The 288,358-nt window shown below is 44.0% G+C and overlaps 4 protein-coding genes and 1 long non-coding RNA gene across 15 annotated transcripts; 3 read left to right on the forward strand and 2 right to left on the reverse strand.

Moving 5' to 3' along the window:
- Positions 1–13,315: 13,315 nt before the first annotated feature.
- On the reverse strand, positions 13,316–173,131 carry SMOC1 (SPARC related modular calcium binding 1). Of its 6 annotated transcripts, none has more exons than XM_037832421.1 (13): positions 172,782–173,131; positions 94,122–94,287; positions 92,914–93,026; positions 72,364–72,463; positions 70,220–70,267; positions 56,399–56,455; positions 54,423–54,503; positions 32,897–33,089; positions 32,300–32,382; positions 30,370–30,475; positions 20,834–21,078; positions 15,955–16,008; positions 13,316–15,417 (listed from the first exon to the last, which is right to left on the reverse strand). In XM_037832421.1, the coding sequence occupies exons 1-13, from the start codon at positions 172,878–172,880 to the stop codon at positions 15,401–15,403; spliced, it is 1,362 nt and encodes a 453-aa protein (XP_037688349.1). In that variant the 5' UTR covers positions 172,881–173,131; the 3' UTR covers positions 13,316–15,400. The 6 variants fall into 6 exon arrangements, with proteins under 6 accessions (XP_037688349.1, XP_037688347.1, XP_037688348.1 ...); XM_037832419.1 differs by having other exon boundaries at positions 56,399–56,488; XM_037832420.1 differs by having other exon boundaries at positions 13,316–15,414; positions 56,399–56,488; positions 172,782–172,880.
- LOC119531296 (EP300-interacting inhibitor of differentiation 1-like) lies at positions 130,639–132,194 on the forward strand. Its single transcript, XM_037832425.1, has one exon. The coding sequence runs from the start codon at positions 130,652–130,654 to the stop codon at positions 131,225–131,227; it is 576 nt and encodes a 191-aa protein (XP_037688353.1). The 5' UTR covers positions 130,639–130,651; the 3' UTR covers positions 131,228–132,194.
- Positions 173,132–237,289: 64,158 nt separating the features above from the next.
- SLC10A1 (solute carrier family 10 member 1) lies at positions 237,290–265,448 on the forward strand. Of its 2 annotated transcripts, none has more exons than XM_037832427.1 (5): positions 237,290–237,834; positions 246,300–246,510; positions 258,405–258,583; positions 259,953–260,149; positions 260,294–261,958. In XM_037832427.1, exons 1-5 carry the CDS (start codon positions 237,479–237,481, stop codon positions 260,413–260,415), a joined length of 1,065 nt encoding a protein of 354 aa, XP_037688355.1. In that variant the 5' UTR covers positions 237,290–237,478; the 3' UTR covers positions 260,416–261,958. The 2 variants fall into 2 exon arrangements, with proteins under 2 accessions (XP_037688355.1, XP_037688354.1); XM_037832426.1 differs by lacking the exon at positions 260,294–261,958 and adding an exon at positions 262,015–265,448 and having other exon boundaries at positions 237,301–237,834.
- Positions 264,544–269,483, reverse strand: SRSF5 (serine and arginine rich splicing factor 5). Of its 5 annotated transcripts, none has more exons than XM_037832429.1 (9): positions 269,330–269,476; positions 268,536–268,868; positions 268,292–268,436; positions 267,902–267,972; positions 267,659–267,757; positions 267,307–267,376; positions 266,009–266,082; positions 265,454–265,564; positions 264,544–265,368 (listed from the first exon to the last, which is right to left on the reverse strand). In XM_037832429.1, the coding sequence occupies exons 3-9, from the start codon at positions 268,415–268,417 to the stop codon at positions 265,104–265,106; spliced, it is 816 nt and encodes a 271-aa protein (XP_037688357.1). In that variant the 5' UTR covers positions 268,418–268,436; positions 268,536–268,868; positions 269,330–269,476; the 3' UTR covers positions 264,544–265,103. The 5 variants fall into 5 exon arrangements, with proteins under 5 accessions (XP_037688357.1, XP_037688356.1, XP_037688361.1 ...); XM_037832428.1 differs by having other exon boundaries at positions 269,205–269,454; XM_037832433.1 differs by lacking the exon at positions 268,536–268,868 and having other exon boundaries at positions 269,334–269,483.
- A 40-nt stretch (positions 269,484–269,523) lies between these two features.
- LOC119531299 lies at positions 269,524–271,497 on the forward strand. Its single transcript, XR_005216298.1, has 3 exons — positions 269,524–269,602; positions 269,773–269,958; positions 270,361–271,497. It is a non-coding gene; the product is annotated as an uncharacterized LOC119531299 (long non-coding RNA).
- The last annotated feature ends 16,861 nt before the right edge of the window (positions 271,498–288,358 follow it).

Consider the following 288,358-nt stretch of genomic DNA (forward strand, 5'->3'; position numbering starts at 1 on the left):
GGAACAGGCGGGACACGTTTCTTTGAGGGTGAAGAAGCCAAGAGAGTTTATTAGGGGAGAGTACAAGCTTATATCGGGCGGTTTAGAGGGCGGGGTAGCTGTAGGGGTTAAAGGCTTGGATTGGTTCTGAGAGGGCGTGGAGGTTGATTGAAAAGGGGCGGGAGTTGCTCCGGTAACGAAGAGGGTGGAGGGTGCGGGTAAGGCACGGGGGGGGGGGGGGGGGGGGGGGGTTCTCCGGCAAGCCCTCCCCAACGGTTGTACTTTGGGGTGAGGAAATGGGGCCTGCATTCGGCTCCACTTTCTCAGGCCCGGGGGGCTGTGGAGGGCGCTACCACCCGTGCCCCACTACCTTTCCTAGGGGCTGATCAGTTCCCCTGGCCCAGGCCCGCCAAGTCGGAACTCGATAACAGTGTCCCGCAAGCCATGTTAAGAAACTCATGCAAGGGAGACTGGGAGGTACAGCCCTTGGCTGGGCAACCACTTTCCAATGACAACTCTATACTATAGAAGGATGAATTTTTTATGTATGTTAGCTATCTCTCCCACAACCCTCTGTGGTTCAAGATAGATATTTTTTAATATCAATGGCCAGGAGTAATTTCTAGTCTCACACTGACACATGCAAGCCTGTGTCTACATAGAGTTTTATGGTTTACAAAAAGCTTTCATATACAGTTGTTTGATTTGAGTCTGATAAGAACCACAAGAGGTAGATGTTATTATTCTCATTTTATCAATGAAGCTCCAAGAGGTTGCATGATTGCCCAGGAGCATGCAGATAGTGAGAGGCAGAGCTCAAACACAAGTCTTCTGATTCAAATCCAAACTCTACCCAGAATACCATGACCTCCCTTGGCAAATGCCAGGACGAAGACTCAGACTTGGAGGAGGCTGGGATCTATCCAGCTAAAGAGCCCTACAGAGTGGCAGCCAGTGTCTGGGTTGGGAAGGCAGGGGAAGCTAGCCAGCTGCTCGTTCTCTCTTCCTCCTACAATTCCCTTCTCTTCTCCTTTGTCCACCTCCTTACTGAACAAAGAGCTTCCTCTAGAGAAAGTATGACTGGACCAATGCACCACTGAACACCCAAGGGCAGACTGGTAGAAATTTCCGAAAGGAAAATTCCACTGTGATAAAGTGATATGGGTTGAGGAACCTAATTACTGACATTTAACAATGGAAGGAGAGGTGATTCAAAAGCCATTTTCTTGAGAGAGGATATTCAAAAAAGGCTCCCAGAAAAATTCTCTGTTAAGTATGTCATATGATGTTTATGGCATTTTCAGAAAGGAGTAGAGGAATCAAACTGGCTCTAGAAGAAATGAGATTAGCTTCATTCATAAACTTGAAGAGAAGGCATCATTTTTTCTTAAAAATATAGAAAGAAGGAAACTCAAGGTAAAATATGCTGGTGCCTCAAAATCCTTAGATTGTGATTTTTAATCTCTGTCTTTCAACTGTATCTCATGTCTTTCCTTCTACCTTGTGGAAACAGAGTAGGAGTTAGTTGTCACTCCCATCACTCCCCCAATCATCTTTATTACACCTGCATATTGCACAAATGGGATTGTTTCTGTTATGCATGATGGCTATTTTTCTAGGTCAGCATCTCTGGCTTTGAACCTATTCAATCAATTACCTTTCCCTGACTGTGGGGCAGAGTTTAAAAGCTGGTGGCCAGCAAGCTTGACGTGTTTGATCCATGCAGTGCTTTTTTAAAATTGGAATTGTCATCAGTGTTTTAAAACAGAAACATTTTGAGTAAAACTTTGGATTGGATTTGGGCTTCTCTGGCCACACGGGATGGGTATTCCCACGTGGCAACACTCCAGTGGAGCTGACAAGTGACCACCCCATATAGCATTACTAGGATTCATGCTCTCAATTCACCTGAGTCCCTACCCAGCCCACCTCTCTCATTCACATGACCTGCCTAGCCCCATAGACATTTGCTTCTGTCACACCTGCTATGGGGCCCAGGCTTGAGGTACTGCATTTTGACTTTTCACATGGTAGTGCTTGTCTTCAGCACTCTGGGTGTTTGAATCCCAGTTGTAACATTTTTACCTGTTGTGTGATTTTACCTGTTGTGTGATTTTAAACAAGTGACTGTACTTCCCTAATCTAAAAATACAGTTGTTGCAAAGGTTAAATGAACCATTTTCCAAGGCTATTACCATAGCACTCAGCACCTAGCACACACCCTGGAAATGTTCATTTCCTTTCATCTCACAATAATGGTTTGTGGGGAAATCCCTTACAATAGCTGCACTCCTGCTGCCGGCCTTGAAATGTTCCAGAAAGCCCAGTAGGTTAAGGGATGTAGATGGATAGCCTCAGGCCCCCACATCCAACTTGCCACCCTTCCAGATGTTGGATCCAGTGGACTCCAAGGAGATAGAGAGAAGCTCTCTATGGTTTTGCTCCAGAGGGAGAGGCAGCCTTCCAGCTCCTGGGCCTGCATGGGCCACAGAGGTTAAAACCTGGAGGGGTGTCCTGTGGGAAACAGGGCCCCCAAGTCAGGAGAGCCCTTGGGCACCATGAAGTGAGGTAAACCTGGCTGGGAGCCAAAGAGTAATGTGGGAAGGGGCAGCTGGTCAAATAGGGTCTTCCATGGTAATAAGTAAGGTGGGTGACGGCAAACAGAAACAACTTGTGGGTTTGAAAAAAGAAGTGAAGCCTTGGGAAAAGTTAGTAACAGGCCAAAGGTCACTCTAAAAGTAAATGGCAGAGCTGGATTAAAACCCAGGTCTACCATGTTCCAAGGTAACTGCTCATTATCTTCATGTCATACATAAGACAGCTATTAATTACTGTCACAGTATTGAGGAGGAAATTGAAGATCATAAACACATGATGAGTCCTGGTTTGCCCAAGACTTCCCAGGTTGTAGCAATGAAAGTCCCATGTCCCAGGAAACTCCCCAGTCCTGGGCAAACTGGGAGGGTTGGGCACCCTAAAGTATTGTGACAGTTTTACCTAGCTAGTCAGTGGTAGGCTTTGTGCTTGAACCCAGATATCACGCACCGTCTACCATGTCATGCCGTCATCTTTCACCAACCACTTCACGGTCCCTTACTCTCAGCCAGCACCTCAGCTGCATGAGGTTCTTCACCTGATGGGGTGACCCATGCCTTCATTACCACAAAATCTGATTTCTCAACGTGTTGCTGCAGTTTTTCATTGACCAGTACTTTCAGGCAAGGGAGTACAAAAGGTACCCCAATGAATCCCCATGTTTCAAACATAGTTCTGGTTACTCCCATCGTGTAGCAGCAACTCAATTTCCCCTAAGTCATTAGAACAACCACTTCCCACCACCAGGTCTTACCCTCTGCCTGTTGGACTAATCACATGGAGTCCAAAATCTCTATGGAGCAAGCTCAGCTTCTAATTTATCAGAATCATAACTATGTTCCCTAATGGAAGCATTTCTCCCTTGGGCATTAGGACCTCTAAACCTACTGAGCCCCGGTTTGTGGGGACAGAAAGCAAAAGTTCTTCAAGTGGATTATTAGGCATAATGATGAGGGGGCCACTCCACCTCCACGCCTTGGTCCCTAGTCTACACATCCTGTCCAGGGGCAGGCAGCACTCACATACTGGCTGCCAATTTAAAGCATATACTGCATTCAGTAGGGTAGCATCCCAGCCACACCAAGTGTTATCTCCTAGCTGATCCTGTAATTGAGCCTGCATTAAACCATTGCACAGTTATGTCAAGCTAGCTGCCTTTGGGTAATGGGAAATACGGTAAGACCAGGGACCCCTGGTTAGAGGCAATATTGTGTAAAACACCATGGCAATGGATGAGGCATTCTGAAGTCCATGAATGGAAATGCCAGCAGAAATGCTATAGGTGAGAAAGTCAAATCCGTACCCAGAATATGTGCCTATCCTGCATGAAGACTAACTGCTACCTCCTCCATGATGGGAAGGTAATCAACCTGACACCAGGTAACCTGCTGGTCTTCCTGGGAGAAGTCACCATATCAGGGGCTCATTGGTTGCCTCTGCTGCCAATGGGCTGTACCTTCATCAGTGGCTATAGCCTTGGTGAGAGGACAGCCACGTTGTTGAGCCCAAGCACATCCTCCATCCCTGTTGCCTTGGCCATTTTATATATGGATCCAATGAACAAGCATCAGATGACCAGAGAGAGGGGGCAACTAATATTCACAGCAGGAGTCATTGTATCCATCTTAATATTGACACCTCCACCACCATGGTTGTTCTCTGGTATGCATTTACGTGGGACACTAATATCTTCAAACATTGGGCCTCATCCAAGAGATACAGCCACATGTATCTTCCCCAACTTACATGTCAATGATTAGCTTCAAGTCCTCAGACAGCCAGTCACGCATTAACCACTGCATATGAATGAGTACAGATCCATAACTCAGGTCAAAATGGACAATTTGATGCACAACATCAAAGAATTTCCATCCTCCACCATCATTCAAGTCACCCTGAATAGGACTATAGTTTGCCAGTGTCCACCTGTGGCTGGTGCCGGCATACCGTGCAGACCCATCCCTAAATTAGGTCTGTGCTTTTTCCTCATTCATTAACTTGCCACAGGATTCCCCAGGAAGCCACAGGTGTGGTTGAGGGCAAGGTAGCAAGGCTGTAGAGACAGATAGTTAACATGGGAGTCTAAGTCACCTGTCTCTGCCACTTACTAGTGCCTTCTGGACCTGATTGGGCTGAATCCATATACCCCACTTCATAATGGAATGCTGCTGTGTACATACCTTTTATAGTTTGTAGGGTATGGCATCCAGTTCCACATAGATGATTTAAGTCATACGTCACTTGGTTTCACTCCTTCCCCACCAGTGTCCTTAAGAGGCCTAATGCAGCTGAGCATTTAATTGGTGCTGCAACTTGCACTTGGTCCATCTTCCCTGTGACTACAGGAGAGGAAGGACTCCTTTAAAGTTTTCTGGGAGAACTTCTGTTTCCCCACATGCATATTCACAGCTTTTAATTTGTCTTTTCCTCCTGTATGATCTCTACAGCGATATGAAGGCTTCAGGTGAATTTCTGTAATCACTGCATTGCCCTAGTGACTAAGTGCTAGAGCCTTTTGATCTCCCAACACCTTGCCCTCTACTTTATCCCACACCAGCTTTAGTGGTAATTAGAGTAATTGTAATGCCACCATCTGTGATACTTCTTGTGTCCCATTTCCCTAATTATGGAAGCTATCCTTGAGCTGCTCAAACACAAAGTCAACCTGAAACCAGAGTACCATTTTAAGAGTTTTTTCCCTGGGGCCGCTCCCAGCACCATCTCTACTTCATTGCACTGCCTCAGCAGGCACATTTCATTATAACTTCCCCAGAACAACATAAAATATGCACACTGTTTAGATACTGACAAAATGCACTGCTCAATGCCCCAGTAGACACTCCTTCTACTTTTAATGGACTTTTCCATTCATATATATCATACCTCTTGTCAGATGTACCAAATTAAGTACCATTAAGAATACTAAAGTAAGGATTGAGAGAAGTGGATTCTAATTCTGGCTCTTTGTGCCAGGCACCATGATGAGTGCTTTACCCTCTTCTCTCACTGAACCACAGTAGCCACCCTATGAGAAAGGAGTAATGTGTCCATTGTACAGGCGAAGAAGCTGAGGCTCAGAGGGGATAAGTGATTTGCTCAGAGTCAAACAACTACTTCTTAGAAGCACCAGAATATGTACTCAGATTCATCTGACACTAGAAGCCAAACTCCAAACAGTGATTCTTCAAGTGTGGTCACCAGACCAGCAGTAGCAGCATTGCCCAGAAATTTATTAGGATGCAAATTATCCAGTCCACCCCAGGCCTCCTGAATAAGAAACTCTGGGGATGGGGCCTTGCAATCTAATGAGCCCTCCAAGTGAATCTGATGCACACTCAAATGTGAGATCCAAACCATTATACTGACTGCCTCTTTCTCTCTCAAATCATATCCATATAATCACATGCTCAAGCATGCAGATACTAACACTGATCTTTAAACACAGCCTCAGTGCTTTTCTATTGGTACATCCAAGTTTACCATTAAATATGCTACTTGCATAATTCTTCCCATATAAGCATCTCAGTGTATCTCATATGTCCTTTAAGTGCTTTACAATCACTGCCCTCATCCAGGTTTGCATGATGTTCTAAGCCCCAAGGTAGTATTTCTAGTCTAGTAGAAGAAATAGACATAAAAATTAACGATTATAATGTGGGTAGGGATGTGTACTAGGATAGACTCATGGACAGGCTGTTATAAGCCTGAAATAGCACCTAATGGACAATGAAGCTAAGAGTTCTTTCTAAATGGAAGTGATACTTGGGTGGAGTTTTAAGGATTAGCCAGAAGAGAAATTGTTACTGTGGCTTGTTTGTTTTAATCTTAGTTCCTTGAAAAAAAAAACAAAACACAAAAAGAAAACCTGTTCACCAACTCAAAGATTTTAGTTGACTTCTCCCCCAGTGATAAATTGAGAAACCACCAAAAATAGGGACTCCAATTTTCCCCATCTTCCTTCTTGAAAGCTCTGGGCTATGGCTGAGGTAAGAATACTCAGCATATTCCTGAGTATTGATTTCCTGGGGACCTCCAGGAAAAAATATGTGAGATTCAGACTGGGTAAAGTTTTGAAGGACCAGGTAAAATTAGCCAGGTGGAGAAGACAGAGTGTACACATTCCAGGCAGTTTAGTGAGGCTGTCTGGGCAAGCAGTTAAGAGCAGAGAGTGCTTGTTTGTGGAAACCTGGGTTCAAGCCCTGGGTCTGCTGTTACTGGTGGAGTGACATTGACCATGTCACCACAGGTCTTGAAGTCTTACATTTTTTCACTGATTTCATAATTAAGATAATATCATCTACTTTAGAGATCAAGGTATTAAAATACGTAACTGTTGTAATATACACATGACAGTGCCTAGCAGATTTGTGATTATTTAGGCTGGTGTTGCTGTTCCAGACAGAGGCATGCAATGTGAAGGCACGGAACAGCAGGTGGCACAGAGAGGTGTGATGCATATGACACAAAGAGTACATTAACCGTGGAAGCAGCAGGGTTTAATGACATACAACAGTGCAGCTTGTCAGTACTGCAACAGTGAGATGTGCATGTTTTACAGGAAAGCACACATCAGAGGAAGAACGGGGCCAGTTCAAGAAGAGCCTTGTGGACTAATCTAAGGCTCATTATTTCAAAAATGAGCGAGGGTCACCGAGAGACCTTAAGCAGGAGAGCAACATGATCTGATTTGCCATTTGGTTAGCTCAGTCTGAGCGATCTGCACTGGGGAGGGTGGTTGAGGCAGGGAGCGGAGACAGAGGTCACTTAGGAGACTATTGTAGGACTGGTGGAATGGTGGCAGTAGCAGTGGGTTGGAGAGGAGGGCATGGGGAGAGGTAATGAGGGAGAATTTACGGGACGTGGGGATCAACTGGATGGACCAGGAGGGAAGGACATTAGAAAGAGGAGATGAGGAGAACCCCTGGGGTTTCAGGCTTGGGGAAGTGGCTGGCTGGTGGTCCCCATCACTGGTAAGAGATAGGCGGAGGTATGAGTTCAATTTTACTTGAGTTTGCAGGACTCGTGGGACATTGGGGTGGAATGTTCAGGAGCCTGGACTCAGCAGAGACTTCCTGGGCAGCAGATTTCAGATGCAGTCACGATTCATCTGAGTGTCTGTTCTGAACTGAATCATTCCACATGCTGCCCGACAAACCTTTCTACCTACAAACACGAAAACCTTGAATACCAGCATTTTATCAGAGACGCCGCAGTCTGTTTCTGGTTTCTTGTTTCTGTTTCTCATTTTTTTCCTCCAGTTTGAGGGCCTCATTCCTCCCAATCCCTTTTTCTCCACTGCTTTTCATTCTTCTCCTCACCTCGCCCATCCCTGGGCCAAATATTTTCCCCTCTCCCCATTCTGTTATGAGTTTTCTTCACTAAACACAAGCCTTCCTCAGGGCTTCCTCTGCTCATCCCATTATTACTTCTTGCTTTTCTTCTCTCTCTCCTCTTCCTCCCGTCTTTACATCTTGCAACTTCCATCTGCATCTTATTTCCTCTCTGAAGGGTACGCGTCTTTTGATTTTTTCCTCCTTATGTTACTAATCACAGCCCATGTAAAGCCCATGTACGGGAGGCATGCTCACACCCGTTCCACTTCCCAAAGTTGTCATCCCTGGATTCTCCCCATTCTGCACTGGCTCCTCTTCACCTGTGGATCCTCGGCCCCTTCCGAGGTGCAGGTTATTCCTCTGTATGTGTGTGTGTCTTTCCATCCCCGGAAACACACAACTCTCCTTCAATGTAAGACTCACTTACCCTGTGTGCAGTAGAGGGAAGGGCTGGGCAGAAATGTTCTAAGTCAGGGAAAGGTGAAGAGAGTTACCCAAGGACAAAGGTAGTTCAATGCCTAAACCTGGATGAGAAGCTGATCTTCTGACTCTAAGTCTTTCCAAGACACCTGGGAAAATAACAAAGCCAGGATGGCAAGGGCCACACAGACCCCCACTCTCTCACTCCTCCTGGGCCCTTGCTACTGCCCGGCAGTTCTCCTCACCTTCTCCTGCTGGCTCCCCGCCATCCTCCCCAAGAATAATACTGCAAAGCCTTCTCAGCACCTCCTGCACTGAGCCAGTAGCCCTGCTTTGGTTTTCAGGCATTGTAGCGTGCTTGGAGAATCTCCACTGGCCCATTTCACACCTGGTCAAAGATTTTAAGAGGCCCTATATATTCAAGAGAACCATGGCAAACATACTGGTGTCAGCTCAGCCTAGCCCAGCTGCTACCTGGGTCTCAAGAGTGGCCCTTCAGAAAGCAGCATTCTCGCCTTTAAGGGGGAAGGAGGTATATCTGTAGGCAAGATGAGAGGACCAAAAAGACAGGAGTTTCCATCTGCAGCTACGTGTCACATCTCTAGAAATACTCCCCATAGAAAGATTCAACTTCTTCCGTTGGACTGTAATTGCAAGGGATTAGTGATGGAAATGGGCATATAGATTTGTTTACACAGCATGGAGACCTGTGTGAGGACTGGAGATGTGGGGGTCCCCAGTTGTCCCCAGGGTTGATGGGAGTCTGGGACCATGAAGGACAGAGTTGCCTAGGGAAGACCCATAAGGGTTTGGTGACAGTGGGAGCCTGGAGGGTTCTGGACCTGGAGTTGGAGCTGCTGGGGTTCTGTGTGCTCAGGATATAGGGGTCCTTTGAACCTGTGCAGCTTCCGGAGAGAAGGAGCTTTGGGGAAGTGCTGGACATTGCCACTGAAACAAGGCAGGCTAACCTGAGAAAGGTCTGCGCTCCCGATGGGTAGAAGTAGCGAAAGTTGAGCAGAGAGCGAGATCCTTCTCCCATACTGGTGACCTTCATCCTCCGTAATGAGGTGGGGAGATTCTTCCTGGGATCAACTTCCCCTGCACCTGTCACTAAACCCAGCATAACAGGATTCTGAGGGCACTTTTCCACTTTCTCCAGAATTGGTGACTAAGGCCCAAAACCGAGAAAAAGAAAAGAGATGCTAAGAACCCATATTCTACAATTCTACCAGGCAGCTACTGGGGCCTGGCATCCTCCCTAAAGAATACTAACATGATATTGAACTAGCTCTGCAACTGGCCACCCCCTATCCCAATCCATAAAAGAAGGTTGGAGATGAGAGAGAGGAGTGAGAGAGCCAAGAATCACTGAATCCTTTCTCTTGTCCTTGAAGCCAAAAAAGAGGGGATGCTCTGAGAGCATTGCTCAGAGAGGAATTAAGGTTGACTGCCAGTCTGGCATTTCATTTCTCAGCTGGACATTGGCTACGCAGCAAATTTGCTGATCTGCCTCCCCTACCTACTAAAGCAAGGGTGAAGAGAACAGGGGAGAGATGGCAGAGCCAAGAGAGGACGTAATTGAGGATCAAGCCACACTTGGTGTGGCAGGATGTATAGTCAGTCTCCCGGGGCAGGAGGACACCCCAGAAGTGACTCAAGCATGAGCTGTGTTACAGGTACAAAACCCAAGGCAAGGGCCTTAGAACAGAGTCTCCACAAAGTGTACTGGTGCAGGGAAGTATGGAAGGGGTCAAATCAGAGCTGATCTTCCCACATGAAGACCCTGTGCAATGGGAAGGTAGGGAGAATTTAAATCAATTTGGAGATTGAAGTTTTGTAATTGGGTGGAACTGGGCTCATAAATAACTGAAGTGACCAGGAAGCTATGGGAACTGCCACAGTTGTCACTAAGGGATCCACTACCCAGTGGAAAGAAGATAGGGCAGAGCACAGTTGGAAGAAATGATTGCAGGCGAAAGAGAAATCTCACATCTGTACCCCTACTGTTCAACCAGCCGTTTTCACCCAGCATTACCTGGGCCTTCCCGTCCCTCTCCAAGCTCTCCAGCTCTGGGGAGATGGCAGGTTGCTGCAGGGCCCCAGTTACCCGAGATGTAGCTTCCACGGAGGGACTGGGAATTCACAGGAGGGAAGGCACATTCTTGGTCCACAGGAGGGGAAGGGCAGCTATCACAAATGTGACAGACCTGCCTGCAGTAGTGGGTATGAAATGCACCATGAAAAACAAATCTCTTTGTTCTTAGACAATGTAAAAAAATGCAAATTTTTGTATCACGATAGAAAAGAAAACACAAAGATAATCTTTGTTGGGGTAGTCACCAGAGTTGTTCCTCAAATATGTTTAGCTCTTCTGGGCACTTCCCAGCTGCCTTCAAGTTAGGTGGGGCCAAGTGATTTGCTCTAGACATTGAAATGTGAGCAAATGGCTTATGTCACTTCCAGATAGAAGCTTTAAGAACCAGTGTGCAATTCACCACGTTATTTTTTTCCTGCCTCCACCATCATGGAAGATGGCACCTCCCTCTGCCTGGGTACCTGAGTTAGGACAACGGAAAGAAGCATCCCCAGCTGACCTGTGATGGATATGTCAACTGGAGTGAGAAAAACACCTTTTGTTTTAAGCCACTGAGGCTTCGGGGGTGGGGGTGTGTGTTACTGCAGCTTATCTTCTCTCTTCTGACCAAGTCATACGTGTGGTTCGGTAATGTGCTCGGCATCTTGTGCAGAGACTGTATGCAAGTATTCAGTGCTCCCCTCCACTGCCAAGCATGCTAATTATTGGGGTCACCCTGAACTTTTAGACATGTCTGGTCTGGAGAGCCTCATATATGATCGTGGACCATTAGCTAGACTCAAAAGCTTTGGCTAAGAAGATACCAGGCGCCATGTGCGTATTGTTAAAGGGGGGAAAAAAAGAGCAGTGCTGAGAGGGGAAGAGTGCTGCATTGATGAGGTGCTGGCTGGGGGTGAGTTAGAGGAATGTAGGAACGGGCTGGAGTGCTCTGCCCAGATTCGACATGACAAGAGACACGTGTGTCACATACCCATCCCAGGCTTTTAGCAGGCAGACATATAACCAAGGGCATGGTCTTCTCATCAGTCCGTGAAGGCCAGACAACAGGGCCCTGGGGTTGAGGGCCTGATTCAACGGGACTGCAGGAAAAAGGGCAAGTTCCACCTGTCCAACCTGTACAATGGACAAAAGCCAACTGCCAGAGACCAGAAGACCCAGGCCGCCAGGGAAGGCACTTGTGGGTCATTTAGGAACTTGGGAATAAGTGGCCAGATGTCCGGCCTGGCTATCTCTGGGGGCTTTTCCTACAAGAGGACAGGTGCTGCCAGCTTCCCATCCTACTTAGATCTCCCTGGGCACCAGGGGTGAGTACTGGGTTGCTCCCTTCCCCCTGGCCACTGGCATCACAGGGATCCTGAAAGATGCCTGACCTCCCACCTGAAAATGTCCCCAGCCTTCCTTGCCCCACGGAGGCTGAACATGGCTCAGGAGCCTTTGGCAAAGGAAGCAGGATGGATCAATCTGCTTTTCTTTGACTCTTGGTCTTGCTGTGCTTCACGAAAGCAGAGGAAGGCAGAATGGGGCTGCTGGCTAGTCCTGCAGTCAAGTGGGCGCTCCGCCCTGCCCCCTTCTCACACCAGGCGGGGCCTCTCTGCTGGAGGCTGTGTTAATCCCAGGTCTCCCAGTGAGGTCTTGCAGGACACATGCCTTCCCTTATTTCCCTCCCCCAAATCCCTGAAGCCTGTGCTAGGCCTCTGCAGACTAATGGCTTTTAGTAAGACCCTAAACTGCTTTGAGAAAAATACACTCACAGATAAATTTCAACCACCTGGGGTCCAAGCTGGACAGGAGGGCCAAGGTCCCTGCTCTTTACCCTCAAGGAAGTCAGACCCGGGAGCGGGCAGAGCGCTGAGCCTGAAGTCAGAACAGTGAGGGTGGCTCGGGCTCTGCCACCCTCGCAGCTGGGTGAGTCTGCACTTGTGAAAGGGGGATAATGACACTGGCTTGTGGTGAGTGTTAAATAAAACAGGACCTGTAGATGCCTCGGGCACAGAGCCTGGTGCCTGGCAAGTGTGCAGAGAACCAACTGCCTCCTCTTCCCACACTGAGGAGCCACTGGGGGTGAGGAAGGATGAGCGCTGGAAGAGGAGAGAATTGGGGGACCTACATTCCAGGCCTCAGACTCTTTGTCCAGGGAAACTTAGCTGGAGAAAGGGAATGGGGGAGAATTTTTCAAGGGGAATTATCTTCCACTGCCCTGCGAAGGGGGAACAGAGTGTGGCAGAAGGAAACTGGAAGAGTGGGTGTTTGAGCGAGTGCATCGCAGGGATGGCTGTGTATGGAGGGAGGGGCAAGCGGAAAAGAGGCCGGTGAGCACTGGAGAAAATCCAGGGCCCCCACCCGCTGCCACTCCCCACACGGCAGTCCTCCAGCCCTGCAAAAACCGGCAGCCTCTGCCCAAATAGGTGCCCCACAAAACTGGGGCACAGGCTACAGGAACCCTATTGGGGGTGTGCTCCCTGTCTATGGCTGCACCCCAGCCTAGGGGCCTGTAATCTGCATTATAACCTGCACTTCCCACTCCTACCAGCCTGTAGCCATGCAGTGGGCTTCCCCCCACGCCTGTGGCCCAGGTGTTGCCAGCAGCATTCCCTACATTCCAGTGGTATGGTGGGTGGGGTAAAGAGGAGGGGGCTCCCATGGGGCACCGTGTGGGCGGGGCTAAGAGGGAGATGTACAGCGTGCACAGACCGTAGCAGAGGGCCTGGGGTCAGCCACTGTCCTCCCAGGGAAGCGCAGCGCCACCTCGTGGCCACTTCTGGGTACATCATTAACAGCAACTCAGACTTCCTAGATCAGAGAGCAGGGCACCCAGGCCAGACAAAATGCGCAAACCTTCCAGGAAATGAAGGTGTTCCATCAGAGGAAGCCACCTGAAGAAAGAGACAATAGCCACCAAGGTTTACCCATCTTTATTTTTTATAAAACAAGCTACAAATTGTTTCCCTCCCTCCCTCACAAAGGAAACCCACAAAACACAGCCTACACACATATGAGAGAGGAATTGCCTGACTTCTGAACTTCTATAAGGAAGCTTCTGCCTCCAGACCCCAAAACAAGGTTGAGCTCTCAGCAAACCCTCCTGTTTGCCCAGGGAGACCTACACATCTCCAGCACGCTGAGTTTTTTGGTCCAAGTTAATGGGCAAGGGTTTGCTTTCTACCTTATCGTGTCAGGATGGAGCCACATCACCCCAGAGAAACTTCTAGGCCTTTGGCCAGGACAGCAGGGACCTCCTTTAACCCAAGGCTCCACTGGATCCAGTCCTGAGAAGGTCACGCTCCTCCGCATTGAGTCCCTCCCTCTGAGCAGGGCCCTGACCAGTGCTTATGGTGCCTCCCAGACCCCAAGTGGAATAAACAGCCTGCCAAGGGAGGGTGTATGCAGGGGGTGCACAATGTGGGATGAGGCCCAGAGCATGGGATGGAATGTGAGAGGCCAGATTCCCAAGAGCAATCCTATGAGGACACCGTGCCTACACTCCCCACCTTCCTCACTGCAGCCACAGCTGCCCATGGGAAGAGGCGTCAAGTGTCACTCGCTGCTCTGCCTGAAAGCCATCTGAACGGGCAGGGGAAGATGCACCCTGAGCACAAGGCTGGGAAGCCCATCCTGAACCCTGGAGTCGGTGGAAAGCTCAGCTTGGGAGGCAGAAGTAGGAGACCCAAGATCAATTTTGCTTCTGGAATCAGTCTAAAGCCTGGAGAAAATTTAAGGGAGCAGAAAGAATCTCAGTATTGGGTAAAACAAACAAACAAACAAAAAAACACTGTTGAGTTACCAATAAGGTGACTCACCCAGGTCCTCCCTCAAGCTTACAGTGACCACTGAGGATGGCAGTAGGGAGACAGGAGAGAAGTAAAAACCCAGTCTGACCCCAGTGTTGACAGAGCTGAGTCTTGGGAAGCAGCACTTGTGGGATTTGAGAGGTGAGAAGTTTTCTCAGCTCATCCGCTTTCCTGCTGGCACTGCACACTCCAGTGAGACCTTCTGAGCTCTTTTACTGCATAACTACTACTTCGTAAGCATCTACTAAATACTAGGCCCTATTGTGTGTCTTTTTCTTCTTTGCCTCCCCTCTCATGCCTAACATGGTCTGTACCCAGAGCAGATGCTAAACATGGATCAAAATGTTTCATTGACCTAATGCAAATCCTTTGAGGATAATTTGCTCAGTGGGTCATTGAGATACTGGTATCCCCACTGATTCTGGGCCATCTGGCAGTCTGGATAGCAGGAGCACATGGGGTGTGGGAGAACCGGTGCTTATGCTGGCCGCTCATATGAGCTGGAACCTCCTCCCATCCAGCGGCAGCTCCCACTGCTCCCCAAACCAACCACCCCTGGAGAAGAGCCCAAAGGCCAAGTGACTTTCCAGCCTGACAGCTTATGGCACAAAGCAGTACTCTCCTCCTACCAGAAAGAACCAATGGACTCTACAATATAAAGGCAGGGCTCACATCTACATGCACACAAGGGTCGGCCTCCAAGCAGAATGCAGGTGGGCTGGCAATAGAGTCCTGGGGTCTGGAAGTGGACCATGTATCCAGGGCCCACACAGCCCACAGCAGGGAGAGGGATGGGAATAAACAAACAGCAATGTCAAGGCCTGTACAAAAGAACTATACAATTTACATATATATTTATATACAGTATATAAATCTCTTTCTTCTCAGTCCCAACAATATTCTCCCCCCCCCAAAAAAAAACTAAAAGTTGTCAGTAGCAGATCCAAAAACTTAAAATAAGAGAGAGAATAAACAGTCTTTCTTCCCTTTCCTTTTCCCACTGTGGTACTAGATATTGGCGTGAAAAATGAAACCCAAAACAGAACACGCAAATAAGAGTTATTAAAAGTGCAAACATGGTGGGCACCACTTATGTACATGCGATGTGGCTGGGCCAGGGGCAACGGCGAAGGTTAGGTTTCTGATGATCCGGTCTCCCTGCTATCCGCCTGCCCTTTGGTTTTCTGTTCTTAGACGAGGCTTCCTACTGAGAAGGGGAGAGGGGTGCAGAAAAAAAGGGAAAGTAAGTTAGAGTTGGGTTTGTAAGAAATCAAACTACACATATAAACTTCCCCCAAAGAGCAGCCTTTTCCATCTGCTGTTAGATATGGGGCTGGGTGGGGAACAAGTAGCCTAGACTTGCAAATAGGCCCATGTTCTACCAGTCCATCCTTTACCACTGTGAGACATCACAATGGCAACTGAAAAAAAAAATTGGCATTCCAGATAACTAGGCTTTGCCCAGTATGTACAGATTGAGGATGCTCCTCTGCATAAATCAACCTACTCCAAGATGCCAGCCTTTCAATCTGGGGCTAGGACACACACGTGGCAGGGGCTTATGTAAGGAGGGGATGGCAGGATCCTCTTAGCACCAACCCAATCTTTCTCTTATAAACTCAGCAAAGAATGCAAATGGGAGCCTAGGTAGCTTGGCCAACCCCTCCACCCCAGCTGTACTACTGAAGTTGCATTAGGGGCTCCATAGAGGAAAAAGGGGAGCCCCAGAAAGAAGGCAACTTACTGAGTGGGTTTGGGCCTGTTCGTTTTCCCTGGGGGGAGCTGCCAAGGTTACCACCTGCAACAAATAGGAACACATGACACTCGAGTGGTCTTGACCCAGAGGGCTGATAGGGCTTCTCCTATCCCTGGATCCCCGTCCCTATGGTCCCAGAATGACGAGTGGACTTGAAAGAGGACCAGGAGTTGCATGGCCATGCTTCTTTTTCTGTGGGTGTATGTGGCCCTATTATGCCTGGGTGAACCCACTGCAAGCCAACATCTTTAAAGAAAGTTCCTTTTCCATAGGGCCAGATGCCTGCAGGTTCCTCTCTCGAATCCCTTCAGCTATTAGATGAGAAGGGCGTTGATGCTGATAGATGTTTGCATAGACTTTTTGGGAACATCCTGGGACCTGGCTGCAGAATGTCAGGGCTGGAAGGAATATTAGCAACCATGGGGTCCAGCCCCTTCACTTTACAAATCCTGAAACAGAGGCTCAGAGCAGTTGAGTGACTTACACAAAGTCCAAGGCTTGCTCTGCTAACACCTACCCTTCCCCATAGGGTGCTGAGCAGCTTTGGAGGCTGGTTGTGCCTACTTCTGCAGGAGGAACAGGAGCTGGAGAGACAAGCACTGGGCCAGCTCCATGTGGCCATTGGAGGCTGTGTGACTGTGTGCATGTCCTTCAGCCCGTCTGGATCCTTCTATAGAATGGGGATGCAGACCAGGGCTATGATGCTTCTGCTCTGCCTCCCTCACAGCATTGCTTTGAGGATGGACTGAGTTCATGGAGGTGGAGAAAGGGCTTTGAAGAATCCAAGCCCATCCAGTGGTCATGTGACCCCACAGCTCAAAGTCCCTGCCAGTGATGCCAACATCCCTTCAGACCTGAGACACAGAACATGAGGGGCGGGAGGTGGGGGAGGGATAGATACCGGTATATCCAATTTTACAGATGTGGAAACAAACTTAGGAAGATAGAGTGACAGGTCCGTGCCCAGGCAGCTGGGAAGTGGCAGAGCCAGGTTACCTGGCTCCAAACCCCATCTTCCTTCTGCCCCACCCAGCAGCTGCGTCTCTCAGTGGCGGGCAGAAAGATACACACATGTAAAGAGGAGGCCTACGGCAGTCGTGACCACCAAGCTGAGACTTGGAAAACAAAATGCATAGCCAGTAGTAACTGGTTCTCATTTTTTATGGCTTACTGTGCTAATTGCTTTACCTGCATTATATCACTTAATCCTCACAGCAACTTTATATGATGGTTATGGAGTTATCTTCATTTTATGATGATGAAACTGAGGCTTGCGATATTCAGTAACTCAGCCAGGATTGCACAGCTATTTTGTAGTGAAGCAAATTCAGACCTGGGCTATCTGACTCCAGAAACCAGGCTCTTAATCACCTGGGAGGGCAAGGGTGAGAAAAAGCCCAAACCTAGGGCGGGTGGCATCCTCAGGGAATTTCAAGGAGGAGTCGGCATTTCTGTAAAGTGGAGGGACCAGTCCCCACTCTGCCTGCCTCACAGGATGGTGACAATAACCCTGCTGAAGGTGTGTTACGAACTGGGAAGGGCTGGTTCAGAAAGAGAAGCCCCAACCTTCCAAAAGTCTGGCCTTTCCATGCCCTGCAGGGAATTCAGCTCCCCAGCGAGGAGTCCAGTTGGGAAAAGCCACTGTGTTCATGCAGCATTTCCGAAACATGAGTCTCTTAAGCCCAAAGCTATCCTCATTCCCAAGCTTCATGCCCCACCTCACCCCTTCCTGCCCCGCATCTAGCATGCAAGCCCCGCTCAGCCCACCAGAGGGCGCCACAAGATACCAGATGACCACCTTTCCGCTCCAGTCCCCGGAGCTGCCACCCCTGTGGCTTTCCTGCCACCGCCAGAACAGAGAGGCCCAGGGAGGCCGATGTCATGTTTTCAGCCCGGGAATGGGTTCCTCTACTACCACTAATTTCTTTTGTGCATTTAGTATATGCCAAGTACTGTGCTGAGTTCTCCACAGGTATTATCTTGTTGAGCCTTCACAACATACCTATGAAGCGGCTACTATCATGTCCATTTGGCAGATGAGGAAATTGAGGCTTGGAGAGTGTGGGTAACTTGACAAAGATTACAGAGCTAGTAAGTGCCCAAGCAGGGCTTCAGAGGAAGGCTAGGAAGCCTCCTGGAGCTGCATGCACCCAAGGTCACCACGCTCGGTCTTCCCTTGGCCTCCGCGTGCTGCCTGGGCCAGAACTTCCACTCTGGAAGGGGCCGAGGGCAGAGTGGGTGCAGGCCTCTGTGATGCTAACCCCTCTCAGCCCGGACGTGCTCCTGGGGAAGGCTGGGGTCTACACTAACGCAGAATGGTCTCCTTCCCAAATGAAGGCAGATTCCAAGGGTCTCAAAGCACCTTCACTCATTCTTTCATTCATTCAACAAAGATTTAAAGAACTGCTGCTGGGTGACATGCCCTGTGCTAGAGGTTAGGAATTGAAAAAGACACAGACCTTGGCTTCAAGGGGGAATCAGAAAAGTGAATTGCCATACAGCGTGATAGTGACAGAGGTGATAATCATATGAAGAATAGTAATTTTGAACTTCTATTGAGTCCTTTCAATGGCTCAGGCACTATGGTAAATGCTTTACAATCATTGTTCCATTTAATCGAGATAGCAGGTAGTGCTATTGTTATTCCCATTTTACAGATGGAGAAACAGAAACCCAGAATGGCTATGTAATTTGTATATGGTCAAAAAGCTAGTCAGAGGCAGAGCCAGGGCTTGAAGCACACACTGCACTTGTGCTGGAAACCCAGAGTGCTCCAGCATCACAGAGAGGCAGCCGCCTCGGACACGGGTGACCAGGGTGACGAGGCGACTTGCTCGGGGAACGCACGCCAGTGAGCATCAGAAAGGGGCCAGAACCCAGCTATGGAAGGAGACAGGTCCTAAGTTTGGGGCCTCATGGTTACCCATCTCCTTTCCATAGCTACCTTTTGGATTTTATACTGATCACCAAGAATTAGAACAAGGAAAAGCCCCTTTGTTGTCTTATGGTAAATTCTCTCCCTAGGCAATCTCGGCCTCTTCCAAAGCTTCCATTTCAAATAAACCAGGGTCATCCAATTCTGTATCTTTAACCTGGATCCTTCAGCTGACAATGGACACACTCATCCTTTGAACACACACAAGTCAACATGTCCCACTGCACTCTTCGTCTCCCCTGTCCCCTGCACCTGCTCTGCTCTTCCTTCCATGTTGCCCATCTCAGTGAAGGGACCTGTCCTTCCATTGCATAAACCAACCCTTGTCCCTATGGCCACTCATCACCAAGGCCTCCCAGGCCTATTTTCTAAGGGCCTCTTGAGTCACCCACTTCTCTTCAACCCCCACTGCCTTTTTCATACTTAGGCCACTATCACGTCTGGCCTGAACAATGCCACAGCCTCCTTGTCGATGACCCTAGCTCGCTCATCTCCAATCCATTCTCCACACTGCAGCCAGAATCATTTTTTAAGCCAAACTGATCCTATAACTTAAAAGGGGTTAAAATGAAAAACATTATGCAGTATTTATGATACCACAATAGAAATTAAAATAACGATAATAATATATGGATCCCATCATTTCTCTGATTGAATCCCTTCAAAGGCTCTGCATGTGTCAAGTCTAAACTCTTTCACGTGGATCAAAAGGCTCTCCAACCTCATCTTGCCTCCTGCCGCCTCCCCTTTCCTGCCACCTTCATATAGGCATGTCGGTCACACTAACATCTTTCACTTCCTCTAAAATTCTATCTCCACTCTTCCAGATCTTCACACCTAATTTGCTTCAGCTTAGAACACTCTTTCCTCTCCTGACCTCTCTGCTTGGCCAACTCCTACTTATTCCTCAGGCATTGGTTTAGATCGGATGTCAGCAAACATTTTCTGTAAAGGACTAGTAAATATTTTAGGCTTTGCAGGACATAGTTTCTGTTGTATAGTCTTCTTTTTCTTTCTTTTTTTAAAAATTACAACCTTTGAAAAATACAAACACCATTCTTAGCTCACAGGCCACACAAAAGCAGGTCATGGACTTGACAGGATCTGCAGGCCGTGGTTTGCTGAGCATGGTTTAAGAAATCACTTCCTGCATGAAGTTTTCCAAGACTATCTGCCCCTTAGCGGATTTAGGTGTCCCATACATACACTCCCACAGTACTCAGTACTTGCTGTACTATGATAGAGGCTATTAGATATTCACCAAAATCCATGCTTTCCTCCTCTTCCTGGGCTCCCAGCCTTCCTTACCATTGGGTACGGTCCAGAGGCTGGGTTCCAGCCAGTGAAATATGAGAAGTAACGTGCATCACTTCCAGGACTGGACCATAAAACTCCCCCATATGCACTCCTCCATGCTTCACCCCTTCTGGCTGCCTGGTATGGAGGTGACCCCCAGAGTGACCTTGGGACCCCCATGATGAAGATGACAGAGCCACTGTCAGCTGGAGCCCAGAGTGACTGTGTGGAGCCCTCCGCATTCCTACTCGCCCTTTCCCCCACCCTCCACACACATGCCATGGCCTGGGACCATGCTGAGCCACTGCACGGGTAAGGCAAAAAAAGTTTCCACTGTGTTGGGCCATTGCATGTGTGGGTCTACTTGTGACTGCAGCCTGGCCTGTCCTAACTACTACACTCTCACAGCACTTACCACAATGATGTGCATGCTTATTTAATATCCATCTCCTCAGTAGACACATAAGGATAGGGACCTTATCCTTCGATTCTACCCCTGTATCAGGCACCTACCATGAAGTGTAACTACCCAGTAAGTAGCTGAATAAGGGAGTACCTGGGATCTCATTTCTTGGGGGAGCACTCGGCCCCTGTGCCTGCATGTGACAGGTCAAGAGCCCAGGGGAGAACACTCACCTTCCTTGCTAACGCCCAGGCAGCCCTTCAGCTCGGGCAGCGAGATGACCTTGTCCTTGTTCAGGTCACAGTAGTCAGTGAAACGCCGGGCACATTTCTTGGGCTTGGCTTTCTTCTTCACATAGCGCTTGAAGGGCTTCATCTCCCGCTTGTTAATGTCACTGCTGCTGTTGCTGTCCAGCTGGCCGAAGTACCAGTGGACCACCCGCTCCTCCAGCGTGTGGCTGGGGTCTGGCTCTGAGAACCTGGCCACACACAGACACCCCCACCCCAGGGAACACGGCTCAGCATCCTTCAGGACCATCGGCCCCACCGTGATTCTCTCCCAAATAGGCAAACACCGGGGCACTCATGCTGGGCTCTTCTGAGCCAGAGACCTCCCAGAGCTGCTCGGCCTGCCACAGAATCAAGCCACCCTCTCCACCTGAGTCTCAAGAGCAGACGGTCCATTTCTGGAGGATCACAAGGTGGGGGACCCTTTGTTACACGCACATGCCTCACCCTCAACTGATAACCTGGAATGTTCTTGTACAAGATGGGTGCTTAAGACATATTGGCTTGATTTAATTCACTGGAGACAACTACAACCAGAATGCAAATTGTCATTCTCTGGACCTAGTTAGCGTTCACTGCCAGACAAGCTGCTCTTCACTCATGAATGAACATGACTGTGGGAAAGGGTGCCCCGAGCACCCACCGTGTACCCTGGGAGGGCATCCAAAGCAGGAGGTATAGACACTGGTCTCAAGCTGCCCACTGTCTCCATGAAGCAGAGCCAAAGGCAGTGGCAATCGAATGTGAACTGCAAAGTGTCCATCATCTGACACTATTGGGTACCAAGCACAGCAGGAAGTGAGAGAAGGAGGCATGTGGGATGGCCCTAGACAGAAGTCCAACAACTGGCAAGTCCTAGACCCGCTGAGGTAAGCCTTCCCAACTAGAGGCTTTAAGTCAGCAGGTCTGCATGAGCCCAGGTAGCCAGATGCTAGCCAGCAATTCCCAGTGATGCTGGGAAACACTGGATTAGAGCAACCAGGAAAGCCTCCCTGAGTCGAGATGCATAGTCATGACCACGTCTAACACAGCCCACCAAACAGAGCGACCGTATGCCAATGTCACGACGGCTACCCACCCATATTGTTTATTATTCATACCCCACCTTTTCCCAAGGAGGACTCAGAGTGACAACTAATATTTAAAAATTTTAAAGCCAATGATGGGTCCATTCCAGAAGGGGCAACTGGGGTCTCCTGACCAGAAGGTCAGAGCCACGGGAGTCCCATTGGCTCCTGCTCCCCAGGGCTTGGCACTGAGTGAATGTGGCCCAGCCCCTTGCATTCAAGTTCCCAGGCAACTCACCTTTGGGGAGGGGAGATGAGGTTGAGGTTGGGAGTGCCATACATTTCAGTGCTTAGTCTGCAGGCACTGGGACAGAGAGCACAGATGACTACCAGGGCTCCAAAGTGGGGCAGGAGGGACTCACTGCCACACAGGGGTCCCAGAGCCAGGGCCTGCCAGCGTTCTGAAGCCAGACCTGCTAAGAAAAATACTCAAGGCACGTGCCAATGCCACTGTCTCCTCTGGGGTCTGCTGAGTTTTCCAGCAGGGAGGGAACCACCTCTGGCCCTCTCCTCCGAAGATTGCTGGCTTACTCCCCTTCTTTCCCCCATGTGACCCCAAAGTTTAAGGAAAAAGAAGTTTCATTACAAAAAAGGCCAGACATCCCAGCTGTACGCCCATTCCTAATTATGTGGATTTTAGCCTCAGCACCCTGGACTTATTCCAAGGGAACACAATTAGGGGATGTTCCAGCAGGATTGCATCCTGACGGGCCTGAGCCAGGGAGTACCCGAGGGCAGGTACGAGGGAGCAATTGTGGGGCTGCCGTCTGCTGCCGGCCTCGGTGGGATCGATTTAGTCTGTCATGGAAACCGGGCTTGGGAAGTCTCAGAAATAGGTGTGAAGTTATTCACTGCAGCAGATTTTGTCTCTGCCGGTACACAGCATTTCGGTGTTTTTGATCTTCCTCTGGTTTTCCTGCCACATTTACTCTCACAACCTGCCCCTGCAGCCTATACCGGGTGGAGAGGCAGAACAAATTCTCTTCCAGGATGCTCGAGGGGCAGCAAGGGGGATGGCCAGACTCTTGGAGCACCTGCCTGCCTGTGCGTTCCCCTAAGGCAGAGAGGACAGACGGGGGCGCCCCGACAGAGGCTTTCCACGGCAGTCAGGGGCCCTGAGAGCCAGTGAAGGCGGCTCTTCTTTAACCTTTAGGCTCACATAGCGTCATGTCTACCTGGAGCCTGGAATAATGAAGCCTCAGTCGCTGAGACGGGAAGGGATGAGGTCATCCCCGCAGACGCCCTGCCAAGGAAGGCGAGCTCCCTCCGGCACGTGCTCCCAGAGCTCCTGCCCGCACAGTTGTCAACAGCTCAGTCCGCAGAGCTCTCCTCACCTTCCTTTGGGCTATCATGCAGCAAGCAGCAGTTCTTCCCACTTTCCGGCCTCTAAGGGTTGCCTTCCATGCCAGAGAGAGATATCTGTCTTGGCTCCTGCTCCCGTTTTACCTGCGTTTAATCTGACTCTGCCTTCCTGTCCTGTCTCCCTCATCCTTGTCGGGAACACGAGGTTGCTCTCTTCTTCACTCCCACCAGGACCTCCCAGCACCACGGCTGGCTTCCCTGCCCCTGCCTCCCGATCGGGCCCCTGGAGGGGGCTGCCTGGGCTGAGACACTCGGAGGATACTTGCTCAGGAGGCGTCTGAGTCCTGTCTGAGCAGTGCCTCTGGGTCCCCGCTAACACCGCAGACCGGACAGCCTGCCCCACGGAGCCTGAGGCGCCTGCCAGGCCCTCCTCTCTGCCCAGCTACCCCGGGCTCTCTCCTTCCAAACTCAACTGCTTTGGCCTCGAGGAAGCTCCCCTGAGCGTCAGAGCCCCAGCTCTACATATGAAGCTGATCAGGGCTAGGATTCTACTTTGGAACTGAACAGTTTTATCCAGCTGAGCTCCAAGTACATTTAAAGCAAGAATTTCTTAACTTTGGGAGGCCACAGACCCTTCTGCAAACCTAAATAAAGCTACAATCCTTCTCAGTGGAAAAATGCACATATACACCAAAGTCTGTGGGTTTTACAGGATCAATGGAATCTCTGAAGCGTATCCAAGGACCAAGAAATCAGGTGAAGAACCGCTGATCTGGAGGGAAGGAGAGTCCAGCAAAGCCCCCAGAAGAATGTTTAAGAATCAAGTATCTTGAAGATGATGGGGCAAGACAAAAGACAGCAGCTGGGAGGAGTTTGGGGATTAACTGAAGAGCATCGGAAGCATCTGAGATTTTCCCAGGGGAGAGCTGGATGGAGATGGGGCAGGTAATCTCACCCAGAGCCTTCCAGGAATCACTCAAGCAATGGTTGCTGGAGTCTTTCCACCATAATTAGACATCCCATCAATTATGCCTGGACCTCAAAGACATACTTCATCAATCCCTCCAGCTCTTGTAGCTTCCTCACAGCATCCTTTAAAAACATCTGTGACTAGCAATCCCAGCTCTAGGTTTACACTGGCATCAGACTCCCAACTCTTCTCACACCTGTGCCCACCTATACACCAATTAGAGATTGGGGCTTCAAAGCTGCTCATGAGGCATGGGTTAGAGACCCTACATTTAATTTAAATCTTACAATTTAAGATCATTGTAACAGCATTGGCTAGTCTGTGCTAGGACCTTCCTATAGGTGAAGTTCTACTTCTAAAAGGGTTCACTGGGTGTGCAGAATATCCAAGTTTCCTTGGATAGGGTGTGGAAAGACACACCCAAATGATACCAATTTCCAGATTTTGGAAGACCGTGGTGCAATAAAAGACTGCTGTCTGCCCTGCCCCTGGGCAATTTTGGTGACTGTCCCCACTGACTCCTGCCTCCAGGAATGAGGACACCCCTTAGACCCAGGTCCCTCCCTGGACTGGCCCCTCTGAGCTATCTCTGGTTTAAGAGGTGGCAGGTGCCACCCTCCTCCTCTAGCACTTTCAGTTTTGCTTCTGCAGCCTCCACCCCACCAAGTCTTGGCTGCAGTGCACAACTGGAGAGCCAGACCCATTTACCACAAGGAAACCTACTTTGGCCAAGATTTTGGGCCCAGTTCTGCTGTCCCAAGCAGTTTTAGAGAAGGTGAGGTGGGGAGGCCTGGATGCACTAGCCAAGCTAAGCAGACCAACTGAGCCCTGTCTGGGGTTGGGTCCAGGCCCCACCAGCTGTGCAGCAGAGGCCCCATGGGCAGCGCTGGAAAATGTCAAGTCAGCCACATTCCAGCCTTTTCCTTGCAAAGCCATCAATGGACAACCACACAGGAAGGATAAAGCCACAGGACAGATGTTCTCTCCTGGGGGGACCAAATGAGGGCCGAGGCTCACAGATCCCATTCCACCTTCCCTCAAAGTCAACTTTCCCTACAGTGGGGTGGAGAGAGGAGAGGCTTTCCCTGCTCTGGAAGACTGTGGCAGCTCAGATCTCAGAAATCTCCCTCTGAGACTGATGCAGCACTGATAAATGATAATGAGTTCCATGAGAGGGCTGATGTAAGAGTGAGCGCTGCCTCCTGGAGCCCTAGTGGGAGGGACCAAGGGGATAACTCAATCATCCAATAAATGCACATTGAGAATGACTGCCATCCAATGATATTTGCAGGGCGTCCCCTCCCACACACACAGGTGTGGATGTTTCCATGGACATCCCATGCTACTTTGCCTATTTTTAGCTTTGGGCAGCACAGCTTTATGCCACTAAATCAGGCTAGAAGGCCAGAAAAGGGAGTAGACACCTTCTCTTCCCTTCCCTGCATCTAACAAGTCTTCAAATCCTAGTGACTTCATTACTGATGCTCCAGTTAATCATCCCTCCCTACAGCTCTGGTGAAGCCCTCATCACCTCTTGCTGGGATGGCACTCTCACTGCTATAACCTTCTGGTCTCTTGTCTTGCTCTCCGCCAATCTGGCTTCCATGGTGCCCTCAGGGTGACTCTTCAAAAATGTCTATCTGATCAAGTGGCTCCCTGCCACCTGATTAAAATCCACACTCTGACATGGCTCCCAAGGCTCAGCATGATTTGGACCCTGCTCACCTTTACAACTTTGTCTCCTGCCTATCCATAGCATGGTTCCACCATATTACTTCTTACAATTCCTTCCGCATTGCCTCATCTCATTCATACCTTACTACCCCCAGGCTTCCTCTGCTGGGATGCTCTTGCCCCTGGCCCATCTGGGTTGAGACATTTTCCCATCCATAAGTGAAGAAACAGCCTAAATGTCCCCTCCTGTGTAAAGCCTTCCCTGACACATCCTCCCTCCACTGAGTCTCTGCAGCACTTTTATCAGCCTCTGTCACCACACTGACTTTGCAGTATAACCACATGGTTAGATATCTCACTTCCCAATCAGACCAGGGGCTTCTCCTTTCCTCTTAAGTCCCCAGAGCCTAGTGCAGAGCTTATACTAGGGGAGGGCTGAGATGTATGTTTGCGCAAAGCTGAAAGCTCCACACCCGACAGATATCCCCTTTCCTACACTGCCCAAACCTCCTCCCAGTCTCTCCTTCCTTGTTTCTGGGTGGGACTGTTTCCCACTGGCTTCAACTGATGCCCAGCTTTAATTGCCAAACCCTGAGAGGATGCAGGAGGGATCAGAAGCGGCTTCCCCAATCTCATGACTGCAGCCCCAACTCTGCCTGAATTCCAGAACCAAAGCCAAAACCTGGGAAGCCTGGATTTCCTAATTCCCTTTGTCACTCAGTCCCATATGTGCTGCCCATGCTTTTGTCCCTTCATCATGGAAGAAGGGTGACTGGCCAGAATCTGCCCACGCAGCACCCCAAGTCCCTGAGGTCCAGCCGGGGTGCTACAAGGCCCTGATTACACAGAAGCACACTGTGAACCTGGTAGCTGGATCTGGCCTTATATCTAGCCTTGGTGTACCTCCCTGATGTGTGCCGAGATGAGGAGGCTTTATCAAGATATTCCTCTCTGTATCAAACAGGAATCCATCCATCTAGCCAACCTTCCTTCGAGCTCTCTATCTATTTAACAAATATTTACTGAGCACCTACTGTGTACCAGACACTATTCAAAGTTCTGGGAATACAGCAGGGAAGAAGACAGAAAATGCTCCTTCCCTCATAGAACTTAAATTCTCCTTGGGTAGAGTGAGACAGACAATAAATAAGCAACCTAGCAAAATAGCAGATAATGGTAAGTGCTGGGCTGCAAAGTAAGAAGGGGTACTGTGGTAAAGGGTGGTTAGTGGCTCCTTTTGATTGGGTGGGTGCAGCAGGCCTCTCTGAGAAGGTGATACTTAAACAGACAAGCAGGAGCCAGCCATGGGAAGATGGGGAAGAGCATTCCAGGCTGAAGGAGCAGCAGGCGTGGAGGTCTGAGGGCAGCAAATTCTTGGCCTGTTTGAGGAACCAAGGAGGACCAGTTGGCTGGGACATAATGGAGAGAAGGAAAAGAAGATGAGTGGCAGGCAGGAGGCCAGAAAAGCTATCCTGCAGGGCCAGTTCAGGTAAGAGCGTTTATTCTCAGTATAATGGGAAGTCCTTGGAGGACTTTAAACTGGGTAAAAACTGGAAGCCTGGCCAGCCACCTCTCTGTGTAACTGCTTCTCCCTCTTTCTCTTTCTTCCTTCTCTCCCTACTTTCCTTCATGTCTAAACTATTGTTGGTTTATCTTGGCTTTTGATTAAAAAACCAGCCTCTATGTGACACAATCACCAAGTGCAGTTCCAACCTTTCACAACCATCAAATCCCAACATGGTCAAGGTAATATGAGCATAAAAGTAAAAGCACATTTTAGGAAAGAATATTTTTTCAAACTCTTCTCCCAACTCTAAACTACACCTTAAAAAGAAGTTTAAAAAAAATCCCGTCCCTAAGGGCACACTGGTATTAAAAACATTTATAAGCTTTAAAATTTTTATTTTCTGTAAAGAACCCTCCAGCCTGCGCTTTGTGAGTAGGACAGCTCTCCTAAAATTCCCCCCACGGTGGGGCAGATGTTCTCAGCTGCCAGGACTCAGCCAGGCTCTGTCCTTTCCGCTGCCTGGAGCTGAGGCCCCGGGGTGCTCAACAGCTGGGGCTGGGCTCTGAGGGGTGTAGCTTGATGTCTTGTCCCCTGTTAGAGACACATGTCCCCGCAAAAGACATTTTCTTCATCCATGTCTTCATCCACGTTCCTATGGATGTGAACCCATTTGTAAACAGGACCTTTGAGGATGTCAATGATTAGTTAAGGTGTGGACTCATTTCAAAGATCCTTTTTTACATGAGGCCAAACTGAATCAGGGTGGGCCTTAACCTGTATGACTGGAGGCCTTATAAAGAGTGGAAATTTGGACACAATCAGGTAAAAGAAGCCAGAAGGAGCCAGAGGTGAGACAAAGATGACCAAGCAATGGGAGACTTCCATCACTAGAACCCTAGGGGCTCTGGAAGGAAGCATGGCCCTGTCAACATTTTGGACTTCTAGCCTCCAAACGATGAGCCAATAAATTCTTGTTATTAAAGCCAATCCATCGTGTGGTATTTTTCTTAGCATCCCTGGCAAACAAAGACATTCCCTTAGGACGGAGTCAAACCCACTGGGCAGGCTCCCAAGGAATCTCAGCTGGAAGTCAGAGCCACAGCCTCAGGGGATTTCGGGTGGGATAACACAGACTTGGATATTTAAAACTCATGCCCTCTCTTTCTTTTTATTTTCCTTCTCTTCTAAAAAAATATCCCATGCCCATTTTTACGTGAAACACATTCTAAACATAAAGAATATAACGGCATATAATACTGAACATGCCTTTTCCTAATCCACCCACTCCCTTCTTCTGAATGATACTGATACAGCCCTTTTTATTTTTGACACTTAGTCGTTACATATCCTGGGCTGCCTCTGAGCAGTTCACATCTGCCGGCCTGTCAGACCCTACCTCTGTCTTTCTCAGGAGACTTGGTGCTGTGTTCCTCCTGCAGGAGAACAGAAACCAGCCCTGGAGCTCACAAGACTGTGGGTGCTGAGAGCAAGCAGCCCAGACAAGCAGATTCCAAAAGTGGCAACCCACAAGGCAACCATTGTACTTACTTTTATAACACATAACATTAGGACTTCAAGGTCACTGCCTTCATCTGTCACAGGATGTACAACTGTTGACAACGGTGCTCAGTCCTGGCTCCCGACCCTAGATACGTGCCTTGTGGTCCTGCTATTCCCCACTGAGATGGCCATACTCAGGTTCTCCTAGGAGCGCAAGGCCTGGGCCCGTCATTGTGGTGGTGCTCCCTGCCTTTTCAACCACACCTCTGACTCCAGAAAGAAGCTGGGGAACTACCTCCCTCCCCTCAGTCAGCAACATCAGCTCATTATGAGACCCCCTCGGCTGCTGTCAGGAGCCTGAATGGCCTTCTTCCCTCTTCCCCGTCCCCTGCTGTGCCTCCCCTGCTGGCTTCATAGTGGGAAGACTTACTTAGCATGACATAGTCAGACTTAGTGTGACTCACAGGCCCTTTGGGATCTGGTTAATGCTCACCTCTTCTGTCTCATCTATTACCACTCAACTCCTCCTCCTCACCCCATCCACTCCAGCCACACTGAACAACTCACTGGTACAATGTTATTTTCCTTTCTCCCTAGCCTTAAAAATTCCACTCACCTATCACCTCCTCCAGGAAGCCTGCTCTGATTCCTCCAGACAGAGTTAGAGAAGGTTTCTCTGTTCTTTCACCTCTGCTCTCACATGTAACACATACTGCCCCAGTACTTAACATGTAATTGTCTGTCTACAGTCTAGTATCCCTGCTAGGCTGCATATGTTGAAGACAGGGACATTTCTTAGCCCTTGCTTGGTACGTCGTACATGCTCAATCAGTGCTGAGTAAAGGGATGGATGGATGCGTGCTCCAACTAACTGGCTGAATCGGCCCAAATTAGTAAGCACTGGTGATGCTGGTTGCTGGGGAACGTGTGCATTTCAGCCTCATATTAGACTGCCTCAGCTACCTTATCAACTCGAGAACAAAGTTTGACTTGGCTATAGGAGTATCCAATCCCACTGCCCAGAGCTCCTTGGGATTCTCAGGAGGCCAAAAGTCACCTGGCCCCTGCCTTCTCAGAAGAGAAGAAAATCACAAAGTGCTTTTTGTTCCCTCTCTGTCCTCCCTCCCTGTCCCCATCAAATGCCCATCACCCCTTCCTGCCATTGGACTCTTAACTCCAAGTCATCCCCTTCAGATATTAAAAAGCTGGAAATCTCCAGACACCCCTGACCTACCTGTAAATCAGGTATCTAAAAGCTAGCAACAAGCAGCTTCCAAAGAACAGGGAGGGTAGAGGGACAGGAGGATTTGAGGAGGAAGGGGGATGAAGCCATGGCTACATGGTTTCAGGAAAAGTGTCACCTTCCAGTCCAGCCCCTCCCCACTCTCTCAGCCTCCTTGAGATCTGAAAAGCAAAGGGCCCTGTATTCCTTCCTGGCCCCGAGTCCTGCTCACATTCTCACCTCCCACCTCCAGTAGGCGCCGCTGAGTTGATGGCCTGAACCATGTCAGTGGTGAGAGCATCCAGTAAGCTGGTGATAAATTCCATTTTCTTCCCTTCCGGGCAGCCTAAAAGATAAAGTAAGATTTACAGGCAGACGCCAGGTCATTAATCAAGCGAACAGCATCCTCAACAGTCACCCTTTCCCAAACTGCTCCAAGTCCTTGTCCTGCCAAATGCACTTTGGGGATTAGTCTACCACTCAGGTGATCCTCGTGGACTTCCCATGGTTCCTCCACCCGTGGCCTGCAAGGGATCATCAGACCAAACGGATAATGATGCTTTCAACTGTCTTCCATTCCACAAATTTTTACTGACTACCAACTCGGGCACTCTGAACACAAGAGTGAACAACATACAGGGTCCTTGTTCTCTGAAGTTCACAATACACTGGAGGACACAAGCAAATTGCCAGGAAGGCAAGCCATGGTGTACAAGTGCTACCCTTGGGGTTGGGGCCAGGTGCCATGGGAGCAGGAGGGAAACCCCAGTGGTCACAGCTGACTTCAAGGAGCCCTAACCACTTTATCTATCCAAGACCCTCCTTCCCTCCTTCTTTCATTTCCATCCTCATCCTGTTTAGATGATGATTACAGAATCTCCCTTGTAAATACTCTCGAGTCCTTTGTTCTCTTTTCCTCCACTGCACGATTCCAGGAAATCCCCAAGCATGGATGAGCTTTCTCATGTATGTGCTTTTCTACGTCTAGCGGTGGGTATTGCTGAGGGGAAAACCATCAAACAACGGACAGATGCGTGTTGCTATAAATTCATGACCACCCACTCAAAATGGGAGCTACACACTAACCTGCAATCCTCCTCTTGCAACAATTTCCTAATCCCCCAGGTCTCAGATTAAACATTTAATTACCTTCTCAGAAAAGCTGTGGTCTCTAAAGCAGGTTCACCCTTCATTTTCACAGCACCTTGCTCTTTTCCTTCAGAGTACCCACCATGACTTGTCATATCTGCATTCATTCATTTATTTGTCACCTCCACTATGTAAGTCTCTTGTCACTTTTGATCATTACATTTACACTGTGCTTGTCCAGTACCTGGCACATAGCAGAATCTCAATTCACACTTATGGAGGGGATGGCTAGAAGGAGGTTCTCTGGCTTCCACGACTCCGTCTTACAACAGGGCGATTTCTACAAACCTCGCTGAGAAACCCCTTGACTTTCAGGACTGCTGCTTTCAGTTCTCACTGCAGGTTTCTGAGGGGTAGTGGGAAGGAAGGCCCAGTTCCCACTGGCACAGATATGAGCTTATAATGAATAATGACTGTATCTTCAGTATCCTAAATCACAGATATGTAGTAATCTTATTGTGACTCACAGGCAGAGATGACTACAAATAAGAGAAACCTAGCACAGCAGAGCTTTGGAAGTCCTGGGGCACCCAGCTTGTGTCTTCTGTCACAACTCCAGTAATAACCATCCCATGTCACCAGGGATCATTGCAAAAGCACGTTCAGGGCAGGCCAATTGTCCACACCCTCTTTCCCTCTAAAACAGCCCTGTGACAAGCTCTCTTCTCTTCACAGCCCTGGAAAAAGGGGGTCACAGTCCCAAAAGCATTGCCCCAGGCTCTCTAAGAGAGAGAAAACTTGCAGAATTGTGGGGTTAGAGTTTTAACTCAATGACTACATTTTTAAGGATAAAGAGGCAAAAGCAAGGAGAAAGAAAGTATCCCAGGATGCAGGACTAATTGGGGACAGATCCCAGGCTAGAAAGCAGAGCCCATGGCTCTGTGCTCCAAGCTCCCAGAATCCCACACTGCTTCTTACAGATGGGGAAACAGATCCAGGGGAGGGAGCCGCTTCTGCAGGGTGAGGGATGGAGGAACAGAAAGAAGGGATGGTGTCAGCAAGCAGCAGCATCGTCTCCCACCTGGTAGCTCCCTGTCCTTGAAGGGGTCTTCCACCTCCACACTCTTGGCCCTGGCATTGCTCTCACAACTGGGCATCACGTAGCTGGGAAGAGAGAGACACAGGTGTGGGGGGAGGAGCTGAGCCCCACTTCGGCCATGACCAACCAACAATTATCCATGTCACCAACCCTAGGAGCTCCCAGGTTGGCAGCAAAATATCCCCTGCACTGTCCAGCAGCCACGAGGTAATTCCAGCCTAAACGTTCCCATTGAGATGTGGTTGGGCACATTTGTAACATTCAAGCATAACGATGGCTGCACATTATTTTTCTGCACACTGGTGACTCAGGCAAAGCAATAGTATTCTTATCAGGAAACAGGTTCAAAAAGATTAAATACTTTCCCAAGATCACCCAGCTGGGAAGAAATAGACCTGTGACCAGAATCCAAGTCCCAGGATCTTTCTACCAGAACCTCTTCTTCTCATGAATGGCCAAGTGGCTTTCTTGGTGACATGACTCACACCAAACCAGGGCAGTAAGGCTGGGAGATGCCAGCATGACAGGAAGCTGATCTTCCTGCCCTATGTCCAGCCCGAAGGCTCCAGGTGGTCTTACCGTGTGGAGGTCCCTGGCAGCGGGCGCCCCGTGTCCACCAGCACACACCAGCAGTAACCAGTGGACTGGTGGCACTGCACGGGCTTATAGAGGCCACCAGGGGCACACTCGGGGATGACAATGCCCTCACGGGGATTCTGCTGGGCCTCTTCCAGGGCACTCTGTCTTTCCTGGTCACATGAGTGGACTTTCTCTGAAAGAAGAGACAAAGCCTCTGGTGACTTATCACTCCTGCCTTCTGTGCCTGGAGACTAAAGTAAAGAGCAAGGGCCAGGCCTGGCCCCAAGGAACTGATGGCTGCGGGATGAAGCACCCCAAATGGAGAGCTGTGTTTCCCACACAAGCCTGTGGTGAGGGGGCTGGAGGTCCAGAAGCTCCCGGTGGCCAAGTCCGCTGCTCAGGTTGTGTGCATCCACATTCATACCCAGTGGGTTCTCCTGCAGCAGCCAGCCAGCCAGGGACTCCAGGGCTGCTCCTTATCAGAGGAGCAGTTTGCCTGCGGGGTGAAATTCCCTGACTCTTTCAGAGCCGTTCTTGCTGATGCACTATCTGCTGGCTCCAGGAGAGGCTGGTACAGGAGCCTGGCTGCCCTGGGAGCTGACTCACGAATGCCTGGCTACTCGGACACTCTCGCCAAGCCCAGACACAGCAGGACAGAGCCCCAGGCTGCCAGCCGCAGGGGACCAGTGCCCACCACCCAAGAGGAACAGAAACAAGGTCTGGCCCAGGTTCCTTCCCATCTGCCAACTGGGCGGAACAAAGTAGGGTGAATGGTGGGAGCAGACCACACCACGCCACCGCCACTGACTGAGGGAGCAAACAGGTCCAGCAGGGCAGTGTCCGCACCCAGCGGTTCCAGGAGACATGGGAACGGGTCTGAACCGCCAAACCTGGCTTCCCAGGAGCCAGGCCCAGGCTGAGATGGTGTGTGGTGTGGTGTGCCAAGGTGTGGCCAGTTCAGGATGTCCTCAGAACCTCCCAGCACCTTAATGAAAAATTCTACCCAGTCAACCTGTCAATCTGCATGCCTGTCCTTTTTTTTTTTTTTAATTATGAAAAATAAACAGCATTTGTATTTCTTTTCATTTTATAAAGAAGTAAAAAAGAAGAAAAAATGGAAAAACTCATAATCCCACCAAGGTAAACACTTTGCCTTCCCTAGACCTTTTGTTCTGCACACACACATGCAAACATGTGTACCCCCATGTGCCAGTTTGAATGTATTATGTCCACCAAAATGCCATTATCCTTGGTGCAATCTTGTGTGGACAGACATATTAGTGTTGATTAAGTTGGAATGTTTAGATTAGATTGTTTCCATGGAGATGGGCCTCACCCAATTGTGGGTGATAACTCTGATTGGACTATTTCCATGGAGGTGTGGCCCCGCCCATTCAGCATGGGCCTTTAATGGTTTATTACAGCACTGTATAAGCTCAGACAGAAGGAGCAGGGTTGCTACAGCCAGAGGGACACTTTGAAGAACACATTGGAGCTGAGAGAGGAGCTACAGAGTACAGAGACATTTTGGAGACAGCCTTTGAAAGCAGACTTTTGCTCCTGAGAAGCTGAGAGAGGACGAAAGCCCAAGATCAACTAAGAGTGAGATTTTTGAGGAGCTGCAGCCTAGAGAGGAACATCCTGGGAGAAAGCCATTTTGAAACCAGAACTCTGGAGCAGACGCCAGCCATGTGCCTTCCCAACTAACAGAGGTTTTCTGGACACCATTGGCCATCCTCCAGTGAAGGTACCCGATTGTTGATGCATTACCTTGGACACTTTATGGCCTTAAGACTCTAACTGTGTAACCAAATAAACCCCCTTTTATAAAAGCCAATCCATTTCTGGTGTTTTGCATCCTGGCAGCATTAGCAAATCAGAACACCCCATTCATTTCTTTAACCAAAAAAAAGGGGGGGTGGGGGTGGATCACATCATAAACCTGTATTGTCACTAGATTTTTTTTTCATTTACTATATCATGAACATTATTCCACCACTTTCCTCTTGAAGGAGGTGACAGGAAATACACTCTCGGGCATCCCATGAAACTTTCACAGTGTGTCACAGAAACACTGTTCTGGTGCCAGGAACTTAGTAGCAGCAACATGGAGAAGCACCGCACAGCGCACCACAGCACAGATGGTCGAGATTACACAAACTCGGCTTGACGCTCAAGGAGCCAAGCCCTGAAATAATGACTTTGTGAATACACACATACATAAAGTATATATGTTTAAACAGCCTCTGGTGACACCAGAGACACAAAGTAGCTCAACCCCTGTCTCAGCGAGAAGGCAAATGATGGGAAGATGATTCTCAGCCCATCTCACTCCTAGGGAAAATGCTGAAAAACAACAGCCCATTGGGTCTCATCAAAGGGTAGGGAAGTATTTACTTAGGGCATGAAAACATCTGAGGGCCAGGAGACAGGTGTGAACAGCATATTTAATGTTAAAATATAACTTTTAATTTGAAAAATGAAAACTAATATTGTTTCCATAATGCAGACAGCAAAGCTAAACAGAATCTCCTCAGCAGGAGGCTGAAACATTACCCAAATGTAACTACCACCAGAAAGGCATCAAGTCAACATAGAAAAGAAACCTAAACTGAGGGGGAGAGAAGGACTTGGTAAGACTTGGCTTGAAGACCCAGAATTTTGACATCAGCCCTCAGCCCCTGGCTACGATGGTGTCACGCAACTTCAAGGAGATTATGCAAGTTTTTCATTAGCTCCCCCAACCCTAATTTGGTAGCCTCATTTTCCTACCTCATATTTCATGGCACGAAAAAGGTGACTGAGGAGCAAAACCAAAGGAAAACAGCTTTTTACTGGCACCAAGTTTGTGTAACAACCTTGGACAGAGGCTTTAAATTAAGACTCTCCAGGCCAACATTCTAAAGCCATAAATCAGACTGAAAGCAAGACACAAAAAGTGGAAGGGGAGCATCCCCAGGGGCAGAGCGAGTGCTGAGCCTGACAGCCTGACATCACACCACTGGGGATCCCGGAACCCATGGAATTGGGGGGAGGAGCCATCTAGAATGAGATGGAAACCTGTGGTTTGGGCCCATTGATGGATTTCTAGAAACCCTTGGAGACTGTTCTGAAACAGCTTCCAGAGGAGCTGCCTGAAGTTCTATGGAGAACAAAATCAAAAATGATAAATCTTCCTAATTTGGAAAAACGTTCCAGCAGAAGGGGCATAAAATTAGAGAAAAGGCTACATGGAGGGTTTATTACTTTCAACCACATAGTTCTTACAAGTCCAGATACCCTCAAAAAGAGAGACAGGAACGTCTGTAACAATAGCATTAACCATTTACAAGTACACCGTTTTTCTTCTCAAAAAGAGAATATCTCCCTTAATATCATCTGTCACTAATAATAAAAATTAATATTCATGGAGGAATGTTTGCCAGGTGATATACTAAGGGCTTGACTTACCTAACCTCTTTGTCCATGTGATGAGTACATTATTATTATGCCTATTTGGTAGAAGAGGGAGATGAGGTTTGGAAAGATTCATGAATTTTCCCAAATTCATTCACTCCTGAGAGAGGAGAGCTGGAACTCCAGTCAAGGGCTTCCGATCGTCAAGCCTGCCTTGCTAATCCCTAGATATCACTGCCTTTAACCATTTTCTCTAAGGGAAAAAAAAAATTTACTTTTGTAGTGTGAAGTTTCTCTAGGTCCGTTTTATTGCAAGCTAACCCAGATCTGCTGCATGCAAAACCAAGCATGTAAAAAAATCAGAGTTGCCCATTGAACATGGCACATCTTCTAATCCAATTATTTGTTTTCAGCTTAAGCACACTACAAATCTCGTGCCTAAGTACTTTTCTCTCTTTGACTCTGAACTGGAAAATGTAAAGCCAAATTTGTAACTCACCCTCTATTACACAGCTGTCAAACAGATAATAATAGCCACCATCTATTTGAGTGACGACCACGTGCCAGGCTTTGTACCAGGTGTTTTCCTGGCATGAACTCACTACAAATTCATTTGAGCCTCTCAGATAGGTGCTACTATTATTATCCTCATTGAACACGGGAGGTCACAGAGACACAACCAGGTTGACTAATTTGCTCAAGGTCATACAACCAGGAAGCAGCAGAGCTGGGATTCGAAACCATGCAGTCTGCCCATCCTTACCCCTCCACCCTCATGCTCTTCACCTCTCTGCGATATCATCTTCGTTGCCACAGGTTAATCTGACCCCTGGATTTTTAGGCTAACCTATGTTTTTCTTTCACAAAGTGTCTAGATTGTTACAAAATGGTCCCCAGAGAATTAGACCTACCCACATCGATGGCCCTGTATAGACTCTTCCACTCTGATTTACGTTGTCCAACAGAATGCGGCAGAGGTGATGCTCAGCGACATGCAGTCCAGGTATTAAAAGGACTTGCTGGATCCACTTTCACTTTTTTTGGAAGCCACCTTGAGACCAGCCAGTCAGGAGGCCAGTCCAGCCCAGTGGAGGTGAGAGGCCATCAAGAGGAAAACCGAAGAGGCTCAGCACCAGGTACTAGACATGTAAGCAAAGTCATCTCAAACGTTCCAGCCCCTTTTGTCCTCCAGCTGGATGAGTCCAGGAGGGGGTTCGGGTAAAACCAGTCAAGGAACCACCCAGCCAACTCAGAGAAACATTAGAAATAATAAGCTATTTTCATAGCAAGCCATTCAGTTTTGGAGTGCTTTGTCACACAGCAATAGATAACTGAAACCCCTAGACTTGCTCAACTCCTCAATTATCAATGAGTATTGTTGTAGCCCCTGAAGCCCTTTGACCAATTTATCATTTAATCAATTACTCCCTCAGCCCTTCTCCAGAGGCCACACAAATGCTAATTAGTAAGCACCGAGGGGCATAGCTGAGGACCCAGAAGCCAACCCATCCTGGGGACCATTGTCAACCTCTGCCCATCTCAGTCACCTCTCATGTGAATCCATCAGTTTTCCCAGGTACCAAGAAGTCAGCTTCTAGAATGCAAGACAGGGGTCTCTTTCAAGAGTCTCTCCATGACCATCGGCTGTGAGCGGGAGTTCTCCAGAAGTGGGCACTCACTGTTCTGAAACACCCAACCTCAGCTTAGGAAAGTTCAGGGAAGAACGACAAGTTTAGATGGTTTGGCCTGCCATCTCCGAGATCGGGCCAGGAGCATCTGTAATCACTTGGACAACATAAACATCAGGGGAGAGGCAGCAAGCAGGGCTGCCCAAGGGGGTGTGGGAATGGATGAGCACACATTCATACACACTCACACATACCCACCCGCTACGGTCCCTGCCCCAGCCATTGGCAGGGGTTGGTTTAAGTTCCACTCACAAACCTCTAACTGATTAAGAAAAGAAATAGAACAGAAAGTGCCCTGTAGAAGAAACAAAACCACAGTCCAGCCTTTGCCACCAGAAATCACACAGCGCCCTCTACCATTAGTGACACAGCCCCAGGGCTACGCAGGGAGGGAGACAGGAGAGAGAATCAGGCTGAAACAGACAAATATAAACCATCTTCAGGCCCAGGACATGGGCTCTTTTGCATCCAGCCAAGACAGGAACAAGCATAGAGAACAGCCCTATGGCTACAGCTGGCACTGTGCCTCTCTGCACCTCAATTACTCATGGTAATTAGACGCAAAGGTGAGCCTGAAACACCTAAATCCTCAGTCAATCCCCAATCTTGATTTTGGTCCATAGTTTATCTTTTTATCCTGAGAATCTTTATCTCTTTATCATCTTTTTTTCTCTTCTTTTTTTTTTAACAAAAGTGGCCAACAAACATAAACATCAGAGGATTTGAGTTTCGGCTCTTTGGGCTGATTTTTCTTTCTCACTGCTGCCTTCCAGAGGAGTAACTGCAGGAGGAAGGAGCAGACAGAAGAGCTGAGATCCTGGGTGTCCTAGTTTGCCAGGGCTGCTATGGCAAATACCATACAGTGGCCAGGCTTTCTCCCAGAGTCTGCACCATTCTGGGGCTGACTTGCCACAATCCTTGGGGTTCCTTGGCTTGCATCTCTGCCCCCATCACTGGCTTCTCCTGCTCAGTTGTCTGTCTGGATTTCTTCTCCTTACAAGGGCTTCAGCCACATGAATTAGGGCCTGCCCTGATTCAATGTGACCTCATCTAAAAGATTTTTGAAGATTCTTGTGCCAGTTTGGATATATTATAGCTCCCAGGAAAAGCCATTGTTCTTTAATGCAATCTTGTGGGGACAGACTTATTAATTTGATTAGGTTGGAACCTTTGTATTAGGTTGTTTCCATGGAGATATGACCCACTCAACTGTAGGTGATAACTCTGATTAGATAATTTCCATGAAGATGTGGCCCTGCCAATTCAGCATGGGTCTTGATTAGTTTACTAGAGCCCTATATAAGAGCTCAGTCAGAAGGAGCTTATTGCTGCAGCTGAGAGACATTTTGAAGACAGCCATTAAAAGCTGATATTTGGAGAACGCCGTTTTGAAACACAACCTGGGAGCAAGCAGACTCCAGTCATGTGTCTTCCCAGCTAACAGAGGTTTTCCGGATGCCAATGGCCTTTCTCCAGTGGAGGTACCCTATTGTTGATACCTTACCTTGGACACTTGATGGCCTTAAGACTGCAAATTTGTAACCAAATAAATCCCCTTTATAAAAGCCAATCCATTTCTGGTGATTTGCAAAAAGGCAGCATTAGCAAACAAAACAATTCTTTTCACAAATGAGTCCACATCTTAACTAATAATATCCTAAAAGGCTTTATTTACAAATGGGTTCACACCCTCAGGAATGCAGATTAAGACCTGAACATGTCTTCTGTAGGCTACCTTATTCAGTCCCCAACACTGGGTAACCCTACACTCAAGCATCTTCTGAAAACACAGTCATCAGGTATCAGTGAGCCAAACCTGCTGGAAACTTTTGGAACAAAGAGCGTGGGAACCTCATGGTAGTGGAGAAAACAGATGGGTAGAGACAGTAGTCACAGAAGGTCCATGTGAAAAACAAGTGCAAGATAAAAGCCCAATCTCACAGACAGCTATACACAGAAGAACTGAGAAGAGTATTGGTTAAAAAAAAAACAAAAAACCATGTACTGGGAAGACGTCATGATGAATGAATGACACAACCTTCCTGCAGAAAGAACCAGAAGCTCGCTTGCTAGATGGAGGCTCAGGTGGTAATGAAGGGCAGCTACTCTGGCTGTCCTGACAGAGAGTTGCTTATATTCTGGAACACGGGAGTGGAAGCCAGTGAGGCTGAGGACAGTGTCCTGAGAGAGGAGGGGTTCCTGGAGCCCCAGACCTAAGCAGGATCCCGAGTAACAAATGAGAAGAGGGCTCACGAGAGGGTACAAAAAAGGTCAGGAAGCTTTGTGGACCCAGGTTCTCACACAGGCTTTTACTGAATGTGTACTGTGTGCTAGCACCACATCAAGTGCCAAAGGGGTCAGAAAAGATCTCTAAGACATAGTAAGAAAGAACTGGCAACACGATCTTAATCTGACCTCATTTGAGGCCTTTCTCCACCCATGAACCTTTCCCTGAGAGCCCTCAACCTATGGTGAAGTCACCGTCTGCTGAGCTAAGACTGAGTCTCTGTTCCCCTCACTTATTCCTTGCCCCTAGATACCTTGACTTAACCAGATGTAAGCTCCTGGAGAGCAAGGACCCCACCCATCCTGCCAGGTCCCTCACCACACCCAGCCGGGGCCTCCAGGTTCTTAGTTACAGGAGAATCACAGAATCTCAGGTTGACAGGATCCAAAAAGAGTATTTAGTCCCCAAAATCCCACATTTGCTTGAATTCCTGCTATCCTATCCACAACCACAGAATTCTGCTGTCATTCCAGAGTCGGGGCCACTCACTGTTGAGGAAATGCCAAACGCGGGGGATGAGACCACAGAGGCTCATCTGTTCCTTTGCTTCATCCTGGGAAAGGCTACACTCAACCCTCACACTATCAAGCACTGGATTTTCCTAGGAGAAAAATCAATAAAAGGCTACTCGGCCTGAAAACGAGAGGAGCTTATTTATGTTTCATTGCAAATGGAATTATCCCACTGGGCCAAGAATATTAAGGAAAACACTAGCGTTGTGTCACCTACAATTACCCTGAAACCCCTTCAAATGCCTCACACCCACTTAGGCGCTTATCAAAAATGAATGAAATGCTGAAAGATAACCCAAAATAATAAACACTATGTTAAAAACAACCTTGCTAAATCACAATATGAAATTTCAGAGGCGTAAGAAATCGTGTGGCTCCTGCCTCAGTATTCTATGGGTCAGCATGCGAGCATGTGGTAGGTATCAGGATGATTCCAGAACCACTGGGTAGCTGAGAATTTGGCGGAGGAATGGACTGCAGATGCAAAAGGAGGAAAAGTAGGACCGAGTGATAAGTGGTTGACTTCACTGTTTTTGCACAGCCAGCACACAGATAGGAGTTTGGTACTCCCAGGGAGGGGACTCTGCTGGAGACCATAATCATTGGAAGTGATTTATGGTGCATCACCCTTTTTGATTATTTAGCCACATGGAGTTTAGCATCTATAGTTTAAAGCCAACCCTGTGAATAGGTTATTTTTCCTACTTGTGGGCTTTGCACTTTTTCACAGGGAGAGTTAAGTGTGGCCCCCAGCGGACCACTTTTCTGAGCACCATTTGCTGGGCTGTCTCTATCCATCATGCCCATCGCTGAACTGGCCACTTGGCCATTGCCAATTCCTGAGTCTCAGCACCCATGGGTCCCAGCGTCATCCAGCAACTCCAAGAACCCCCTGAAGAGGAGTGGAAGTCACAGGACCCTCACTCAGGGCTGCCTTTGGAACAGATGGCAAATGGTACACCCGGAAAAGGAAAGACCCAGAGGAGAGAGGCCCAGCCAAGGCAGGAAAGAAACAGAACTCGCTGAGAAACAGAACAAATTCAACCCCTGAAATTGTGCTCAGGTGTGTATCTGCTTGGAGGTGGGGTGAGGGAAGAGAAGCAGAATTTGCACAGATTTAAATAGGCCATCTCTTCCACTGGAGTGGTTCTCCCCCATCTCCTGTAATCTAAAGACCCCTGGCCCACAGAATAGGCAGCAAAATGAAATGAAAAAGATAACATCAAAACCTATGAGGGGCCCCACCTTGGATGCTTCTCTGGAGGAGAACACCCCCTGATTAATGAACTAACCAAGAGAAGAGATTGTTCTTTGCCCCCAGCCACAGAAAACTGAGAATGGCATAAAAGCTCAGCTGGATGGCTGTTCCCAAATGCCATAGGGATCTCATGGAAGTCAGAGAGATGTTCTAGGAAGAGGGGCTGGGATGGGGATACGTGGGCTTCCTTGGCAAGACTGAAAGCAATAGTAAAGGCCCATCACTCCTGCTCCCTCACACTCCAATGAAAGGTCTGGTGTGAAGGGGAGAGTCTGCCACCATTTCATGGAAGTCAACAACAGTTGGCGTAGAGGCAGTAGAGCATAATGGTCAAGAGCAAGGGCTTTGGGGTCCAGTGGATCAGATTCTAGCACTTTATAGCCCTGGAACCTTGGGCAGTTTACATAAGCTCTCTAAACCCCAGGTTCCTTACCCATAAACATAGGGCAACTACAGGGTCACTGTGAGGATTAAACGCAATAGTATATGTCAAATGCTTAACCGGGTGCCTGGCCCAGAGTAAGGACTTGCTAAATGGCAGCTGCTAGTATTGTTAGCTTGTCTAAGGTACCAGTATCCTTGGCAAATGTGGAGTAAGTACAGTCTCTCTGACCTAACCCTGTGAACAGCTAATCACCCCTGAACTTCAGGGGCTGACCAAGGGCAGGGAGTGGGAGTGGTCTGTCCATGGTGCAGGCAATAAAAAGATTTGCTGCGTGTAGGTGAATTAAAAAGTAATACTATAACAAACAGTCAGTTTGCTTTTTATGTCACTGTGCCAGCAATTCAAAACAATGTCAGTGACAAGACATCCCTCCCCACTGGGGCAGACCATACCCACTGCCCCCTCCATTCGGTACACTACTGCCTGATGGTCAGCCCACTCGGCACCAGTAGACGCCTTGACACATCATAGTTGGTGATGGGCCTGTGTCCCTGGACAAGTCCCTTAACTAGTCTGTGCTCCTGCTTTCTCATGTAAAATGAAGAGGTGGTACTCAGTGATCCCCGGGTCCCTCCTGTCCGATGGTCCACAATTAGACAGGATCAGGTGCACTTCCCCATGCCTCAGAGGCCCAGTCCAAACTCTGCCTCTTCCCAGTGATAGCTGAGCACCCAGGAAGGGGCTGAGTCAAGGGCAAGAGCTTCGGTATCTCCAGGTTCCCCCTCCTGCTGTTCTGCAGGACTGCTGCGTGACCTGCAAGTCACATCCAACCTTCTGTGTCACAGAGACTCCATCTTCAGGGCAAAACCAGCAACACCCATCCCACAGCCCTGACCCTGGCTGAGAGCATCCACTCGCAGGAACATTTGCAGGGGGCACTGCAGAGACTAGAGTTGACTTCCAGGACGTTTTGCTGCAATGAAGTGTCATGGGTAAGGAGGTAAGGGAAAACTACAAACCAACCAGCCTTTCTAAATAGTTTCTGTGGAATCTAAAATGTCCATGCATGGTTTACCATGGCCTGAAGTTGTGACCGCTTCCTTCCCACACAAGGAGACTGAGTTCCTGGTATGGAGGAGAATAAGATAAAAAATCTACAGAGGATATTTGTTCTATGATAGATTGTCTCAATATAGCATATAGGCACTTTAAAAAAAATTTTTTCCCCAAAGTATCACTGACTCACATCCACTCAAATTTTAGAAAAGGTCCCATCTCAATTGACTCATGCCATTAAGTGAGCTGATATAACTCTTCCACCAAAAAAAAATATTTTTGTAGTGACAAGGACTGAGTTTTTCTCAGTAACTTCACTGACCTTAACCCAACAAGCTCTGGGCTTTAAAGAGCAAGAGCTAGTAAATAAAAATGCAGGAGAGAAAGGAGGACTGGGTACAGGCAAATGGGGAATATAAAAGTGATATTTTAAAATTTGTCAAACACTTTGTTTTACCCCTCCAAGCACCAATGTTGCATGTGTGAGCATGCTTCTAAGATGTATACCTTCCTACGCTCAAAATCACTTTACAAGTAAACCCAGAATGAGGATCTTCAGACCAAAGCAGAGACTAGAGTTGACTTTCAGCAAATTGGAATAAGCCAATGGCGATACTTCGGCAGGACATTTGATTTCAGTATTTTAGCAGCAAAGGCCTAAGGGCAAATATTGGGACATGAGGTTTTGCTACCAAAGAACAAAAAGCATACAAACTTACCTCTGGAAACAAAACCCCTGTGGGTCGAGCAAGTCCCAGAGGACAGATCAGCAGCCACACACACCCCCACACCCTCGCTCCTCTGTGTTCCAAGCAGACGACGTGGAATGAAGCTGCAAGTCAACTGGGAAAGCTAAGTTTAAAATGAGGTAAAACGGTCTGTGGGGCTAGGCTCTCTGGTGTCTCTAAACATGTTTACTGCTCCTCTCTGCAAAGGGAAAACTTGAGAAAGAGCAAGGCCTTTATGTCCATGGAGAAAGCCATATGGATGACCCCCCTATCCGTGTCCCAGCTCTGTTCTCACTGGCCATGACTGACCACGGCACCTGCATAAGATAAATGGGCAGACATCCAGAAGGCCAGTGATAGAAATAAATATCAAGGGTTTGTTTTTATATAGATGCTTTAAATGCACACAAGCCCAGAGCCATCCTCAGCTGCTAACGTCAGTGGATTACTCATTCTTCCTTCCAATCGTGTCATGTGTGCGGTTCCAGGTGGCTGTGGGGTATTTGCTTATAACGGCTACTGCTTCTTTCCCTGAGAGCTGTTTATTTTTCCAGGCCTCAGGTCATTACATCACCCCTCGGTTTTTCGGTGGGCCAAGAGAGCTGGATTAGAAGGGGGGGATCCAGGGGATGCAGTTGCCTCAGTGACCCCAGATCCCAATCATAGTGGCTATCCCAGAAGGAACTTCTGGGGTGAGGGAAGAGCAATCCAAAGTGCACCCAAAGTGCCCTAGGCAGACCTAGAAAAGCAACACTCCGACATTGGTAGATCAGGGCAGGGATGCTGGACAAGCTTATCTCCAACACGTTTGCAGTGACTTAGGCAAACATATCCACTCTCATGTTCAAGGATACCATAGGTCATTTATATGGTAAAACTTATAAGAAATGCATTTCTGCCTTGTATCCATGCTGATGGCTCTATCTATGGCAGAGCAGAGTTCCTTTGAGTTGCTCCATTCATTGATGCACAAAAGGAAATGCTGCCAGTCAAGGAGGCAGGAGAGGATACATACAATCCTTTAGGATTTAGCCCACAGGGCCTGGTTCTAGGGCCTTCTTGAAGTCCCTGAAGAGATCATGAAAGAAGTTAATGGGAAAAGATGGGGAAAGGGAAGAAAGTAATGTGGAAGAAGGGAGGGAAGTCAAACCATTCCACTAAAGGCTACAAGAGTTAATCCAACCATCCTGGGGCAGAGGAAAGGGAAACTTTCGGCCTTGGGAGCCTGGCCATGCCACGCAAAGAGATAGTATTTTCCCTGAGAAGAAATCACAAAATTTTGTCATACAAAACAAACAAAAAAAAAAGACTTCCATAAATCACAGGTGTAGGAAAGTGCCTGCATATAGTAAAATTAGAAGCAGTGGGATAAGGAAATAGAACAGATTGGATGAAGCCACTCTCTTTTATTAAAAAAAAATAGGTGATTAAAAAAATTTTTTTAACTCTCCAGACGTTAAATGCATTGGTAGCTAGCCTAATACAAAAACCTCAGCAACAGATGTGGCCTCTTTCTCTCAGCCAACTCTGCAAATAAACTTACTACCCTTCCCCCTGCATGGGATATGACTCCCAGGGGTGTAAGTCTCCCTGGCAATATGGGACAGGATTTCCAGGGATGAGCCTGGACCCAGCATTTTGGGATCGAGAATGTCATCTTGACCAAAAGGGGGAAAAGAAATGAAACAAAATAAAGCTTCAGTGACTGAGAGATCTCAAATAGAGTCGAGGGGTCAATCTGGAGGTTATTATTATGCATTTTATCTAGATATTCCTTTTTGGTCTCTAGTGTATTAAAAATGCCAGAAGGAAATACCTGAATCTGTTGAACGGCAATCCAGTAGACTTGATTCTTGATGAAAATTGTATAACTATATAGCTTTTATCATGCGAACATGTGATAGTGAAAACCTGGTGACTGACACTCCCTTTACCAGTGCATGGGCAGATGAGTAATAAAATAATGAAAAAAAATATAAATAATGGAGGGGGGGATAATGGGTATGGGATGGTTTGAGTGTTCTTTTTATTTCTTTCTAAAATTTTTTTACATTTCTTTTTCTTGATTTTGGAGTAATAAAAATGTTTGAGAATTAATTGTGGCAATGAATGCACAACTATATGATGAGACTAGGAGTCACTGATTGTCTACTTTGGGTGGATTATATGCTGTATGAGTATAGCTCAGTAAAATTGCACTTTTTTGAAAAAAAGCTCAGCAAGAGTTCGTATTTCTTACAAAGGCAGAACAGAGTCTCTGGCCAACACTCATCTATAGGAAGATGCTTGTTCGCAAGTTCTAGGGTACTAAACTGGCCAGGTACATCATCTTTCTGAATGCAAAAAGAATTCCTCCACCTAACCAGGTACAATGGAAGAGAGAATCAAAGAGAAGAAGACCAATGAGGCAAACCTGTCAACACTGAACCTGCCAAACACTGACCATAGTGAACACATGACAAAGCCTTAAAAAAAGGACCAAAACCTCCAGGAGGAGAGAAGAAGACAGGAAAAGTCTGCAGGCCTATGTGTCATGTTATTGCAAAACTTCAGCTGCCCAGTGGAACCTTTCCAACGTCAACTGTCTGCAGGCCAAAAAACAAACCTGGCGTCACAGGGTCTGAGTGTGAAAGAAGAATGTTTGGGGTGTAAAAGAAACTGGGATGGCCTTTTAGCCTCTATGAGAGATTGCTGAGAAGAAGAGCTCTCACCCAGAAGGGCTCCAGAGTCCTACTTCAACCTTCCCAGAGATGCAGGCTGAAGTCCTGCTGACCCTAGAATTTTTAATCAAACTCTAAGGAGAAACTGACCCAGGTGTTTGACACAGAGGCTCATAACAGAGCTAGCTGCCCAGACACACGTTATCATTAAAGTCTATCTTACTTCTCAGTAAACCCAATGAGATAACATGTGAAAAGTGCCTAGCAAAAGATATTCCAACAAGAGTAACCATTGTTTTTTGTTTATCATTTATGGTACATTTCCTGTGCCCCAGCTAGATTGGGACACATTGTTAGATCCTCAAAAAAATCCTGGAGGACCCCCAATACCTTTACATTTAAGGAAATCAAGGCTCAGGGAAAGTAAGTGACTCTCAAGTCACCCAACCTCCCAGTGAGAAGCTAGCATTGGAAGCCAGGTCTATTGGTTTGTCTGATACCAAAACCCACAGTTCACTATTACAGGGTTTTCAATTCTGTATCCAGAAGATTCCCCATCCCTCCTGTCTATAAAAGCCAAAGCTCAGGATGCTTCTTTGGCAACCCATCTGTGAGAGCATGCAGCAGAACAGGACATCAAAGCTAGGCAAAGGACAGGTCACATGAGAGAGTAAAGAGCAACGTGAACTGCCTGAAGAGTTGGCAGTGTCATGTGCTGGGCATGTCAGGAAACTTCTCAGAAGGCACAACCCCTCTGTTCTGGTTTGCTAAAGCTGCCTTTTTGCAAAATACCAGAAACGGATTGGCTTTTATAAAGGGGGTTTATTTGGTTACGAAGTTACAGTCTTAAGGCCATAAAGTGTCCAAAGTAAGGTCTCAACAACAGGGTACCTTCACTGGAGAAAGGCCATTGGTGTCTCGAAAATCTCTGTTAGCTTGGAAGGCACTTGGCTGGTGTGTGCTTGCTCCCAGGTTGCGTTTCAAAATGGCGTTCTCCAAAATGTTGCTCTTGGGGCATTTTGTCCTCACTTAGCTGCAGCTCTTCTTCAAATGTCATTCTCTGTTGCTCTCCAAAATGTCACTCACAGCTGTTCTGCATCTGGGCCTGTGTGGCTCTTTTTAAAGTACTTCAGTGATCCAATAAAGACCTACCCTGCATGGGTGGGGCAACACCTCCATGGAAATAATCCAATGAAAAGTCTTGTCCACAGTTGATTGAGTCACATCTCCATGGAAACACTGAACCAGTAGGTTCCAACCCAATCAACACTAATACATCTGCTCCCTCAAGATTGCATCAAAGAATATGACTTTTTCTGGGGGACATAATATATACAAACTGGCACACCCTCTTTCTGCTTGGTCCATGAGAGGCACCAAAAAACCTGAGTAAGACACCCTCATACACACACACACTCATTCAAATGCTTCTGTTACAGTGACATATTCCAGGGGTCCACAACATTTTCTGTAAAGGGTCAGATAGTAAATATTTCAGGCTTTGCAGGCCATACAGTCTCTGTTGCAACTTCTCAACTCTACTGTTGTATTGGGAAAATAGTCATAGACAACATATAAATGAATGGGTGTGGCTGGGTTCCAAAAAATCTTTATTTGCAAAAACAGCCAGCCAGCCAGGTTTGACCAGTGGGCCACAGTCCTTAACACATAACTACATCAAGAAGATTGACAGGCTTTCAGCCAGTATTAACCAGCTGATCATGATGAAGAAAGTCTCAGTTCATTAGGAAACTCCTAAGTATCAATCCTTGATAATTATCCCTGGTCTCTGTTTCTGCCAGGGTAACTTTAGCTCTCCCCTAACAGTCCTGCCCTATACATTAACTTTATAGATATGACTGGAACCAACTAGGGCCAAATAAAGATGGCTAAGTCACTCCGACAAAAAGAAGATGGTTGTAGTTACCTGGAAACCATTTCTCAACATGGTCTTGTCCTCATCCAATTATAAACCATAAATAGGAAATGAGAAGGGAAAGCAGAAGAATTTGAGTAGAAGCAAAGATCATCAACCAACTTGCCATCACCCGTCTACTACATGTCAAGAATCCAGCCCAAGAAGAACCTAAGATGGCAGCTAGGTGAGACAGGGCAAAAAAACACGTCCGTGAAAAATACTAGATAAAAACCAGAAGGTGACCCAGAATACCGGTTTCAGCAATGCACCAGCTGGACAAGGTCTGCTAGAACCACAGGGGCTGTACACTTGGTGAAACCAGGAATCTGCATTCTGAAACTAGTAAGTAAGCCAGCTAAAAGACCTGCAGCCATGCTGCAGTGTGGGGAAGCCAGGGGTTGCCATTTGAAGACAGATTGGCTCTTTTAAAAAAAAAAGGGAAAAACCCAGGAGCGGCTGCAGTTGCGACAGTGGGAACTGCACAGTGAAGCACGGCAGGAGCAGGCTGAGCCAGCCTCTCAGTGTCTGGCATGGAGGATAGACCGCTGCTGATTCCTTCAGGGCCAGGGGAGCAGAGGGGAAAGCCAGAAGGAGAAAGAAACCCCACTGCTTGCAGCTGGCTCCCCAGTGGGCTGGAGATACTCCTACATGGGGCCATGCCCACAGCCCAGAGCCGCGCCAGATGTCCTGGAGCTGGGAAGGAGGAACTGTGCGGGGGGGGGGGGGCGGGCAGGTTGAGATGCCCCATTCAGCCATCTTTGCATCAGGCTGAGAGCGACCCTGCACGGCCCGGCAGCCCGGGGCTTCCCTTGAGGGACAGCACGCACTTGTGACGTAGCACAGCCTTCCCTCAGCAGAAGTTCTGGAAGATCACAGCTGAGAAGGGGGGCCCGCTTGAAAATCCCAGGGATGCTACGTCAATGCCAGTGGTTTGTGGGTCAGCAACAGAGAGGGTCTGGGGCAGAACGGAAATGAAGGCTTAGACTCTTGCAGCGGCCTTGAATCTCCGGGAACACCTGGGGGGTTTGAATATTAAAGTTGCCCTGCCTCCCTAATCACCCAGACACATGCCCCACATTCAGGGCAGACGGCTCCAGCAACACACCCAAACTGAGTTCACCAACTGAACCCCACAAGAATCATTTCCCCACACACCACAAGGACAAAGTTGAGAAGAATTGACTTGAGGGGTATAGGTGACTCGCAGACGCCATCTGCTGGTTAGTTAGAGAAAGTGTACGCCACCAACTTGTATTTCTGAAAAATTAGATTGGTATTTTTTTTTACAACTTGAAAGAACCCTATCAAGCAAAACAAATGCCAAGAGGCCAAAAACAACAGAAAATCTTAATGCATATGATAAAACCAGATGATATGGAGAACCCAGTCCCAAACACCCAAATCAAAATATCAGAAGAGACACAGTACTTGGCACAATTAATCAAAGAACTATAATAGAGGAATGAAAACATGGCAAAGGATATAAACGACATGAAGAGGACCATGGCACAGGATATAAGGGACATAAAGAAGACTCTAGAAGAGCATAAAGAAGAAATTGCAAGAGTAAATAAAAAAATAGAAGATCTTATGGAAATAAAAGAAACTGTTGGCCAAATTAAAAAGACTCTGGATACTCATAATACAAATTAGAGGAAGTTGAACAATAACTCAGTGTCCTAGAAGTCCACAGAACAGAAAATGAAAGAACAAAAGAAAGAATGGAGAAAAAAATTGAAAAAATCGAAATGGATCTCAGGGATACGATAGATAAAATAAAATGTCCAAATTTAAGACTCATTGGTGTCCCAGAAGGGGAAGAGAAGGGTAAAGGTCTAGAAGAAGTATTCAAAGAAATTGTTGGGGAAAACTTCCCCAACCTTCTACACAATATAATACACAAAGCATAAATGCCCAGCAAACTCCAAATAAAATAAATCCAAATAAACCCACTCCGAGGCATATTCTGATCAGGCTGTCAAATACTGAAGAGAAGGAGCAAGTTCTGAAAGCAGCAAGAGAAAAGCAATTCACCACATACAAAAGAAACAACATAAGACTAAGTTGTGACTACTCAGCGGCCACCATGGAGGTGAGAAGGCAGTAGCATGACATATTTAAAATTCTGAGAGAAAAAAATTTCCAACCAAGAATATTTTATCCAGCAAAACTCTCCTTCAAATTTGAAGGAGAGCTTAAATTTTTCACACACAAACAAATGCTGAGAGAGTTTGCCAATAAAAGACCTGCCCTACTTCAGATACTAAAGGGAGCCCTACCGACAGAGAAACAAAGAAAGGAGAAAGAGATGTAGAGAATTTTAACAGACATATATAGAACCTTACATCCCAAATCACCAGGACACTCATTTTTCTCTAGTGATCATGGATATTTCTCCAGAATGGACCATATGCTGGGACATAAAACAAGCCTCAAGAAATTTAAAAAAAAAAAAAAAATTGAATATATTCAAAGCACATTCTCTGACCACAATGGAATGCAAAGAGAAGTCAATAATTTTTGAATTGTAACTCCACTATTTACTTCTTACATGATATAAAATACACAAACTCTAATGACAAATCAGTGGTTTTGAACTCAATGTAAAATATGTAATTTTTGACAAGAACTATATAAAGGTGGGGGAATGGAAGAGTATAGGAACATAGTTTATGTGTTCTATTGAAGTTAAGTTGGTATCAAAGAAAAACAAGATTGTCATGGATTTAAGAGGTTAATTTTAAGCCCCACAGTAAACACAAAGAAATTATCAGAGAATATGACCATAGAGATGAAAAGTAGAGTATGGGTTAAGAGAAATGGGGGAAGGGGCAATGGGGAGTTAAGAAATGAGTGTAGGGTTGCTGTTTGAGGTGAAGGGAAATTTTTAGTAATGGATGGTGGGAAAGTGATAGCATTACAACATTCTAAATGTGATTAATCCCACTAATGGAATGCTAGGGAGGGGGTGGAATGGGAAGTTTAGGCTGTATATATGTTTCCACAATTGAGGGGGGAAAAAAAAAAACAGTCTAAATAGATGACAATTGAATGTCAAGGATGACTCCGGATGGGATCTGAGGATGGAGGACAGGAGGCTCAAAGGGACACAGTTGAGACATACGGAAAAAAAAAAAAAGGAAATATAGAATGTAAGCTTTGTATCAATGTTGAATCTCTTGTACTTCTTAGCTGCATTCAATGGGATTGCATAAAAGAATGTTCTTGTTCATGGGAATTGTATATGTAAATTATAGTGTTTGTTCAAGGATGTGTGCAGCTAGCTCTCATATGTTCAGAAGACAGAGCAATAGATGATGGATGATAGGGAGGGAGGGAGGGAAAGAAATAGCGGTGTGACACCATGTTAAATTTGGTGGATTGGGGTATCAGGGGAGGGGGGTCATGGTATGCTGGAGTTCTGTGTATGGGGTTTGTATTGTTTTTGCAACTGTTCCTATAGCTCTGAATTTATTTCAAAATAAAATAAAATAATAAATAAAATAAAATATAAAATAAAATAAAATAAAATAACATAAAATAAAATAAAGAATACAGCCCAAGAAGACAGGCATTTTATTCCCAAGGATCACTAGATTTCTCCAGTCCCACCACCTATTCACTGTGTGACCCAGAACCAGTTACTTGTTCACTCTCTAAGCCCCCCTTCCATCATCTGTAAGATAGGGACACTAATAATACTTATCTCATAGAGTTATGGTGAAGCTCAAATGAGATAGCACATAAAGTTCTGCAGACCCTGACACAGACCAGCTATTATTATGCTGATGATCCTAATTTGCCTTCTGATGATCATCATCATGATGAGGACTCTCCTCCTCCATCCTTTCCCAAAGCAAACAACCATTTGAACTAGATCCTATAACAGAAACACAGAAGGCAATAAAGTCATTGCCCTTACAGAGCTTACAATCTGGGTGGAGAAATTAGGCACTGGTATACCAAAAAGAAATTGAAGGATGCAATTTTTAAGCGCCAAAGGAATGCCCCAGGCAAAAGGTGCTGTAGAATTTGAGAGCTCACCCTCACACCTACCACTTGGTCACAGAATGACAATTAATCCTCTCACTGGGGCCCTACAGTCTTTCCAGGGATTCAGAGAGTGGGGAGACCACTTCCAGATGTCACTTCCAGCATGGGTGCTAGAAGCACCAAACCCACTTCTCTGACTTATCATGTTTGCCTAACTGTGATGAGGAAGTAGAAGAGGAGAAGAAGCCTGACTAATAGATGCTTGAGCCTAGGGGGACAATCATAAATTCTTCCCTAATTGAAGAATTTTCACTATAAGCAATATTAAAATTCCTACTCCTTCTACCAATAATGCTGGCAATAATAGATACATGTACTTATAACTTATCACACACTTACTATATATCACTTAGCCATGCACTGGTTAAGTGCCACAAGACATTAACTCGGTTAACCTTTAACCACAGTCCTTTTGAGGGAGAGACCATGATACCATCATATGGATGAGAACTGAGGCTGGCGAGGGAGGTGATTTGACTTGATTGGGGTCACTTGCTAACTGTTGGAGCCAGAACGTGAACCCCGATTTCTTTGATTTCAAAGCCTGAGCTTTGAGCACTGCACTGATCTGTCAGAGGCTCCCACACAAGGTCTTCCTCCCACCCCGCTATCTAGTATCTCCAGCTTTTATCAAACAGGGAATCAGAAGAGATGGTGAGGTACTGACCAGCCCAAGTCACAAAGAACATCAACAGAAGCTGGATGGATTCACTGTTTAGTCTAAAGAACTCCATGCACTCTAGCCCCCTTACTGTGCCACCCTTAAGACCAAACTGGCATACAGAGAATCCTAAAGGGGGCCAACTGAAGTATATTCATTAATTAACAGTCATGCAAAACCCTGCCTGCTGATTTAAATGGATGTCTATTTTGTTTATAGTCCTTGCTAGCTGTAAGGAAAAGATGACATGGCTAAACTCAACAACCAGGCATAAATTACACAGAGTGGCATTTCTCACAATGAAGTTTTAGGCTGAAAGAAGGATGATCCTCTCTGATAGAGATAAAGATTGGGTTTGTTAATTCATTATCCTACTGATTGACATTAACTTAGGTATTCATTGATGATAAACAAACTCTACCAATAAATCCTATAAATCTAATTGCCCTTCAGAAACTTTTCACCTTTCTACAAGAGATTCAGGCAATGCCAAAACCTAACCATCCACAGGATCCCCAAAAGATCAGAACAGAAAAGACATGACTATAATCAGATATTTAGAGCCTTAAAAACACATAGTGTCTAGAGGCTTGACGTCCAACTTCTCTATGCCCAGCCACTCTTTTTCATATTCTTCTGCATGGGTATGTAGAAAGTAAATTAAAATATTAAAACATACAGTCAAAAACTTTTCAGTCCAAAGGATCAACTACTCATGAAAGGTGATCCCTGAGATAATAACTGAAGAAAATTAAACTTGAAAGGGATCAACTCATCCAATCTCCTCATTTTGCAGCAGTGAAAATTGGGGACCAAGGTAGGCAAAGGGGCTTGCCCAAGCCCACATTGTGGTTAGTCATGGAGAACCCATGGGGCAACCACAGATGGATCAGGTATGTATATAATCCAAGGAAGACTATTTACCTGAATTTCTTATACTGGTGTTGTTCAGTTTGGAGTCCTTGATTACCAAATGCTTAATCCACAGAGTGGGAGCTGTGATTTCTGAAATGAAAAGGAGAGAGAAAATAAAGTTTGACTTGGGGTGTAATCAGAATTTTTAATAGGCTTTTTTGAAGCCCAGAGCATCTATGTCCTGAGGTGTGAGCTTTCCTCATTCCATATCCACCTCGTTCTGGTGCCCGCTCCCTTCCTCATCACATAAGCTCCTCTCCCATCGGGGCATGGGAGCCAACCAGGACCTCCTATGCCGGGAGGCAGGATGGTCAGAGTCCAGAGGCGCTGAGCTGCTCCATCCAGGAATAAAAATATTATCCCAGGAGCTGAGGAACATGGGCCAAGCCAAGTCCATCTCAGCTGCTTCCCTGGGAGATTTAAAGGGGATAAATCAACAAACGAGAGCCAAACAAACCACAGAGACCATTTTAGAGGAAACAGCTGAGCCACAACAGATTTCAGCTTACTGAGACTGGGCTCCAGAAGGGAAAGAAAGGAATGGGTCTAATCTGTTCTTCAATTCCCTTTCTAATGGTCTCTCATTAACAAAGCCTGCAGCTCTCCAGGGCTTGGTTCACCCAATGGACAGAGTGTGTGGGAATCCTGGATTACCTTGAACATGCTGCAGCATGATCAAGATCTTCAGTGGGGGTGTTGGGGAGGTCTCCCAAACCGGCAAGGTTTCCATTCCCAACTCACCCCTCCTTCCTCAAACTTGTGAGAGATCCAGAACCCTGGGGGGAACTTTTGGGATTACTTCTAGTCACGAACACACATATGTTCCACTACGTGAACCACATTTAAATCCTTCTCCCAGAGCTGAGCCCATGTTAGGGCTATCCCTAGCCACAGTGCCAACCAGCAACAGGATCCCTTTTAATATTCCTCTGTCTCACTGTCCTGTTTCATGATCCAGGCCTGGATACACTCAGCCCAGAGCTGCTACAAGTTTACTGCCTATTGTACTGAGAGACGAACATCCTTGTCAGACTTTCTAGAAACTACACTCTGCCAACATTTCTTCTCCTCCTCAGGAACCTGGAGCACTCGGCAAAGTACACTGGGGAATGAAAGCCCTGAGTAGCTGATAGCTAGAATCAAGGCCAGCCTTCTGCACCCCATACCCTCCTGTCCACTCCCCACACCGGGACATCCAGTCTCCATTTTTCCACCTGACCACTTTACTTCTCTTGACCTGGAATTTCAACTCTCCTAAATGTCATGACTCAACTGTCAAGGTCCCTATAATCTAGCCAAACCAGTCCCACTAACTAATCTCTTTCCTCGCTACTTCCCAACTGTACAATGTGCCCACCACATTCCTTCCTTCCATCATGCTAGCCTCTCTGCGTAGAAAGCCCTGATTCCATCCCTCCAGGTTCAAGATCCAACTCAAGTCCCATTTCTCCACAGTCTTTTCCCAGACCATTCCTATTGCTTTCTTCCATAAGTACCTATAACAATAAATATTGAGACCATATATTTTAACATAAAAAGCTCACTAACAGTTGCAACTGTCTCAAGAGCAAAGGTTTACATTTCTTGTCCTTCTCTTGTGTCCCCTAGCACAATGCTAGTCACAGAGCTGGCACTTTAAGTGCTGGTTAATTTACTGAAGGGACACTGCCAGCCTGAATTTCTTTCACAGCCATGACTCCTTGGTCTTGGCAGCTCGAGGGGTCTGTCCATGCTGTGTTATTGTTGGACATCAGCAGACAGGCAGGAAGCCGGAGAGAACAGAGGGCCCTTCCAGAAGTGGAGAGTACCAGTTCCTTGGACGATTTGCATTTTTTAAAAGGTTAAAACAATCCTGCTTCAATTGGGAAAAATTGAAATTAAAAAAGAAAAAACAAGAAAGCTTAAATAAACATCCAAAGGAAATAACTCCACCAAATCTGAAAACGGGTGGGAGAATGAGAGTCGGAAGTAATCCAAGAGCTTACCATCTCCATCGAACACTGGCTGAGTCTCCATCGTGGGTGTCGGCTTAGACCCATCATCTGAATTGAGGGTTAAAAAAAATCGAAAAGAGACTACCATTACTGAGGTAAATACTATCTACTCTCCAGCACTGTTGAATGGTTGGGGTTTGTACATGGCCAGGCCAAGTTCCAGTGAAGAGACCAAAGAGAAAGGAAAGAAAGAAGAAAAGAGCAAGATGGAAAAGAAAGCCACAAAGAGACACCAACGGCAACAAATCCAGGTGTGAGCCCACCATCCCAAGGGAGGGACAAAAAAGGAGCTGTGGTTTCATGGCTGGTATCCGAGTATACCAGCATGACTCTGCAGCCCCACTCCTGCCCACAGGAAAGTTAGATGCAGCTGTCTTCCCCAACAGCCTCGAGTTTGGCCAGGCATGTTCGGATAAGGCCAGCACACCTTGTAGCATCTCATTCTGGTGTCCCCAGACCCTTCATGTCCTCCTGTGAAAGGCACCAGCTCAGATCCTTTCCCAGTGGTCCTGATTTAGGAACTTGAGGAGAAGAAACCTGGGTGCGATTCCCTTCCAAACTCCTAGCCATTTCTCCTTCCTTATGCAGAGGAGATGGGAGAGCAGGAAGGACCATTTTCTCTCCAGCATGCTGAACTGGAGGATCAGGAAATCCTTAGAATGCTTTTAACTGTGAAACAGCATGCACTCCAATTCCCAGTTAAGAGGTGGGACAAATAAATGGGAAGGGACATGGGAAACGGCAGAAATCACCATAGATTTGCTTTGAAATCTCTAGCATAGGTGATGGGCCCAATCAGCTCCCAGGAACAAAGTCCTAGTACTTATGTTTCTAGTAGTGTCTGCAGCTCTGCAGAGTGAGAACCTCAACTGGTCAGGAGTTAGTGCAGACTTTGTTTATTTACCTGCCTGGACTCCTGAGTTATTCTCATCAAGGCCCCTACAACCTTAGTTTACAGCAGCATTTCTCAAGCTTTTTCCCCACTGCCCCCTGCCAAAAGCCCTTTTAGGTATTTTCCCCTCATTGCCCACCAAGTGAAATTTTAAGTCCTCAGATACACTGTATATCTGTTTATGTACTGTATGTATATAAGTGCTTTATATGTAAAAGAGTAAGTTTTTTTTCACCCCCTAAGCACCAATTTTTGCCCCCTTGGTGAAAGCTGGAAGCAGTGTCTTCCCCCCACAATGAGAATGCATAGTTTAGAGCTAAGGGAAGGCCAGCATTGTGGTTTCAGACATTTTATGATTACACCATCTCTCTCTTCTCAAGACCCCCTGGAGATCTTTCAGAACTGAAGACCACATTCTCTGAGAATTGATTGTTTCTGGAAAACACAAGTTCTTAGATATAGCCTTTGCGACACCAGTCAGATCATCAAAAATTACAACCCTTACCTTTTGGAGCTCCCAATATCTTTGGCCGACTTCCCCACATCTTACCAGGAAGGGAGAAAATACAGATTCCTGATCCCTTTCTTGCATCAACACCCCACCCTTGGGGTCTTAAGATTGGAGGGCCATGGAGACCCTAGCTCTTGCTGAAGGCTAGGGCCAGAGGCCAGGCAGTGTGTAATACCTGACCCTATTATTACTGTCATGTGCTGACACCAAACCCCAACTCCCTCGGGGGCCAAAGTGACCCTGAACATCTGACAAACAGGCAGAGACAGACTCCTGAGGAACAGCTGAAACGGGAAGCAAGGAGCAACTCTGCTGGATATCTTATTTGCCTCAAACCCAAGTCCAAAACAGGTACCTTCTGATGCCAAATGGTGTTAGTTTGATCTGGAAGTAATTGAGGGAGAATAAACACAGAACAGAGCCACACAATGTCATTTTTTTAAATAACATCACTTCCCCTGACACTATTAACACCTCTTTCCATTGAATTCAGCAAGCCACTGGGTGAAGCTTTTTGGCAGCTGCAGTGCACACTTGGTTGCTCCTGCCGGATGCAGAGTTCACAGTCTAAACAGCCCTGCACAGTTAGTATACCGAGCCCCTCCATACAGGGTGGCTTCATTTTCACAGTCTTACATGCTGACAAAGGGAAAGTGAGAGATTAAGCATTCCCAGAGAGACAATGGTGAGAGCTCAAGTCCAAAATAGCTTAAGCAATAATTAATATTCAATATAGACATTAAAGTCCTTCCATTTTACAAAAGCCTGTCTCTCTCTGTGGCAGGATAATTGAAAACATTCTCTTTATTTCTGCCATTATCCAGATGAGAGTCCAGGCTTGGCCACCTGGTCCAGCATTCAGCAAAGGTCTGTGCTTAAGGAGAACAAGGAGGGCTTCCAGTCTCCTGCAGAAGTTTTACACTGTGCAGATAGTGGACTTCCACAGATTTCCCAGATGCAGGCCCAGAAGCCCATATAGCATGAGGGTAAGGCAGGTAGCAAATCTTCCTGCAGGGAAGGGTCACCAAGGGTGAAGAGATACAGCTGCAATGCCACAAGGGAGGCCCTAGGAGGAAATCTTTATGAAGTGAGAGAAGACAAGGTGCCCTGCTGCCAGTAGAGCCACCTGCGAGATCCAGCATGCCCAAAGGCTGGGCAGCCAAGCCAAAGCCAACAGGACCCTCTGACCATCATCTCCGGGCACCTGGGCACCGTTTATCCCAGCAAATAAGCACACCCTTCTGCGGAATGTAGGTCCAAGGCCTGGGTCCAAGGTCCACACCAGTTCCGCTTCTGGGCAAGCCTTGGAGTAACACCAGGCCCCACAGTGGGCCCTGGGGAGAGACTGAAGTATCCACACTACCCCTGGCCGCCCAGTCTCAAGTGGGATCATACTCCAGATCCCTGCTCTACATCCAATAAGTTGGGCAACTTGAACTCTTCACTTTACTTCTCTGGGCAGCAATATCCTCTTCTGAAAAAACGAGGAATGTCCACCCTATCCAACCTCAGGACACTGTGTGGGTAGAAAAAACTTTAATGGCCTACTAAAGGAGCTATAATACTATGAGTGCTAAGCCATCTTATTTAACTTATTTGTGAAACCGGATTGGCAAAATTAAAATCCTATCAAAGTTTTTAAATTAAAAATAAGTTAACTTTATAACTCATAAGAAGACAACTACATAAAATGGGCAAAATATTTTAATAGACAATTATAAAATGGGCAAAATATTTTAATATACATTTCACCAAAGAAGATATACAAACAGCTAAGTGAATACCTGAAAAGATGTTCAACATCATTAGTTGTTAGAAAAATTCAAATTAAAACCACAATGAGATACCACTTCATACTCAATAGAATGGCTAAAATAAGAAATCTAGATAATACCAAGTGTTGTCAAGGATGTGGAGAAAGTGGGACCCTGATACACTGGTGGGACTATAAAATAGTTTAGCCACTTTGGAAACAGTTTGGCAATTTCATTAAAAAGTTCAACATGAACTGACCATTCAACCCAGAAATTCCACTTCTAGGATGCTACCCAAGAGAAATAAAAACATGTCCACATGAAGACATGTACAGAAATATTCATAGCAATATTATTCATAATAGCCCTTGTGGTGGTTTGAAACTATTTGTGCCACAGAAAAAAACATGTTCTTAAATCTAATCCATTCCTGTGGGTGTGGACCCATTATTAGTAGGATTTTTTGATGAGGGTAATTCAGTTCAGCAGGTGTGGCCCACCAAATCAGGATGGGTCTTAATCCTGTCACTGGAGTCCTTTTTAAGTGGAGTGAAATTCAGACAGAGAAAGAAAGCCCCAGAGGGAGCAGCCAGAAGCTGGACATCAACAGATTCCAGGAAAGAGGGGAGAGAACAGGAGATACCCTATGTGCCATGTGACAAACTACGGTCCAAAGATTGTCAGCAGCGAGTCCCAGACACCAGGCTTTGGGAGAAAGTATCACCTTGACACCTTGATTTGGATTTTCTTTTAGCCTCAAAATTGTAAGCTAATAAATTCCCATTGTTTAACCCAACCCATTTCATGGTATTTGCTTGAACAGCCCAGGAACCTAAAACAGCCCCAAAGTGCAAACAATCCAAACATCAGTCAAACAGTGAACAGACAAGCAAAATGGGGTATATCCATGTCACAGAATACTTTTCATCAGTTAAAAGGAATGAATTTTTAATACATGTGACAACACCGATGAACCTCAAAAACGTTATGCTAAGTGAAAGAAGCCAAATGCCAAAAACTACACATTGTATGATTCCACTTATATGAAATGACTAGAAAAGGTAAACCTATAGAAACAGAAAATAAATGTCAGTAGTTGCCTGAGGTGGGCATGGTAGTGGAGATTAACTGTAAATGGCAAAAAAAACAGTTTCTTTTTGGGTGATGGGAATGTTGTAAAACTGGATTCTGGTAATGGTTGCACAACTCTATAAATTTACTAAATTCACTGATTTGTACACTTACATCAGGTGAATTTTATGGTATGTAAATTATATCTCAATAAAGTTGTTAAAATAAAAGGGGGGAGGGGAGTGTCAACGTCATCACAGATAAATCACCAAGCGGCAGCAACTAGATTATTTGAGCCTCCTCAGTGTGGGGGCAAACTCTTTCATACATCTTAAAGAAAAATGTATCTGAATCTCAGTTTACCCATAAGCACATGATGATCTGATGCCTGATGTTTATTCTTGATGGTTCTTTTGAACCTCAAATATACTTTATTTCTCTTTAATACCACAGTGCTCTTCTAGACCAAGGGGAAGAGGAGAGAACACTGGAAAAAAAAAAAAAAAAAAAAGGCTAATTCAAAGATTAACATTTTTGAAGGGAAGAAAAAAATAAAATTTTGAAACATTACAAAGATAAATAAGTAAGGTAAGCCTGAGAGAATTTCTCAAGGATGATGTCAAGCATGACACCAATAGTAGCGTTGTGCACATTCTGCAACACTCAAAATAGTTTCCGGCAGGTGGCTTTCCTCATCTATTCTCACCACCAGCCAGGACGGAGAAAGTCACCAGGTAGCTAAAGAGAGAATCGAGACTCAGTGCAAGCAAGTGATTTCCTCAAGACCCCAGAGGCTGAGCAGCTTTGGAAACTGCCCAAACGCCAAGCCTTGGCGTTTGGTCATCCAAACTTCCCCAACCCCCAGCCTTGCATCATCCTTGCAGGTGCAGCCCAAGAAAGTTGCAGCTCCCCCTCACAAGGGCGCTGGGAGTCTGTACAGACAGTGGGTTTGTGTGACAGCACAATTCCTTGCCCTGCAAGAAGGCCTGGCCCACGCACAGACAGCTGGAAGTCACTTCGACCCCCGATGACACCGTTCAAAGCCTCCTCTGTTTGGCTTTTTGATTCCTGATTGACATTTGCTGGCAAGTGGAGATAAATGCCAAGCTGAGGACAATGTTGATCACTCTGACTATTCTCGGGGAAAGACTTTTCAGAATAACAAACAAAACAAAACAAAAACCAAAAAACATTGGTGTGCTTAAGGGATTGAATAGAGCCCAAGAGATACAGGGACACAGGGCTGGGCCTTTCAAGGGGCTGGCAAGTCCATTGAGGAGTTAATTGTCTGGGTGTACAATGAGTTTATTCTGACCACATACAAAGAGCTTTCTCTTCCAGGTCCTTCAAAAGCAAATGTGTCAAAGGGGCCAGAGTAAGAATCTGTATTAATGGCATCTCTTGGGGTCTCTGAGACTGAAGGGCCTTGGAGAATGAGGAAAAAAGAAACCACCACCCCCATTCTGAGATGTGGAAGATCTCTCAGCGATCCCAAGTCCTCTTCCGTTCTTGAGCTCTTCCCAAATCATGTTCATCACCAGTCACCCCCACTTCTTGTATACTCTTTTAGGCTTCCATTGTCAATCTCTTAAAAAAAAAAAACCTGGAAGTAAACTTCACCCTGGTAGAAGCGCTGGAAGGTTCTTGCCTTTGAAGGAACCTCATTATGCCATGGCCACCAGCCTCCTCAGCATGCAACTCCGGGGCCCAGTGTGGAAGTCAAGATGACTTATGCTGGTCATCATATGTGCGCAAGTCCCTTAGGAGCCCGGCCTGAGTCATACCAGGAAAGCATGGAATGTTGGTTAACCTCAACATTTCCCAGGATACATGTCCTAGGACCAACAAGACCCAGCCATGTACTTTGAGCTATCACACTTCTGGCCTTTGACAGCAGAAGTTATCTGGGCACTTCAGGTCCTCTCCAGAGCAAAAGATCATATTTTTTGCATTCTGTCTACCCACCTGCACACTCCCTCCAAAAAGAAGAGAAAGCAAACTTAAAGCGGTTGTTTTGCAAGCAGTTGCCCAAATCCTCATGCTCTGCATTCTGCTAAATAAAAGCAAAAACCTGGGGCTGGCAAAAAATGTAGACCAGAAATGGAAGAAGAGTAGGAAGCAGCAACAGCCACAGTTTTGAAATGATTACAGATTCACAGGAAGTTGCAAAAATAACAAAGAGAAGTTCCATGTATCCTTCACCCAGTTTTCCCCAAAGCTAATACCTGATTACAATAACATATCAAAACCAGGAAATTGATATTGCTGTAATCCACAGGCCTTATTCAGATTCTACCAGTTTCACAGGCTCTCGTTTGTGTATGTGTGTACATGTGTGTATACGCATATAGCTCGATGCAATTTTATCCCATGGACAGATTCTGTGACCACCACCACAATCAAGAGACAGAACTGCTCCATCACAGAAATATCTCCCTCGTGTTACCCCTTTATAGTCACACCCACCTCCCTCTTCCCCATCTCATCCCTCACACCTGGAAACTACTAATCTGTTCTCCATCTCTATAATTTTATCATTTTGAGAATGTTATATAAGTGGAAATATGCCATATGAGATCATTTAGGATTGGCTTTTTTTCACTCTGCATAATGCCCTCGAGATCCATCCAAGTTGTTGTTCCAAGTATCAACAGTTTGTTCCTCTTTTTTGCTTAGTAATAGTTCATGCTATGGGATCTACCCATTGAAGGACAATTTAGGTTATTTCCATTTTTAGCTATTACAGATAACGCTGCTATGAACATCCTGTACAGGTTTTCATGTGGGCATTTCTCTAGAATAAATACCCAGGAATGCAATTGCTAAATCATATGGAAAGTATGTTTAGTTTTTTAAAGAAACTTCCAAATGATCTTCCATTTACAGTCCCACCAGCAATGTAAGAGAGATCCAGTTTCCTTGCAGCCTTACCAGCATTTGGCATTGTTGCTAATTTTTGCTTTAGCTGTTCTAATGGGTTTGTAGTGATATTTTATCATGGTCTTAATTTGCATTTCCTATGGTTAATAATGTTGAACATCTTTTCATGTGCTTATATGACATCTATATATCTGCTTTGGTGAAATGTCTTTTGCCCATTTTTAAATTGAATTGTTTTCTTACCTTTATGCTTTGAGAGCTCTTTATATAGTCTAAATACAAGTTACATGACACATAGTCTTTAGTTTAGTTTTTTGATTCTAAATATTTTCTCCTGGTTAGTTTTTTTCATTCTCTTAACAGGGCCTTTCACAGAGAAAGTTTTAAATTTTGGTGAAGTCCAATTTATTGATTTTTTACTTTACGGATCATGCTTTTGGAGTCCCAAGACACCAAAACTCCAGTTTCTCCTAGCTCTGGGTCCCAAGGATGTTCTGTGTTTTCTTAAAGTTTTATAGCTGTGTATATTACATTTAAACCCATGATCCATTTTGAATTAATTTTTGTATAAAATGTGAGGTTTAGATCAAGATTCTTTCTCCCCCTGGATGTCCGACTGCTCTACCAGCCTTTGTTGAAAAGGCTATCCTTCCTCTATTGAATTGCTTTTGCACCTCTGACAAAAGTCCATTGGCCACACTGTGTGGGTCTATTTCTTGGATCTCTATTATGTTTCATTCATCTATCAATCTGTCCTGCTGCCAGTACCACACTGCACTGACAACTACAGCTATCGTAAGTCTTAAAAGCAGGTAGAGTAATTCCTCCCACTTTATTTTTCTTCTTAAAAAATGCTTTAGATATTCTAGTTTCATGGCCTTTCCATATAAATTTTAGAAAAAGCAGCCCTCGACTCTCCACAGCTTTCTTTCAGCAGGCACAGACCCTGTGGAGTGGGACCTGAGGGTGACAATTCCTAGGCCCTCAGGGCTGGAGCTAGAAGCGGCCCCGAGGCCTTTCCCCCCACATGCCAATGTCCCTGCCCGTGCCACTTCTGGAACTGGACTCAGACAGGGAACAGTGAACAAAAGAACATAATTTCATTGGCCTGACTAGTGCTGAGATCCCCCTCCTAGACTTCAGTGGCCCCATAAAGGGTACCAGGCAGAGGGTTCAAAAACTTGCCAGCAGGCACTCTCATCCCAGGAAGCCCCTCCCTGTCCTTCCTCACAGGCTCTGGACATGGAAGCTACCAGTCAGGGATGCTCAGAGGGGCCACTGCCTTCCCTCTCTGGCAGAGATGACGACTTCTAAGCATCTAGAAGTCTGCTGCTTCCCTAGGAGACCTTACCTCCACCTGAAGATAACCTCCATAATACAAGGCTGAGAACCATTGGAATGTAAGCTCTGTAAGGCCTGGGTTCCTGTTGTTTTTTTCCATAGCTGGATACTCAGTGACTATAACAAACATGGAACTTAGTAAGTTCTCAATAGTTGTTGAATGAAAGAATAAGAGAATCCAGTATAACATACCAACGGTTACTAATATCACGAGGGACTCAAAAGAATCTATGACCAGGAGGCTTCCCAGGTCTCTAGACCCCATTTCCTTCCCAATCCTTGGAGGTGGGGATGTAGCAGGGCTTCAGACTCTTAATCTAGTACTCTTCAGGCATAAACTTTTCTTCTGGGACCCTGCAACAGGGGCCAAGGTGGAGAGAGGGGTTGAGTAGATGGAGTCAAGCTGGGGAGCAGGAAACCGTGGGAAGGAGCGGAAGCATCAGGCATGCACGAGCCCTCAAACACCTCCTGGAATGCATCTCTGCAAAGCTGGCATGTTGACCCTCCAGGCTTGGTGGGGGTGGCTCACAGCAGCAGAGAGTGGTGGCAACATGGATGCAGAGAGCAAAAGATCTGCCTCTCGTGGGCCTGGAACTGCTTAGGCACAGTTCTCTTTCGGCAGCACAGAATCACAGTGAGAGTTTCTCCGGAAGGGAAAACCAATGTGAACAGAGGCCAAGACCATAAGGTCATCAGCTGCTGGCCTCCATTCAAATTCAGCACAGACTGGTAGGCAATCAGACCTTGCCATCCGACAGCAATGCTGAGATGAACTACTGATCCAGCCTCCCCCTCGGTGCTGGAGGAGGGAAAAAAAAGAGTAGCTGGGAAGAGGTTAAAGGCATGTGAGCAGGAGTGTTGCTCCATATGTGAAAGGTTCCATGACCACCATACCTCAGCCAGGCTTGGGGCAATTATTTCCTTCAGATACCCCATGAGAGCTGAGGCTGGAGGCCATACAGTCCCTTTCATCTGGGATGCCTGCCATCCATCACCCCTGCCCTGAGCACACTGCTCATCCCTGAATAAAAATGCTTCTTGATCCATTGCTTGAGTGACAATGTCTCTGAATTGGCACCAAGCTGTATACCAGGCACAGTGAGAGATTCTAGAAAGAGACATGGAAAGGGATCTTGGACAAATGAAGGAGACTCACTCTTTACTTGGAGTATATAGTGTGGAGAAGTCAGTGGGGATTAAAAAAGTCTCCTCAAATTAAAGATGAGCTGGGTTTTGAAAGGTCTGCCCTTCCCCAAGATTGGCTGGACAAATACAGAAACCCATGCAAAAAATTAAGCAGAGTTAGTTAATTTTCCCCCATACTTTTCATTTAACAGCTAATTCCCAAACCCTCTTACATGTAGGAATAAAAGCAAACTGGAGAACACTCCTGGTAACTCTTAACTTTCACCTGCCATTTACTGCAGAATCACCACAGGGCCCCTGAGGTCCTGGGCACCTGGAGAAAATAAGTTCACAGATAACTATCAAATCATTTCAGAAGCACTGTCCAGCTATCTCTCATTTAACCACACTCAGCCCTCCCATTACCCCAGTGGAGGCTGAGAACTTCCCTCCTGCACTTTACAAGCAAGGAAGCCCCCACCCTGCCCCTGACTTTGTGGTTTGTTATCCTGGAAGCTCCCCCAAATCATCCACAGCAATTAACATCAAGACCCCAAAAAGAGACAAATCCACAGGCCTTGGCACAGACAAGAAAAGCTGTCCAGAATAAGTTCATGATCTCTGAACACATTTTGCTTCCCAGCCACTTGCCTTCTGACTACATCAATTAACCCACAAAGTTCATCTCTATCTCTCAACTTCCACAGCCTTCAACTGTTGTAGCAGCAGACTGTCAGAGCTAATGGGGCTTCCTGGGGCCCTCTTCCTCTCTTCCTATTTTCCCCTGTAGCATCTATAAAACACACATAAGTGCATGTGTGAGACACACACACACACACCCCTCTTACATCTCTCTTCAGGGGCTAGGACCAAAGGGCAAGAAGGGGAGGGGGCAGCCAGGATGGGACTGCCCCAGATCAATGGATATTTGAAACTCAAACACATGGCCCTGGACCTACTTCGCACGTGTTAATTACCACATATGTGCCCATAAAGGAGTCTGTTAAACACAAGGGGCCCAAAGAACAGAGCGAGGAAAGGCCATTCCAAGGGATTAAGTAAATAGTCTGAAGTTTTGACCCTCCTCCCCTCCTGGAGCTCGTGCGTACGCCTGGGTAAGATAACAAGGCTGCCCTCCCTCCTCCCCCACGTCTTCCCTTGGGCCCCGCACCTGTGCACAAAGGAACCTCCATCCTGGGCCAAATGGCTGCGACCTGCTGCTGCCTTGGCTCTCTCCCTCCTCCATCCTCCTGCTGTCTCTCCAGCCTCCTCCCCCAGCCTCCTGTCTCTCTGTCTTTCTCCTCCTCTCCTTCAGAGGACTAATTCCTGGCTGGCAACCAGACTCTCCGGCGCACAATGCGCCTTTTCATTCCTTCCAGGCAAAAAGAACCGATCCCTCCCAGCTCTGTCAGTGGAGCACATTCAAAGAGGCAAGAGGGTAGGGAAAGAAAAGGCTGGGTCTAGTCCTGCCTCTGCTGCACCCCCTCCGCCCCCTCCACCAATGCACACACAGACTCTGGCCTCATCTCCTTTCTGGCCATACCCCTCCCCCTGCACCATAGGCCAGGCCCAGCATCTCTGTGGCAGATAGATGCCTTCTAGGAGACCCCACATTTGGGCACAAGCTCAGACAAGGGGCCTTTTGTGTCTTTCCCACCTGCTGCCCTCCTGAACGCATTCCATTCTTAAGTGGCAGCTGAAAGAGGAACCTCGGTGGGTCAGTACAGGATATTACGAATGCCCTCTTCGCACCCCATCCCCATTCAAACACCAGTTTCCTAGACAGGTGTGGCTTCAGGTGGTCCTTCCTACAGGTGGCCCGAGCCTGCTATTCATTGCGCTGCCCACAGCAGACAAAGAGAAGAAGAGGCAGCACCTAGCTTGATTCTCCAAAGGAAAGGCAAAGAGAGAGACTCTCAGGCAGAAGTCAATCTTCAGGGTAGAGAGCCCAAGCACCCCCCATGCCACCCCCCACGGCCTGTCCTGATGTTTGTACCAAAGATGAAGCCTCTGCAGAATCATCTGGGAGGGAGGAACTCATCCACAGTAGAGAAGAAAAGAGCTGGGAACCGACAATAATTGATCCCTCTAAGATGAGGCTTCAGATTCTATCCCCTGTTCCCTGCAACAGCCCTGGAGGAATCAGCTCCCCCTGCCCTCTTTTGGCTCTGGCAGCTGTCCTAGAGCCAAAAAGGAGCAAAGGCTGCTCACTCCTGTTTATTGTAAACTGGCTTATGCAACTCCCTCCCTCTGCCCAATTCCAGCTGGATCATTAAGAGCCTGGCATGACCACATATCTGTCTCTGGTTGCTATATACAGGGTACAGAGCCATATCAACCTGGAAATTATTTCTTTGTACAGTTTAAGAACCCACATCCTATGGATGGCCTTTCTTTTTGTGTATGGTTTATTTAGCATCTTGCACTCAGCTCCCTATGATGGGAAAAATCTAGGTGTTCAGTTTTGCATGATTTCTGATTTCTTTTTCACCACCAGGACCTCCTGCCCAGGAACAAAGGTGATGCTCCTGAAGACTTCAGTTGCAGCAAGAAAACCAAAGGCAGCTCCCTTTCCAACCCCAACAAATTGTATGTAGACAGGCACACTCCATTCACAGAGCCACTGATTTCAGATCCTAGCAGGAGTGACTTTTACACCACTCTCTCCACTTTCCCACCTGAGAGGAAACCACCAACATTCTTGGCTCCCTCTCCCTGGGAGAGGATCTGAAAAGGGACTTGCTCCCTTCTTTTCACCACTTACTCACTCCTGCCCGCAGGAAGAGGAGCACCCCATCTGGCCCATTGGTCCATGTTTTCTAGCGGGTGCTGGTATCACCATGCTCCACTCCCACATCTTCTTGGAGCACCTGCATTCAGGGGCAGCAGCTTTTCTGGACTTCCATCTCTTACGTTCAGGCATAGCAACTTTGCATCCTCTTCCCATCCTGGTGGACAAAGCACCTGGGACAGGATCCAGGGCCTCACCTTGGTCCCTGCATGTATGTAGGGCAAGGCTGTGAACTTCACGCTGACCCTCAGCTGGCTCAGCCCTCCATGTGGACCCTTATGAGCATGTAGTTTCCAAGGCCTAGACCCAGGCATGGCCTCCTGTCCACAGCTTACCCTAGAGCCTGCACCGGGGGTTCTAGAGTGCTTGAAAGGGGCTATAAAATTGATTTGTTTTCCATTCAACTACCAGCTCTCTGTGTTGACCTGGAGGTAAGTAGCAGTGAATCTCAGCCATCAAATTGTCTTCCACCCTGGAGATTATGATCAGCAAAAGCCAGGGGCCTACCCCTCATGTTGATTGGTCTGCCAAACAGCACTCATCAGATCCCACTACATAATTTATCAGGCCCTGTGCAAAATGAGAATGTGGGGCCCCTTATTCAAAACGTGGGGGAGAAGTGTCATTAAAGGTGCTAAAATAGAAAGTTTTTCCTTTCTTCTGTTGACACTCTCTCTTGATTTATCATGGCTTTTTAATTTGCTATTTAAAGTCATTCTAAGGAAAATTAAAATTTTGAGTTATAGAAGTTACGTTGTAGACATCACACTATCTGCGAATGGGGAGACAAGAAAAGGCAGCAGCTGTTCGTTTTATGCGCGTCTCCTCTGCTCATGCTCAAGCTCCATTGTCCCGTCGGACTTTACTTACAAAACACAAGTTCAAAGTTAAAATTACTAAGAATTTCAAGACAGCAACAGCAGAGCACTAAACCAAGTTCATGGCCCTTCTGAGGGCTGGGTGGGACCGCACAGCCGTGAATCTGGCCTCGCCTTAGAGAAGAGAGTCGGGATGGGCTGGAACATTTTTGAAGGAAAATCAGGGAGAAAAAAAAAGTGCTCAATGGGTTTCCAAAAACAAGTGGGCCAAGGGCAGACTTGGGCACCCTTACTTTCTTCATCCTTTTCCATTTAATGCTGTGTTACATTGGTAGTTGATTGGCTGAGCTTTCCAGGGATCCCAGATTTTCAAGGGCTCATACTTTAAAAGTCCCAATTAGCACTGGGTGCTGCACTCACTCACTCACCACCTTCAGAACCCTAGTGCTTGGTTTCCCACCATGGTATGGGCCTTCAGGGCTTCCGGGAGGAAACTCAGAATAAAAACAGTGAAGCCTTCCTTGGGCACGTTTAGCTTTCACCTCATGTTCCTTCTATCTTGTCTAAGAACTCCCACCTGGACTGGCTTTAGAAGCAAACATTTATATAAAGCATAAAACTCTACTCACCTTTCCTTCCTGAGTTACCCTGGCTCAGGGGCTTGTCTGTGACTGAACCTTGGGTGAGAGGGTAAATAAAAACATACACATTCAGAATGCACTGTGGTTGGTTTCTTTCAAAGAGTTAGCAAAGCCTGAGGTTCTGAGCATATGGTTCTGTATACAAGCATTGTATACACATCGAGGGACATTATAAACAAAGTTAGCACATGCATATATGTCAAAGGGGGTTTGTTTAACATCAATGTCACTCATATCCCAGCACTGTTGCAATGATCCATGATTTCCAGGTTCCCTGGAAATGGTCTTGACCAGATAGATTTTTATAAAATTCCACATCCATGAAACTTTCTCATTGAATATTCCAATAACTGCCCTTCACCTCCACTCTCCCATCACCCCCACTTCCCACCAACTCTATGTTCTGAGCCATGTCCCAGTCAGCAGGGCCAACTGAAAAGAAACTCCCTCTTAATGCTATGATTGACATGCCTTGCTGGTTAGGGCAGGAAATCGGCAATTTTCCATCTGCATTAAGTAGAAAACCATTGGCCCTGTTGTACTGAACGGGCCAAAATTGTCTGAGGCATGGAAATAATTTTCTAGACACAGTCTGTTCCTTGAGGAGTGGGTATCAGGGGCGTGTGGCCAAAGGCTTCGTCCTGCACACGCTGCAGCATCTGCATTTTCCATGATGGCCGACCCCAACGTGCTGAGCAGAGCACCCACGGAAGGCCATCTGCGCAGCTCCATCCCCAGAGGAAACAATCCTTCTTTTCCACATTCATCTCTCAACCCTTTTCCATAAACTAGTTTTGTGAGAATTCAATTATGTTACAAGTATGACTTGTTTCTAGTGCATTTGTTTGCTTTAAATGAAACTTTCCAGGTCATTTGTACGGAGGGATAATTCCTCCCCTTAACCCACCCCAGCCCCAATTAAGGTTTCCAGTTTCCTTGTAAACCACAAATAAAGTAAACTTTCCTATTTGGCCTGCAAATCTTGATTTCCTAATGTAGATACTTACTGCCCTTTCCACTTACTTTTATAGAGCAGAGCCAGTAGAAAAATGAATAAATTTTGTAAAAAAAGAAAGAAAAGAAAAGAAAAAAGTTAGGAGAGCAGAAATGCAAGCCTTTGGAATCTCCCATACATTTTAGCAAAGTTTAGCACTTTGCTTGCACTTACAAACTAAAAATAAGTAAATAAAGTAAGATGTATACAGATATGCAGAAACATGAAGCCATTGGGTGAGAAAGTCTTTTCTGAGTGAGGGTTCAGCCACATAGTAAATTAAAGGAGTGACTTGCGTCTTTTATTGTCTGCATGGAAATGGAAAGTGTGGGGCTTTTGTAAATTGAAAATAATCCATAATCCCATAAAATTGACCAAAGAGGGAGTTTTTGCTTCACAGCTATAGAATGTTTGTAAATAAAATAAATTTTGAAAAATTACCCAAGAGCAAATTTTCTCTATGTTTATAAGGTTGAGAAGAGAAAATACTTAATTTTTGTTATAGACCAACCCCATGATCACTATAGAGCAGTGGTTCCCTAACTTCTCTAATCACTGGAACCACCTGAGAAGCTTTATAAAAAGAGGACACCAGGTCTCACTCTAGGCCTACAGGGATCATATGTAGGGAGGAACCTCAACATTTGGATTCTTTTTAATCCCCGAATACTGCTGATGATCAGTCAGATTTAAAGCCCATTTTTATAAAAGATTTCCATTCTGCTACATCACACTGTTCAGGAATGGCAAGTATGTGACACACAGGCCACCACTCTCCTCTTCTGTGCCCAGGACAGACATCACTAATCGATCACGGTCTTTGAGGTTGAACTCAGATGCGGTCTCAAAATCCATCTCAATAAAGCACTCCAAAGACAACTGGCAGAGCACATAACTAAAAACCTACATACCATCCCTGCTTTAGGGGCTGCAGCTAGTGCAACCTTGAAATAAATAAATATGCATGGGCACATCCTGAACCTCATTACCCAGCCTGCTACAGAGAGGAATCTTCTCTGGCCTGGAAGAGGGTTCATAACCCCCACCAACCTTCCAAGGTTCTCTCACAAAATGCAGGAGACCAGCCAAGGGGTCTCTCTCCAACCCTTTTCATTCTTCCCACCCCTCCCTACAGTACCTGAACATACAGGAGTTTTATTCTGCACAGAAGAGCCACTGATGGGTTTCCCATCTGGGGTGACACACCAGCAGTACCCCGTGTAAGTGTGGCACTGCACCTGTTCAAGGAAGTGGGAAGGGGAAGAGAATCATAAACATTGGTCACAATATTTCAAGAGTCATCTCATACCCCTTTCAAACAAAGGGCTCTCAGCCAGCATGGCTCCACAGCATCCACTGTGGGTGGGCCAGGCAGTCAACAGCATTTATTACGTGTTTGTCCACAACCACAGCAAGTTACCTACTTCTTCTTAATATTTATAGCAACCTGAGATCCATCCACCAATACCAGCACGTTTTTCCCCAAGCACTGGCATACATGCTCATCCAGCTGTAAAAACTTATGATCACTGAACTTACTTGTAGGCTGATATGACCCTTCCACCCAAGAAGTATAACATCATCAATGACATTTTTTTAACAAGTAGAGAAAAGAGGCAAGCTTTCCTTCTATTGCTGGTTGATCCCAGTATCCATTCATACAGCCAACCTGCCTATCGACCCCATGGCTCTCCAAGATAGGGTTAGGCAAGAGCAAGGTCACTTGTGCCTACAGGTTCAATTTCCAGATGCCCTGCCGCACTACTGTGTGATCTTTCTCAAGCCACTCCCTCCATAACCAGATCCACCACGTCTAGGGACACTAAATGAAAACAAGGCTTTTTTTGCAACAGAGTAACTCTTCTTTCATCTTCCACTAGCTATTACCCTACCTATCTCCTCCCACTCCACCCCACCATCCTCTTCCCATCTGCCTTCTACACTGTGGCTGCTGGAGTTCCTAAACGCAACTGAGGGCATTACTTACATGCTTAAAACTCCAGTGATCCCCCTTCGGACTCAGGATGTTGCTTAAACTCATGTGCGTGGCACACAAGGCCATCCGAAGTCTGCCTCCTGTCTATCCCAACTGTTCCCAGCTCTCATCCCACAGCCTCATCTATATCCCATGTCACCAGCCACACCCTCCTCTCCAGCCATAATGAGCCATTTAAAGTTCCCGAATGCACCCTAGTTTCTCATGATTCTGGACCTCTGTTTGCTCCTACTATTCAATTTGGCTGAAATACCATTCCATTTGTTATGTTTGAGTCCCAACCCCTGGAACCTCAGAAGGGGACCTTCTTTGGAAATAGGGTCATTGCAGATATAATTAGTTAAGATGAGGTCATACTGGAGTTGGTGAGAACTTAATCCAATATGACTGGTGTTCTTATAAGAAGAGGAGAAGAGTCACAGAGAGAGGCACACAGATCATGTAAGGATGGAGGTAGACTTTGGAGTGACACCTCTACAAGCCATGGACACCAAGGATTGCTGGCTACCACCAGAAACTAGGAAGAGGCAAGGGAGCATCCTTCCTTAGCACCACCGTAGAGAGCATAGTGATATTAACACCTTGATTTCAGACTTCTAGGCTCCAGAACTGTGAGAGAATACATTTTTGTTGTTTTAAGCCACCAAGTATGTGATAATTTGTTACAGCAGCGCTAAGAAACTAATATACCACTCCTACTCCCTTTGTATTTATAATCTTTCATGATATACTTTTTCCTCAAAGCAATTCTAGCCTCCCCTGCCTCACATCCCCCCTTCCTCTGATCCTCCAAATATCCTGTGTTCCCCAAATTCAGAGCCTTTGGAAGAGTGAGCTATCACTGTTAGTGTTTCTAGTCCATCTCCCCCACCTCTAGACTGTGATCTCCCTAAGGCAAGGACTACACACTGGCTATTTCTGCATTCCCAACATTTAACATAATGCCTGACATTTATTATAGATGATTGATGGGTTGGATAAATGTATTAATTATCATAGATCCTCAATTCTTGGTATCCATCAATTCTAAACAGCAACATCAATTTTAATAGCCCCACCACATTAAATGTAGGCCTTAGTTACAAGATGCCAATTAAAAAGATATTAAAGTGTGAAAAAAATGTGCCTCTTGGAATGAAAAGCCCATTGGAATACAGCATAGACAGTAATAGCATACAAATAGAGTAGTGGTATAGAAGGGGTACATAGTTAAAATAGAACTCTATCAGCCTGAGTGGAATCCAGAAGTTATCAGTAAGGCAGAAAAGCTACAGAAAGGCTTTTGCTCTTTGGGGATACCAAACACCATAGTTTTCCCCAAACTAGGAAACCAAGTAGTTTCCCTATGAAACCACCCACAGAAATCAGGATAAGAACAAGATGGAGGGCATTTCGTTTTTACCAAATTGATGACTGTGGTGTAAATGAGGCATTACCGACTGTTTATGCAAGGAAACTATATTAATTCTAAGACAGTACCTTTACCCCAGTGCCATATTCCACTCCCTCCTCACCTCACGGAGAAAATTTATAAACCCCATGGCCATGGTTGCCACTCCAGCTGCTCACCCAAGAAAAATATCTCAGGTATACTTCCATGGCACTTAATGGAATGGATGGCTTCATAGATGAAAAGTAGAGAAGACCAAGGCTCTGGGAAAGGGAAAGTTGGAAACACATGGCTCAGCCAGGAACAGAACACAATTCTTCCGGCCCCAAGTCCAGATTCAGAGTCTAATACCAAACAGCAGCTTCAAAGAAACTGAACCCAGGGCCCCAGGGACCTGGAAGGTTGGGTGATTGCTACCTTCTGAGGAAGACTCGTGGTAGAACAGAAAGCAAGCCAGGCAGACCTGGGTTTGAATCTCACTCTCCAACCAGTTACAAACTAGGATCTTTGAGCCCTGTTATGGATTGAATTGTGCCCCCCCCCCAAAAAAAAGATACTCAAATCCTAACCCCTGGTCCTGTAAATGTGACCTTATTTAGAAATGAGGATCATTTCTGATGGGATTAGTTAAAATGAAGTCACAGTGGAGTGACAAGGGCTCTTAATCCAATATGATTTATAAGGGGAGAAGAGACACAGACAAACACAGGGGAAAATGTCAAGTGTCAACTGAGGCAGAGATTGAAGCCCACAAATTGGGGGCAAACCATCAGAAGCCAGGAAGAGACAATGAAGAATTCTCCCCTAAAGATTTTCAGTTCAGTGTCTGGCATGGAGTGAAGGCTGCATCCATGGGGACTGCTGGGATGACTGCTCTCAGCCGTGCAAGAAACACCTGGCACGCTACCGCCTCACCCCCTCTAGTGGACTCCAGAGGCTTGAGTGGGAAACTCTGCTGGAAACTTGGAGTTGACCCCTCTGGATTCTATCAGCGCTGCAGGGAACAGTTTCTAGAGATGATTCCTCGCCAGTGGCTGGCATTCTAACTGGGCCTGGCTGGCTGCTTTCGCCTCCTCGGCCAGTAATCACCTCTGGGGAAACCTGTCCCAGGGGCTGGGCGGCTGCGCTGACTCACTCTCAGGCACCTTGGCTGGCGCCCATGGCCAAGGTGCGTGTCCCTCCCTACGAGGACTGTGCCCACCAAGCCCAGAGCCCGAAGCCATGCCTGTGTCACAGAGCTGCTCTGCTGCAGCCTGGTGTCAAGGTCAAGGTCAAGCTGGCCCTGGAAAACAGGCTGAGTCCCAGCAAAGGCTACTGGGGACAGAACTAAATGCATGAGCAAGAGGCCAAGCCCAAAGCTCTGTTTCAGGGGATATGATCTGATCTCTGGGCTCAGCCTATCCCAAAGGCCGCATTCTCACTGAGTGCACCCATCCTATCCCTGCGGGCACCTGCTTCCCAGCCCCCAGCCAGGCCCACAGGCCCAAACACAGTTTCTTTCTCCCCAGGGCCCTCAGCATTTTCTTCAGTCCAGGCTCCAAGGAATAGATTCAGAGTACAAAATCCTGGAGCTGAGGGTGCTCCCGATCCTTTAAAACTGAAATGGAAAGATGAATTGTTTGCCATGTTCTTTGAGACCTGGGGAACAGCAATGGACACGCCCACCCCCCAGGTACGCTGTGTGGGCAGAGGGGGTGGGGGTGGGGGTGCAGGGATGGAGCAGCTGTAAGCAAAGAAGGTGCAGAAGACCCAAGGAAGGTCTCAGATTACAGGGGCTCTGTGGGAAGTAGCCAAACAAAATCAATTACCTTTGCTGAAGGAGCCCCAGATCAATGAGCCCTTGATGCTAAATTGAGAGGTTGTTTCTAAGTTGTCTTGAGGAGTTTTCAAGATGTCTACTTGCAGAATAAGAAGTTACATCAGGACATAAAGTAGCAGTCGTGGAGTCAGACTGTAACCCATTTTCCCTAACTCCCTGGCTCCACCATTTAACTCTTAACCAAACCAAGCCTCAGACCTTCTGCATCTATTTCTAAAGGGGAGATAACAATACCTACCTCATTCGGTTTGGGGGAGGGTTAAATTAGATAATGTAAATTAAGAACTGACCTCGCATGGTTAAGTGCTTAATGTTAGCCATTTATTTTTATTATCATTGTGCTGATTTTAGAAATGATGTGTATACTCAAAAAGGGCAGAGCCAGACTTCTTTGATAGGGACCAAAGAACATCCTATTCAGCCACCCTTAAGAGGATGGGCAGTCCAAAATCAGTGAAAAGTTTGAAAATGTTTGAGTGGAGAAAGGGGAAGTTTGGTTTTGTTTGTTTGTTTGTTGTTTTTTCTAAAAGAAACCATTCTATTACTCTCAGAGCAGAGTAGTAAGGCTTCTTGCAGAAAAGCAATCAGGATTCAATTCTACACAATTAATGGTTTATATATACGTGATCAAGATTTAAATCTGACCTCGTTTAGCTTCCTCCCTTACAAATGTATTTGTTCTTTTAAATTAACAAGTAATCCCACTTGTTTCTCCAAAAGCCTCAAGTTAATCAACTCCTGGACAGTCTGTAAGAAAATACAGGATAAGATGAATTAACAAGGCAATTGGCCATTTCTAGTATCTTTGTGGGCAGTTCAGGGTTGTTCTGGCCCCAAAGGTACAGATGCAAACCAAAGTATCAACTGATGGGTCTTCCTTAAGAAACAGAAAAATGTTTGTACACATCAAGAACCAACTTACAGGAGGTTACTCTGCTTATACTGTATTTATACAGTTTGAATATAACTGTTATTCCTAAAGGTACTTGAAGACAATGCATTTTTAGGTAAGTAAAACTCATCTCTGACTAATACACTTTAATATCCTTGGCAAGAAGCCCTTTGCATAAACAGCCCAGTGTATATTTCAGGTCAATGTCAGTCCAAAGTAAGACAAATTTGAAATTATTTTGCACTGTTAATCTGCAACATTAGCTCAACTCCCAAACACCTGGAAGAATGCAGGAAGGTAGCACTTCCAACATACGCAGTTGACTGACCAACGAGCAGAGAAAATGCCAGCTCCCAGGAGAAAACAGAGGAGCAAGTGAACAAAAGGAAGACACCATGAAAAACAGAGGAGACAAGAAGTCTATGTAGATAGACAATCATCACCCCAGGGTGCCATGCCCACAATGGAGACCACCACCTTATTCTTTAACAATAGCCTTTCAATCACCTTCCACGATCAATGTATCATCTCACTGGAGCCTCCAAATCACCCTGGGTGCAAGTCATTTACAGGAGAAGCACAGAGAGCATAGGTTATTCCTTCAAAATGGCCTGCTAGTCAAAAACAGCACAGTAATTAGAATCCCCATAGCCAAGCTCTCACAAAATTACAGAACTGCCAGGGCTGGGAAAAAACCTTAGAGATCACCCGTCTAACCCAAACATTTTACAAAACAGCAAACTGAGGCAAGAGGCAGAGAATGGCATGGCGCATGGTTCCCAGTACCTAGTTCTGGTAGATGGAAATCCCCATGGACCTAGAAGGGAGAAGGAGAAAGGATGTGGTCACAAGCACTGGTGTCCAAGGGAACTGGCTGGGTCTCTTTTTGCCTTGTAATTCTCTGGCAAATGGAGCTCTTTTGGGGGTCTGTGGAGGGGGGGCGGGGATATTCTACTCAAGGAAGCGGCTGGAAAAGAGTCTTTTGATCCACTTTGAGCAAGAGGCCACTCCTGGTATATGGGTGCAGAGCATGGCAACCCCACCATGCCTCCGAGCTGGCTGCTCTCCAAGGCAGTTCTTCAGGGGCTCCTCTGATAGGAGTCAGACCTCCATCTCCCAGAGAAGCTTCTTTGCTGCCAGACTTCTGCTCTCCTTCCCACCAGGTGCCCCTTGCCTCCCTGGCAAACCAGTAACAAAACCAGTCTCCCCGTCTGTGCCCACCTCCTTCTCTCCACTCCGTGAAGTTGCTGTTCTCGCCACCTTGACTTCTGCCACTTTAATATCATGATGAATGCAGTTGGTGTTCTGTGGGGTGTGAATAGGGATTATTGGGGAAGGGGTGCCTCTGGCCAATAACTTTGAAATATTTCGTTAAATAAAGTTAAAAGATCTCTTTACTGCAGAACTTCTCAGAGCCTTAAATCCATGAATGACTTAGCTCTAAGAGGAAGACATCCTTTACAACAGTTCCTAAACTTATTTAACTGTGGGGCCCTTGCCCTAATTTTTGTGTTGGGAGCATCTCTTGCTACTTAGTGTTTTCTGAAACAGGCTTTGAAAAGAAAGTATAATGGACTACAGTGTCTTGTTCTCTCTTTACTTTCCCTAGTCCTACTTTCTTACAATGCAGGCTCTCCGTTCACTATGCTTGAAAGAAGTTCACAGTAATCCCTTCTACCCTTTTTTAAATGCTTTCTCAAGCTACATATTTTCTAAGAAGTCTATCATGATCAACCTCAGACCTTCAATGACCTGTGAGATCCATCCCCTCCCAGGTTCAGTACCTTCTCACCCCATGGCTTAATTTTCCTCCATCTATTTCTCTGTTCCTCTTTAATAACAGAAAATGTGAACCATATGCAAAGGGACAGGCCTGATTTAATATTCTTAGTAGCAACTACCAAACTCATAATGAAGTGACTGTGATCATGCACATGAACATTTCCTAGTGGGAAAAAGTTGAACTAAAAGCAGAAGGCCCATGGATATTTTTTTAACTCTCTTTGGTGGTGGGAGTATGAGACCTTGTTGTTGTTTTTCTAATCTTCCAGTTGCTCCAAATCAGTTAGCAAGTTCTTTGGATTAAGCTAATTCATATTGAAAGTTTAATGATCTTGTCATTCGTCCTACTGGTGATTTTGTTTCAGGGAATGTTTTAGTTTCCTTGTTGCTAACGTAAATGCCATGCAATGGGTAGGTTTAAACAACAGAATTTATTGCCTCATGGTGTTGAGGTTGAGAGAAGCCCAAAATCAAGGCACCATCAAGGTGATGTTGCTCCCAAAAGATTGTGGCATTCTGGGGTTGGCCGCTGGTGATCCTTGGTCCTTGGCAAGGCACATGGCAGCATCTTCTTTCTCTTCTAGGTTCCATTGACTTCCAGCTTCTGGCTGCTCCCTGTGGCTTTCTTTCCGTGTGTCTGAAATTTATCCTGCTTATAAAGGACTCCAGTAATGGGATTAAGATCCATCCTCATTCAGCTTGGCCACACCTCAACTGAAGTAACCTCATCAAAAGGTCCTACCTATGCTGAGTTCACACCCACAAGGAATCAGTTAAGATTATTGTGATGGTTTAAAGTTGCATATACCCCAGAAAAAACATGTTCTTAAATTTAATCGATTCCTGTGGGAGAGGACCTATTATAAGTAGGACTTTTTGACAAGGCTACACCAGTTAAGGTTTGACCCACCTCATTCAAGATGGGTCTTAATCCTCTTACTGGAGTCCTTTATAAAAGGAATGAATACAGAGAGAGAGAAAGCCACTGACGCAAAAAGCTGAAATCAACAAAAACGAAACCTGGAAGAAAAGGGAGAAACCAGCACATGCCACCATCTGGCTCGCCATGTGGCAGCTGGTCTTCAGGAAGAAAGCATCGCCTTGAGGATGACTTGCTTTGGACATTTTTCTCATTCTCAAAAATGTAAGCTAATAAGTTCCCTTTGTTTAAGCCAACCCATTTCATGGTATCTGCTTTAAGCAGCCTAGAAAACTAAAACAATGAAGAACATGTTTTTCTGAGGTACCTAGCTCCCAGCCACCACAGGGCAGCATTTTGAGCCATCCCATTTTCCTTTGGCTGCATTCCATACAGGACCTCTGAAAAACTGAGTCTCTAGGCCACTTGAGGTTGCCACTTATTCCTCGGAATATCGCTCTCCATCAGAAGCTGCAGGAAAACATTATTTGCTGGGCTTCAACAATGTTTCTCAAACTTGAGTGTGCATCAGACTCACCTGAAGAACTTGTTAAAACAGATTTGGGGGCCCCATCTGCAGAGTTTCTGGATTCACTGGGTCTGAAGAATTTGCATTTCTGACAAGTTCTCAGGTGATGCTGCTGGTCTGGGAACCACATTTTGAGAACCACTGTTTTAAAGGAAACGTCCCACTCTACCCTTTCTGGAATTTATCATGAATTACTCAAGAAACAAGTACTTTTCTGTCTGGGAATTTGTGACCACATTTCTTTCCAAAGTTTTTTTATTCTAGTTGTTTTGAACATGTGGTCTTTTAATTTATGAATCTATTGGTTCAGCATTAAATCTTCTGGGTGATTTCACACATGGAAAAGAGTTGCACTGCAGTGAGAAGGGGGGAAGAAGGAAGGGATGGTGTAATCCTTTGAGTCTATCTAGCATGAGCTGTTTTTAAGTTGGTTTCGAAAAGGTTATCCCACAAGATGTCCCTCATCTCTGGTCAGGTTTGGCCAAGAAGCACCAAGATGTAGAAGGAAAAACATGACTTTCAAGTAAAAAAAGATATGGCTTTAAATACCATTTTCACCACTAGCTGTGTGACTTTGGCAAAGTTACTTGACCTCTCTAAGCTGATTCAGGAAATAGGACTAATGGCTCCCAACTTGAAGATTATTGAGAAAGCAAAATGAGACGTGATATGTAAAGCATCTAAAACAGTGTCCAGTATAGAGTATGGGCTCAGCACTAGCTAATTTCATCCTCTTCTCCTCTTTTGCGAGGAAGATGTAGGCCATAGCTTCAAAATGCTGCTATTCTTGTTGGCTGTAGACATTGGATCCTGCTCTATGCCAGATCTAGGGAGGACTGCTTGATGGGGAATGAGGGATTGGTCCTTTAAGGGTATTTGCCTCATCTTCCAGAATTGAATGGAGAGGATGCCAGGGAGGAAGATAATCCTTCAATTTCAAGTCCTCCTAAATATAGAAGTCTTTGTTGACTATGTTTTTCAATGAGTTGATGATGTGACGTGGCTGCCACATGACATTAGTTAGAAGTGGTGAACATCTCATTCTTCCCTGGGCTGCTCTAACCACATCTGAAATATTGTGCCCAGTTTGGGGAAAGACACTTTATAAAGGGGCCTTAGCAAGTTGGATTCAGAGGAAAGAAGCCAGGATGATAGAGACACATACATCGCTACGACATGGGAGTGAGGAAGAGAACTAAGGATTTTTGCCAGGGCACAAAGAATATTTGATGGCTAAAAGAAAGGATTTTGCAAGGACATAATGGTGTCTATCTTCAAATTTTTCTGTGGAAAGTGGGATTTCCATGGATTCTGTGAGCCCCATAGACAGAACCGGAGTCAACTGTTGGAAATTATAGGGAGACAGCTTTCAAGTCCATATAAAGAAGGACTTTCCAATTAAATAGTCCCAAAATGCATTATATATGTTGTCACTGGCAAGAGTAAGCTTCCTGTCTTTAGTGGCAATCAAACAGAAGGTGGATGACTACTTGGGGAGAGACTATAGGTGGAGCCTGAGCACTGGATTGGGGTGGGGTAGAGAGAGGAAGGAGGAGATGGACTGAAGTCCCCTTTCACCCCAAGGTCTGTGATTCTACAACCCCATTCTAAGATGAAAATTTATAAACTAGTACCTAATTATCAGTGTCAAAACCACTATTCCAGGTATATGATGAAGAACATTTCTTATATTTTCCAAAAAGTTTGAAAGCCCCCCATCCACAAAGCTATTTTTTAAACTTGAGGGTTAGGGCTTCTGTGGCCCAGCCAGAGGCCAAAGGAACTATACTGTCTTGCCCCCTGCCCCTCTGTTTGGTATGAAATTATTTTTGCATTTAAGGAGTGCTCAATAAGAAAGTCCCTCTTCTCTAGGAGTTTTGTTCAGATCAGAAGAGTAAAAATCAGGCTGGTGGTAGGACAGTGGGGCCTACAGGAATGCTAGCTCTTCCCTGCTTCCTATATCTCATTTTACTTTTAATTAAACTTTTCTGTCTCCATACCTCCCTCCTGTGTTCCTGTTGCCTTTCTCCACTTTGACACCGAAAAAACATATATGCTCTCTTTAATTTTGCAGAAGTTTAGGTGATCCAACTACGGGGCTTTAATCATCCCCTGGCATGTTATATGCACCCCAGAGTGGAGTCGCGATAGTCCTAAATCTAGAAGGTTCCTGGATAAATGTTTGCTATGAATCTCCTGTGTGCCTATCCACCCAACTGAACATTAGCTACTGTCTCATTAAACCCTGAAACGTGTGGAGGTGACCTCCTCAGAGGTCACCAGCTTGGCCTCCTCCCCAGTGTAGGAGCACACCCCCATCCACACGCCCCCACCCCCCATGGCCCCCTTGCTGGCATCCACGCAGCCTCTGCTTGCTCACTTCTTGGGATGGAAAGTCCTCTTTGAATCCAACATTCCATCTTTGGATTGTTTTACATATAAAAAGGTTTTGCCTATTTTGAGTCAAAATCTGAGTATAGATTTTACTCATTGATCCTGGGTCGACTCTGTGGGACTATACAGGCTATTACTGTCCACAGACAAGATCTGAAGACAGCTCTCTGATTTCCCTTTGGTCATATTTCCATTCATCCTTTGGCTCCTCTCGAATCCAAATCAAACATCTCTGGCTCCTTAAATATTCCTCGCGTGACATAATTTTCAGACTTTATTCCACCTGAGTCACCCTCCTGGAAACGCTTTAGTTTGGCAACATCCCCTTAGAAGATGGCAAATGTCCTTTAGAGAGGCAGTTTAAAGCAGTGGTTAGGAACAAGAACTCTGGTGCCAGGCTGCTTGGATTTGAGTCCTTATTCCACCACTTGCAAGCTGTGTGAGCCTGGGCAAGCTACTCAGCTTCTCAGTGGTTCACTTTCCTTATCTACAAAATGGAAATAAAATATTACTACCTCATAGGTTGTAGTGAAGATTGAGTATGTGAATATATGTCAAGTAATGATAAAACAGCCTGGTGCAGAGTGAGTGTTATATAAGGGTTAGATGCTGTTTTGAGTATTATCATTCTTGTTATTCTCTAAAACTTTTTTTAATGGCAGAGACAGTGATTAGAGCCTCCCATTACTGAAATTCTCTTTTCCCAAAGGCAGAGGAAGGCCAGAGAAGCAGGCATCCCTCTCTCCCTCCCTCCTAACTACACTCCCTTGCAGAAGAGCAGCTGCAGATGCTGCCCAGGGCTTGCTCCTCTCATTTCCAAAACAGACAAACTGTAGGGACAGAATCACAAGGCAACGGGGAGCTCAGAAGCCTGCTGGAAGCACTCAGACTCTTCACACTTGATCCAAAGCAGACAATGCAGGACAATCCAGGAAAGGATGTGCAGTGGCCATTCAACCTAAGAAAGGTCCTTAAAGAACGGGACAGGGCAGTGGTTAGAGCAGGCAGGTCCCTGCAGAGCACAAGAGATACAGTGTTCTGAGCACAAAGCGTGCACCATCCACCTTCATCTTATTGCACACCCGCCCCCCCACACCTAATGGGTGATCCAGGGGGTGCCTGCACTTGTTGGTATCCCAGGGTACCTGAAAAGATGAGAGTAGTGGTTCCCACCAGGTTCAAGAGATTCGACAGTCACTCACCAGACGAGTCCTTCCTGCATATGAATGGATCAGGCCCCACCCCTGCCATCACTGATAAAATTAAAATTTTACTTTCATAGCTTCATAAATTATATTACTTACTCACTATAAATTATATGCTCCCAGGACCACTCAAAGAAAGGCAAGAAGTAAAGCTCCCTTGGGAAGCTGGTTGGCTGTTGCACACCAGGTCTCCAGCATCTGCATCTCCCCAGATCCCAATGTGCTGAGAACGTTAATGACACAGGGAGGGAAGCAAGCATGACTCAGAGAGAAGCAGCAGCATGTCTCCTCTAAGGCACCAAAGCTGGCTGTAACACACAGTTTCCAGTTCAAAAAAGAAATCCGTTCCTTGCTTGCAGATTCAAAGAACAAATTTTAACTTGCCCAAAACCAAGAACTCTCAGAAATATACAGGTCTCATCTTTGGTGATTCTGGAGAATTTCCCACCTCTAATTTGCACTCTTTCTCTACCCTTTGCTTCCCTTGCAAATAGCCAAGAAAGGACACTGATACTGGTCACAAACCTAAGACCACAGTACAGGCTACAATTTCCTGTGCATCCCTCTCCTTGAAGGCACTCCCTTGGTAAGGAGAGCTGGCACCAACCCCACACATGAGGGCAGAGCAACACTTACCTCACTGCTCATTTAAAAAGGAAAAAAGAAGATTACAACACACACTACAATGCTATAGCACTCAAGGCAGTGTGGCACTGGCGTAAGACTGGACATGTAGATCAATGGAATAGAATTAAGAATCCAGAAATAAACTTCACATTTATGATCAGTTGATTTTCAACAAAGATGCCAAGACAATACAATGGGGAAGATCAGTCTTCTCAACAAATGGCACTGAGACATACAAAAGAATGAAGTTGGATCCCTGCCTCACCCCATGCACAAAAGTTAACTTAAAAAATGGATCAGCAACCTAAAAATAAAAGCTATAAACCATAAAGTTCTCAGAAGAAAGCATAGGAATAAATCTTAGTTACCTTGAATTAGACAGTGGTTTCTTAGCTATAACACTAAAAGCACAAGCAGCAAAAGAAAAGATAAATTGGACTTCATCAAAATTTAAAATATCTGTGCTTCAAAAGATACCATCAAGAAAGTAAAAAGACACCTGCAGAATGGGAGAAAATATTTGTAAATCATACATCTGATAAGGGACTTACATCTTGAAGAAAAGAGCTCTGATAATAATAAAAAAACAAATTACCAAATTTAAAAATGGGCAATGGTTCTGAATAGACATTTCTCCAAAGAAGATACACAAATGGCCAATAAACATGTGAAAAGATGCTCAACATCATTAGTCATTAGGGAAACGCAAATCAAAACCACAAGATATCACTACACATTCACTAGGAGGACCATATAAAAATGGATGGGCGATAGCAAGTGCTGACAAAGATGTGGAAAAATTGGAACCCTTGTACATTGCTTGAGGGAATGTAAAATGGTACAGCTGCTTTGGGAAAAAGTCTGGCAGTTCCTCAAAAGGTTAAACATGTAGTTACCACATGACCCAACAATTGCACTCTTAGGTATATACCCAAGAGAAATGAAAACATATGTTTACACAAAAACTTGAAAACTTGTTAAAATATGTTCATAGCAGCATTGTTCATAATAGCCAAAACATGGAAACAACCCAAATGTCCATTAATGAATGAATGGCTAAGTAAAATATGGTATATCCATCTAATGAAATATTATTCAGCAATAAAAAGGAATGCAGTATTGATGAGTGCTACAACATGGATGAATCTTGAAAACAGTATGCTAAGTGGAAGAAGCCAGCCACACAAAAGGCCACTTACAACATGATTCTGTTTATATGAAATGTCCAGAATAAGCAAATCTATAGAATAGAAAGTAGATGAATGGATGTCAGAGGCTGGGGAGAGGGGATAAAGGGAAGTGACTACTAATAGGTATGGGATTTCTTTTCGAGATGATGAAAAGGTTTAGATAATGGTATAGTTGCACAAACTCTGTGAATATACTAAAAACCACTGAATTGTACAAAAGGATAAATTTTATGATATGTAAATTACATCTCAATAAAGCTGCTATTTAAAAAAAAGTGGCCAGCACACAGGCCATAGTTTGTCAACCACTGGACTAGCTCAACTCTCCTAATTTACAGTAGAGCAAATTGAAACCTAAGGAGGAAGAAAACTAACATTTGCTGAGCAGCAACTATGTGTTAAATAGTGGGATTCTTGTATAAATTAACATATGAAATACCTAGTTGTTTGGAACAAAAAAATTCAATGGAAAACGTGTACAGAATTAGAAAGATGCCTGGACACAGCAGATGTTCAATTTGTAATAAAAATAATGTTTACTGAGCACTTAAAAAAGGAAAAAGAGAAGCTACATCTTGCCCAACAATGGATCCATTTACCATTTATACCATCTATACATAAAGGATGGGCTTGAATTTTTAGCTTTAAGAAAAAAAAGTTGGCATTGAGCATGCCACAGAAGGCTGAGGGAACTTAAAGCAGGGGCACCATCCACTAAAACACACAGACTGGGCTTTGTTTGGGGTCATCCAAAGGGGCTGACCATCTATGTCTGGAGAAGCACAGAAACACTTTGGCTTTACAAAAACACCTAAGATCTCAGCACTTAACCTGAAAAGTCTTCAGCCCTGTCTGATGAGAGACCCACACTGTTGCTCTAGGTAAGATCTTTCCACGTTAAACAGAAAAACCAAAGTTCCTGAACCCTTTTTAGACCTCTAGGTTCATCAAAGCTGGAATAAATCTTTGATGGATGCTCAGTGCTCCAGGCTGCCAAGGTTTAATCAGCCCATGTCCACAAAGGTTCACAGTCCATGCAAAGCATCAATACCTTCGTGTACTTGCTGGGAATCCAGAAGAGGGAGGTCCAGATGATAAACCAAGCTGTTTCCAGGGCAAGTTAATCATGCAACCTTGGCCTATAAGGGTGACTTTAGGAGAAGCAGCTCTGTATTGCGGAGGCTGGGGAGGGAGAGTGAAGGAGCTAAACAGGAGCATCAAGACTTGCTTCATAGCCCAACCCCAGGCTCTTAGGAAATAACTTATATTTCCCCAGATTTTAGGAAATATAACAGTAGGAACTGTAGAAATCCTGACAATGGAGCCCACTGTCTTTGCCAAAAAGCCACAGAACTTTTTCTTTGAGCTTCCAAATTTAGAACAAAGCGTCACCAAGGAAAAATTATAGTTCCTCAGGACCCTATATGCAAAAAAATGACTTGAGGTGGGGGGGCATGTGTATATGTGTGCATTGGTTGGGGGCTGTAGTGTATAGGGATTTACTTCCCATAGTACAAGGGAATATGGGAAGACGGTGTCAGGCAGAGCTATATCAAGAAAGACTTCTTGGTACATGAAGCTTAAAGACAGGAAACAATACATTTTTTACATAGAAGTAATATTATGAATGGTGTTTTGTATTCTATAGTTATTATTAGTACTACAATTCATCTACACAAAAATTTAAAATGGCTTGGAATGTGTCTAATAACAACTACTAATCAACCATATTGTTACTTAACATTCATGAAGAGCAGTTTGGTAGGATGCAACAAATGCCTTAAAAAGGCATTTGTGCTTTTGATCCAATAGTCAACTTCTGGAAATGTAACCCCTAAATTACCAGGATTCCCAGAACATTCATGCAATGGAATACTATGCAGCCATTAAAAAAAATGAGGTAGAGCTAGCTATAGGTCATCAACATGGAAACAAGTCAACGATGTAATTAGTTTAAGAAAATGTTATAAAATGATATATGATATCATTCTGTCCTAAATAATGATAATAGAGACACACAAAGAAAACATCTAGAAAGTTATCGATTTAATTGTGGCTATTTCAAGGAGATGAAATGGTTGAGTGATTTTAACTTTCTTACCTTATGTACTTCCATATTGTCAGAATTTTTTTTACAAAGTGTGTATAACTTTTCTTTTAAGAATAAAATAAAGATATTACTCTTTTTATTATTTAATTAAATCCCTAACATATATACATACTTACGTACAATAACCCTCTTCAACATCATTTTACTAGCTGCATAGTATGGCTGTCGTAATCTAAGCAATTCTCTATTATTAGATATTTAGGTTGTTTCCAAAATGTTTTTTTCATAAACAGAACTTACATGGAAATCTTTGAGGCTAAATATTTGCATACATCTGAGGTTATTCCCTTAGAATAAATTCCTAGAAGTGGAATTGCAAGCTTAAAAGGTGTGCACAATTAAGGACTTTAGACCCTTATTGCAGAATTACACCATTAAAAGTTGTTACTAACTTACTCTCCAAAATGCAATTTTGAGGTAGCCTTTTCCCTTCACTCAACCTGCATATTATCTTTTTTTCCAGTGTTTTCAACTTTGGTAAGCAAAATGGTACATTATTGTTTTTATTTTTAAGTCTTTAAATTATTAATGAAGATGACATCATTTATATTCACTTTTTTTATATTATTACATGACCTGCTTGTTAATATCTCTTGTCCATTTTTCTTTTAGGATCTTTTACTTATTGATTTGTGAAAATTCTTTGTATATTAAGTATATTTGCTCTTTGTCATTAGGGCTAACATATGTCATTTGCTTTTTAGTTTTGTTTAAAGTTTATGTTCAGAAGTTTTAAATTTATATATATATATTTGAAAAATAAAATACATTCAGAATTTCAAATAACTAACTTGTAAATGAGCTTTTGAAATACAACCACTTGTAAACATATGGTCTTGTATTCTAGTCACTCTATCATATGTCTTAATATATTTTCTGCACATAGGTTCCTTAAATGCAGGGATCATATCACTTCTTGAATCTGCATAGCAACCAGCACAGAGCCCAGAACACAGTGGGGCTCAAAAATGTTTGTTTGGGATGGAAACATATTATGCCTGGAATTTGCTTTATAGCAATCCAGTAGGGAACAGAGGATGAAAATGGAGTAAAGATGAAATAGAATTGGCCACATGCTGTTCACTGTTGAAGCTGAGTGATGGATGCATGGAATTCATTATACTATTACTTCTCCTTTTTGTATATTTACAAACTTCCATCATAAAAAGTACAGGATTTTTTTTTACGTTTGTTTGACTAATTGTTCAACAGCATCGAGAGGGGACTTCCAAAAGAACAAGGTGATGAAGAAAAATTACATATGCCTCAAGACCCCTTTCGTAGAGCAAAAACATTAAGAGGCCAGGCTCTGAGATTAGGCAGGCTGGGGTACAGAGCCTTCCTAGCTTCATGACTTGAACCAGTCATTCAGGCCCCCTGAAACTCAGTTTTCCTTTGTAAATAAAGGTATTAATAACTTCCTCAAAAGTTGTAGTACAGAATAGATGCAAAACTCTGAGTCTACTATTTAGTGCTCAAAAAAGAGCAGCCACACTCTTGACAAGCTCTGGGCAACATTTCCAAAAAATGGAAATCCAACACCCTTCCACTATAGCTCAGATTTCAGATAACCAGCCTGGGCACAAGACAACTGCTTAGCAGAGGACTTGGTAAAACGGATGTCATCAGTTATGTTCCTGGTACCCAGAAGAGAAAACAGATAAGACCACAGCAAAGGAGAAAGCCTGTAGCACCTGATCTTACAGGTCACCAAAGAGCCTCAGCTCCACATTCCAGTGATGCAACGGAGAAACGGGAATGATGAAGTCCTGACAGCAGTGGTTGGCAACTTGAATCAAACATCGGAATCCCCTGGGGAGCTTTAAAAACTACAATGCCTGGTCCCACTCCCAGAATTTGGTTCAATGTTCTAGGATGTGGCCTAGATATCAAGATTTTTAAAAATCTAATGTGATCAAATGTGAAGCTTTAGAATCACTGCTTAAGAAGAGACACTCTCCTGTGTGAGTTAGGTCGGGGGTAGGGAGGGGAAAGGATAAGAGAAAACAGGAAGAGACCAGAGACCACTGATTCCCACATATACACCATTAAAGCCAGCTCAGTCATGTGGTCCCAAGCTGTGCCCCATCCCCGACAAATCCAGTCCCATTAGGATTCCATCACTCCCTCCATAAACTTCAATAGAGCATTAACTGTGTAATAATTCACAGGGCTAAAGTAGATTATTAACACCAGAGTCTGTGCATAGCAATATCCCAAAGAATATTAAAGCAACCTAGCTTACCTCTGGGTTTTGGTCTTTAAAAAAAATTTTTTAAGCCCAGCTAAATAATAGTGTAAGTTGGGGAAGGGACAAAAGTGTTTTGTCTCATAGAATTTCGGCAGCTTGTCAATGTGACTGACACACACTCAAAGAGGCAGCCTCATTTTGTGAAGTTATTGCAGCGTCTTTGATCAAGGGAAAAAGCACATCCACTTCAATCACTTGAACTGAAATGGGCCCTTAATCTGGCTGTCTGGCTGCCCACTAGCATGAACCAGAGACGAGCCTGCAGACACATGGCAGTGCTTAGACTGTCAAACAAATGAAGCTGCTCGTGATTGTCTATACAACCTTTTGTGAACTTTGGGGGGCCCTCTCATTTAGCAATTCAGCCCGGACTAATCTGGAAGTTCCTTTCCCCGGCAAACACCACCTGGCCTGGCCTTGCCTTGCCCAAACAAAAGCTAGCCAGCAGGCTGTCTATCACGAGGCAGCAAACACTTCAGAATCGGAAGGGCAGGGGTCAACTGTTCTCATAAGCAACACACCCAGAATTCCATCAGCCGAGAGAAAGGAAAAAACTATTGCCATAGACTTTGCCCTCCTCCCTGATCCCTGCACCCCTGCCTCAGCCCCAAATCAAGCTAGCCTATTTTCTTCCCCCACACATGAATTCTCAGCAGTGCAGTTTCAAACACATACACAAAGATCACCCGTTTTCTTTTTACTAGGATAAATAAGCTGAAGGAACACATCAATTTTTGAACTTGGGGAATTTCAACAAAAGGCATTTTTTCCCCTTGAGTTGCACTATCCATAAAGTTTTGGGAAGACTTGAGTAGCAGAACTACAGAAGAGATAAGAATAATGATCATGATATTGACAAATATTTATATAGCATTTATGTGAATCGGGTACTGTTCTAAGTGTTTAACATGAGTTAGCTCATTTAACCCTCATCACGACCTTGAGATAAGCTATTATTGCCTCCATTTTTCAGATAAGGAAACTGAGGCCTGGAGAGATTCTGTGACTTGCCCGAGGTGGTGGGGCTGGCATTCGAGCGCAGATGTTCTGGTGCCAGACACGCTAACCACTGCACATACTGCCCCTTCCAGTACACCCCTCAGAGCTTCCTTTGAACCTGCCAGTTCAGAGAGCAGCAGAATGTGGAGGGTTTTGGAGTTAGAGGGTCTGGATTTGAATCTTCCAGCACTGCCACTCAACACCCGCTATTTCTCCATCATCTGTAAAATGATGGTAATACCTACTTCACGGGCTCGTGGCAAGATCTAAATGAGACAATGAATAGAAAGCCCCTTTCAGGGTATCAGAGGCCAAGGTCACTTTAATGCAGGGGCTCTTGAGTCTAGTTGCATATTTGATTCAGTTGGGAAATTTTAAAAAGATGATGCCCAATCCCCAACCTACCACTCCTCCACATTTCCACCCCAACAGGAGGTCGGCCTAAAATCAGCGAGCTCTTTGGCACAGCCCAGAAATGAAACCTGAAATCCATCAGCTCAAGGGCCAGCTCTTGTACACCATTGATTCTGACTTACAGGGAAGCTTTTGAACCCCTTTTCTGCCTCCAGCTCTAAGATAGGGGATTCCCTCATCTGTCACTCTATTCAACCTGCAAAGGGAGTGCTGTCCCTAGGACCATCCCCAACTACATGGCCAAACTCACCCATGCCCAATGGCCTTCCCTTAAAGCCCTTGCCTTGATGTAGCTGGTGCAGGATCCTGACTCGCACAGAAGCCTCCAGGCACCCAGGCCACAGCTCACCCCCAGCCACTCACCACAGTGCGGTAGGGAGCAGCCTAAAGGCGTCACTAAGGAGCACCTTATTCTCCCACTGCTGCCCACATTTTAGAAACAGCCCATGCCAACATCAACACCATCAGCCTTACTTTTACACAAAGCACTAAACAAGATCATACAGGATGAGAGATGGGACTGCCTGCAAAGAAATTTGAAAATCTGAGTGCATGCTTACACGTTCTCTCTCTCTCTCCCTCTCTCTCTCTCCCTCTCCTTCCCTTCCTCCCTCCCTCCCTCTCTCTTTCTTCCCACCCTCTCTCCCTATCCCCCCTACCTCACTCTTTTCTCCCTCTTCCTCTCTCCCTCTCTCCCTCTCCCTCCCCCTCATCGAACCATGAAACATAGTTGTACTCAAAGAGAGCATTGCTTCATAGGAAGGAAGGGAATACAAAGAGGATAGCAATATACAGTGAAGGGAATAACGGGCTGCCCCTGGAAACCGACAGGGTTAAGAACAAATAGCCAGCCCACATTTGACAGAAGAGAAAAATTCAGGTCCGGCCCTCAGAGGACACAGCCAGAGGGAGGACAGAGACCAAGCAATGCCAGTTTCCTGGCTCGGACTTTCACGCGTCTTTTCAGGACCCACTGCCAGTTGGCATGGGGTGGCTTGCTGAGCCGAGGAGGGGGAAGGAGGCCCCAGAAGGCAGCGCAGAGGGGAGTGAAGAGCGACTCGCTCAGCTGTTTCCCAGAGAGCCAGGGCACTGGGCAGCCTCAAGCTCTCAGGACAGCTCTCCTCTGTCTCGATCCTGCAAACTGACCTGAGAGGATTAGCCAAGGCCTCACCTGGGTAAAGGAGCCGTCCTCACCACACTCCGGCACAAACACAGCCTCCTGGGGCTTCTTGGCTTGCTCCAAAGCTTGGGCCCGCTCCAGGCGACACTTGCTCTGGCCAGCGTCTAAATGGGGAGAAGGGCATCTGGCATGTTTCACTTGGATTCCACACTGAGCCATGGAACAAATGGCTGCCCAGGTCCAGGAATGCTGAAAGAAAACCACCCCACTCGGGGCAGTGGCCGAGTTGACTGGCTCAGCCTCATCTTCCTCTTAATGTTATTCTTAGAATAGTGGGGAGCAGGGGCTGTTAGACAGATTCATACTTATAACGTGGTCTGCTTATTTTTTCTTCCAAGCACCCCCACTCCCACCAGGAAAAAAGTGTTCCACTTCCATCCATTCTTTTTCACTGGGTTTATGAAAAAACCAGTAAGTCCAAGGGGTCTCAAAGATATTTTATAGTTCAATACTTGCAAGTATTTTCTTTGGAAAAATCAAAGACACTAGGGCAACCTGCTTAGGCTCCCACAATTCCTGAGATAGTCCAGGGTCACAAACTCAAAAAGCTAAAGGCCTCAGAAAGGTAATATAAATTAGAGAAATGGTCTGGGTATGAGAAAAACAGCATTTAGTTCTGAGAGACAATAGGGAGCATTGAGGACTGTGGCAAACTGGAGAACAGGCTCTTCTCTAAAGGAGGTAGCTGCTACTCAGCTCTAGTCATTTGTGACTTTGCAGGAACATTGACCTAAAATTACCAGAACTTCTGATTTTTTGCAAGAAAAGCACACAAATCCAGATTTTTATATTGAATTTCCCAATTTTTAAATGTTACTTCAAATGTTCTTAATGTTTTTAAACATGTGAGTAGCTCAGACAAAACACATCTGTTGACCAATATTTGGGATCCCATTTCAAGAGCCAGCAGCAATGCTTTGCCATTTTAAGCATCTTCATATACAAAAAAAAAAAGTATGAGCCAGATAGCAACACATCTCTCTAAGCCCTAGCCTAGTGGCAGGCTTGAAAGAAAAGTACTTATTCCCTGAGGCAGACCAGTTCTCCTGCCCTCATTCCCTGGTGGAAGAAGTAGAGGGATAGGAGAGAAAACCACATAGCAGATTCATTCCGAGCTCCCCACACTGGGGAGTGCACAGTGCAGGGGGCTGTGTTGCCCGGAAGCCTCTCCTGGGCTGGGTGGAAGTGCGTGCACTCACCTTTGCATCTGCCTCGATGTACCACACCCAGGCTTGCATCTCGGCACTTAGCTCGCTGGTACTCACACATGGACTCATAGGACCTGCCGTCAGAGGCACAGATGGGTTTGGGTTGAGTCCGGGAGCAGTGAAGATTGCACTGAGGGTCACGGTCACTTATTAGAAACTAGGTTAGAAAAAAAGCAAAAGGTATAGAGGTTACATTTGCAAGAAAAGTGGAAGGGAGTCTAAGACTTGCAATACTGGTTTGCCCTTGGGAAGCAAGTCCTGAAAACACCCAAAGTTGTAAAACCCAGAGGTGGAAGAGGACTGGCAGCCCCCAAGTCTAACCAAGGAAGGCATCCTATCTAGATCATAAGAAAAATAACAATGTCTGATGTTTACAGACATTGGCAGGCACGGTGCTATGTAATTCATATGCATTCGTCCTCACAACCACCCTGTGAAATAGGAGCTGTTTACTTTGTAGATAAGGAAGCTGAAGCCCAGAGAGGGTAACTTGCCCAAAGTCACATAACAAGTGAGTGGTGGAGGCTAATCTGTTGGACGTAAAAGTCAAAGCTTTAACCATTAGGACATTTGGCCTTTCCCTCCATGCACAGGGCCATGCAACCTCTATTTGGGTCCTTCTCCAAATCAGGAACTTACTATCAAAGTCCAGATTCTATTTTGGGGAAGCTTTAATTGTTAGAAAGTAGAATTGAGCCCAAATCTATCAATCTGCAATTTCCACTCACTGCTCTCTGGCAGAATACAAGTTCAGTGGTTTTCTGTGAGAAAAGAATTTCCCGATGAAAGAAAATAATCATAATCAGCTCAGGAAATGCCGGATTACACAGGTTTCATTACTGCAGGGCTTCTCGGACATCTCTGATACATTCTCAAACCCTGTGTAAATGGCAAACAGCCGTAAAATATCTGCTACTCCTCCCGTGGAGCTGTGGTGTCTAAACTCTCCCCCTTGAATCTGGACTGGCCTCAGCAACTTTCTTGATTAATAAAAAGCTGCAGAAGTGATGTTGCGGGACTCTCAAGATAGGTCATCAGACATCTCGCAGCTTCCTCCTCGGCTTCTTGCCATACCCACTAGGGGGGGATCCAGCTGCCAAGTAAGAGACCACCTGAGGCTGCCATGCTACCCACCTCCACAGAGCAGAGCCCCGGGCACACTGAGGTTCCTGGGCAGTGCTGGTGGAGGAAACAGCTATCCCATGGTAATGCACGGCTATCCCACAGTAATCCACGGTCATGCAAGGTACCGCACAGCGATGCTGCCAGCACACACCTGGCAGCCAAGACTGCTAAAATTGACTGACTAACCACATCAAGCTCAAAGAGGTTAAGGGAAGGTGTGACCACAACCTGGGTAAACCTTTTCCTCTGTTTCCGATGTATTTGCAGGCCGTTGGGTGAAGCAAATAGAAGAGAAATGATACCTTTTCCAGAACAGCAGAGAGAGGTCCAGAGGCAGTACCACCCCCTTCAAGGGACCAGTGGAAACACCCACACCAGATTGAATAAATTCTGAGAGTTCAAGTCCATCCATCAACACAATACACAGACCACATCCCAGTCCCTCCCACCACCTTGCCTTCTTGCCTGGAGTCTGCTGCTCAGCACCGGGAGGGACCGGCTGAGGGCTGAAACCCCTCCACAGGCCTTGGAGGATGGACAGTGCCACTTGAGCCTCTCTTTGGATCCCCTGGGCTCCCACACTCACAGGTTAACACTGAATCCTGGCCAAAGCCCAAAGGGAAACGTCCTGAGAGCATCTCATGAGCACAGCACTTAATAGAGTCTGGTAGTCTGGGACAAAATAAGTAATACATAAAGTCACATCTGCCTCCCAGCCCGCCACACTGAGGAGGCACAAGCTGACTGGAAGAGCAGAAGAGAGCAGGGCCATTCAGCCACACCCCAACCTCCGCCCAGAATGCCAGCTCCACTCCCCTCGGGTTGCTCCTGGTTAAAACCCTTCAGAGCTGTCCCTCTGCCCTTAGGGTAAATAGCCAGGACCCCGCATGGTCTCCCAGCTCTGGGTTAAAGAGAATCTGACCCTGGGGCTCCCCGTCTCACCTTGTTCTTACTGCTCTGTCTATCCGGTGGTCTGCCCTGGTCGGGCCCCCAGGCCTGCTTTCCAGCTCCCAAATGAGCTGCACTGGCTCCTACCTACCTATTGTGCACACTGTTCATTCTCTCTTCCCTCCCACCCCTACTTCGGATTTGGGCTTCTGCTATTTCTTCTGAGACTTTTTCCCTGAACTGTCCCCAGTGGGGATGAGACCCCTGTAACAAACCTCACACTTTACTTTTCCTTCACTGCTCTTAACACAGTTTGTTGCCCTAAGTTTATGTGATTTGATTAATAACAGAATCCTTAGCCCTGAGCTCCAGGAAGACAAGGGTAATGCCTGTTTTACCTATGAACTGATCCCCAGCATCCAGCACAGTGCCAGGGCACACAATTTGGTGCTGGGTGAAAGCGTTCCTGCTCGGCATTTTCCCACACAGCAGCACCTCAAAACCAGCTGGTGTGATGTGAGGAGCTCTGCCTCCCAGGCTCCTGCCACCCCAGGGGATCACAGGGGCCACTCCCCTGCCCTGAGCTTTCCCCTTCTCAAGCCATGTCCTCCTGTTCACCCTCCTCTGGCATTACACCGTGGGCACAGGTGGCCCCCAGCTTCCTGTCCCAGCTCCACCCCTGAACTGAGGTTGCCACTGAAACTGAGAGGTAGCGTCTTCTCACTCTTCCCCCCAAGCCCATTTGCCACCATCACCCTCCCAGCTCTAGAGGAAGAAGCCCACCACTCACTGTGCACCAGAGAAAATTTGGGCACCCAAGGTCCAGCTGAATGAGGCAGGTTTGGGCAGCCCTGGCCCTACACTTCGAGATGCTCAGAGGACACAGGTAGCTACACCCAACAATGCTGGTCTCAAAAGTCTCCCTTCTGCCCCCTGCATGGTGCCCTCAGATGGATTTCTGATCTATAATTCTCCCTGGTGTCCCTGTGCCCTAGCTCCCAGGCCAAGCAATGGAGCATCCTTTCTCTCCTTGTCTCTGGAGATCTGTGCCACTCACCCAAACAAAGACCCTGGGTTTCAAGACCTCCTTGAAGAGGTTATTTTGCCATGTGTATCAGTAGAAGCCTTATTCTCATGCCCAGGTGAGACAGAAATAACTGTACCTTCCAACTCCTTGAAAAACCAAAGGGCTCATCCTTGGTCTCAGAGGGGTGCTGTAGCCAGTCCTTACATCTGAAGAGTGATAATAACAATAGCTGATAACAATATATCACTTAAAATATATTAACAAATTTAATCTTCATAATAACCCTGTGAGGCAGGCTGCATTACAGATAAGGAAACTAAGGAACAGAGAATTTAGGCAACTTGCCCAACATTAAACAGCATAGAAATGTCAGTGCTGGGATTGATTCCTAGGTGGCCTGGCCCCAGGGTCATGCTTCTAACCAGTACCCAGCACTGCCTTTCATTATTACAGAGCAACACTGCAAACAGAAACACTGACCCAGTTGCAAAAATGAATTCATTACTTCAAAAAATGTTTACCAAGAGACTACTGCATGCGAGACACTAAATGCTAAGATCCAAATAAGGCAGTCCTGCTCTCTAGGCACTTCGAGCCTACTGGGAGAAGCAGCTCCTGATAAAGTTTCTTGTTCACCTTTCTCCTTTGGAAGTTAAATCAAAACAGATATTCCCAACCTGCACAGGATCCCTATACTATTTTATCACTGCGGGGCTGTTTAAGAGAACACTCCAAAAAAATGAGGGGAGAGAAAGACAAAGTTTTTTTTTTTTTTCTAAATTCACAGAGGTTGCCTGTTCACAGGAGAGTGGGGCTGGAGGTGTTGCCATGGAATTGAACTATGGACCATAAGTTTGATTTGGAAATGGTTTCCTCTGTGCCAACAGAGACACCACAGCAGCTTGTGCTAGAGACCAGCTTAATAACAAGGAGAACATTTTGTCTGCAAATAAGCAGGTTAAAGAGCTTCAGAAGAAGCCCCACTACCCCAATACACCAAGATCCTTCATGGCTTCAGAACAGCTGCCAGAAGTTTCATCTCTAGAAATTACTGGTCCTCAAGGCCAAATAAAAAGTTCAGAGGCAGCACTGGGCCAATGCTCAAGACCAAATTATAAAATCTTCAGTCGTCTATGGTATCTCATTTTTATCTGTTTTAGGAACAGTGTGAGCTTCTGATAGTTTTCAAAAAAGGCAATGAATGTAGCTTATGAGGGGTGACAATGGGATTGGGAAAGCCATAAGGACCACACTCCACTTTGTCTAGTTTATGGATGGATGAGTAGAAAAATAGGGGAAGGAAACAAACAGACAAAGGTACCCAGTGTTCCTTTTTACTTCAATTGCTCTTTTTCACTCTAATTATTATTCTTGTTATTTTTGTGTGTGTGCTAATGAAGGTGTCAGGGATTGATTTAGGTGATGAATGTACAACTATGTAATGGTACTGTGAACAATCGAAAGTGCGATTTGTTTTGTATGACTGCGTGGTATGTGAATATATCTCAATAAAATGAAGATTAAAAAAAAAAAAAAAAAGGCAATGAGTTCTATAAAACGAAGCTTTAATTGGAAGGCTGTGCCCTAATCACCCAACCTCCAGGCCCCTGAGGGGCTAACGTTGGGTCCACAAACACCAAGGATGAGGCAATCTTCCAGCTTATTCCTCCATCTGTTCACCTACTCATTACTCAACAAACAAGCACCAACAGTGAGCCCACCACTGTGCTAGGCTTAGGGAGCAGAATGCAGCCAGCACAGTCCGTGTCTTCATTGAGCTTATAGTTGAGGATGGAGATGACAGACGAGCAGACAACCATCATGCAGAACGTTAACAGGATACTACAGGACTAAGAGAGAACTTACTGCTACAAAGCCACACAGTCCAACAGAACTTTCTGAAATGACGGAAATGCTCTCTATCTGCACCATTCACAAGCCGCAAGTGGCTATTGAACGCTGATACGTAGCTAGTGCAACTCAGGAACTGAACCTTTAGTTATGTTTAATCTCAATTAACTTAAATTTAAATAGCCACTTGTTGAACAGTGCAGCTATAGGATAGACATACCAAGAGGCAGGTGAAGGGAGGGTAGGACTCAAATGAGTTTGTCCTAGTTGAGCTAGGCTAAAACTGATTGGACCAAGGATCAAAAGATGCAGATTCTGAGAATCATTTGCAGATCTTGCAACTGGACATTATATCAATTCTTTGCCAATTGAACGACAGTCAGGATATCTCAGGACTTCATCACAGTCCACCTGACATCATAAAGGTGACAGCTTCATCTCTCCTTGCAGGGGACAGGAGGTACAGGCTACAAGCGCCCAGCACTGGCCTGTGGCCTGTGTCATTTCATTCAGCATGCTCAAAAGAGTCTTGAGTGCCCCAGCTGGGACATGAACCCCTGGGTCACAATAGGGTGTTATGGGCTCAAGAGCAACCAAGCTGGTGGAAATTTTTGGTATTGGGCCAGAACAAGCTTGTTCTATCTCCCCAACTGGCCAAACACTGAGGAAATAGTATTTTTATAAAAATCCTCCTACATATTCCCTACCTTCTGCCTAAACAAATGACAAATAATAATAGTAATGTTAAATATTATTGGGTAATATGGAAACCAAAAAAAGGGGCCAGGACAATTGTGCATTTGCGATTGTTTCCCTGCTCCTGCCTCTCTCCTTACGGAGTGAATGACTCCAAAGCAAACACATGACGTTTTATGTTCTGCTCACATTTGTAAAGTAGGCCAGGCCTTGACAGATATAGAAACAATCCATCCTTCCTGCTGGAAAAGTGAGCTACTGGCTGGGGGCTGCCTTGGCCATGGAGGAGGCCAGAGTAGATGGAATCGATGTTAGACTAACAACCCCTTCTTCTGTCTGAAGTGTACACCGGCTGATCCTTGCCCTGTGGCTCCAGCAAGGAGAATACTAACTCTGCCACAGCTTTTGCGCAGGGAGACCACCCCATTGGTTTGACTGACTGCCAAGTCTCCATGACAATGTGGGGCAACACAGAACCGACCTAAGGTTCTATCTAGGAGGAGATGTGCAATTCTTTATTCTCAAAGTCTTAATGTCCACCTGCTAGTAGCAAGTATCTAAAGCCAGAATCTAAAACTAAAACTAAATCTAAATCTAAAACTCTGAACAGGCATTTTCTGTCAACAGGTATAGCTCCATATTTTGCCCAGCTGTTGACGAGCAGACAGGAGTCTTACTAAACAATGAGCTCAGTGGCCCGTTCACTGGTCCACAATTTGGAGCAGCACGTGGCATTCCCCTTTATGATATCATACTCAAAATGCCCAGGCCAAATTCAAATTACTTGGAGGTTTTTCTTTAATAAATCCATATGTAACTCAGTTTCAGGAACTCACTTTTAACCATTTTGTTTCATTTATCTGTTACTACAAAACAAACCACCCTCAAATTTAGTAGCTTCAAACAACAAGTTATCATTCCTCACAATTCTGTGGGTTGGCTGGGCTAAGCAGGAAGGTTCTTCTCCATTTGCAGTGCCAATACATTTGCAGAGGTAATACACTTGGCTGCATTCATTTGACAGCTTGGCTGGAGCTGGAACATTCATTATGGCTTCACTCAGTGGTGCTTCACTGGAGGTGGCTGGAATGGCTGGGGGCTGGCTGGGCCTCTCTCTCCAGCAGGCTTTCCTCTTTCACCTGCATTGACTTCACTCAGTCCTTTATCATCTCTTGTCTAGATGTTTGACTCTGCCACCAATCTCTACCCCTGTTTAAGTTCAAGTTCCATACTGGCACTGAGGTTATTATCTTAAAAAACCAAATGTGTCCATGTTTTAACACTACTATTAACTTCCTTGGTGCTCCTACTGCATTTTGTTCTTACCTCTACCAAAACACTCAATTTCCTGAATTATCATTTATCTGTTTACATGTCTATAAAGTAGTATATCTTATTCCTCTTTGCATACTCAGGGACTGACAGAGCACCTGATCCAAAGCAGTTGGTCAATAACAGTTTGAGGAATAAATAGATGAATATGAAAACTTACCTTAAATACATACCATGGACAAAGGATAAGAAGCTCCTTTTTCTATCACCTATTATGAAAAGAGATATTCTTTGTCCAACAACTACCAAAAGCTTAAAGCTATCAAAGGTACAGAGTAACAGAGGCTGTTTTTCCCTTTTAAGAAACATCCATTCCATCAGCAAAGCCATAAACACAGTTTTCCATTTAATTAAAGGAAAGAAAAAAAATCCCTGAATTGTTGAAGACAATACAGCAGAGTAGTTAAGACAGTTCCTATATACCCTTGGAAGATATCACGAAGTGATCCATGGATCGTTTCCAATGAGCCTGGTCTTAGCTTCAGAATTCACTTCACTCAGCCCCCCAGGAAGACTTTCCACCACCTGGAGATAAGAAGTCATTTCACCTATAAGGCAGGCGGTCATCTGAGACATCCTAGTGGCTGAGTCTGAAATGAGTACATGTCAAGGTGGAAAACTCTGAGAACTTAACAGTCAGTGTGCTCAGCCCTCTGGTTTTTCCAGTGCTACCATATGCATGCACTCAAGAAGGAACACTAGCCAGATGATAAAATGGATTTGGTCCTTAGTCAGTTTGCTGGCACCCTGAATTCATTTTTCCACAGAATTAATGTTATAAATAATGATGACTTTTCCAGTCCAACCTGCAAATGACTTTGGAAAAAAAGAGAAGAATAATCCCTACCTGTGTGCCTGCTGGGCAGGTCACAGGCACAGTGAAGACCCCTGATGCCCAGGCACCCAGCCAGGTAAAAACTGTTAGCCCCGTTTCAATGCTCCTTCCTGCCTTGGGACTTTGCATGTGCTGGCCCCTCTCCTTGGAATGTACATCCACCTCACAAACTCCTATTCACCCTTCTGAGCCCAGTTTCAGTGCTGCTTCCTTGGAGGAATCTGATCCCAGAGTAGGTCAAGATGCCTGTGATGAGCCCCCAGAACCCCCTCTGTCTCTCCACCATGGCCTGTGCCGCAGTTATAAGTAAATAACTAATTGTTTAATTATATATTGCTTGCCCACCCTCCCCACGAGGCTGTAAGCTCCCTGAAGGTAGCAGTCGATCCCCAGTGCATAGCACGGGGCCTTGCCTGAAGCGGGTCCTCAATAAATAGTTATGGGTTGAATGACTGATGGGGAAACTGAGGCTCAGTGAGATTAAGCTAGTGAGTGGCAGAACATCATTTCAACTCTGATTTTAAAGGTCCTAATTCTTTCTATTACACCACACTACCACCTCTCTCAATGCAGGGATATCAAGTGCTGAACCCCCAGGTGCTGGCCAAGGGACATGGCGGGGGGCTCTGCTGTTAGCTTTGGCAGCCCTGGTGGGAGCTGGCTGGGGTCTCTGGCGGTGGCCCCTTGGTGGACAGGAGAGGGGAAAGTCTCCAGAGGCAGAGAGCTTTCCTAAGCATTTGTTTTTCTCTGTTGTATTTGTAAATCAAAGTCCAGCTCAAGTTTTTAAAACTCAAGCACCAAAAAGCTTTTCTGGGAGGTAAATCTACTGAAAGGAGGAAAAAACCCTGCTCCTGGAGCCAACACCCAGATCGAAGAATGGAGAACCGCATTCCGGCCGTCTAACCCAGGGACTGCCCCCTTTTGCCACTTGCCTCCCCATCTGCAAAACTGGACTTCAGCCTTTTTCTCCAGGGCCTGCATCTCAGGGAATGAAGAGCAGTTTCACATGAAAACATCACTCACCTTCCCACTCTCTAATCCATCATCTGCATTGAACACCCACATCCCTGTTTCTGCCCAGCTGGCTCTCACCCTTCCCTGACCCCACGACCACCGCATTTACACAGGTGCAAGGGAGGCTTCAGAGCGGGACTCAGGAAGATGGAGGAGGGGAGATAAGGGAGGTCAAAGGGAAGGGGAGGTCTGCCAGCCAGGCGGCGTCTGCTCTTCTTCTACACCCTCGGCGGCTGCGGGGCCTGACAACAGCACGTCCAGATTAAAGGGCTTTTCACGCTGCTGAGGGAAAGCAGGCGCCCCTCCAGCTGTTCGGCAGCTGGACCCACCTCTGTTGTTTTAGCCAAAAGAGGCCTGACCTTCGTCACCCCAACCCCACCCCCTCCCCAGGGGAGGAATTTAGTGGTCACTCCACCCTGTCCACCACGCTTCCCTCCCACACTGTGCCCCCCTAGCCATGGGGGTGACCAGTCAAGACCCAGGGGACAAGCTTGTCCAACACAGGGTGCCACTGTGGGGTAGAAGGAGGGCCGTTCGGTGGGCCTGACGAGGCAGCTGAGGCCCTGGTCTAAAGAGACCCTAAGAAGGATGAGAAGGTAGCACTTACTCAGACACTTCCAGCTCACGAATGCCCCATCCACACCCTCAAACCCACATCCCTTGCCAATCTTTCGGAAAGGTGGGTGTGCAGATAAAGCATGGGTCAAGGCCCAAGCAATTAAATTTCAAAAAAGAAAATGAAACATTAAGCTGAGTGAAAGAAGTCAGACTCAAAAAACTATAACATGTGATCCTACTTCTATGACAACCTGAAACGGCAAAAATAAGGACAGAAGTCAGATCAATGGCTGACAGGGGCTGAAGCATGAAGGAATTTGTGGGGATGATGGAAATATTCTATATCTTGATTGTGGTGGTGGTTATACAAATGTTATATAAATGTGTTAAAATTCATAAAAGTGTACACCTAAAAATGGTGAATTGGCCTGTATGCAAATTATACCTCAATAAGCAACAGAAAAACATAAAACACAAAAAGTAAAAAAATAATCCAGAAGAACATTTGCTTTAAAGGATTTCAGACCTTCCCCTAGGCACTCAATGAGCTTTCTGGAGATTTCTCTGCCTACCCCCTTCAATTACCAGGCATTGTGCTAGGTGCATTGGGGGTTATGAAAATAAACAAAAACCCAAGCCCTGCTTCCAAAAGCTGATCCAGTTGCAAAGACTGACAGTGTATAGTTAACTCCATAGGGACTGCATTTTGAAAATCAGCAACCAGGAAGCAAAGCCTAAGTCACAATTGACGAAAGGAAAGAACATTTGAAAATGGATGCCAGGGAAGCTGAAGGTGGTCACAACTAACTCAAAAAGAAGAAAGGACAGGACAGAACAGGAAAGGAAAGGAAGAAAGGGAGAGAGAGAAAGAAAAGGAGGGAAGGGAAGAAGGAAGGAGGAGGAAGGGAGGAGGGAAGGAAGGAAGGGAGGGAGGAAGGAAGGAAGGAAGAGCAAGTGAGGGAGGGAGGCAGAAAGTCAGGAAGAAAGGAAAGGGAAGGGGGGGAAAAAAAGCAGCATCCATCCACTCAGCAAAGACATACTGAGCCCCAGGGCCGTGCTGGGTACCAAACGGGAACTGTAGGAAGTGGTACCCCATTGTGTACAACCCATGTTCTATGGGGTCAGAGGAAGAGACAAGTTAGTTCTGATGGGACGGATCCAGGAGGATTCCCCAGAGGAAGTACTGTAGACTGGACCGTAAAGGATTTCAGAATCAGAAACAGACGTTTAAAGGGCATCCTGCCCACCAGCAACAGGTACACAGAAGGAGAGAAGCAAACGAATTTCCCAGTATAGTTTAGATATGACAACTTTGGGGAGAAGGTTCATGGATGGTCCTGAAAACTTCCACCTGCCTTTTTTTTTTTTTTTTTTTTTAATATAAGAATTGGAGACAATAAAGGAAGCAAAAGACAAGATCAAACATGAGCTTTAGAAATCTCTGGCAGGGGTATCAGAGACACCAGAGAGGCCCAGGAGAGGGTCACTCTACCTGAATGTAGCAGTAGGGGGATAGAAAAGAGGGGGCATTTGGGACCAAAGAAGTGCAGGGTGTCCTGTGTGATAAGCTTGACGGCACTGTGATCAATGAGGCAAACCCATCAGCAGCCCCCAAGAACTCAGCCTTAGCCTGGGCAAGTGGAGCCGCACAGCTCAGTCACTTTGAGTTTTTGAGCCCAACACCAGGCATCTCCATGTACTCTGCCTTTGCCCAAGAGCTGGTTAGCCCAGGCAGAAAAGCCAATGCACCAGGAGAAAGCCGAGGGCAATGGATGAAATAAGAGCACCAAGGACCCAGGAGATGACCGATGTCCTCCATCACTGCCCCACAGGACTCCACAAGCCTAGGAAGGGGACAGTGGGATGCCACAAGCACGCATGTTGGAGAGGAAGAAGAACAAATGAGGACAAGAGGAGATATAACTGTTTCATTGAATGAGAGGATCCTTTAGCTTAAATATGCTGGAGTTTTGGCCCTCCCGCTCACCAGCAGGACATCAAACCTTTCAATCAGAAGAGGAAAGCATTCCTCTTTGTTTCCTGCTTGGCATCCCCAGTCAATAAATGCTGACATAATAGAAGTCACAAAGCCAGACTTGGAGAAAGCCCTTTGCCTATCCCCCACTCCTAATCCCTCAAACTCTTCCTCTGGTGTAAATAAAAACTCTGCTCACTCCAAATCAAATAAACAGAGCGCTCTCCAAAACCCAGATTTTTTTTTTGATCCCCTCAGCCTGCTAACGTAGGGGGAAAAAACTTAAGTTGATGGTATTAACAAGCAGCAACAAAGTGGCCTGGCACTCAGGGTGCATGCAAGCAATTGTGGATTACAAGAGAGGACACAGACTTGTGGGGGGTGCAGAGGCAAAGAGGATAGAGGAATTTCCCTTTCTTCACAAGCCTGTTTTGTTCTAAGTGCTCCGTCCTTCACCCCCATGATGCTGACGTGCAGGTCTGGTAGAAAGGGTCTATGAAATTAGCACTCTCATTCCACCTGGAATTCAGTTAGCCAAGGCTAGTGGCTCCTTCCAAAGGGTATCCTGAACACTCCAGCAGTGTTCTGCCCGGCAACATGCCCAAAGTTTTCACTAGGTATTACCAAGAATGGAAATATCTAACCTATCGCGGAGCGTCCTGCTAACTGCAGTGGGGCCCAGAAACTGCTCCTGCAGACTCTGTCTCTGCCCCACCCCACCTGGTCCCACTATCACCAGTAATATTTTGCATCCAGTGATTTTGGCCACGTGTTTTATAAGTGGGTGGGGGGGGGGGTCTGGAAGAGACCCGGGTTGGTCCCCATCCAGCTGGGTGCTTGGTGGGGACGGAATTGTTTTCACTGGAGACTTGGTGGGAGGTGCAGAAGCTGAAAGGGGGTGTTCAAGAGATTTAAGGTCACCTTGAAAGATTCTGGGCGCACACAGAGCAGAGCAATTTCAGGGCCTGGGTGACAAAGAGACACAGAAATGAGGCTGGTCCTTTTCCACACCTCTGCGTGAAACCCAGCCCTGTTCTGGCATCTGAATCGACAGCTTTGGCAGCAGCTGGAGATAGTTCCATTGGCACAGACCCGGGTGTTCTCATGATGGGCGCTGCCAGCAATGCGGCTCCTTTGGGCAAAGTGGGAAATTATGACGAGTTTGTGCAAATATTTAAGGCACCCCCAAAGTAAGCAGGGAGGTGACTGTCTGAACAGAGGAGGGGCTTTCAGTCATTGTATTTTGAGAGTAAGTGTAAATGTGGTATCATTTTGTAATCACAGACAGGCGAGGCCTGGATATACCAGTTACAAGAATAATCACAAATCCATGGTAGTGCAGGTCCACTTGGCAGGCCATGGGAGTCAAATCAGGTAGCCCCAAACTTAGGATGAATTTGCAAAGGCCAGATGTGGCTCTGGAAATCAATTTTCCATAAAGACTACCCTGGCCTCTACAGCTCCCAAGCCGGTCAACAACATGTCTCAGGAACTCAGAGTGTGGCTGAAATAAACCTAATAACACTTGGCTGAGAGCAGGCTGGAGAATTTAAGGTTGGTGGGAGTTGTGCAGCCCCCAAATAAAAGAGCTGATCAACAGAATCTATCCATTAGCTGAGGCATGTGTGTGTCCATGATACGGACACACAAACATAACGTGCATGCACATACACCCAGAAGAGCCCTTGGGAAGTAATCTTTTGGGGACATAACCACGAACCCTTGTTTAAGAACCTAGGGTCAAGAATATTGAAGGAGAAAGCAGCTAGCTAAGTTATTAGCGAAAATGAAAGTGCTGAAAGCCTTTGTTTTCCTCTCCACACAGATCTGCTCCAAGCTATGGGACATAAGCCCTTCAAAACCCCAAAATGTTCCCCAAAGGAACTGAGTGAAACCCTATTTAGTGAGTCCTCACCCCACCCATAGAAGTCATGAACAGGCACCCCTACTCCCTCCAGTGACGGGCCACTTGTGGCGAGGTGCTTCCTGCCCCCACCCCCAACACACCGACAGCCTACGAGCACCCTAGGCGGCAGAGAGGCCCAAAGCCCCCTTCAGGACTGAGTCGCTCAGCCTGAAAGACAGATTCTTCTCTTGGCCGAGGCTCCTTTCTCATCTTGCTGGAGGGCTGCCTTTGGCCCTCCACAGTCCAAAACTTGGGTTTCTTGGTGCTACTGTTGTTAGTTTTCTAACCTTAGAAGCTATCTGTCCACTCACAAACTTTGCAGCGCGTCCTCCTGCTTTTACCACCTACTGTTTCCCTTGTCAGGGAAAGGGGCCCCAAACAGCCTCGCCATAGCCCACCCACAATTAAAGACCTCCACACAGATGCTAAACATGGTGGGAGGAAGAGGCAGAAGTCTTCTGCCCTCCCAGCCCCTGGGAATTATGTCGTGGCTCCATAATGGAGAAACAGGGTATACTTTCAATGTCATGGGGATTAAAATGAAGGAAAGTGTTACTTTAATGCCCATTTCGTTTGGGACAGACACTACAGCATACATACAGGTTCATCTTCTCATCTCCACTTACACTGTGGAGCAATTTACAGTGACAAGGGAGATAACAGAGAAAGCAATGCTATATCCACAGCACGTGAGGAAATTCACTCCTTTACAGCCCTGGGGCTGAGAGTTGAGCAAGTGCAGATGGAGACAAACAGGGGAGGAGACCCCCGGTCTTGCTATATCATTGAATTATGTTGGTGTTGTGTGTTTAAATTGGGCAGTTCCTTTTATTGCTTTTTCCACTGGCATCTTGGGATCCTGGTGCTGGTCTTCGGGTTGTGCACCCACACCCACACCCACACATACACACAGCCACACCCACACATACACACACATACAGCCACACACACATACACACCCACACACACACATACACACACAGCCACACACACACACAGCCACACACCCACCACATACACACCCACACATACACGCACAGCCACACATACACACTCACAGCCACACACACACATGCACCCACACGGCCACACACACATACACACACACACCCTCACCCACACATACACACACAATGCCTTTCAAGTCCCTTCCAGACAAAAGAGAAGAAGCAACAGTCTGGCCCGCGTGAAACTGCCCTGGTGCCCTCAAGACCATCTCCAGCTGACAGCCCCACTGCATCGCGCAGACAAGGTCTCGTAACCACTGCCCAGGACCCGGGTTCGTGCTTACTTCACACAAGCATGAGGCTGTCCCGATGGAACAGAAATCCTATTGACCCAAATGGGGCCAAGGAAAAGTAAATAAAACCATGTCAAATTCTACAGGCAGGAATGGGAGATGGGTGGAAAACCAAAGCAGACCCAGTCCCAGGGAGAGAAAGAATGATTCTTCCGTTTTTGAACCCTTTTAGTTCCTAGACAAAGTCTTTTTTTTAATGCAATTTTATTGAGATATATTCACATACCATAAAATCACCCAAAGTGTACAATCAATTGTTCACAGGACCATCATATAGTTGTGCATTCATCACCAAAATTTTTTTGAACATTTTCATTACTCCAAGAAATAAAAATAAAAATAAAAATAAAAATAAGAGTAAAAAAAACACCCAAAATATCTCATACCCCTTTGCCCCGCCTCTATTATTCATTTACTTTTTGTCCCCCTTTTTTCTACTCATTTTTCCATACACTGGATAAAGGGAGTGTGGGTCACAAGGTTTTCACAATTACAAAATCAACCCATATGCTATATTGTTATATGATCGTCTTCAAGAATAAAGGATACTGGGCTGCAGTTCAACAGTTTCAGGTGTTTCCTTCTAGCTATTCTAATACACTAAAAATGAAAAAGGGATATCTATATAATGCGTAAGAATAAACTCCAGAGTGACCTCTTGACTCCATTTGAAATGTCTCAGCCAGTGAAACTTTATTTTATTTCATTTCTCTTCCCCCTTTTGGTCAAGAAGTCTTTCCCAAACCCTCGATGCTGGGTCCAGGTTATCCCCAGGAGTCATATCCCATGTAGTGGGGGGGAGATTTACACCCCTGGGAGTCATGTCCCACATAGGGGGAGGACAGTGAGTTCACCTGCCGAGAGGACTTAGGTCACATTTGAGCAACAAACAGGTTCTCTGGGGGAAACTCTTAGGTACAATTATAAGTAGGCTTAGCATCTCCTTTGCAGTAACAAGCTTCATAAGGGCAAGCCCCAAGATCGAGAGATTGGACTACTACAATGGTAGTCCCCAACGCTTGCGAGAATATCAGGAATTCCCCAGGTGGGGAAGTTTAATACTTCCGATTTTCCCCAGTCCTTCAAGGGGTTTTGCAAATACTTTTTATTCTCTGCCCAAATTATTCTGGGATATATCGGGGTTTCATGCTAACCTGTACAAACCAACCAGATCTCACCCCTATTTCAAGGTTTCATGTAATTATGGTGTTTGAGTAAATAGACCATACAAGTTACTTTATATAGCATGCTACAGAAAGTATAGATTTTCCACCAAATAAACATCTCTTCCTTTGTTCTCACACAGAAATTGAAGTTTTAAAACACAGTCAGTATCATCCTTTTCCCTTTAGTCTGGTTTGTCTTTGTCCTAACCAAGCCCATTTTGTTCATATCTCTAATAAAGTCTGATCTCTTTTTCAGCTTCTTTAACAGTTTCTTTATGGGGTAATGCTGACATTCATAGCCGCCGAACTCTGGCTCTGAGTCTCAGGTGTCACACAGATACCCGAAGTTATAGGGACCAACCAGGTTATATGCAAACAGCTCAGCATCTCAGAATTTAGAAACAGCCATTACAACTCATGAATCAATGTGACTGCTGTAAGAGCTTACAATCTAGGAACCTTTACCATAAGCCTTCCCCTGATAACCTGTGCTCTCAGATTCAATTCTCAGAGTTTGCACATTATAGTTAATCCATATTAGTGAGGTGTTATAAAGTTTGTCTTTTCAATTCTGGCTTATTTCACTCAACATACTGTCCTCCAGGTTCATTCACCTAGGTGCATGCCTCACGACTTCATTTCTTCTTGCCACCACTCAATATTCTATTGTATATATACACCACAGCTCACCATTCCATTTATCAGTCGATATACCCTTGGGTCACCTCCATCCATTGTGAATATGAATACTGCCACCATAAACACCAGTTTGCAAGGTCCATTCATGTCCCTGCTCTCAGTTCTTCTTAAGTATATACCCAATAATGGGGTTGCAGGACTATATGGCAACTCCATAGTTAGCTTCCTGTGGAACCACCACACTGCCCTGCAGAGGGGCTGCCCCATTCTACTTCCCTACTGACAGTGAATAGGTACATCCCCCTCTCCACATTTTCTCCAGTACTTGTATCCCTCTGTTTACATTTTAAACAGTTTTATTCACACACCATACATTCCATTCTATATAAACAATGTTTCCCTTTTTAATCACATAATTATGCACCACCACAATCTATATGAGGACATTTCCAATTCTTCCGCAAAGTAAGAAGAAAAGGAGGGGAAAATGAAGAATAAAAAAATAAAAGATAGAAGAAAAATAAAAGTAAAATACAATACAATGAAAAGGTCAGATAACACCACCACCACCAAGAATTCCATATTACTCCTTTATATCCCCCTCTTATAGACACTTAGCTTTGGTATATTGCCTTTGTTACAATAAATGAAAGCATCTTACAATGTTGTCATTAGTGCAGACTCCAGTTTGGACTAATCCCCTATATCATCCAATTTCCAACACCTTGCAATGTTGACATTCATTTGTTCTCCTTCTTTTAAAAACATTCTTATATTTGTACATTTAATCACCGCCATTGACCTCTCTAGGTTTTGCTAAGTTATACATACCTAGTGTTTATCTTCTCTTTCCTTCTGGTGTCACAAATGCCCCTAGCCTTCCACTTTCAACCATCTCACACTCATCTTTGTTCAGCATATTTACAATATTGTGCTATCACACAGTATTATGCTATCCTTTTCTGGATCTATACAATCAATCCTATTGGACCTTACAGACTCCTTCAGCATCAAATGCCCATTTTCTAGCTTCTTTCTATCTCCTGACAAACTGTGTTCTCAACTTGAAATCTCAAATTTCACTCATCAATGTTAGTTCATTTTAGTGAGTCCATAGAGTATACATCCTTTTGTTTCTGACTAATTTCACTCAATATAATGTCTACTGTCTACCATTTTGTCTTTTGGATTTTACATGTTATACTTTGTTTTTATTTTTTCTCTCTCTCTTTCTCTTTACTCTTACTGATAGTCATCATTTCTACCCTCTTCTCCAAACCTCTCTCTCCTGTCTTTTCCTATCTGCCTGTAGTGCTCCCTTTAGTATTTCTTGTAGAGCATGACTCTTGTTCACAAACACTCTCAGTGTCTGTTTGTCTGAAAATATTTTAAACTCTCCCTCATTTTTGAAGGACAGTTTTGCTGGATATGTTGTTCTTGGCTGGTAGTTTTTCTCTTTCAGTATCTTAAATATATCATGCCACCACCTTCTTGCCTCCATGATTTCTACTGAGAAATCTGCACATAGTCTTATTGAACTTCTTTGTATATGATGGATTGCTTTTCTCTTGCTGCTTTCAGAATTCTCTCTTAGTCTTTGACATTTGATAACCTGATTATTATGTGTCTTGGAGTATATCTATTCGGATCTGTTCTGTTTGGGGTACACTGCACTTCCTGGATCTGCAATTTTAGGTCTTTCATAACAGATGGGAAATTTTCAGTGATTATTTCCTCTATTATTGTTTCTGCCCCTTTTCCCTCCTGTTCTGGTTTGCTAATGCTGCCAGAATGCAAAATACCAGAAATGGATTGGCTTTTATAAAGGGGGTTTATTTGGTTACAAAGTTACAGTCTAAAGGCCATAAAGTGTCCAAGGCAAGGCATCAACACAGGGTACTTTCACTGAAGGATGGCCGGTGGGAACCAAAAACCTCTGTTAGCTGGGAAGGCACATGGCTGCTATCTGCTTGCTCCCATGTTGTGTTTCAAAATGGTGTTCTCCAAAATGTCAGTGTCAGCTTCCAACAGCTGTCTTCAAAATGTGTCTCTCAGCTACAGCTCCTCTTTCAGCTTCTGTGCATTCTTCAAAGTGTCCCTCTTGGCTGTGACAAGCTTGCTCCTTCTGTCTGAGCTTATATAGTGCTGTAGTAAACTAATCAAGTCCCATGCCAGATAGGCAGGACTACACCCCCATGGAAATTATCCAATCAGAGTTATCACACACAGTTGGGTGGGTCACATCTCCATGGAAACACTCAATCAAAGAATTACAATCTAATCAACACTAATACGTCTGCCCACACAAGATTGCATCAAAGATAATGGCATTTTGGGGGACATAATACATTCAAACTGGCACATCTTCTCTTCTCCTTCTGGTACCCCCCCCATGACACATATATTCATGTGCTTCACGTTGTCATTCAATTCCCTGAGACCCTGCTCATATTTTTCCATTCTTTTCCCTATCTGTTCTTTTTCGTGTAAGATTTCAGACATACTGTCCTCTAGCTCCCAAATCCTTTCTTCTGCCTCTTCAAATTTGCTGCTGTTGTCTCCATTGTGCTTTTCACCTCTTCTATTGGGCCTTTCATTCCCATAAGTTCTACCAACTGTTTTTTCAAACTTTCAATTTCTTCCTTATGGTTGCCCAATGTCTTCTTTATATCCTCCATCTCTTTTGCCATATCTCCCCTCAACTCATTGATTTGATTTTTGAATTGATTTAGCATATTTGTTTGAAGAGCCTTAATTAATTGTTTCAACTCCTGTATCTCATTTGAAATGTAAGTTTGTTCCTTTGACTGGGCCATATCTTCATTTCTTCCAGTATGATTCATAATTTTTTGTTGTCTAGGCATCTGGTTTCAGATTTTCCCAGAACAGATGGGCCCAAGTCTCAGAAAGAGGGTCTAATCAGTACCAGGCTTCCCTGAGGATGAGACCCAGCAGGCTGTCAGACCTTCCTGTGAGGCCTCTAGACACTATACTTTTCCTATCCTGCCCAGCAGGTGGTGCCTGTCAGCCTGCAGCTCCCCACCAGTGTAAATTAATTCTCAGTTGACCCTGTCCCTGCTAGGGACTGAGAATGTCAGAAGCCAAGCTTAAGCTGTTTTTGTTTTTGTTTTTGTTTTCCCCAGGCCCTAGGGTCTGAGTTCTCTGAAGGAGGGCAGCCACTTGAACTGGGCCCTGCCTCTCCCTTTTCTTAGGGAGGGTAAGCCCTTTAGGGATTTATCTCCTACATTTGATTTCTTCCTTTGACTATCTTAACTCCACCTTTGCCTGGGTCAGCAATGACTACTGAAAATGCCTGAGGCTTTCTCTAATGAGCTACTTAGACTGAGATGAAAAAAAAGGGGGAAAGAAAGAAATCCCCTTTTCAGAGCCAGTCGCCAGCCCCTCAGTAACCAGTCAAGAACCGGTGTTGATGCCTAGTTCTATGTGCCCGTTTTCTTAGGACACAACCCTTTTCCAGTATTTTGAGCTCAGTCAATTCCAAAAGCCTCTGTTTTTATTTAGTTATGGCTTTTTGTTTTTCTGTCAGCCCTGCCTCCTCTCTGCCAGGAAGAACCTCTAGGTTCCTTTCCCATTTGGTTAAGGTTTATCTGTGCTCACAGCTTGTATTCAATAGTCCAAATTCTTGAACTAAAACCACAACTGGAGCATGACTGAGCTGCCTTCCCTTCCTCCTAGTAGACTGCTTCTTTTTCCCACTGGGAAGTCTTCCAACGCAGCCTGCTATGCCAGTGGGGATGGAGCACCAGCTCTGCAGTTTGGAGAGCTTCACTTATAGTTCTTATGCTGCAATTTCAGCCATTGCACCCATTCCAGACTGGTATACAATGTTTGTCCTGTCACAGATGTCCCTGAACAGTTGTTCCAGACTATTTACTAGTTGTTCCTGGCTATATGCTAGTTGTTCCAGGTGACTAACTAAATTCCACAGCTCCCTAAGCCACCATCTTGCCCTGCCTCTCAAAAGCCTTTATTTTAAGGAAAAAAAAATGGTATCTGGCTTTTGAGACTTTTTAGTCTCTTTTTCATTTAGTCCAGGCATTTAGAAACCTAAACCTAAAGTTTAGAACCTGAAGTTCAAACATGGGATTAGGCAACCTGATTGACATGATGCTTACCCTTTGCACTCAGCAGAACCCACTTGTTAAGCAATCCTGTGGGAACAAGATAGCAAGCAGAGCTGAATCCACCAAGAGAGCTGTCGGGGACAGCAGACAAGCAGGCACACTCCCAAGGAACTGGGGACTTCTCAGGCTTTCTGAAGCAAAAGACTTTCAATTCAACTTCCAAAGTGGTTCCCAAGACTTGGCCAAGGAAATACAATATAAAGTTAAATTTAAAATAAAGCAGGATACCTAACATATATATAAATATAGATGTATACACATATACATATATGTATGTATATATGTATATACACATGTATATCTTTCTCCCATCCCCACAAATATACTTGGGGAGAAAGAAAGAAGACGGAAGGAAAGATAGATACAGTGGTTACTTCTAAATGATAGGAACATAGGTGGGTTTGGTTTATTTTTCACTTTCCATTTTTCTTTATTTTCCAAGTTTCCTGTAATGTGCATTTTTTAAAGGGTATGAGGGTAAGCAAATGCAAAATCCAAAATAGATTGGAGCAGACCTGGCCTCTTCAGCAAAGCTGCATCCAAGGCTTTACTGCAAACTCTAGTGTCACCTCAGGAACAACCAAGTCTGAGGGCCAAAGGACCGATGAGGCCAGGGACTGGAAGAAGCCCACCCTGGAATGAAGTCAGAGGGGAAAGGAGCCTTCCTCTTAGCTTGTTTATCTCCTGGAGTCTGGCCAAGTTTCCTGTAACTCACACACACACACACACACACACACACACACACACACACACACCTCATAATGAAGGCACAGCACAACTCAGGATCCTTTCCTCAAGGTAGCATCCTTTCCACGTGGTACCATCAGTTTGTCTGGGCCTTGATGATCTCATGGGCACCATCTATCCAGGCAACAGCCTCCCCAAAATTTAGTCTCTCTCTTTAGTTCAGAAGCATAGCCAGGTGGTCTTGGGTCTTCTCTGCAGAAGAAACTCTGGATTTCACAGTCAGGATGAACCCTAATCTTCCGATCAAAAGCAGTGCTGTGGTTAGGTAGCAGCATTCAGCAGCCTTCCACAGGCAGACATGTACCCTGTACCAGTATTCAGACCAGAAGGCGATGATGGGTGGAAAATATGTTGCCAGCTGGAGGAATGGGGAAGAAATTAAAATCACTTGGATACAAGTAAGACTTGTGGAAGACAAGCAGCTCTAGCTTCAAGTATGAGAGGGAAGCAGACAGCATCTCCTCTTCCATCATTCCCAAAAGATGCCTTTAGAACAAAAATGCTTTTGTATTGACTTTGTTGCAAAATAATTCAAAACCAAAATCACTTACCCACCACCTGCAAGGTAGTTTCGTGTCTTAGCTCCACAACTTGCCACAGTCATTCGTTTGATACATAGCTGTTAAATGTCCTCTGTGGGCCAGGCACCATGCTAGGCGCTGGATAGCTGGTGAGACGCGCAACCCTCACTGTTCACATTTCAAGTGACCTGCTCCTCTTGATCTCAGAATTTCTCAGAACTCCTCAGCTGTGGCAAGAGGAGAATGGGATGCCACCCCCCACCTCAATACTTCCAGCTCTGAAAGAGCGGCCTTTGCCCACCCCCCAACCCCCCTTACAGCTCCCATGACACTCTCAAATGGTCACGAGGACAGGGCCGCCACTGCCCTGCCAGCATCTCTCCATCTTCCGGAACAGGGGCTCCCAAAGCACAAGGGCCGTTCCCAAGCCCACAAAGCCGCCTTTTAATGAATAGAGAAGAGGGCCGGCCGCAGCGCCAGAACAAAGGCTGAATGTGCCTAATCCATCCTTTGAGGACGGGGAGAAGAGGCTGCACCTGTATGAACAATGCCGCATCTGAAGCCCAAACGGGAACCAAAAGGTCCCTCCGGCTCCCACAGCGCCCTTTCCTCCTGACTCCTTTGTGGGCGTCTTTGTTTCTCGCTTCCACCGCTCAGTGCACCCCCACCCCCAGGGAGACAGAAGGAGCCATGCAGGACTGAGGACAGCTTTGCAGCAAAGCCTGGGAGTGCCTCTGCCAAAGTACCCAAACACAGCACAGAGAAGGGCATCACCTGTGTTTTAGCTGGCATTCAAGCCTTGCGTTCACGTGTTCCATTGCAAATACATCCGTAATTAGTAGGAAAACTAAGAGTGGTTGAATGTTTCCAATTTTGGAAAACTTTGGTTTTCCAAAGTCCTACCTCCTCCCCCAGTGGGGCCTTCTGGGAGATAGCCCCTGTTCAAGAGTTGGGACTATGATTCCACAGAATTCCAGGTACAAACCAAAGCATAACCCTGGCTGGCCAACGTGTGTCTTGAGAAACACAGGGTAGCGAGGAAGGCAGGTATTTGTACTCCTCTGAGCATGCCAGACCACACAAGCATCCGGCACCTGGTCCCTGGTTGGCAAGCAGCTCAGAGTTTCAGGGAACAAGATGGCAACGCCATTCATCAGTTCGGGATGCCCAGGACTGGACGATGGCTCCATGGCTTTGGTCCTAACGAGGCTGGCACTCCCCACTTCCCAGCATGCCTCCTGCTTCCCTTCTCTCCCCACTCCCTGAGTTATGGCCTGGCTCACACAGGATAAAGGGAAGGAGAAGCAGGGAAAGCCCTGAGCCAACGACAAGAATCAGAAGTAGAAAAGCAGGTTCCAGCTGAAAATCTGGTCTGTATACTGGACATTAAAACATGGCCATTTCTCTCTCTCCTCACCTACCTTGCTCCACATAAACCTCTACTGTCACCACCTCCACCAGCAGCATTTCTCAGAATTTTCTCTTATTTTTCATAAATGTTACAATAAGTAGTATTACTACATCCTTCTTTAGCCATGCCTTCTAAACATCCAACCACTCTCTAGAAATCCTTTCTTAAGTCTAATCTAAATCCCTCGTGCTGCAATTTAAGCTTCTTTTCTGTTGATCAATTCAACAATGATTTCTCGAGGACCTATGACACACCTGGCCCAGAGCCTGCACTGGGCTTCAAAAGAACAGGACCCGGCTCCTTCCTTTCAGAAGCCAGCCCTCTGGTGGGAAGAAAAGACCAACAAATAAAAAGGAGTCATTGACCATCTACTTCATTGCCTAATTGTCAAAAGGAGTCATAGCAAACAGGGTTGAAGTTTCATGGAAAAAGAGGTGCTGAAGCAGCTGAGAAGATTTCACAGAGGCATCAGGACTTGGGCTGCACCTTGAAGGGTAAATACAATTTGTGCCCAGGGTTGGGAAGATGGTATGGGGTAGGGGAGAACAACTTAAGCAAGATGCCCATGCATGGGCAAGTTCCAGAGAAGAGACCACTTTGGCTGCAACAGAATGTCTGTGTGAAGATGGGGTGGGGTCACTCAGGAGAGCAGGGGCTTCCCGCAGTGGGCCAGGAGGAAGCCGTGGAGGCTTGCATAGGAAAGTCTCTTCATAAAAGTGGTATTTGCAGCTAGTTATTCGGGCCACAGTGGGTAGAACAGACTAAAGGGGAAAGGGAATAAATGCAAGTGGACAGTTAAGAGGCTCAGGCAGAAATCCAGACATGAGGTGTTGACAAGGGCATGGGTTGCCTAGTGGCAGTGGGAATGGAAAGTAAGAATCAATGTAGAAGATGGTTTGGAGGAAGATTCTGGAAACGGCTGTTGTCATCTTCTGGCTCCAGCCCACTTCAGTGAATGCGATGCAATTAGGTCACCTCCAGCGTTTGCCACCTCAGGCCAAGAGCTGTTTCAGGTACCAGCCTGGAAACAAGCTTCCGAAGCTGCTCTCTGACCAATGCCAGCCTCCTCTCCAGACAGTCTCCCCAGGTCCTCCTTGAGAGAGAGCATTCCCAAGGCTCAAGCCTCGAGGCCCAGTAACTCTGGCTCCCACACCTATTCTTTGGTGTCCCCAGGGGCCCTTCGTCAAGCCTCCTGCCCTCAAAAGTCCAGCAAAGGGAACTTGCTGCTGTCACCTACCCAAGAAAAAGTGGTTGGAATAGACTGAGTGGTGTTATTCTGTACCTTTTTGTCAACAGAAAGAAAGAGGACTTCCTCTGAGCCACAGTTTGGTCTAGGCAATTTAAACATAATGTCTCACAAAAGAGGACTCTGTATCCCCTTCTCCTCACCCCAAACATGCATCCATCCACCATCAGAAATGTTTTTGGCACAAGGCATGTGCCACACAGACCTCTCAAGTAAGATAACCCAGCAGCTGACTCCCAGGCTCAACCATGCAGCCACTCAGTAGGCCTGGCTGGAAATGTGCAGAGGTGAAAACGGCACTGCTACGGATGAAGAGAACCAGGGGCCATCCAGAAGCAAGGCATCAAGGTACCTGTGGACTTCGCAGCCCCACGTCCAAGGTAGATTTGGGGGTAGAGGCTGCTCTCTCAGGGGGTATGACCCCCCTGGCCAGCCTCCCCACTTCTTCAGGGGAGGGTCACCCTGGGTAGAGCTGAGCAGACCCTCATTGAGTTCTGCACCAGACCCTACTTCAATCTCCAGAAGAGACGCTGGTCCCCAGCCACCAGGAAGAGGTTTTCTTGTAAGAAGTCTTCCTCGTCTTTCATCAGCTCCACTCCACTGGGCCTTCCTCCTTCCATGACCATGCTGAGAAACAAGTCCTGTGGAGTTTGTCCAAACTCCCAATTACTACAAGAAATTCCACCTGTATTTAATCCACACCCAAGCAGCTATTTATTGACTTGTACTTTTCCCCTGAAGATCACATCCCTCACTGGGGACTCAAATTCGTGAATAAACCTTCAAGATTCAATGCTTCTATGAGTCCCAGGCCTAGTTCTCACATACTTTCAGAATATGTCTCTCTCTCACACACACACTCAATATCCTGGAAAGCACTTGGCTTCTCAGGCCCTCTGTGGCCATTGTAGCATATTTAAGACAACGTCCTCAGAATCAGACCAGGATTTCAAATCCCAGCTCCATCATTTACTTGCTGTGTGACCTTGCGTACATCACTTAACCTCTCTGAGCCTCAGCTTAATCAACCGTAACATAAAGAGGATAATGTCCATCCCATGGATTTGTCATGAGGACTGGTAAGATGATGTATATAAAGCACTTAGCACAATGCCTGGCGCACTAGAAACACTGACAAATGGTGGCTGTGTTTATTAGGGCCTCCACAGCCCTCTGACCCAAATTGGATGAGGGAGAGACAGAAGGCATAGAGAATGGAGGAGAGAGACTTCAGCAAGTGGGATGGCTCAAGCTGCCTCCTTCCGCTTCCTCCTCTAACAGTCAGTGTGGGGCCTCTGAGGTGGTGGATGGTGGCCCATCACAGCACAACCAGGAGCACCCCCTCAGAAAGGTCTCCCCAGGAAAGGCTGCAAGCTGCACAGAGGCACAGGGATTCCAGGCCCTCCAGAGAGATGCCACCCCAGTGCAGCGAGACTTCAAGATAGCCGTTCCCTCTCCACAAGGGCTGCTGCCCTTGTCAAATATCTCAGCACACACACACACACACACCATCTAACGCTTGGGAGTTTGAAAGGTATGTTTTCCTGACCCACCCTTGGGGAATTAAAGACAAAGGTGGAAAATAAGATCAAACATAAGCATACACATACACATACACATACACATACACATACACTTACACATACACATACACTTACACATACACATACGCATGTGATTTAACTATTTGGATTCTGAAGATATGTAATATTTGCAATATTAATAACTCTCCCCAGGTGGGCATAACGGAGTCAGAAGAATTCTGGATTAATCTAGATTTTCTCCCAAATTGCTATTTGAGGAGGAGTCTTGTCTCACTTGCACTCTGAAATAAACATCCCAGGAAGCCAACAGAAGAGCACCTCCAAAGTAGGGCACCTACAAAATCCAACACACACAGCCACACACACCAAAGATCAGATTGATCTGGGACGGGAGCCATGCTAGAGTTGGCAAATCTAGCTAGAAAGCTGCCTGCGCTGGGCAGGACCCTCATCCTGGCCCTGGCCCTGGCCTCGAGCACATGGAGCCTGCATAAACAAACAAGGGATTACACGGACCCAGACTATGAGGAGACTGCATTTTTGCTTTCTGAAAAAATTGAGATTTGCCAAGAAAAACCATCCCTGATACAGACAAGGAAAATCTATAAATAAATCAGAGCTGCACACAGACACGGCAGAGCCCAGGAAGTCTGCCTGTGTCCCTACCAGGGAAGCCAGTGACCGGCGCCAGCCACCGGGGTGCCAGCCCCAAACAGTCAGAAACGACCCTCCTCCAGGTCTGACCTTGGCAAGGCTCCTCTGGGCCTCGGGTCCCGAAGCTTCCTGGATTTCCTTCAAGGCAACCCTTCTCTCTGGGGAGAATCCCATGCATGGAACACACCATCCCTCCTTTCCCTTTTTGCCCAAGTCCCTGTCACCTTCTCTTCCCCACACTCACCCCTCCTTTATTTGTTCCCTTTTGCATTTCCTGAAGGGCTCTCTCTTAGCTTCACATTACAGGACAGAGGGGAACTCAGCGCCATTACCCCTGGCTGAGGTGGCCTGGAAGCCCCTGCTGGATGCTTAGTCCTGCCAATTACTTGGTTCAGATGTGAGCAGGCTCCCTCCAGAAAACCAGAGCCTTCCGGGCTCCCTTCAGAAAACCAGAGCAATGGCTGGGGAAGTGTCCTCAGCCCAAGCAATCCTGCACCTCCTCTGCAGCCTTCTGGCATGGGTAACAGGTTTCTTCTGACCATTTAACTGAGCCCAGTTCCCTATCCTGCCATCGCCCCTCACATCCTCAAGCAATTGCAAAGCCCTTCCTGACCCGCGTTTCTGGGTCCAAGCACAGACACAGGAAAACAGTGAGATGTCAATGACCTCCAAAGCCAAACCCTGAAACAACTGGAAACTGGTCAGCACTTGACAAAGCATGTTCTGAATTTATTATCTCAGTTGGCCATGTGAATTAAGCACCTGGTTTCAAACCCTAGCTGTAGTTTGTGGCCTTGGACATGGTGTTTTAAGTTATCTGTGCCTCAGTTTCCACATGTGCAAAATGGACATGATAATGGAACCACAGCAGAAGGATGTGGTAAGTGAAATGAAGTGCAAGTGAAGCTATGTAAAGAGTTTAGAATTACACCGGCACAGATTAAGTACTCAATATAAATAGCTATTGTTGCAATCATCATCATTGCCAGATTCAGGTTCTCACAACAACAGCATGCTGGGAAAACATTAACTGAGACTCAGAGAGCACAAGTGACTTCCCCAAGGTCACCATGTAAAAGACTCTAGAACACAACTTTTAATTAGGTCTTTGGACTCCAACATACTTTCCACCATTCAACATTCAAGAAAGGACATTTGGTGCCTACAACGTGCACTTCTGCTCACAGGGACCCAACAGTGAACAAGGAAAGCATGTTCCTGACTGTGCCACGAAGGGGAACAGAAAGTGCAATGAGAAGAAACTGTTTTCTGAGCAATTTGGTGAGATCAGTCAGGGGTGCTGGCCCCGCAACAGAAGTAGGGTTCAGCTGCCTCTGGAACAAGGGGCCATTTGATTCTTTAGAGATCCTCTAGGACCTGAGGCCGTGAGAGGTGGCCCAATCTTTCCTGCCTCTGCTGCCCGGCCCCTAGAGCCCTATTTTTTCCCCTTTTCCTTTCCAATCCCCTGCAGAGTAACACGACCAGCAACTTATACTTCCCATGGCCTGAAGCAGAGAGGATGGCTCAGTCCTCCCTGCCCTCGATGCAAAATCAAACACAAAGATATAACTAGTTGTCTTCAGGGTAGTGCTCGGTCTGGTGCTGAGCTTTCTCCTTCCAAAACTCCTCCTCAGAACACAATACAGAGGACTGAAATGCTTAATGTCATTAGTGCCATAAGAATCTGCAATCAGAAAAATCCTGTTTCTTGTTCTTAAAACAAAGTTGTCATAGGAGAACATAATTAACTTGTATTTGTTGCCTGGGCAGGCAAACTCTCAGACTTTGACAGGATTTTGGTAATACCAAGTCAGGAGCCAATGGAGGAGATGAAAAAAAGGACTTGTGATGTCAATGAGCTCCTGGGGCCTCAGCTTGAGAGGGTTTGAAGAGGAGCCTTCAGGAGGAGCAGAGCAAGTTCCAGGGAGGTGCAATGGGAAGAGCCAGGACACCTCCTCAGGGAGGGCTCAGGTTTTTCCAGATTTATCTGTCTTGCCTGGTGGTCTGAGGTATGAGCAAGAAATCTAGGTTTCATTTACTGACACAGCCATTTTAGGAAGAAAGGAACACCCTCTAATCTACAATGAACTTTCAGGACAGGGCCTACCAGAGCCTAAATGAAGCTTCAAGAGTGCAGAGAGCCCATGGCCCTAACCCCTTCTCATTCACTTCTCCCAGTTCAAATAATTGAAAGCCTACGACACGCCCAGCACCGTTGGTGCTGGGGATACAGTGGCAAGCAAGACACATGAGGTCCCTGCTCTCATGGACTCCACATTTTAGAGGGATTAAGGGCAGACAGACAAGAAACAAATAAATGGACAAAATACTACAGACAGTAATTTGTATTCTGAAGAAAATAAACCAAGGTGATGGCACAGCAAGTGGCTGGAAGTGGGGTGGTGGCTCTGTTTTAGATGGTGTGATATGGGAAGGATCCTGGGGTGCAGGGGTGACGTTTAGGTGTAGGCTTGAATGTTGAGCTGCCCAAGCAAGATCTAGGGAAAATCATGGCTTCTTCCCACAAGTGCCTCCCAGTCTAGCAGAGGAGAAAAGATGCACAAAGATGAGAGTCACACCCATACTACCTCATTACACAAGGGGTGTTGGAGGGGGAAAGGGGGTGAAGGAGGTGGAGGGGGGTAGAGAGGGGCAGAGGCTATGCAGGTCCTGACACAGCAATGGTGAGGAGTCTGCATTTCATACTAAGTGCCCTGAGAAGGCATCAGAGGGTTCTAAACAAGGGGATGACATGATCTGCTTTACATTTTTAAAAGGTCACCCCAGCTGCTGTGTGAAGGGTAAGGGAAGAAACAGGGGAATCAGATATGAGGTTCTCCAAGTTATCCAGGCCCGAGAGAGGGTGACAGCATTTTAGAAGAAGATGGTATAAGTGGAGAAAGAGAGACAGAAGGAAGTGCAGATGGAACATATTTTGTAGGATTTGGTGATGGACCATATGTGGGGGCTTGAGGAAAATAGGGGGGGGAACTAACAGGGATCTCTAGATTTTTCACTTGAGCAAATAGGTGAATGGTGGACCCATACATTGAGATAGGAAAGTCTATGGGAGGACTTGCAAGGGAAGAGCAGTTTGAGGCATATTAAATTGTAGATGTCAATTTATTGGAACATCATTAGCAGAGACTGCTGGTGCCCCACCGAGATTCCCTACCAGGTCCCCTCTTCTGGCAGGTGCACTCATCCCCCAGCTGCAGCAAGTGCTGTGGATCTGCTCCACGGAATTGCCCTGGTGAGGGCAGCTACCTACCCCTAGTGAGGGGAGGTCAGGTAGGGTCTATTTCCCATCCTCCCCCACTCCCAAGCAGTGCATCAGGCCAAGGCCAGACATTACCTGACATCACACCACACCACATCCTTACTTAGCCTCTTTCCCTGCCTATCCTGCTTCCCCCATTCCCTTTCTTCTGAGAGCACACCCTCAATAAATCCCATGCACTGAACCCCTGTCTCAGCTCTCTCTGCAATCAGGGAACCCAACTAAGACAGCACCTGAGTGAAGATGTCAATTGGGCAGCTGGGCATAGGAGTCTAGAGGTAAGGGCTATAGATATAAAGTTGAGAGGCACCAAGGCATGGATTTAAAGACATGGAATTTGATGAAATTGCCTGGGGGAAAGTATAGCTTGAGATAGAGGGCCCAGGACCAAGCCATCAGGAAATCATGCACTAAGAGGGCAGAACAGGAGGAGGAGGCAAAATAGATGGAGAAAAAAGCTGGAGAGATGAAAGGAAAGCCAGCAAGTCTCTCTCTCCTCTAGTCTACACAAAACTACCCACATGTTCTGGTTTGCTAAAGCTTCCATGATGCAAAGTACCAGAAATGGATTGGCTTTTATAAAGGGGACTTACTAAGTTACAAATTTACAGTCCTAAGGACATAAAAGTGTCCAAACTAACGCATCAGCAAAAGGATACCTTCACTGAAGGAAGGTTGATGGCATCTGGAACACCTCTGTCAGCTGGGAAGGCATGTGGCTGGCGTCTGCTGGTCTTTTGCTCCCAGGTTGTATTTCAAAACGGCTTTCTCCAAAATGTCTCTGAGCTTCTGTCTCAGCTCCTCTCTCTCAGCTCCTGTGCATCCTTGCTTCTTTCTCCCAGGGCATTTGTCTCTAAGCATCTAGGGGTCCTCTCTTAGCTTCTCCAGGGCAAACTCTGAGCTTCATCTCTTAGCTTGGCATCTCCAAAAGTCCTACTGTTTGCAACTCCAAGCATCTCCAAGCATCTATGTCAGCTCCCACTCTCATTTCCTGAGCCTCTTAAAGGACTCCAGTGATCTAATTAACATCTACCTTGAATGGGCAGGGCCATACCTCCATGGAAATAATCTAATCAGAGTCCCACCCTAATCAAGGCTAGTAAGTCTGCCCCCACAACATTGCATTAAAGAACATGACTTATCCAGGGGGCACAATAGATCCAAACCATCACAACACATATGTCCCCTTTTCCAACCCCTATATGCACCTGGGTTTTAGAAACAGTGAGAGGGGACTCACATTTACATGGAAATAGTCTTGCTGCATTTACTCAAACAGTTATTGAGGTCTGAGTCACCCTGAGTCACTCGGAGCCCAGCAGTGAGCTGGTGTGGAGAATATACATATAGACAGCACAGGCCCTGCTCCAGGAGCTCACCCAGGAGAGAGACAGAGTCAACAGGAGAATGAGGTTCAGTGTAACAACTGGTGGGATGCACCAAAGTTACAGGTCAAGTTCTGAAGGTCTTCAGTTATCTCATCTTTCATCCCCTTCCCTCCTCTGCCCATGTGTACCCTCTCCCCATGACACCCCCCAAAAAAAAAAATGATAATAATAATAATAATAAATAAAGGTCTCAATCTGCATAAGCTGATACAAGGTGGAGCAGTGCCTCACAGACTCTAGTGTGTATACGAATCACATGGGGATCTTTTTAACATGCAGGTTATTGTTCAGTAGGTCTGGAGGGGACCCAGGGTGCTGCGTTTCTAAGAAGCTTCTAAGCAATGCCAATGAAGCTGGCCTATGGACCACACTTTGAGCATGAAGGCTGCAGAGAGCATATTACACCTAAGAGCAAGAGGCAGGGAGACCAACCTGAGCCAGGACTTTGCCTAGAAAAGCCAGCTCCTATAGCAGGAAGGGTTCAGCTGTCCCTGGGGCATATTCCAACCACTTTCAAGCAGCAGCACAGACTATTCCCGAGTATATACTGATGCACAAGACCTTCACAGCCCAAAGTACGATGGGAAGAGGAAAAGCAGTAAATAACAACATCCGCCTCTGTTTACTGAATTTGCTGACTCCAGGCATTGCACTAAAGGCATTAGCGTGTATTTTAGTCTCTCTTTACATCCTGCAGTGTCTGCACTTATATTTTACCAACAAGAAAGTTCAAGAAGTTATGTGACTAGCCCTGGACAACACAGCCAGTATTCAATGGCTCCAAAGCCTACACTCTCTACCATGACATCTGAGCTGCCTCTTCATAAGCTAATGGGATATGAAGCCCAGTGGCTCTGAGCTGGGCACTGTCGGATTCTGCAACAGTTTGCTGGGTCAAGAGAGGCAGGAAGTTGGGGGAGTTGGGGCACAGACAGGAGCAGTGTTCCTGGGTGGCCACAGCCAGCCATATTCACACCCAGCATTTCAGGGTCCTGGGGCAGAGAGGGGACTTCCTTCCCTCAGGTCTCTGCCTGGCTCTCCCATTCTTTCCCCCTCTTGATTCCTAACCTGCTGTTTCTGGTTCCCAGCGCAAAGCATAAGTTGCTTTAAGACCCTCTGATCCATTTTATAAAAGGAGAGAAACACATGAGAAGCATCAATTCATCTTCCAGCTGGATGGTGCAGTGAGACCACCCAAGTTACAGCCCCAGCTCAGCCCCTGGGAATACTCTTTTTGGAAACAGAAGGCTAAAATGCTTCTGAGGCTCATGGCAGCCCTCTCACTTCCCAGAATGCAAATCCGGCATGGATCTGGGATTTCACTCACCCCTCTCCCAGATTAGTCCAGAGAGGGCCATAAGGCTGGTATTGCCACCAGGCTGGGAACTTCCTGAAGGCAGGGGACAGAGCCTGGGGACTTGGTGCAGGGCACATCAGGGGTACGCAAAGTATTTGCTGAATGAACTGTGGCCCCATTCTGCTCTCCTGGGAAACTAGGCCCAAAAGACAGTGCTCAACACTAAATTCTGCAGTAAGTAGAACTAAAAAACAGTGCAGGCTGTGAGCCTCACGTCCTAACAGCCTACCCTGGGAAGGACCATGCGAACAGTGTGAGATGGTAGAGGTTGTCAGGCCACCTCTTCTCTCCACCAGCCTGCAAGATCTTGCCCCTGATGTAATGACCAAGGCAGTAGTCAGAGGAGGGGGCTACAGTCAGGCTAGATCCCCCGCCACGACTCAGGAGGCATCAGGCCAGCTGTGTGCAGGAAGTTGATGTGAGGGAGGGTAGTTGATGGCCCAGGTGCCCTTAAGAGCCTTTGAGCCCCCCAGGAGGACAATGGATTCTGGCCATCAACTGTGTGTCCTCACCACCAACAGGAATTTAAAGCCTCACAGGAGTCACGATGTGTCAAACCCCCTAAGAAACCTAGTGCTCAGAAGCAAAGCAGGGCTCCTGTGGAGCCTCCAGCTGAGGGGGACCTGAGTGGTGACTGTGAAGGGGCTTGAAGAAAGGGTAGAATTTCAACAGGCCACCACCTCCAGCCCTGGGCCTTTCCTGGTGGAGTGTCCTCAGCCTAGGGCTCCACCCACCCCTCTTCACTGAGAAACTTCTCCTCCTCCCCCTCCAGAATTCACCTCAATCATCACATCCTCCTGGAAGCCCTCTCTGACTTTCCAGACTATGCCAAAGCCCCAGATCAAAGGAGATCTTCGTAGCACTCTCCAGGGTGAAAGTTATATTTTATGTATGATTATTTTACTGTCTCCTTCAGTGGCAGTTTGAAGCTGTATGCACCCCAGAAAAACATGCTCTTAAATTTAATCCATTCCTATGGGTGTGAACCCTTTGTAAGTAGGAACTTTTGAGATGGAAATTCAGGCAGAGAAAGCCACAAAAGCAAGGAACTGAAATCAATGAAACCCAAAAGAGAAGGGAGACCAGCAGACACAGCCATGTGTCTTGCCATGCAGTAGAGGAGCCAAGGATCGCCAGCAGCTGGTCTTTGGGAAGAAAGCATCACCTTGATGATGCCTTGATTTGGACATTTTCCCAGCCTGAAAACCATGAGTGAATAAATTCTCATTATTTAAGCTGACCCATTTCATGGCATTTGCTTTGAGTAGCCAAGGAAACTAAAACACCCCCCACTAAACTATAAACTCCATGATGGCAACAACTGGGTCTCATCATTGTATCCTCACCTGGAGCAGAAGCTCAATACAAACGTGCTGAATGAATGTTAGAACTGGGTTGGGAGGACAGAGTAATGATGTTCTGTGTGGAGAAAATGAGCTTATGAATTATAACTCTCAAAGTCCTGCTTCTGGCAACAGCCCCTTAACAATATCAACCTGGAGGCTGCCTGCTCCCAGGGAGGCCTCCACATGGCCTCTGCCTCAGCCTAATTTGCATATCCATACACCTATAGCCAGGTAGGAGGCAACAAGAGAGCCAGCAGTGGCATCAATCAGATCTGGAATCAATGCAATAGGATTCAGTCATTGCACAGATAATAAACAGCAGTAGCCCTAAGGAAACCAATCGCAGAAAGAGATTTTCCCACTACAGAGAATAAGGTTCCTGGGCTTTCCTTGCTCACTGGCACGCACTCCTAACCTGGGGTGCATGCCATTGTCCTGCCTGCAAGTCCTGGAGAGGCTCTGGGCCTCACTGATGAGAGCCCTTAAACTGAATCCAACCTACAGCGGCAGCCTCGGCAGTCGTCAGGGAGAGAGAACGTCCACATCTCCCACCCAGGGGTCTGATGGATTGCCTGCAGCAGGCACCCATCTCAACCTCAAGGTATAGAATCTGTCTTTTATCCCTGCTGCAAAAGATTGTGTGTGTGTATGGTGTTTGTGTTAACAGGCCAGTCTAGTCCAGATGGTTACATTAATTTTATATTGGATAATCCTTATCCAGTATAAGTTTTCCAAAAGTTTTGGATAAAACGTATGTTGAATAATTCTATAATAAATATGTTTTTTTTGAAAAGATGATTTCTGATGGGTTTCCACTGACTTTGTCAAAGCCAGGAGAGAAAATAAAATAGGAGTCTCTGCAGGACTTAGCAACCCCCACCCCCACCCCACTCCCATTGTAGCTTGGACAACTGAGTTAAGAGAACGAGATTTGCAGTCAAACTGGCCAGCGTTTGAGGCCCAGCTTTGCAATCATGAGCTGAGGGATCACAGATCATGTTTAATACCCCATCCTGTGGGTTGAATTGCATCCCCCAAAAGTTCAAGTCCTAACCCCTGATCCCAGGAACGTGACCTTATTTGGAAATAGGGTCATTACAAATAGAAATAGGCAAGTTAAAAAGAGGCCATGCTGGAGTAGGGTGGGCCCTTAATCCAATATGACTGGTGTCCTTATGAGAGGAAATTTGGACACAGACACAGGCCGATAAAGGGAGAACACCATGTGATGACTGAGGCAGAGCACGCCATGGATTGTCAGCAAGCCACTGCCAGAAGCCAAGAGAGAGGCATAGGACAGATTCTTCCCTGCAGACTTAGGAGGAAGCATGCATGGCCCTGACAACACCTTGGTTTCAGACTTCAAGCCTCCAGAATTCTGAGACAATAAATTTCTCATTTTAAGTCTGTGGTATGTTGTTCCGGCAGCCCTAGGAAACTGATACACCCCAGTTCCTTCTGCATGTCTGTAAAATGTAGATAATCATGGGTATGTTGCAATATTACATGTGTCTGGCACATTCTAGGTCTCAGTAAATATCAGTAGTAATAATAGCTGTGGTTAAAATAATAATCATTATTATATTTTTAAAGTAGAGAAGGCAAGCTAAGTCCCAAAACCCAGAGGCAATAGCCTCTTCAAGAACATCAACTAGATGCAGCCCCTTTTCAACATGAACAAGTTAGGGTGGTCACTGCCTAGACACCCCTGAAGATTGGGAAAGTGATTAAATTAGAGGAAGGGGTAGCAACAGACAAGATGGAATTTAACAAAGGCTTATGAATACTGAATCCCTATATAATTTTATTTTTCTTAGTTGCTAAGGTATTAGAATAGCTAGAAATGGTGGAATTATAACCCATAGCATTCTTTGAGATTTGCTACGTAGCTACTTGTTAAATTGTAATTTGAAAGTCATCACCTTTTTGCATATCTTATATTTCACAATAAGGAAATAACTGAAACTGTGGAACTGTAACCCATAACATTCTTTAAAATGTACTTTCTAACTACTTGTTAAATTGCACTTGGAAAGTTATCACTTCTATGTACATATGTTATATTCCACAATAAAAATATGATAAAAAAAGAAAAAGTAGAGAAGGCAAAAACGTCAGGATACCTCTAGGGAGCAGAGTCATTCTATGGTTGGGACGCAGGTGAGATGAGAGATGTGTGGAAGCGGTAGGGCCAAACTGGGGGTGGCAATTTGTGAGAACCTGCCAGTGCCTGGGCTCTAGGCTTCATCCTGATGGGGAACACCTGGGTTTCTGTTACTTCTGTCCCTGAATATGACAAGGTTGTTAGTCCAGCTTTTTCCACGGGCCTGACCTTAGCTGTCCAAGGCAGCAAGAAAGTTTCCCAAAGGGAAGCTCCAGTCCTATGGGGAAGAAGATTCTAGCCCCTTCTACAAAAAATAACCGTAAGTCAGCGCGCCCCAGCCCACCCCAGGTGTGTGCCCTCAGAGACAGCAGCAGAGAAGACACACGGCTTAAACTCAGTTGATTTTTCACCTTAAAAGAAAGGGGCTTGCTGAAAACGCTGTGCTAGCGCTCGAGCAGCTTGTAAGATGTCTGAAATGTCCGTGTTGTCCGAGTTGTATGAAGAGAGCAGTGACCTGCAGATGGATGTGATGCCTGGCGAGAGTGACCTTCCGCAGATGGAGGTAGGCAGCGGGAGCCGGGAGCCATCCCCGAGCCCCTCCCGCAACGGGGCCCCGCCACAGCTCGAGGAAGAAGGCCCAATGGAGGAGGAGGAGGCCCAGCCAATGGCGGAGCCTGTGGGGAAACGGGGCCTTGCGAACGGTCCCAACCCTGGGGAGCAGCCATGCCAGATCGCAGCCCCATACTTCGAGAGTGAGGACGAGGGTGAGGAATTTGATGACTGGGAGGACGACTACGACTATCCCGAAGAGGAGCAGCTGAGTGGTGCAGGCTACAGAGTGTCCGCGGCCCTCGAAGAAGCCAACAAGATGTTTCTGAGAACATCTAGAGCAAGAGAAGCAGCCCTAGATGGCGGATTTCAGATGCATTATGAGAAGACCTCGTTTGATCAGTTGGCTTTTATCGAAGAGCTCTTTTCACTTATGGTTGTCAATCGTCTGACCGAAGAACTCGGCTGTGATGAGATTATCGATAGAGAGTAGTTACAAGCTGTTGGAAGAGGAGGAAACTACTTGAGGAGAGACCCAACATTCCACTACTTTTTGGGTTCATTACAAATAGTTCCGTACCTGTGAAAAACTTGATCTTCAAAAAGAAATTTTTTTGTTTTCGTTTTGCCGAATAGAATAGGGCAGTGACTGCACAGTTGGAAGAAAAGGAAAAAGGATCTGTAGACTTGAAACCTCTTTTCCAGAATGTCCTGAAACACCTATGCCTTTGACTTTGTTATTGATCCAGATTATTTTCCTTGCATTGGGGAAGATCTTACCTACCTGCTTCACAGTAAGGAATGGTTTTGCAAGAATAAGTCATGACCAAGACAAACTGCCAGCAAAGAGCCCATTGTTGTTAAAACTGTGTATTGAGACAAAAAAATAAGCAAAAAGTCCATCTTAGGGCACAAGATGTCTTTGAGTTATTTGGACTGGAAGCCTATTGAGAAAACTTTGAAAATTCAAACTTTATGATTTATTCAAACTAGAGTTTTCAAAGGCTAAATTATTTGTATAAGACAGAGTTTTCAGTATCCCAACAGGATGAACAAACCCCCTCAAAAATACATATCACATATGCTGTATCTTAAAATATGTTTCCAAGAGCATCTGAAATTCTGTTTTTACATGTATCTTGATAGTTTATAAAGCTACTGTGTTCTATAATTCAAAAGAATCCATTGTTACGACCATTTAAAAAATTAAGACCAATTAAAAATTAAGATTCTCTTAATAATGTTTCAAATGTAAACACTAAAATTGTATGTGAAAATACAGAGAAAAGAAACTATTTATAACACCCTTACATATTAGGGAAATTTTCTGTTTTGCTCCCTCTCTATTTTTCATGTAACTTGTCAGGCAAAAGATAGTTGAACTTCATATTATGAGAACTGTTAGTGAAAATTTGTCAGTAGAAGGAAAGCTGTACATCTTGAACTACCAAAAAAAAAAAGACTTTATGAACAGTTTTGCCATCAATCTTTAAAGGTGGTTTTAAACCTGCCCAAAAATCCACTTCCGTATCTGTTTCCCTCTTCTCCTCCTCTAATTAAAGCTTGTTATTCATTATGCACCAGCATTCAATATAAAAAAAAAAAAAAAAAAAAGAAAGGGAATATTCCCTAATGCCTACATCACTTGACTGGCTGTGTTTGATGTCCCACGAATTACCTGAAGAACCTCAAAATGCCGCATTTCAGAAGAGACAGAGAAGCTTTACTCTTGGCTCAATATCTTGTAGCCTTTGCAGTCTGGGCAGCTGTGAAAAGTGTCAACTTTCAGAAGGAGAGGGAGGAGGAGGAAGAGGAGGGGGAGGAGGAAACAGCCAACATTTATTTTATTGCCAGGCACTAAGTGTTTAACACGTTAATTCATTTAATCCTCAAAAGGGTCCTGTGAGGTAGCTATTATTATTATTCCCATTTTACCGAGGAAGAAACTGAGGCCCAGGTCTGCTACAGGGCCAAGGTCATCAGCCAGTAAGTAACAGAGCCAGGAACGTAACCCAGCCAGCCTGACTCCAGGGTCCATGGTCAAAATCCCATCACCACAGTCAGGGAAGAGGGGCAGGCGAGGTTTTATTTTTTAAAGAGGACACTGCATGTTGCCTCCCCTTTTGGCTTCTGCTGGGTTCATTTAATATCCAAATTGTTTAATTGAAGCTCTCTTTGGAATCTTCCCTAATGATCCCTTGGAAAATACACCCAAGATCACTGGCCTGGTCCATACTGCTCTGCAGATTTTGTTCATACAGAAACCCAAAAAACAATGTTTGCCATTTTTCAAAAAAAGGTTAAGTAAAAGAATAAGTCATAACTGATAAACTATTTTAAAACCATTTTTTTAAATGAATGACTGATGTGTTACAGTCCAAACGTTAACACATTGAAGATCGCCAATACGATGCATTGTACCCTCGTTTTTCACATAATACTCAGTAACAAAACTCCGGTGCAACGGCTGTGGGTTTATTTAAATATTTTGTAAATGTGTCATTCATTCTTTCATTGATTAGGAAGTCATAGGTATACACTCTATTTTTTTTTTTTTTTCAGGCTGCTCATGTCTGTTCATGTGAAATTCTAAAAGCAAATAAAGTAAACTATGACAGCTCACATGCACCCAACCAATTGCTGAGCAGTGCTCAGGCACCTGTGTATTCTCATCAAGGCGTTTTGGTCAATTGTTTAATAATGAATGATTGTGTAACATCAGGTCATAATACCATCCCATCATCGACAGTTTGAGAGCTTATTGTAAATCTGGGCACTTCTTGCCTGACTCACATGTATGATAAGCAATGAACAGTTGTTAGAAACTGTTAGCAACTTTGAAATATAAATATCTCACTATGTATCCCTCAAACTTCTGGGTCAGTTTAACTGAAAAGTATTCTGCTATTGCAAAGAGAGTTGTTACTTTTTGCAACTAGTTATCAATTGAAATCAGGATGTTAACACATTACAAAAATACATCAAAAACAAAATCAAAAATTAGATAAAATCAAACTAATAAAATGTCATTAATAACTTCAAGTTGAGATTCCTCATAAGTTTATTTGGAAAAAGAGCTATGCTGCTTTTAAAATGTTTGAAAACCACCACCCTATTATAATGCAGTTTAAGAAAGTCTGTTGGGTGAGAATTCACTCATTCGACATGCTTCCAGCATGTTCTGCCTGTTCTAGGTCCCAGACATTCTTCTAGGCACGAGAGTTCCCACCCTTGTGGAGCTTTCATGCGAGTGGAAGGGCGCAGACCATAAACACACACATGTATATTGTCTAGCAGATGGTGATATGTGCTATGGAGAAAAGTAAAGCAAGACAAAGGACAGAGAGCATAAGTAGGTTGGGGGGTGGTGGTTCTTAACCCTGAGTTGGTCAGGGAAGAGTCTCTGAGAGGCGACATTTGAGCAGAGGCCTGAAGGAAGTGAAGCAGTGAGCCATGCAGTTGTCTGGGGAGAGGGCATTCCATACAGCGGGAGCATCGAGTGCAAAGGCCCTAAGGAAGGGATGTACCTGGGGTGCTGAGGGAACAGCAAGGAGGCCAGGGCAGTTGGAGCAAAGGTGGGAGATCAGGGGGTCAGGTCAGAGAGGCAGCAGAAGAGCAAGTTATGTGGGCCCTTGGAAGGTACAGGTTGGGAAGCAGAGCAGCGATATGACCTACATTACAAAAGGCTCGCTCTGCTGCTGTGTTAATAACAGAGTGGAGGGAACAGAGGCTGCGAAAGGAGACAGGCATGGTGGCTAACTGCAGTAAACCCAGTAAGAAGTGACCATGCCTTGGACCAGGGTATGGAAGTGTAGACGGCAAGAAGTGGATGAATTCTGGATGCATCTTGAAGGTAGAGCTAGTAGGATTTGCAGATGGATATGATTTGGGATGTAAGCGAAAGACAGAGGCCAAGGATGACTCTGAAGCTCTTGTCACAAATATAAGGATGGAGTTGCCATTTATTGAGTTGGGGAAGACCACAGGGTAAATGGGTTTGGAAGTTTGTGGTCAAACTCTGGAGTTGGGTTTTGGTAGTTTCAGTTTCACTTTCCTGTCAGACATTCAAGGAGAGATGTTGAGTAGGAAGTTGGCTATCTTGGTATGGATATATCCAGGCTAGAGACATAGATTTGAGAAGCCTCTGCATACAGATCTATTTAAACCATAAGATTATATGAGCTCACCAAAGGAAGGAGTATAGACAGACAAGAGTTCCTAGGGCTGGGCCCTGAGGAATTCCAGCATGCAGAGGTGAAAGAGATGAGGTGGAACCAGGAAATGAGACTGATTGGGAACATTCAGAAAAGTAGAGGAGAACTCAGAGAGAGATGTCCCAGAAACAGAAGAGAGAGGCTCACGAAAGGGGAAGTGATCAACGATTTCAAGTGCTGCTGAGAGCCTAGTAGGATGAGGACCGAACATTCACCATTGAGTTAATCAGCTTGAAGGTCACTGGCAATATCAACAACCTTGTCAGAGAAGTGGTGGAGATGAAAGCCTGATTGGTGTGCGCTCAAGAGAAGATGGGAGCAAGGAATTGGGGAGCGGGTGTACAGACAACCCTTTCAGGGAATTTTGCTGTCAAGAGCAGCAGTAATGGAGTGGTAGCAAGAAGGGATTATGGGAGAAATTACAGCAGATTTGATTCTGCAGAAATGATTCCACAGAGAGAAGAAAATGGTGACACAGAAGAGAGGGAGACAATTGCTGAAGCAGTTCCTCTAGTAGGTGAAAGGAGATGAGAGCAGTGCAAAAGAGGGGGCATTGCCTTGGATAGAGGCAATGGCAGTTCATCCACAGTGATGGAAGGATAGGTGGTGGATTCGGGTACAGATGTGGGTAGGGTCGTAGATGTAATAATGGCAGCCTGCAGAAATTCTCTTCTCATTGCCTATATTTTGTCAATGAAAGAGGAAGAAAGACCATTAGCTGCAAGTGAGTAGAGAGGGAAGATATGTTGGAGGTTTGAGAAGAGAAGAGGATGTGTGAACTAGTCTTCCAGAAGAATGGGAGAATGAATGGACTAAAGAAATATAATAGGACTGCCAGGTGGTGCTTGGTGTAAATGGGAATAAGTTTCCAGTGAGAGCAGACAGAATGCTCTCATTAATGAACACTACAGTTGGGAACAAAGACTTACAGATGGACAAAGACACATCTAGTCATCAGGCCCCTTGGGAGGGAGCCTACTCTGACAATGGCAGCTACTTCACAGACTAGGGAGCTCTGGTTTTTTCTTCCCCTGGTATCTCCCACATCTGACTGTTGAGGAGCATTTCATATCTACAGATGATTTAAAAGAGGCAAGTTAACCAGCAAGTCTGACCACTCTGCGTGTGCCCTTTAATTTTTGCAGGGATCAGCAAACTACTGTGAGGAACAAATCTGGCCCCAACTGCCCGTTTTTTGTAAATAAAGTTTTATTTACTTTATAATACCACCACGCCCGTTCATTTACTTATTGCCTGTGGCTGCTTTTGCACTGCAAGAGCAGAGCTGAGTAGCTGCCACAGAGACCATGTGGCCCTTTACAGAAAAAGTTTGTGGGTCCCTGATTTAGGGCAGTGATTCTCAAACTTTAGTGTACATCAGAGTCACCCTGAGGGCATGTTAAAAACAGAGTGCTGGGCCCCACTGCAGAGTTTCTGGTTCCATTGGTCTGGGGAGGGACTGGAATTTACATTTCTGACAAATCCCTAGGAGATACTGAGCTGCTAGACCAGGGACCACACTTTGAGAACCACTGTTTTAGAGAAAGCCCTATGTCAACACTGGCCTGTTTTGTTCACATCTTGAGGAACTCATCCATGACTCTGTACAGAAGCTGAGCTTTTCCATTCCAATTCTAGGTCCAAATGCATAAACAGATATTAAAGGATATGACATACAATCCTAAAAAAAGTAAGTGTTCTCTAAACAGCAAGGGACAAGCCAAGGAGATAAGGGAACATAAACCTGATGTTGTCTTTAGGTCTCTTAAAACCAGGGTTTTTCCAAGGGCTATGGTACTGAGCTTATTAGCAGCCATGGAAAGAGAAACTTGTTTTCCTTTGCTTCAGAAGAGCACCAGAAGTTCCACGCTCAGACAAGGTCCGATCAAAATGTTTCCACTATTGTGCCAAGGTGGAGTATGTTTCATTAAAATCAGTTCTATCCCATCAGCTGCATCAGGCTGAAAAGTAACCAGGGCCTTTCCCCAACATTCATGCATTCCAAGTAGGACTACCAGATTTAGCAAATAAAAATACAAAATGCAGAGAAGCAATGATTTTTTTTTTCAAGTATAAGCATAGCCCATGTTATCTCTTAGGAGATACATATACTAAAGAAAATTGTTCTTGGTATATCTGAAATTCACTATTTCTTCTGACAGCCCTAACTCTCAAGTTCTCCAAAGCATCCATTCATATTTCACCTTCCTTGGACTTCCTCAGAAACTGGGCAAGGTGTACACCGCTCTCATGTATGGGTACACAGAACATTGAGTATAGGTGGGAAAACCTCCACTGTACCTTAGAAGGTACAGTCTAGTAGAAAGAAAAGAGATACAGAAATGATTAGGTTACCCACAAAGCCAATTGCACAGGTGAATTACATAATTAAGATGCCAGGGGCTTTGAGGCCACACAGAGCTATTGGCCCCACTACTAAATAGCCCCAGGCTATCATCTGGGTTTGTTTGTTTGTTTTTCTGCCTCTTTCTTCATTGTCAAATTGTCATGATCTCCATATGGCAGCCTTAAGCCAATTCTCCCCCAAATTTCTAATTTGATACATCCAATGTTCAAATGAACTTAAAGCACAGGCTGATTCAAATTGTGTTCAAACTGAGAATAAATCGGTACCAAATAAAAGCCTGGATATTTCCCCTAGGCATAAAGTAGTCCCACATTCTGAAGGATGAAGACACCTAGAGCATGAGCAGGCGTGCAACCAGGAGAGTGAGGAGATGCGATGCTTTCCATCATGAGAAAAAATGGAAGGGCCTTTTCCTGTTTCCTCTCTTCTGCCTGAAGAGCTAATGTGATGGCTGGCACTCCAGAAGCCACTGTGTGACCTTGAGAAAGGAAACCACATCCTAAGGTGATGGGACAGAAAGATAGAAAAGCCTGGCTCCTTGATGATTTTGTGGAACCACCATACCAGCCCTGGACAGTCTACAACTGGAATTCCTTTATGTGAGAGGATAATTAAGCCACTGCAGCTGAGCATATGTTAATAGCAGTCAGACACCATTCCTAAATTAGACAGGCTAAGAGTATATTAAAATATAAATACTAAAACAAGGTTGCCAAAATTGTGGTAAATTTTAAATATCTATACTTGACAAATGAACGTTCTTTACACATACAAAAATACAATTCAATACATCATGCTATTTACTTACTGCTTTCAATACTGAAAAGTATGGCTACACATGTAAGCTCATTTGAAAATAATAACCAAAAATAATCCAAAAATTTTAAATGGAAATGCAAATTAAAACCACAATGAGATACAGCATATCTATTAAGATGCTAAGGATAAAAACAAAAAAATTTAAAAATGACAGTACCAAATGCTGGCAAGAATACAAAGGAACCAGAACACTCAGACATAGCTGGTAGGGATGTAAAATGGTATGGCCACTCCAGAAAACACTTTGGCAGACATACACTTACCATACAGCTTAGTCTGTCAGGATGCCATAACAAATACCACAAACTGGTTTTGGCTTAAACATCAGGAATTTATTGTCTCACAGTTTCAGAGGCTAGAAGGCTTGCTTCCTCCCGAGGTCAGTAGCATTCTGGCTGGCTGCCAATGCTTGGGTTCCTTGACATTCTTGTCACAGGGCAACGTCCTCTCCTTTCTCTTCCCAGTTCCATTGACTTTCGCCTTCTGGCTCCTCCCTGTGGTTTTCTCTTTATTAGACCTCCAGTAATAGGATTAAGACCCATCCTGATTCACTTGGCCACATCCTAACTAAAATAACACCTTCAAGAGATCCTATTTACAATGGGTTCACACCCACAAGAGTGTGGGTTAAGACTAAGGACCTGTTTTTTTCCTGGGGTACATAATTCAACCCATCACACCAGATGACCCAGAAATCCCACTCCTAAGTATTTAACCAAGAGAGATGAAAACTTACAATCATACAAACACCTATGTAGCAATGTTTATAGCAGCTTTATTCTAATCACCTAAAACAGAAAACAACCCCAATGTCCTTCAACTGGTGAAGAGATAAACTGTGATACATCCATACCATGGACTACTGGTCAGTAATAAAAAGGAGCAAACTTTTGATACAGGCAATAACATGGATGAATTGCAAATATATTCTAAGTGGAAGAAGCCAGACTCAAAAGACTACATAATGACATTTATATGACCTACTGGAAAAGACAAAACTAAAAGGATGGAGAACACGTCAGTGGTTGCCAGGGGTTAAAAGGGGTGGAGCAGGGTGGCGGTGGGGGGAGGCAATGATTAAAAGGAGCAACATGAGGAAATATTGAGGTTGATGGGACGATCCTACAGCTTGATTGCTTGATTGTTGTGGTGGTTACATAATTCCTTGCATCTGTCAAAACTCATAGAAACGTAATCCAAAAGGAGCAAATGTTTCATTTATTATATGTAAACTTAAAATGAATTTTCAAAAAGTTCAAATGTGAAGCCTTTCAGTGAAAGAGGCTTGGGCCACATGGCTCTCCTGGAATGTCTACCTGGGACCCAGTCTTGGTATCTGCCTTAATCTATTCCATCCCCATCCCCTACCCCTAGGAACTGTCTGGAAATCCCTCCAGAATCTAGTACAGTGGCAGGCAGAGAGGATTCTGCATCCAAATCCTGGACACATTTAATACCAGTCACCAACTGGCACCCCTGAAATGCAGAACAATAGCCTTATTGTATGCAGCTCTATATAGGCCAGAGCATAAACATTAGCAAAAAATTCCACGGTGACTCCCTGCCACTGGCCTTTGCAGCTGCCCAGCTCCCAGGACTTGAGGATCTGCCCAGGGTAACGTGGAGTTTGGATACAGTTCAATGTGTCAGTCTTAAATCTATAGCTCATAACAGTCTCGGTCCTTGGAAACTCCCTGGTAATAATACAGAAAACTGACCTGCTCCCACCAAAGTCCCCAGTTTCAGGCTCCCTAATAGTTGTCCTTAATGACTTCTCAGAGGACGCACTGCCCTAAAATTGTGAATGTCTAGGGTTAACCTCTCAGAGTCAAGCCATGGAAAATTCATCTGCTTAGGAGGGATTTTGACCAGGGGTGCATTTGACTTGACACCTCTTGGGATAAACACAGTCCATCTCTCTTGACCAATGCAGCTGCTAAGCCTACTTTATTAAAAATTGAGTAACCAAGGCATATTGCAGTAGGGGAATTTTTGTCAACCAGAAAGAAAAATCCTTTAAACATAAGTCATTTAAGCCGCCCTCCACATTTGCAGGCATGAAATAAACAGAGCCTGCCTCTAGGCAGAGGGTGCCAGAGTGTCTTTGCCAGCTTCATGCCTCCTGCCTGGCCATCACAAACTCTACCCTCGATGCTCAAAATATAATAAAAATGTGCAATGAAAGTTTTCTTCCCAACTGTTTATTTCCACCCACCTGTGCTGTGTAACGTGACTCCTGCTCCAAGGTTTTGTGAAGGCAGCATGGTGTACTGGAAAGCCCAAGGACTTTGGAACTAGACAGATTTGGATTCAAATCCAGACACTCTTCTTTGGGGTCCTGAACCCATTACTTAAATTCTCTGTACCTTGCTGTGTTCATTTATAATTGGGACTAATAATTGGTCCCCCCTACAGTACCATTGACAGAAATAAATGAGAACAGCCATGTAAAACCCCTCCCATGAAACACTCTCATCACATTTTAGTCTTTCTTTCCCCTGGGTAATTTCCTCTCTCTGGAATCACCTCCACATAAAATCTGAAAATATTGTATAAGCTAACAGAAAGCAGAGCCAAAGGAGCAGAAGCCAAGAGGAAACTACCTGAATCCAGGTTAAGGAACCTGCTTCAGAGGAGTGAACGACATGTGAGTGAAGAAGAAATCTGGTCTCCAATTGTGCGGTTCTGACTGACAGCCAAGTGGGGTTCTGTCCGAGAGAGCATTAGACTGATAAACCTGTGCTCTCTGCTCCCCCAATCCTCATTCACATCCAGTTGGAATAATTCCTTTTGAAAAACAAATAAAATGGCCAATGTCCATCAAAATACAGATTTTTTTTTTTTTTATTTTTATTTTTTTTAACATTTTAGCTATTCCTACCTCCTAGGGTGCCCTTGGAAAATGCCCTGACATTTTCTGGAAACTTTTTACAGAGCCTGACTTAAAACCTAAGATTGTTTTCCAGTGGAAAATAGCTCTTCACAAAAATAAGAGACTGAGCCTTCATTAAAGATAGAGTCACAATTTTGAAAAGCTTTTACATGAAATCCTTGCCAGAAAGCATGCTTTCCCAAAGCCACACGCTGAACTAAAAGTTGTCTCCCTCCTGGCCCAGCTTTCCACCACCTGCACACTGCAGTGGGAACTTCCTAAATCAACATTCAAAGCATCACTGTAAAATCAAGGTCAAATAAATGCAGGGAAATGTATTTCCCAGGAGAAGTTTACCACAAATAGGGAAGAGCTCAGCCAATTTCTGCCAGCAAGTAAGCTTATTACATGTTCAGGTCATAAGGCACTATTTCACACATTGGTCAAGGTAAACTTAAGTAGCAAGTAGAGGAACTATGCATCATGATTCAGGAACACAAAGACTCACACACTTATGATGAAATGCTGGTTGGTGTCACTATCAACAATTATTGATACAGAAATCTAAGACAGGTCCCGGCCGTCTGAGCTCTTTTGATGTAGTTGGTAATAGACAGTCCTCAAGGAGCCCACAGTCTAGTGGGGCAAAGAGATAAATGTGCAGTGAACAAGCCAATTCATTGCTAAACACAGCTTTAGCAGAGGTGAGTATACAGTGCTGGGGGACAGAAAGTTAAATGAGAGGCACATTACAAAGAAACAATCTGAAGAGAAGAATTCCATCAAATATGATTCTCAAACATCCACCCCCACACACACACATACACACACCCACACACACACACACATCTCCCAATACTTAGGATTAAAAGAAAAGGGAATGAAGGTAGCATAACATTGTGAATGCAACACCACTGAAATGTATAGTTGAAAGAGGTTAAAATGAAAAATTTTTTGCGTTGTATATATGTTTCTACAATAGAAATTTGACATAACAATGTAAGAGAGAGAGAGAGAGAGGGAGAGGGAGATAGGGAGAGAAAACAAAACAGAAAAACAATCCCCTGCACTGTTTCCAACCCAGCTTGCCCCAAGTCCTGCTTGTACCTGAGGAGGTTACTACAATAAATCAGAATGGTCTCCTCTTATAGCCTCCAAAACTAACAGGAAGAATGGCTGGAGGGCACCGGAAGGCCAGCTCAATACTTGCAGAACCCAAGGCACTGTCAGAACTAGAGAGGCGTCCAAGACACACAAATTTTTCAAAGTAATGGGATCAAAGAAGATGCTGAAGCCCAGGCCCTCCTGGTCCGGGCTAGCAGATTCTGAGGGGTCTAGCTGTGTTCTTTTCTGTGTTCTAGCTGTGTTCTTTTCAGCCTGCCCATGGCCAGAGCCTGCTGAAATCCCGTAGAGCCTTGTCTTTGTTCACGCTACCCTCTGGAGCAGCAGCCATCACAAAGGCATGCCATCCCAGGGTGTGAAATGCCACGAAAGGCACCGGCCAAGGGCTTGCCAACTTACATAGCGCTAACTGTGCAATAAAACTATTGGGCAACTTTCACGTTCAAAATTAACAGACATGCAGATTCAGTGGCTATTTTGTTTTTACTAATTGTATTTATACATATAGGAAAATCTCCATAATCCCACCACCCAGAGAAAATGATTAACACATTGGTGTGTACCCTTTTCTCTAAGTATATTTATCATTTACAGAATGGACCCTACAATACATAGTGTTTTATAACCTACTTTTTTTCCCACAATGAATCCACTGGAAACTTATCCATGTCAAAAACACACCATCTTTACTGATCGTGCGGTCATCTGTTTACCTACTCAACTTACCATTCATACTTAATTCTTCCCTTCTGTTTTCCATCTTATCCACCCCTTTTCACTGGATGTCACCAAATGAGAGGCACACTGCTCTTAGAGCCAAAAAAAAAAAAAAAAATAGCAGAATCAATTCAAATTCTGGGCCCTTAGCCAAGAGAAAAGGGGTCTCTTTTACTTTGGTTAATCCAATGAGATAAAATGGGGCCATTCCATAAGACTCCTCAAATGTGGCCTTTGCTGCCGGTTGACTCCTGCCAACCACATGTAAAGCTCCCAGTCTAGTTGCCTGGGAAACTTGAGTCGTTGCTGGTTTCTCCATCTCCACGTATCACCATCCTCAGGAGAACAAATGAAAAAAGCAGTTCTTAGAGGGACAGTCATAAAGGAGAGACTCAAGCCCTGCCTGGGCTGAAAGTCGTATTTATTATTATCTTTTTCCATGTGAACCCTCCCCAGCATTGATGAGCAAGATCAGTGGAAGCATCGCAGAGAAGGGCACACTAAAATTATTGATCATGTAACAACACATTGAGGGTCAGAGGACAGCCCTAACAATCCACTCTCTACTCTTCCCGAGGTGATACTGAGTTTGTGAAAAGCCTTTGCTCACTGATTTTTAAATGACACACATTTTGCACATCTTAACATCTCTAAATTTGGGACACATCTTATGATCGATGATGTTTCATAGTTTAATTGGTACATTTTTTATTTTTAGATGCACATAAAATAATGATGCTTCTCACAATAGACGGCATCTTAAATTCAATGAAATATGATCATTCACTTAGTTTTAAATTAAAAGAAGGGGTAAGAGTGGCTCTGGGATTTAAAAGATAAAAATTGTTCAATTTCTAAATCTCAGGAGAGAGGGGTCGCAATGCCTTTAGCAATAGAAGAATAGCAGCTTGGATGTTTCATTCCTCTCCTTTAAAAAGCTGTTTTAGGGCTCTAGGAAACAGAATGCCAAGAACAGACTTGGAATGCAGGAGATGGGTATGGTCAAGGAAACCTACAAAATCGGGGCTTTCAGGGTTCAACGCAAGCAACACAAAGGAGTGAGTTTAGTGTTTACTCCTTGAACTACCATCAGATTATAAACTGAACCAGAGGGGCACGTCAAGAAGAAGAAATAACTTAGGGAGGCTGGTAGGTAAAACAAGAATGATAAGAAAATATTTAAAGAGGAAAGTAGTAATAAGAAGGTCATTTGTACTTTTGTTTGATACTATTAACATTTGTTTTGGTTTACTTGGCCACCCAAGACATTATCATGCAATAGATTTGCTTACCCAGTGGGAATTTAATGATCTATGGATTTTGAGGCTGGAGAAGTCCAAAACAAGTCCTCACTGAGGCATGCTGACCTTCTGGGGCTGGCTGCTGACAATCCTTGTCCTCGGCTCCTCTGTCACATGGCAAAGCACACAGCGGCCTCTCCAGGCCTCTTCCTTCTCTTCCAAGTTCCACTGAATTTCTGCTTCTTCCTTCCCATGGTTTTTCTCTCTTCTTTCTGTCTGAATTTCATGCTGCTTATAAAGGACTCCAGTAATAGGATTAAGACCTATCTTGATTGATAAGAAACCTCATCAAAAGGTCCTACTTACAATGAGTTCACACCCACAGGAATGGATTAATCTTAATCCTGGAGTACATACAGCTTCAGACTATCACATGTGTTATTTCTGATACATGGTCTAGAAAATTTGCCAGTTGGAGAATAAGAAATCTGGTGCAATTCTGTGGAAGAAGACTAGAACTATGAAAGATGCCAGAATGTCTACTTTCTGTGTAGCTCTGAAGGGAAACTAGGACCAATGGGTAGAAATCTCAGAAAGGTAGAATTACATTTAATGGAAAAAACAATCATTTATGCATTTAAGCTAGAAACTAGGATGTTATATAAAGAATTGTTTTATCACAGGAAAGGCAAGAGGATGATATTTAAGATTCTTTGTGATAGATTTTGCCTTTTATAGACAATGAAGTTAACTAATTTTTTCTATCAAAACAACAATACAATTACTCAATGTTAAGACATTCAATGGACAGTTCTATGTCCTTTGGCTGTCAACCCCTGGATTCTCAGAAAATGCGTGTTCCACTGAGCACCTCATGGCAGCCACCAGGAGTAAAAGCATTTACACTCCCAGCCTCAGACATTATCTCCTCCACCACCCATTAAGCCTCCTTCCCTCTGCACCAGAGGATGGTCAAGAGCATTTCTTCACAAGTACTGTTGTTTTCACCAGACTCCTCCTATTTCCTTCAGGATCTTCTTCCAATAATTATTCTTTCTGTCTCTCCAACCTCTTTCTCTTCTGTAATCTCTCCCTATCATCTTTTAAAGAAAATTCTTTGATGCTGCATCTCCATCTAATTCCCAATCAGCCTTCCCATAGTTCATGGCCAAGCTTATTGAAAAAATGGTCTATACTCTATTTCCACTTCTCTCGCCAAAGCAATCTGGCGTTGGCCTTCGTGATGCTACTGAAAGCTCTCCTGCTGAAGTTGTTAATGGTTTCCTAGTGGCTACATTGGGTGGACACCTCTCCGGCATTAGCTGTCAACCTCTTCTAGGCTTCACTTCTCTTGGTTAGTTCCTGCCTTCTCTTAACTCTTCCTTTTTGTCCTTGTCCTGTTTATTTATCTATTGCTATGTAACAGATCACCCCAAAACTTAGCAACATAAAGCAACTATTTTGTAACATTCATAGATTCTGTGGGTCAGGAATTCAGAAAGAGAACAGTGGGGATGGCTTGTCTCTACTCTATGAAGGTCTCGGGGACTGGGAATGAATTCTCAGCTGGGGGCAGGAATCAGCTGGTGGCTTCTTCACGTGCACGTCTGGCAGTTGATGCTGGCTTCAGTTGAGGCTTCTGGCCAAAACACATACACAGGGCTTCTCCCTGTGACCTGAGTTTCTTCAGATCATGGCAGCCTCAGATTTCTTACATGGTGGTTCAGGGCTCCAAAGGTGGAAGTCCCAAGAGAACCAGATGGAAACGGTATCTTCATTTATTGCCTAGCCTTGGAAGTCACTTGCACAGCATCATTTCCACTGGAGTCTACAGACCATGGGAAGGGGACAGAGACCCCACCTCTCTATGGGAGGAGTGTCAACATCACAAAGTAAGAAGACCAGGTGGGATGGAAGATATTGTTGCAGCCATCGTTGGAAAATGTAATTTGCTATAGTCCTCTTCCATGACTTATCTTCTTATGTCCAACTTACTGTTAACACTCTCCAGAATTTGATCACTGGTGGTCCTCTTATTCTACACATTTTCTGAACAACTTCATCCATACGTATGGCTTCAACTTACATCAATATACGTGTGGTTCCTCAGTCTCCATCTGACCCAGAACATGTCCTAAAATATCCACAGGGATCTCTGAAGGTGCCTCAAATTCAACATGTCCAAAACATTCCTTTCGTGCCCCTCATCAAGTCTGCTTCTCTTCCTGTACTCTCTATTGTGATTAACAGTACCATCTAATTTTTGAAGTCCTCTAAGTGAGGAAACAAGTAGGCATCCTCCATTTCTCCCTGCCTTTCATTTTCACCCTTCCATATCCAACTGGCCCCCAACTCCTAGTGATGCTGCCCATTTGATAGTTTTAGTCTTTCTTCTCTCCAACTCCACTATCATCCCAGCCATCTTAACTCAGATCTTCATCATTTCTAGATGGACTTTTGCAATTAGTTCATAACTGGTCCCCTAGTCTCCAGTCTTACATCCCTCCAAATTCCTGACTGTCTGATCTTTCTAAAACATTAGTCATGTCACTCCCCTGCTTAAAACCTTTCAGTGATGCCCCCACTGTCTACAGCACCAATTCCAAACTCTTTAACATGCAAATGTATAGTCCTTCATGACTGGTCACCACCTCCCTTTCCAGACTTACTCCCTCTATTTCTTCACAATCATCCTTCATCACAGCATACTGAACTTCTTGCCATCTCTAGAAAATACCACTCTCTCTTATACCTCCATGCCTTTGCACATCTGTTCGCTCTGCCTAGAAATTCCTCTCCAACCCCTGCCTTGGAAACTCCTACTCCATGTTAAAAACATAGATCAAGTGGGACTTCTTTGACTCTGTAGTCAGAAGAATATTAGCCACTCTATCCTCTGTACATCACTTCCCACCATCATCATATTTTTATTACATACAACATCACCACATGAGATTAGAATTTCTTTACTTTGTTGTCACCATTCCAATCATGACTATCTGAGTCAGTATTTAGAAGGAAATAAACACATGTATTATTAGAAAAGATCCTCTTTATCATAGCCAACCCATTACAATCTTGATTCCAAACCAAACAAGGAATGAATATGAAGAAAATATTATGTTCTTTGATACCCTGACTCCTACAAGAGGGACAATGTTGAAGGGCCACTGCTAAATCTGGGATGCAACTCTTCATGCCAGGCTCTCCCTATGCATTATCCCATTTAATGTTCACAACAACCCATAAAGTAGGTATTAGGTATATACAGGAACCAAGTCTCAGATAGGTTAAGTGAAATGTACAAGGCCTTCAACTGGCAAGTAGCAGAGCCAGTCTTTGAGCCCAGGCATGTCTAACTCCAGGGCCCATGATGTTTCACTGCCTCTACTACTATCCTTGGTCTCAACTAGCTGATGCTCCACTTCTCCTGGGCATTTGCAGGACAGATCAGGAGCCCCAAAAAAGGCAAATGCATGAGAGCTGATAAAAGGAAGATACCACTTCAAGAAGTCTTCCTGGAGGAAACCTCCTTCAATGAGGTAGAGGAATGTCAAGTGTTAAATCACCTCACCTAAGTGACCAGTAAAGAAGAGTTGCTGAATGGTCTCCCTAAGTGCACGCTCTGGAAAAATTCACCCTTTGGAGACAGTAGCACTATCATTCAGGCAACTCACACAGCAATGAGCAAGGAACGACTTCCACCAACAAGAGAATTCACAAGTATGCCTACAAGTGAAGATCTAGATGGAAGCAGCTGATTTCATTAAGAGGTGGAAGAAGATCTTCAAAGTTTATTACATAAGTATATCAGAACGCGATCTGTTACAAATGACACAAAACAAATTCAAACTGATGAGCCCAAAAAGGAACTGTATCAGCTATCTATTGAGGCATAACCAACCACTCCAAAATATAGTGGCTTAAAATAATAGTGTATGATTCTGTAGGTTGACTGGTCATTTGTCTACTGGTTTCACCTGAGCTCACTCATGCAGCTGCATTCAAGTGAGGGTCAGTTAGGTTGAAGGACCAAAAGGGCCTCACTGGCATGTTCGGCAGTGGGTGCTAGCAGTTGGCTGGAGCACTTCAATTCTCCTCCGCATGGCCTCATGGTGGTCTCAGGGCAGTGATTCAAGACGGTAAAGGCAGAAGCTCCAAGGTCCCTTGAGGTCATGTCTCCAGAACTTACATAATGTAACTCCTACCACATTCCATGAGTCAAAGCAAGTCACAAGTCCAACCCAGCCTCAAGAGGTAGGGAAATAAACTTCACCTCTTAATTAAAGGAGCTACAAAGAAATTGTGGCCTTATTTACACTACTATAGGAATTTCCCGGCTCACACAAATGAGAGGTACAAACAAGGGAGCTTTAAGCACAGCTGGTTCTGGGTACTCAAAATATATTATCAGAAAACTGTCACTTTCCTCTCAGCTTTGTTTTGCAATATATTGGCTTTATTCTTAGGCAAGCTTTTCCTTCATGGTGACCATCAACCACTACAGGCTGACATCCTCAGAGGGTATGAACCCAGAGCTTCTCTTCCCCAATAGTTCCAACAAAAAGGGCTAGAATTGAATGCATTGGTCCATCTTGGGTCATGTGACCATCTCTGAACCAGGGGAGGGCACACACTGATACACTGATTGACCAAGCCCAGGACACACACTCACCCTGGAACTGGGAGGTGGGATCAGTCCACTTGAATTGTGGGGACTAAGTGGGGGAGGGGTGTTCCACAAAGGAAAGGAGAAATGCTATTACCAGAAAAGAGGGAAGTATGCTAGGCAGACCAAAACAACAGATGCTTACAACAATAATCTTCTTAAGATGGTGACAGGGCAAGTCGCCTCCACAGAATTCACTGAGCGTCTCTTTCCAATGCATAATGCAACTTTTCCAGCTGACAAATCTCAGTTTCCCAGCAGGGTGGTGTGTGTGCCATTGAAGAGCTTATTGTGAGGTGAAAAACAAAGACCTAGGACAAAGCCTTTTGCAATGTGCACTTGCACAATTCTTCAGTCTGGCAAAAGATGTTATTTCTCAGACATTTGTCAAATTGATCCCTAAGACTCCCAACCCTAATAGGAATCAGAATGCTTTGTCTTTTAACTCAGTGGTTTTTCTGGATCCGATGCAAACATAATTTCCCCTTTGCCTCCCACAGCCCATCAAAGGCCAACTCATGAAATCTTGGAAGCAACTGGGACATTACATGAAGGTTTAGGGCCCACAGTGAAGATCTGTGCAGCTACTTGCCTCTGTCATAACTAAATCCGTAATTTCCAGATCACTCTAGGCATTTCCATCCCCAAGAATAACTACTGCAGAATCTGCAGAAAATTGGCCCTCAAAGCAAATGAATGAATCAAGGAATGAATAAATGAGTGATTGAATGAACCAAAATGCCCCTCACTAACTATAACTGAGCTTCAAGTTCTAAGCCCTCGGGTATAAGAGTAAAGATCGTCAGTGGAGCAAGTGTACCTCAGCAATCCAACCAGTCCATCTCTTTGGAACCGCTTGAGCTATTACACTTTATATGGCAGCACTTTTCTTCATCTTCCAGGACAATTCCTGAGTATGGGACAAGGGGCTGGGGAAAGAAATTTCTCATTTTAAACTTCATCACATGGAATAACAGTGGCCCTCAAGACTTGGTCACCTGCATAACTGGACATCACCCTTTCAGAAATGAAGTTGCCCAGCTAAGAGTCTCAATTTCATGCCAATGCACGAATGGCTCCAATCCATAAACAAGACATGCAGCTATTCTCAAACATGAAGAGTAATACCTGGGAGAACAGAGCACAGAGACTTGAAGAGGCTATGTTCCTTCCAAGAGAATGTGTCTTGTCACATGTTACTAGCGACTGGCAAAAGCAAATGGGATTTGGATCAGTTCAAGTTGTTTTAAGTCACTGGTTGCACAGACCCTGGGTTCCAGTCCTTGCCTGATAGATTTTATTCCCTTCTACAATTTTAGTTAAAGAAGTGGTCTCAAACTAGAGTGCACATAAGACTAGCCTGGGGTACTTGTTGGAAATGCAGATTCCTGGACTCTGTAGCATCTCAGGTAAGCTACAGACTATACTTTAGGAAATACACTCTTTGAGAAATACAGGGCTACAAGATATGATATGATTCTTAACTGCTGGATTTTAGGTCCTAGGAGAAGAGGCCAAGATTTTGCTAATGGTATCCAGTTACATCTAGCATGATCCAAGGGTCCGCGAGCCAGACCAGGTCACTGTGGCACGTGGTCATGAGCTCTATCAGCTGTGGCAAGCACAGGAAGGTGGACTCAGCCTTCACTGCCATGCACAATTCACCTCACTTTAGCACTGGGGGGCACTGGTTATCGGGTTTTGCATAATTAACACGAAGGGAGAGCACTTGGGTGTTTGTTTTCTTGACACCCTCTATCAGACAATTAAGTTATGAGTAAACACCCTGCTACCCAAGGTGAGCATCTCAGGTTTATTGCAACCCTGAGCTATTTATTATTGCTTCCTTAAGTTCAGAATTATGGTTAGAGAATGGCAAATTTGGCCTTCTGTCAGCCCCATCTGGGATCTTTTCCCAATTTAGGATTCAGCTAGACCCTTGAAGATCCCATTATCTCCTAGCCTGCTCTGCTATCAATTGCCAACCAATCTGCTCATGCACCAGAAGAAAAGGCACCCATCCCTGCAACTGCAAAAACACACACACTCTCATGCAAATACACGCACATATGTACAAATACCACACATACACACACACATACACTCCTACACACGACATCCACCCTGTTGTTGATTTGTCAATAGTATCTTCTCATACAGGAAGGTGATTCTGGCTTGCACTGTACCCCAAAGCACTTTTCACATGCCTCCACTGGGGCATTTGTCTCACAAAATGAAAATTACTAGTTTCTGTGTCTCTTCCAGACTTGACTGCAAATGTCTCCTTCATGCTTTCACGTATTTATTGAGTACCTTCTTTGTGCCAGTTACTGTGCTAGATAGAGATGGACATAGACAGGTGAGCAGGACAGGCAAGGTTCTTGTCCTCACGGTGCTTCCATTCTAGAGGAGGAGGCTGAAAGAAATCAGCAAACCACCAAAACAGATAATTCCTGATTGTGAAAGCTGTTGACCAGTAATGGGAACAGGTGACAAGGATTAACTGGAGAGGGAATTGGGGCAGGCTTTGTTTAGACAGGCTTTCCCCAACCATCCTATCAAAGGAGAAGACAGTAAGCTCAAATCTGCAGGATGAGAAGGTACCAGCCATGTGAGGAACTGCAAGAAGAGCATTCTGGGCAGAGGGCACAGCTAAGGACAAAGGCTTTCACAGAGATCGTGGTTATTCAGGGACAGAGGCCATCCCTTACCCTTTATTTAGTGCTTATCTTTGCATGACATGTCTGTGCATGCTTCACATATAATTTTATATATTAGCATATGTATATTTAAGTGCGTACATGCATTTATTTGATGTTGTCTATCTTTTGCATTAGAAATGCAAGTTCCGTAGGGCAGGAACGTCATCTATCTTATCACCACTGTATACCCAATACAGAGAATGGTGCCCTGCACATAGTAGGTGCTCTAAAAATGCATGTTGGATGGATGGATGGATGAGGGGAGGGAGGGAGGAAGGGAGGGATGAATGGATGGGAGGCAAGTGTGGCTAGTACATAACAGACAAGAGGTAAGGTGGGAGAGGTGTTGGATCAGACAGGATGTTAGAGGCCATTGAAAGAAGTTTCGTGTTCATTCCAAGCACAAGAATCCTGCCTGGCTCATGACTGCACCCCCTGAGCCCAGTGCTGTGCCTGGACTGCAGCTGTAGGGCACAGTGGTTAAGTTCTGCCTATGGAGCCCGGCAGCCTGGGCTGGAATCCTGACTCTTCTACTTACTGGGAAGGTCAGTGAACCTCTCTGTGCCTCAGTTTCCTTGTCTGTAAAACGGAGATAATAATATTACCTTCCTCATAAGGTTGTACTGAGGACAACATGGGGTTGGAATACGTAATGCGCTTAGAAGAGTGCCTGACATATATAAGAGCCATGTCAGAGTGGCTATTATGTAAACTCCCTAAAGGCAGGGACTGTCTGTCTATCTGTCTATGTTCTCTGTTTTCTTCCACTATGTACTGAATAAATATTTGCAGAACATGTTGATTTGAATATTAGAAAACACGAATACCGGGTCAGGTTCTTTCCTAGGTCTTCAACATGGAAAAATAAATGTAACCTGGTCCCTATGTTCTGCCATGTCCCCGAAAGACTAGGTAGTTAGATGGCTGCTTCCCATACAGCTGGCTCTAGGAGGTGCAGCTGGCCCTTCCTCCCCCTTCCTGGGCCTCATGCCACATGGACAGCCTTTGCAAAGCAAGGCCACCAGAACAGTAACTGGGAGGAAGTTTCCACCATCCACCACAGAGTACTCTCTTTGTGTGCGTTTGGAATGAAAAAGAGTAAGCATGATGTGGCACACGTCCCCTTATCTGGAGATATCCCTCCAGGAAGTCATGCTGGCAGCAAGAAGTTAGTTTCTGAAATGCCGTTCTACAGGCAGCCTTGAGGACAATGGTTGTGGGCACACCCACGGGCACTGCGGTTTTCCAACCCCAGACAAGGGAAGGCTCAGCGTGGGGCGAGACAAGGCAGAGGGCTGGAAAAGGCAGGCACTGCTTTCCAGCTCCATGGAATCGGCCTGGGGACAGGTCTGGGAACAGATTAGGTGGTCACCAGCCTGACCCCCCAAGCCCAGAAGTCATGAGAAGGGCACATGGGCGTGGCCTTTTGTTACCTCCTAGTGGCAAAACTGCTTCTCACAATCTCAGAGAAGAAACGGAAGGTGCATCAGGATTACCAGGCCATCCTTGAGATGCTAAACTCAGGAAAACAAGCCACCATGCCAGGAAAAGAGCAAATGAAAGACTTCAAGAAGGAGAGAGTGTCTTTTGCTGGGAGAAGACAGCCACATGGCACCTGGAGGAAGATCATGCCAAAAAAGCGTCCTCCCTTCACCACTTAAAAAATGAACTTTGTTTTAAACAAAAGGGAACAAAGCCATAGATTATAAATCTTCCATGTACCCAAGGGCTTTTTAGTTTTAATTCCAAGGGGGGAAATTCAGGGGAATAGAACAATTTTGAGTTCTCATATGAATCTCTCATATTTTTTGTTATATCTGTGATTTTTATGGATAGTGAACAATTGGGGAGCATCCAGTCATTGTCTCATTTAAGCTCCACAGTAACTCAATGAGGTAAATATTATGATCTTCAATTTACAGATGAGGAAGCTGAAGCTTAGGGCTTAGTCACTGTGCCCGAAAATACACGGCTAGAAAATGGCAGAGCCTTTAAATGCTTCTTTGGCCCCAAACCACTATGCTACACTGCCTTCTGCGTGGGCAGGATCACTGGTAGCTACACAAACGGTAACAGCTCAGACCTTTCCCATTGCCCAGCAATGATATGGGAGGTGAACTTCATTCTCAAGGTAGATTCAGCTTTAAAGAAAGAAAAGCTCCAAGCCCAGAATTAGCAACAGATGGGACCTGGGCTGTTGGCCCTGTCTTTTTGCAAGCTCTCCCTTGGTGGGGGAAAGAAAGTAGAATATCACACCACCAGGAGAGGATGCGTGATCCTCAAAGCCAGGGAAAAGATGTGAGAGATGGGGATGATGCATCTGGCCCTCTGTTCAGCCCTTGAACATCAGGCTGCTTGGACCGGTGCTGCTATACATCTGCCCTCTAGCTTTCCAAAGTCACTGGCCAAGGCACAGGGAGAAGGTATCCACAGAAGAGGATCCTGCACGCTTTCAGACCCTCTTCAATAAATACAAAGGTTTCCACTTTGACTCTCAAGGAGGGAAGAGTTTTAAAAGGCCCCCCAGGAAATAGTGTGTCAACTCTAAAACACCACCCCTGTGCCCCAGACCATCTGCCCTGATCCCGTTATTAACAAGTACTAAGAGTCTTCCACCAAGATCTACCTTTACTTCTTCAAACGGCATCACTGGCTACTTGTTCTATCTGCTCTGTTTTACATTTCCTGACTGAGACCTACAGCATTTGCAGAAACCCGGAAATCACTCCTTTGGAGGACTGGGAGAAACAGAAAGCTAAGACATGGAAGGTATAATAACGCCAGTAGCCGGATGGTGAGGAGAGTGAAGATTCTGCATGCCTGGAGTTCTTGGGCCACGTGTTCCAACCACCGTGAATTGGTGAATTGGCCAAAGGCAACTCAGAAGCTCAATCCTCTACTAAAATTCAAGCTATTTCCTACCCCCAGCTGGACTTCTGTCACTTTCCCATGTGTTCCAGGGCATCTTTAAAAGGAAAAGTTGTGGTCAGAGCATTGGAGGAGATCTGGGTTCTGGTCCTGGCTCTGCCACTAGCTGGCCATGCGGACTCAGCAAAGTCTTTAAGCTCATGAGTAAAACGAAGATGTCTCGGAGATTTCCTGCTTTCCTCGCTTCAGGGGTCTTCTGGAAACATCTTCATTCAGACTATTTATTCCCCTCTGAAAGTTTCCAAACTCTTCCTCAGTTCCCTTTTTCCTGTCAGCTTCTGATTTTGGAAAGTGTACACTGGGATTAATCCTGGAGACCACTGAATCTTCTCTTAACAGGTGAAGGAACCGATCACACGGTAACAGAAAATCTACCGCTCTGGGCTCTGATGTTCAATGCCCAGCATACTTCTCACCCACATCCCACCACACCCCTCTGCTGGTCTGCAAATGCTACAGATTCCACAATGCACACTGGGCTTGTCACCCCAAGCACCCCTTCCACTCTCCCCCACTATGTAAGAGCCATGTGGTCAGGAGGGGGCGGAGATTAACCTGACCCCCTGCTCCAAAAATGAGCGATTCTTTCTCCTATCCCAGCCACAGTGATTGGTAAAGGAACCTAGGTCTAAGTCACTCTCAGCATAGCATTCTCCAAGCCAAAGGGACGGGTTTAATGAATGAGAATTTGATCCATTTTAGAGGAATGAGCTAGCAGCTGAAGTTTTTTGAGGGCATCTAATAATGAAGTTTCTCCTTCTGAGAGGGCTACTAGAAGCCAATTTTCTCCTCTCTCTTCTAGAAAGTGCAATGCTTAGATATGAAGCATGGAGTCACTGTGGCCATTTTGCCACCATGAACAAAGCTAGTCTTTGGGTAAAACAGACACCACAAAAGGCAAAGGGGAGGAGATAAAGGCATTGAGAGTTTGATGACATTGTTGAGCCACTTAATCAATCCAATCTTAAGACCCACCTTATATCTGTACCTTCTACTACTAGAGTCAGTAAACCCAGTACCATTATCACAACCCAAAATAGTAACCATTCCTTAATAATATCACATCAAGGATTCAGTCAACATTCAAATTTCCCTGATCATCTTTTAAATTCTTAATTATGTTTTCTGTTTGTTTGAATCAAGAATCAACCTATATATTGTGATTAACTGATCTGTCTTTTAAGTCCCTTTTCATCTAAGGGTTTCACCTCCACCTCCTCTTTACCTTGTAATTTATTTGTTGAAAAGGCTGAGGTTGTGCTATATTTCTGCACACTAGATTTTGTTGGTTGCATTCCCATAATGTTGCTTAACATGCTCCTCTGTCCTTTATATTTCCTGTAAAACGATGGCTCTAGAGGCTTGATCAGATATAGGTTTTATTTTTTATTTTATTTTTGGCAAGTATATATCGTGGGTGTTGGTTTGTACCTCTGTTAGGAGGTACATAACACCTGTTATGTTAGCAGCCAGTGATGATCATTGCCTAGACCTGTTCATTTACTAGGGGTTGTCACTGATTTTTAAGCAAGTAAAAGTTGTACTGAAAAGGGCTTCTAACTTGTGTGTGGCATTTCCATCATCTTTCTGGCCTCTCACATTGCCACGGAGGAATGGGACTTAGGTACCAGTGTTCTCTGTTTCAGCCTCTCGAAGGGAAAACTGTTATCTGACTGCAGAGCTGCGAGAGAGAAACTCTGCCCTGAGTTCTTAGTTGAGGCCTAGGAAGGGAAATACCTTGTTGTCTGGTGGAGGAGGTAAGAGCATGAGGGAGCTGGTTTTACTTTCTAGTGCTAATTGGAGACCTTCAACATGTAACTATAGATCAGCTTTGTGTCTGATCTTTAGTATGTCTATGCCAGTTGGGAATTTGTATTACAAGTAACAGATACTGCATCTTGAACTAGCTAACCCAATGAAGGGGATTCACTGACTCTAGTAATAGAAGGTACAGATATAAGGTGGGTCTTAAGATTGGATTAAGTGGTTCAACAATGTCATCAAACTCTCAGTGCCTTTATGTCCTCCCCTCTGCCTTTTGTGGTGTCTGTTTTACCCAAAGACTAGCTTTGTTCATGGTGGCAAAATGGCCACAGTGACTCCATGCTTCATATCTAAGCATTGCACTTTCTAGAAGAGAGAGGAGAAAATTGGCTTCTAGTAGCCCTCTTGGAAGAAGGAGAAACTTCATTATTAGATGCCCTCAGAAAACTTCAGCTACTAGCTCGTTCCTCTAAAATGGATCAAATTCCCATTCATTAAACCGGTCCCTTTGGCCTGGAGAATGCTATGCTGAGAGTGACTTAGACCTAGGTTCCTTTACCAATCACTGTGGCTGGGATAGGAGAAAGAATCACTCATTTTTGGAGCTGGGGGTCAGGTTAATCTCCGCCCCCTCCTGACCACATGGCTCTTACATAGTGGGGGAGAGTGGAAGAGGTGCTCGGGGTGACAAGCCCAGTGTGCATTGTGGGATCTATAGCATTTTTTTTCTCCCCTTCATTGACTTGGAAGGTTTTTTGTTTTTAATGTAGTAAGGATATTAACCTGTTTTTCTGTCATATATGGAAATACCTTTTTCATTTAAATACATATGAAAGTATTTACAGATGATAAGATATAAATCTGGATTTGCTTCAAAATAATCTGAGCAGGGAACTGGGGGCATGGGTAGATGAAACAAGATTGGCCATGAGTTGTTCACTATTGAAGCTGGTTAGGGTTCCTTGGAATTTAGTATACTATCATCTCTATTTATGTGTATATTTGGAAATTTTTAAAATAAAAAGATTTTTCTTTTTAAATGAATGTAAAGGACCCAAAGATGGAGAGTCTAAATTCTTTGCCAAAGTCCTATTGTCATTTCCAGTATAGTATGTGTACCTAAAATAACACTTTTTACATAAATTTCCCCCCAACTAAGTACCTTTACAGAATAATTCCAGTTGATACCTCTTCTTTTCAAATATTTTTGGGAATTTCTGAAGCACAAGATAACCACTCTTCCTTCAGGGTTACATTAAGAAGTTTAATTCACAGGAAATGCTATATAAACTCATCTCAAACATTAAATGGATAAACTACGTGTAATGTATTTATAGCTGCTTGTGCAACCTGAGTCTTTAGAAATGTATTCATCCTAATTTCTATAACCTTAATCAAGAAAGACTAAAAATGAAAGTCATAATGATAGATTTAGCTATGTAATGATGGAAAATTTTAGTTGCTTAAAACCATTTTCTTTTCTTATGTAACATACTGAAAAAGGTGTTTCCATATATGACAGAAAAACAGGTTAATATCCTTACTATATAAAAAAAAAAAAATCTTCCAAGTCAATGAAGGGGTGAAAAAAAGCAAACTAGCACTCATAAAAAAAATTGGCAGAAAACCTGGACATAAAATTCACAAAAGAAAAGAAACTAGAAAAGAAACTGCTTAGGTTTGATCTTGGGTGAATTTCTTAACTTCTCCGTGCCTTACTGTCTGTAAAATGGGGATAATAATTGTACCTATCTCATAGTTGCTTTTTTTAAAAAATTAGGATTAAATGGCATTATAGATGTAATGCTTACTGAATACAGCCTGCATATATTAACTGTTCAATAAGTATTACCTATTCTTATCATCATTTTCTATATAAATGATCATATAACATGGGAATAAATATCTTCCTGTCAAAAAAAAAAAAAAAGAAAGAAAAGAAACTAGTGTGATTGCCAGATAAAACACAGATAAAAATGGCTGGGTTATGCCATTATGGATATATTATGTCCCCCCAAGAAGCCATATTCTTTAATACAATCTTGTGTAGGAGAGTTATTAATCTTTTTGACTAGGGTGTGACTTCTTGGTTAAATTATTTCCATGGAGGTGTGGACTCTGCCTAATCAGGGTGGGTCTTAATTAAATCATTGGAGTCCTACATGAGAGCTCACAAACAGAAGCTCAGAGCAGCTAAGGGGGACATTTTGGAGAGCAGCTAAGAGACTTTTAGAGAGACACTTGGGAGCTGACAGATGCTCAGAGACACGTGGAGATGTGGACAGAAGGAAGTTTGGAGATGCTAAGCTAAGAGATGAAGTCCAGAGTTTGCCCCAGAAAACCTAAGAGAGGACTCCCAGATGTTTAGAGAGAAAGCCACTGGAATCAGAAGCTGAAAGCGATGCAACCCAGGAGCAAAGGACTAGTGGACACCAGCCACATGCCTTCTCAGCTGACAGAGGTGTTCCGGATGCCATCAGCCATTCTTCAGCGAAGGTATCCTCTTGTTGATGCCTTAGTTTGGACACTTGTATGGTCTTCGGACTGTAAATTTGTAACCTAATAAATCCCCATTATAAAAGCCAATCCATTTCTGGTGTTTTGCATGACAGCAGCATTAGCACACTGGAACATGTGTTAAACTTGAATTTCAGATAAATTGTAAGTAATTTTTTATTTGGCCATAATTATACTAAAAGATTATTTGTTGTTTATCTGAAAATCAAATTTAATTGGGCATCCTGTATTTTTCTTTGGCAACTCTGGCAACCCTAAACTAATACCCAATATATTTGAGAAAATGATCAACCTCAATCATAGGCATCCAGGGAGAAAAAATACAATGGCAAGAGCAGAGAGTCAGGACAAGCAGAGAAGAACAGCAGCATCATAAGGCGTAGGCAGAGAGAAGGAAGAAGCAGCAGCCTGCACCCTGTCCTGAGCGCGTGGAAGGAGATGTGGTCTCAGGGCTGGGGGATGGCAGGTGCTGGAGAGAGATGTCATACAGATGCAAAGAGGGTGGGGTGTTGCAATTTTGGTTAAGGGTGTTCTAGAGGGGAAAGGGAAAGTAATCAGTAGCACTGAGCGGAGGACCCCTTGTGCAAGTATCACTTTATTATTTATTCTTAAAACTGTGTTGCAATCTATTTTAAAACCTTTTTTATAGTTTAAAAACTTTGTTGTGCATTAAGATACACAAAAAAAGGAATTTAAAATTCCATGTACTCGCCATCCAATTTAAAACATGAAACATGACAAACACAATTCAAGCCTTCTACGTGTTCCCTCAAACACATTTCTCTCCCTTCTTGCCCCCTACTCCTTAGACAACCACTAACCTGAATAATTTTTTCATGCATTTTTACATACATATGCACGCATAAACAATACATAGTTTTTGCATGTTTTTAACTTGTATATAGGAGCATAATGTATGTATTCTTCTGCAATGTGACTTTTTTCACTCAACATTTTGATTATGAAGTTAATCCACGATAATAAGTATAGCTGTAGATTAGTCATTTTCAATGCCTTGTAGTAGTCCATTATTTGGATATACCATAATTGATTTTTTGATTCTCCCACTGATGGACATTTAGGTAGTTTCTGATATTTTATTACTACAAAAAAAAAAAAGTTGCTATGAATATCCTTGAATATGTCTCTGTATATATTTAAGGATATCCACTAGGAGTGGAATTACAAGGTCAAAAGATAGATGCAAATTCAACTGTAATTCTACAAAGGGATTGTGCTAATTTATATTCCCTACAGCAACAATAAATACATTTTCTAATTATGTCCTGCTGAGGTTAATTGAAAACTATCCTTTGAAAGCAGACTGAGTTCAAAGCATGCTGCAAATGAGGAGGAGGCCTAGTACTAATAGTTACTAGCCCTCCCCACCTCAATGGTTGCTGATGTGCTCACAGACATTGGGGACTGGTGGTTTGATGGGCTGAGCCCTCAATCACGGGACTTGCCCTTGGGAAGACTGTTGCTGCAAAGGAGAGGCTAGGCCTGCTTAAAATTGTGCTTAAGTGTCTCCTCCTGAATGCCTCTTTGTTGCTCAGATGTGGCCCTCTCCCTCTAGCTAAGTCAACTTGGCAGGTGAAATCACTGCCCTCCCCACTACGTGGGATCTGACATCCAGGGGTGTAAATCTCCCTGGCAACGTGGAATATGACTCCCGGGGAGGAATCTGGGCCTGACATCTTCTTGACCAAAAGGGGGATGTGAAATGAAATGAAATAAGTTTCAGTGGCTGAGAGATTCCAAAAAGAGCCGACAGGTCACTCTGGTGGGCACTCTTACACACAATATAGATAACCCTTTTCAGGTTCTAAGGACTTGGAATAGCTAGCAGTAAATACCTGAAACTAACAAACTACAACCCAGAACCCTTGAATCTTGAAGATGATTGTATAACAATGTAGCTTATGAAGGGTGACAATGTGATTGGGAAAAGTCATGTGGCCCACACTCCCCTTTGTCCAGTATATGGATGGATGAGTAGAAAAACAGGGGCAAAAAAAAAAAAAAAAAAAAAAAGGCACCCAGTATTCTTTTTTACTTTAATTGTTCTTTGTCACTTTAATTTTTATTCTTATTACTTTTTGTGTATGGCAATGAAAATGTTCAAAAATTAATTTTGGTGATGAACCCACAACTATTTAATGGTACTGTGAACAATTGATTGTATGCTCTGTATGACTGCATGCTATGTGAATATATCTCAATAAAATTGAATTTTAAAAAAAAGCATGCAAACAAACAAACAAACAAAATACATAGTAGTATGTGCCTGACATCACACTATTCAAATCCAAATAGGGAACACAAACATTATTATAAAAATGGACCATACATCTAAGGAGCACAGACAGTAAAACAATACTTACCAAAGAGGAATGTGTTCTTCTTAATAAGCATGGCCCTTGGTCTAGGATTTGAAACCTAATAGATTTCTACTTATATATGAGTTACTATAGTGTGTGTTCCAGTGGAAGTTATCTATAGTCTCAAAATTATACGCAATTAATAATCTCTTTGAAAATGGGTAGAGAGCAGAATTCATGCACATAAATTCACTCATTAAATAAATTCCTTTAATTGCATAACTATTATTGTTTAAAAAAAATGGTTACTAGCCCAAAATTCAGCTCAACATGAGCAGAGGCTGACTGTGTCAAAGGCAGGCCAAATCCAAAGGTGGTTCAGGTGTCTGGCTGGAATGAGACAGGATTGGGGGTTGGTATGTTTTAATCTTTATTATTTTCCTCTAAAACTAAAAGAAGCTCATTGTAAACCAAATTATTTAAATTAAATAATTAAACACCGCATAAAAATTGAATGTCCCCATGATTACAACCATTAACAGTCTGGCAAATAATCTACCCAACTTTTCTACATTTAAACCAACTTTTTTTTGCACAAAGGGATCCATATACTTTGGCTTGCATTTTACTTCTTTTTTTAATCCAAATACATATACTTCTTTTTATATTTTTATCCAAATATGTCTTTAAAAGGAAAGAAATCATCTATATTTATGGAAAATTCAATTATTCAATCACCATTTACCAAGCACCTGCTCTTGGGCAGAAGAAAGACTTTAAAGAAAATTCAGCAATTCCACCCTCAAGAGACTCACACTCTAAAGGAAAGAAACCAGCAGATGCAGGCAATGATGTGGCTGCCATTTGTCACACACCTTCTACGAGCCAGGCACTGTATCAAACCCTTAAGGAAAATGGTACAGAATGGTGATCTCCCCACTCCACCCCCAAAGATGTCCCTGTCCTAATTCCCAGAATCTGAGAATGTTATTTTACACAGCAGGGCAGAATTAAGGTTACAAATGAAATTAAGGTTGCAGTGCTGGTTTGGATGTATTATGTCCCCAAATGCCATGTTCTTTGATGCAATCTTGTAGGGGCAGATTTATTTAGTGTTGATTAGATTGGAATCCTTTGATTGTTTCCATAGAGATGCGACTCAATCAACTGTGAGTGAAATGTTTAATTGGATAATTTCTATGGAGGTGTTACTCCACCCATTCAAGGTGGGTCTTGACTGATTTACTGGAGTACTTTAAAAAGAGCCACACAGGCCCAGACACTAGTTACAGCCAAGAGGGACACTTTGAAGATCGCACAGGAGCTGAGAGAGGGGCTGCAGCTTACGGAGACATTTTGGAGACGGCCTTTGAAAGCAGTCTTTTGCTCCTGAGAAGTTAAGAAAAGAAGACAAATGCCCTGAGAGCAACAAAGAGTGACATTTTGAAGAGGAGATCCTGCCTAGAGAGGAACGTCCTGGGAGAAAGCCATTTTGAAACCAGAATTCTGGAGCAGACGCCAGCCATATGCCTTCCCAGCAGACAGAGGTTTTCTGGGTGCCACTGGCCATCCTCCAGTGAAGGCACCCAATTGTTGATGCATTACCTTGGACACTTTATGGCCTTAACACTGTAACTGTGTAACCAAATAAACCCCCTTTATAAAAGCTGATCCATTTCTGGCATTTTGAATCCCAGCAGCATTAGCAAACTGGAGCAGTTGCTAATCAGCTAACCTTAAAAAAAGAGACTATTCTGTATTACCTAGGTGAGTCCAATGTAACAAAATGTTATCCCCTTGAATGGGGAAGAGGGAAGAAGAAAAGTCAGAATCAGAGAGATGGCCGCAGGAGGAAGACGTCTACCAGCTGTTGCTGGCTTCTTGAAGATGGAGGGGGGGCCATGAGCCAAGAACACAGGCCGCCTCTATAATCTGGAAAAAGCAAGAAAACAGAGTCTCCCCTAGAGCCTCCAGAAAGGAATACAGCCTGACTGAACCTTGATTTTAGACCAGTGAGATCCGTGTCAGAATTCTGAACTCCAGATGTAAGACAATAAATTTGTGTTGTTTTAAGCCACTAAATTTTTGGTACTTTATTACAGTAGCAATAGCAAACGAATGCAATGCAAGTTGTCCCATTTCATTGTCACCACTCCCCTGGGACAATGACCCTATGATCTCCATTGGACGAACTGGGGAACTGAGGATCAAGAGGTTAAATGACTAGCCCAAGCCCACCATGGCAGAGCCAGATTCAGACTCAAGTCTCCTCCAAAGTTTGTACTGCAGCTGCTACAGTACCCTACTTCTTATGGCCAGCTGGAATACAGGGCAGATGGGGACCCAGGCTGTCACAGGGGTAAGCAAAACACAGGAGGCAGAAAGAACCCTCCCTGGAAAGCATCTGGGAAGACTGGGTAGAGGTAGCATTTAAGCAGCCTTTGCAATAATGGGTGAGATTTTGAAAGACAGATAGGGAGAGGAAAGGGAAGGAGAAGTTGGGTAACATGAAGCAAAGTAATTCAGAGTGGATAATGCCTGGGGCACTGTGGGGGTACCTAGTGAGAGGAAAGGCTCGGCACATTGGTTAGAGATCAACGTTGTCCAAAACGTGACAGCCGGTAGCCATAGGTGGCTGCTTAAATTTAAATTTAAATTAATTAAAGTTCAATTAAATTAGCAAATGAGATTGTTATACATTTAGGATGCTAAATTTAAGCCCTATCTCCAGATTCTGAGATGCTGATTCCTTTGTGTATAACCTTTGGGTATCAGTGTGACACCTGTAACTCAGAGCTAGAACTCAGCAGATATGAATGTTAGTAGTAGCACATACAGCAACTGTTAAAAAAGCTGAAAAAGAGTGCAGACTTCAATTAGAGATATGAATGAAGCAGATCTGGTTAGGAGTAGGGCAACTTGGGCCAAAGGGTAAAGGACGATGACTGATTGTGTTTTAAAACTTCAACTTCCATGTGAGACCGAGGAAAGAGATGTTTATTTGGTGAAGGATCTATATTTTCTGTAGTACACTAAATAATTTAACTTGTACAGTCAGTTTATTCAAACACCATAATTACATGGAACTTTGAATAGGAAGTGAGACCTGATAGGTTTGTATAAGTAGTGACACATCCCAAAGTAATTTGGACAGAGAATAAAAATGTATATGCAGGGCCTCCCTGAGGAGCTGGGGGAAAATATGGAAGCATTGGATGTCCCCACCCGGGTTATTACTGATGTTCTCACAAACACTGGGACTGGTGGTTTGATGTGCCGAGCCCTCCATCCTGGGGCTTGCCCTTATGAAGCGCGTTACTGCAAAGGAGAGGCTAAACCTGCTTATAATTGTGCCTAAGAGTCTCCCCCTGAGCACCTCTTTGTTGCCCAGTTGTGGCCCTCTCTCTCTAGCTAATCCAACTTGCAGATGAACTCACTGTCCTCCCCTCCTACATGGGATCTGACTCCCAGGGGTGTAAATCTCCCTGGCAATGCAGGATATGACTCCCAGGGATGAATCTGGACCTGACATCATGGGATTGAGAACATCTTCTTGACTAAAGGGGGATGTGAAATGAAACAAAGAAAAGTTTCAGTGGCTGACAGATTTCAAATGGAGTCGAGAGGTCACTCTGGTGAACATTCTTACGCACTATACAGATAACCCTTTTTAGGTTTTAATGTACTGGAATAGCTAGAAGTAAATACCTGAAACTATCAAACTGCAACCCAGTAGCCTTGACTCTTGAAGACGATTATATAACAATGTAGCTTACAAGGGGTGACAGTGTGATTGTGAAAACCTTATGGATTGCACTCCCTTTATTTTGTGTGTGGATGGATGAGTAGAAAAATAGGGACAAAAACTAAATGAAAAATAGGGGGGAAGGGATGATATCAGTGTTCTTTTTTACTTTTATTTTTTATTCTTATTTTTACTTTTTCTGGTATAAGGAAAATGTTCAAAAAATAAATTGGGGTGATGAATGCACAACTATATGATGGTACTGTGAACAGTTGTATATCACAGATGACTGTATGATATGTTAATTGAATATATCTCAATAAAACTGAATTTTTAAAAAAAAGCATCAGGAGGAAAAGTGGGAGGAAGTATAAGGATTTGTTTATAAAATCAACAGTTATTCTCTACAACAAAATTCCTAAGGCAAAATTCCTGATAACAGAATGCCAAAAGATGCTTTTAAGATCTTAAACAATGTAAAGATATTCCTTTAAAAAATCTCAAAAAATAGTTGATTTTTAATAAATGAAATTAATATATTTCACAGAGTTCTTTAGCTCTTTCGGAGCAACGTTGTGGGTGGAAGAAAGGAATACAAAAGAAAGGTATAGAAATTCTCTCTAGGAGACTGGTCTTTCCACAGAGAAATTTTGTACCACCTAAAGCTGTGTTTTACAAAAGTTGACATTCCAGTATAGTACTGAATTAAAGTCCTTTAGTGAATATAAGAAAGAGGAAAGTTTAAATACAGGATCATTAAGTATACTCAATTTCTCATAGCAATAAACTATTTTACCACAAAAAAAAATTAAGCCCTGTGGTAACCACAAAGAAAACAGAGAATATGCAAACTCATAGAGAGAAAAAGTAAGGTACAAGTTACCAGGGGTGGGGAGCAGAGGCAATGGGGAGTTAATGCAAAATGGGTGTAGGGTTTCTGTTCGAGGTGAAGGAAAAACTACAGAAACGGATGGTGGAGAAGGTACTACAACATTGAAAATGTGCTTAATCTCACTGAATGGAAAGCTTGGGAGAGGTTGGGATGGGAGGATTTATATTGTATATATGTTTTCATAATTAAAAAAGAAAGAGAAACTGAAGAGATAATGACAATTAAATGCAATACATGGCACTGGATGGGATCTAAGAATGCAGAAGGAAAAGTTCAAAAGGACATCTTTGAGACATAAGAAAAACTTGGAAATTTTCATGGCAACATTAAATTTCTTGAACTTAACCGTACTTAAGATAATTAAATTATGAATATCCTTGTTCATGGGAAATCTACCTATACATGAAAGTATTATGTGTTCAAAGAGTGTGATGTGTTCAACCTGCTCTCAAATGTTCAGAAAATACATGGATGGATGGATGGGTGGATGGATGGATAGAGATAGATAGATAGATAGATAGATAGATAGATAGATAGATAGATAGATGGGGCAAAGGCGGCAAAATGTTAAAACTGGTGGATCTGGGTCTATGGGGGAGGTGAGGGTAAGTTGGATTTCTCTGTATGGTGTTTATATTATTTTTGCCAGCTGTCCTATAAGTTTGAAATTATTTCAAAATAAAAAGTTAAAAAATTAAATTAAAAATCCAGTTCCTCAGTTGCACTAACTGCCACATTTCAATCATTCATTAGCCACATGTGAGTAATATCGGACAGTACAAACAGAGAACATTTCCTTCACTGCAGAAAATTCTCATGGACAGCGCCGCTGACAAAGGGAAGTCATTGATGTTTTTGAGCAGGGCAGCAGCACAGGGTACCTGAAAGGATGATTTGTATCCTTGTATAACACTGCCCATCCCACCTTTTCATTACCCACTCTTGAATCCTCTCCCCAGGAGTTTTACAGAACTTTTCAAGAATAGGTGTACAATAAAGGTACAAAAAAGTCATTTAAAACTCCCCAGCACTGTCCTGCAGATCTAGTCCTAAAAAGAAACCATACTGGAAAATTAGTCCAGTTTTGATTTATTGTTAATATTTTAAAAAACAAACAAAAAAAACACATAGTCCTTACAGAATCAGATCAACACTGTAGAGTAAAATGGACTTTAGGGGGTGGGCTTAATAGCTCACCCTTAGAGAACATGTGACAGGCTTCAAAGCCCCTGACACACCTTATCCCACGTAACGACACACCTTATCCCACGTATCAGCGCTCAGTCCTGGTCCTCCGTGATGGTGGGGGGGACTCTACTGAGACACAACCACTGAGAGCCGCCTTCCAGATCAGGCCAGGCCTGCTTTGTAGAGGTTGCCCTGCTCAGGCTCAAAAAAAAAAGAGGCTAAAATCAACGGAGGCAACCCCAGTAAAAATGCAGGGTTCCAGGCAGAACAAGTTGGGACGTCTCCAAAGGTGAGATTATTTTGTGATCTAGCAATGGAGTGTAGAATGAAGTCAGATTCAAAGGCAAACCCAATTAGTTGGCATAATGACCTCTGTCACTTTGGGGTCTTGACTGGCCAGCTGGGAGCGTTCATGGAGATCCAATTCTCTTATCCCCTCGGTGACTCATGATCCCTGCAGAGCGCATACTGGTACAATGCTAACCCTGTTTGGCAGGCCTCACAAGCAGCTCCGATCGATTTCTCATCAGCAACTCAACCCTTGTCCTCTCCCAAACAGCTTGCAGTGACAAATGCAGAAGGAGGGGCCCACATCACTAGCAATGCCAGGAACTTGGCTGCCTGAACAATAAATCTCTATGTGATCCAGAGAGAAAGGGTGTCCTGTACCTGCTAACCAGGACCATGCTACCCTCCCCCAGCCCCTGCAAATGGGGGCAAGGGGCACAGGTCGGAATGAAGACAGCATCAAACCAGAAACAGGCCTCCTCCCTAACACTGCCATCCCTTCCCTCCCCTCAATGGTAATTAACACTTCTGATCCAAGCATCAACCAACAAACTTCTCTGCATGGCTAGGGGTTCAGGTGTACAAGGTGTATCCCCCTGAGCAAGGGAGAGGGAAGACTGCCTGCTGCCAGCTCAGCTTTACAAATGAGCCCTTTGGCCAGCTGATGTAGACATTCATGCCAAGGCCTTGGGCCTCCTCTGGGTCTAACCCACCAAGAATTGAAACAAAAGCCAATATTAACTACCCAACATGGTATTTTCGATAGGGCCACATGTACATCTGGAAAGGGTGAGTGGGGAGCAGGTGGGAGGAGGCAGTAGGAGACAAGAAAGGAACCCCTAATCTCAGAAATTTTGACCTCAGGTGCAAAAATTGAATTAATCATAATCTTTGGTTCATGACTTTGGTCCATGCAGGGCCCACTTTTATGTTTTATTTAATCTGTTATTAGATCTTTAATGCACAAATATAAATACCTTCAAATCCACCCCCCACCCCCCCCAAAAAAAAGCTAAAGTATGGCCACCACCTTGATTTCCTCCACCAATCCATCCCCCTGCCTTGCCCCACTCTGGGAAACTATCACTCTGAGTCCCATGTCCATCACTTCCTTGTTTTCCTTGTTGTACAGTTTTATTGCAGCTATTTGTGTTTTTCTTACAAATTTTTAATTTTATTTTTAACTTCATAAAAACTGTCATGCTGTATCTTCTGGTGCATTCCCTAATATCATTTTGCCAAAATTCATCCATATTTTTGCACATCACTGTTATTCATTTGTTTTGACTGGGTATAACATTCCACTGCGTGAACACATCACAGTTGATTCATTCACCCTCCCACTGATGGGCATTTGGGCTTTCTCAGGCTTGCCGGATTGTGAACACAGTCACACAAGTCTCCTATGGACATGAGTTTCTCTTGGGCAAATATGCCTAGGAGTGGAATCTCTGGGTCATAAGAAATGTGTCTGTTCAACGTTAGGAGACAATATCAAAATGTTTTCCACTTTGATTACATTTCCTGGAGTTTCTAAGATGGCAATTTCCTTTTTCTATTCCCCTTAATTTTGTTTTTGCCAAATTTCACATCAACTCTCTCAAAATGTTTAAATCAGGTTTTCGGCCCAACACCTGAGTATCATCTCAGAAAAAGCCCCCATATGGAAAAGAAGGGTGTCTTGTCACGCACACAGGTGATAAAAAGGGAATCTGTATATACTCAAGACCCAACCTGGGCCAGACACAGGACAGGCTAGTCCACTGTAAGGGGACAATCGAGAAGCTGCTTCACATGGGGCAAATATGCAAGACACAAAAAGGGATTGAGGTAGAACTAAAGCCAGTTTTCCTTGCTCATTTCCCCTCCCCCAGGCCTCCCATCACCACCATACACCCCACACAGACTTTCTTTCTTTTTTTTTTTTTCACGAAAAGAGCAAAAACCTAAAAATGGAAAAAACAGTTTGTTATTAACCAAATTTCAGGTTTAAATAAGAGCAGAGGTCCTGGCTGGTCATCGCTGAGTATCACTGGACAATCCAATTCACTCCAATAAATATTTACTGAATGCTTTACAATGTGAGGAGCACATTGATGAATAAGATGTCTAGTCTGCCCTCAGGGGGCTTGCCAGTTTGTTCATGAAACAAAACAGGATCACACATGATGTGCTGGAGAGGCAAGTTAGTGCTAAGAAGATGAAGGCTCTGGCCTGATCTCAAGAGGCTCACTGTAGCAGGAGGAAGCAAAAGTTAAGACCACAAGTGGACCAGATACAGAAGCTGTTCAAAGATGAGAGTGATCAGTTCTAATCAAAATGGTGTCGCCATAAGGTTCCCGGAGAATGATGTTGGAGCTGGGTTTTGAAGGATGAATCTGACAAGAGGAGAGAACAAATAAAGAATAAGCCTAAACAATTAACAAACCCAATTTCTGACTCTGACTTCTTGACCTTCCCATTTTCTTCTATTTCTCAAACTTCTTGATTCCGTCTCCTGCCTCCAGACAAAGTAAAGCACTAAGGAAGCAGGATCCGTGGATCATTGTTACAGATGTCTTGTCTGCATATATTTGTTGATTCCACAAACACCAACAGAGTTCATCCCTACCAGGTCCTAGCACCATGCTAAGTTTTGGGGAGGCCCCAATGGAGAGACGGGCATAGATCCTGCCCTCGCCCAGCTCCCTGACTTCAAGGGCAGCTGGAGGATTAAACCAAGACAGGAAGTCTCCCTGGCCTGACCATCAGCCAGACTCCATCACCTGGGACAGCCCTTCCCCCATTCCCTCCTCCCCCGAAACATTTTCAGTAGATTGTGCAGGATTAAAGAAATGGCTGCCTCCTCAGTAATCAAAAGAATCCTGACCAGTATTCCAGGTAGCAGAGTGGTTGCTCAGAGCTGAGAGTCCAAAAAATCAGGTGCTTCCTCCATAATAGCCACCAATTTGATACTTGATAGCTGCTGGTTTCCAGAGTCAAACAAATGTCAGGAATTTTATGACGGCAGGAAGCAAATAAGGGGGCAAGGATTGGGGTCTAGGCCTCGGGGGAGCTCAATTAGAGAGCCAGATAAAATTAAACTGAAAGGGCATGCTCTCAGTTTCCTAGAAAGCCAGCCGGAAAGTATGCCAATCCTTAAGCTTCTGTCACTCAAAAGATTAACAGAAGAGACCTAAGGGTGCCAAAAGGGAATTCTGCAACAAGCCAGATGTTTCTCCTCCTCCCCTGACACTGCCGCTCTCTCTCGACCAGACCCACACTTCTGGGGACACCAAGGAGCCAAAGAAGAAAATCAGACTCTGTGGGGATAAGGTGAAACTCAAATGCATCACCCGTTAGTGATACAGACACCAAAAAGTGTTGTTAATAATCTTTCTTACAGACAGACTCACCTGATTCATCTGGATTTAGTATTTTCTCACTGAGCCATCTCTTCCTCTAGAACAGAAACCACATTACTAATTTAATAAACACTCCCCGCATCTGGTAGAATGGGAAGCACCCAGCCTTTAAATGCATATAAACTGGAGTTTGGATTCCAAGAGCTATACATGCACCATGAGTGATTCAAGCAAGTTGTTTAGCTTCCCTGAGTCTTATTCCTTATCTGCAAAATGGCATGAAGGAAATCCATTTCCCTTGTAAGCACAAGAAAGCATGTGAAGTGCCTAGTCCAGGTGTTCTTAAATGCAAGCTCTTGTTACCTGCAATGCAACCAGGTAACCACATTCTCAAGACAGCAGCTTCCCCTTGGTACTTTCTAAACATACTTTTAGAGTGTACGACCGTGTGTGTATGGGGGGGAGGGCAGCTGGGACACACACAAGCCTCTTCTACAGTTCCAGTGTATGTCCCACACTTCTATCAAATTCATAAACTTGAGTAGCTGTAGGGAAACCTAACCAATGTCCCTGCTTTTCCCTGATGTGTCTTGCTTTCCCCTCAAAGTTGCTTCCTCTCATTTCAAGACAAGAGGCAGGGAAGGAGAGCCATATGGCTTGAGACCCTAGCCATGCCCGGCAGCAAACAAGCCCTCCACCATTTGTCTCAGGGCCTCTCTCCTTTCGACCCTCCCGTGGGCGGGCATCCAGATTTCAGTCTGAGGGCTCTGGACTGCGTCTCTGTCTTGACTGTTCCCAATTATTCGAGGGAACGCCACGGCTTGCCTGACCTCAGAGTTTAAGAGCTGCGAGTCCTAATATCCCACCAAGCAGCTTGGTTTAAAAGGCATCCTCATCTGCATCCATAAAAGTCACTCCCCGGGGCCCTGGCTTGCCCCAGCTTTGGGAATGCCTGCTGTTGAGGATTTATGGCACGCCCTGGATCTAATCTGCTGCACTTTAACTGCTGCTGTTGCACATCTGGTCATAAAAGCAAGGGCCGGCCCAACACGGAGACAAACACTTTTCTTTCCTAAGTGGCTGCAAATCTGATCTCACAATGATAGCCCAGCTCGGATGTAATCACCTCAGCATCTGGGCAGTCGTTAAGGCTGGCCAAGCTTTGCGAGGCTTTTGCTCCACACACGACTGCTATAAAGATGATTCTCATCTAGCAGAAGCCAGGGATAAAGAACCTGCCATCTGAACAGGTGGTGATGGGGGCTAGGCAGAAGGAGGGCCAGGAAAGCACGTTGGTTGAGGAGCCAACTTTCTTTTCACAAAGATTCTAGCCTCTTTCACGCTGATTCTTAGCTGCCAACTGAAGCAATCAGCTATCCTGAGAAAGGGCTACCCCGACAAAAACTGATCCTTGGCCAGAGATTAAGTCTACAGTTTAGTCAAATGAACCGCTAGGTGCTTTAACAGTACTTGTTTTAAAGCATTGAAATCCTTTATTAGACCAATGTGGGGGGGGGGGCAACAATCTAGACTAGAAATGAACACGACGCTGTCCATTCCAGGGGATTTTACAAAGCCCTGGACAGCGCATCCTGTGCACAGAACTGGCACGTTTCATATCGTTCAGAAACACCCGTCAGACCAAGGTTCAACAAGTAGTTCAACCTCCCAGCACCGAACGCAGAGGGAAGCGCAGCTCTTCCCTGTCCACTACCTCTCCACAGCCCCCCACCTCTGCCCGTCCTTCAGGGCCATGCCCAGCAGGAGGGAACATTAAAATTATCTGCGGTGGCTTTTATGAGCAGCGCAGAGATCGCTTTTTAAAACAACAACACACGGTCCTTGGGCGGCTCGCGGGTAACCTAAAACTCCCGAGGCAGCGCTGCCCCCACCCCCACCCCTCGCCTCCCGCCGCCTGCCAAGAACGCAGCGCTCCGGGGCCGCGCGCGCCGGGAGTCCTCGGCGAAGCCCGACTTGAGCGGCGAGCGAGCGAGCTCGGTCGCAGGCGGCACCGCTGAAGTGGAGCAAAATTCCGTGGGAGAAGAGACAGGGAAAGAAAACCCACCAGTGACAGTTCGAGGACGTGGAGTTTTGCTGCAAAAACGAAGGCAAAGGCAATGGGAGAAATTTTCATTTCAACAACTTTGCCAAAAAGCCCGCAGGGGGATGGGGAGTAGGTGGGGGGCAACAAGGTCTGACAACTCCTTCCCCACCCCCACCCCGCCGCCCGGGAGGGACCAGGGGCAAAAAGACCGCAGACTCCCTCCGCCTTGGGGGCGCAGGGGGCGCGCCCTCCTCCCGGGAGTCTGCAGGCTCGCGACTAGGGTCCTACTTACCCTGGGACCCGTGGTGCGGTGGCCGCCAGCTAGGGACAGCTGCACCAACACGAGCAGCAAGTGGGGCGTGAGCAGGCGAGCGCAGCGCGCGGGCAACATGGTGCCAGCCGGCCGGGCAGCAGGCAGCGGGCAGGGGGCGCGGGCTCTGCGGGGCGCACGCCCGCGTCTGCCTTCCTTCCTTCCCTCCCGGCCCGCTCGCGGCGGCGGGTAGGAGGCAGCGGGCACTGCAGCGGCGGCTCGCGGGGGCTGCGGTCAGAGCACAAGCTCATGAACCGCGAAGTGCGGGAGCTGGAGCGCGAGCGTGTGCTCGGAGCGCGGCGCCCGCTCGGCTGGCCGGGCCGCGGCGGCAGCAGGTTGGATGCCAGAGCCCGAACCATGGGAATTCCCATTATAAATCCCCGGGAGGGACGGGGCGGAGCCCGGAGAGCCAGATTGACGGTCCGAGAGGCCCGTAGCCGCCGACCCTCTCGCAGGTGAAAGCCAATGGGAGAGAAGAGGGAGGGGCGGCTCGAGGTCCACCCGCCCCCAAGGGTTGCTCCTCGGATGGGGGTTCCCTGAAGGGACCCGAATGACGAGTAACTTTCTCTCAGCCCTTCTGTCCCAGGATGCCTAAGAGTGTCGGCAGCCTTAACCCTTCAGAATGCCAACCGGCTAATAATAATGCCTTAAGCACGTATAGGTTTTGGCGTGACTACATGCGTTGGCCCAACAGCCCGGTGAAGTCTGCAGGGAAAGTACTCCTAGCCCCATTTTTCAGATGAGAATCCTCAGGGGCAAAGACGCTAAGAGACCTGCTTCTCCGCTGCTTGGACACCAGAACAACTGGGAAATCACCAGGCGAACCCGACACAGGGTGGCAAGTGTACGGCATTGGAAAGGGGGGGGGTGGGGAGGTGGGCACACGCACTTCTCTCAAAGAAGCTTCTGAAAGCTGGGCCTGACAGACGCTGAGTCCTGTAGCGGCTGCAGGGTGAGAAGTTCGCAAGGGGTCAAGGCATCATGGGTGGGTAATGGCTACACTTGACATTGTGGTGGGTGTGGTATTGGAACCCTTGCCCTGGGCTGGAGGGCCAATGGGCAGTCCCTCCGTGAACTAGGGGCCCTGTGAGAGGTGGTCAGAGATCCCCTTTGGTGGGGGAGAGGAGGAGAATGCATGAATGGAGAGGGGTAGTTTTGGGACAGAGTGACCCAGAGATAGGTGGGAGGAGGGAGGGGAGACTTCCCCTGGATGTCCTGACAAACACGGGGAGAAGACAGCCCAACAGAGGGTCCAGTCACATCTGGACGCCTCACCCCCACCCTCTGCGGGTCATGGCTGCAGGGCCTTCTCCTTGCTGCTCACAGCTCCTCACCCAAGCAAGGTGGTTGGCTACACTCAACCCAAGGGGACCCTGATTTAGCATCTTATGTGGAGCACTACCCTTAGTGATTACATCCATCACATCTGGTAGGGGCCACTCACTTCGCAGGTAGGGAGTCTTTTCTCCAACCAGACTGTACACAACACCAGTGCTTAACTCCTCCTCCTATCTGGGTCTGAGGGGTCGTTGGCAAAGGTTAGCTCTGCTCCCTTATCATTGTCTCCTGGATTATACCTAAGATCTTCCTACCCAGGAGTATAGCACACTCCCAGCCTGCCCCTTTCAGCCTCCACACTGCAGCCAGTCATCCTCCTAAATACTGTGGTTATCCAAGTAACACTGAAGAATTCTCTCTCTCTCTCTCTTGCTATCTGGAAGTAGAGTAAGGCAGGCTCTTTGGAGTAGATGGCATGGGTTCAAATCTTGGGTCTGCCACCTAGTGGTATAACCTTGAACGGGTGACTTTTCTTGTCTGGGGTGGGATTTCCACCTCTGTAAAATGGGGATAAAAATAATACCTACTTCATGGGTTGTCAGAATTAAAGGAGATAGAGTATATAAAGCCCTTGGAATGGTGAAATAAGTTAGATATCACCACCTGGCATTTGAAGAGGGCAGGACAAAGGCTTCATCGCATTTATTCCCAGAATGAACCTATGAAGACATCCCTACTTTACAGGTAGGTAAAGTCACATGAGATTGTGACTTGCCTGGCCTCGTTTGGCTGGTAAATGACAGAGCCAAGAATCAAGCCTAGGTTTTTCAGCATCTAACTCTGCCTCTGCCATGTGATGACTGCAAAATCCAGTCTCAGATGCTACAGGGTTAGACATTCCCTGTTTACTAATTGGGAATTTCCTCGGTGGCCTACACGGTAACTGAAACTTCTGAGCTTTGGGGGAAGAGGGTAGAAACAGCAAGGGGTCAGCCCTTTCTGGAAACAGCCCTTGTGATCTGGCATCCTGGAAATTTGCACAGCTGGCTTGTGACACTTGTCCAGTACTGTTCCTAGTACAGCACTTATATCATTCTCCACGTTCCCTCCTAGTGTGCACTCAGGGATTCAACCATGCAGAATTGTGACCATTAGGCTCAGCAGCTTGACAGGTTTTTTTCTGACTCTACTACCTAGTCGCATGTACCCCATCAAGTTGGTCCATTTCTTCTGTTGATGGAATTATTGAGAAATCCATCAGAGTAAGCTAATATGTGAGATTGCCCCCCAGTATCTGGCAGGCAGAAGCACCCAGGGAAAAGGCATTGCAATCGTCCTTTCCATCCATAACACCAAATGCTGTTTTCCAGCCAGAAGGCTTATTTCCAGGTGGTTGCTGGTCCAAAAGTCTACATTATTCTGGATTTCAACCTTGTAAAGCTTAGTTTAACTGCTTTCCAGTTACTTTGCTCACCGAGTATTTTCTTTCCCTCTGGTTGGCAGGCAGGGCCTGGTATAACCATGGCCATCAGTGAAATGATGCATTTTCTTCTGATTCCTCCCAAGTCCAAAGAAGATTAGAAATTCCAGAGAACTACTAGTCCCAAACAGCATCTCTTTGCCAGGCTCAATCTTCTGAGCCAAGCAAAAAGTGAAATTGACAAGTTCCTTCTTTCACTGGAGGCCAGGCCTATGGCCCAAAAAATAAATCTAGCTATCCTGGCATCTGACCTGTCCAGTTTCAGCCATAACCCTTGTCCCAGGGGACTTCTACTTGCAAAAGGATATTTCAATAGAAGAAAAATAATATTTTATATCATACATTGAGGTCTACAGACCTCAAACATTTAGTACTAGCTGGAATCACCAGTCTCAAATCTGTGTTGCTTTGACTATGTCTCCTTTCTGTGCCCAGCACAGTGCTCACCATTGTGAAGGATGCCTAGAATGCACCCCACACACTGCCCTCTGAGAGGTTACACTCTAACGCTGGAAGACCATACCTAAGAGCAAAGCCTGCAATGTGTGTTGGGGACTCAGAGGGTAGGGACCCACTATAGACCTAATGGGCAGGGAAGACCTCATGAAGAAGGTAGACTTTGAATAGGGCTCTGGAGCAGAGTGTTTCTATAATATAAATATGCCCTCACTGCATTTGATTCACTTGTGACAATAGCTCCAGCAGAGAAAGGTGAGTTGTACCTTAGGCCCAGAACCCTTTTCAAACATACTATTGAGCTCAGAAGCATGGACACCAAGAATCCTGGGTTCTTTTTCTGGATTTATGACTAACTTGCTGTAAGAGCATTAGGCTGAGGGAGGTATTATTAGTCCCATTTAGCAGATGAGGAACTGAGGCTTACCCACAAAAGTTAACCTTACCAAAGTCAATCCTTAAATTTTAAATATACATGACAAAAAAAAAAGAGTAACAAACAATTTAGAATTATTTTGCTCTTTTGTACACAAATGCCAAAGTCCAGGGCAGTTCCGCAATTGTCAGGAACCCAGGCTCCTTCTAATATCATTCTGCCATTCTTTATAAGGAGCTTCCACCACGTGAACCAAGATGGCTGATCAAACTCTAGCCCTCCCATCTGCCCTCTAGCCAACAGGAAGAAAGGGGAAAGAAGAGCATACCCCCTTTTTAGTTTCCTGGCTGCTAAAGCAAATACCATGCAATGGGTTGGCTTAAACAATGGAAATGTATTGGCTGACAGTTTTTAGGCTAGGAGAAGTCCAAAATCAAGGAGTCATCGAGGCAGTGCTTTCTCCCAGAAGACTGTGATGTTCTAGAGCTGGCTGCCAACAATCCTTGATCCTTGGTTTTCTGTTACATGGCAATGTACATGGTGGCCTCTCCTGGCTTCTCCTTTCTCCTCCAGGTTCCCTTGACTTTCAGCTTCTGGCTACTCCCTGTGGCTTTTCTCTTTCTCTCTTTGGCCTTCACTATAAGGGCTTCAGTAATAGGATTAAGACCCCCTGGTTCAGTTGGACCACATCTTAAAGGAAGTAACCTCATCAAAAGGTCCTACTTTCAATGGGTTCACACCCATAGGAATGGATTAAGTTTAAGAATATGTTTTTCTGGGGTACATAGCTCCAAGCCACTATACTCTCTCTCTTTAAGGGCACTTCCCAGAAATCACATTCCATTTTATCTTGCTGTCCAGATCTTAATCATAGACCATAGCTAGACACAAACAAGGCTGAAAAAAATGTAGTCTTAACTCTAGGTGGCTACATGTGTTCAGCTAAAAATCAGGGTTTATGTTACTAAGGAAGAATAAAATACTGAGGGACAACTAGCAGTAGGGGCCATCATCATCCCCATGCCCTGAATGGTCAAATGAAAGAACCATGGACAATGTGGTGGTGCCCAGAGCATTCAGTCATGGCTTCTCTCTAGCTCTGCAGGTTCAGCTTCCTCATGCTCATGGCTTTAATGGCTTAAGGGCTGTACACCTAAACTCTTGGTGCCACAAAAATTTGCTTCTGTTATTTTCTCTTTCTTAGTGACCTTCAAGAGGGAGGAACTGAGGACATACTAGGGTGAAGCTCAAGTCACTTATGCCAGGGCAACAAGAAAGAATCCCCCTAAAGAGGTCAGTGGTCAATTCTGATCACTGGAAATAATGCACATCATTATAAAAATATTCTTGGAATTCTTGGTATTCTTCTGTTTCTATTTCTTTCCCTCCCTCTTCTACCTGTAGAAGAATCTCTCTTTTCACCTGGTTACTTCTCTGTGATATGGATTCAAAATTATTAACAATAATAATAAACTGTAATGAGGGCTTAGCAAATGCCAAACACGAGCACCTTAATATACACTCTCACATTTACACTATGACATCGGTACCATTATTTTCCCCATTTTACCAATGGAAAAACTGAGACTTAGGGTGCTTAAATAACTCATACAGCCAGAAAGAAGTAGCAGAAGCGGAACTTGAATCCATTCCACCTATGAGCTGAACTTTTGCTATATACTTTCCCTACATGATCTCATATCCTCAGGACCAATCTGTGAGGTCACTATTGCTGGTTCCATTAAGCAGATGAGAAACTGAGGCTTAATGACAGAGGTTCACCTTGCCGAGGGCAGCCCTTACATTTTGCCTGCACATTCAAAGTTCAACATCCTCTTAAATCTATCATCCCTGAGACTCCAAAGCACATGCTATATTTGTGCATTGTTGAAGGTTAACTCCTTTTTTGCCATGTGTATGAATTTTCCCCATTCACCTGCTTTGTCTTTCATCTGTCTGCTTTGTTAGACTGTATTGTTTATACCAGAACCCATTAGGCAAGGGGCCGTTCCCCTGTCTTCAGGTCCATAATCACCAAGCTTGGGAGGTCCAGAGAAAGCATTATTAGAAGGACCTCATTCAGGGGGTTGAAGATGCCATTGCAAGTCATCACCATTTGGTCCTAATCCATTGGCAAAGAAGCAAAGTAGTTGTGCTGGTTTGAATCTATTATGTAACCCAGAAAAGCCACATTCTTTTAATCCACTCTTGTGGGTGCAGACCTATTGTGGGTGGGATCTTTTGATTAGGTTGTTTCCCTGGAGATGTGACCTAGCCCATTCAAGGTGGGTCTTAATTAGTTACTGGAGTCCTTAAGAGAGCTCAGGGAGAGAGAGAGAGCCAAAGCTGACACAGACTCAGACGCTTGGAGATGTAGACTTAAAGACATTTGGAGATATTAGCTAAGAGACGAAATCCAGAGTTTGCCCTGGAGAAGCTAAGAAAGGACTCCCAGATGCTTAAAGAGTAAGCTACTGGGATCAGAAGTTGGAAGCAGCGCAACCTGGGAGCAAAGGACCAGCAGACGCCAGCCGTGTGCTTCCCAGCTAACAGAGGTGTTCTAGATGCCATCGGCCTTTCTTCAGTGACAGTATCCTCTTGTTGATGCCTTAGTTTGGACACTTTTATGACCTTAGAACTGTAAATTTGTGACCTAATAAATCCCCATTATAAAAGCCAATCCATTTCTGGTATACTGCATTTCCAGCAGCTTTAGCAAACCAGAACAGTAGTCAATCAGCAATCAACAAGTATTATTGCTTTCTTACTGTGTACCAATCACTAAACTAAGTGCTCAGTTTACAACAATATGAACTAGGAGAGAAGGTGAATGAACTCAAAGAGCTTACAGTCTATTGGAAAGACAGACATTTTGCAACTAATTATCAATAATTAACTCACTAATTACAGGTGGCCACAGGACTGCAAAGATGTACAAGATTTTCTGAAAGTTTTTTAAAAGCGTGCCAAATTCAGTACAGAGGGTCAGTGACACTTTCCTTAAAAAGTGGTGTTTAAGTTGAGACCTGAAGGAGAAGTAGATGTCAGCTAAACAAAAAATGGGGGAAAGAGAATTCTGGGTGGAGCAAACAGCATGTGCAAAGGCACTGAGTTGAGAGAGAAAGTGTGACAACAGTTGCAACTAGATCACTCTTACCCCTTAATCCCTTGGTGGCTCAGGAGAAACAGTTAACAGTTATCACCATTTGCCATCTGGATACAATGGACCCATTTTATGTTTCATATTTTTAAGTTGTTTTACAAATAATGTTTTTTTAAAGTAGAAATAAATAAAGTGACACTGTATTAGTTATCTATCACTATGTAATAAATAGTCCCAAAATTTAGCAACTTAAGACAGCAAACATTTATTATCTCACAGTTTCTGTGGGTCAGGTATCTGGACGTGGCTTATCTTGGTAATTCTGGCTCAGGGTTCCTCAAGAGGTGGCAGTCAGGGCTGACTTCCTGAGCATACAAACTGTGAGATACCTATGCTTGGTTTAATATTCTGCTGTCACTGTCTTGAAATTCTTAATAATGTTTGAACAAGAGGTCCCTCGTTTTCATTTTACATAAGACCCCATAAGCCACATAGCTGGTCCTGATTTCAGTCAAGTTATGAGCAAGGGCTGCAGTCATCTGGGACCAGAGGAGCCACTTCCAGGCTCACTCATGTGGCTCTTCACTGGCTGTTGGCTGGACACTTCCATTCCTCACATGGCTCCTCACTGGCTGTTGATAGGACATCTCTGTTCCTCACATAGCTCTTCACAAGGCTCCTTGCTAGCTTTGGTTGGACATCTGTGTTCCTCACATGGCTCCTTACGTGGCTCCTCGCTGGCTGCCGGTTGGACATCTCCATACATCATGTGGCTCCTCATGTGGCTCTTCACTGGCTGTTGGTTGGACATCTCCCTTCCTCACCACATGGGTCCTCACAGCACAGGAGCTGGTTTCCTCCAGAGCAAGTGATCAGAGAGAGCACCCCAGATGCAATCTGTGGTCTTTTATAACCTAATCTCAGTACTGACATACCATCACTTCTGCTCTATTCTGTTAGTCACACAGACCAACGCTGGTGTGATATGGTAGGGGACTATACCAGGGGCTGAATATGAAGAAACAGGGGTTGGGGTTCCTCTTTGAGGCTGGCTGCCATAGATAGTGAAGAACAACTTCATTAGGAATGTTAATAAGAATTGAAATAAAACAGACTGAAATTTTTATTCCATATTTTCTTAGTTTTGAAGGTAACATAACTGAAAGTGACAACACTCTTTGACTGAAACCATCTCCTCACCAACTGTCATGAACCTGAAACACATCCTCTTATAAATACTGATTGCAGATTTCAAATGTACCTCTAATTGGTTCTATCTTATCATTCCTTATGTTACTTCTCTTTCCACTTGCATCATCAAAACACAATACTTGAGAAAACTCTGCTGAATCATTATTTTGCTAAAGAGAGGATAGCCATCTTCTTTGCTCCATAATTGCAAAACATTTTCATTTCATTTTTTTGATTTATAAACACAATTTAAAATTTTAAATCCAATTAATATTTCATTTCTACATCATCTGTTTCCTGTTTGCACACATATGTGCCCTTGACCATTTACACACCATTTCAAGTAAATTTGGGTTCACAAAAATCTAAAGACTAAAGAGTAGGGTCAATGTGTCCTGTTAGCAAAATGAGAAGGTGCAGATTCTTGTCATTTAATATTGTGCAATGAAGTACATCTTGTTGAGTGATTAAATAGATGAACATATCCTGTCCTTAAAATTATATTGTTAATTCACTGACTCTTGGTTTGAAAAAAACCAGCCATGATATCATCATCTGAAGACTCATAGGCTAAGATTTCTCTTACATAAACAATTTCACCATCATCATTTGTCTAGATTCTAGAGTGCCACTGTCTCTTTGCATTTAATTTCTGATTTATCTAATAATTGTGAAACTTTTATTTTATTTAACTTTTCTCTTTGCCACTTTTAATAGAAAGTGAAAAATTGAGAACTTTCATTTTAGCATTTAATGAAAACTAAAAGCAGACCATAAAGATGGTGACTCTGGTCTTCTTTTATATCATCTTGAAAAATGATGTAATAGTTTAGGCAGCTCAGTATGAAAACTGAAAAGTGATAAAATACTGATGATTTATTACACTATTGCATCATCCTTCTAGGCAATTGCATCATTCTTCAATTTTCTTATCATTTTAGTTTTTTTCAGGATAGTTCAGAATAATTGATAAGTAATGATGAAGTAATTCCTAGGATGCCAAAATGCAAAATATTTCAAAATATAGGAAAAAATATGTATAAAAGGTAAGATACATTATGAAATCAAATCATATTTAATCATATGTAATCATACCATAATTACAAGATGGAATGAGTTTTATCCTATCTTTTAAAAATAAGTAAAATTTATCTTTGTACTTTGGAAGACATCTAAGAAAGAATAAAGTCAAGAAATACCAATCTTTACATAGGTAGAAGTGCTAAAAAAAAAAAAAAAACATCTGAAATTGGGTTCAATGGACCCTGATGGTATTAATACAACTTGATCTAATGGATTTGGGAGAAATGACACCACTGACATGACCTGAAGTTGACACTGTTGGTGCCCCACCCATAGCCCCTAACAGCTTCCTAATCTCAAAGTCTTAAGTTTCTACCTCTGACCTCAGGAACCTGTTCAACTTGTGCACAGAGCAGGCCAAAGAGCCTGGAATTTAATATCCCTAGAGGCAACCCTCATCCAATAGGGAACCAAAATCAGTGGATAAATTCCCCAACTTCCTCACCCCTCAGCAAGGCAATTCCAAAATGTGTTCCACACAGTCTCTTAATGGGCCCAGTTGCCCACAATAAAAGCCCTGTCATTGATGAATCTTTAATTGAATTTTCTCCCTTCCCTGTTGCACTTCTCCCTCCCTTACCATGTGTCCCTGGATCACCTCCCAAATGAACTATTTATAACCAAATTCCTTGTCTCAGAATGTGCTTTGGGGAAAGTCTAAACCAAGACACATAATGAAAACCACATCATGATAAAGCAGTGGCAGCTCCAAAAGTCACTGGTAGGGACCCTATCCAGAGGCCTTACAATAGACATCATCAACCCAGAACTGGGGGAAGTGGGCTGCTGCAAGCAGGCCAAACGCCAAAGAGACTGGTCAAGGAGAGCAGACTCCAGTTTAAAAGAAATAATGACTTCTAGAAGTCTTTAGAATAAGGAGGTGTCTAAAACCATCAGAAGTGCTTTAAACACTCGACAAAAAGTTGGAATGGGCTCCCATGGGTGGAGGGTGCTGCTCTGATCTTATTTTAGAAACAGCCTGGTGTGGTGGAAGGTGCTAGGTGTGGAGATGGAGGACTTGGATTCCAGTTCAGGGCCTCTGTGACCTCAATTGTCTCCTCTACCAAATAATCAAGTCTTCACCACAAAGTTATTGTGAGTAATAAATGAAATAATGGGTTGTAGTAGAGCATGCTGTCAGAGATTAAACTTGTGTTTTAAATCTTCTTTAGCAAGATAATTTGCCAGCTACTTTGGGGCTAAGGCAGGGGCAGGAAATCACATTAAAGCAGATCTTCCTTATTTTAGAAGAATCACTTGAGTCATCCCCTTTGGTTATGTAAATGAAGGGTCAGTAGGGAGAAGGGTAAAACAAAACCTTTTGTGTTGTAAGGAGTTTTTTAAAATTGCCCTGCTCCTTTAGAGGAACTTGGTCACTGGGAAGGAAGATATTCCCTGGTTCTGGGTCCTGGTGGTGGCATGGCTGGGGCTGTTCTGACTCAAGCAGCCCTCCAGGAGCTGCTTATACCCCCAGAATGACTGTTTGTGTTGTACTAGGACAGATTGTGGAGCGCTGTGACACTGGAGCTCAAGCCCCAGGGTGAGACCCACTCAACTTCATGTGGCTGGAGGACAACAGTAAGATCTGAGGATTCCATCAGTCCCCAGTATCTCTTTCACCTTAGAGGACTCCTTCACCAGTTTAGCTGGTAATTCCCTCTCTACAGCTGCCAAAGAGACTCAGCCACTGCCTTGTCCATGAGCCACCTCACCCCTGAGCAGCACTCTGGGGCTCTGCAGGAAAAACCTCGGCAGCAGCACTAGATCTTGCTGACCTCCCAGGGCAGCATTCTAGGGCTTGTCAGATGGTGGCCCCTAGAGCTTATTCCCTTCACGGAAGGTGGTACTAACAACCCTGGCAGCTTGGTCACTGATAGTCATGGGGACACATAAGAGGCAGATGTGACTCCATCCCACTTTGGGTGTAAAAAGAACCAAGGGATCTGAAATTGTAATAGGATTGGGTAGAAACTTGGAGGGGGAGAGACCTGATCAGGAGTCTCCCATCAATTTTCAGCAGGTGAGGGCCTGTGCATCACAGCCTCAAGCATACTCTACTGGATTAAGACATCCCAGTGACCTAGCAAAGGCCACACTATGCCTGGTCAATGCTTAACATGTATTAGTTAGTGTTCGTTTCCTATGGCTGCTACAACAAATTCCCACAAACTCAGTGGCTTGAAACAACACAAATTTATTATCTTACCATTCTAGAAGTCCAAAAATCAGTCTCAGGAGGCTAAAATCAAGATGTCAGCAGGTATGAAGAGGGGAAAAGTAATATTTGAGAGATCTAAAGGAAAGGTCAAGTCCAGTTCCCTACACTTTCCCACCGCACATCTAGCCATAAACTTCCATGCCCTGACTCTCATGGGTCCCCTTCAAAAACACCCCCCACCCAAATTGTGCTATGTATTCATCCAACATTTACTAAGCACCTACTCTGCACAATTCAGCCTCCATCCTTACCAAAACCTTGTCTCTCCTGCTCAACAAGTCAACTGACCTCTTCCACAGAGATGGATGATGATGTAGCCAAAATGATAAAACTGTCCAACAACAAGGAGAAATAAATATAAATTAAATGGGTTTTGTGCATGAGTTTTACATATACAAATTGCTACCATTTATTGAGCACTTACAATATGCCAAGCACTTCACAAAATCTGGTTTCATCTTCATGACAACCTCATCCTCTATATTATTCCCATATCTCAGATGAGGAAATTGAAGTTCAGAGAAGCTAAGACACTTGCTTGTGGTTATACAGGCCTCTGGGGCACAGTTGTGTTTCAAACCTGAATGTGTCAGACCCTGTTCCAGTTTGCTAATGCTGCAAGAATGCAAAACACCAGAGATGTATCACTTTTATAAAAGAGGGTTTATTTGGTCACACAGTTATAGTCTTAAGGCCATAAAGTGTCCAAGGTAAACACATCAACAATCTAGTACCTTCACTGGAGGATGGCCAGTCTGTTAGCTGGGAAGGCACGTGGCTGGCATCTGCTCCAGATTTCTGGTTTCAAAATGGCTTTCTCCCAGGAAAGCCATTTCTCTAGGCTGCAGTTCCTCAAAAATGTCACTCTTAGTTGCTCTTGGGGCATTTTTCCTCTCTTGGCTTCTCTGGAGCAGAAGTCTGCTTTCAAAGACTGTCTCCAAAATGTTGCTCTATAAACTGCAGCTCTTCTCTCAGCTCCTGTGCATTCTTCAAAGTGTCCCTCTTAGCTGTAGCAAGTTTGCTCCTTCTGTCTGAGCTTATACAGTGCCCTAGTAAACTAATCAAGGCCCATGCTGAATGGGCGGAGCCACACCTCCATGGAAATCATCCAATCAGAGTTATCACCCACTGTTGGGAGGGGCTCATCTCCATGGAAACAACCTAATCCAATGGTTCCAACTTAATCAACACTAATATGCCTGTCCCCACAAGACTGCATCAAAGATAATGGCATTTAGGGTCCATAATACATTCAAACTGGCACAGACCCCAAAGCTCATGTTCTAGGTCACCACCTTGTGTTAGAAGAACCAGATAACCTGAGAATCAGTTCTAAAGACTCAGCTGGCACCAGAGGTGGGAGTCAGTCTCCGTGGGAGCTTGGTTTAAAGTCAGTGGTACAATCCAAGGACAACAACCTCTGGATGAAGCTGCAATCAAAAAAGGCAGGAGTCTGAAAAGTAGGGCACACCAACCACAGCCTCCATTCTCTAAGGTGCTCAGCATGAGATCAAGCCAGGCTTTGCACCCAGTCAAGAGCACAGTCTTGCCCTTGGCCAGGCAACATACACTTTCTGAACACAGGTGCACTACAATGGCTCTTTCATGTGCCTCATCCTCTCTGAATTTCATCCTCCCAGCAGGCTACTGCTTTCCATGTTCCATGAGTCTATGCTACTGGACACTGTTTCTCACATGGCTACATCTCTCTGGCCAGTTAGACCACAAATATCACAAGGCTAGAGCCAGTATGTTCTATTTCTGGCTTCTCTGCCCTCAATATGGTCAAAATCCCTGCTCAGTCACTTACTAGTTTGGCAATTAAAACGGCCAGATATATCAAGGTAAAGGCCAAATTGAACAAGTTCTTTTAAAATCAGCTAGGATGAAATACAGATTTTAAAAAAATAAAGGTCATTTGTTATTGCTGGTTTTTCTTGTGAGAGATGTCTTTTCAATAGGAACTGCTTGGACATATTTCATTCCTACATCTGTGCCTTTACCAGATGTTTTACACAATTAGACATCTGTCCAAAGATGGAAAAACTTGCATTTGGATGCTTGTGTTAGAAGCAGGAACCTTAACGTGGTGGTTAAGAGTCCTGATTTGGGAATTAGACCTTGATTCAAATTCCATGTCTATGACTTGCTGGCCAACTGTGGACAGGTCACTCCACCTCTCTGAGCCTAAGGCTTCTCATTGGGAAAATGAGAATTAAATTCCTTATAGTTTTGTTTTGAGAGTTAAATGGATTAACACTGATAAAGCAAATAACAGTGCCTGGCATGTATTAGGAGTTTAATAAGTGGTAGATATCACCATCATCATTTTTAGTCCTCAGAATCAGTATGGATCTTGACCAACCTAGTGCCTACTAGTAGGAATGAAGAAGGAGAAATGAGAGGGAAGAGGAGTATAGAAACCCTGGACTGAGAAGGCGGAAAGGTAGCAGGAGGACAGTGCCCACGGGGACAGAAGTCCAAAACCCACCTGGGAAAAGGAGAAGAGGATCAAGAAGGTAGCAGAGAGCAAGAGAGAAAAAGACCTGCAGGGGGACCATATGAACATATGAAAAGAGGGCCAGAGTAGGGTGCCAGATTAACTACAGGATGCCCAGTTAAATTTGAATGGCAGATAAACAAAAAAGAGTGTTTCAGTGTGTAAGTATCTCCTGAATAGTACGTAACCCTGTTTTGTTGCATGGGATGTACTTACACTAAAATCTATTTTTTGTTTATCTGAATTTCAAATTTAACTGGACCTCCTATATGTTTTTGTGCTATATCTGGCAACCCTTGGCCAAAGGCATGGCTCATACTTCACTACTTTACACTAAGTCTCTTTGGGATGATTATCAGTTCTACAATGGCCTGGTATCTAAAAATCTGGACAGGACAGCAGTTGGGAAAGCTGGGGACGGGACAGGATCCTTCACTTTTCAACTTTCTTCTTTCACCATTGAGGTCCTTCAATAGTAAGCCCTCTTAACAGTCTTAACATGGAAATTAATTTTAAAACTGAAATTTGCACCCCTACCTTTGAAGGATCCCACCTGTCAAAGCTTTAGGCAGAGCAGGTCGCAGTCTCAAAAGCTGTGGTTCCCCCAGCTTCTGAGAGCAGAAAAGGCGGTAACCAATGCCAATATCCACTGCCGACAGGCCCCAGCTGATAAAAGCCAATCACCCCCCTGGGTCCAGAGGGTCCCGTCTCCTCCCTCCAGACCCCAGCATCTCCTGCCCAGGCTACTGCTTAAAGACCAGTCTCAGGTTCCTCTGAAGCAGAGACCTAAGAAGGGCTTTGTCTATGTAAAACCAAACACAATTCTCCTGCCTCAGCCCTAAACTGATTAAAAGCTGGAGTCATTCCTTTTTGTTTTGAGAAGTGCCAGGGTTTTATGCTCAAGGTCCTCCCCCTTCCCTCCTCACTATTTCCAGCTGCTGAGGCACATCAGTGTGAAAGACCACACACCAGCAGGCCCTGTGGTGCAGGGGCCTGGCGGAGATTAAGCCCCAGGTGGGCGGCCAGGAGGGGGAGGGTACCCCCCCTTCTTGGGCAGGGGCGGTCCAGGGAACCCCCAAGTGGAAGGGGAGCTGAGCATGGAGAGGGAAGTTCAAGGGGGGAGCCCTCCATGCTGACCCTGATCCCCATCACCCAGGGCCCAGCCTCCTGCCCAGCCTCCAAATCAGCCCCAGAGAGGGGTCAAAGACAAGTCCACTGGGGAAAGAGCAGCACATAGCACTGAATGTGGTGAAAGGAGCCTTCCCCCATGACTTTAAAAAGAAAAAGGAAATTTAATCAAACATTTAGCACACAGCAGACTTAACTTGGGTGGCCTCCAACGGGGAAAAAACAGAAAGGACGCATGGTTTGGTCTTTAATCCCAGCTCTGCTAGCTAACTGGGCAACCTTGGATGATTTTGCCGAGCCTCAGTTTGACCATCTGGGGAAAGAAAATCTTTACTATTATTTTTTTTAATGCCTGCCATAGCATCAAGGAGGATAGGAACCCAGACTGAAAGCTCAGGTAAAAGTGTGATTGGGTTTATTTCCTTCATACCACATAGCACAATCTGACATGAGCTTGCATGTTGGCTGACTTGTTATTGTCTGCCTCTCCCACACCAGGTTGTCTGGGCTTTGCTGTGATGCTAGCGTTGGAGACCCAGAAGCTGGCACAGTGCCAGGCAGTGAGTTGGGGGCACCGTCTGTGGTTTTCAGTGGGATGAGAATGGGCTGGAAGTTGCACTGATGAAGGAAGGGAGCATGGAGGAGAGAAGCTGCCCCTCCCACTTGGGCAAACCTTTTCTCTTTCCCTGGCATCACTTCCCTCAGGATCAGAGGGGATATTTTTGAGTGCTTGGGGTTCCTTAGCTATTTCTCTCACACCAAATTTTGAAGTAAACGGGAGCTAAATATACAGTAATGGTCTTCGGTAGCTCCTTCCTTTCTCCTCAGACTTTAGAAGCCATGTCCTCATCAGCAACACTGAGGGGCAGAGTGGGGGTGGCGGGGGGTCCTTCCTGAGGCCGCAGGAGGGGGCCTTCAAGGAAACCCTCTTTCCAACCCCACCTGCCAAGCACCCTATCAAACAGACCAGGATTTTCAGGGGGTGAGGAAAATTAAAATAGGGCAGAAGATGCTTCCGGGAGGAGGTCAGAGTTTCTGGGGGCCCCAGAGAGTAGACTTAAGCCCCCAGGGTAACACGGAGAAGACGGGAGGCCTCTCCATGCCCAACATTAGGACAGTTTGGTGCTTTCCCCACTCCTTTCCTCCCCCCACCGACCTCTTGTCCCCTGTCCCCCGAATGCTGTAATGAAAAATTCATGTCAAAAGCTTCCCATGTGATCTGATTTTCAACACTTTAATTGGATTAATAGAAGCAGGGAGTGCAGTGAGCCCACAGCCTCCTCCCCGCCACTTCCACACTTGCCCTCTGGCTCTTTTTCTGTACTTAGCTCTCTCTTCCTTGACTTGCTCAGGTTACCTCTCCTCTTCTTTCTTTCTTCTTGCTATTCTCCCATCCACACCTCTCTTTCTTAGCTTCCTTCCAGCTTACTCCCAGCCACCTCCTCCTCTCTACTCCCGGCACTTTCTGGACCCCAGCAAAATTTTCTCTATCACCAAAATTGAGGGAAAAGTAGTCTGACTTCTTAAAAACCTGATGAATTGAATATTTCTAAAGAAATTTAATTTTATTGGGTTTTAGAATATACACTACCTGCTCAGGGAGTTACAGATACCAGCACTGAAATTCTTTAATAGATAATGAATTAAATATAATTAGCATACTGGTTATTACTATGCAAGGGTTGCCCTGAAAGACCCTCATTCTTGTGGTGCCTAACATTTCCCAGCCATAATCTGGGCCTTAGTGCTGCCACCCCGTTTTTTACAGATATAGTTAAAATACAAAATACAGAAGGGAAAAAACACTCTAAGTTGTTGCCATGATCCCCAGTAAATGCTTCGGGGCTGGGAGATGCTCAAGCCTTAACAACACAATCCTGTGCAGCTGAAAGCTCTGAACAGGCAGGCAAGAGACCTGAGTCCTGTACCTGCTATGGGCTCCAGGCCCAACCCAGAGTGAGGCCTTGGACACATGGACTTACTTCTTTCTGTGCCCTCAATTACTTCTATACAATTAGAGGGACACTCCTGATTAGTGAGCTCCAATCTTTTTTTAATTGCATGGCTCTATCAGTAAACACTTCTGAGCATTCACTCTTATATGCATAATCATTTAAAATGTACTATACATACTGATACATTATGTACACCAAATAAGAAAATTTTAAAGGATAAGGTAAACATAAAATAAATGGTAATTTTATGTTTTACTAACCACGATGGCTTCAATCTATGACTAATATTTCAAGACACAGTATACACTTAGGGCAAGACTCATCATTAATGATAGTTGCTGTAAATCCATATTTCAAGTAGACTCGCAGATAATTTCATTTTGTTCTCATCACTGATGTCTTGCCAGATCATTGTGGCTGGAAAGGAAAGCTCATGAGAGAAACTTAGAGAAGCGTCATCTCTGTCATTTTCTTGGTTGGTTTTTCTGCTTGCAGTTTTAACATTATGTTTAAAACTCAGTTTTCTCAGGAATCTGTTTAGGCCATGGATCTGTTTTGTGAGAGTAGGCATTAGCTAAACCTAAATAATATATCTGCAAATCCACTTAACAGGCAGGAATATACTGTAATTCATCACAAGACACTGAAAGCACAGGAAAGGATGAGACACCCTCCTGATCCGGAAACTTCCGCTCACACATGAGGCATGGCACGCACCACTGATGTATATAGACTGAGTGGGGAATGAGTGCTGCTCTGTGATTAAACATTAATAAGCACTTTTGTTTCTTGTCTAAAATAGAATACAAATAGAAATAGAAGTTCTACTGTTCTCTTCCCACTATCCCTTTGCTGACCACCGCTCTGCAGCCGCCTTTACCAATAAGGTTCTTTGACTCTCCAATACCTCCGTAGATGGAATCTTCCTCGGTTCTTTGTTCTTCCTGCCACTGGCTAGTGCTCCCTACTTGTGAAGTGAGCGTAAAGCCTTGCACTGTGAAGAGCTGTGTTGTCTGGGGTGAGCAGCACTTAGTGCTCTTGGATACAGCTGGACCCCAGACTCTGGCCTCACAGAATGGGCCAGAAAGTGTGGGGATCTTGCTCTGGGAGATGATTCTCCACTGCTGTCTCATCACCCCCTTCCAAACCCTTTCCCATACCTAACAGTTTATTTCCTCTCCAAAGCAAGTGTCCCCTTCCCCTCTCCTCTCTCTCCTATCCAGGAACCCAGCTTTTGCTTGGCCAGCCCCACTCCTTCTGCCAGAGAAATAAAAAGAGAAGCTCCCTGGGGAAGATTGCAGGGGTGTTGGGCTTCCCTCCTCGATGGTTGCTGATGTGCTCACAGACATAGGGGACTGGTGGTTTGATGAGCTGAGCCCTCTATCACCGGACTTGCCCTTGGGAAGCCTGTTATTGCAAAGGAGAGGCTAGGCCTGCTTATAATTGTGCCTAAAAGCCTCCTCCCGGAGGCCTCTTTGTTGCTCAAATGTGGCCCTCTCTCTCTAGCTAAGCCAACTTGGCAGGAGAAAGCACTGCCCTCTCCCCTACGTGGGATCTGACACCCAGGGGTGTAAATCTTCCTGGCAACGTGGAATATGACTCCTGGGGAGGAATCTAGACCTGGCTTCATGGGATGGAGAACAACTTCTTGACCAAAAGAGGGATGTGAAGTGAAATGAAATAAGTTTCAGTGGCTGAGAGATTCCAAAAGGAGCTGAGAGGTCACTCTAGTGGGCACTCTTAAGCACAATATAGATAACCCTTTTTAGGTTGTAATGAATTGGAACTGCTAGAAGTAAATACCTGAAACTATCAAACTACAACCCAGAACACTTGAATCTTGAAGATGATTGTATAACAATGTAGCTTATGAGGGGTGACAATGTGATTGGGAAAGCCATGTGGATCACACTCCTCTTTGTCCAGTGTATGGATGGATGAGCAGAAAAATGGGGGCAAAAAAACAATAGGCACCCAGTGTTCTTTTTTACTTTAATTGTTCTTTTTCACTTTAATTTTTATTCTTATTACTTTTGTGTTGGTAATAAAAATGTTCAAAAATTAATTTTGGTGATGAACGCACAACTATATAATGGTACTGTGAACACCTGATTGTACGCTTTGTATGACTGCATGGTATGTGAATATATCTCAATAAATTGAATTTTAAAAAAAGAGAGAGAAGCCCCTTTTGATGTGCATAAGTGTGCTCACACTGGACTTTCCATTTAGGACCTTTTAACCAGTTAGGCTTCTAGGGAGAGCAAGTGACTTGACCTGGGTCACAAAGCTTACTAAGGGGCAAAGCCGGAATTGAGACTCGAGGTCTAGGTAAATCCAAAGCCCACACTGTTTCCAATTCTCCAGAAGACTAGGGTTTGTGTGTGTATCATTTGTTTCCATATATGCACATGAACAAATACATATATTCATACAATGTAGTTGAACACAGGGAGCATGGGTAGATAAATAACTGCAATAGGAATAGACTGACATGTCCCAGAAAAGTCATGGATCCAAATATGGACTGGCAAGTTGAGAGCCCCTGGGACAGGCAGTTTCTTTTGCCCACACTTAAAACCAGTTCTTGGAGGTTGATAAGGGAATGAGGGTGTGTCTGGCTCACGACATCTGAAGGAAACTGAAAAATAAGACTCAGATTTGTCTGCTCCTGACTCATCTGTTTGGCCTCTTTAAAGGAATGGCATTTTGATTCTGGCCTTGGACAGAAGCCTTCTCTGGTTTGAAGAGGAATCAGACCCAAATACCATTTGGAGACCTTGTGCACCAGCTGTCCAACCTTGAGAGGGTAAACTCAGCAAGGAATTTGTGGTCTTTCTGTATCTGCATGGCTAGATGATTAGCAGCTAAGTGCAAGTCTCAAAAATAACAGAGCAGAGAAATAGAAGCAGTGAAAGGGTTTAGCTTACCCCTCCTTGAACATGATTAGTTGAGGAGACGGTATTTGGAAATCAAAGCCTTTTAACCTTTTATCACTCCATTCTTTGGTATCAGCAGGCCCTCCACCAGCTTCACTCTTGCTTGGGGTGGTCTTGACATAAAGATAATGAAGATGACAATGGCATCCAGCATTTGTTGCATACAAACCTTGTGCCAAGAATTTTCGTGAACACTTTTCAAACACCATTTGAATTTTCACAACATTCCTATGAGGTAGCAACTATTACCATCCTCATATGAGGAAACTGAGGCTCAGAGGTGCTCAGTAATTTGCTCCAGTTCACACTGCTGTTGAGTGGTAGAGCCAAGATGTGACTCTAGATCTGTCTGGTTCCAAAGAACATGATCTTAACCACCACCCTGAAGACCCCAATCTGGACACCAAGACAATAAGGGCAATGTGCTAAGGAAGCACTTATCAGAAAGTAACTTGATCCAACAAGTATTCTTAGCTAGGCAGTCTCTTCCTGTTTGGGGATCAAAGAGCATCACACCCTTTCATCCATTCTTTCAACAAATACTGAGTATCAACTATGTGCCAGGCAGTGTTCTAGATGTTGTGGATACAGCGAAGAACAAAACAAGTCCCTATTCTCATAAAACTCAATATAAGAAGGTAAGATGTACCACAAACAATTCAACTAATACATTATATGCCAGTAGGTGATAAGTGATAAACACCACAAGGCAGGGAAGGAAGATGGAGAGCGATGGGAGGGAAGGCTGCTACTGTGGATAGGGCAGTCAAGGAAGACCACTCCGATAAGGTGATATTTGAACAGAAGCCAGAAGGAAGTGAGGGACTGAGCCATGCAGATATCTGGTAGAGGAGTGTTCCAGGAAGAGGGAACGAGAGTATAGAAGAACTAACCTCGGAGCATGCCTGGCACGCTGGAGGAAAAGAAAGGAGGCCCGTTTTGCCCAAGCTGTCAAGTTCACAAGCCTGCTTCCTTCTTTGCTAATTTTCAGTAAGGAAACCAGAGGCTTCGCTGAAAGTTATTCTCCTCACTGGTTTCACAGAGAAACGAAAGGAAGTAACTTTTGTTGTATTTGCTTACATGAGCTTGTTTACCCTCATGTCTCTAAAAAGTAGGTATATTAATGCTATATTCTTACCACTATATTCTTACCACTATACCATGTACAAGTGAGCTCTTCAACCTAAGACTGACAGAACTCCTTCCTTCTTAAGATCCCAGAGCACCTGCAAACTGGGACTTCAGGTCCTCATCCATCCATCTATCCATCCATTTATCCATCCATCCAGCAGGCATTAGCAGGAAGCCCCATCTGTGTCAGCGTCACACAGGGCACTGGGAGGGTACGCAGTCCTAGCCCAAGAGTCCTAAGTCTCTGATCCTCAGCCAATTCTGAGCTGCCAGCTCAGGCTCAGTCTTTGCTCCCCACCCCCACTCACCCTTCACCTGCTGCGTGGGGTCTTTCTGGCTGACAGTTGGCTTTCAGGCTGAACCCTCCAGTTCTTGCCCATTGACCAAGTCAGAATGAACAAGATAATGAAGATCCTGTTACTTCCCAAGGAATGGCATTTCAGAGACTCCATAGAATGAGCCAAGTCATTGGAAGAATGCAAGATGGGTTTGGGGGATTCAGGCCAAGGTCTAACCAGTTCTCATTTGATCCAAACAATATGCCTGACAATAAGCCCACCATACCCACTGCCTCCATGGAATTAAACTCCATTACCAAGAACCAGTCTCTCAAGTTTTTCCATAGTGGGATATAATCTCTAAACCCAGTGGATCAGCTGGTCCAGGGATAGATAACAGATCAGACGCTAGTCAAGTTCTGGTTAGGGACTGTAGAAGCTTATTTAGAAATAGGCCTGTCAGCCATTTTAGCCACTTTCCCCCATCCAGAAAAATGAAATAGAGTGGCTGGAAATCAGACATGGAGGAATGGCAGAGGGGAAGAGTGTTAAATTGCAGCTGAAATCCACCTCCCCCAACCTCAAGGGCTTCTCCTCCAGTGTCAACAAATATGCAACCAATTAATGTAATTGCAGAGTTATTTATGGTGCCCAGCAAAGTGCAGCTGGAGCCTAAAAGACAAGGTTGGAAGCAGAGAAAAACTCTCTCTGTTTTTGGTGTGTGGTTTTGTTGGTTGCCCCTCCCCTCCCTTTTCTTTTAGATGTTTCAGTCAACTTGTGGTATCCATGTGTCTGGTGGCCATGGCCCTTTCCAGGCTGCTTGCAGGTGTTCCTGCCTAGGGGGAGGGAAAAGAGGGGGAGGCTAGAGGGAAAAAGCTAAAGGTCTTCAGATTTCAAACTGTGACTTGACATAGAAGACTTTGTCAAGGCTCCCCACTCTGATGCACCCCTGTCTTAATCCTCTTCCATTGGCCCTTTCCATAACAACCACCACCAAAAATTGCATGTAGAGGCGCTTTTTTTTTCTTAGCTCTGTTATGTGATTGTTTGGAATGACAGCTGTGTTGCCATTCAGCGCCCCACACAAGACAGGTTTTAATTAAAATTATTGAAGGATTTGAATTGGCACAATTAGGACTAGCATTAATGGGGTCTCCATGTGTTCTTTTGAACAGTTTGGCCCTATTTTTTGTCCCAGGGCAGGAGGGGGTTGCAGCTAATGAAGTGGGAGAGTGCAAATTGTCTCAGCAAAGGAGGGAAAGTATAACCCACCCCAGGGAGAGGAGACCCGCAAAGAAAAGAAAGCAGTTACATATGTTGGACACACACATCCACACACACACAGTCTCACACACTTCTTTTCATGTCTTCCCTTTTTAATAATGGTCCTTTCAGAAGGAAGTGTCACCACCAAATACCTATCATTAGCAAAAAGGGGAAACAAAAAAGATATGTACACTACAACCAATTAAACTGAACTAAGGATGCTTGTGTGTGTGTGTTATGCACATGTTTCTACATTTACCTCCAAATGCTTATGGATGTATTAGGGGGAAAGAGAGATACAAAGACAAACCTCAGTTGTCAAAAGTCCTAAACCTTGATTATCTGAAATGCTGATTGCTCTTTACTATCCCAATTTCCCATTTCCTTTCTTTCCAGATGTCTGTTCCTCTCTTTGAACTCGTCTTTGAGACCTGATCCTCTATGCTTTGTCGAGAGGGCTCAACCAAAACAGACAAGCCCCATCCCCACGCCTCTGAGCCCTCCACCCATGAATATCCTTAATAAATCACAGCCCTGGAGGGTGCTGGGGACAAGACTGAAGTCTGGTAGCTCTGGGTCTCTAACTTCCCTATCGACCTGACATGCTTGCCAGAGATACCTTTTGTAAATTCCAGTAAAAAGTCTGGGCAGCCATTTGGACAGTAGGAAGGCCAGATTTGGGAAAGCAAATAGGATCAAGCCCAGCTATAAATCAGCTCTAAGTGTAAAGGAGGTGTTTGAACTGCAACAGGTCAGTTCAGTGTGGCCCGAAGAACATGGGACTGGCTTTTGGGTGGCCTGAGTAGCTTTGAGGGACCAGAAGGTGGAACCATTGGGTAAGCTAAGGCAGCAGCAGGCCAGAGTGGGATGAGGGGGTGGAGGAAGGATCACACACAAGCTGCAGCTAAAAATGTTGTGAGCACTTACTCTCGAAAATCAGGTTAAAACCCCTTCCCCATCAGCGTGGGCCAGCCATGGGGCTAGACGCCTGCAGCAAGGTCCTCTCTACTTGTTTCTCAAAAAAGACTCAGCTCCAATTTTGCCCGGGTGATATCACCCTCCTTCATGTTGCTTTTGCCAACAGCTCTCCCTGATATTTTAGCTCTTCTAGCAGTAAAGGCTACTCCTGATCCCATGGGATGATGGGGAAGGCAGATGAAGGGAGCAGAGGCCACTCCTGACTGTAGGGGGCCCAAGAAATGTGGACAGACAGATGCCCAATTCAAGATGCCCCCAGCCCTCAACATACCTTTGGGTTATTGGGTTCAGACAGTTTGGCCTTATGTGATCAACCAATTCTTCTCCTACCACATCCACCCATGAACCACAGGGCTGACCTTCAAGAATCCCATTTCGCTAGTCAACTTGGTTTCCCCAAATGGTGAAATACTGAGTCCAACAAATACCTGTGTGCCAGCACATGTAGCTAGCATGTCAGGGATGCTTTAAAACAGTGTTTCTCAACAGGTGGCAATTATGCACCCTCCAGGGGACATCTAACAATGCTGAAGACATTTTTGGTTGTCACAACTAGGGGGACTGGGAGAGTGCTGCAGCATGTAATGGGTAGAGGCCAGGGATGCCACTGAGCATGCCTCACTGCACAGTCGGCCGCCAGAGCAGAGTTATCCAGCCCCAAATGTCAACAGTCCCAAGGTGGAGAAAACTTGCGTCAAATTCAAACAGATCTGGGTTCAAATTCCAGCTCTACCACTTCCTAGCGGTGTGATTTTAGCAAGCCAGTAACCTCTCTAAGCCTTGATTTCCACGTGTGTGAAACAGAGATGGGAAATAGCTCACCCATAGATAGTAAAGATTAAGAAACCTTAATTCTCTTTTTTGTTGTTGTTAATTGTTGAAGACTGTCCTGGGTTATCTTTACTGGAATCACTATAAGAATGTGGCATTTGGGTAATCACAAATGAAAAACGCTTTACTCTCCAAAGTCCTCCAGCCTTGGAAATTCTCTTCCACGGTGGCAGCTGTCACCCGCCTCGCTCCCCGAGGTGTGTTTCTCACATAGGAAGTAAGAGGCTGGGAGCTGAACCTCCTTGGGAGACGCCATCAGGACACCTTGAATTAGGAGTGAAAGCAAGACAGGAAAGGGTTCTGCGGGGCCCTGTCCGGCTGGGGCCTGCGGCCAGCTGCGCTGCGGTCGCCCTGTGGCCCCCAGAGGCCGGCCCGTCCCAGGGGGAGGTGGGGCGGCTCATTTCCTGTGGAAGTGGACTTGAGGAGCTCGGCCTTTTCTTTTGAACCACACAGCAGCCAAACGTCAATTAGCTGAGCCCTGAAAAATGAGCGCACTCCCCTCTCTCCTGGGGGAGGGCAGGGTGCCCCCGGCCCGGCCTGGGGTTGCTGCCCCGTTCCCCCTATTGTGCCTCCAACAAGGGCGTTTTATTGAAAAGAGCTGAGTGCGTCTAATGCAGTTATCCGTGTCCGCCCCATCGGGCCGTGGGCTGGGGGCGAGGCGCGCAGCTGCCGCCGCCTCACACGCTCGCAACAAAGGAGCGCGCCGTGGAGAATGTGCTCCCCTTTGAACGGCTCATCTGGTTTCCATTTTTGAAAGGTCCCCAATCTTCGCTTCCGCCCAGCCCCCACCCCACCTTCGCTCTCCTCCTCTTCTCGGCACTTTGCTCTAGTTGTCCCCTTTGGGAGAGGGCAGCCCACGTGGTCACCTCCCGTGCGTGTGTTGGAGGCGTGGGCACCCCCCACACGCTGAATTTAGCCGCATGGGCACACACGCCCGGCTTCCCGCCCAGCGTGCACCCGGTCCACAGGCCTGGGCCTCAGTTTCCCCGACTTTAAAAAGGCATAGTTGGATGCCACCTTGATGCCTTTCAACTCCAATGGCCTGTGGGTCAAGGAACTGATTTATAAAACATATGGCAAATGCACAATAGTATAATTAAGAAAATTTAAGTCATCTTTAATTTCACAACCCAGAGATGACTGTCATCAACATTTCAGAGTATCATCTGCCAGGCTTTTTCTATGTGTAGTAAGTCGTATGTAAAGGTATCATTGTTTAATCGGGATCATGTTCTGTATACAGTTTTATTTCCTACTTTGTATTTCTGTTGCCTTTTCCTATGTTAATAGTCTTTGAAAATGAGTTATTTTTAAACCACTACAAAATATACCATCAAGGCTTATACCATAACTGATTTAACTGGTTCTCCATTGTTGGATATTTAGGTTTTCACTCTTTGATTGTTGCTTTTTAATTTTTTCACTATTATAAATTACAACGCAATTTTTAAAATAGAATCCTCAAGTGATTTTCTAAGTTAAGAGCTGGAACTGAAACCCAAGGAGGTTCCCCCAGCCCCACCATAAATCAAAGGCGTAAAGCAGCCATTTCCACCACTTCCTAGGGCTGCCATGGAGGGGAAGGGTCACGCTTGCCTCCTCCTCCCCTGCCTGACACCTCCAGGCACCTGCAGTGGGGCATTCAAATGTGAATCATGGCCCCTGTAAATGATGGCCTTGGACAGGTTATATAAACGTCAGCATCCTCAGCTACACAGTGAAGATACGATTATCCCGACCTCAGAGGGCTGTGGTGAGAACTAAATGAAACGGCATATGCAACATGCTGACCTCTGTGCTTGGCACCCGAAAACCCTCCTTGTTAACTGAGGTCTGTCTTCCATGAATTGCAGGCGCCCCTCCAGGCTGGTGGGGCCGAGAAGGGGAGTGTGGGAAGCAGGCCTTCCCAGAGCTCTCAAACCCGGCCATACTGCAGAGGAGCAGATGGTTAAGTCGCAGCTGCCTGGCTCTGCCATTTAGTAACCGTGTGACCTTGGGCAAGTTTCCTGACCTCACTGTGACTCAGTTGCTCCACCTATAAAATGGGAATTGTGAAGATTAAATAAAGTCATACGCAAAACTACATAAAGTAGTGCCTGGCACATACTAAGTGCTCAATCAATTCAGCCATCAGGATTGTGTCCCTGCCTGCCCTGCTTGTGAGGGACGAGGTCAGCCTCCCCAGGAACTGTTTTTCTCCTTCATCTCCGAGGACCAGCTCCTTCCAGATCCTTATCAACACAGGCTCCTCCCTTCAACACAGGCTCCTCCCTTCAACACAGGCTCCTCCCTTCAACACTGGCCCAGCTCCACCTAAAGGATCCCAAGCCCTCAAAAAGCCAGGCCTGGGTGGGAGGTTAAGCTCCAGCAAAGAGCCCAGGCCCCAGAGAGGTCCTCACGGAGCACTCCATACCACTTCATACCCCAGCCTCTGTTTCTGGGACTTGGCATTCCTGCTGGCTCAGAGAAGGGGACGGGGTGGGAGTGAGGAGGCTGCCTGCTTTCTCAAGACTTTCTGTCTGTTTGTGCAGATAAGAGTAACTAGATAGCAACCACCACTGCCTGAGTGCCCACCCATAGCTCACTTAATCCACAGAGAAGTCTTGTAAAGTGTTATAATGGCATCTGTGGATTACCATCTCCATTGCCCAATGCAGTATGAAAACTGAACTCAGAATGAGTGACCAACTTGCCCAAAGTGGTGGGGTGGGGATTTGAACTCCAGACAGTCTGACCACAATATCCTGCTCTGCCCGGCACACCACATGCCCCAGGTTCCTTTATCTATGAAGTTGAGTTGCAGAGACACCTTCCCAGGAGTATTTGCCCTGAAGGACCTAAAAGTGGGAGGGCATTTGCAGTAGGGTTGCCAGATGCAGCAAATTAAAACATAGGATTCCCAATTAACTTTGAATTTCAAATACATACCAAATAGTTCTATTCTTTTCTTAGTACAGGTATGCCCTATGCAATATTTGGGACATACTCCTACTGAAATTTATTCATTGCTTATCTGAAATTTAGTGTTAGCTGAGCATCCTGTATCTTGTCTGGTGTCCGTAATTTGGAGGCTTAGTTCACAGTCTCCAGAGCTGGTTTAGCAGATGAGAAGCACAATCTTGGTCTCTGGATCACATCACAGTGGTGTCATGTCACTTAGTTTCCTCTCATCTCTGTGCAGGCACCATTCTCACTATGCCCCTTTTACAGCTCAAAGATTAAATGACTTGTCCAAGCTCACAAGCCTAGGACTTGAATTTCACAGGGCCCCAATCTCTCGAGCCTATTACAGTGCCCAATGACGGGGTCACCACAGCCCATGAGAGGATCTGTGCTTTCCAGTGTGAAACTGTCATTCAGCAGCAGTGACATGAGGAAAATAAAGGCAATGTCAAATATTCAACAAGTTAAACAACATAAAGACCCTCTCTTCTTCTAAGATTGTCTTCAGCATTTAAGAATCTTTTGGTCACAAGTGACAGAAACTCAGACCTAAACTGACTTAGGCTAAAAGAGGAATTGATAGCTTGTGTGACTAAAAAGTGCAGGACACCACGATGATAGAGGTATATCAGAGGGACAACGGAGCCAACCAAAACTGGCACAATTTGAATGACAAAATAAAGTAGTAATCCAAAGTATAAAATAAATATCCAAAAAAATAAAATGAAATAAAATAAATACCCATGATTCCATACTGATATAAATAAATGATTGAATAAATAAATGAATGGGGTAGACGAAGCAGATCTCCCATGCAGAAGAATTCCAAATAACTTATGTAGATACACCACCCTCAAAGAGGTGGGGCATAACTCCCATTCTGAAGGTTGCGCTATGCCTGGTGACTTCCTTCTGAATAGTAGAGTATGGAACAAGGGAGAAACCTAACAAACACTACCTTACCCAGGTGATCAAGGTCAACGTCAATGGTGATAAGTCACATTGATAGCTATGCCCTTGCTATGATGTGATGAGAAGGGCATTTTCCTCTGTGGTCTTCCTCCCCAAACCCCAAAACGCCAGTCTAATCATGAGAAAAGCATGAAAAATCCCAGTTGAGGGACATTCTAACCTGTCCTCCTCAAAACTGTCAAGGTCATCGAAAACAAGGAGAGTCTGAGATGCTGTCACAGCCAAGAGGAGCCTAAGGAGACCTGACCACTAAATGTAATGTGGTATCTTGGTAGGGACCCTGGAAAGAAAAGGGGCATTAAGTAAAAAATAAGGAAATATGAATAAAATATGGACTTTATTCCATATTTTAATATCCACCAATAATAATATCAATATTGGTTCGAATGTAACGAATGTACCATTCCAATATAAGATGTTAATAATAGAGGAAATCTGGGTACAGAGTACATGGGAACTCTGTACTGTCTTTGTGATTTTTCTGTAAATATAAAACTATTCTAAAATTTTAAAAAGTTATTTAAAAAAAGAAAAAAGGCCAGAGCCTTCAGGCATAGCTGGACTTCAAACTCAAATAATGTCCTCAGCTTTTGACACTGCCTTCTTCTGTGTTGGCCTCAGGCTCCACTTGGTAGCAGGTGGCAGTAACACCTCAGCTACTTTGGCCTTTCATGTTAGAGTCTGGCAGGAAGGAGCTGCTGCTTCTGCCCAGCTTTTCCCGTAAGTCTCTCGGTGCCTCATTCCTTTTGGTGAGCCACCTAGCTCAATGGCTGGGCTGGAGGAGCAAGAAGCTCTGAAGGGGCTTCACCTCTGAGTCACAGACTGATTGTGGGAGAGAGGTGGACACCCAAAAATTTGGAGGCTGTCATCTGAAGCAGGTGAATGGATGTTTGGTGACCAAAAATAATCAATGTCCAATTTTTGGTACTGAAATGTTTCTATATGAAATGATTATTATTCTTTCTCTAGTATCTCTACTTGCCAAAATAGTTAGCTGCTCTCTAACTGCCCACCAATATTTATTTTTAACTGATTCAAGAAATCTCTTCATCAAAGAACCACTGTACATTTCTGGTCCACAGTATGAAAGCATCTCGGATGAAAGAGTAGAAACAATGAATGCCCAAACCATCCTGACCTCTTTTCAGGTCTTCATCCTGAGGGTCCAAGAAACTGCTCTGATGGCCTGTGTGAGGACCAGTGGAGCAGAAAACCCAGGTAGCTCCCCCAAGAAAAGCCCAAAGATTGATTCAGAAAGGTTGGGGAAACCCCAGTTGTCATAATAATATTTAGTTACACTTACTCTGAGCAAGACCCTCTCCTAAGCACATACATACATGAACTCATTGGATCCTCTCAATACTGCTGTATAGTAGGTATTATCCCCATCTTACAGGTGAGGAAACCAAGCATAAAGAGCTTAAGTAAATGTGCCCAAAGTCACAAGTGGCTGGCAGGTAGAAGAGCTCGGATCTAATCCCAGGCTCTGGTTCCAGAACCACTACATTAGAAACCATTATTTAAAAACTAAAATAAGTAAAAGGTCCCAAAATAAAGACAGCATTCAATATCCAGCTTCTCACCCTCAGTTTTTCAGTCCTGGGTTACTATTGACATTCCTTTGATTGGACAGTCACTTAAATTTTAACCTCATTCCAGGTGCCTGGAATTTGCAGGGAAAAAATAATTAGTCTCTCTACCTAAAAAAGAAAATAAAAACAAGCAGAAGGAAGGGAGTCAAACCAACTACCCACAGGAAACAAAGATTTGAGGTCATGAGTTCAATTTGCATCTGTGTATTGTCTTCCTTGGCTTATGAATGACATATTTCAGACCCAACCTGATTTTTATTTCTTCTGAGCCTGTGGCTAGTTTGCACAACCAACTCACCCTGACTGCTCCCCATCTCAGAGTCCAGCACCCAGAGGTTCTCAAAAAGGAGCCACAGGGGCTTGGCATTATCAGGAGGAAGCACTCCTTGCTGGGAGACTCAGCCTGGCCCAGGGACCCCAACTGAAAGTAGATTTGGGGGTCCAGCACTCTGACCCTCTTTCAGGAAATCCCCTTGGGATTCTTCCTTGACTTTCACTCACTTCCTCTCTGTTACCCACCTTGAGTCCACAATAATCATCAGAAAGAAAGTCATTCCAAATCCAACTCATTATCTTCCCCTCTAAACCTAGCCCTCAGTCTGTGCTTCCTGCCAGGACCGCAGATGCCGTGTCACCATCGAGCCAGTCATTCAAGCCAGAAACATGGGCCTTCACACCCCACAGCTGACCGGCCCTCCCTGTCTCCCAAACCTGTCCCCTCCTCCCCACCTCCATTGCTGGTCCACAGGTTCAAATGTTCCTCACTGCTCACCTGGTTTGTTGTAACTTCTTCAAACCCTTCTACCTCCAAGTCATTCCTCCATTCTTTGATTCATCCCACTGTGTATCTTTCTGAAACACAGTGACAACTGACTGCCTAAAACAGTCTATGGACCCCTGGTCTACAGGATGAAGTCTGAACTCCTCAGTTACCTGAGGGCTCGGCACTACCCTAGGGATTGTAGGAGTGAGAAGAGAAATGGGGACACCATCATTGCCCCCAGTGAGTCAAAACGGAACTGGGAAGACAAGAAAGACCCATGAAGCGTCACACAGAGCAGACCCAGAGATCTATATAAGAAAGCACAGGGTTTAGCAGAGTTCCTGGCACATAGTGAGAGCTCAATAAATAGAATCTATAGTAATAATTATTATTTTCATTCACATGCAATATTATGTACCAGAATCAAGTGGTACTTATTCTGGGTGGGTCAGGCAGATTCCAGGACCCAGCTGCAGCCAGGCTGGGAAGCCACCCCTATCTTTTACACTCCGGGCCTCAGTTTTATATTCACTAAGTGAAGACAGCTTTGGAAAGGAGCGCTGAGATCACTGGAGGAAAGATGTTCTAATACCCAGGCTTCTCAGGGCTTGTCTCCCGACAACCCTCTGATTCCTCACAACCTGGCCTGTGCTCTCTCCCACCTGCATCGAGTTAGGGGTCTCTGCACAGGTTTAGGGAAGGCTCAGCCAGCTCAGGGATTCACTCCTCACCTGGTTTGTTGTAACTTCTTCAAACCGCAGTGCCTGACCTTTCCCCAGCACATCGCTGGGCTCTGTGGGCAGAGGAGAACCCCCCAGGAGAGATCCTGCACACCACAGTTCATCTCCCAGGCCTCTTCCCTTCCAGTCCTTCTCCTCTCTTCCCCACTGCACTCAGCCACTTATCCTGCCAAGCTACAACACCCTCAACGGTTTCCCAACTGCTGCCACTAATCCCGATCTGGAGAGCAGGTCAGCACTGAAAGGCCACAGCTCGTGTGAAACAGCCTGGGCTGGCCCCAGCTGCTCACACCTGCACACTCCATTCATCCCCACTGCTTACACATTGTCATCCACAATTAATGCTTTCCCAGGAACTGCAGCGGGCTGATTACCCCACAGTCGCACAGGGGCCCCATTCTGAGCCCTTGTGTCTGCTAAATTGAGCATGGGGCCCTATGATTAAATTAAGGTTTGTGGCTCTGGCACTCTGGCTCACACTCCATCCCACTTGCCTTACTGCTGCCTCCACCTCCTCCTCCTCTTTGCCCCCTCCCTCTCTGCCCTTCTGCCTTCCCTCCCCATTATTCATCACAGGGCCACTTTGCAGCTTGATGTGGGGAGGTCGACAAGGGGGAAATGGCCTGGCCTCTAGGCAGAGAAGGAGAGGGGAATGTCTTCCATTTAAACCGAGGATAAAAGGGATGTTTGACTCCTTGGAGAAAAGGGCTCTGGACAGAGGACACAGAGCTAGAACAAGAAAGGAGAGGATGGTGCAGGGCACTTGTTAAATGACTGAATCAGTCCTATAAGCAGAATGGTAGACTGCTGAAGAGCACAGGCTCCCAGGTGAGACAGACCTGGGTTTGATTCCTGGCTCTGCCTCCTCCAACCATGGCTCTTATTCAAATGTAACTTCCCTGAGTCTCGGTTTCTCTGGGCTGGGCAGAGGAATCAGAATGAGTAAAGAAACAGAAGAAGCAAAAAGCAAGGTATTTTCAGGGCAAAGGAAATACAAACCATGGCTCAGACTTAATTTTTTTTTTAAGTGGTACTTGGGTTGGGTAATCTGGTGACCCTAGAGGTCCCTGGAGACCAAGCTGGCCATAGACAGGGCCCGGTTATGCCAGCTATGGGGCTTGGACTTTATCCTGGAGCCATGGTTCCCAAATAGGACTGTGCATCAGGACCTGCAGGGGAGAAGGCTTAAAATGAAGAGTCCCCTAATTCTGATTTCATTTCTCTGAGGTTATGCCAGGAATCTGTATTTTAACAAGCTTCATAGGTGATTCTGGTGCACGATGAAGAACCCACTTGGAGAAGCATAGTCAGGTATTAGTTGGCCATGCTAGGATTCTTGCAGTGGAAGAAGATGAGTAGATTTGTGTTCTAAAAATAAAATTAGGGAAGGTTGAATTGAAGGATGGGAGAAACAGGAGGCAAGCAGAACAATTAGGAAGCTGATGCTATGGTTCAGATACCAGGAAGCCAGGACCCAAACTAAAGCAGCGGCAGAGAGGATACAAAGGAAAAAAAAATGTTCAGAGGCAGAATCAACAGTGCTCAGTTGTGAACTGGTGTGGGAGTGGGGAAGAAGAGGAAACTAAGGCCAAGGGTGAGTTTTCTGTTATGCCTGAGTGGACAGAAGGTGACAGCCATAGAGGGGGAAGAGAGAGAGGGCAAGTTTTGCAACAAAGAGGAGGGGGACAGAGAGGAGCGAGTTCTATTTTGGAACTGTTGATCTGAGGTTCCTGTGTGGCATCCAGTGGGTGGGTGGAAATAAGTATTTGGAGGTCAATGGGGAGACCTGGGTGAAGCGATCCTTTGGGGAATCATTAACCTGGAGGTTGAAGGTCAGAGTTCAGGATCCTAACTATGGACCCCCCCATGGGGCTTTGGTAAATAGTTACCTGGATTGCATATATGGAGAATTCGATTTAATGGGTCTAGGGAAGAGTCTGGAAGTCGACATCCTTTGAGAGCCCCAAAGGTGATTCTGATGTACAGCCAGGAGTGAGAACCACTGATAGTATCTGCTGAATCTTGATAGTAAATGATCTCGCTCAGGCAGGAAATAGAGGGAGAAGGAAGTATTGGCTAAGAACAAAACCTGGCAGTAGTGATGTTCAGGAAAAGCCTAAGAAAGAGGGGCCAATGAAAGGGGCAAGAAAGAGAAGTTACAGAAGAAAAAGGAAAAGCAGAATATAAGGGCATCCCTCCATTAAGCGGAAGGAGGGGAAAGGCCAAGAGGGAAGGAGGAAAAAAAAGGTAAATGCTGTCCTGAGATAGCTCAAAGAAGACAATGGTGAAGAAAAGACCACTGGATTTGTGATTTTTTAAGAAAATAGTTCCAAAAAAGTGGCAGAAGAGGCAATAACAAATCTGTGGGGGTGGTAGAGGGAAGGGGCAGCAGCAAATATAGAGTTGGCTTTCTCAAAAAGTGTGATGGAGAAAGGAAAGGAGAAAGAAGAAATGGCAAAACAGTGAAGAGGCATGCCATGTGAAAAGTTTGGGGTGTGTGTGTGTGTGTGTGTGTGTGTGTGTGTCTGTGTCTGTGTATGTGTTTAGGATGAGGAAGATGTAAGCAAGTTTGTAGGCAGAGAGAAAGAAGCTGATGTTGGGAGAGCATTTGAGAACACAAAACTAGATCATTAATGGAGCAGTATTCTAGAAAAGATTAGAAGAAAGAGGCTCCTCCTCCTGGTGGTTTGAATTAATGGAGAGATTGCCTGGAGGAAAGGCAGAGAAGCCATATTTTCTGAAATGAGAGGAAAGGAAGACAGGGGGCGAAATTTAGGGATTAAGCCTCTTATGGTCTCTATTTTCTCAGAGAAATGCTAAGACTGCAGGAGGTAGGACTGAGAACAGGTGTCACAGAGAATGGGAGAGTTCACCAAGCCACCAGAGCTCAACAGACCTCTCAGCACCTGGCAGCCTCAGACAGGAGCTAAGTGAAGGAGGTCCAGGACTGTGAGCCGGCAGGACAAGTGCACTGCATGGTCAAGGGATGGCAGGATTGAGGGCACTGGTGAGAGTGCAACGAAATGCTTGACTATGGGATCCAGGTAGGAAGTGAAGCAAAAAAGAATTGGTACCCTGAGAGAATGGGGAAGCCCAGGAATAGAGGTCACCAAGAGGCAAAGAAGAGATAGAAAAGGGAGCAAGCATACTTAGTACCCAGATCTTAGTTTCTAATACCATTCTCCAATAAAAGGAACCAGGGCTCCTTGGAAAAGTGTAAGTATTTAATGGTATTAAAAGGCTGTAATACCATAATGTAAAGAAGTGCTAAAACACACACACACACACACACAAACCCCACATGCTGGAGATATGTCAACAGGACATGGGAACCAACTAAAGAACTCCTAATGCCCAAAGCTGGAAAAATTTGAATGAGAAAAGAAGCAACTTTGGATTATAACCCAAAATACAAAATAAATATCCATGAGTTCATACTGTTATAAATGATTGAATAAATCATATCAATGAGGTAAAAGAGGCAAATCTCCTATGAAGAAGAATTGCAAATAACTTAGATAGATACTCTGTCCTCTAGGAGGTGAAGCATAATTCCCCACTCCTTAAGTGTGGGCTGTGCATAGTTACTTCCTTCCAAACGATACAATAAAGAAAGGACGGGAAAGAGTACCTTTATGGTGCAGAAACCTGACAAACACTACCTTAGCCAAATGATCAAGGTTAACATCAACATTGGTAAGTCACGATGACAGCATGTTCCCTTGCTATGATGCGTGGTCTTCCTCCCAAAAATGCGTAATACCAACCTAATCATGAAAAAAGCATCAAAAAATTCCAATTGAAGAACATTCTACAATATACTCACCAGTATTCCTCAAAACTGTCAAAGTCATCAAAAATAAGGACAGTCTGAGAAATTTTCACAGCCCAGAGGAGACTGAGGAGACTTGATGACTAAATATAACATGGTATCCTGATTGGGATCTTGGAACAGAAAGGGAGCATTAGGTAAAAAAAAAAAAAAAAAAAAAAAATCTGACTATAACACACAATTTATTTAATAATGATGTATCAATATTAGTCCAATAATTGGAACTAATGTACCATACTACATTAGTTCTGTGTTCACAATTTTTCTGTAAATCTAAATTTGTTCTAAACAATGAAGTTTACTATAAAAAAGGGAGGGTAAAGATTTTGGGAAGATAGTAGCAGCAGCATAGTTTTTTTAAATCTCCCCAAACAAATTGGAGCAATAAAGATAGCAAAATCAAAGGAATGCAGACATTATCTACAGCAGTATTAGGTGACAAGTTGTCTCACAAAAAGTATATATCCATGGGGACAAACTTCTGGTAGCTATGAGACTTGCATGGTATTGGCATCCATGCAAATAGAAACAGAAAGAAGGTCCTGAGAATAGGAGAACCCCAACTTCACTGGAAAATGTGGTGAGCTGATCTAAGAACAGTAGCTGAAACAGGGAGGGGTTTCTGAAGGATCCAATTCACGGGGCAGTGGCAGGGACCACAATGTAATAGCTGGTTGTACTAGAGCACACTGGGCCCTATACCCTCTTAAAACTAACAAACCAAAGCTCCTTCCCAGAAAAAAAGCCCCATACCATGGAGAAACTGCAGAAAATAGTATCCAAATGGAGCCAGGACAAGGACAATAGGAACAAAGAAGAAAATGCCAGATAAAAGTGGAGGAGTGGAGAAGAGGAAACATCTCAAATATACTAAATCATATTTTTATGACTTTGTGAAAATAATAGAAGAAGGAGCCCTAGAGCCAAGAAGCAAGAAAAACCCCAAAGAAATAAAAAGGTTATAAGAAGATACTATGAGCAACTGTATACCAACAAATTAGATAACCTAGATGAAATGGACAAATTCCTAGAAACACAAACTACCTATACTCACTCTAGAAGAAACAGAAGATCTCAACAGACTAATAAATAACTAGCAAAGAAAAGCCCAGGACCAGATGGCTTCACAGGGAAATTTTACCAAACATCCCAAGAAGAAATAATACCAATCCTAATCAAACTCTTACAAGAAATTGAAGAGGAGGGAACTCTCTCTAACTCTTTCTATGAGTCCAACATCATCCTAATACTAAAGCAGATAAAGATATCACAATAAAAGAAAATTACAGATTGATATCCCTTATGAATAGATGCAAAAATTCTCAACAAAATACTAGCAAACCAAATCCAACAGCACACATGCTGTGATCAAGTGGAATTTATCCCAGGTGTACAAGGGTGGTTCAACATAAGAAAATCAATTAATGTAATACTACACATTAACAGAATGAGAAAATGACCATATGATTATCTCCATTGCCAAAGAAAAGGCATGTGACAAAATCCAGCACCCCTTCTTCACAAAAACACTTAGAATACTAAGAATAAAAAGGAAACTTTCTCAACATGATAAAAGGCATATATGTAAACCACACAGCTAACATCACACTCAGTGGTGAAAGAGTCAAAGCTTTCCCTCTAAGATCAGGAACAAGACAAGGATACCCATTGTCAACACTGTTTTTCAATATTGTATTGGAAATTCTAGCCAGAGAAATTAGGCAAGAAAAAGAAATAAAAGGCATCCAAATTGTAAAGGAAGAAGTACAACTTTCCCTATTTGCAGATGACATGGATCCTATATACAGAAAATCCTGAAAATTGCACAACAAAGCTACTAGAACTAATAAGCAAATTCAGCAAAGTGGCAGAGTACCAAATCAGCACACAAAAATTAGTAGTGTTTCTATACACTAATAATGAACAATCTGAAGGGGAAATCAAGAAAAAAACATTCCATTTAAAATAGCAACAAAAGAATCAGATATCTAGGAATAAATCTTACCAAGGATGCAAAGGACTTGTATACAGAAAACTACAAAAATTTGCTAAAAGAAATCAAAGAAGACCAAAACAAATGGAAGGACATTCTGTGTTCATGGATGGAAGACTAAATATTATTAAGATGCTGTGATGGTTTGGAGGTTTTATGGATCCCAGAAAAGATCATGTTCTTAAAGCTAATCCATTCCTGTGGGTGTACACCTATTGTGGGTGGGACCTTTTGATTAGGTTATTTCACTTGAGGCATGCCTCAGGTGGATCTTAATCCTCCTACTGAAGCCCTTTATAAGAGCACGAAATAGAAAGTACAGAAGTGAGAGATAAGGACACAAGCAGAAGCTCAGAAAGAAAGCCACAGATGGAGCAGCCAGAAGCTGAAAAGCAGCAAAACCTGGAAAGAGAAGAATGAGCAGACATTGCTGTATGCCTTGCCATGTGACAGAGGAGCTGAGGATCACTGGTAGCTTGTCTTCAGGGATAAAGCATCACCTTTTGATACCTTGATTTGGACATTTTCATGGCTTCAGAACTGTAAGTGTAAGTTAATAAATCCCCGTTGTAAAAGCCAACCCATTTCTGGTATATTGCATTTTGGTAACTTTAGCAAATCAAAACAGATGTCTCTACCCAAAAGCAATTTACAAATTCAGCATACTCTCAACCAGTATTCCAGTAGCCTTCTTTGCAGAAATGGAGGAGGCAATCATCAAATTTATTTGGAAGAGTGAGTGCCCCTGAATAGCCAAAGCCATCTTGAAAAAGAAGAATGAAGTTGGAGAACTCACTTTCCAATCTTAAAACTTATTACAAAACCACAGTAATCAAAACAGCATGATACTGGCACAAGGGTAGACATATAGACCAGTGGAATCAAATTGAAAGTTCAGAAATTAACATTCACATCTTTGGCCAATTGATTTTTGACAAGGGTGCCCAGTCCACTCAATTGGGAAGGAAGAGTCTCTTCAACAAATGGTGCTAGGAAAACTGGATTCTGCATGCCAAAGAATGAAGGTAGACCCCTACCTCACACCATGTACAAAAATCAACACAAAATGGATCAAAAACCAAAATATAATAACCAGTACTATAAAACTCCTAGAAGAAAACAGGGAAGCATCTTCAAGATCTTGTGTTAGGCCATGGTTTCTTAGACTTTACACTCAAAGTTCAAGCAACAACAGAAAAAAAAAATTGATAAATAGGACCTTATCAAAATTTAAAACTTTTGTGTTCAAAGGACTTTATCATCACAAAGTAAAAACATAACCTATAGAATGGAAGAAAATGTTTGGAAACCACATATCTGATAAGGGTTTAATATCCTGTATATATAAAGAAATCCTTCAACTTAAGAACAAAAAGACAAATGACCCAATCTAAAAATGGGCAAAATACTTGAACAGACATCTCTCCAAAAAAGATATATAAGTGGCCAGAAAGAACATGAAAAGATGCTCAATATCATTAGCCATCAGGGAAATGCAAATCAAAACCACAATGAGATACTATTTTACATCCACAAGAATGGCTACTATTAAAAAACAGAAAATTACTAGTGTTGGAGAGGATGTGGAGTAACAGGAACACTCACTCATTGCTGGTAGGAATGTAAAATAGTGCAGCCAGTGTGGAAGACAGTTTGGCAGTTCCGCAGAGAAATAAGAACAGAATTGCCATATGACCCAGCAATCCCGCTTTCAGGTATATACCCAAAAGAATCAAAAGCAGGGACTTGAACAGATATTTGCATACTGATGTTCATAGTGGAAATATTTACAGTTTCCAAAAGATGAAAGCAACCTAAGTGTCCATCAACTGATGAATGGGTATAGAAAACATGGTACATACATACAATGGAATATTATTCAGCCATAAAAAGGAATGAAGTTCTGATACATATGACAACTTGGATGATGAACCTTGAAGACATCATAAAGTGAAATAAGCCAGACACTAAAGGAAAGCTATTGTATGATCTCATTGTTATGAAATAATTAGAATAAGCAAATTCATGGAGTCAGAAACTAGAATATAAGTTACCAGGAGACAGGGTGGGGGTAGAGAATGGGAGTTAATGTTTAAATTGTTCAGAGTTTCTACTTGGGGTGATGCAAAAGTTTTGGTAATGGGATGGTGGTGCTGGCAGCACAACATTGTGAATGTAATTAACAGCACTGAATTACATATTTGTACGTGGTTAAAGGGGGAAATTTTAGACTGTATATATTTTACTAGAATAAAATTTTTTAAAAAAGCCCATAGAAGTATACAACACAAACAGTAAACCCTAATGTAAACCATGGACAAAAAAAAAAAAAAAGGAGGAAGGTGATAGAAAAATTCTCCTGACTCAACCCTCTTTCCAAAAATACTCATTTTACCTAAAAATTTAGTAAAAGAAAAAAGACCCTTTAGACAGTCAAGCCAAAAGGCCAGTTCACTTATAAGGCAAAGAAAATGAGATTGTCATCAGACTTTAAGATAATCAAGAAAAGAAAATGTGAACTGTGGGTTTTATATCCAACCAAACTGACCTTCAAATATGAAGTCCATAGGCGAACTTTAGAACTCAGGAATATTTTTGTCATGATCCCTTTCTGAGAATTAGTTTCAGAAAACAAAATAAAAGACTGGAAAAATAAAGACATAAGCACTGGTGGTTGGCATTAAATATACAATTACCTGTAAAATTAAGGCCAAATGATTGTTATAAGGGAGACATGTAATGGTTATATATTCTGACAATGTAGCTACGATGCAACTCTTACAGGATGGGGGAAGAATGGAGAGTGTACATGAAAGGTAGGATATGTCTGCTGATTGCCTTAGAAGTATCAGATGGGAGTAAGAAGATATCATTCAAATCAGTTGCTGGTGGAAAGGGAGAGGAAGCAGAGAAAAGAAGCTACTCCTAACTTTTCTTTTTTTAATTTTTTTTATTTTTTTCCCTAACTTTAATATTGTTCATATCATGACACCAAAAGTTGGAAGTCCATATCAAAAAAGAGAATAAAAATACAAAAAAGAAGAGAGGGGACTAAGAGCATTATATAATGGCATTAATAGAAAGATGAGTATTAGAACAGAAACAAAAACCTCCTTCAATACCAAAAGATACATTGAGGGAATGGAATAGTCCACAGAGTGAAAGATATTAAATATATATGACATATATCATAACAATGTGACAGAACTGAGGCCAAATACATGGATCATACCAATAGATGTAAATAAGCTTAACTCACCTATTAAAAGAAAAAGATTTTTAGATTGGATAGCAAAGCAAAATGTAAACCAATGCTATATACAAGAGTCCAACTAAAACAAAGAGATTCAAATAGGTTAATAATTTTAAATCAGACAATGATGTACCATAAAATGTAAATCAAACAACAATAGGAATAACACTCTTGACAAATGACATGAAATAATTTAAACAAGAAACATTAAGAGACAAATAATACTTTATAATGACAAAGTGTATAATCCACTGTGAAGACAGACCAGTTATTAATCCACAGCAACCACTTTCCTAAAGCATTTGCAAGGAAGCTTAGAAAGAAACACACCTAAAATAGGAGACTCTAACATCCCTGTCTTAATCCAAGACACATTAAGACTTAAGCAATATAATAATAAGATAGATCTTATAAATATGTATCAAATTTTGATCTCTAGTAACAAAGAATACAGCTTCTTTTTAAGCACACATGCATGAAACAATCACAAAAATTGACCACGTCTTAGGTCATAAAGAAAACGTCAATAAATCTCAAAGAACAGAAATAAAAACAATTTTTCTACAATCTAGAAATTAATAATAAAATCAAAAGCAACAAAAGGCCCCTCTACCTGGAAACTAAAAAGCACATTATAAGCAATTCTTGAATCGAACGAGAAAATACCAATGAACTTGCAGATTTTCTTGAAAACAATTATGAAGGAAACATAAAATATCAGAATCTGTGGAATACAACAAAAGCAGTTATCAGATGCAAGTTATAGCATTAAATACCTGAATCTATGCAAATAAAAGTAAGTAAATTAAGCACTGATTCAAAAAGCTAAAAGAAAACAACAAAATGAACCAAGAGTAATCAAAGGGAAGAAATCAATGAAGATGGCAGAAAATAATGAGTTAGAATACAGAAAACCAGCAGAACTAATACATACATTCAGAAAGGTGGTTCTTTAAAAAAAATCCAAAACAAACACCACCACCAACCACTGCTAACCTTATCAAGAAAAAAAGAGTAGAGGGAAGATAAGAGGGAGAATGAGAGAGAGAACGAGTGAGGGAGGAGAGGACAGAGGGTTGATTTGCTGAGATCTCTGACAACCACACTGCTATGATATAATTATTAATTATATTCCAGTTAAAATGATAGTCCTGGATGTTCCCAGAATTTTTCTGCTGACTTACATATGAGATCATGTGGCCTGCGCCCTGGGTTCCAGTCCTCACTTTTGCAGATCATTTTTTCTGTGTGGTGGCTCCTTGCTGTTGATTAACTTTAAACCTTGACTGACTACTTTCTTTGATCAAAACGTTTTGCTGTTAATATCTATTTCCATAATGCAGTCAAATCTTTGGCAAATTGTTGAATGCTTAATTTAGTTTACACATTAAATCTTTTGGAAATTTTCACTTAAAAGTATCAATAAGGAAAATGCACACTTCAAAAAGAGAGCAAATGAGGGAATGGGAGAGGTGAAGTAGTAAAGTCAGTAATGGATTTTCCAGTTTAAGATTTACAGAAGCAGAGCAATTCTGGGAGAGGGTAAAGCTCAGAGGATCCCAATACAGAAGAGAGATGGCAGTCGCTGGTACAGAATGATGAAAGAACTGCGAGACCAGCGGGCTGAAGGCGTCATCAGTGTGGACCCTGAGGTTGCCCAGAGATGGGGATGAGCAGAAAAATGGAACCAGCCATTCCAGGCGCAATCTGGAATGGAGGGGCCCCACCCCTCTGCTGCCGAGGTCCAAGTCCACTGGAGCACCGAGGACCAACCTTAGCTCCTAAGGGGGCAGGGGCTCCGAGGGTCGGGGTACCACCCACTCACTGAGGTGTACCTGAGCTTGCCCTGGCTGGAAAAGTAAAACTGTCCTCTGCAAGTCGATCCACTGGGAGTTGGCACTTTGTTCATGAGCCTACTTTACATACAGAGAACCAGTTCCACAATCTCAGGTATGGCAACAGCTGAAAAAAAATAAAGGGAAGAGGCCACTGGTATGAAGACGGAGAGCCAAGGGAGTGCAGTTTCTAGACACCGTCAAGGAAGCTCATTGCAGGCCAGGCCTGGGTCATCACTGTCTTACCGTCTTCACTACCTAGCACAGTGTGTGGCACCCAGGTCATCACACACACTCACGCACACACACATACACACATGCACGCGCACACACAAATAGCATCTCTGGATGCAGTAATAAACAAACAGAAATTGGAACACAAAACAGATTTACAACAGCAATAGAAAGATTTTCATGTTTTACTTGTAGAATTAAATACAAATATTTTTAAAGAATGTGGGAAATTAAAAATAAACTTCTGTTTGTTTTGTTGACATAAAAGCAAATAATATGTTGATATCATGCAAATGTCCCCGTGTTGATCATTGCAAACAAAACTGGCTTTCCAGGTTTTTTCCCCTCACTCCTACCCCACCACCTTCACCAAAGCCCCTGGGGCTTCTTGGCCAGCCCTGACTGCACGTAGCTCAGCTCCAGCCATGCAGAAGCACCGATTATCCTTGGCAGCAAGACCCGGGCTTGTGACTGGCCAAAGGAGGTCTGAGGTTTATTTCAGTACGAATTTCTCAAGCTATTTATTTCCAAGCAGGCTGAGCATAGGAGTAGAGATGAATCTGAAGCATGGAGAATCTTTAGACCCATTTCATTTCCCTACTTGCCCAGACCAAAACATAAGTCCAGGCCTTTCCATGCAAATCCCAGGGAATTTGAGGAGCTAATCCTAAAGAGACAAGAAGCAAAGATCGCAGGGCCACAGTCATGCTGTGAGGGTAGGAAGAGCCAGCTGCAAGGAAGGAGGGTTGGAATGGGAGTGAAATTCTGAAAGGTTATGTATTATAGTTTTAGGGGTTTCCCACAATTTAGAAGACAAAGTGATCCATAGCCTACCTCATCATGACACTATCACCACCATCTCCACCCAGCAGCAGTCCCACATGACCCAACGATACCCATGGATTTCATGGCCCCAGTTTCTGAAAAACAAGTTGAAAAAATAAGATGGTTCAAAACTACAGCTGGAGAGAAAATTAACACTCAAGAACCAATTATCTCAACATATAACAAATACACAGTTAGAAAAAAAGATTTTGGGGGGTGAAATCCATTTTAGAGTAGCAACCCAAACTACGAAATACCTAGGATTAAATTCAACAAGAAAGCTGTGAGTTCTGTGCATTTCAAGCTATCACACTTAATTAAGGGCAGAGAAATACCTTAAACATACATGGAAAGATTTGCCGTATTTCTAGAAAGGAACTCAGAATATTAAGCAGATGGTAATTCTACCTGCAACATTCTATAAATTAAATGCAATTGTAATTAAAAAATCCCAATTTTTCCTGGAACTTGATAAACTAATATATAATTCATTTAGGAATATAGACGATAGAAACTTTAATCTCTGTAGCTTCTCCATAATTCTACATATGCCAGATAACTTCATTCAGCAGTCTTACTGTATTGTCTTACACGTGTCTATACACTTTTGGGGAAGCTGTAGAGCACAGTGGTCAAGATCTTGGACTCTGTAATTGGAGTTGGTCCCATCTCTGCTGCTTATAGTCGTGTGTGTGACCTAGCCATGTTACTTAGCCTCCTTAGCCTCAATTATCTCTTTTGGAAAATGGGGAGAATATTAATACCAACTTCATAGGTATGAGGATTAAATGAAATTATCATGTATAAGTGCTTATCCCAGTGTTTGGTGCAGAGTAAATCTAAGCATTCTGTAAATGGTTACTATTGCAGTCATATAAACATACAATCACATATATGTGATTTTTTTATACACTGTGACCTATTTTGTAAGTCTGTATGTTCTCTTCCAAACATCTTTGCAAGGCAAAGCATACATTTTATTATCCAGTGCCTAATCTGGTACCAACATGTATTGTGTGCTCAGAACGTATTTATGGCATGAAGAAATGAAGAATCTTGGCTCCTCTTTTTAAGTTTGCCACTGATTGTAATGGTTGTGCTGCATTCCAGTGTGTGAATGCACTGTAATTTAATAATCCGTCTTCCATTGAAAGCTGTGTATTATTTCTAATTTTCAAAAAATTGAAAGCAACATTACAAATATCCATTAATGGGGATTATGGATAGATGTTGTACTTTAAGTAGTTCTGAATAAGTTAAAACACTTCCATGCCTGTATTACTTGTGACCAAGGATACCTGGAGGTGATTTCAATGTGAATTCTTCAGGTAAAAATAGTAAAGATATTTCCATTTTGGAGGAAGTAAAAAAGAAAGCCATGGTTTTGACTACTCGTCTGCAGCGCTGAATATACTCACGAGGGGCCGCTGTGGGCCAGGGTCTCTCAGACCGCACAAGAGCCTGGCCAAACCCAGCTCCTTCATGTACCTTTATTGATCTGACCCTTTTTTTAATTTCCCAGGAGTAAAATGATAACTGCATTTTTGTGGGTATGACCACCAAGTGAGAAGTAAACATAGTGGAAATTTCTCTACAGAAAATATAATTCAGTAGAAAGCCTAGAGCCCTAAGAGCTTTTCTATGTTTGCAAATATGGAAATAATAAGGTCTTCAAATTGATGTGTCAAAAACATGTGACTTCTCTTTGGTATATTCCAAAGTATTGAAAACAGGAGCTCAAACAGATATTTGTACATCGATGTACATAATAGCATTTTTCACAATAGCCAAGAGGTGGAAACAACCCAAATGTCCATCAACCAGTGAATAGATTAACCAAATGTGGTATAAATACACAAAGGAATATTATTCAGCCATAAAAAAGGAATGAAGTTCTGATGCATGCTACAACATGGATGAACCATGAAGACATCATGTAGAGTGAAATAAGCCAGACAGAATGTGGTGTTTTGAAACTTTTGTACCCTAGAAAAGTATATTCTTAAAGTTAATCCATGCCTGTGAGTGTGGACCCATTGTAAGTAGGTTCTTTTGGTGAGGCTACTTAAGTTAAGGCGTGACCCACCTCATTCAGGGTGGTTCTTAATCCTCTTACTGGAGTCCTTTATAAGAAAATGAAATTCAGACACAGAGAAAGCCATGGAAGTAAGATGCTGAAAGCAATAAAACCTGGAAGAGAAGGGAGGGACCAGCAGACACCGCCATCTGCCTTGCCATATGGCAAAGGAGCCAAGGATCTCTAGAAGCCAGTCTTCAGGAATAAAGTATCGCTTTGATGAGACCTTAATTTGGACATTTTCATGGCCTCCAAATCGTAATCTTTTAAGCTAATAGATTCCCATAGTTAAAGGCAACCCATTTATGGTATCTGCTTGAGCAGCTTTGCAAACTGAAACACACAAAAAGACAAGTATTTTATTATCTCATTTATATGAAATACCTAGAAGAAGCAAATTTCATAAAGACAGATAGTACATTATAGGTTACCAGGGACTGGAAGGGTTGGGGGTGGGTAGGGGATACAGAGTTAATGGGTGCAGAGTTCTGTTTGAGGTAATGAAGAAGTTGGGGTCATGCATATTGGTAATAGTAACACAATATTGTGAATGTAATTAATACTACTGAATTGTACACTTGACAGTGGTTAGATGGGAAATGTTGAGTTGTATATATGTTACAACAATACAAAAGTTTTTTAAAACTGTGACCTACCACCACATCTCCCACCAGCTACACCAGCAGCCGGAGCCTGGAGCAGGACCACCCTAACATTCGCAGGATACGTCAGGATACAAATGGAGATCCCTGGCCCATAACTCACCTCACTTCTCTTCCCATCCCCAACACCAGCCTGCATCAAAGGGGCTTTGCCTGCATATGTCTGTTGGGAAAAGCTAGTTCTCTTGTCCAACTCCATCCACCTCCCCACCCACTTCAACTGACACCCTTGGCTATCCCTCAGGCCTGGGTGTGCACACTCCAGCTTCCAGGAAGACAGAGCAAGCCCTGGGAAATGGAATGTGGTTCAGAAAAGTGGGGATGCTGCAGGCGGACATATCTCCTTGCCCCATGGACTCGTTGCCCTGTGAATTTCGCCTCAATACAAAAGCACCTCAACAAAGCAGCCATGGAGAAGGGCTGGGGCAGGAGCCTCGAAAGGTCAGGGCCTAAGGAAGTGCCCTGCATCCCTGCTCTGAGGCAGTGCCAGTCTGCAGCACCCAGAAGTCCAGCCAAAGCTTCTGAGGCATTAGAGGTTCTCAATCAGTGACAATTTGCCCCGTGGAAGTCATTTAGCAATGTCTGGAAACATTTTTGGCTGTCACAACTGGGTGGGGGAGCATCCAGTGGGTAGAAGCCAAGGATGCTGTCAAACCTCTTGTGATACAAGAAAAGCCCCCCAAAAAAACAAAGAATTATCCAGCCCAAAATGTCAGTGGTGCTGAGGTTGCGAAACCCTATGATACATGCCTTAGTTTGGAGGCCAATAGATTTGGGATTCAGATCTGACTCTGCCACTGGCTTGTTTGGGGACCAATTATTTTATCTCTCTGAGCCTCCGTTTTCTCCTTGTAAAATGGGGTTAGCAGAAACTATCTTATAAGGTTTTTGTGAGAAATAAAAGGGACTCCATATGTAAAATGCCTGACTCATAGTAGATATCAACAAATGTGCTCCTTAAGTGGGGGAAGGAAGCCAACTTTGTATTTTTAAATGTTTGTATGACCCAACTAGAAGTCTCTTGAGTTTGGAAGAGAAGATTCAGGTCACATAAGCAAAGGAAGCTTACATTATTTGGGAACTACTGTGGATGAACTATTGAAAAGGAAATATGATTGTGTAGAATAGTGCCTTAAATTTTGTTAATCAATAAGAAGTTATGTTGATACACAATGCTTTAAGAAACTGATTAGTGAAAGGCAGAGTTATATTTCTGGCACGTTTCTTTTTCACAAAGAATTCCGCATATCAAAACACCACCTCTACCCTACCCCCACCCGGCTCTCACCCTCCTCCCCATTTGCTGCCCCAGCACCACCGCCAACTCCCAGCCGGCTCAGGTGTATGGCCATGCCATCTGCGGTGCCTTGCTGCCACCTGGTGGCTGAATTGGTAAAGGCAGCTAAGATTTTGTGCATTGGTTTGATTCTTCCTGTAAACTGAAATGTGATCACCGTACCCAAAGCAATCATTTATTTAACAGTGTTCTAGGAACTACAGGGAATGGAAAGATGGACCAATCGTGCTCCTTCCCAGAATCAGATGGAGACATCTGGGCTCCCGGTCAGCTGATGTTAACCTTCAATCTTATTTAGCATATGTTTAGATGGGGCAGAGATTCTCTAGTGAATAAAACAAAGCTTATATAATTCTTTATGTTCAAATAAGGAATTTCTTATATGCAGTTATATAAAGCTTTAACCATTCACCTTTAAACAAGGAAAGAGATAATTTATAAGAATATAAAGATTAAACAATGTCCAAAAGTGCTTAAAATTTCTTTTTCTGCCTTTGTCAGCAAAATGTTCCCAACTTTTCTGTATTTCTTCTCCTCTCTTCTGTTTTCCTTTGTAATTTTCCTAATTGGATAACTTTTTGGGAGGCAAATTCAAGGATTTAAAATGTAGATAATAAATTACCCCTTCTTAATACACTATGCCATGGTTATTTGATTTCAGAATTTCAGCTGACTCTAGGGCTGCTGGCGTGACCTAGCTTTGCACCAAACAGGTTTCATTCATAGGTCACAGAAATACTCACCAGATCCAGCGTGGTGCTGTCAAGGGCTCTTTTTCATTCCTGATCTAGAACACCTAATCAATCAAAGTGGGACCAGTTTACTTTTCCCTAGATACAAATGGAGCTACACGTAGAAACCTGAATTAACTGGCGCTGTATATCTAATTCATTCCAGTGATTTTTTAAAAATTTTTGTATTTATTATGAAATATTTTCTACATCTAAAACATGTTTGTATATATATGTGGTATAAAGAATAATAAAATATATACCTAAGTACACATCGCCCAGATTGAGAAAGGGAACACTGTCCATGACTTTTAAGGCCCTGTGTGCTTCTCTCAATGTACCCCTCTTCCTGCCCACCAAGGGGACTCCAAGCCAATAATGTTTTTGCACCTTGTGTCTGTAAGCATGCCTGGTTGACAACCCCAGAAACCAACCTTGATGGTCTCAAGCAAAAAGGGGGTTATTTGAAAGAAAAGAGGAGGCGTCTCGCAGAATTAATAGAAAGCTACATCCTCGGGTGGATGACAAAGAGACCTCTCACTTAACATTTCCAAAACGTGTTCATGAATTCTCCTTCCCCAGTGTGCCCTGTCTCCATAAATGGCACCAACAATAAACCAATCACTCGATCCTGACTCCTTTAGCTCTCAGGATTGCATCTAGTCCGTCCAGAAGTCCCCTCAGCTCTACTTTCAGAATCAATGCAGAATCCAAGCATTTCTTGCCACCTTCCCTGTTAACACTCCAGTTCAGTGCTGTCCAATGGAAATACGTGAGCTGCATTAAAAAGGTAAAAAGAAGCAGGTGAAATTAATTTTAACCATACATTTTATTTAACCCAAGATAATCAAAATATTATTTCCACTACAGTCTGTGTTTTTTAAAATCATCAAGGAGATATTCCATTTTCTTATTTTGCCCAGTCTCGGAAAGCCGGTGAGTATTTTACCCTCATGGCACATCTCAGTTAGGACCAGCCACGTTGCAGGTGCTCAGTCCCCTCCTGTAGCCTCCATGTTGGACAGCGCAGCGTGGCCCAAGCAACCTTCATCTCTAGTCTGGATCATTGCAGCAGTCTTCCTGTTTCCACTTCTGCTCTCAGGAAGGCTTTTTTCTTCCCCCACAGAGCAACCAGAATTACGCTGTCAGATCATGTGACTTCCCTTTTCGAAACATTCAGTGGTTTCCCACCATCCTGGGAATAAAGGCGAAAAGGTCCTCTCCACGGCCTGCAAGGCAAGGTCTCCTTCCTCTCACCTCCCCTGCTTCACTGCCCCGCCCTGGGCGCCCCCAGGCCTGCCAAACAAGCCCAGGCCCTTTCCACCTGCTGTTCCTCTGCCCGGAACACTTTCCCCAACCATAGTCTGTCCATCCACTCTGCTTCTTGTCCCAGCCACCAAGTCCTTTCAAAACCACCAGTCCTCTCGGTCGCAGGAGTCTGGGAGAGGGGTTCTCCACCAGCTCGCCGCCGGCCCCACGCTCCGCTGCTGACCGCTGCAGGGAACACGAGGACCTCAGTGCGTTCCCCCAGGAAGAAGCACAGGTTTCCTCTACCTCAGGGCCCCCAAATTTAAGCAGGTGACAGTCCCTGCCCGGGTGGGCGGGCGGAGGGGCACAGGGGCCAGCTCTTCGTGAGGGAAGTTATTTCTTCCTGGCTTCCCCTCTGGCTCTCTTCCCTTCACCACCCAGATCTTCTGAGACCATTTAGACCTTGGTCTTCAATGTTCTCAAGGCTCCTCTCCTGAGTTGCAATGAAAAAGCCGAGTATTCGCACGTTTTCTCTCTGCATTTCTGAAATCCTCCTCTGAAGGCGGGAGAGGCCGGGGTGGGGGAGGAGCCACAGGCTGCGGGGCAAGGACCCTGGGGGCTTGGGGTCGGGGAATGCTAACATCTCCGCATTCTCACCAGCCATGTACAGAACCGTAGCAACCAGACCTCAATAATAAGAATAAAAAGGGCTAAGATTATCTGTAATGTGATGTGCTACAAATTCATTTCTTGTTGCACAACCCATGCTTCCCCTGTGAGGCGACTCGTGCAGAGGGGGAGGCCCTGAGCCTTCCCGGCCTTTGAGGAGAACCAGTCCCATGTGCTGATGCCTCCTGTGTTTTCCCACCGATAGACCTGCAGGGCTCCAGCCTTCCTACCAAGGCACATTTGTGACAAGTGCAGATCAATGCCCATAGACGCCAGGAGGGGCTGGGTTTGAGTCTGCCAGGGAGAGATGCACGTGTTGGCAAGCTTGTGCACTCAAGCTTGCCTTTACATTTGTTTTTTGTGCTTTTTATATCTAAATTTTATTTTGCTTCTTTGGTAATTTCTAACTAGCATTTATGGCATCTTAGAAACACCTCCACAGAATCCTGGGGCTTTTAGGAACTCAGTTAAAAAGACTGGAGCAAAATATTCACAGTATTATCACTGGGTGGTGAGATTTTTGTGCTCTTCTTTGTTCTTGTCTTCAGTTTCTGCCTCTTCTAAAATGAACCCGTATTACTTGTGCAAGTTTGTTTAAGCTGAGAAGAATCAATGTGACGAAAGACTCCTGACCCTGTCAATTCTGCTGCTCTCTACTCAGGGGACTTTAGTCTCCTATGCACTTTGTTCTCTCCTGGCCACTGAATGGCTGCTTAAATTTATAAGGGGGTAAGAGGTGTTTCAGGGGGTGAAGCTTACTACACTCCACCATCCCCACCATTTTGCAGGCTGAGCACTGTAGGAACCATGAGGAGTATGACAGTAATCATGGACTGAGGGATTCCAGGAGGGTAATTGGAAGAACTTCCTCAGTAAAAGTAGTAAGACACTAGAAGTTGTTTCCAACAAGGCCAGGTAGGTCCTTGGCGGGGCAGGGTGGGGGTAGGGATTAAAAAAGGAATAGAGCAAACCAATAAGAGCCAGGAAATCCCAGGTACCAGGAAGAAATCACTGACACATAGCAGGTAGCAGCAGCCAGCACCAATGGGCTCTCTTCCCCATCCTCAGATTTGGCTCAGGTCATCAAGTCAGCCAGTTATGGTCCTGTCTAAGGCCTAATGCCCCCCACCCACCACCGCCTCCCCTCTGCCAGCATCCACCTGACCTATTAGTCTCAGAGATGGACCCAGCAATGCAGCACCAAATCCAGGCATTTACAAATGTGCTTTGTGGAACAGGAAGAGTTCAGAAGTAGTTCAGGAGTGATATCGCTATTGTTCAGATCTTAGGAAGCACGGCGACAAGCCAGCTGTTTTCTCAAGGTACCACTGAGCCCACACATCTCCTTTCTATCCTACCGTTCAATACATGTTATATTTACTTTAGGGTAGAACTAATCCTCTGAGAGTTTATAAAAAGCTCCTTGCTTGCTGTCTTTGCTGACAAAGCTGTACCCAGTACCTTGTATACACATTTCCCAACCACATGCTTTAATTTCAACAGATATATAACTAACAAACAACACTTAGGATGGTATGAACCCTTTCTGTTCCTCCCTACTTCTCTAACTCCATCCCCTCTGCCAACTATCTAATCCTAGAATCTCAAGTCAGAAAATAACTTGGTCATCTCCTAGTACAGCCCCTCCTTTGATCCTTGAATCCCCTGAAACATGGTCATCCCTGCTTGAACCTCCACCACCACCACCCAGACCTGGTGACAGGCACCCATTCCTTTTTTGGATGGTTATAGATTAAAAGTTTTCCCTATGTAGAATTAAATACAGATTCACCTTTCCAATTTTGCAATTCCTAAATCCAAAATGTTCTGAAATACAAAAGTTTTTTGTAACTCCTTTGACAGCAAAATTTATTCTGAATTGGTGTGAGGCTATTTATAGTCTTTGTTTACCCCATGGTATGATTCTCTGTGTTTGACTATGGGGTGCTGCCGAGACCCTAATTGGGGTGTTATATAGTATACAATCTATGCACCATATCACCTTTCCAAAATTCAAAAATTATGAAGGCTTTGGATAAGAGATTGTGAGCCTGTATCTGCTTCTCTAAATACATTTAGGGTTTCAATAACCTAAGGTTTTTTGTTGTTCTTCTATGTCTTATTTTAATTTTGGTTGTGATCCAATTTATTTTTTCCAGTTGATCTATCATTGATTGAGAGAGGTGAATTAAAGTCTCCTACTGTTTGTTTATGTTTCTGCTTTTCCCAGTAGTCCCTGTCATTTTAGCATGTATGAATGTTGTGCTTTATTATTTGGTGCATAGATATTCATAATGGTTATATCATTGTGAATTGCATCCTTGAGTATTATAAAGTACATTTCTGCATCTCCTCTATGTGTGATATTAAAATTAATTATCTGTGCTTTCTGTATTTCTGTTTGCCCCATATACCTTTGTATATCCTTTTATTTTCAACTTTTCTGAAACATTTTGTTTTAGGTATATCACTTGCTTGAGTACATTTATGTGGTGGGCTTTGCCCAGGGATACAGTCTGGATATATTTTTTCTTTTAATGGGTGAATTAAGCCTATTCCAACATTTATTGATATGTCAGATATGTTCAGCTTTAGCTCTATGATATTATTTACTTTCTGTTTTATAGTTTTTAAAAGCTTTCACTCTGTAGCCTGTTGTCTTTGTTGCCCTAAAGAACTCTCCACATGTTTAGGAAGGTTTTCATTTTTCTCTAGTTGTTATTTTTATAATGAAAACTTTATATATACCACCTCTCATTTTCTATTTGTTTAACAAATGTCTATTAGTTCCTTACTATGAACAACGATAAAATAAGCACATTTCTTCTTCCTTCCTTCTTCCCCTTCTATGCAATTTTAGTCATTAATATCTTTCTGAGTTTACTTTGTACTGCTAAATGTGCTTGTGCTTCTATTAGTTCATCAGCTTTGAGTATGCTTTCTGAGTCAGTTATTACAGATGTAGCAAGCAGTAAACTTTTTCTACTTCTCAACTGTTTTCCCTCTTCCTCTACCAATATTTATTAATTGCATTGTTTATGTATTGTCAGAGCATTTAACTTTTACATCTTTTTTATTACAATAATGTGAAGAATTGTTCTAGCTTTGGTCTACAGTAAATATTTCAAAGCTTACTGCTATTCCTATTTCCATAATTGCCCCCAATTTTCTCCTAGTTAGCCAACATTCATTTTCTAATAGTTTCCTTAAGAAAGGTTCATAGAATCAATATTCCCTGAATTTCCTTATGTTCAAGGCTCCCTGTAGTCTTTATAGTTGAAAGCTGATTTGCCTGGATATAAAACCCTTGAGTAACACCTTTTTTTGCCTTGGGGATCTTTTAAGCATTGCACCACTGTCTCCTGGCATTGTACATTGCTGTAGACAATTCTGAAGCCAACTTGATTTTTCTCTCCTTTACATAAGTTAATCACTTTGCTTGACTGATTATTTTAAAGTCCCATATATTACTAGGATACATGTCTAAGTTGACTCTTCTGGGTTAATTTTCCCTGATACATTGTATAAATTAAAGTCTTCTTTATTCCAGAACAGCATATCTTTATTTGATCTGTTTCATTGCTTGGGCTTTCTTCTATGGAAGCTGCAATTACATATATAATGAATCTTCTTTGCCTGTATTCTGTATCTCTCATGTTCTCTCTACTTTTTTAGCTCTTTTTTTTAACTCATTTCCTTATTTCCATTCCATTTTCTTTGTCTGTCTCACTTTTCTTTTCCCTGTCCCTTACTATGCTTTTCTTAATTGTCTATATTTGTACTCCTTCCATTTCATCTTTGATTTTCTCAGTTCTATACTTCATCTCCTTCTATTGCCATTCCATCTTTTCCCTGTGATTTTATCTCTTCAGTGTTTTGTCATGAAAATTTCAAACCTGAAGAAATGTTGGAAGAATAACACAATGAGTATCTATATACCCCTCATATGGATTGACCAATTGTTATCATGTTTTTTGCAATATCTGTTTTTGTTCTCTCTACACATACACATGAAGCACACACACTAAAAACATACACATTTTCCCAAACCATTTTAAAATAAATCACAGACATGACACTTGATCCATAAAAATGTCTGCCTGCATCTCCTGAAATATGAACATTCCCCTATCTATCCACAATACTAATTTAACAATAATTTCATAACATCTAATATGTAGTCCAATTCAAATCTCCCCAATTATCCCCAAAATGATATTTAGATATTTTTAAATCTGGTATCCAAATATACATTGCATTTGTTATTATGTCTTTTTCTTCTCTTTTAATCTAGAATAGACTTCCAAATTTTGTTATAACATTCACTTTTTGAGTAGCACATACCAGCTATTTTGTAAGATGTCCCATATTCTAGATTTGTCTAGTTGTTTCCTTTTTATTTAGTTTGTTTTTCAATAAACTGCCACCTAAGTCTAAAGACTTGATTAGATTCCAATTAAACATTTTCGACTATCCATAGCAATAAATGACGTAATCACTATTAGTAATTCCAAGTTTGATCACTTGGTTAAGGTGGTTAGCTATCAGTTATCATCACTGTAAAGGAACATTTTCCCTTTTGGAATTACTAATTAATCCATGTAGTGAATTTCCTGTTCCCCAATTACCTTTTTCCCAAGAGCCTTAGCATCTATTGATGATCCTTACCTGAAACAATTATTACATTAGATGTTGCAAAATATTGTGGTTTTTTTGAAAAATTATGTGTGCTCATACATTTCTATTTTGGTCATCCTTTGTAGAAATAATTGCTTCCTTCACTTTTTAAAATTCTCTGACAAAACATTTGGACACGATTTTTATCTGTTCTGTGGCAGTTTTTCTAGTGAGTATTCTTCAATTGTTGGGAAATCTGCTATTCTTTTTCTCTTTTACCTTAAGGTGGAATTGATTTGCTGCTGTGCCAGGCCTTCATTTTATTATTCATCATTAGTTATCTGCACAAGATTCCTGGAGAGGGATCAAAGCCAGAGTAGCCTTCCAAGCTAGCTGGTTTTCCTGCCACCATCCACAGTAGACAGATTGCTGGTCTTTGTAACTTTTTTTTTTTACTATCCCCATGTGAAAGATTAAAGATAACTGCAAATTCTTTGCTGCTCCTTCCATTGAGAGGTGGCGTCTTTTCCTCCCCTTCCTTGCATCTGGGCCCTCCTTAGTAACTTGCATGACAAATAAAAAGTAGTGAAGGTGACATTGTGGGACCTCAAAACTAGGTCAGGAGAACCTAAGATGGCGGCTAGGTGAGACAGGGCAAAAAAACACCTCCGTGAAAAATACTATATAAAAACCAGAAGGTGACCCAGGATACCAGTTTCAGTGATGCACCAGCTGGACAAGGTCTGCTAGAACCACAGGGGCCATGCACTTGGTGAAACTGGGAGTCTACATTCTGAAATGACTGAGTAAGCTGGCTGAAAGACCCGTGGCCATGCTGTTGTGTGGCCATGCTGTGGCTGTGGAAGCCAGGGATTGGCGTTTGGAGATGGACTGGTTCTTTTAAAAAAAAGGGGGGGGGGGGACCCAGGAGCAGCTGCAGTGGTGACAGTGGGAACTGCGCAGTGAAGAATGGCAGGAGCGGGCTGAGCCAACCTCTTGGTGTCTGGCATGGAGGATAGCCCACTACACATTCCCTCAGGGCCAGGGGAGTGTCGGGGAGAGCCAAAAGGGGAAAGAAACCCCGCAGCTTGCAGCTGGCTCCCCAGCGGGCTGGATACACTCCTGCCCAGGGCTGTGCCCACAGCCCAGAGCCACGCCAGATGTCCCAAAACTGGGAAGGAGGAACTGTGTGAAAAGGGGGGGGGGGTTGAGACGCCCCATTCAGCCATCTTTGCATCAGCCTGGGAGCGCCCCTGCACAGCCCAGCGGTCCGGGGCTTCCCTTGAGGGACAGCATGCACTTGTGATGTAGCACAGCCTTCCCTCAGCAGAGGTCCTGGAAGATCACAGCTGAGAATGGGGGCCCACTCGGAAAACCCAGGGATGCTATGTCAATGCCGGTTTTGTGGGTCAGCGACAGAGAAAATCTGGGGCAAAACTGAAATGAAGGCTTAGACTCTTGCAACAGCCTTGAATCTCCAGGAACACCTGGGAGGTTTGAATATTAAAGCTGCCCTGCCTCCCTAACCACCCAGACACACGCCCCACGTTCAGGGCAGAAAGCTCCAACAACACACCCAAACTGAGTTCACCAACTGAACCCCACAAGAATCATTTTCCCACACACCACAAAGACAAAGTTGAGGAGAAGTGACTTGAGGGGTATAGGTGACTCACAGATGCCATCTGCTGGTTAGTGAGAGAAAGTGTACACCACCAACTTGTATTTCTGAAAAATTAGACTGGTATTTTTTTTACAACTTGAAAGAACCCTATCAAGCAAAGCAAATGCCAAGAGGCCAAAAACAACAGAAAATTTTAATGCATATGATAAAACCAGATGATGTGGAGAACCCAATCCCAAACACCCAAATCAAAACATCAGAAGAGACGCAGTACTTGGCACAATTAATCAAAGAACTACAATCGAGGAATGAAAACATGTTAAAGGATATAAAGGACATGAAGAAGACCATGGCACAGGATATAAGGGACATAAAGAAGACCCTAGAAGAGCATAAAGAAGAAATTGCAAGAGTAAATAAAAAAATAGAAGATCTTATGGAAATAAAAGAAACTGTTGGCCAAATTAAAAAGACTCTGGATACTCATAATACAAGATTAGAGGAAGTTGAACAATTACTCAGTGTCCTAGAAGTCCACAGAACAGAAAATGAAAGAACAAAAGAAAGAATGGAGAAAAAAATTGAAAAAATCGAAATGGATCTCAGGGATACGATAGATAAAATAAAATGTCCAAATTTAAGACTCATTGGTGTCCCAGAAGGGGAAGAGAAGGGTAAAGGTCTAGAAGAAGTATTCAAAGAAATTGTTGGGGAAAACTTCCCCAACCTTCTACACAATATAATACACAAAGCATAAATGCCCAGCAAACTCCAAATAAAATAAATCCAAATAAACCCACTCCGAGGCATATTCTGATCAGGCTGTCAAATACTGAAGAGAAGGAGCAAGTTCTGAAAGCAGCAAGAGAAAAGCAATTCACCACATACAAAAGAAACAACATAAGACTAAGTTGTGACTACTCAGCAGCCACCATGGAGATGAGAAGGCAGTAGCATGACATATTTAAAATTCTGAGAGAGAAAAATTTCCAACCAAGAATATTTTATCCAGCAAAACTCTCCTTCAAATTTGAAGGAGAGCTTAAATTTTTCACACACAAACAAATGCTGAGAGAGTTTGCCAATAAAAGACCTGCCCTACTTCAGATACTAAAGGGAGCCCTACTGACAGAGAAACAAAGAAAGGAGAAAGAGATGTAGAGAATTTTAACAGACATATATAGAACCTTACATCCCAAATCACCAGGACACTCATTTTTCTCTAGTGATCATGGATATTTCTCCAGAATGGACCATATGCTGGGACATAAAACAAGCCTCAAGAAATTAAAAAAAAAAAATTGAATATATTCAAAGCACATTCTCTGACCACAATGGAATACAAAGAGAAGTCAATAATTTTTGAATTGTAACTCCACTATTTACTTCTTACATGATATAAAATACACAAACTCTAATGACAAATCAGTGGTTTTGAACTCAATGTAAAATATGTAATTTTTGACAAGAACTATATAAAGGTGGGGGAATGGAAGAGTATAGGAACATAGTTTATGTGTTCTATTGAAGTTAAGTTGGTATCAAAGAAAAACAAGATTGTCATGGATTTAAGAGGTTAATTTTAAGCCCCACAGTAAACACAAAGAAATTATCAGAGAATATGACCATAGAGATGAAAAGTAGAGTATGGGTTAAGAGAAATGGGGGAAGGGGCAATGGGGAGTTAAGAAATGAGTGTGGGGTTGCTGTTTGAGGTAAAGGGAAATTTCTAGTAATGGATGGTGGGAAGGAGATAGCATTACAACATTCTAAATGTGATTAATCCCACTAATGGAATGCTAAGGAGGGGGTGGAATGGGAAGATTTAGGCTGTATATATGTTTCCACAACTGGAAAAAAAAAAAAAAAAAGACAGTCTAAATAGATGACAACTGAATGCCAAGGATGACCCTGGATGGGATCTGAGGATGGAGGACAGGAGGCTCAAAGGGACACAGTTGAGACATAAGGGAAAAAAAAAGGAAATATAGAATGTAAGCTTTGTATCAGTGTTGACTCTCTTGTACTTCTTAGCTGCATTTAATGGGATTGCATAAAAGAATGTTCTTGTTCATGGGAACTGTATATGTAAATTATAGTGTTTGTTCAAGGATGTATGCAGCTTGCTCTCATATGTTCAGAAGACAGAGCAACAGATGATGGATGATAGGGAGGGAGGGAGGGAAAGAAACAGTGATGTGACAGCCTGTTAAAGTTGGTGGATTGGGCTATCAGGGGAGGGGGTCAGGGTATGCTGGAGTTCTGTGTATGGGGTTTGTATTGTTTTTGCAACTGTTCCTATACCTTTGAATTTATTTCAAAATAAAATTTAAAAAAAGAAAAAAAAAAAACTAGGTCAGAAGACAGTTTCCACTTCTGCCCAGGCAGCTTGGAGCAATTGCTCTGGTGGAAGTCATATACCATGTAAGAAGCTGGACCACCCTGAGCCCACCATGCTCTGAGGAAGCCTAATCTGGCCACAGGCAGAGACCACCTGGAGAGAAAAAGGTTGACAAACCCAAGCACCAGACATGTGAGTGAAAAAGGCTTCAGACGATTTCAGTCTCAGCCACCATCTGACAGCAACTGGACAAGCAAAAGCCACCCAGCTGAGCCTGTCAAGCCCCAGAACTAACAAAGATGATGAAAAAAATTAGTGTTTTAAGCCACAGAGCTTGGAAGTGGTTTTTACGCACCAACAGATAATGAAAACACCCACTTCTGCCACTTCCATCAACCTAACTGGGTGTTCTGGTTTGCTAATGCTGCTGGAATGCAAAACACTAGAGATGAATTGGCTTTTATAAAAGGGGGTTTATCTGGTTACACAGTTACAGTCATAAGGCCATAAAGTGTCCAAGGTAACACATCAACAATTGGGTACCTTCACTGGAGGATGGCCAATGGTGTCCGGAAAACCTCTGTTAGCTAGGAAGGCACATGGCTGGCGTCTGGTCCGGAGTTCTGGTTTCAAACTGGCTTTCTCCCAGGACATTCCTCTGTAGGCTGCAGTTCCTCAAAAATGTCACTCTTAGTTGCTCTTGGGATATTTGTCCTCTGTTAGCTTCTCTGGAGCAAGAGTCTGCCTTCAATGGCCATCTTCAAACTGTCTCTCATCTGCAGCTACTCTCTCAGCTCCTGTGCATTCTTCAAAGTGTCCCTCTTGGCTGTAGCTACTCTTCAAAATGTCACTCTCAGCTGCACTGAGTTCCTTCCTTTTGTCAGCTCATTTATATGGCTCCAGTGATTTAATTTAGACCCACCCGAATGGGTGGGGTAACACCTCCATGGAAATTATCCAATCAGAGTCATCACCCACAGTTGGGTGGGGCACATCTCCATGGAAACATTCAAAGAATTCCAATCTAATCAACACTGATATATCTGCCCACACAAGATTAGATCAAAGATAATGGCGTTTTTGGGGGACATAATACATTCAAACCAGCACACTGGGGTCTAATGTGGCTTCTGTTGCCAGCCTTGCTCACTCCAGTTCCCATAATTAAGAAGAAATATCATTTTCTCACCTGAGTTGCATCCTTCCCCCAGGAGGAATATTTTTTCTGGAGCTTTCTGAGGTCTGCCCTCTGAACCGTCCTGTCATTCTCCATCCCTCTTCCCTTCACTTTCCCCTTTGTATTTTCTGCCTGGTATCAGCTATTTGGGCAGCCTTTTGACATATTTTGACATATTTGGAAATTATGTTTGTCCCATAGCTTCACCAAAAATATTGTCTATGAGGCTTTTTTCCCCTCATTTTTCTTGTTATTTTTGACTGATTTCCAGGAAAAGAAGGAGGAAAGGCTGATTTCTATAGCAACTTTCATGCCCTATGTCAAAACTACATCTTTCAAATGGCTACATTCTTTTAAATGTGCCATAACCAATCTCTTATTAACAGACATTCGGTTTGTCTGTGTGAGTTGTTTTACATATGTCCTTTCTGCACTCAAACAAGCATTTCTGTAGGGTAAACTGCTACAATAGAATCATGGAATCAAGGGCAATGACCATTTTTACATTTTAATAGATATTGCTAAACTTACCAATGAAAGCTTTCTGTGCCACCTTCAGAGTTTGGAGAAATAATTTAGGTTGGCTATTTCCCCTTAAGTAAATTCACTTGACCACCACCCCCAGTAAACTGTTTGTGTTTTGTGTTGGTTGGTGCATCCAGCCTGTGAAAGAACTGGTCTAGGCCAGTTTAGAAAAAAGTCAAATCCCCAGTGGCTTCTCCAGTCAAAGCTGGATGAGGCAGTCCCAAGATAGGATGAGGCCGAACAAGGAGCAGGACAAAGCAGAACAGCACAGCAGTTAGGGGTGTGGAGCCAGACTGGGTTGGAAAACCCACACTCTCAGACCTGAGCATGAATACCAATTCTACCACACACTAGCTGTGCAAATTGAGCAGACTACTTAATTTCTCTGAGCTTTACTTTTCCTCAACTGTAAAATAAAGATAGTAATAGTACCTACCTCATAAGGTTATTGTGAGGATTAAATAAGAAATATCACCTAAGTTACAGTGCTGTCACCAGTGTGTGCTCAACAACTGTCAGCACTCATCAATATCACCCTCCTGCCCCCCAAATGTTATGGAATCAGAGTAGGTGCAGAGGGGACATGGAGAAAATGATGGGGTAGAGTTGTCAGCTTCCCAGAAGAGATTTTTTTCATACTATCTACAAAAGCACAGAGCTGGAAACAAACAGAACAGATAGGAGTGGAGTGGGGAGGGAGGATGGCCAGGACAAAAAGGTGTGTTTTCCCAGAGGCAAAAGTCCACAGTAGGAGGTAGGAGAACCCTGGGTTTCTGGGAAAAGGGGAGTAGAGAGAGTAGGTGGAGACTAAACAACTCAGCACCCAGCTCATCCAACTATTTTAAGGAAGCTCTGACCTTCTACGTGTTCAGTCTGAACAATAGACACATTCCCAGGCTCTAATCTTTAGTAGATAATATTTGATTGCTCCTCACATCCTCGGGCATCAGGTACATGTGAAAATATCAATGTCTTCCTTTGGCTTTAGGGCCCCATGTATGCTTGTGAAGGATATCTGTGCAAATGGTGCCCCTAGTATTGTGCAGTACACAGCCTTACACTAGGCTGTATGTGATAGCCCTGTATGATCTCCACTCTCACATGATTCTGCTTTGCATTGTGTATTATCTGTTCACCTGTGATCTCACATGGACCATTAGGTCTCTGAGGGCAAGCATATGTATTACATAGTTTTTTATCCTGCCACAGTGTCTGGCACTCAGTTGATGATCAATAATTCTCTCCTTGGGACTCTGTTTGGGGGTCTCTGCTGACTGGCTCCAAGAAGAGAAAACAACTTTCCTAGGCCTTCCCCTGAGCCTGTGGCCATGCTCAGTTCCCATCAGCACCCAGCACCCAGCCCTCTGCGTGCTCTCCCTTTGAGACTGGCTCAACTCAAGCACCAAGAAACCATTAATCTCAAAGACTCTCAGAGAGGAAGGGACTTCGAGTTCATGTCATCCAGGACCATGGTGTATGGTCCCACAGGCTGTGCACTGCACAAACTCCTGAAAGCAGCCTCCTCGTGGATACGATGCCCAATGTGTCAACTCTGTCATCCAACCCTGTCCATGCAGGACTTCAGAGGCCCCCAGGGCCATTGTTGGCTCTCATTTTCAGGTAGTTCCTCGCACCAAACCAAAATCTCCCCCACTCCCACCCCACAGTGATTCACACCTGGTATCTATTTCACTGTCTGACATCCTACACAAAAAGCCTGATGGCCTGTTTCAGCAAACATGAAGATACAAGCCCCCACCCAGGCCTCGTGGGGTCCAACTCAGTCAAGAGGCAATTGTGCTTCTGAAGGAGACAGGCTCCTTGGTCCCACCTCTGAAGTTACTGCCCCTGCAGCCAGGATGGAAGGAGAGAGGCTCAAGGGAGCCATGCACACACTGGCCAGGCCTGCCGCAGCCTGCCTGCCCGGCTCTGCTGTTGCTGCATGCCCAGAGCCTGGCTCGAGCCTGAGACACGCAGCCCCAGTGCAAAAGTAGAGCAGTCAGGAAATCAGAAAGAAAAGCCTGTTCCTTCCAGCTTCCTTCTCAGCAAGTTTCCCAAGTTATGGGGCTCCTCAGACTGCTGGCCGTGGAGTCTAGGCTCAATCAAATCTCCGCAGCCAGGATTCCCTCAGGACTACCCTTTGAGGAAAGATCCCCCAAGCTTCCTAAAAGCCCCTCTGCCATCCAGAGTAGGTTCTTCCCTTGGGAGGAAAGCATTCCAGGGAGAGGAGAGGACTGATACAGGACAAAGGCGGTGGATTCTCTGCCTTATGTGCTCAAATGACCAATTCCTGAGACACTGGACTTTTAAAGAAAGAAAGAGTTTATTGCTAGGCATGTAGCAGGAGATCAGATGGCCTATCAGCCCTAAAGTCTGTCTCCCTGAACTGCAGTAATTCTGATAATTTTATAGTACCCTTGGGAAGACAGTTGCTGCAAAGGAGAGGCTAGGCCTCCCTATGGTTGTGCCTAAGAGCCTCCTCCCGAATGCCTCTTTGTTGCTCAGATGTGGCCCTGTCTCTCTGGCTAAGACAACTTAAAAGGTGAAATCACTGCCCTCCCCTCTACGTGGGATCAGACACCCAGGGGAGTGAATCTCCCTGGCAACGTGGAATATGACTGCCAGGGAGGAATGGAGACCTGGCATCGTGGGACGGAGAACATCTTCTTGACCAAAAGGGGGATGTGAAAGGAAATGAAATAAGCTTCAGTGGCAGAGAGATTCCAAAAGGAGCCAAGAGGTCACTCTGGTGGGCACTCTTACACACAATTTAGACAACCCTTTTTAGGTTCTAAAGAATTGGGGTAGCTGGTGGTGGATACCTGAAACTATCAAACTACAACCCAGAACCCATGAATCTCGAAGACAATTGTATAAAAATGTAGCTTATGAGGGGTGACAATGGGATTGGGAAAGCCATAAGGACCACACTCCACTTTGTCTAGTTTATGGATGGATGAGTAGAAAAATAGGGGAAGGAAACAAACAGACAAAGGTACCCAGTGTTCTTTTTTACTTCAATTGCTCTTTTTCACTCTAATTATTATTCTTGTTATTTTTGTGTGTGTGCTAATGAAGGTGTCAGGGATTGATTTAGGTGATGAATGTACAACTATGTAATGGTACTGTAAACAATCGAAAGTACGATTTGTTTTGTATGACTGCGTGGTATGTGAATATATCTCAATAAAATGAAGATTAAAAAAAATAAAAATAAAAATAAAAAAAAAAAAGATAGGCAGGTTTTAGGATAATGAGCACAATGGCCCCAAATGATGTAATTAGAGGTAATCTAATTGTTGAGCATGCGTATATTGATTATATGCTTAGTCACAGAATGTATGTAAGAAAATGGTGGCCTCAGTATGATGATGGGTGTGATTTTTAATATTATAATGATGTGTAGGTCATTTATATGTTAAAGTCTAAGCTACTGTGCATGTCAGGTTGGCTCATTTTGGTTAGATCCAGTTTTGGTTATCAAGATAATTTTGGAATGGGATGGATTATTTTGGGCTGACCCAAGGCCCTTTATTAATAAACATTAGGGACCATCTTTAATGATTATAAGATTCTGAAGTTGATAAACCGGATAAAATGGGTACAAGTAAAGGTCAATCACAAGGTTTTTACAATCACAAGGGCACAAGATAAAGGTTACACAATCATCATCAGAGATCAAGGCAGCTGGATTACAGTTCAGAGATTTCCCCTCTGTCTACTCTAATACACCAGAAAGTAAAAAGGAGTATCTACGTAATGATTCGGTACTCATAATCATCCCCTAAGTCCTAACTTCTCAGTTACAGGACCTAGATAGCACAGGTTGAGGACGGAACAAGGGTTTCCCCAGCACAGGCGAAAAGGACAACAGCACCTGCTGGCTTCCAGGAGAAGCATCCTGGACTCACCCTCTCCCAGAAACCAGCGACACCACCTTCCCCTACCCTGTGCCACCATCCTTTGGGTCATGCTACCTATAATCAGGAACTAAAGGTAACACTCAGCTCTTTTCACTCCCATTCTGAGAGCAGAACCACCTGCCAGGCATGGGATGAGTACCTTCCCCAGGCTGAGGAAATAAGGCCTCGGGGACTGAGCTGGGGACAGGAGCTGCAGGGAGGAAGGGCTGGATCTGAAGCGGTGCAGGCCCCAGGGACAGAATGCATGTGAGGAGTGCAGGCGTGCTCACTGCAGGGTGGAGAGAAATGATCCTTCTTGTCCCAGGAGCAGCAAAGAGGTAAGGGAAGAGCCTAAATGACACCAAGAGGGCAGTAGGGTCGGGGAGTTTGGGGGAGGTAGGGATGGAAGAGCATATAAGGCTCCAGGCTCTTTCGACTCTTTGAGGCTGCAGCCAGAGAAACAGCCCAGCCAGTTGCGTGATCCTTCTATTTACCCAGAGCTACATTGTGTCCTGAAACTCGCTGCCCTGGGAGGTGACGGCAGAAGGCGCTCAGCACAGACCAGGCAGAGAAGGGAGTCAGCAGGTGAACAGAGGGTGTGCGGGATCCTTTGGCCTTCTGCTGCCGCCCAGGAGGATGGAAGCCCACAACGTGTCCACCGCACTCAACTTCAGCCTGCCGCCCAACTTCGGCAAGCGCCCCTCCGACCGGGCGCTCAGCGTTATCCTGGTACTCATGCTTTTCATCATCATGATCTCGCTGGGCTGCACCATGGAGATAAGTAAGATCAAGGCTCACTTCTGGAAGCCAAAGGGGCTGGCCATTGCTCTGGTGGCGCAGTACGGCATCATGCCCCTCACTGCCTTCGCACTGGGCAAGGTCTTCCGGCTGAACAACATCGAGGCACTGGCCATCCTGATCTGTGGCTGCTCACCTGGGGGCAACCTGTCCAATGTATTCAGTCTGGCCATGAAGGGGGACATGAACCTCAGGTAAGGACTGGGGGTGAAAAGGGAGCCACTTGGGGAAGAGGTGGGCCAAGGCCAGGAGGGGAAGTGAGTGGGGACTGGGTAGACACTGTGGGGGCTAGGATGAGGGCAGAGGCTGGAGTGCATCTTAGTTTAAGCACCAAGCCAAAGGGGCCAAGCTGGCCTACAGGCATCCTGAGACCCCCTCACTCCCGGAGGTATCGCACATGAGGTACAAGGATTGCCTTGAAGGAGTATAGATTTAAACCAAAGGAGACTCTGAAGAACTGTACCAGCCTTCAATGACAGCCAAGATGTCCAATTTGAGGATAGAGATTGAAAGCAGGTGTGGAATGGTTTCAAACATCTCCAAGAAGATCAAGATGGCTTAAACCAAATAACTATCTCAAATTCCTGCAGAGCAAGCAAGTATTCCCAAAGATCCTCCAAATTACCCAGGTATCTGGGATGTCTTTCTGCTGCCTTTCCCCTTTGCCCTCATCAGATGCAGGTGCACTTCCAGTTGAAGGCCCAACTTGGTAGATCCTGGAGTTTCCCAGCACACACCAGGCTATGCTGGACCCCACTTCACCCACACTGGTAGGGGGAAGGCCAGCAGCATCCCCTCACCCAGTGAAATCAATGAGGGCCTGCTCCTCAAGGAGCCAGCATCCAGGGGCTGAGAGGACACCCTTCCTTCCATGCAGGGGAGACCCTGGTTTTGAAAGCCTTATGGAATAGGCCATTTCAGACATTCCTGTTCCAGCAGCAGCCTATGCTGAGGTTCAGTAAAACTCACCAGTGGAAACTCTTGCTAAGCCTCATGTCTCAAGCCAGTCTCCTCTGGTTGAGTCTTCAGTGGAGACACTATTCAATGCCAGGTATTGCAGTGGAATTCAGAGCACCCATCAGCTTGTGTCTACAAGCACCCTACCCCTGCCCAAATTTTACTAAGAAAACCAATCAATTTAAAAAACAAAACAAAACAAAACAAAAACCAACATCACCACTTCCTGGCGATGCAAAGTGAAGACTGGGCCGATTTTTAAATGAAAGAACTGAGAGTGAAAGTTTTTATTTACTAGTACTCACCATCTGAGAAGCTCTGGGCTCTCTACCCTTATTATTTAACCCCTGCTGAGACGGTCATCGGGAAAAGAGGCACAAAGAGGAAATTCGGCTTGTACAGTCTCCCATGGGAACATATTTCAGTGTTTAACCACCCCACTGTCAGGAACTACTTCCCTCTATCTAATCCAAATCCTTCCTGCTTCCAAGCAATGTTCTTCTATCTGTGTCACGAGAAATCCAGACTACACTTTAATACTGCTGTAGGAAGGACGCAGGAAGTCCGGCATCAGGGAAGGAGTGCTCTGAGGACCCTGTGTATCTGTAGCTGAAGTGAAGCTGGGTGGGTCAGAGCAAAGGACAGTTGTTTTTAAGTGTGAGTGATCCAGCTGTCCCAGTCTCCTCCACCACGGGGTGCTAATGAGTCTCTCCAATAATGCCTGCATATCTATGGCTCTAGGCCCCATGTGGGCGGAGCCTCCAGGGACTCGGGACCCCGACCCCTCCTGTGCTCTGGCTCAGCCTCCTTGTCCTGGCATCTCGGGGCTGTCACTTCTACAAAGGCCCCAGGGGAGATAAGACACCTCCGGGCACAGCCACCTCCTGCCATAAAGCCCCTCTTCCTACAAACGAATCTCCCATGTACAGTCAACTATGAGCTCAGACACACTCCACTGGCAGAACTTGAAAGTCATCATCCACCATTGTGCCCATTTGCGATCATCTGGGACAACTTGCTACATGTATTATAACAATGATAATAATATTGATAATAAATAACGGCCAGGTGCTGTACTAAACCCTCCAGCTGAATAAGTACATTTAATCCCCATAAGCACCCTATGAGGAGGTGTTACAAACTAGCCTTAATTTTAGAGATGAGGAAACTGAGCCTTAGAGAGGTTAATACATTTGGCCACGGCCTGGGTGGCTCCAAAGCCTGTGCTTTTACTCACAGGCATGAACATGAGCGAGTGAAGTGGCTGGATGTTGCCAGCCCCTCTAACAGGGTAGACACCAGTCATCCCAGTACAACTCAGTGGTGTCCTGTTTTTCAAGAGAAGGTTGAATTCCATTTTTGTGTCAGATCTCCACATTTTTAAATATTGGCAATTCATTCAAAATTTTTAAGAACATTGTAAGGAAAATAATTTGGCAATTCCTTAAAAAGTTAAACACAGAATTACCATATGGCTTACCAATACCACCCCCAGTTATATACCTGAGAGAACTGAAAACAAGGATTCAAACAGATACCTATACACCAATGTTCATAGTAGCATGATTCAGAAAAGCCAAAATGTAGGAAGAAACAACCCAAATGTTCATCAACAGAGGAATGGAAAAAACAAAACCACGGAGATATATGGTATATCCGTATAATGGAATAGTATTTGGCCATAAAAAGGAATGAAGTTCTTATACTGCTACAACATGGATGAACCTTTGAAAACATTATGCAGAGTGAAATAAGCCAGACACAAAAGGACAGATATAGTATGATTCCACTTACATGAAATATCGAAAATAAACAAATTCATAGAGACCAAAAGCAGTTTAGAGGTTACAGGAACCGGGGAAAGAGGGTAATTGACAGTTAATGCTTAATAGATACAGAGTTTCTGTTTGAGAGAAAAAAAAAAGACAAGAAAGAAAAGAAATACTGTGTAAGCCAAATAATAATGTTAAAGGACCAGACGAGGCTCAAAGTGTCCCATTTAGAATTGGGAGGAATTGTCAGACACCTGTTCCATTTTACAGATGAGGAAGCCAAAGTCCAGGGACTTGTCAAAGATTTCCCAGAACTTGGTGAAAAGTTGTGTCTAGAGCCAGTCCAGGATTCTCTCCTAAGCATTATTCTGCCTCACAGCCCGAGGGAGTAGGGAGCAGCCGCCATCACAGGCAGGCTGGCATATTCCCAGGAGGCCCGGCCACCAGGCGGAGCCCCCAAGGCATGGCAGCTCCTACCTCCAGGACACCACTAGGCAAACCCCCCAAACATGCAGGTGACCCACAGGCAGGAGAAAATACCCTCAAAGTTGAAGACAGCCTGGCCTGTCAGGGACAGAGGAGATAGTGCCAGAAGGGAACTGGGGTCCTTTTACCTCCCCCCCCCCACCCCCCGCTTCCTCCCAATAGACCCATACCACAGACAGGAGCCAATGGCTGTGGGGACAACAGGCTTGGATACAATGCAAGGATTCTGACCTTGCATAGTACAATGCAAGGACTTAGGAAGCCTAACCATGACTTAGGAAGCCTAACCAGCTTGAGACAGAAGCCCCAGGTTCCCAGAAGTTTCCTCCTTCGCCAGAGACTCCAACAGGTCCCATCCGAGCTCCCTCAGCTCCTGCCCCCAACCCCTCTATTGACCAGGGCTCAAAGCAGTCCCCCAAACAGGGCGTCCAGAAACCCACAAGCAGGATCTCTGCAGTGCTCTGAGAACCTAGCAGGAAGAAAAACTAAAATAAAATGTGCTTCTTTATCTACACTTCTGCTCCCTGAGAGACCACCCGCCCGCAAGAGTCCTATGGAACAGGTTCCAATCTCAGGAAGTAGAGTCTGGAAAAGTCACCTCCCACGCCTGCCCCTCAGGGTAACCTGGGATCAGAACAGTCACAGATGCCCGCAGGTTAGGAGAGGGCCTTCCCGGACCAGGCCCCAGCACACCCAGGCCGCCTGGTGCTCCAGGCTGGCCGCCGCTCCCGCATACCAGCACGCCAAGTCCGGGGGCAAATTCCAAAAGCTCCGGACACCTCGAGCCAAAGTAAGCAGGACTCCTCTGGTCAAGGACATCAAAACAAGCAAACAATTTGTGCATGCTGCTTCTTTGAAGAGATCAATAGCCAGCTAGGGTTGAGGCCGCTGGGATGCCCCTCCTCCACCCCATTTCTCTCCTTTAGGGCCCCAAAGGGTGCACCCCCGGAATTCGGTGTTTAGCATTGCATGGACCCTTTTATACTATTACTACATGTGTATATATCCATAAACAAGACATACTGTTTTTTCGCATGTTTTAAAAGTATCATACTGACCATATCATTCTACTTGCTTTTTTTTTTTTTTGAAACACAGCCAGCTGGATAGTGACTCTACTTAATGCATTTGAAATGCTGTATAATTTGCTTCTGTTTATCCATTCTCCTGCTGTCAGATATTTATGTGGATTTCAGTGTTCTGCTGCTGTGAACAGTCTTGTGCGTGTGTCCTTGTGCTCACGTGTGAGTCTGTTATAAAAGCAGGACTGCCAGGTCATGGAGTTCATATGTCTTCCACAAACAGGTCTACAAAGTAGTTGTTCCACTTTACACTTCCCCTAGCAGTGTATGAGAATCCCCTTTCTCCGTGTCTTCACAAAAAATTGACAAAAAATTTTCAGAATTTTTTTATTTTTGCCAGCTGCTGAGTGTGAAATGGATCACAGTGGTTATAAATTTGCACTTCTCTGATTTCATATAAGATCTGGCAACTTTTCTTATGTGTATTGTCCATTTGAGTTTCCTCTTCTGGAAACGTTATACCCTTTGCCCATTTTTCTATGGGATTGTTGGTTTTCTTCTTATTAATTTTTAAAGGTATTTGTTATTTTGATGGGTTGCAGCTGTCTAAAACAGGGCTTGTCTTTTCACTTTGATAATGATGTCTTATAATACAAAGTGCTTATTTTAATTTAGTCAAATTTGCCAGAATTTTTCCTTGATGGTTTATGTTTTTGAGGTTTCTTTAAGAAATCCTTTACTATCTGCAATGTCATAAAGATAATCATCTGTATTTTCTTTGAAAAATTTTTAGGTTTTGCTTTTTACATGGAAATCGTCCACCAACCTAGAAATTATTTTTATATATGGTGCGATCTAATCTTTTCCATATGAATATAGAAAATCCCCACCTCCTCTGAGTGAATTTTTCTCCAGTAGTTTGTCATGAAATCTCTCTCATAAATCAAGTCCACAATTATGCATGAGTTTGTAACTGGGCTGTATTCTACTGGTCTATGTGCCTATCCTGGCACATTTTCTTAATTACAATGACTTTATAAGCAGTCTTGTTATCTGAAAGGTAAGTCCCCCCTCCACCTTCTTCAAAATTATGTTAGCTACACTTGGCCCTTTACTCTTTCACTGAATTTTGGGATCAGCTGTCAAGTCCACAAAAAGTGCTTCTGGAATTTTGATTAAATTTGCACTAAACATGTAGAGAAATTTAAAGACCATCTTTATTATATTGAGCCTTCCCATCCATGAGTATGGTGTAGCTTTCCTTTTATTTAGGCCTTCTTTTGTAACCTTCTATGAAGTTTTATAATTTCTTCCATAAAGATCTTGCTTATCTTTTTTTAATTTTATTTAAAAGTATTTTGTAGGTTTTGTGAATAAGTGGTCTTTTAAAAATTCATTTGCTAATTATTTGTTTCTAATGTATAGAGCACCAATGATTTTGTTATATTACTAATGTTTTCAAAACATTATAGATTCTTTTACTTAGTAGTTATAACTGAAATTCACTTAGATTTCCTCTGTGAACAATCCTGTCATTGGCAAACAATGAAAGTTTTGTTCTTCCTTTCCCATTCCTATACCTTTTCTATTTCTTCTTTTGCCTTGTTAGGCCCATATATATAGTATAGTTTACAATAGAGTGATAAAAACAAGATTCTTTGCTTTATTCTTCTTGTTCAAGAAAATTGTTCTTAATTTTCACCATTAAGTTTAACATTTACTGTAGACTTTTGATAGATACCCTTTCCTGTTAATGAATTCCTATTCTTTTGTTAGTGTGCTACATTTTTTTCAGGCAAGAACACAGTTTGTTGAATGACTTTTTTCTGCATCTATGTGATGATCATACCATTTTTTCTTTAATCTGATATTGTGGTGATATATATCAGTAGATTATCTAATGTTAAACCATTTTACCTTGTTGATATAAACCCACTATATTCATTATGTTAATTTTGAAGGCATTGCTGGATTCATTTGCTAATATTTTATTTATGATCTTTGCTTCTATGTTCATAAATGAGAACAGCTCCTAATTTCCTCTCATAATGTCCTTTTCCAGCTTTGGTTCCAAGATTATATTAGCCTTATACATTACACTGAAACATGTACCACCTATACTCTAGAGCCAGACGGTCAGGTAGGTTTTTGGAAGGTCATATGGTAGCTCTTAACTTTCTGAGGAACTACCAAACTGTTTCCCAAAGTGGCTGCACCATTTCACAATCCCACCAGCAAAGTATGAGGGTTCTAATTTCTCCACATCCTAACCAAGACTTATTATTGTCTATCTTTTTCATTATTGCCATCCTAGTGACTGTGAAGTGGTACCTCACTGTGGTTTTGCTAGGCATTTCCCTAATGACTTATGATTTTGAGCATCTTTCATGTGCTTCTTGGCCATTTATAAATCTTTTTTTAGAGAAATGTCTATTCAAATCTTGTACCCATCTTTTTTTTTATTAGAGAAGTTGTAGATTTACAGTTGTCTTTTTGTTGTTGAATTGTTAGTTCTTTACATACTCTGATACTAGACCATTATATGATTTGCAAATATTTTCTCCCATTATGTAGGACATTTTCTTTATAGTGTCTTTTGTAACATAAAAACTTTTAATTGTGATGAAGTCTAATTTCTCTGTTTTTGTCTTTTGGTTGCTTTTGCTTCAAGTGTCAGATCTAAGGAAACATTGCCTAATCCAAGGTCACTTCCCCCATGTTTTCAAATATGTATTTTATCATCGTTCTGTTCTAAATATTTTCTTTTCCCATTATAATTTCATGTTTGACCCTGAGATAATTAGAAGTTGAGTTTTATTCCCAATGATTCTTTTATTATTTTTTTCAACTCTCTTCCTTTTATAGGCTTCATACCTTAATTTAATCCTTCTCTTGGGCATTAAAACCTAAACCCCTGATTTCTAAGACTAACATTTCACCCTCTACTCCCTTCATACAGTGCAGCTCTGGCATAAGCTCACCCACTAACCACTTTGTATTTTTTGTTTCTGGTCCCTGGATACCTCCCCCCGCCCCTTACCTTCCTACAAGCTCGAGTATGTATTTAAGTGTTCTGGGTGTTCTTACAGGGAGGATTCTCCTGTTATTTAGTCCACAGTGTTCTTTGGGCATCTCTCCTCACTTATGTCAGCTTCTTATCCCTTGTGACACTTCTACCTATATTGTTGTTCTTGGTGACTATACTTTGGAATGTTTGCTCTAGGCTGCACTTGATATTCATTTAAGCCATATTTTATGGAAACAAAGAAGTGTAGAGGATAGGGCTGTGGGGACACACACTTAATGTGGTTTTCCTTGGGTCTTGCCAAGCCCTCACCACCAGAATGGAAAACAGAACCATATATCATTAACACAAACGTCCACCCATTCAAGGAGATTCCCTAACAGCTTCATTCTCAGTTGGCCTTTCCAGAGGGCCTCTCCCTGTACAGGGTCCCGGTACTGACATGTATTAGATTCCAAATGGAAACCGTAATAGGGTGATTAGAATACAAACTAGAGCTGAGAGAATGTATCAATCTATATTAGATAATGTAAGGATAAACCAAGAGGCAAAGAAAACTAGAGGGGACTTGGATACTATTTAAGATACAAAGCAAGTCTGCTGAGTAGGTTATCTTATCACAACAACGGGCAACTGGTAGTCTCCTCTACTGCTCCACCATTATGGTTCTACAATTTTTCTCTGCTTCTACAACTTTGGGTGTGTGTGTGTGTGTGTGTGTGTGTGTGGTTTTTTTTGTTTGTTTTGTTTTGTTTTGTTTTGTTTTGTTTTTGGTAAACAATCCTAATCAGGGCCTCTGTTTACTGCTCTTTCTTTGTATGTTTTGGCTTCCACCCAACCATCACTCCCAAATCACTGGCTCCCAAAGACCAAGGCTATGTCTCACAAACTCCTCCAGAGAGAAAATGCACTTGATGTGTTTAACCCTTATTTCAGTTGGACAAAGCTACCCTGTTCAGCCATTTCCTAGACTAAGCCAGGCATTTGGCAACGGTGGGTCAGGTGCTATTCCATGATCCAACGGATGATAGTCAGAATGATGGGTTCTCACAGCTTTCTTCAAGATGGGCTGTGCACGTGCAAGGTATTCACAGCAACCAGAATCCTATTATAGAGATCAGAACAGCTCTTTACAATTAACCCCACAGGCATTGAAGCAGTCAGATCTAGGTTCAAATTCTGACCCTGCCCCTTACAACTATGTGATCTTGGGCAAGTCACAACCTTTAGTCCTCAGCTTCCTCATCAGCAAAAGAGATATATGTTTACTTCCTAAAACTACTGGGGAAAGGAAATGAAGCAAGACAAGTAAAGCACATAACACTGTGCCTGGCACAAAGCAGGTACTCAACATTGTCTGTATTTATGGGCTTTCTCTCCCTTCCTTTTCCCTCCAGCATTGTGATGACCACTTGCTCCACCTTCTGTGCCCTGGGCCTGATGCCCCTCCTCTTGTACATCTACTCCAGGGGAATCTATGAAGGAGACCTGAAGGACAAGGTGCCCTATGGAGGCATCATGATATCACTGGTCCTGGTCCTCATTCCTTGCACGATAGGGATCATCCTCAATGCCAAACGGCCACAATATGTGCGCTATGTCATCAAGGTAAGAATGTAGGGGCCCTGACTCAGTGAGCAACATGGGCAGGGAGCAGGAACACTGCCATCATCAAACTGTGTGGCTTGAGGCAAGTCACTTGGGCTTTTTGTATGTCAGTTTCCTTCCTGTATAAAGGAAAAAGGACTACTATTAGGACATCTACTACATGGGACTGGAAGATACAAGGGAATACTTCTGAAAGATTAGGAGAAAAAAAGTAAAATGCACTACACACACACTAATGTATAATCATTATTTTAATAAGAAAATTAAACTTGTATTATTAAACTTGCTAAGTTTTATGCTGGGTACTGAGAGGAATCACTGTCCTGAGTTTAATATTTACAGAAAGTGAAGTAACCTATGAGAGAAGCAATAGCAAGAAAAAAGGTGTACAACCACGTATTGGCAGAACACAAAAGGATGAAATTAGTGAGGGCTAGGGTGAGCAGGAAGGCTTCCTGCAAGGCAAGAGGCTTGAGCCAGAACACAAAAAAAAATGGCAGGATTTAGGCAAGCCTGGAGAGGAGCCAGAAGAGATGAGGACAACCAAAGGCAAGTCAGCTGACTTTGCATGAAGCCAGTGGGGAAGAGACCAGGGGAGAAGAGGTGTCCAAATGCCCAGTATTTCAGGAGTAGCACAGGAGGGAGAGTGAAGTGGGTTAAGGCCCAGGAAGTCTGGGGGAGCACTGTGTCACAGACAGGGCCTAATCAACCACTGCCTTGCCCTTGGAGAAACCAAAGATTCACAGAATAAGAGTTGCCCTGGTCTTTCCACCAACTTTGGCCACCTTGGAGCTCAGTGCTTGTCAGCTTCCCCTCTGGCTTGCTGCTCATCCCCTCAGCCCTTCCTGAGGACCACAATGAAGCCTGGTCCTCAGGAGGGACTTTGTACACTGACCTCCTGAGGGCCTGCTCTGTCCCTTCAACTGGATCTATGCCTTTGTTCTGGGCTACAGGGTGCTGCTCAGAAGCCCAAGGCTTGGCAACAGCTTTGGGCCTGGAACAAAGAAGCAACAAGGCAGGTTTACAGGTTTTTTTTTACTTTCACAGTATCCTTTCAAGGGCAGTTTTTGCCCTTACCCTGGAGTGGTCCCAATTCCATAGCCACGGCTGCCCTTCCCACCTGTTAGAAGACATGGAAAAGTCACTCTTCCTCTACCCACATCAGCTCTGGATTATATCTTCCATCCTCCCCACCTCTGCTTCTCTTAGATCTTTTATTGATTACAATCCCTTGTCTCCACCTTCCCACTCCCAGTCACCTCTCCCATCGTGCTCTCATTTCTTAAATGTCTCTGTATCATTTCGTCAGTCAGCATTGATACAGGCTCACATCTTGCTTTAAAAAAATAAAAAATCCCTCCCTAGACACCACTTCCCATTCCACCTAGCACCACTATTTGCTCCTCTTCCTAGCCAGGCTTCAGGATAACACACACACTCTCACGATCCACTTCATTTCACACACCTTCCACTCTCACCACACCACCAGCCAAACCGCCCTCTCCAGTCACCAGGCCCTCCACAATTGGTCTGTTAGTTGAATCTCTCTTCTCGCCTCCTTCATCTCTCCCACCCAGCATCTTGATAACCTCCTGCTGCATTCTTCGCCAAATCCAATGGACATTGCTGAGTTCTTCCTTGGCCTTCTAGCTAATGACATGATTGACCACTGCCTCCTTCTCAACAGCCTCCCTCAGTTCTGGTGACTCCAAGTGCTCCTGCTTCCCTACCACCTCTGGCAGCTCTTTTAGACTCCCTCCTGAGTTCCTTTAGTACAAGTTGTTATTTCACTGGGTTAGTCCAAGTCCTCTGTCACAGCGGAGTGAAACGATACATCCTGTACTTTTTATCAGGTAAAGACTGGGTCAGGAAGTCCAGTTAGAAGGCTGTTTCAGTTCTCTAGATCCAGATCTCCACCCCAAGATCTGCTCCACCTCGGTTGTGCAACTGCCATCTACAGGCCAATGACTCCACAACAGTATTTCCAGTCCTGAATTCTCTCTCTGAACTCCAGAATCCACTTATCAGTTGCCTGAATCTTTTTACCTGAATATATCCCAGGCATTTAAAACTCACTCTTAAATTAAAATCATCTCCTCCTCCAAGCCTGCTCCTCCCCTGCATTTCCCCTACCCCCCGCTGCCAGCCCTGTGTAATTACCTCAGTGAACAGTACTCTGTCCTCCCAACTGCCTGAGCCAGAAACCTTAGTCATTCTTGACATCCCTCTCCCTCACACCCACCTAATTAATCAGTGACTGTCAATTCTATTTTCTATCATTTGGATAGAGTGAAGGACAAAACTTACCTGCTGCTGTATTTTCCACACATCAGCAGGAAACAAAAACACATTTGTGTCCATCATTTCATGTATTCACAAGTTTATGGGGGTATAAGAACTTTAAAACAATCATAATATAAATATGTGAGTGACCCCTGAAGTCATTTAATGCAACCCTCTCCCCATTTATGAGGAAACTTCAGACCAGAACTCAAGTTCACACTGCTAGGAACAAGTGATAAAAAAGAACATGTCTCCTTTATACCTCAGAATAACTTTCATTAAAGTGTTATTCTTAAAAAAAAAAAAAAAAAAATGTTCTGAGAATGAATAAAGCAGAATCTCAAGTCTTAAAGCTGGAAAGGCCTTCAATATAAAGCCTATCATATTCCCATTTTACAGAGAGAATAACTAAGGGCCAGAGACATAACTTGGCAGTCAGGATTTTTAACTAACCTCCTGTTCCCATTGTGTTGCACTTTTCACCACTGAATGCCAGAGCAGAAATGGAGTGAAAATGACTCCACTGAATGTTAAAAAGAGCTAAGGAATACCTGGGTTGGAAAGACAGGCACTAGTGACAAGGGACTGCATAAAAGGTGATCTGCAGTCCTTGGACCCACTTTGCCCCTGGTTAAAATGACAGGGTGAACAAACCTAAGGCCAACAGCTCTGTTTGATTTTATCACATATTCACAAACTGGAATCACTCCAGTGAGGATGTGGAGAAAACAATATGGATCAAAATGCTTCCCTGTTTTATAGCTCTTTTGAGGGCTGTGCTTATCCTTCATCTCCCTGTCCTTTTGCAAAACACACAGAATACCAAACTGGAAAATGAGGAAATGATTGTCCTATCCTTTTGGTAAGTTTAACCCTCCTAGAACTTTCCAAATCAAAAAATCCAATTTCTGATGACCGGCTCTGGCAGAGTATCTTCTCAAACTTCTTAACCAGTTGCATTCCCTAGTGAAAGGTCACAGAAAGCTCATAGGATTTTAAGGGATGCTCCATTTTTCAAGAAACCCTTTGACACACAAGAAGGTTTATTCAAAGGCTATGTAATTTGATTGGAAAATCTGAGCCTGAGATCCAGGAGCCACTTTCACCAAGTGTTTCACTGTTGTTGATTCACCCACTCTGCCTATACTTGGCTCATACATTACTACTCATGAAATGATCCGACTCTTTGTTTCATAGCTTTTGCTAATTTGTGGCTTTTGCTGCTCCAGGCTTGTGTTGGTATTTTTTTTTGTTTGTTTTTTGTTTTTGTTTTTTTAACATTTGCCTCAGTTGTTCCTTTTTAATTCTGCACTCCCTAAATGGGAGGACCTGATTGACTCAGCCACTCACCAGACTGTGTAGGCCACCCTTGTGGGTACAATTTGGATCATGTCATGGGCCTCTGGCAAGCTGATGGATTTGGCTGTCACCCCTGCTGCAATCAGCTGTGACCTGACCAGGAAAGTAAAGTCAGGTGACACAAAAAGCAGTGACCTATGGAGACGCAATTATCCAGGGCACTTGCCTCAGCAGGAGACTGTAGAAGTGATAGATTTCCACACTTCAGAATAATTATATTCCTACCAACTATGGAAAAATAGCTACAATTTAGTGAGTGGTTCCTATATTCCTGATCCTGAGTCAAGTTTTCTATATATGTATTGCCTCACTTAATCCTCACAACAACTTAGTGCTGTGTAATTCTCATTTTACTCATGGAAGCAGAATTTCAGGTGTAATGACTTGACTGAATTAACACACCTAGACTGGCAGAGACATACCCACCTGGGTCTGACACCCAACGTCTGTGCTCATAACCACTCCGCTGCCCCCAACAATGGAAGAATGAGCGTGAGGGAGTGAGAGTGAATGCCCGTGCAGAAGACGACAGCTGTCATGTTTGTGGACAATCCTGTAGTCCAATGTCCCCTACATTATCCATTACTCTCTTTTGATGGGGATGGAAACTATTTGGTCACTGGGTACAGAATAAATCCAAAAGGCAGAAATTCAGAGGGGCAAGTCCAAAGGAGAAATCTATTCAAAGGACAAAGGCAAACCGGGCAGCCCATCAGTTAACACAGTATTTTGGTAAAACTTGAAGAATGTGGCTATGGATGAAACCTGTGAAAGTCTTTCCATGATGAGATGGGACCACTAGTTGGTAAAGATGATGCTTTAAGTAAATCACACCAGTTTCTACACACATTAAAAACAAACAAAAAATCTGTGCAGCTGAAATTGGAGCAATATTTTTAAATGTTAAAAGTGTTGCTAGGAAATATGCTACATATGTGAATGAACTGGAAACTGAACCCAATACATATAACCATTAGAAGATAACATGGTGATTTTGAGAAAAGTTTGCTAAATGTTCCTTTACTCAGAAGATGAGACAAAGAGGTTTAAATTTATCCATAAAAGTTTATCCAATTCAGAGATATGCAACTAAATTTTGAAAGCTTGCATCCTTAAATTATGTGCTGGAAAATCTTAACGTTGCAATTTTCATCAAAAATCCACCTACTGAAAAATTTAAATGGTATGTAAAATGTAACTATAAATTTTTAAATAAAGCAAAAACATACCACTGCTCCCAATGAATGTTACTGTCAAAGTAATTACCAGGGTGGACCCGCACTGTTTCCAATAATGCTGCTACTAAGACATTTTTGAAACTCCTTTTGAGAACTTCCTTCACAGCTAGTTTGTGGGTCACTCAAGAAAGTAGGCTTTCCCTTTATTGTTACACATCATTTTAGGTCTAAAACCATATTACTTGACTTGATCAGCCATCTTTTTTTCCTTTTTTAATGAACCTTTGCTTAAAATATGGATGAAATTCCTACCCATAATGGAGATATTTAAACAAGTATCATAGGTTCTAAAATGTTTAGTGAGTTCCAAAAAAAAAAGCAATTGCAGTACTTTAGGAGTTGTAACAGTTAGGTTCATATGTCAACTTGGCCAGGTGATGGTACCCAGCTGTCTGGTCAAGCAAGCACTGGCCTAACCATTGCTGCGAGGACATTTGTGGCTGGTTAATAAACCAACAGGCTGGTTTATTAAATCATCAGTCAATTGGCTGCAGCTGTGACTGATGATCAATGAAGGGCATGTCTTCCACAACGAGAGAATGCAGTTGGCTCGATTTAATCCAATCAATCAGTTGAAGACTTTTAAGCGAGACACATAGAGGACCGTCACTTCTTCTTTGGCTGACCAGCGAAGCATTTCCTGAGGAGTTCGTCGAAGTTGCCAGTTCGTTTCCTGAGGAGTTCATCGTAGTTGCCAGTTCATTTCCAAGGAGTTCACTGAACATCTTCATTGGAGTTGCCAGTTTGCTGCCTGTCATACAGAATTTGGACTCGTGCATAGCCAGAGTTGCGTGAGTCACTTTTATAAATCTTATATTCAGATATTTCTCATTGATTCTGTTTCCCTAGAGAACCCTAACTAATACAACTTGGTACCAGGAGTGGTTCTTGAGAAACAGAATCTTAAAATGGGCTTTTACAATTTGTTTTCTACTCTGATTAGATTCAAAGGCACTAATGACTCCATTTCCAGTAATCAAGAAGGCACTGATAGTCCATGGCATGAATTGGCAAAGGAGAAATGCAAAATAGCACCATTTGATTCCCCTAATCATACTGTTATATGAAGCAAGGCTCTGGGTGACAGTGTTTTCAACACCTTCACAGAGTTTTGCAGAATTAAGAGGTATGATGATGTTGGCTGGCTCCTCTTAGATACATTGGATAAAGTTATAAGAGAAAGGGACAAGCTAAAGGCTTCAAATTTAAAACTTAAACACTGTATGACAGATGTAAAGGTTTCTATGTGTGCCCTGAAAGAAAATCTTATTTCCTGTGGCCGCAGACTTGAGATTTCTAAAAACCAGATGCCACTCTCATTGTGAGAGTAGCAGATTTACAACGTAAACTAAAATCTCAACCTCTCAAGGTGTCTGCTATTAAAGTAAAGGCATTGATTGGAAAAGAATGGGGTCCCGAAACTTGGGATGGGGACATATGGATTATAATGGCAGTGAGGACATTGGAACCCTGTATTCTGCTGAGCCATTGTTAGATTTACCTGTAGAGGGCTGTCCTAAGGAAACAGCCTCCCCACCTCCAGTCTGCCCTAAGAAGCCTTCCATCCAACCTCCACCTAAAGAGATTAACCCTTCGGTGCCTGCTAATCCTGTAATCACATCCCCTGAGGAAGCAGCCCTCACTCCTCTGTCTGGAGAGATTAATCCTGTTTTACAAGATGAAAATGCAACAGAATGTCCTGAGGTAAATGGCTTGAGGGATACTTGTTTTTTTCATGACCCACCCCACCACCAGTCTTTGCTTTAAGATCTGTAACTAGACTAAAGTCCCAACAGGTCCCGAAGGGTGAGATATAAAGTGTGACCCATGAGGAAGTACACTATATTCCAAAAGAACTGTATGAGTTTTCCAACTTATACAGACAGAAACCAGGGGAATATGTGTGGGAATGAATATTAAGGGTGTGAGATAATGGTGGAAGGAATATAAGGTTGGGTCAGGCTGAATTTACTGATATGGGCCCACTAAGCAGGGATTCTGCATTCAATGCTGTAGCTCGAGGGGTCAGAAAGGGATTTAACTGTTTGGGTGGTTGGCTGAAACATGTATCAAAAGGTGGCCGGCACTACTGGCCGGCACTACAGGAGGTTGAAATGCCAGATCTGCCCTGGTATAATGTAGAGGAGGGTATTCAAATGCTTAGAGAGATTGGAACGTTAGGGTGGATTTATCACAGAAGACCTGCTCACACACCCCTGGAATGTCCAGAGGACATACCTTTTACCAGGACTGTGAGGAATAAATTTGTGAGACTAGCTCCATCATCCCTGAAGAGCTCTGTAGTCACCCTTCTCTGTAGGTCAGATATTACTGTAGGAACTGCTATCACTGAGCTGGAATTCTTAAACACAATGGGGATAATTGGATCCCAAGTCAGCAGAAGCCAAGTGGCTGCAGTTAATCACCACAGACAAGGTGGCGTGGCTACCATAATGGAAAACAGGCTCAAAGCAGCAATCAAAAAGACTCGCAGAGACTTATGGTGTTCACTAGTAGATCATGGAGTACCAAGTAGTAAAACAGATGGGCAATTGACTAAATTCTTGTTTGAACTATATAAGGAGAAGAATTCTAGGTCAAGTGAACAAAAGTCTCCCTTGAATTACAAAAACAGAGTCACAGCCCTTTAATCAATTCCCAGACTTGAGACAGTTTACAGATCCAGAGCCCCTTGAATGAGGGGAAGGCTGGGTACCCTTGGGGAAGGACCGTTTTACTGCCAAAAATTTATACTGTTAATCTTCCTCCCAGCCTTCCCCAAGGGAACCTACAGCCTTTTACCAGGGTAATTGTGTATTGGGGAAAAGAAAATGATCAGATATTTCGCGGATTATTAGACACTGGTTCAGAAGTGACATTAATTCCAGGAGACCCAAAACGTCACTCCGGTCCACCAGTCAGAGTTGGGGCTTATGGAGGTCAGGTGATCGATGGAGTCTTAGCTCAGTTCCATCTCACAGTGGGTCCAGTGTGTCCCCAGACCCATTCTGTGGTTATTTCCCCAGTGCCAGAATGCATAATTGGAATAGACATACTCAGCAACTGGCAGAATCCTCACATTGGTTCCCTGGCTCATGGAGTGAGGGCTATTATGGTGGAAAAGGCCAAGTGGAAGCCACTAGAACTGCCTCTGCCTAGCAAAATAGTGAACCAGAAGCAATACCACATTCCTGGAGGGATTGCAGAGATTGATGCCACTCTTAAGGACTTAAAGGATGCAGGGGTGGTGATTCCCACCACATCCCCATTCAACTCTCCTATTTGGCCTGTGCAGAAAACAGATGGGTCTTGGAGGATGACAGTGGATTACCATAAGCTTAACCGGTGGTGACTCCAATTGCAGCTGCTGTTCCAGATGTGGTGTCACTGCTTGAGCAAATCAACACACCCTTGGTACCTGGTATGCAGCTATTGATCTGGCAAATGCTTTTTTCTCAATTGCTGTTAGTAAGGACCACCAGAAACAGTTTACATTCACTGTGCTACCTCAGGGTTATATCAGCAGTCCAGGCCTATGTCATAATATTGTCCGCAGGGATCTTGATCGTTTCTCCCTCCCACAAGACATCACACTGGTCCATTATATTGAAGATATGTTGATTGGACCTAGTGAGCAAGAAGTAGCAACTACTCTAGATTTGTCAGTATTTGCATGGCAGAGGATGGGAGATAAATCCAACAAAAATACAGGGGCCTTCCACCTCAGTAAAATTTCTAGGTGTCCAGTGGTGTGGGGCCTGTCAAGATATCCCTTTTAAGGTGGAGGATAAGCTGTTGCATCTGGCCTCTCCTAAGAACAAAAAAGAGGCACAACAGTTAGTTGGCCTCTTTTGATTTTGGAGTAAAGCTTTAGCATCCTCTGCAAATTACTCCCCATTTGAGAAACAGCTGCTGGCCTGCTACTGGGCCTTAGAACAGAACGCCACCAAGTTACCATGAGACTTGAGTTACCTATCATAAGCTGGGTGTTGTCTGATCCGCCAAGCCATAAAGTTGGGTGTGCACAGCAGCACTACATCATAAAATGGAAATGGTATATATGATAAGAGCCCGAGCGGATCCTGAAGGCACAAGTAAGTTACATGATGAAGTGGCCCAAATGCCCAAGGCACCCATTCCTTCCACCTTACCTTCTCTTTCCCAGCCCATAGCTATGGCATCTTGGGGAGTGCCTTACAATCAGTTGACTGAGGAAGAGAAAACTCGGGCCTGGTTTGCAGATGGTTCTGCATGATATGCAGGCATCACCCGAAAGTGGACAGCTGCAGCACTGCAGCCCCTTTCTGGGATGTCCCTGAAGGACAGTGGTGAGGGGAACTTGGAGCAGTGCACTTGGTTGTTCACTTTGCTTGGAAGGAGAACTGGCCAGAGGTGAGTTTGTATACTGATTCATGGGCTGTTGCTAACAGTTTGGCTGGATGGTCAGGGACTTTGAAGGAACATAATTGGAAGATTGTTGACAAAGGCGTCTGGGGAAGGGGTACATAGACCTGAGTGGGGAAAAAAAAAACATTAAGATACTCGTGTCCCATGTGAATGCTCACAAGAGGGTGACTTCAGAAGATTTTAATAACCAAGTGGATAAAGCGACCCATTTGGTGGAGACCAATCAGCCTCTTTCCCCTGCAACTCCTGTCATTGCCCAATGGGCTCATGAACAAAGTGGTCACGGTGGTAGGGATGGAGGTTATGCGTGAGATCAGCAACATAGACGTCTATGCACCAAGACTGACCTGGCCACAGCCACTGCTAAGTACCCAATCTGCCAGCAACAGAGACCCACACACAGTCCCCAATATGGCACCATTCCCCAAGGTGATCAGCCTGCTACCTGGTGGCAGGTTGATTACATTGGACCACTTCCATCACGGAAGGGGCAGCAATTTGTTCTTACTGGAATAAACACCTACTCTGGATATGGGTTTGCCTTCCTTGCAGGATATGCTTCTGCCAAAACTACCATCCATGTACCTACAGAATGCCTTATCCACCATCATGGTATTCCACACACTATTGCTTCTGACCAAGGAACCCACTTTACAGCAAATGAAGTGAGGGAACAGGCACATGCTCATGGAATTCTCCGGTCTTAACCATGTTCCCCATCATCCAGAGGCAGCTGGGTTGATAGAACGGTGAAATGGCCTGTTGAAGACTCAATGATGGCACCAACTAGGTGGCAATACTTTGCAGGGCTGAAGCATGTTCTCCAGGAGGCTGTGTATGCGCTGAAGTCTCCACTCTGGTGCTATTTCTCCCATAGCCAGGATTCATGGGTCCAGGAATCAAGGGGTAAAAACAGGAGTGGCACCACTCACTTTCACTCTTAGTGATCCACTAAGTAAATTTTTGTTTCCTGTCCTTGCAAGCTTAAGCTCTGCTGGTCTACAAGTCTTTGTTCCAAAAGGAGTGCTTCCACCAGGGAAGACAATAATCCCATTGAACTGAAGTTAAGACGGCCACCTGGCCACTTCGGACTTCTTATGCCTCTGAATCAACAGGCAAAGGAGGAGATTACTGTACTCGCTGGGGTGACTGAACCTGACTTTCAAGGGGAAGTAGCACTGCAACTACACAATGGAGGTAAAGAAGAGTTTTTCTGGAATACAGATCCCCTGGGGCATATCTTAGTACTACCATGCCCTGTGATTAAAGTCAATGGAAAACTGCAACAACCCAATCCAGGCAGGACTATCAATGGCCAAGAAACTTGAGAAATGATGGTTTGGGTCATCCCACCAGGAAAAGGACCACAGCCAGCTAAAGTGCTTGCTGAGGGTAAAGGAAACGTGGAATGGGTAGTGGAAGAAGGTAGTGAGAAATATGAACTATAGCCATGTGACCAATTACAGAAATGAGAGCTATGATGGCATGAGTACTTCGTTTTGTTTGTATTTGTCTGTAAAGCAAGTATCTTTGCTTTCTTCTCTTATCCCCTTATCATATGGCATAAGCTGTATTGTTCATTTTGCTATATTTAAGCTAAAGGAAATCAACTTTAAGAGTTAAAATCAACTTTAAGAGTTAATATCACCCAAGGACTTGCACCCTATTCTGGAGAGATTTAGTGCATTTCCAGTTGTATGCTGCACAGCGGAGTATTGTTAGGCAAAATGTCTGTTATTGTTCTGTATTTAGAACAATAAAACCATAAAGTATGGTTTTAAGAGATACATGTAACTGCCAAGTTGACAAGGGTGGGCTGTGATGGTTAAGTTCATGTGTTGACTTGGCCAGGTGATGGCACCCAGCTGTCTGGTCAAGCAAGCACTGGCCTAATCATTGCTGCAAGGACGTTTGTGGCTGGTTAATAAACCAACAGGCTGGTTTATTACATCATCAGTCAATTTGGCTGCAGCTGTGACTGATGATCAACAAGGGCATGTTCTCCACAATGAGAGAATGCAGTTGGCTGGATTTAATCCAATCAATCTGTTGAAGACTTTTAAGCAAGACAGAGGACCTTCACTTCTTCAGCTGACCAGCGAAGTATTTCCTGAGTAATTCATTGAACACGTTCATCGAAGTTGCCAGTTCGTTTCTGAGTTCATCGAATATCTTCATTGGAGTTGCCAGTTTGCTGTCCGACCTACGGAATTTGGACTCGTGCATACCCACAGCTGCGTGAGACACTTTTATAAATCTTATATTCATAGATAACTCTCATTGAGTCTGTTTCCCTAGACAACCCTAATACAAGCGTGTATACAGGCTCCAGAGATAATTACTTTTTAAGGCCTGGATAGTCTGATTCCTTCAGAGCCACAGCCCTTTGCGAAAACCTGCTATCCAGAGTAGATCAATAGTGGCTGTGCTTGCCTGAGAATTTTTAGTAATAAATGTATTAACCAGGTCTCTGACCTCTACTTATATAGGTCTCAAAGATTTCCTTCCACAAACACTATTTTAGTTTAATGAAATGCTTTACACCTCCAATCTCCATCAGTGCTCCCCATCATCCTTCCAATTATTCCTTTTTATTTTTATTTCCAGGGGGGGATGATCACCATGCTTTTGTTAGCAGTGGCTGTCACAGTCCTCTCTGCCATCAATGTGGGTAGAAGCATCATGTTTGTCATGACTCCACATTTGCTGGCCACTTCCTCCCTGATGCCTTTTGTTGGCTTCATGCTGGGCTACCTTCTTTCTGCCCTCTTCTGCCTCAACGGAAAGTAAGTATTATTCGAGGTTCCACCGTTCCATGAGCCTCATTATTGTCCTAGTCTCTCAGGAAAAGGCAAGTTACGAGGGAAAATTATCTTCCTGGCAAAATAATTCAAATATATAAACTGAACAAGGAATTTTGTGCTGTGATAAATATTGTAGGAGCGGGGGAATATTTAAGGGCATAGACTCACAAGAAAAATCCAGAAACCAAAAATGTCTGATCTTCCAAACAACTAATAACAAAAGGGCCATAGATTCCATATTCTCTGCTCAGCTCTCTGGTAGAGTTCATGGCACTGGGGCAAACTTTGTGTCACTCTGACAGGTATTCATTACTCTTCTTCCCTTCCCAATTTTGTTCTCCGCTTAGGCTTTCTTTCATCCTGACAAGGGCATCACTAGGTGACAGCTGCTAGAGGCACTCAAGCAGCTGTGAACCTCTGCTACAATCTAATCCAATTCACACCGAGAGAGAGAGATGCTATTTAAGGGAAACAAGTCAATTTGAAGGCACAGACTGGGACCATCAGGGACCCTGTCTATATAAAGCAGCATCACATTTCAGGGACTTTTCCCTCTTTTCAGCCACAACAAATCAATGTCTGCCTAGGTGTGTAAACATTAGTAGCACAAAGGGGAAAAAAAAAAAAAAAAAAGTTGAATTGAAATGAACTGTTTAAAAAGTGATGATCGATTTTTAAAATCATGTTAATAAACACATTATACTTGGTGAAGTAGTGAAACAAAGGCTGCCAATCCCCATTCAGTGACTTTGATTTTCACAATACACAAGGTAACGTGCATCACAAATAATCAGAGCATCAAGCACCATCACAGTAGTCTCATTCTTAATAAATGTGCTACAATGGTTTAATTTTTTTAGTGAGTAACTACTTTAATACACTGAAATACAATTCATTCAATTACATGTGTACTCATTAAATGTAAACATCCCATTCCTTAATCCATAATAGAAAGTAAAATCAAGACTTTCAAACATGAGGCTGACTTCTTTAAGCCAAAAACGTGGGAACAGGACAAAGGCCTGGACATTTCTGACAAACTACCTTCTACCGTGTAAAAAACTATAATTATCCTACATGTAACACAACATAAGCCAATGAATACTGGCTCACTTCCATCCCTCACCAGATCTCCCTCCAAATTTTAATCACACACACACAAAACAGATTCCCAAGCTATTCCAAACATTCTCATAAAAAGTCCATGACGTGAACCTACTAGTCCTCCACAATTGTTTTAGAGATGAGTCAGCTTGACTTTTCCGGATGCTATGATGTACCTACATGTACTGGGCTCTCTTCCTTCTCACTATGAACTGTCTAGATCTCTGGTTATTTTTCACCTGCACAGGTGCAGACGCACTGTTAGCATGGAGACTGGATGCCAAAACGTTCAGCTCTGCTCCACCATCCTCAATGTGACCTTTCCTCCTGAAGCCATTGGGCCACTCTTCTTCTTTCCTCTCCTCTACATGATTTTCCAGCTAGGAGAAGGGCTTCTCCTCATTGCCATCTTTCGGTGCTATCAGAAAATCAAGCCTCCCAAGGGTGAGTGCTGAATCCTTATTTGTGTTCTGTTCATGTGCCAGACCTGTTCCTGGCAACAAGTCTATAATACCAGATAGCAAGTATGCAAGGGACCTCACAGAACCACAGCTACTTCCATTACCACTCTCCATTTCTGTGTTCAAGCTTGGAGAACCCAACTAGGGATGGAATTTGCCTCATGGGACCAAAGCAATTTTTGCTGCCTTGTCCAAGAGGGGAGACCATGCACGACTCAAGAACCTATTAAACAGGGAATATCACCATAATAAACTTGGTTAATGACCTAAAACCTTTATCTGTTCACTAGAGCTGATTAGTACCTTCCTAGCTGATGGCACCTCAGAACATTTCATTTTCTTCAAAACATAATCAAACCTCAAAAATCCCTTCAGTCTCTTCCTCAAAATGCACTGGTTTAATCCCCAATAACAATGTCTTTTTAATCCAAGAAACTCAACCTTTTTAACACATTTCACTGTAATTCTAAAGACCTACATATTCTTCCTATTCACTTACCCAAATCTTATTTCCCATGAATGTGAGGATGCCTTCAAGACCCTGGGGATCATGCTTTAAACTCGATATTTCAATGTCTCCAGGTGGAATTCAGTATCCTGTACTAGCAAATGCACATTCTCTCCCTTTGCAACTAGTTAGAAGGTACTCTTGGGTTATCCAACAGCCAAAAGGAAACCAATAAAATGGTGCACCACACACACTCCAGAACTATTTTATCAACTTTGATTCAAACTAGCCGGATGCTTATCTGAGCATGTTACCCAATGAGATTCCACTTGCCCCACCAAAAAGGGCACGGGGAGGAAACACCAGGTTCCCAGGTTGAAGTGTTGATCCAGAATAGCTTGGAATGCCCTCAAGAGGGCAGATAAGGTTTAGAGAGCCTCAGGTTCTCAAGACCTAAAAAGAACCTCCCTCACAAGTAACACCTCAGAAAACTTAGGGGGAGCCTCTCTTTGGAGCTAACAAGGAGCCCCAAGCAGCTGTGCTGAGTGAACACATTTGTCACAAGTTTTTATACTTTTGGCCCCTGTACCCTTCTAGAGATGGGAAAATAGGAAAAGCAGATCCATCTTAGCTATCTTCACCACTCACCCTCCATGTTAGTTCAGCTCTTGCTTAAAGTAGACCAAGTAACACAATCAACCCAAGCAAAGAAGTTGAGACAGCAGAGACAGGATTCCCTGGAAAGCCTACCCTTAAAGTTCTTTCCTCCCTGCTGCCCACCCCCTCTGTGGTCCCAGAATGCAACAGCTTTCTTTGCTTTCAGAAACCCATTTCCTCTATTGTTTATGTACAAAGAGTAGCAAAATGGTTACAACAATAGTCTACTTATTAGATCCTTTATTATTAGCATTAGTTATGCTGAAAGGAAAGCAAACCTTGCCTCAGAGTGTTAAGAGTAAAACGTGGGAGAACTCTGACAATAGGCAATTTTAAAGGAACTATTGTTATTTTAGATGTGATAATAGTATTTTTGTAGGAGTCCTTATCTTAGTTAATACTGAAATACTTACAAATGAAATATGTATTATGTGTGGATTTTCCTTCAAAATAACCCAAAAAGGGAAAAGGAGTTGATGCAAGTACAGATGAAAATTAAGCCATGTGTTGATCACTGTTGACGTTGGGTGGTGGGCACAGCAGGCTCATTATACCATTTGTTCTATTTTGCATGTCTGAAACTTTCAATGTGAAGTTTAAGTAAAAGAAAACCACTATGGAAGGAAAGATGGTCAAACAAAGCTGGGCTAAGTTGGAATTCTATCTTACAAATTGAGCAAGCTTTGTGTTAATGACTATTCTTCCCCCCCGCCCCATACCCTTCACCCCTTTTACTATTACAGATAAAACAAAAATGATCTACACAGTTGTAAGCATTCCAGGAAATGGAACTCAAAAAGGGGAGGAGTGTGCTCTTGCACAACCTAACCCTTCCTCCTCCAGTAGTCTGGACTCTGGTCAGAAGGCAATTCAGAAAGCCAGTGGTATACTACAGAGAACAGCAGAAATCCGTCTCGTCTGAGTAATAAATCTTTCTCTGACATTTTAAGCAAAACCTATCAAAATCAAGCTTTGGCCTGGAGGAGAGGAGACAACCCTGGAAGACTCAACTTTATCTCCAGCTCAGAACTTGATATATCTTTTTTTTTTTTTTTAAATAAAAAAGACGACTCTTCAGTGACAAACTAAGTTTTACGAAGGAAGGTAGCAATTGTCATTTGCCCTTAGATCTCTAGATCAGTGACTGATTGAAAAAGAGGCACTTAATTCCTGAACCAATCAATAAATAGTTTTTACACTAAAATCAAATACCTAGATCCTGTCCCAAGTTGTGACTCATACAGTAAATACTCAAGTGCTGCAGTATTAGACAACTTCAGGAGTCCTTTCTAATTTAAATTTGCAACCCATTCCTTCCCCTTGGGCATCACTATTGAGACTGAAAATCCTGAGGGCACTGCAAAATGAGACAGCTGGAAAAAGCAGACAAACAGAAGGCAAAACACAAGATAACCAATTCCTGCTACTCCCAGTGATAATGAAACAAAAGGGAATTTGGGGAGAACGCAACCCCAGAGGTAGAGGAGAAGAAACTCTGTAAGAAAATGCCAAGAAACAACTTAATTTTAAATGTTTGTGAACCACCAACACTTGTTTCACTAATCTAGTGACCTGATCTACTTCATCAGTTCATGAGATCAATGCTTTTCACGGTAAGCTCCCTCAAATACAGGATACTGCCAAAATGTCTTAGTAAGGGAAATCTAAAACTTCCTGCAAAATTTAAAATTTAACACATATACTGCTCATACACAAACAAGCATAAATAAGAGTAATGAACAAATATTAACACATGCTAACAACTGACCATGCCTAACTTCATCATTTAGTAGGATCAGGTACAAATGATACCAAGACAAATTTTATGGCATCAGCCTCACAAATGTTCAGGACTACCAAAGTACTCCAAACATTTCTAAAAGTAGTTTAAGAACTACTCATTTTGGTCAATACTTTTTTAAAAACAGATTGCAAAAATGTCTAACATCTTTAATTTGCATATTAAACCTTTATGTACTTATCTGTTCAAATTCTAATACCTGGCTATATTATCTAAACAGGCTTGGTTAAGCAAAACAAATTTAAGAAGTTTAGTTTCCTAGAAAGGTTGGGCTGGACTTAAGATATATTACCCTCAACTGATCCTTAGAACTGGATTTAAAGTATGAATAAAAATAACCTATTTAGGGATAAAGAGATAGGGATAACAGAAAACAAGTCAACTGGCAAAATGACAAACCCAAAACTAAAGTGTGTACCACTTTATTTATTTAAAGAGCCCTATATTTAAAGAGCCCAAAGCAAAAAAAAAAAAAAAAAAAAAAAAAAAGCCACCTCCTACTTTGTCAGCAACTTCCAACACAAGGCAATGCTTTAGCTGGCCTGGGCAGCCTTCAAGTTAACACCACAAAGGAAAACCTTAGGGTCAACCACTAAAATATTTAAATAAACCTAGCTCCTGCCACCTATGTAAATAGGGGGACCACATAAACCCCTCCTAAGATCAGCCTCATCTTCTAAAATATCAGCGTTACAATTTTTACAACCTTGGATATGCAGAAACGTCCTCTACTCAAACATACCAAAAACCTTTCATATCTATCTCCGAACGGAAACTACCAACCCATCCTCCGTTTTAGAGAAGCTAAAAGCAAAATTTTTCTAGTGCTTCTAATTTTGCCTTCCTCAAAGTCCATGTAATGCTAAAGCAGAACAGAATACCCTAAAGATAAGACAGAGTAAAACAGTTTTTGGGTTCTGGAACCAGTTGTAATACCAATTTCCCATTTACTTCCTCTCACCTTTGGAAAGGCCCTGAACCTCCTATTCTAACATTATACAGTATATGGTACTATATAGTATTAGCAGATTTTATTAAATAGTTTTGAAGATTCAGTGTACAGGTGAGGTACTTAAAACGTACCAGGCTAATGTAATCAGACATTAAGCAAGTATTAATCACTACTGCCGATATTTATCCAGTCTTGGGCCCAAACAGAGAACTAAGAAAATTTATAATCAACCTCCAACAAGATTCCTAAAAGCAATAATGCATTCTTATGTTAAGTATAGGTTAAGATTTAAGGGCTCAGGTATCAATTCTAAGAAAGCATAGGGACATGGAGAGACACACGCAATAAACTGTTATAAACAACTCAATTACTATTTTCAACAGTTCTTTGCCCATCTTCAACTAACTATGTAATACTACTTTTACAAGAAAAAAATACCCTTTAACTCCACGGTTCCAGATGATGTGTTGAATGCAGATGACAAGATGTAAATAGCATATCACATTATTCAGACAAAAAGCAGTTTTATAATATTTTATTATCAATAACAAACAGCTGCTTTAATGTGTCTGTCTTTGTTGTGCAGCTCTGCTGTTAAAGGGTAGGTGGGAGAACATCCTAACCTCAACAAGGAAAACGCAGATTAAGCCTTTATGTACAAGCAAATTTAGAGCTCTTTTAAGTGTCCAAAGCCATTAATTAGTTTAATTGAGGGATTAAACCAATTCTGAATTAACATATTTGAATAACCAGGAACTAAAATGTTCAAGTTTTTTTCTAGTACAAAAAAATTAAATTTGCTTTAGTTATAAAAGAGCTCTATCAATATACACAAACTATACACCTCAGACATTCACAAAAATGTGAGCAGAAGGCTTATCAAAAGACATTTAATACAATTAGTTTTCGACAACCCTTTGATGGTCCACATCTACAAAGATATCCAGTCCAACCCAACCCCCCTCCAAATCCCACCCCCACAAAAAGCACATACTTACCAGAATTTTTAGCAAGTATGGTTTGGGAATTTGTTTTTGTTTTTTAAAAAAAAAAGGTCCCCAGGGCAAGTTATTTACAGTTTAATTGCCACTGTCAACTGATCTGGACCTGGACCTGGACCGGGACCGCTGGCGATCAGATGCTGGAGACTTAGATCTACTTGAAGAACCACGTTTCTGGCTCTTCTCAGGCACAGGAGACCTACTAACAGAACGGGACTTGCTCCGGCTCCGGCTCCGGCTTCTGCTCCTTGACCGGCTGTAAGACTTGCGACTACGAGAACGAGATCGGCTCCGAGACCTAGAGGAACTCCTGGTCCGCGACCGGGACCTGCTTCTTGACCTACTGGGGGGGGGGATAAAAAACCTCAATATAAATGTGACAGGCCCCACAAATTCACTAAAAACTTTGACTTAAAAACATTAGATACCTGTGCCTTTTGCTGCCTTCAATTAATTTGATTTTTCTCCCATTTATTTCCTTTCCAGAAAGTTTTTCAATAGCATTCTTTAAGTCACCGTAAGAGGCAAACTCAACCACCCTAAGATGAAAAGAAAGAAAAAAACCATTTATAAAGTATATACATCCTGCAATCCCATGTAATGCATACAGCTGTCCACATTGTTTCTGGGTTTTTTTTACCAGTGTACGTCTTATTTCTTGGTAGACTGACAGAGACAGAGCACTAAGTAGAAGAGGGTCTCTCAAAACTCAGCTCTACTGACACTTTGTTCTGAGGGACAGTCCTGAGCACTGCTTAATGCAGCATCCCTGGCCTCTACCTTCTCCACTTGAAGAACACCCCCTACCAGTTTTGATAACCAAAAATGTCTCCAGACACTGCCAAACATACCCTGGGGGGTAATACCGCCCCTAGTTAAGAACCACTGCATTCAGCATGCCAAATTTTAAACCCACAAGTATGTTCAAACTAAAATGTTCAAAATGCTTCAAATGGCATTCATAATCTCCAGTACACACTCACCCTTCATTTAATTTAGGTCGATGTGCATCCGCAAAGGTTACTTCCCCAGCTTGTCTCATAAAATCTTTGAGATCCTTAACACAAGACAATTATGTTAAGCAGAGAAATGAAAGGTGACATACAAACAACCACATGGTATAAAAAAAAACAAGACTACTGAAAGAGAAGATGTTAGATAAAGTACAAACATGGCATTTACCACACTTGTATTCTATCAGAAGTCAAAAATTATCTATGCCAGGGCACGAAATAAGCAAATAGCATATTGCTTTTAAGCAAAATGCTAGAGGAAATTCAGATTTTAACATTAAAGTAGTATTAGTCTATACTGAGCTCAATACAAAAGGAAAAAAAAATGAAACAAAACAAAGGAAACAATACGTTTATAAAGACTAAAAGTAGAAGCTTTATATTAAAAAAAAAAAAAAAAAAACAGAACATTTACAAGACACCAGTTATTTTGTGCCCCATATGTCATTAAAAAAGTTTACTTTACCTTTATTAATATTTCCCTAGGCTATTCAAGCAGCAAACCATTAATCGGTCGGAGAAACCTTCATGACATATGCCCGACTGGCTCTTCGCCACCCACTTGAAGAACACTACCCAATCCATGGAAGCCTTTAATTGCAGAGCCCTCCCTATTAGCAGACTACTGGCGGATGCAGACACGTTCTACTCTTGTGTAGTTACCAAGGACCACTTTAATGCGATCAGGATTCCAACGACCACCTAATTTCGTATCTTTCAACTCTTTTCGACCAGGACCTCTTATTCGGAAGCGTTACAGGAAGACAGGTCTCAACTTAGGGATCAGATCACGTTATCAAGGCTCTGGGATCGCTGCAACCTGGCACTTCAATAAGTGCACCGATTACGTCTAGACCGGCAAACACAGATCTAGAGGTGGCCAACTGATCACTGTAGGAGCTGACTGCCAAAGTCAACCAGGCCCAACCAAGAGTGACCAAGACAACGATTAGGATAACCCACAGGCACTCCTCGTCATAAGGCCAACGACACAGATAGGCTGGCAAATAAAGGGTTTAATAATTGGTTAAAATTGATGTTTAAAAACAAGAAAAAAATTTCCTTAAAACATTTACATTTGATCACTAATATTAAACTAAATATCCCCCAATTACATTTAATTAAAATTTTAAAAATTACAGTTCAATTAATCCATAATTTAATTAAAGATAAAACTACTTTTAATAAAACGTATCATTAAAATATTAACTACCCATTAACTTTTAAAAAGCCACATCAAAATAACTCAAAACTGAGTTTCAACAAACCTGCCAGCTGACTCTTGAAGATAAATTCTCAACTATAAGCCGATTTTCTGTTCTTACAGGTGGAGCATTTCTGTGGAAGAAAACAAGTTCTCACAACAGAAGATATGCAATTGTGAGCAATTCTGCTCAATTCTGGGTAAGTTTAAGCAAGTAAACATGACTCATTTAAAAGTCATCCATCTATACATTTTTCCTTTATCCTATGTAACACATATATTCAACAAGAACAGTGGGGTTAGAAATTACAGAACTGATTATGTGGTAAATCCAAAATCATTATTTATTGCTAATCGTTCTTAAACCTTAAATATTGCCCCCGAAGTAATGACTATTCAAAGCAACTATCACATACCGTCTATCATTTCGAGGTCTGCGACTACTAAAACGGTCAGAGTAGCGTCCTCTACCTCTTCCACCTCGAGATCGAGCCCTTGCATGTTCGATAGTTACCCTACAGAAAAGAAAGGAAAATCTTCATTACACACTTAGGCTATTCAAAAGATGTTTTACTTATAAAACCATACCAGTGACCTATTCTTATTCTGCTTTACATTGCAGTGCTAACCAGTTACAAAACTAAAATTAAGGTTCCCACCTTTCACTGCAGAGTTCTTTTCCATCAAGTTCATAAACAGCATCATCTGCATCCCTTGGATCCTCAAATTCCTAACACATAAACATGAAAAAATTTAAAAGCTTAACGGGGTTTTTAGAAATGTATTCTGTAACTTAAGAGCACTAAAACTTATATGATAGAATTGGAAAAGCAGTCTCTTCATGACCTTATCAAAGAAATAAACCAAATCCAGGAGGGACTAGGGGTGTATTCCCTCCAGCCAGCAGAAAGATTTTTTAAGAAAGCTCACTGCCTCAAAACAGACAGTCTAACATTTTCTAAAGACAAATACACTAAGATCAAAAATATTATCAAAGATATCTACCTATACAACAGAAGATAGTAATTCAACTAGCTCTTAATACTTACCACAAAACCAAAGCCCCTTTTCAGATCAATATCTCTTATTCGTCCATACCCCTTGAAGAACCTTTCCACATCTTTCTCTCTCGCTGCTGGATTTAGCCTCCCGATGAATACTCGACAGCCACTCATGATGTCCAGCTAGTATTACCTGTTAGAAAATAATTCTTTTAATTGAGACAATAACCACTGAATATTAGAAGAATTTCTGGTCAAAGGGTTAAAAACATAAGTAGCATAAAATGTTTACCAGCTGATGTTACAAACAAGAGTCCCTCTTATCAGGCCAGGTGTCCCTTGCAGACAAAATTAAAACTCGGCTCCCAACACGATCCTTCCCTGGGCCCAGACCGCAGCAACCGCAACGCCCACAGCCACCTCTCGAACTGCGCAGCCGCACACGCTCCCCGACTCTTCTGGCCCCCTCCCATCTGCCGCAGTTAGGAAAGGCCGAGAAGTGCGGGCGGAGCCGACCCCGCCCTCGGCAAGGCCAGTCCAATGGCGACCCGACGCGCACGCGTCGCTGCCTCACTGGAGCGTCACAGCGGGTGGAAGCCGGAATCTCGCAACGCCACGGCCGCGCCTGCGCAGAGGGCGTCGGGCGGACCCTCGGCAGCCACGAAATGGCGGCCGCAGAGTCAGCGGTGAGGGAGAGCCGCGCGTGCCAAACTCCCTTCTCCTTCCCCCTCTCCCCACCTCCACCGTGCCGGAGTCACTGTTCCCGCCCGCAAAAGAGGCATAACCACATCCCGAATAAAGGCAGAGGCCTTCCAGCCCACTACTCGAGGGGTTCGTTAGTTTAGAAAAAGAGGCGGGGAGGGGCACACAACCCCTCCGCGTAAAAACGACCACAAACACCGCCCTTCCACCTTTAGCACCCCTAAAACAATACAAAAGGGAGACGTGCCCCAGCGCCCACCTCGAATAAACTGCGCTCCCTAGACGCCGTCCTCCGCAAAGAGAGCAGCCCTGGCCACTCGCGATCTGAGCGGCCATGAAGAAACCTCGATCCGAGAAGCCTTTCCCTCAAAGTGAGCCACTCACCTACCGGACAGGATCTTTGGCAGCTGAAACCCAGAGCCGTCCGTAGTCTGCGACAGAGTCGGCTGCCTCCCCGCAGACACGGACTTAACTCCACTACGTCTCCCCACAACTGACGCACTTAGCAGTTCTGGCGTTGTACAAAATGGAGGGCGCGTCGCGCGTCACTTCCGGGGCCGCCCCTGGGCTTGTGACCCCTCCCCATCGGATCCAGGAACTGAAGTTTCTACGGGACCGGGATCTCTACCTTGACAGCTCAAGCGACCCTGGGCCCTGGTGGGCGGGGCCAAGGGGCGGGAACTGGGGGTGGGCGCGGAGCCTGGCCGTCGGGTGCCGGGCTCCAGAGGGGAAGCCTTGAGGATGTTGGCTCCTCCGAAACCGTGAGTTTCGGTTCATGTCACATAAAAATATACTAAGACAAATGACACCCGTTTTTTTTTTCCAAGTTTTTTCTATAGCCGCAGACCCCCAACTCGAAGAGTACGGAGTAAAAGAATCTCAGAATTTGCAAAAATAACATGGCGATATCTGCCTGACCCTTCGCTGCGTTAACTTAACGGCTGCACTTGGGAGGGCGCTCCTTGATCTTCGGATGTGTAGTTCAGTTGTACTGAGAAGACTAAGGAAATAAGGTATTTTTTTTAATGGAAAATTTTTGCATGATGAAATGTTTAAATTGGGGCTGTACAAGAAGGCCATCTTGAAATGAGGCCGAAATGCAGGTTTCTGCATTTCTACCACCCAAGAACTGAGCTGGTTAGAAAAGGTTTTAAGCTGCTTTTTAATCCAAATGGTATCCATTTGGGTAACTCGCCCTGTTCAGGCTTCTGTAATGTAACACATGAAACTCTACAATTCTTCAGAAACTGAATGTTGTACTGCCAAAGTTGGTATGAAGCATGGCTCTCCATCCTTAACTCCACATTTTCCCAGTAAGGTTGGCAAACTTAGCAATTTAGGCATAAGAAGAACCATGGTGAAAATGTTACTATAATACATTTAGGTGGAACCTAAGGCACCCCATTTTTTGACAGGTGCCCAGAATCTGTGGTTGAATGCCTGCAACTAGAATTACACATAGTAGTTCTGGATGGAGCATAGCAACTAGCCCTTCCTCTGACCTCCAGGGAACTTAAGAACTGTGGACTCCGAACTTGGATGGTTTGTATGGGATGCAACACTTCATACAGTCACATGGCATAGAAAAGAGCTTCTGTGGGTACACAGCAAAACTGCAAAAGTACTGTCTGTGATTGGGGAGCCTAGGGTGGATTTGAAAGAAAATATGTATTTGTTAAATTAAAAGAAATAACGTTATCTTTAACTGCTAGCTTAACAAACATTGACATTTCTAATGCACAAATGGTCTCAAACCAGTACTTTAATTACATTTGCATTTGCATAACTAAATTTTAAGAAATAAGATGGAAATCCATCTTCCAATTTTTTTCTACATTTTGTGTGCATAGTAAGGAATTTGACCTCCAAAAAGAGATCTGGCCTTTACTGGCTCCTGGGGAGTAACCTCTACATGCTTGGACTTTCTTGGGATAGGAGTGTTTTTTGTTATTCATGGTAGGCCTGGGCACCACACCTGACAGTTCATAAACTAAGGAGGTGCAAAGTGGGGACAGCCAAACCTGTAGACTTAGGGTGGGGTGCAGGCCACACCAGAAGGACCAACCATGTGATTATGGGTTGAACTTGTGAGTCCTGTCATGTCAGCCTGACCTGGGAGGAATAAAGTGTCTGAAGATTAAATTCAAATGTATGAGCATTGATTCCACCAATCATGCTATGTAATGAAACCCCATATAAACTGGGGAAGCTTATATGGAAGATTAAGTGAGCTGCTACTATTGAGAAGATACATCCCTGTACCTGGCGTGTGATGTGTCCTGACTCCATGTGGAGAGGAACTTCCCAGGTTCCTCTGAGAACCTCCCAGACTTTGCCCTTTGCATCTCTCCTTTTGGTTTCTTATTTGTATCTTTTTACTATAATAAAACTATAATCATACTGTTAAAAGATATAACACAAAATTGAGTTTCTATGGCTAAGAGATTTAAGAATGGAATCAGGAGGTCATTCTGGAGGTTACTCTTATTCCTGTCTCAACCAGATTATCACAAACTGCCAAAGTATGCAAAGCCTCAAGCAACAGTGTTCCTCAAAACCCTAAGAACATCTGGATGCCATAAACAAACCACAAGATAAAGAACTCAGTTAACTATCTGTTCTAGTTTGCTAATGCTGCCAGAATGCAAAACACCAGAGATGGACTGGCTTTTATAAAAGGGGGTTTATTTGGTTACACAGTCACAGTCTTAAGGCCACAGAGTGTCCAAGGTAACACATCAGCAATCGGGTACTTTCACTGGAGGATGGCCAATGGTATCCGGAAAACCTCTGTTAGCTGGGAAGGCATGTGGCTGGCGTCTGCTCCAAAGTTCTGGTTTCAAAATGGCTTTCTCCTAGGACATTCCTCTCTAGGCTGCAGTTCCTCAAAAATGTCACTCTTAGTTGCACTTGGGATATTTGTCCTCTCTCAGCTTCTCTGAAGCAAGAGTCTGCTTTCAACGGCTGTCTTCAAACTGTCTCTCATCTGCAGCTCCTGTGTTTTCTTCAAGTGTCTGTCTTGGCTGTAGCTCCTCTTCAGAATGTCACTCACAGCTGCACTGAGTTCCCTCTGCCCGGTCAGCTCATTTATATGGCGCCACTGATCAAGGCCCACCCTAAATGGGTGGGGCCATGCCTCCATGGAAATATCCAATCAGAGTCATCACCCACAGCTGGGTGGGGCGCATCTCCAAAGAAATCTAATCAAAACTGATAACGTCTGCCCACACAAGATTACATCAAAGATAATGATGTTTGGGGGACACAATACATTCATACTGGCACACTAAGCTGAAGAACATGTAGAGTACCCCAAATATCCACCAACCACAACTTGTGTAAGTAACCTTCTTTTCTTTTAAAAACCATTGCCTGGATGGTGGGCATTCTTACACACTATATAGATAACCATTTTTAGGTTTTAATGCATGGAATAGCTAGAAGTAAATACCTGAAACTATCAGTCTCCAACCCAGTAGCCTTGACTCTTGAAGACGATTGTATAACAATGTAGCTTACAACGGGTGACAGTGTGATTGTGAAAACTTTGTGGCTCCCACTCCCATTATCCAGTATATGGACAGATGAGTAGAAAAATGAGGACAAAAAATAAATGAACAATAGGGTGGGAGGGGGGGATGATTTGGGTGTTCTTTTTTACTTTTAATTGTTATTCTTCTTGTTTTTTCTGGTATAAGGAAAATGTTCAAAAATAGATTGGGGTGGTGAATGCACAACTATATAATGGTACTGTGAACAGTTGATTGTACACTACCAATGACTGAACGATATGTGAATATATCTCAGTAAAACTGAATTTAAAAAAAAAACAAAAAAAACATTGCCCAGAAATGCCAAGACAGGACACTGTTGGGGAGACCCCAAATAAATGCCTTTATTGCCATGTAGCTTAATTTGTTATTTACAGGTTGACAGTACATAAAGTACTTTCAGTGTGTTCTGGAGTCATTCCAGCTAATTATCTATCTTGAGGGGGTGGTGGTAACTTCCAAATTTGAAGGCAGTTGATCAGACATGCAGGTGACCTGGGCCACCTTAAAAGCTAATGACCTGTGGAGTCTGGCCTACCTTGAGGAAGTTAGATTTGAATTGAATTGTAGTTAGTTTGAAGTCATTACAGTCTACCTACTATGGAGGCAACAACTTCTGATTTCACTTACTAGAAATTATTTTTGGTGCAATAAGGAAAGTAATCTGGAAAAGATTTTCTGGGGGTGAAAAATAAGAATGATGGTGCTGTACACCATGGAAAAAGTTGCTACCTTTAGCCCATTCTGTCATGAATTTCTTAATGAATAATTTTTCTATAAAGCCTTTTCTCTCGATTTACTTGTTAAAGTTTGTAATTTCCACAAAAGTAATTTTTCATTGGCACCTAGTGACTTAATACATTCTTAAAGAACACACGTCTCCAGCAATGTTTGTTTTTCCATGACGACTGTGTATGAAAAGTCTCCCTCCCAGATTGTTTCTTACCAATTTCCCCAATAAGCAAAGTCATCTTCTATAAGCAGAATTAATCTCCCTCCTATTGTAACCAGTGCAAGGCAGAACCCTGCTCCAGGTTCGGGACTCTTGCTGCAGAAAGAATCCGGAAATGAGAGGAGCCTGTAGGAATAAGTATTAAAAATTATTAAAAAAACAAAGAATGCACATTAAAGAGATAGCACGGACATGTTCAGGGGAGAAGCATGCACTGAGCGGCAGTGGGTTAGCATCTCGTGAAGGGAAGTTTTACAGTGAGTTTCTTACCTTGACCTTTGAATACCTGGTATCTTTTTTGTTCTGGGAGAAGATAGTTATTGCATTTATCAGAACTTGTGACCTGCCCTTGCGTATCTAAAATTTGTCTTTGGGCAGATATTTAACATCCTTTATGACCCCATGTTTTCTGTCATTAACTAAGAATTTGCTTTGGGCCCATGATTTTACAAGCTTTTATGGTTTGGGGAGGTTTTGGAACTTTAGGGGAAATTTTTGTCCCATGAGGTTTGTAGCTGGAGTTTGTGGCTCTGCCTTAACTCTTTTGAGGCTGAATAGAAGACCAGGGACCACAGTCTTGATGCCCTATTCTATCCTGCCTCACTATGTGACCCTGTAATATTCTGTTTATACTCCTATAATTCCCTCATCACTGACATATTAAATTATATGTATTATTCATGTTTTTGTTTTCCAGAAGTGTCTAGCACAGCAATACTCAGTATCTATAGGACTGGATTTGCATTAGCATTTTTTTCAAATAGTCCTGTTTTCCCTATATTAATGTTTCTGCAAAATGGCTTAGCATTCTTTTCCTAAGACATCCAAGTGAGTAGCCAATCTATTGCCTTTGGTAAAGGGGAAAAGATATAGAGAAATCAGATTTATATAAGCAAAAAGTTTATTTAAATAAGCACCAAGTCTCTGCTAGGGACTTTCACTACAACTGTGGAATGCTTCATTCATTGCAATCATGATAGTATCTAACTCCAAGTTCAGCATACTATGCCTTGGGGGCCTAATCCAGACAGCCTTCTGTTTTTGAATGGTCAAGAATGGTTTTTACATTTTTAAATGACTGGGAAAAAATTAAAAGAACAGTAATATTTTGTGATGCATGAAAATTATATGAAATTCAAAAGGTCAGTATCTGTCACTAAAGTTTTTTTCAAGTAGTCCTGTTTTCCCTATATTAATATTTCTGCAAAATGGCTTAGCATCCTTTTCCTAAGACATCCAAGTGAGTAGCAAATCTGTTGCCTTTGGTAAAGGCAATAGCCATGCCCATTCTTTACTTATTGTGTAAGTCTGCTGTCCTGCTGTAACCAAGAAATCAAGAATAAAATAATTAGGATGATCACATCATTACATAAATACCTTTTTCTTACTTTCTATATATTGTAGGATAGCCAAAAGGAAATACCTGAAATTACTGAAATCCACTGAATTGTAACTCAGATGCTTTGATCTTTGATAATGAGTGTATAACTATACAACCTTTATTTTGTGATTGTAAAAACCTCCTGACTGGCTCTCTTGTACACTCTTATCCTGTTTTACAATTTTAGAGTCTATGATCACAAAGATGACCTATTAATGTTTATTAGTGGAGGAACTTGAGTCAGCCCAGAACTAACCTCTGACTACAGTGTTTATACTTGCTATTGTAATGGTTATTTTTTCTTACTTCTAACTTAGTTTCCACCCCTTTACATGGCACTATAGCTGTTTTTACTTGTTATTGTAATGGTTACTTCAGTGTACTTTACTCTTTAAATTTTGTAAATTGTAGTTGTTTATACTTGCTATTGTAATGGTAACAAATCCACCTCCCCTTGTTTGAATCCATAAAAACCCTAAACTTCTTAGGCTCCAAGAGACAGATTTTAGCCCGATAGGCCATCTTTCTCCTTGCTTCCTATAGCAATGAACTTTTTCTCCATTTTGAAACCCCAGGATCATAGATTGGCTGTTATGTCCATCAGCAGAAAAAAAAAAAAAAAAAACACATTTGATCAATATAAATTTGGGGACTCTGGCAAGACATGGATGTCCATAAAGAATAAGGAGTCTGACTGCCCCAAGTTCTGGAGCCCTGGCAGGACAGGATGGGGCAAAGCTGATCATCGCTGATCACAGCTTTTGGTTATCAACTTTGTATCACTGGGAGCCCAGCTCTGAGCCCAGCCATTGTTCCAACCCACCCCAGTCAAAGGTTGCAATGGAGGAAACTTAAGATGCTACATTTCCTTGGGGCTTCAGAGGACATTTAGTTGAAGGGCTGCATTTGCTGCGTAAGTCAAGAAGTTCAGTTTTGGGAGCAATGGAAGAAGTTCCTGGTGCCCTTTGTGATCCTCTCCCCAGGGCACTTCAGAGCCAGTCTGTGCCCCTTTCATAGGCTCTGGCCCTGTTTTGCCTGCAATAGATTGACATGGGAAATTTCTCACTGGTGTGACACCACTCCCACCCCCAGAATTTGCCCTCCAGGCAAAAGCAGCTTGAGACAACAAAAGGAGTGTAAGAAACCATAAAGGCAAACAGTCAGGGGCAAAGACCTGCCTGCTTTAAACACCTGCGAGAGGGTGTTAAATACCTGGCAAGTAGAGGAGACATTCAAATTGCTATAAATGGGAGAGATCCAAAACAGCTAATAAGCACAAGCCTAGGACAAGACACAGACCCAAAAAAGACAGGAATGATGCTGCACATTGTATTTGCCATAGGTGCACCTTCCTGATAGGAGGACTGAAGTTCAAGAAAATCTCTCTTAAAACCAGTGGTTACAAATCAAGAAACAGACATCTCAGGGAATAATCCCAGAGTAAACATTTTAAAATACTAAAATGTACAGTACGCGAAAGACAGGAAATGATGGTCCATCTAAAGGAAAAGAATAAAAATCCTGAACGTGTCAATGGAGAATGCTGCAATGTGGATTTACCAAACAAAAACTTGAAAATAAAGATCTTAAAAATGCTCAAGGAGCTGAAGGAAAATACAGAGAAAGAACTAAAGGATATTAGGAAAACAATGAATGAGCAATATAAGGATCTTAGTAAAGACAGAGATTTTAAAAAGGGACCAAACATAACTACTATAGTTGTAGACCATGATAAGTGAAATGAAAAATTCCCAGGAGGGTTTCAAGAGTAGATTGGAACTGGCAGAAGAAAGAATAAGTAAACTAAAAGACAAGAAAATTGAAATGAGGCTAAGGAGTAAAAAGAAAAAGAATTGTAAAAGGCGAAAAATAGCCTAACACCTCTGGGACACCATCAGACATACCAATACATGCATTATGGGAGTCTCAGAAGGAGAAGAAAGAGAAATGGGCAGAAGGAATATTCAAAGAAAGAATGACTTCACAAACTTAGCAAAAGATGTGAATATGTACACCCAAGAAGCCCAGAGAACATCAATGGGATAAATGTGAAGAAAAATACAACCAGTAATATATTGTTTACACTACTGAATGTAAAGGGCAAGGACAGAAGGAGGCAGGGCAAGATGGTGGCAGAGAGAGGTGTGGAATTTAGTTAGCCCCTTGGAGCAACTAATAAACAACCAGGAACAACTAGTAAATAATCTACAACAACTGCTGGGGGACAACTGTGACTGTCCACACACAGTACACCAACCTGGATTGGGTGGAATGGCTGAGATTGCAGCATAAAATCTGCAAGTAAAAACTGCGGAACTGTGCCAGATTCCCCTCCCTCCACAGCAGGCTGAGCTGCAAGACCTTGCTATAGGAGAAAGCAGCAGTTCCAGAGCAAGTGAATATAGCTCAACCTAGCTCCACCTGGAGTTTTAATTAACAAATGTGGACTGCTGAGTACAAGCTACAAACATAAACAAACCCCTAACAAGCAGCAAATTACCCTGAGGTCACTCCCAGTGCAGAGAAGGTGGGACTGACAGAAAAAAAATTTTTTTAATTAAAAAAAGAAGGAAAAATATAGAAACTTTTAGAGACAACTGACCTTAAAGAGTCAGAAAATGCCTGTGCCCCAGGAAAGGGAGTCCAGAAGACCAGGTGCTCTCTCTGACCAGCAGGCGAAACTGGGGGGCCATGGACTGGTTCTGAAAAGAGAGGCTTTCTTTCCCTTCCTCTCTCTCTCAACCTGAGTGGCTCAGTGTAGAGTGCCTCAGCCATTTTCCATTTGCAGCACTCTGACCCAGACAGGGATGGAGTTAACAAAGTGAGAGAGACAAAGGAGCTATTCAAATGCAGAAGTTAACTCCCTAGGGGGTGTATCTTCTCTAAGAGGAAGGAGGTGGGGCCCAGCTCTAGTGCCAGCCTTCCCTTCAGAACTCAGACCCCGCTCAGGAACTGGAGAACAAGATAACTGAAAGCCTGCACACAAAAGAACAGATAGGGAAAAGAATGGAAAAATATGAGCAACGTCTCAGGGAACTGAATGACAACAAGAAGATCGTGTATGTTGTTCTAGTTTGCTAATGCTGCTGGAATGCAAAACACCATAGATGGATTGACTTTTATAAAAGGGGGTTTATTTGGTTACACAGTTACAGTCTTAAGGTCATAAAGTGTCCTAGGTAATGCATCAGCAGTTGGGTACCTTCACTGGAGGATGGCCAATGGTGTCCAGAAAACCCCTGTTAGCTGGAACGACATGTGGCTGGCATCTGCTCCAAAGTTCTGGTTTCAAAATGGCTTTCTCCCAGGACGTTCCTCTCTAGGCTTCAGTTCCTCAAAAATGTCACTCTTGGTTGCACTTGGGGTATTTGTCCTCTCTGAGCTTCTCTGGAGCAAGAGTCTGCTTCCAACGGCCATCTTCAAAATGTCTCTCATCTGCAGCTCCTGTGCTTTCTTCAAAATGTCCCTCTTGGCTATAGCTCCTCTTCAAAAGGTCACTCAGCTGCACTGAGTTCCTTCTGTTTGTCAGCTCATTTATATGGCTCCACTGATCAAGGCCCACCCTGAATGCATGGGGCCATGCCTCCATGGAAATATCTCATCAGAGTTATCACCTACAGTTGGGTGGGGCACATTTCCATGGAAACAACCTAATCCAAACGTTCCAACTTAATCCCCACTAATATGTCTGCTGCCCCACAAGATTGCATCAAAGAATATGGCTTTTTCTGGGGGACATAATACATTCAAACTAGCACAAATGTACATGTCATGGGTGTCCAAGAAGAAGAGAAGGGAAAAGGGGCAGAAGCAATAATAGAGGAAATAATCAATGAAAATTTCCCATCTCTTATGAAAGACATAAAATTACAGATCCAAGAAGCACAGCATACCCCAAACAGAACAGATCTGAATAGACCTATGCCAAGACACTTCATAATCAGATTATCAAATGTAAAAAACAAAGAGAGAATCCTGAAAGTGGCAAGAGAAACGCAACCCATCACGTACAAAGGAAGCTTAATAAGACTATGTGCAGATTTCTCAGTAGAAACCATGGGGGCAAGAAGGAAGTGGGGTGATATATTTATGATATTGAAAGAGAAAAACTGCCAACCAAGAATCCTATATCCAGCAAAACTGTCCTTCAAATAAGAGGGAGAGTTTAAAATATTCTCTGACAGACAATGACAGAGTTTGTGAACAAGATACCTGCTCTACTGGAAATACTAAAGGGAGCACTAGAGACAGATAGGAAAAGAGAGGAGTGAGAGGTTTGGAACACAATTTTGGGTGATGATAGTGCAACAATGTAAGTACACTGAACAAAGATGACTGTAAGTGTGGTTGAAAGAGAAAGGTTAGGATCATGTGGGACACCAGAAGGAAAGAGGAAAGATAAAGACTGGGACTGTATAACTCAGTGAAACCTAGAGTGCTCAACAATTGTGATAAAAGGTATGAATATGTTTTTACATGAGGGAGAAGAAATGAATGTCAGCCCTGCAAGGTGTTAAAAATGGGATGGTATTGGGGAAAAAAATACAATCTATGCAAACTAGAGACTATAGTTAACAGAAACATTGTATTATGCTTCCTTTCATGTAACAAAGGCAATATACCAAAGCTAAATGCCTATAAGAGGGGGACATAAGGGATGCGTATGGGACTTTTGGCATTGGTGATGTTGTCTGACTCTTTTACTGTACTTTAGTTTAATTCTATCTCTCCTTTTGTTGCTTTTTAGCTGTCATATTTTTTCTTTCTTTTCCTTTTTCTTTTGTCTCCCTACCTTCTATGACTCTTTCTCCTTCTTGTGGAAGAAATGGGGATATCTTTATATAGATAATGGTGATGCTGGTGGATGCATAAATACAGGGGACCATCAATTGTTTACTTAGGGCAGAATGTATGGTGGGCAAACAAAACCATCTTTTAAAAAAAAGAACAGCTTGATGAAGAAACTCTGAGGGCACTATATTGAGTGAAATAGGTTGGACATAAGGACAAATATTGTATGGCCTCAATGATATGAACTAATTATAATATGTAAACTCATACACATGAAATATAAGTTACCAGGATATAGAATGAGGCCTAAGAATGGAGAGTGGTTGCTTATTATGAGCAGAATGTTTAACTAGGTTGAACTTAAGTGTTTGGAAATGGACAGAGGTGATGGTAACATGTTATTGTGAGAATAGCTAACAGTGCTGAATGGTGTGTGAATGTGGTGGAAAGGGAAAGCTTAGAGTCACACATGTCACCAGAAGGAAAGTTGGAGGTTAAAATATGGGAATGTATAAAACAGTGATTCTTGTGGTGGATAATGTTCATGATTAACTGTACAAATATGACAAATCTCTTTCATGAGCTAGAGCAAATGTATGATACTATAAGTAGAAGTTAATAATAGAGGGGTATATAGGGGAAAATATACCTATTGCAAACTATGTACTACAGTTAGTAGTATTTTAACATTCTTTCATCAATAGTAACAAATGTACTACACCAATACTATGAGTCAATAATGGAGGTTGGGTGGTTAGGGGTATAGGAGGATTTGAATTTTCTTTTTTGTCTTTATTTCTTTTCTGGAGTAATGAAATGCCCTAAAAATTGAAAAAAAATTAATTGTGGTGATGGATGCACAGCTGTATGATTGTGCACTTTGGATCTTTGGATGATTGTATGGTATGTGAACAATCTCAGTAAAATTGAATTTTTTTAAAAAAAGGACGAGAGAGTTCTGAGTGCTGCAAGAGAAAAGCAACATGTTATGCACAAGGGAGTCCCAATTAGATTGAGTGCCAATTTCTTACCAGAAACCATGGAGGCAAGAAGGCAGTGGGCTGAAATTCTTAAAGTGCTGAAATACAAACATATACTTACCAAGAACTTTATATCCAGAAAGACTTTCTTTCAAAAATGAGACAGAGATCAAGACATTCTCACATAAACAAAAGCTGAGGTAGTTCATCACCACTAGATCTGCCCTAAAAGCAATGCTAAAGGGAGTTCTTCAGACTGAAAGGAAAGGACACTAGACAGTGGTTCAAAGCAGCATGAAGGAATAAAGACCTACAGTAAAGGTGATCATCTGGGTAATTATAAATCCAGTATTATTGTGTCATATTATATTGTTTGGTGTGTGAGTCAACTTTTTACTCCCCACAGGCACCAAAATACAAATGCATAAAAAGTAATGGTAAATCTATGGTTTGGGATATACAATATACAAAGTTAAAAATGGTAAGAATTTAAAAAAAAATGGGTGGGGGAAACAGAACTGTGTAGGAAAAGTATATGTATATGCTATGGATGTCAAATTGGTTTCAAACCAAACATGATTGTTACATAGTTACAAAATTAAATTTTAACCCCATGGTAACCTCAAGGAAAATATAGGAAAAAATACATCCAGGTAGGAAAAAAAAAAAAGATAATATGGTACAACACAAAAAATGAAATAAATGTAAATGTAGCTGTTAATGGAAGAATTGAGGAACAAAAAAAGTACAAGACTTACAAAGGCTAAATAGCAAAATGGCAGAAGAGAGTCTTGCATTATCAGTATTTACTTTAACTATAAATGGATTAAACTCTCCAGTCAAAAGGCAGAGAGACAGGCAAAATGAATAAAAAAGCATGACCCAATTCCATGTTGTTTGAAAAACTCTTACCTTAAATTCAAAGATACAAGTAGATTAAAAGTGAAAGGATGGAAGAAATAAACCATGCAAGTAGTAACCAAAAGAGAGCTGGTGTAGCTATACTAAAATATCAGATAAAATAGACTTTAAGTCAAAACAGTTACAAAGAACAAAGACAGTCATTATGTATTAATGAAGTGGCCAATTCAATAAGATGTAGCAATTGTAAATATATATGTGCACCTAATAGCAAAACCTAAAATTATATGAAGCAAATAGTAAGAAATTTGAAAGGAGAAATTGATGGTTCTACATTAATGGCAGGAAACTTCAGCATACCACTTTCAATAACGTATAGAATATCTAGTCAGAAGATCAACACAGAAATACAAATCTTGAATGATACTCTAAACCAACTGGACCTAACATACATACATAGAACAACTCACCCTACAACCACTGAATACTCATTCTTCTCAAGTGCACATGGATTATTCTCCAAGATAGACCATGTGTTAGGTTACAAAACAAGTCTCAATAAATTAAAAAAACAATGAAATAATACATTGTATCTGCTCTGACCAAAAGAGAATGAAGCTGAAATCAGTAACAATGGGAGAAATGAGAAATTCACAAATATATGGAAAGTAAACAATATGCTCTGAAACAACCAATGGGTTAAAGAGGAAATAACAAGGAAAATTATGAAATTTCTTGAGGTGAATAAAAATGAAAATACAACCTACCAAAATATACAGGATGAAACAAAGGAAGTGCTGAGAGGCAAATTTGTAGCTCTAAAATGTTTACATTAAAAAAGAAGAAAGACTTCAGATCAGAGACTTAACCTCAGACTGGAAGAACTAGGAAAAAGAAGAGCAAACTAAACCCAAAGTGAGCAGAAATAAGGAAATAACAAAAATTAGAGAAGAGATAAATGAAATAGAGAACAAAAAATACAATAGAGAGAATCAACAAAAATGAAAGTTAGTTCTTTGAAAATATCAAAAAAGTTAACAAAACTTTAGCTAGGCTGAAAAACAAACAAACAAAATAAATAAAACAAGATACAAATATGTGACTCAGAAATGTAAAGGGGACATTACTACTAACCCTGCTGAAGTAAAAAGGACAAAAGAGGATAATATGAACAACAGTATGCCAATAAATTAGATACCTGGATGAAATGGACAGATTCCTAGAAATACACAAACTACCTACACCAACTCAAGAAGAAATAGAAGATCTCAATAAATGAATTACTAGTACAAAGATTGAGTCAGTAATCAAAAACCTCCCGAGAAGAAAAACCCAGGACCACATGGATGCACAGGGGAATTTTACCAAATATTCCAAAAAGAATCAACACCAATACTGCTGAAACTATTCTAAGAAATTGAAAAGGAGGCAATGCTCCGCAATTCATAAAATGAGGCCAGGGCGGGGCAAGATGGCAGACTGGTGAGCTGTATGTTTTAGTTACTCCTCCAGGAAAGTAGGTAAAAAGCCAGGAACTGCGTGGACTGGACACCACAGAGCAATCTGTCTTTGGGCATACTTCATACAACACTCATGAAAACGTGGAACTGCTGAGATCAGCGAAATCTGTAAGTTTTTGCGGCCAGGGGACCCGCGCCCCTCCCTGCCAGGCTCAGTCCCGGGGGAGGAGGGGCTGTCAGCTCCAGGAAGGAGAAGGGAGAATTGCAGTGGCTGCTCTTACCGGAAACTCATTCTACTGATTCCAACTCCAACCATAGATAGACTGAGGCCAGACACCAGAGACTCTGAGAGCAGCCAGCCCAGCAGAGAGGAGACAGGCATAGAAAAAAAACAACACGAAAAACTCCAAAATAAAAGCAGAGGATTTTTGGAGTTCTGGTGAACACAGAAAGGGGAAGGGCGGAGATCAGGCCTTGAGGCGCATATGCAAATCCCGAAGCAAGGCTGATCTCTCTGCCCTGGGCACCTTTCCTTAATGGCCCTGGTTGCTTTGTCTATTAGCATTTCAATAACCCATTAGATCTCTGAGGAGGGCCGGTTTTTTTTTTTGTTTTTTTTTTTTTAAATCCTTTTTGCTTTTTCTAAAACAATTACTCTAAGAAGCTCAATACAGAAAGCTTCAAAGAATTGAAATTTGAGCACGTCAAGTCAAGAGCAGAACTAAGAGAGCTCTGAGACAAAAGGCAATAATCCAGTGGCTGAGAAAATTCACTAAACAACACAACTTCCCAAGAAAAGGGGGGTGTCCGCTCACAGCCACCATCCTGGTGGACAGGAAACACTCCTGCCCATCGCCAGCCCCATAGCCCAGAGCTGCCCCAGACAACCCAGTGTGACGGAAGTGCTTCAAATAACAGACACACACCACAAAACTGGGCGTGGACATTAGCCTTCCCTGCAACCTCAGCTGAATGTCCCAGAGCTGGGAAGGGGGAGCAGTGTGAATTAACAGAGCCCCATTCAGCCATCATTTGAGCAGACTGAGAGCCTCCCAACACAGCCCAGCAGCCCAGAACTGCCCTGGGGGGACGGCACTCACCTGTGACATAGCACAGTCATCCCTCAACAGAGGACCCGGGGTGCACAGCCTGGAAGAGGGGCCCACTTGCAAGTCTCAGGAGCCATACGCCAATACCAAAGACTTGTGGGTCAGTGGCAGAGACAAACTGTGGCAGGACTGAACTGAAGGATTAGACTATTGCAGTAGCTTTAAAACTCTAGGATCATCAGGGAGATTTGATTGTTAGGGCCACCCCCCCTCCCCGACTGCCCAGAAACACGCCCCACATACAGGGCAGGCAACACCAACTACACACGCAAGCTTGGGACACCAATTGGGCCCCACAAGACTCACTCCCCCACTCACCAAAAAGGCTAAGCAGGGGAGATCTGGCTTGTGGAGAACAGGTGGCTCGTGGACGCCACCTGCTGGTTAGTTAGAGAAAGTGTACTCCACGAAGCTGTAGATCTGATAAATTAGAGATAAGGACTTCAACTGGTCTACAAACCCTAAAAGAACCCTATCAAGGTCAGCAAATGCCACGAGGCCAAAAACAACAGAAAATTATAAAGCATATGAAAAAACCAGACGATATGGATAACCCAAGCCCAAGCACCCAAATCAAAAGACCAGAAGAGACACACCTAGAGCAGCTACTCAAAGAACTAAAGATGAACAATGAGACCCTAGTACGGGATATGAAGGAAATCAAGAAGACCCTAGAAGAGCATAAAGAAGACATTGCAAGACTAAATAAAAAAATGGATGATCTTATGGAAATTAAAGAAACTGTTGACCAAATTAAAAAGATTCTGGACACTCATAGTACAAGACTAGAGGAAGTTGAACAACGAATCAGTGACCTGGAAGATGACAGAATGGAAAATGAAAACATAAAAGAAAGAATGGGGAAAAAAATTGAAAAACTCGAAATGGACCTCAGGGATATGATAGATAATATGAAACGTCCGAATATAAGACTCATTGGTGTCCCAGAAGGGGAAGAAAAGGGTAAAGGTCTAGGAAGAGTATTCAAAGAAATTGTTGGGGAAAACTTCCCAAATCTTCTAAACAACATAAATACACAAATCATAAATGCTCAGCGAACTCCAAATAGAATAAATCCAAAAAAAACCCACTCCGAGACATATACTGATCACACTGTCAAACATAGAAGAGAAGGAGCAAGTTCTGAAAGCAGCAAGAGAAAAGCAATTCACCACATACAAAGGAAACAGCATAAGACTAAGTAGTGACTACTCAGCAGCCACCATGGAGGCGAGAAGGCAGTGGCACGATATATTTAAAATTCTGAGTGAGAGGAATTTCCAGCCAAGAATACTTTATCCAGCAAAGCTCTCCTTCAAATTTGAGGGAGAGCTTAAATTTTTCACAGACAAAGGAATGCTGAGAGAATTTGCTAACAAGAGACCTGCCCTACTGGAGATACTAAAGGGAACCCTACAGACAGAGAAACAAAGACAGGACAGAGAGACTTGGAGAAAGGTTCAGTACTAAAGAGATTCGGTATGGGTACAATAAAGGATATTAATAGAGAGAGGGAAAAATATGGCAAACATAATCCAAAGGATAAGATGGCCGATTCAAGAAATGCCTTCACGGTTTTAACGTTGAATGTAAATGGATTAAACTCCCCAATTAAAAGATATAGATTCGCAGAATGGATCAAAAAAAATGAACCATCAATATCTTGCATACAAGAGACTCATCTTAGACACAGGGACACAAAGAAACTGAAAGTGAAAGGATGGAAAAAAATATTTCATGCAAGCTACAGCCAAAAGAAAGTAGGTGTAGCAATATTAATCTCAGATAAAATAGACTTCAAATGCAGGGATGTTGTGAGAGACAAAGAAGGCCACTACATACTAATAAAAGGGGCAATTCAGCAAGAAGAAATAACAATCGTAAATGTCTATGCACCCAATCAAGGTGCCACAAAATACATGAGAGAAACATTGGCAAAACTAAAGGAAGCAATTGATGTTTCCACAATAATTGTGGGAGACTTCAACACATCACTCTCTCCTATAGATAGATCAACCAGACAGAAGACCAATAAGGAAATTGAAAACCTAAACAATCTGATAAATGAATTAGATTTAACAGACATCTACAGGACATTACATCCCAAATCACCAGGATACACATACTTTTCTAGTGCTCACGGAACTTTCTCCAGAATAGATCATATGCTGGGACATAAAACAAGCCTCAATAAATTTAAAAAGATTGAAATTATTCAAAGCACATTCTCTGACCACAATGGAATACAATTAGAAGTCAATAACCATCAGAGACTTAGAAAATTCACAAATACCTGGAGGTTAAACAACACACTCCTAAACAATCAGTGGGTTAAAGAAGAAATAGCAAGAGAAATTGCTAAATATATAGAGACGAATGAAAATGAGAACACAACATACCAAAACCTATGGGATGCAGCAAAAGCAGTGCTAAGGGGGAAATTTATAGCACTAAACGCATATATTAAAAAGGAAGAAAGAGCCAAAATCAAAGAACTAATGGATCAACTGAAGAAGCTAGAAAATGAACAGCAAACCAATCCTAAACCAAGTACAAGAAAAGAAATAACAAGGATTAAAGCAGAAATAAATGACATAGAGAACAAAAAAACAATAGAAAGGATAAATATCACCAAAAGTTGGTTCTTTGAGAAGATCAACAAGATTGACAAGCCCCTAGCTAGACTGACAAAATCAAAAAGAGAGAAGACCCATATAAACAAAATAATGAATGAAAAAGGTGACATAACTGCAGATCCTGAAGAAATTAAAAAAATTATAAGAGGATATTATGAACAACTGTATGGCAACAAACTGGATAATGTAGAAGAAATGGACAATTTCCTGGAAACATATGAACAACCTAGACTGACCAGAGAAGAAATAGAAGACCTCAACCAACCCATCACAAGCAAAGAGATCCAATCAGTCATCAAAAATCTTCCCACAAATAAATGCCCAGGGCCAGATGGCTTCACAGGGGAATTCTACCAAACTTTCCAGAAAGAACTGACACCAACCTTACTCAAACTCTTTCAAAACATTGAAAAAAATGGAACACTACCTAACTCATTTTATGAAGCTAACATCAATCTAATACCAAAACCAGGCAAAGATGCTACAAAAAAGGAAAACTACCGGCCAATCTCCCTAATGAATATAGATGCAAAAATCCTCAACAAAATACTTGCAAATCGAATCCAAAGACACATTAAAAAAATCATACACCATGACCAAGTGGGGTTCATTCCAGGCATGCAAGGATGGTTCAACATAAGAAAAACAATCAATGTATTACAACACATTAAAAACTCGAAAGGGAAAAATCAATTGATCATCTCAATAGATGCTGAAAAAGCATTTGACAAAATCCAACATCCCTTTTTGATAAAAACACTTCAAAAGGTAGGAATTGAAGGAAACTTCCTCAACATCATAAAGAGCATATATGAAAAACCCACAGCCAGCATAGTACTCAATGGTGAGAGACTGAAAGCCTTCCCTCTAAGATCAGGAACAAGACAAGGATGCCCGCTGTCACCACTGTTATTCAACATTGTGCTGGAAGTGCTAGCCAGGGCAATCCGGCAAGACAAAGAAATAAAAGGCATCCAAATTGGAAAAGAAGAAGTAAAACTGTCATTGTTTGCAGATGATATGATCTTATATCTAGAAAACCCTGAGAAATCAACGATACACCTACTAGAGCTAATAAACAAATTTAGCAAAGTAGCGGGATACAAGGTTAATGCACATAAGTCAGTAATGTTTCTATATGCTAGAAATGAACAAACTGAAGAGACACTCAAGAAAAAGATACCATTTTCAATAGCAACTAAAAAAATCAAGTACCTAGGAATCAACTTAACCAAAGATGTAAAAGACCTATACAAAGAAAACTACATAACTCTACTAAAAGAAATAGAAGGGGACCTTAAAAGATGGAAAAATATTCCATGTTCATGGATAGGAAGGCTAAATGTCATTAAGATGTCAATTCTACCCAAACTCATCTACAGATTCAATGCAATCCCAATCAAAATTCCAACAATCTACTTTGCAGACTTGGAAAAGCTAGTTATCAAATTTATTTGGAAAGGGAAGATGCCTCGAATTGCTAAAGACACTTTAAAAAAGAAAAACGAAGTGGGAGGACTTACACTCCCTGACTTTGAAGCTTATTATAAAGCCACAGTTGCCAAAACAGCATGGTACTGGCACAAAGATAGACATATAGATCAATGGAATCGAATTGAGAATTCAGAGATAGACCCTCAGATCTATGGCCGACTGATCTTTGATAAGGCCCCCAAAGTCACCGAACTGAGC

Source organism: Choloepus didactylus, chromosome 4 (genome assembly GCF_015220235.1).
Source record: "Choloepus didactylus isolate mChoDid1 chromosome 4, mChoDid1.pri, whole genome shotgun sequence".
Taxonomy (NCBI): domain Eukaryota; kingdom Metazoa; phylum Chordata; class Mammalia; order Pilosa; family Megalonychidae; genus Choloepus; species Choloepus didactylus.

What these genes read in the sequence shown, in the direction of transcription:
- SMOC1 (XM_037832419.1), bottom strand. Translation starts at nt 172,880, where the DNA reads ATGTTGCCCGCGCGCTGCGCTCGCCTGCTCACGCCCCACTTGCTGCTC. An exon ending in CTGCCAGGGACCTCCACACG is followed by an intron (nt 32,383 to 32,896) that starts GTAAGACCACCT and finishes CTCTCTTCCCAG; the next exon opens with CTACGTGATGCCCAGTTGTG. An exon ending in CCTGGGCGTTAGCAAGGAAG is followed by an intron (nt 16,009 to 20,833) that starts GTGAGTGTTCTC and finishes TATTTGTTGCAG; the next exon opens with GTGGTAACCTTGGCAGCTCC.
- SLC10A1 (XM_037832426.1), top strand. Translation starts at nt 237,479, where the DNA reads ATGGAAGCCCACAACGTGTCCACCGCACTCAACTTCAGCCTGCCGCCC. An exon ending in CTCTTCTGCCTCAACGGAAA is followed by an intron (nt 258,584 to 259,952) that starts GTAAGTATTATT and finishes TCACCTGCACAG; the next exon opens with GTGCAGACGCACTGTTAGCA. An exon ending in GAAAATCAAGCCTCCCAAGG is followed by an intron (nt 260,150 to 262,014) that starts GTGAGTGCTGAA and finishes TTACTATTACAG; the next exon opens with ATAAAACAAAAATGATCTAC.
- SRSF5 (XM_037832433.1), bottom strand. Translation starts at nt 268,417, where the DNA reads ATGAGTGGCTGTCGAGTATTCATCGGGAGGCTAAATCCAGCAGCGAGA. An exon ending in AAAGAACTCTGCAGTGAAAG is followed by an intron (nt 267,758 to 267,901) that starts GTGGGAACCTTA and finishes TCTTTTCTGTAG; the next exon opens with GGTAACTATCGAACATGCAA. An exon ending in GAAGGCAGCAAAAGGCACAG is followed by an intron (nt 265,369 to 265,453) that starts GTATCTAATGTT and finishes CCCCCCCCCCAG; the next exon opens with TAGGTCAAGAAGCAGGTCCC.
- LOC119531296 (XM_037832425.1), top strand. Translation starts at nt 130,652, where the DNA reads ATGTCTGAAATGTCCGTGTTGTCCGAGTTGTATGAAGAGAGCAGTGAC.